This window comes from Panthera pardus, unplaced genomic scaffold (assembly GCF_024362965.1).
Source record: "Panthera pardus isolate Hobbes unplaced genomic scaffold, ASM2436296v1 HiC_scaffold_16, whole genome shotgun sequence".
Taxonomy (NCBI): Eukaryota; Metazoa; Chordata; class Mammalia; order Carnivora; family Felidae; genus Panthera; species Panthera pardus.
The window spans coordinates 52,054,563-52,342,920 of record NW_026526721.1 but is presented as its reverse complement, the minus strand read 5'-3'; the positions used below and the strand labels follow the sequence as shown (position 1 = coordinate 52,342,920).

The following is a 288,358-nucleotide window of genomic DNA, read 5'->3' as shown; positions in this document are numbered from 1 at the left end:
GAAAGAAATGAGACTTCTAAAGATGGAAACTATGTCTATAGTAAAAATTTCCCAAGACTGGCTTAACAGAAAATTAAACATACTAATTGGAGATAAAACAGCAACATATATATCCAAATGAAACACAGAGAGACTAAAAAAAAAAAAAAAAGAAGTTGACCTGTGATATAATTCCAAATGCTCCAACATATGTATATATAACTGGAGACTCTGGACAAGAGGAGGGAGGTTCATAGCAAAAATTATGTAGAGACATATTGTTTGAAAGATTTGAAATTTGGTGAAATCTGGAGACACTGATTCAACAGACTCAACAAATCCTAAGATAAACACTAGGAAAACCCTAGTGTTCACTTCCCTTTCCATCCAAAAAATATTGCAAAGAAATGATGTTTTAAAAGTGATAAACTCTCAATCTAGAATCTACCTACAAAAGAAAAAAAGAAAAGAAAAGAAAAGAAAAGGAAAGGAAAGAAAAAAGAAAAGAAAACGCAATTTTCTTTCAAACAAAAGCTGAGGTCATTCAATGTAATCCTAATGAGAATAAAAACTCATTTTAAATGTCATATATTTTATTTACACCACGTATATATATATTTTCTTTTTTCAATTTAAATTTTAATTAACATACAGTGCAACACTGGTTTCAGAAGTAGAATTCTGTGATTCACCACTTATATATAACACCCGGTGCTCATCCCAAGAGCCCTCCTTAGTACCTATCACTCATCTAGCCTATTTCTCTCTCACTTCCGTCTGTAAACCCAAAATTTCTTCTCTATCATTAAGAGTCTCTTATAGTTTGTTTCCTTCTCTTCTCTTTTCCAGCCCTTCCCATATGTTCATCTGTTTCTTAAATTCTACATGAGTGAAATCACATAGTATTTGCCTTTCTCTGATTGATTTATTTCATTTAGCACAATACATTCTAGCTCCATCCATGTCATTGCAAATGGCAAGATTTCATTCTTTTTGATGGCTCATATTCCATTGTATATATTTACCACATCTTCTTCATCCATTCATCAGTCAATGGACATTTGGGCTCTCTCTGTAGTTTGGCTATTGCTGATCATTCTGATAGTGCATGTACCCCTTAAAATCTGTATTTTTGTATCCTTTGGGTAAATACTTAATAGTGTAATTGCTGGATCATGGGTAGTTCTATTTTTTGTTTCTTGAAGAACCTCCATACTGTTTTCCAGAGTAGCTGTGCCAGTTTGCATTCCCACCAACAATGCAAATTTTTCCCCTTTCTCCTCATCCTTGCCAACATCTGTTGTTTCCTGAGTTGTTAATTTTAGCCATTCTGACAGGTGTGAGGTGGTATCTCATTGTGGTTTTGATTTGTATTTCCCTGATGATGAATAATGTTGAGCATCTTTTCATGTGTCTGTTAGCCATCTGAATGTCTTCTCTGGAAAAGTGTCTATTCATGTCTTCTGCCCATTTCTTCACTGGATTTTTGTGGGGTTTTTTTGGGTGCTGAGTTTGATAAGTTCTTTATAGATTTTCAAAACTAACGCTTTATTAGGTATTTCATTTGCAAATATCTTTCCCCCTTCTATAGGCTGTCTTTTAGTTCTGTTGATTGTTTCTTTCTCTATGCAGAAGATTTTTATCTTTATGAAGTCTCATTAGTTCATGTTTGCTTTTGTTTCACTTGCCTTCAGTGATGTGTCTCCTACAAAGTTGCTCAAGTCAAGGCCAAAGGGATTGCTGCCTATGTTCTCCTCTAGGGTTTTGATGGTTTCCTGTCTCACATTTAGGTCGGGTCTTTCACCCATTTTGAATTTATTTTTGTGTATGGTGTAAATGGTCTGGTTTCATTCTTCTGCATGGTGCCATCCAGTTCTCCCAACACCATTTGTTGAAGACACTGTCTTTTTTCCATTGGATATTCTTTCCTGCCTTATCAATAGAATATGGATATTCTATTTCATATAGTTGTGGGTCCATTTCTGGGTTTTCTATTCTGTTCATTGATCCATGTGTCTGCTTTTGTGTCAGTACCATACTGTCTTGATGACTACAGCTTTGTAATATAGCTTGAAATCTGTAATTGTGATGCCTCCAGTTTTTTTTTTTTTTTCTTTTTTAGGATTTCTTTGGCTAGTTGGGATTGTTTGTGGTTCCATAAAAATTTTAGGACTGTTTATTCTAGCTGTGCAAAAAAAGCTGATGGTATCTTAATAGGAATTGTGTTAAATGTGTAGATTGCTTTAGGTAGCATAGACATTTTAATAATGTTTGTTCTTCCAATCCATGAGCATGGAATGCTTTTCCATTTCTTTGTGTGCTCTTCAACTGAGTATAGATCTTTTAGCTGATTAGTTAGGTTTATTCCTAGGTATCTTATTGTTTTTGGTACAATTGCAAATGTGATTGATTCCGTGATTTCTTTTTCTGCTGCTTCATTACCGGTGTGTAGAAATCCAACAGATTTCTGCACATTGATTTCACATCCTGCAACTTTGCTGAATTCATGTATTATTTCTAGAAATTTTTCGGTGGAGTCTTTCATGTTTTCTACATAGAGTATCATGTCATCTGCAAGTAGTGAAAGTTTGACTTCTTCCTTGCTGATTTGGATGCCTTTTATTTCTTTTTGTTGTCTGATTGCTGAGGCTAATATTTTCTGTACTGTTAAATAGTATTGGTGAGAGCGAATATCTTTGTCTTGTTCCTGACTGTAGGGGAAAGGCTCTCAGTTTTTCCCCATTGAGGATATTAGCTGTAAGTCTTTCATATATGGCCTTAATGATTTTGAGTTATGTTCTGTCTATCCCTAATTTGTTGAGAATTTTTATCAGGAATGGATGCTGTATTTTTGTCAAATGCTTTTCTGCATCTATTGATAGGATCATATGGTTCTTATTCTTTCTTTTATTAACGTGGTATATCAAGTTGATTGATTTGCAAATATTGTCCCAGTCCTGCAGCCCAGGAATAAATCCCAGTTGATCATGTTGAATAATTTTTTTAATGTACTGTAGAATTCAATTTGCTAATATATTGTTGAAATTTTTTGCATCCAGTTTCATCAGGGATATTGGCTTGTAGTTCTCCTTTTTCGTTGGGTCTTTGTCTGGTTTTAAAATCAAGGAAATGCTATCTTTGTAGAATAAGTTTGGAAGTTTTCTATTTCTATTTTTTATTACAGTTTAAGAAGAATAGGCATTAACTCTTCTTTAAATGTCTGGTAGAATTTCTCCTGGGAAGCTGTCTGGCCCAGAATCCTTGTTTGTTGGGAGATTTTTTATTACTGATTCAATTTCTTTGCTGGCTATAAGTTTGTTCAAATTTTCTATTTTTTCCTGTTTCACTTTTGTTATATGTTTCTAGGAATTTGTCCATTTCTTCCAGATTCTCCAGTTTGTTGGCATATAATTTTTTATAGTATTGTCTTATAATTGTGTTTCTGTGGTGTTGGTTGTGATCTCCCCTCTTTCATTACTGATTTTATCTGTTTGAGTCCTTTCTATTTTCTTTTTGATAAGTCTGGTTAGGGATTTATTTATTCTTTCAAAGAACCAGCTCTTGGTTACACTGATCTCTTTTATTTTTCTTTCTTTCTATATCATTTATTTATGCTCTAATCTTTATTATTTCCCTTCTTCTGCTGGCTTTAGGCTTTATTTTCTGTGTCTTTTCTAGCTCCTTTAGGTGTAATGGTATAGAGTGTATTTGGGACATTTCTTGCTCTTGAAATAGGCTTGAATTGCAATATACTTTCCTCTCAGGACTCCTTGCTGTATCCCAAAGGTTTTAGACTGTCATGTTTTCATTTTCATTTGCTTTCATGTATTTTTTTAAATTTCTTCTTTAATTTCCAGGTTAACCCATTCGTTCTTTATTAGGATGGTCTTTAACCTCCATGTATTTGGGGAATTTCCAAATTTTACTTGTGATTGATTTCAGGGTTCATAGTGTCATGATCAGAAAATTTGCATAGTACGATCTTGATCTTTTTGTACTTGTTAAGGGCTGATTTGTGACCCAGTAAGTGATCAATTCTGGAGAATGATCCACGTGCATTTGAAAAAAAATGTGTACTCTGCTGCTTTAGTATGAAGTTTTCTGAATATATTTGTTCTGCATATATCAGTCCAGTGTGTCATTCAAAGCCATTGTCTCCTTGTTTATTTTCTGCTTAGGTGATTTGTCCATTGCTGAGAGTGGGATGTTAAAGACCCCTGCTATTATTTATTATTATCAGTGAGTTTCTTCATGTTTGTTAGTAATTGATTTATATATTTGGGTGTCTCCACGTTGGGGGCATTAAATATTTTCAATTGTTAGATCTTGTTGGTGAATAGACCCCCTAATTATGATACAATGCTCTTCTTCATCTCTTGTTTACATTTATGTTTAAACAGTCTTGTTTAAAATCTAGTTTGTCTGATAGGAGTATGGATACTCCAGCTTTATTTTGATGTCCATCAGCATGATAAATGGCTCTCCACCCCCTCACTTTTAATCAGAGGTGTCTCTAGGTCTAAAATGAGTCTCTTGTAGGCAGCATATAGATGGGTATTGTTTGGGTTTTTTTGTTTGTTTGTTTGGTTGGTTTTACCCATTCTGATACCCTATGTCTTTTGATGGTAGCATTTAATCCATTTACATTCATAGTGATTATTGGAAGACAGTAATTTAGTGTTATTATGTGATCTGTAGAGTTGGTTTACCTGATGACACTCTCTGATCCTTTCTAGTCTTTGTTGTTGTTGTTTTTTCTTCAAAGAGTCCCCCTTAAAATTTCTTGCAGGGCTGGCTTAGTGGACACAAACTCCTTAACTTTTTGTTTGTCTAGGAAACTCTTTATCATCTTATTTTGAATGACAGCTTGCTGGATAGGGTATTCTTGGCTGCATATTTTTTTCCATTCAGCACATTGAATATATCCTGCCACTTGCCAGAAAGGCCTGCCAAGTTTCTGTGGACAGTCCTGCTGTGAACCTGATCTGTCTTCCCTTGTAGGCTAAGGACTTTTTTGTTTTTGCCTTGCCACTCTCAAGATTCTTTCCTTGTCTGTGTACTTTGTGAATTTGACTATGATATGCTTTGGCAATGGCTAGCTTTTGTTGAATTTAATGGGATTTCTCTGGGCTTCTTAGATTTTGATGTGTGTGTCCTTCCCCAGATAGGGAGGTTTTCAGCTATAATTTGCTCATATAGAACTTTTGCCTCTTTTTCTCTCTCTTAATCTTCTGAGACTCCTATTATACAAATGTTATTACATTTTAAGAGAGCCTGGGTGGCTCAGTCAGTTGAGCGTCTGACTTCAGCTCAGGTCATGATCTTGCAGTTCACGAGTTCAAGCCCTGCATCGAGCTCTGTGCTGACAGCTCAGAGCCTGGACCCTGGTTCCGATGCTGTGTCTCCCTCCCTCTCTGCCCCTCCACTGCTCATGCTCTGTCCCTCTCTGTCTCTTAAAAAATAAAATAAAACGTTAAGAAAATTTACAAATGCTATTACATTTTAAAAAATTGCTGAGTTCCCAAAGTCTGCCTTTATGATCCCTGACCTTTGTTTCCCCTCTCCTTTACAGCTTATTTTCCTTAATCTTATCCTCTGTGTCACTAATTCATTCCTCTGCCTCATCCATGCTCATTTATATGGCCTCCATTTGGATTTGCATCTCAGTTATAGCATTTTTAATTTCATCCTGATTAGATTTTAGTTTTTTTTCTCTGCAGAAAGGTATTCTATCTGCTGTTTCCTGCACTTTTTTTCAAGTCCAGCTAGTATCCTTATAATAATTTTAAATTCTTGATTAGACATCTTACTTATATCTGCATTGACTAAATCCCTGGGCATCATTTCTTCCTTTGCTTTCTTTCGAGGTGAAATCCTCCATCTTGACATTTTTTGATGAAGAAAACCAATAACAACAATAGAATGAAATAAAAATTTTAAATTTTTGAAAAAGAATAAAGGAAGCTAGACCTTAGATATGTTTTAGTCTGTTTGTTAAGAGGAGCTTGATAAGGGGCATCTGGGTGGCTCAATTGTTTAAGCATCTGACTTCAGCTCAGGTCATGATCTCATGGTTCGTGTGTTCTAACGCCACATCAGGCTCTGAGCTGACAGTGCAGAGCCTACCTGGGATTCCCTCTCTCCCGCTCTGTCTCTCTCTCTCTTGCTCTCCCCCTCTCACATTCATGCTTTCTCTACTTTTTTTAAGAAAGAAGCTTGATAGAAAAAGAGAATGAAATAAAAATTTTTGCTCTTTCTGTGTCCAAGAAAAACAACAACAAAACCAGAAGTAGCAACAAAACTGAACAAATGAAAAACCCAAATGAAGCTAGATCCAGTTTCTTCTAGAGCTGAAACTTTGCAATAGTCTGTGGTCATTAGACTAAGGCTAGTGGAAGGGGTTTGTGCTGGTCTTCTGGGGGTAGGGCCTGCTGCTCTGATTCTCTGACTGACTTGCCCCAATGGGGATGTGCCTGGATGGTATGGGGGCAGGACTTGGTGTAACAGCTCTTGTTCTCCACTTGGAGGCACTGTGTATCTCACTGGAGTAGATCAGGGTTGGTGGGTTAAGGGTGAAAATGATTTCACCCCATTCTCTTGTCTCCAGGGTGGGAAATTTGTGTCCTCTCGGACATGTAATCAGTCACCCCCCCTACTCCCATGCCTCCCACTTCCATCAACTCCCTGCCTTCCCCCCCCCCCCCCCCCCCCCCCGTGTCCCAGCTACCAGGTGGTGCCTGTCTCCAGAGTTTTGTCTCAGGTGTGGCTGTTTCAAAACCCCACACTTCAGAGACCCCCACAGTTTGGATCTACAATAATCTTCTGGGGGAAGGTCTCACCATGCTATGGCCAGGGCCAGCTCATTCCAGGAAATGGTCATGTAACCACCCAGTGGCTGGGGCTCAGAGTTTATGGTAAATTGCAACACACAGCTGGTGCCAGGGTTTGATGACCTCAGCCTGCACATATATGGGTGAACATAGCAGCTTGATGGCACCCCCTGGGGTTTTGCCCATGGAGAAGCCATATCACCTCTACAAAATGCATCCAAGCAGGTTAACAGCTTCTCCCCAAGCGACCTAGGAGACCTCAGATTGCGAGTCCCACTCCCGGGACTCCACCCTGCTTCCTCTCTAGAGTACCATCAGGTGGTGACCTCTGAAACTTCAGGCTCTGTGCTCTGCTGTTTATAAAAAACTGGCAGTTTTGAAACCCTTTCCTTTTTTCCCTATCAGTGGGTTTGGGGGACAATTTTCTTGTGCAGTCCCCTGTGCATGTCTTCACTCTTTCTCTCTAGCTGCTTTCAGGAGGAGTGTTTTATTGTACAAACCCAACGCACTGTTCTCTCTCCCCCTGTCTCCTCTCCATGAAGATGGCTCCCTCCCCTCTGAAGCACCTTGGCTAGTCTCCTTCCCAATTCATCTCTCCCTACTATGTACTTGCCAGTGTTTTCCCCATCAAATTATGCAGATTGTTCTGTTAATCCTCAGATTGATTTCCTAGGTGTTCAAAATGGTTTGATGTTGATCCAGCTGTGTTCAAGGAATGAGACAATCCCAGGGGCCCCTTATTACTCTGCCATCTTAACTCCTTGAAGAATATAAGCTTCTGTAAGAGTATCCAAAGAATACAAGAATTTCTATGTTCCCAGTTCAAGACCATTTCATTTGATGTCCCAAATATAAGATGATATTTTCTGATAGATAGGCCATTAAATATTATAATTTCAAGTCAGTGGGGGAAAGCTAAACTATTCAGTAGGTGGCTTTGGGACAACTAACTTAGAATTTTTAAAATATAAATTGCTATTTCATGCAATAAATTTGAGTAATAGACTTAAATACTAAAGATGAAAACATAAGTATTCTAGAATACAATGTGGAAAATATATTATCTGTTTGGGGTAAGATTTTTTGAAATGAGACATTAAAACCAGAAAACATAAAACATGTGTATATGTAATGGATGGACAAATACATAACTCCCTAATTTTCTCTTTCCACTTTAAGAATTATTTGAGGAATAAAGCTCATGAGACGAAGATCAAAAGATCACTTTTTATTACTCTATAGTTGGCTAGGGAATATAACTCTATTCCTTAGCCAGTTTGCTCTCCATCATGTGAGATACTGGCTTGAATAGTCCCTGCCCCTTTGGAGGAAACTTGGAGCAAGGGAAATGAAAGTTCTTCCCAACAGAAATTTGTAAATCTGATTACAAAGAATAATATAAACAATAACAGACAGAAAAAGATATCTTCCATGTATATAACTGGGGACATTACTCCCAAATTCCTGCAATATATTTTCTCTACTTGGTTTCAGATTATAACTCTTATGCCTATGGCAAGAAAATAGCTAAACATTTCTGGAGGTCCCAATCTTGACTCCTTAAGTTAAGAGTAGCCTACATTTTTTCCCTCTGATTTCTTCAGTGACGTAAAGAGGACAGCAGACACACAGATCTTTTTTGTTGTTGTTACTGACTCTACCACTCTTTCCATCCAGTATAAGTATCTTTAAAAATCTGCAAAAACACATTCTAAAATACTATCAGCTCTGGATGGTAAGATAATCTTTTATTCTTAATTTTTTCCCCAGATCTCTTTATTTCTATCACCACAGACCAAGAAGGATCCTCAGTTCCTACCACTTATGGATCTCATAGGATTGTACTTAATCAATGACTTCTCTCTATTGTTGTGGTCTTTTACGTACACCTTGATCATTCCCCTTCACTTCTTAGTAAGTCTTAGATAATTCAAATTCTCTCTCACACTATTGCTGTTGTAAATCTTAGTGATTTTAATGTTTAAGTTGATGATCCTTCTAACTCAGTGACCCCCTACCACTCTGACCTTCTTTGTGTCAATTATCTTGTGTTCTATTCTACCTCAGCCACTCACTCCTAGGTCACCCCCTAAACTTTCTCATTTCCCACAACTGAAAACCTCCATAATCTCAATTTTATACAGCAAGTTCTCTGACCATCATCTCCCTCCTGTAACCTGACTCCTGATCCCTTAACCCTACTAGTACTTCTAATCTACTGATCCTTCCACCATCATGCTCCCTCATACCCTTGATGGCCTTTCTCCTATCACAGCTTAAATACTAGGCCAATCACTATAATACCTTCATTGCACTCATTGCCCATTCCCTTACCCTTCTCTTATTTTCTTGGCCATGCTAAACCCTGATTAAATTTAAACCTTGGATAAATCAAATTCTCTGTCTACTCCATGCTTACATCATGCAGCTAAACATACCAAGAGAAAAATACAAACATGCTGACTGGTCTCACTTTAAAATTATGACCACAAACCTCAAGAGGGTCCTTAACGCTAGCCAGAAATCCTGCCATATCTACCCTGGCCATTTATTCTCATCTTTGTTTAGATAATTACTTTACACACCTCTCTTTCTCCTCAAAGATGCAAAAACTCCTGCCTGACCTTTACTCTTAGTTGATAATTTTTCTTCCACTTCAGTGAAAAAATGAGAAACTTGAACCAATCATTAAAAACTCCCAAGACTCCCATTACCAGATCTATCCACCTATGAGCATTTGTACTTTTAGACTCTGCCTCCCCACCTGACAACATAAGAGAGCTTCTTTTTCTCCTATGGGAAGTCCATCCCTCTGGACAATGGTGAAGTGTGGGGCAGGAGTACAAATGAAAGCCCACCCTTTATATATATATATATATATACATATATATATATATATATATATATATATGTATATATATATATATATATCTCATTGTATATAATATATATAATACTATATTGATACACATACACACTATATAATGTATATGATATATGTGTACCTAAAATGGTGGTAAGGAAGAAGACAATATAAATAAAAAAGAAAATTTTTTATAAAAAGAAAAATACTTTTAGGAAGAAGGAGAAGTTAACAGACTTATTAAACATATGCTAAGTCCCAAGCACTGGGCTAAGGTCTTACATCATCTCATTTACTACAAAAAGTAATCCATCTAAAGAGACTGAGACTTCAAGCAGTTATATAACTTGCCCAAATCACACAGCTAGTTAAAATAGTCAAACTGGGTTTTGCTCTAACGATAGTCTGACTCCAAAGCCCATGCTCTAGTCACTGTGCTATAAGAGAAAAACACCACAATTTCCTGGGTGGCTGGTCCTAATGAATTTTCTAGACATTCTCATTTCAAGACTGTGCTTTGTAATACACAGCTCCATGACATTGAATCAGGAGCTGATGTATGGTTTCTTTATACAGAGGCCTCTTTGGGTCTGAGTGTGGCATGGCTGTCTTTTGCTAAAGCACTGCCAGGACCGGCCCCAGAGGCAGGAGCATTTCAATTTTAAGTGTGCTGATTCCTAGATGTGGGCTTTCTAATCAGGTTATAAAGTGCTCTCGGATTCCTCTGGATGAACTGTATCCTAGGTGTAATTTGCAGTTTCATTTGCCCTACAGTCAGGGAATTAGATCAAGCACCTTGACTCAAACACCACTGCCTAGACTTCTAACCCTCTCCTATAACTATACAGTAGTAATAAAAACTTCAACTATGGTGAGCAAGCAGGTATACTAACTTGCTTCAGCGTACCTCTAGAATGAGTCAAAGCTGTACCTGAGTGAAACTTCCTCTACTCTGCTAGAAAGCCAGAGGTTCAGTGAAGTACTGGAGCCCATCCTGAAGGTTCTCAAGAGCTGATTATATACATCTCTTCCTGTGTTCAATGGCATCAGGTTGGTAGCTTGACATTGGGCATTATGTCAGAAGAATTTATACCCCAAGAACAAACACTACAAGTCAGGGCTCCCCTTGCCTCCAGAGCTATTTTTACCACCCTACCACTGTAGAAAGTCCTCCCAAATTTGCAAATATCTTAGATTCTGCCAGAAGGAATGTCATATATGAGGTATAAAATGGTTGATGTACAAGGTCTATGGTCAATGTTCCTACTTATAAAATAGGGAACCCTGCCTAGGCTCATTATCCTTGATGATGTACCAATACAGGGTCCTGGGAATGAGCTCAATGCCCCTCAGAGCAGTCCTTTCTCCAGCCTACTGACCTTGTACTTCCTGGACACAAAGTTAGAATCACTGTCAGAATGAGGGTCAGACATCTTATAATGTGTAATAAAAATTTTAGGATTTTAACAAAGCCAGACTTCACATGTGACTCAAGGGTGCGGGACAGGTCCTTAGGAAAAATAACTTCACTGGGTGGTCTGTCTCCGCCCCACAAACTTTTTTATTTTTTATTTTTTTGTAATAGGAACATTTAATTTCTATTGTCTCTCAGCAAATTTCAATTATGCAATCCAATCCAATCAATCGCCATGTTACACCTTAGATTCTCAGGCTGAATTTATAACTGGAAATTTCACCTTTTACCAACATGTCCCTATTTCTCCCACCCAACCCCCACCCCCAGGCTCTGCAATCACCATTCTACTCTTAATTCCTATGAGTGTGATATTTTGCATTTTTTTGTTGTTGTTTTGTTTTGTTTTGTTTTTGTTTTTGCTTTTGTTTTTATTTGATTCTGTATATAAGTGACCTTGTTCAGTACTTGTATTTCTGTCTCTGGCTTGTTTCACTTAGCATCCATCATGCCAACCAGATCATCCCTATTATCACAAATACTATGATTTTCTTATATTTTTAAGACTGAATAATATTCCACTGTGCATATTTATATAGCATTTAATTACTGATCAACACTTTGTTTACATACCTTGGTTATTGTTGACAATGTTGCAATGAACATAGGAGTTCTTTGAGTAGTAATTTCATTTCCTTTGGATATATACCCAGAAGTATATACGGTGGTTCTACTTTTAATTATTTGAGAAACTTACATATTGTTTTTCAAATTGGCTGTACCATTTTACATTCCCACCACCAGGGCACAAGTGTTCCCTTTCGTCCACATCCTTATCAACATTTGTTATCTCTTATTTTTATAATAGCCATTCTAAAATATGTGAGGTAATATCTCATTGTGGTTTGACTTGCATTTCCCTAATGACTAGTGATGTTGAGCATCTTTTCACGTAATTGCTGGCCATTTGTATGTCTTCTTCAGAAAAATATCTATTCAGGTCCTTGGCCAATTTTTAAAATTGGGTTATTTGTGGGTTTTTTGCTATTAAATTGTAGGAGTTCCTTGTTTATTTTGGATATTCACCTCTTATCAGATCTGAGGTTTGCAAATATTTTTTTCCCATGTGGTAAGCTGCCTTTTCATTTTGTTGATAGTTTCCTTTACTGTGCAAAAACGTTTTAGGTTGATTTTTGTTTTACTTGCCTTTGCTTTTTGGTGTCAAATACAAAAAGTCATTGCCAAGACCGATGATAAGGATCCTACTCACCTATGTTTTCTTTCAGGAGTTTTTTAGTTTTAGGTCTTACATTCAATTATTTAATCCATTTTATTTGGATTCTCAGATCCAAATAAAATGGTTTGCCTCTGATAATCTCTGTTCTGTTACATGGAGTTTTTATGCCCATAATACTGCTTTATATTATAGTTTTATAATATAGTTTGAAATCAGGACATGTGATATCTACAGCTTTGTTCTATTTCAAGATAACTTTGGTTGAAGTCTTTTGTGATTCCATTAAAATTTTAGGATTTTTACTACTGTGAAAACGGTCATTGGAATTTTTATAGGATTACATTGAATCTGTAGATTACATGGAGAGTATGAACATTTAACCTATATTCTTTCGATTCATGAATACAGAATATCTTTCCATTTATTTGTGTTTTCATTTTATTTTCATCAATGTTTTGTTTGCTAGGTACAGATTTTTTATCTCCTTGCTTAAATTTGTTCTTATTCTTTTTGATGCTTACCATAAATGGGTTTTCTTAATTTCTCTTTCTGGTAGTTCTTTGTTGGTATATAGAAATAAGTGGGTTTTGTATATTGATTTTATATTCTGCAGATTTACTGAATTTATTAGTTCTTTTTTTGGTGGAGTCTTTAGAGCTTTTTATACTTATCATGTCATCTTCAAACAGAAAATTTTACTTCTCCCTTTCCAATTTGCATCCATTTTATTTCTTTTTCTTGTCTGAATACGGTGGCTAGGACTTCCAGCACTATGTTGAATAGAAGTGGTGAGAGTGGGAATCCTTGTCTTGTTCCTGATCTTAGAGGAAAAGCTTTCAGGATTTTACCTTTGAGTATGAAGTTAGTTGTGGGCTTGTCATATATGGCCTTTATTATATTGAAGTACTCTGTACCTAATTTGTTGAATTTTTATCATGGAAAGATGTTGAATTTTGCCAAATGCTTTTTCTGTATCTATTGAGATGGTCATATAATTTTTATACTTCATTTTGTTGATGTGGTGTATCAGATTTATTGATTAGCCTATGTTGAAACATCCTTGCATTCCAGGAATAAATCTCACTTGATCATGGCATATGATCCTTTTAATGTACTGCTGAATTTTGTTTGATAGTATTTTGTTGAAAAAATTTTCATCTATGTTCATCAGGGCTATTGGCCTACAATTTTCTTTTCCTATAGTGCCTTTGTCTGGCTTTGCTATTGCGGTAATGCTGGCCTCATAAAATGGGTTAGGAAGTGTTCTCTTTTGGGGGAGTATTTAAGAGGATGATATTAATTTTTCTTGAAACATGTGGTATAATCCATTAGTAAGCCATCTGGCCCTAGAACTGTTTGTTGAGAGGTTTCTGACTACTCATTCAATCTCCCTACTCTGTTCAGATTTTCTATTTCTTCTTTATTCAGACTTGGTAACTTGTATGTTTCTATGAATTTATCTCTTGCTTCTAGGTCATCTAATTTATTGGCATAAAATTATTCCTAATAGTTTATTATGATCCTTAGTATTTCTTGTTACCAGTTGTAACGTCTCCTCCTTTATTTCTGATTTTATTTTCTTTGTTCTGATTTTATTTTTTCCCCTTTGTTCATCTAGATAAACATTTGCAATTTGGTTTACCTTCTCGAAAAACAGCTTAGTTTAATTGATCTTTTCTATAATCTTCTAGTCTCTATTTCATTTATTTCCACTCTGATCTTTATTATTTTCCTCCCTTTACTAACTTTGGCCTTATCTTGTTCTTTTCTACTTCCTTGATGTTTAAAGTTAGGTTTTTTGAGGTCTTGCCTTTTTCTTAAGGCAAGCATTTATTACTCAACTTCCCTCTCTGAATTGCTTTTGCTGCATCCCTTATGTTTGGTATATTGTTATTCCCTTTTCATTTATGTCAAGGTATTTAATTTCTCTTTTGATTTCTTCTTTGACCAATTGGTGGCCCACGAGTATGTTGGTTAATCTCCATATATTTGTGAATTTTCCAGTTTTCTTCCTATAACTGATCTCTAGTTTCATACTATTGTTGTAGAGGGAGGTGCTTGATAGGATTTCAAGCTTCTTAAATTTGTTAAGACTTGTTTTGTGGTCTAACATATGATCCAAGTTCTCTGATCATTTATTTTGCTTGGTCTAGTCTGCTGCTGAGCCCTTCTGTTGAATTTTTCAGTTCAATTATTGTGTTCTTCAGTTCTAAAATGTGTTTGGTACTTTTAAATATTTTTCCGTATTGGAATTCTCACTTTGTTCATGCATTAGTCTCCTTACCTCAGTGATCATCTTCATGACCATTATTTTGGACTCTTTATTAATTCAATCATTTCTCTCTTTCATTAAGGTTGGTTTTTAGAGATTTATCTTGTTTGGAAATATTTTCATTTCTTAGTTTTTATTAGCACTATATGTAGGTTTCTGCACATTAGCTAAAACAGGCCTCTCTATCTCATCAGACTGGCTTCTTGTAGACAAGCCTCATCAATTAGCCCAGGATGAGGTTCTCAAACCTTTGAGATTGAAGCAGCTTAGGATGTTCCAAGACTTGTCAGTTTCCCAAAGGTGTGGGAAATGTCCACATACCTATTCAGGTACCAGGATGACTACTAATTAATTGTCTCTCCCTTCAGCTTTCTGAAGTAGGCTAACTAGAAGCTCAGCTGGGAAAGTCAGGGCATTAGATAGGTAGTCTAGCCTCCATCAGGGAGAAACTTGAGCTAGGTGATAGATTTTCCTATTCACTCCATGTTGAGCCAGAGGGAAGAATCTCTGGATTTGCTTATGTGCCCAAGTAGAACTGCTTCTTTGTTTTGTGTTATCCCTGGGGACTCACTAATGCCAAAACAGATCCTAGCACTGGGTGATTTTTGAGTAACAGTTGGGTGACAGCCATAAGACTTGGGGTAAAAGATATGTGGACAAGCTCCTTCTAGGGAGAAACTGGATACTTGACTTTTATTTTTAGAATAAGTTGGGGGAAAACAGCAAAGAATGTGTCCACCAGCTCTATCATGCTCCTGGGAGGATCCCAGTTATCATGTGTAGAGATGAAAAGCCAGAACTTCAGGCAGCACCTGGGAAAGCATACAGCCATATCCTGGTATGGGAGAAAATGGGAGATGGAAATTTTTGCCTGCTCCATCTGTGCTTGGTTCTGAATGATAGTTACATGAAGTGTTTTTGTCCATTTGAAAATTGCATTTTCTTTAGGGTTTGTGAAGGCCAACCCCTGTTGGGTATTAGAGCTAGGTGATTTGAAGATCTGTTCCTCAGGTGGTTGCCTCAAAAGCTGGAGCTCTAGATGTGTAGACAAGCTCTTTCCAGGGAGAAGGTAGAATCTTGGTTTATTGTTGGACCAAGCCAAAAGATAAAATCAGGGCAAATGCATACTGGCTTTTGGGCCCCTGGCAGGATCATGGTCAGCACCCACGTGTAGTTTGATTAGAAGTCAGACTTTCAGGTAGCAGCTTGTAAACTATGCAGTCAAATCTCCTCCAAAGTCTGGCAAATGGGTGTTTTTGCCTGCTCCCTCTACACTGAGTCCTGGAGGGAAGAGCCCCGGCCAGTGCTCATGTGCCCATTAACAATAGCTTCTTTGTTTGCTGTGGTCCTGTGGTGTTCATGAATGCAAGCTCCACTGGCTTTCAGAGCTAGGGTATCTGGGGGCCCATCTCTCAGGTGCTGGCCTCAAAAGTAGAAGCGCTATACTTAGTGTTGTGTAAAATTGTCAAATCACTATATTGTATACCTGAAATTAATACTGTAGGTTAGCTGTCTGTCAATAAAATAAATAGTTTTAAAAATTGGGAGCTCTGGATGTACAGTTCAAACCCTTTGGTCCTCAAGGAGAAACTGATAATTGAGGTTTCCCTCTCGATTTTATGGCACTGTGGCAGGGGTGGAGCTTTTGGTGAGAGAGTATCTTAGGCTTTTCTTCCTATTCTGATGTGAGTTGTTCTCAGTTGCTTGATGTGTAGAAGTCACTAATCTAGCTTTTGGATTTCTTGAAGAGGGAACTTCTGTGTGTAGCTTCATATTTGGTATGTCCGTGGAAGGAAGGAAATTCAGGCTCTTCCTATGTTGCCATATTTCTATTTTTGGTAAAAATGGAGTAAGGATCCCTCAACCTCCAGTCCATCATCCTATTAGTGAGATTGGAAAGGTGAAAACTGTATTTTCCAGAGTCCCTTGCAACTTAGATTCTTTACCTAAATTAAATTCTACTTGTTGATGGACTAGTTTAAGATTTAGGAGAGGCATTGTTAAGAAGCAATGTTTAAGTGTCTATTATCTTTCTTCTTCTGTGTTAAGAGACATTTTCCATGACAGCTTACTTCCAAAGCCTGAATTAGAGTTCCAGAGTATTCTTGTACTTATTGCACTACTATTGGCCTCCAGTGAAACAATGCTCTCGTGAATTAATCCTGTGTATATCTAGGAATGATTCCTATAGACCAACTCTAGGATAGTCTTCTTAAGCCCTTCAAATAATGCTCTGACCACCTAATTTTCTGAATTAAACTTTTTCTTCTGAATATAAGTAGTTTCTGTTTCCAACACTAATGCAATATTTGAAGCAGGAAGTTAACACTGAAGGATGACTTCTGCGATTATTTCACCTGGTTTGGATTAAAGGCAATAATGGTGTAATACCATTAGATAAAAACACACAAAATTGCGTGAAATGACAAAAAAAAAAAAAAAGTTTAAATTTGGAGTGCCTGAGTGGCTCAGTTGGTTAAGTGACTGATTTTGGCTCAGGTCATGATCTTGCGGTCTGTGGGTTCAAGCCCCGCATCAGGCTCTGTGCTGGCAGTTCAGAGCCTGGAGCCTGCTTTATATTCTGCCTCTCTCTCTCTCTCTCTCTCTCTGCCCCTCCCCCGCTCATGCTCTGTCTCTCTCAAGAATAAATAAACCTTAAAAATTTTTTTTAAAGATTAAATTATCATCCAATATCAACAGGAGTAAAGCTTAGGCTTTATTAGAACAATAGGTTTTTTTTTTTTAATTTTTTTTTCAACGTTTTTTATTTATTTTTGGGACAAAGAGAGACAGAGCATGAACGGGGGAGGGGCAGAGAGAGAGGGAGTCACAGAATCGGAAACAGGCTCCAGGCTCCGAGCCATCAGCCCAGAGCCTGACGCGGGGCTCGAACTCACGGACCGTGAGATCGTGACCTGGCTGAAGTCGGACGCTTAACCGACTGCACCACCCAGGCGCCCCGAACATAGGTTTCTAAAATGAGTCTTGATAAAATGAGTACTGTGACTGTAAATTGGACTGGTAGTTTATAATTAATACCAGATACAGATACCAGATGAAGAATGGGGAAAAGGAGGAGGAGAAAGAGGAAAATAGGAAGGAGGGGAAAAAAGAGAGGCATGGAAAGAGAGGAAGGAGAGACAGAACAAGGAATAGAGGAAAGGAGAGAGGGAGTGTCAAAGAAAATAAATCAAGGTATAAATTCTTAGTTTGAGGAATTATCAAGGATCAGGAGCCTACTCTAAAATGATCTCTTATCATGATGATATAGCTAAAAATCAAAGGTACAATCTGGTCACGTAGGCTGAATTAGAGTAGAGTGTCATGAAGATTCATATAATTTAGTGCAATTTTTCATATAAAAGTGGATTCTCACTAGTGGAATGAATATACTTAGGTGGATTCAAAGGAATCTGAGTTCTTAGGCCCTCCAAGCCTACTAGTCCTCCCATGTTGGCAGAAGCAGCTCCTCATTTCTGTCTTATAAGGCTGATTTTACTTTGTTTAGAGATCCTATGAGTCTTCGCATTAGGTAGTTACTTTGCAAGCAAAAACCAACTCTCCTCATGCTACTACCCCAAACTTATGTTTCTCAGAATAGAGTCAGATCCCACATGCCCAGGAGCCAAAAGCAAATTCCAACAAGGAATGGGGTAAAGTTACAGCAGAAATTTTCAAGATTTTCCTAATTTATTTTGCATCTAAAAAATATGTGTGAGAATGGATTTCTAAGGTCCTAAATGGGAAAGAAGGACATGTTTATATTAAGTTTTTTTATCAATATGTGTACATTGATCAGAAATTTTTAAGTCAACGTGCTAGCTTAAGTATCTGAAAGTGCTTCTGATCCAAGATTGGCTTATATGGAATGATTTGAGCATTCCAGAACATTCTGTGTGTATTTTAGAAAGAAGAATACAAAGACTTAGGAACACAGTAATGAAGGGGTAGATTTATTATGTGTAGTTTACTCATCCAAACTGTAATTACGTCTGTAGGAAGACTCAGACCCATACTGTTCATCAAAGCACTAAGAAATGCATGTTAGAAAAGCACCAGATTATTATAAAGTAGTATATAAATTATCCCTTGTGGGCTAACATTAAGGTGGGAAATGATGCTATTTTAAATGGCCCAACTTATTTTACTGATGGGTAAAATAATTGTGATAGTTAATTTTATGTGTGAGGTTTCCCAAATCAGACATAGAGACACATACAGATTGAAAGTGAAGGAATGGATACAGTTATACCATGCAAATAGAATAGGTGGAAAAATTGGGATAGCAATACTTAAATCAGACAAAATAAACTAGGACTTTGAAACAAAGACTGTAACAACAGATAGGGAAGGGCATTAACATAATGATAAAGTGGCCAATTCAACAAGAGGATGTCACAGTTTTAAATATCTTATGCACCCAACATTGGAGCACCTAAATATATAAAGCAAAGATAACAGAAATAAAGGAAAAATTGACAGTACTACAATAAGAGTAGAGGACTTTAACATCCCACTTACATCAATGGATAGATCATCCAGGCAGAATATCAATATGGAAACAGTGTCTTTGAATGACACATTAGACCAGTTGGACTTCACAGATATATATATATATATAGAGAGAGAGAGAGAGAGAGAGCGAGAGAGAGAGAGAGAAAGAGAGAGAACATGTTACCCCAAAATAGACAGAATATATATTCTTTTCAAGTTCACATGGAATAGTCTCCAGGATAGATCTCATGTTATAACATAAAACAAGTCTCAATAAATTTAATAAAATTGAAATAATATCATATATCTTTTCTGACCACTACAGTATGATGCTAGAAATTAATCACAAAATAAAAACTGGAAAAAAAATGCAAACATGTGGAGGCTAAACAATATGCTACTAAACAGCCAATGGATCAAGAAAAATCAAATAGGAAATAAAAAAAATACATGGAGGCAAATGAAGATGAAAACACAAGGGTCCAAAATTTTTGTAATGCAGCAAAAGTAGTTCTAAGAGGGGAAATTATAGCAATATAGACCTACCTCAAAAAAACAAGAGAAAGCTCAAATAAATAATCTAACCTTATACCTAATGTAGCTAGAAAAAGAAGAACAAGAAGAGCCCAAGGTTTGTAGAAAGAAGGGAACAATAACGACCAGAGGACAAATAAATGAAAGAGACTACATAATAGATAAAAAAGATCAATGAAAAAAACTTGCTATTTTGAAAAGATAAAATTGATAAACCTTTAACTATATTAATCAAGAAAGAAAAAGACAGAGGACATAAATAAAATGAGATATTAAAGAGAAGTAACAATAATACAAAGGATTATAAGAGAATACTACAAAAAATTACTGCCAACAATTTTGACAACCTAGAATAAATGGATAAAATCCTAAAACTATCTCCTGAAACTGATTCATAATAAACACAAAATCTGAACAGACCAATCACCAATAACAAAAGTGAATTGGTAACCAAAAAACTCCCAAACAAAAGTCCAGGAGCAGATGGCTTCAGAGGTGAATTCTGCCAATATTTAAAGAAGAGTTAATACCTACTCTCCTCAAACTATTCCAAAAAAAAAAAAAAAAATAGAAGACGAAGGCAAGCATCTAAATGCATTCTACATGGACAGCATTACTCTGATAGCAAAAACAGAAAAAAAAAAAACAAAAAAAAACCAGTAAAAACAAATAAAACACCTACAGGCCAATATCCTTGAGGAACAAAGATGCAAAAATCCTCAACAAATTATCAGCAAACAACATTCAACAATACATTAAAAAGATCACTTGCTACAATCAAGTGGGATTTATTCCTGGGATGCAAAAATGGTTCAATATTTGCAAATCAATCACGATACACCACATCAACAAAACATCTCAGTAGATGCAGAAAAAGCATTTGACAAAATTCAACATCTGCTCCTGATATAAACTCAACAAAATGGGTTTAGAGGGAATGTACCTAAATGTAATAAAAGTCATATATGACAAATCCATAGCTAGCAACATACTTAGTGGTGAAAAACTGAGAGCTCTTTCTCTAAGATCAATAACAAGACAAGAATGTCCACTCTCACCACTTTTATTCAACATAGTACTGGAAGTCCTGGTGACATCAATCACACAAGAAATAAAAGGAATCCAAATCAGCAAGGAAGAAGTAAAATTTTATTTGCAGATGACATACTATACATAGAAAATCCTGAAGATGCCACCAAAAAACCCCATTAAAACTAATAAATAAATTCAGTAAAGGTATAAGATACAAAACTGATACATAGAAATGTGTTATATTTCTGTACAGTAATAACAATGTAGCAGAAAGGGAAACTAAGGAGGTGCCTAGGTGGCTCAGTCGGTTAAGGGTCTGACTCCAGCTCCAGTTATGATCTCATGGTTTAGGAGTTTGAGCCCCACGTTGGGCTCTCTATCAGCACAGTGCTCTCTCTCTCTCTCTCTCTTAAAAGTAAATAAACATTAAAAAAAGAAAAAGAAATTAAGAAATCAATCCCATTTACAATTGCACCAAAAAGAAGAAAATACCCAGGGATAAACTTAACCAAGAAAGCGAAAGACCTGTACTGTGAAAAGTATAAAAAACTGATGAAAGAAAGTGAAGATGATACAAACAAATGGAAAGAGATTCCATGCCTATGGATTGGAAGAATATTGTTAAAATGTCCATACTACCCAAAGCAATCTACAAGATTAATGCAATCTCTATCAAGATACCAACAGCATTTTTCACAGAACTAAAACAAACAATCCTAAAATTTGTATGGAACCGCAAAGACCCTGAAAAGCCAAAGCAATCTGGAAAAAGAAGAACTAGAGGTATCACAATCCGAGATTTAAAGATATACTACAAAGCTGTAGTAACCAAAATGGAATGGCACTGGCACAAAAATAGACACACAGATCAGTGTAACAGAGAGCCCCGGAATAAACCCACATTTGTAAAGTCAAGTAATCAGTGACAAAGGAGGCAAGAACAATGGGGAGAAAGGAGTCTCTTCAAGAAGTGGTGGTGGAGAAATTGAACCACTTTCGTATACCACACAGAAATGAACTCGAGATGGATTGAAGAACTAAGTGTAAGACCTTAAACCATAAAACTCCTAGGAGAAAACGTGAGCAGTAATTTCCTTGACATCAGCCTTAGCAACATTTTTGTAGTTATTTTTCTCAAGCAAGGGAAGGAAGAGCAGAAATAAACTATTAAAATAAAAAGCTTTTCCACAGTGTAAAAAACCATCAATAATCAAAAAGGCAATCTACTGAATGAGAGAAGGTATTCATAAATGATATATCTGATAAGAGGTTAACACCCAAAATATATAAAGAATTTATACAACTCAACACCAGAGAAACTAATAATCTGATTAAAAAGTTGTCAGAGGACCTAAATAGACATTTTTCCAAAGAAGACATACAATGGCCAACAGACACATGAAAGATGGTCAACAACACTCATCACCAGGGAAATGCAAATCAAAACCACAATGAGATGTCACTTTATACCTGTCAGAATGGCTAGAATCAAAAAGACAAGAAATAACAAGTGGCGGCGAGGATGTGGAAAAAAAGAAACCTTCATGCGCTGTTGGTGGGACTATGAATTGGTGCAGCCACTGTGGAAAAAAGAATGGAGGTTCCTCAAATATTAAAAACAGAAATACCCTATGATCTGGTGATTGCATTATTGGGTATTTACTCAAAGAAAATCAAAACACTAATTCAAAAAGATAAATGCACCTTTATGTTTATTGCAGCGTTATTTACAATAGCCAAGATATGGAAGCAACCCAACTGTTTTTTTTTTTAATTTTTTAAATATTTATTTACATTTGAGAGAGAAAGAGAAAGAGAGCATGAGCGGGAGAGGGGAAGAGAGAGAGGGAGACACAGAATCTGAAGCAGGCTCCAGGCTCTAAGCTGTCAGCACAGAGCCCGATGCAGGGCTCAAACTCAGGAGCTGTGAGATCATGACCTGAGCTGAAGTCGGACGCTTAACTGACTGAGCCACTCAGGTGCCCCTAACCCAACTTTTTGTTAATAAAGAAATGAATAGGGGTACCTGGGTGGCTCAGTCTGTTAAGCATTTGATCTTGGCTCAGGTCATGATCTCATAGTTCGTGGGTTTGAGCCCCATGTCAGGCTCTGTGCTGACAGCTCAGAGACTAGAGCTTGCTTCAGATTCTGTGTCTCCCTCTCTCTCTGCCCCTCCCTGACTTGCACTCTGTATCTCTATCAAAAATAAATAAATATTAGGAAAAGTTAAAAAAAAAAAAAGAAATGGATAAAGCTATAGTATCCATCCATCCATCTATACAATAGAATATTGCTCAGCCATAAAAAGGATGAAATCTTTTCATATATAACAACATGGATTTATCTAGAGGGTATTATGCTAAGTGAAATAAGTGAGATACAGAAATATAAATATGGTATGATTTCACTTATATGTGGAATGTGAAAAAAAAAAACAAAAAGCAGAAACAGATCCCTAAATACCGAGAATAAACTGAAGGATGCCAGTGGGGATGAGGAAATGGAGATGGGCAAAATGGTGACGGGAAGGAGAGATACAGCCTTCTAGTTATGTGCTGAATAAGTCACAGGGATAAAAAGTACAGCATAGGAAATACAGTCAATGGTATTGTAATAGTACTGTATGGTGATAGATGGTAGCTACACACATGATGAGCACAGCATAATATATAGACTTGTTGAATCACTATGCCATACACCTGGAATTAATGTAACATTGTGTGTCAGCTACACTTCAATTAAAAAAAAAAGAGACCACTAAAATACTTAGGAATAAATTTAACCAAGGAGGTGAAAGAGCTCTATTCTGGAAACTATAAGGCACTGACTAAAGAAATTGAAGAAGACCCAAAAAAATGGAAACAAATTTGTGGATTGGAAGAATTAATATTGTTAAGATGTCACTACCACCAAAAGACATCTACAGATTCAGTGAAATCTATCAAGATTCCAGTGGCATACTTTTACAGAAGTAGAAAAAACACTTCTAAAGTTTACATGGAATGACAAAGGACTCCAAATAACCAAAGAAACCTTGAGAGAGAGGAACAAAGCAAGAGACATCACACTTCCTGATTTCAAGCTATATCATTAAGCTATAGTAATCAAAACAATATAGTATTGGCATAAAAACACAAATAGGCCAATGGAACAGAATGGGGATCACAGAAATAAACCCAAGCATATATGATCAACTAATACTCAATAAAGAAAAGATGACCTTTTCAACAAACAGTGCTGGAATAATTGGATATTCACATGTAAAAGAATGAAACTGGATCCCTATCTTACACTAGTCACAAAGTATTAACTTAAAATGGATTAAAAACTTGAATGTAATACCTAAAACCATGAACCTCCTAGAAGAAAACATAGAAACAAGGCTCCTTTACATGGGTATTGGTAATAATTTTTTAGATAGGATACCTAAAGCACAAGCAACAAAATAAAAAACAAGTGGGACTGCAAACTAAAAGGTTGCTGGACAGCAAAAGAAACCCTCACAAAGTGAAAAGACAGCCCACAGAATGAGGAAAAAATTGCAAACTGATGAGGGCTTAATATCCAAAATATATAAAGAACTCATACAACTAAACAGCAAAACAACAAAATAAACCAATTAAAAATGGGAAAAGGACCTGATTAAACATTTTTCCAAAAATTATATATGAAAGGCCAACAGACACATGGAGAGTTGTTCAACATCACTAGTCATTAGGGAAATGCAAATTAAAACCACAATGAGATATCACCTCATACCCCTTGAGAATGAACATCATCAGAAAGACAAGCAATGTTGGCATGGATGTGGAGAAAGGGGGCCCCTGTGCACTGTTGATGGGATGGTGCAGTCAATATGGAAAACAGAATGGTTTAAAATAGAGTTTAAAATAGTTTAAAAATAGTTTAAAAAAGAGTTACGATATGATCCAGCATTTCCATTATCTGGGAATATATGAAAAGGAAACAAAAACACTAAGTTGAAAAAATATTTGCACCCACACATTCATAGCAGCAACATTATTACGATAGCCAACAGTGGAAACAACCTATGTGTCCATCAATGGATGAATGGATATAGAAGTTGTGGTATATTGGGGTACCTGGGTGGCTCAGTCAGTTAAGTGTCCTACTTTGGCTCAGGTCATGATCTCACAGTTTGTGAGTTGAAGCCCCGCATTGGGCTCTGTGCTGACAGCTTGGAGCCTGGAGCCTGCTTCAGTTTCTGTGTCTCCCTCTCTCTCTGCCCCTCCCCTGCTCATGCTTTGCCTCTCTCTCTCAAAAGTAAATAAGCATTAACATTTTTTTAAGTTGTGGTATATATATAGGGAAGAATATTATTCAGCAAAAAAAAAAAAAGAGAGAAAATTCTACCACCTGTGGCAACATGGATGGACCTGAGGGCATTATGTTAGATGAAATAAGACAGAAAACCAAATACTATAAAATTTCACTTATAAGTGGAATCTAAACACACACACACACACACACACACACACACACACACACAACCAAACAAACAAAATACACCAATAAACAAACTCATAAAAAAGAATCAGATGTGTAGTTAGCAGAGGCAGAGAATGAGAATGGAGGAAGATAGGCAAAAGGTACAAACATCTAGCTGTAAGATAAGTACTTGGGATACAATGTACAACGTGATGACTATAGCTGACATAATAGTATGATATGTAGGTAACTTGTTAAGAGTTAACCTTAAGAGTTCTCACCATAAAATTTGTTTTCTTTTCTTTTTATTACATCTATGAGATGATGAATGCTAGCTGAATCAATTGTGGCAATCTTCTCAAAATATATGTAAATCAAACCATTATGTGTACACCTTATGCTTATACAGGGATGTATGTAAATTATTTCTCAATAAAACTGGGGGAAAAGGAGCAAAACTGAGGTGTCCCTAAGTTAGAAGAAATTCCACCTATGGACTACAGTTAGCTCCTGCTTAGAGTTTCCAGCCTGCTGGCCTGCCTTGGAGATTTCAGATTTTCCAGCCCCCATAATCAAGGAAGCCAATTTCTTGAAATCTCTCACTTTCTCTCCTACTGGTTCTAATAGAGACAAATGACAACACAGAAATCAAGAAGCATAAATGCTATAATAGCAATCAAGTCCATACTGTTAATGGACTTTAATAATCCTTTAATAATTGGGAATCATTGGCAGTGGCTTAAAATATTTGGGCAGAAGGCTGTTGTCATACAGATTTTGTATAAAGCAAAACAAACAAAAAAACAAAACTATCAAATGATAGATCTGGCCAGTGTACATATAACTTGAATTGCTATCACTATAATGAAGTGTCATTGCCTTTCACCCACTTCCCAGACTTGTTTTATTTAGAGATCTTTGAATCAAGAGATAACATGTTCTTCTGGCATTGTCACAAGTATATAATATGAAGTTTCTTTACAACCTCCCACCAAAAGATCCCTCCTCTCATTGCTAGAGTTATCACTAACTAGGAAAGAGCAATATTCAGGCACTAGTTCTGGGGGTCAGACCACCACAGTGAGAAAAGTCAGAGTGAGGGCTTAGGGCATGGGGTCAGGAGATAAATGGAATTTCAGCCTAAGTCTATATTGGGTAGGACTAGTGAGATTGCCAATACACTCTGAGGTTATGTTGTTTCTAAATGCATAATTTATATATATAAATATATATATTTATATATATATAAATTATATAATATAATTATTATATTATATTATATAATTTATATATATATATAAATAAATAAATTATAACTAGCAGAATCCCATATTGGCTCTCAGACCAAAGGAATGAAGGGTATTAAAAGAGAAAGACATATTTGAAGCCCCTGAGATAATCTTTTTACACAAAACACAATACTGAATCTTTGGGGAAACTTCAGAAATCCACATCAAAGTCTTGATAAGATATAGGGGTGATGTTGTGGGTTAAACCCCAAAAGATATATTGATGTCCTAACCTCCAGTCCCTTAGCATGTGAACTTATCTGGAAATAGGGTTGTTGCAGATGTAATTAGTGAAATTAAGAGGACATCCTACTAGTGTAGAGTGGGCCTTTAATCTAATATGACTGGTGTCCCTTTAAGTAAAGAGGTGAGGGACACAGGAAAGAGAAGGCCATGTTAAGATACAGACAGGGAGAGAATGCCATGTTACAATGTAGGCAGAGATTGAAGTGATGCATCTACAAGCTGAGGAATGTTAAGGATTGATGGCCACCACCAGAGTGTAGGAAGAAACAAAGATTTTCCTCTACAGATTTCAGACTAAGAATGACCCCATCAACCTTGATTTGGGACTCCTAGCCACCAAGACTGTGAGGCAATAAATTTCTGTTGTTTCTAGCCACCCAGTTTGTAACTTTGTTACAGCATCCCTAAGAAACTATTGTAGGTGGTTTTCCTTCCTCATCTTCATTTTACTTCCTTGTTTCATCACTGAAAATGTAGATGGGTCTTCAAGAATGACATTGGATTATCTTAACAGACCAAGGGGAAACTTCAGTTGGAGCTGACTTACCAGATAGGGGCATTTGACTGGAGCAAATCAACAAAGCCTCTAGTAACTGGTGTGAAGTTATTGAGAAGGCAAATGATTTTTAAATCATAAATCAATCCTGGGGCACCTGGGTGGCTCAGTAGGTTAAGTATCTGACTTTGACTCAGGTAATGATCTGATGGTTCAGTTCTGAGTTCAAGGCACGTGTCTGGATCTTTGCTGTCAGCACAGAGCCTGCTTTGGATTCTCTGCCCTCCCCCATACATGCTCTTTCTGTCAAAAATAAATAAAAAATAAGTATTTTTTTAAATCATAAACCAAGACTATCGGAATCAATTTTCTTTCATCTGGCAGAGCCAACAGTATTTTTTACAATCCTAATCCATCTGTTAATTTTCTAGTTCTCTATTATGAGTAAATCCACAGGGATTTTGATCACCTCACATTTCCACAGAACGTTACACCATCCACTGCAGTAAAGGCATCATGCATATTGGACCAGGTGAGCATAACACTCATATCTTCCCATATCTTGGGAAGAAAAATGCATACAAGATGCTGGGAGGTCAACCCCAAGAAAATTCAAGGACATGGCAGTTCAGTGAAATTTCTGGACGTCCACTTTTCAGGCATGCTATAGCCTTCAAAGGAATGACAATTGCTACACTTTATCCTACCAACCACAGAGAGAAAGTTAAACATTTAGGTGGGCCTCTGATTTTGGATACAACAGAAATGATATGTGGATCTGCTACTCTAACCATTTACCAAGTAACTTGTACAACTCTTGCTATGGCCTTGTGACAGCTCCCCAGCTGTCCCAGGTTGCATTACCAACACTTCATCACTTGAGCCTTAACACCCAGCTGACCTGATGGTGCTTAAATTTCCTGTGGGCTATTGGAATTCTAAATGGAGCCTACCACAAACCTCCATTTGAGTATTTCAGAGTTTTGAGCAATAAAACACTCTGTTCAGCAACTATGCTCCATTTGAGATACAGCTCTGGATTGTTGCTGGTCCTGGTAAAGAGTGAAGAAGTCAGTCTCCACAGGACAAATGACCAAGAACTTGAACTTGTTCTTGTTCTTGAACTTGTTCTTGTTCTCACATTGCTCTGTGAGAAAGTTCCCAGTGACAGGGTGACTGAAGAATAAAACTTGGCGGCCCACTTCACTGATGCCCTCTTAGAAGATTTGGAAGATTTGTCCTGTTATCGCTATTCCTCTTGGCAGAACTGTCCTAGGATTGTTTTTATTTTAAATCCAGCAGAATCACTAGTCAGAGCTCTAATGTGAGCCATAAAAATGCATGTGTAAACTAGCAATTAACTTCTGCTTTAAAGATAATATTTTGATTTTGTTTCTACAGCTAAAGCCTTGGTGCTTGACTTTGACAAATTCACAGACCACTCCTAATGCTTAAGGAGTTGGAGACATGTGGGAGAATACCAAGTTTGGAATAAAAGTATGAAATCAAAACTTGAAAGGAAAATAGTTGGTAGAAAATAAGAGGGATGCAGAAGTCAAGCCAAATGCCACAAGATATTCCAAGCACAAAAAGTCAGTGTGGCAGATCTGCATTTGTCTTGAGGGTCCAATAAGGGGAGCTGCATGAGGAAGTAGAGTTGATTGGGGGTAAAAGACAGTATGCAAAGAACTTACTAGGGCAATTTTTCAGAAGAGACCAGACAGGCAAGTATTTGAAATCTTTATTCGAATAAAGAGAATACACACAGAAGTATTCAAACCTTCCCAGAAAAACTGAACTTTCACACCTTTTCTTAAAAAACAAGATAAAATCCACTATGAATTCTTTCTGGGAGCCCAATATTTAAAATACATAAAAACAAAGACACTCTGATTGAATGGGAGAAATGTTAGAGGCTGAGAGCTCCTTTGTCTTGGCCTCCTCCCCACCCTTAAGCTGCCACTGTTGAAACTTGCCACAGGTTTTTATTGAGAGCAAGATCACAGCTGCATTTTTAAAAAATAATATTGACTTAAAATGGAAGACAACCTATTTTCCCCAAAAAATATATTTGAAAACTATAAAAATGGTAGTTATAAATTTGTCTCCTATAGCTTTGACAACTTTTGAGGTTATAAAACTGTCTCTTGACTCATTTTTTGCAGTCTCAAGAAAAGTCTTAGGGTGATTCTAGAAGCACAGAGTAATGTGAATGCTTGAAAAACAGGGATAAAATGTTTGTTTACCAATTATGTCTAGGGCCCATGAGGACTTCATGGTCTTATCCTATACCTACCTTGAAGCAGGAATCAACACTTCGGTAAAACCTGTAGCAGTTTCTAAGCATCTGTGAAATTAAATTTGCTTTGGGGGATTCGGTAAGGATTTTACAGGAAGGAGAAGGAGAGGGTTGCATTTACATGCCACACAAAAATACTTAATATAATTTCCTGTTAGACTCCTCAGTTCTACCTTCAGAGTTCCAATTCACCTGTAATCACATCATTTCCCTCCCACCCTTCCAGCACCCACCTTTTCTAGCTTCTTGGCTTCAGTTTCCCCCACCTGCCCCCACTTCTATGCTCAGGTCTTGCTAGAATTCAACCTTTTCTTTTTTCACTTGGTACAGAGCAATTTAACAGTCACTCCCAGCCTAACCATTTGCTCAGCAAAGAATACAACCTCCTTATACTCCATTCCTTTGAGAGTCAGTAAACAGCTCATTATTTTTCCAACATAATTTTTTCTATCATATTTTTAACTTACTTAGCTACGCAGCAAATGTCTACTGACAACAAGTTATATGTTTTTTCTGTCTCCATTATTTAACTTATAGCCCAAACTCTACCTATGGCCTTGCTGTGGCATACTATGACAAGCTTTCTGATATTGTATAGACTAGTCAGGAAAGGCTAGATTATGTTGCAGCAACAATGAAATCCAAAATCTCAGTGACAGAAAAAAGTCTAAATATATGTCTCGCTCATTCTACATAATCTAGTACAGATCAGCTGGGATTTTGTGCCTTTTTATCACACTCCAGAACTCAGTCTGATGAAGAAACCACCATTCAAACACTGGTGACCACACTGCAGAGGGAAAGGGAACTCTGGGGGGTCTGGCAGCAATAATTGAATGGTTAGGCTCAGAAGTGACATATGTCTTCTTCTTGGACCTCCTCACCTATCCATGAAGGGGTCAAAAAGCACGTGATTCTATGTGTCCAAAGGTGAGAAGGCAGAAAGACTTGTAAACATCACTAATGATTACTACATTGTGTTAGCAACTTCTTAACCCACCTTTCATTTATCTCCTCCCACAAAATACACTAGTGTAGGTCGAAGGTCTCAGCACTATTTGTCCCTTGTTTGCTTGTTTCTTGCAAGAATTTGTGGCAAAAACAGTTCTTTCTACTCTGCCATCCTTATTCCTTCCTTTTTCCTAATCTTCAGTTTCCTTTTTCTAAGTATTATCAACAAAATATTTTATTCATGCTATGGAGGAGCCTGAGGTTGAAACAGAGAATTTTGCCAAATGCACTCTAAAATGTGGTCTGAAAGCTTTCCTGCCTGTGAATTGTCAGAAAATAATCAGAAGATTCTCAGTTTCTTCTAGTCAACTATTCCAAGGAGTAAGGCCTAGTCAGATATAGATTTGTGGATAGAAACCAAAATTCACTTTTGTCACTTGGATCATTTAGTCTGTTTGTGAAGGGAACTGTAGTAATTCATGATGAGGTAATAGTTGAGTTTTCAAAAATTTCTCCTATTTAGAATACAGGTGATTGGGGGCTGGTATTATAATTTATCTTTTTACCTGAGCATCTAATACTGATTTGCACATAGTTGGTGGTTCTGTCATTTAAATTTTATGATGAAACCATTGATTGGTGGCTTCTTAGAAATGTTTAAATAGGCCAGAAGAAGCACCTTTTTTTTTTTTTTTTTGCAAAGACTCCTTACTTATAATTACTGTTAATACTCTATATAATACACTTTCATATAGAGCTTTACACAAAGTCACAACTTCCAAGTATGTAGTATTTTTCCAAATTTTAAAATGCAAAAGCAGATTCTTAGATTTAGTTACTTTCCCAGTTTTAAGTGACAACGGTTGTCTCAATATAAATCCAGTGGTTTTTTTTTTTGTTTTTTTTTTTTTTTTGCATTCATCTATTTGTTATGATTCTCGAAGCCAGGCATATTTGTTAGAATCAGGATCAGCTTCATATACCGGCAACAGCAGTAGCAGCCTCTGTCTGGAGGTGGGAAGCTGTGAGTGGTTATGGCGACTCTAGGGAATCATTACAGACCAAGATCCGATCTTTCTTTCCTCTCTATCCTAGCACATGGCCACAATCCATTCTCAGCATGGGTGTATGTTCCATGAGGATTGCTGGATTTCCAGGGTTTCCAACCATCATCACCTCACTGAAGGTTGCGTGGAGAATTACAGAATCCTGCTAAAAATGAGTGCTTCCCAACTCAGATCTCTTTAAGCAATATTCTTTGAAGTCTCCAACACTTTCACCCACGTTTCACTGATCAGAACTTAGCATGTGACCACATCTCACGAGAAGCACTGTTGGGAAATCTGGGGGATATAGCCTTTCACTCTGAGAGTCAACAAACTCATGGTAAAACTTAGGGATTTGTCACTGAGGAGGACAGAAGAATGGATAGTTCCTAGGACAATGACATCTCTGCTACAGTTGGATAGTGGATTTCAGCTGGAATTTTCTCACCATTTTCAACATCCAGTTAATAATAACTAAGAATTATGAAATCGGTAGTATAGAATTTTATCAATTCTGAGATGTACCCCTCCACATACCCTTTTCACAGGTGTCTTACTATCAATACAATCAAACTCATGAGAATTTGATTATCATTACTTTTCAACCATCATAACAGCCCCGATTCTGCTTGCCTTAGTGTGTTAGAGGTGTTCCATAGATGCTGTCCACACATAGGATTGCAAGAACCCCATTCCTGACTAAGTAAGGACACAGCTCCATGCCCTGCCATGCTTGAACACAACAACTTATTTTATTTGCTCAGTAATTCAAAAATATTTAAGTGCCTAAGGCCATCTACTGTACTGAACCCTGAGAATATACTAGACAACCATGCCCTTGCTTTCACGAATCTTGCATTTTTATGGGGACAATGGGACAGAAGAAATTATATAAAATACCAGAAGTGCTAATTGGGAAGGAAAAAAGAGAGCAGGGGATGGGATGCCAGATGTGTCTGTGGGAACTAGAGGACGTTTTAGATTCTAATATTAAAGTCTCTGGGATAGGGGATATTTGAGTGGCTACTTAGTTCTCATGTGCATACATGGAAGAAGGACATTCCAGGTAGCATGAGATTTAGGATTAGGGTATTCTCAGACCTAATATCTGATCTGGTGACCCAATGGCTGGACTTTTGTTAAGTAGGTTACCTTATCACCAACACAGTTCTATTTATCCATCTGTTCAATGTCTACAAGGTTCTCTGTGACCAGGCTTAGTCTACTTGCCAGGATACTACATTTGTCCTTGCTGGACTTTCTTGACATTTCAAAAGGTACCTTTTTAAAACACCGGTAGTCAGTTGCCACCTTTCACAACACTCTTGTGCTGCTCCCATGCTCTACCTGTCTTATGAGTCTCCCTCATCCTATGGCTGAATCTGCCTTCATAAATTTGTCCCTGCCCGAAATGTCTGTTAATTTTCTAATTATAAATCTCTCTACACTAATAAATTCCTGATATGTTTTGTTCTGAAGCTGGCTCGTGGACTATAACATAGTAGGCCTTTCAAGCTTTTTTGTGTCTGTACATTTAGATAGCTTGCACTTGCCTTGAACTGTTTATTTCCAGACAGAGATCTTTTAATACAAACAGCTATGTATATACAAAAATTGATCAGTATGATTATAGAAGTCCCACAGAAATTTTCTTATATAGTTCCATGTTTCTTCTTAAATAAAATGAAACTGATACTTATATAGTACATTGGTATTTGCAGATTTTTCTGTTTATGAATGATTTCAAACTCCATGAAGAAATGGATAAATGTTCTTTTCCAGACTCTTCTCTGCTACAATCTCTTTAGCATCATTATTTTTCTGATGATCATTCAAAGTGTTGATCCTTAGACTCTCTCATGCAGACTAAAGGCAACAGTTTTCTAAATAATGTTATTTGGGAGAACCTGGGTGGCTCAATCGGTTAAGCGTCCGACTCTTGATTTCAGCTCAGTTCACGATCTCACAGTTAGGGAGTTCAAGCTTCATGTGTCTGGCTCTGCACTGACAGTGCAAAGCCTGCTTGGGATTCTCTCTCTCTATATCCCACCCCTGTTTGTTCACACTCTCTCTCAAATAAATAAACTTCATGTCATTCTTTGTAGTCTCCAACTTCTTGTTTATCATCAAATAGATTAGTTCATATTTAGCATGGCATTGGTATGCTAGCTTTCACTAGATTACAGACAACCCCAAAACTTACTGATTTAAAATACAACCATTTATTTAGTTGAATGAGTCAGCCGAGTGGTTTCTCTGGTCTGATCTCTCATATGTTTGAGGTCAGATAACAAATAAGTTTGTGGCTGAATGGCTTAGGATGATGGCCTCACTGGCTGTCGGCTAGCACAACCAGGGACAAGTGATCTTCATGTATCATCTTATACATTTGCCCAGGCTTCCTCACATGGTTCTTGCAAGGTTCTAAGGTCAGCAAGAGACAAGCTGTGTTTGTCATGCCTCCTAATGGCCATAAGCCAAAACTAGTCAATGATCAAACCTGGCTTCAAGGGGTAGAGAAATATAGAGAAATAGACAATGTCTTGCTGGGAGGAGGTGCAAAGTCACACTAAAAAGGAATGTTCATGAATGTTTATAGCAGCTTTAGGATAATTATTTAAGAAATTGGAAGGAACCAAGGTGTCCTTTAATAGGTGGATACATGAACTGTGAAATACCCATATAGTGGAGGGTTCTTCAGTGTTTAAAAACAAATGAACTATCAAACCATGAAAATACATGGAGGAAATGTAAATGCATATTACTAAGTGGAAAATGGCAGTCTGAAAAGTCTATATACTGCATGATTTTAATATAGGATATTCTTGAAAAGGCAAATCTAGAGATAGTATAAAATCAATAAATACCAAAAGGTTGCAAGAAAAAGTAAAGAATAAGTGGAACACAAGGTATTTAGGGCAGTGAAACCATTCTGTAGTACACAAATAGTAGACACATGATATGCATTTATGAAAACCCATAGAATACACAATAGAGTGAACCCTAGTTTGAACTATGGATTTCAGGTAATGGTCCAATCATAACACATGTACCACACTAACGAAGATGTTAATAGGAGAAACCATAGTGTGTGAACAGAGGGAGTTGGACAAGGGGCGAAGGAGTGTATGGAAAAGCTCTTCCTTCTACACAATTTTTTTGTAAATCTAAATGCTTTTAAAAAGGTTTTTTTGTTTTTGTTTTTTTAGAAAACGGGGGTGTACAGAGGGGATGAGAATTTATGACTACTTTTACAATCTACCACAGTATCTAAGACCATTTTCAAAACGTCTGCCAGACGTTACTCTCCAGATTCATCTCAATTCATCTCCCCAGGCCACCTGGTCTAATGACCTAGAAATCCCCGACACTTGCCCCAAATACTACTGCGTTTCTACACCCAGGTGCATTTTCTGGCATTCTTCCCTTAGCTTGGAGACTCCAACCTCCGTTTTTCTGTGTAGTAAAGTTCTTTTCATTTAAAAAAAATTTTTATGTTTATTTTTTGAGAGCGAGAGAGTGCGAGCAGGGAGGGGCAGAAAGAGAGGGAGACACAGATCTGAAGCAGGTTCCAGGCTCTGAGGTGTCAGCACAGAGCCAGATGCAGGGCTCGAACTCACAAATGGTGAGATCATGACCCGAGCTGAAGTTGGACACTTAACCGACTGAGCCACCCAGGCGCCCCAGTTCTTTTCATTTGTTAACCAAACTTTCATTTTCTCCATGATTCTTGTTGGTACCCTTTAGTGAAAAAGAATCCCTTCTTCTGCATTCCAACAACACCCTGCAAGTGGATTATTGATCCTGGTTGGCCTTTTATCATGCTCAGTTTTCACATCTGTTTCTAAATGTGGGCTAGTCCTTTGTCTTAATTTCCTTTGATTCAACTATAATGCTAAGTACAGTGCAAAGCACATAATTGGAACCGAGTAAATGTCGATTGGAAATAGTAATTAAATACAGAAGAAATGTGATAATTTAGTCATGCAAGTTGTTGTCTTGCCTTTGTTTTCCCTAAGTAGTTTGGATTTCCCGGTCTTCTTTCACTGCCAAGAGCCATTCCACTTGTAAAATACAAAGAATAGTACAGGGAGAAAGTTATTAAATTATACAAATGATAATAGCAAATGGTTTCATGTAAAGCATGTGGTAGAAAGGGAGTCAGATCTATGGCATATGAAGAATAGCACATTTAACTTATGGACTGTGAAGTAAAATACATATAAATTAGCTATTAGAGTCAGGAAATTTATAATCGACAATGCTAATATTATAAACATCACATTAGATATAGTTTCATAAGAATTTGGTAGTATGTACCATGTGGAGGTACATGTTTTTCTCTGTTACTATGACAATTGAAAATAGTGAGGATTTGAGTTTCTAATTTTAATTGATAAGCAGATTGCTTTTGCCAAGTATTGAGCTCTAATGGCCTAAGGTCTGCTCACTTTTCAACATCATTTCTGTGCAATTGAAATAAAATGATCAATTAGTCTTTTAAGCACAGCATCTGTGTTTTGAGGGCAAGTCGAGAATGGAAGTAAAAATCGATTTTGTGGATGAGTCTCAGATGGGTACTGGCTCTTTCCCTTCTGGAAAGTTCCCATCTCTGAGCAGAAGGCAGCTGCTAGAATTAGGGCAGAAGTGAAAGATGAGTGCATGTTCAGTACATGACCTATGGTGAAGTTTTAAGCTGGTAACAATGGACATAACTGAATATGAATCTAATGCTATATTAGCTGAGAAAAACACAAGTGACCTCAAGAGTAATGCCTATTCAGCATTACACACATGGAAGGGAAAGAAAGCCAGGATACTGACTATAGGAGGGATCTAACACTGCTGCTATGAGGGGAGACCTAGATTGTGATAGAAACTGAGGAGGAAGCATCTCCTTTAATGACAATCTGTTCTCTTCAAAACTAGGTAACAGCTTCACATGATTCCCTGGGCTTTGTGATCTGTACTTTATCAATACAAATGCTTGTAGGAATGTGCTTAGGGAGTACTATTTAGAAAATGGCTCTCAGAAATACATGTATTTTAAAGTATATACACAGGACTAAGAACAAGAAATACTCTGTAGTATTAAAAATCTTAGGTTAATGCACGTATCTCAGGACATAGGGAAAAAAATGAGGAAGACCATGATAGCCACAGACTCAACTATCAACGTTTCATACAACACAAGACACTTCAAGTTGGAAAAGCTCCATAGATTCACTGACATCCTAAATTTTGGTTAAAAAAGATATTCTCCTGTTGTTTAGTTTTCAAGGATAGAGCCTAGAGCTTATCAGATCTATTCCATTGCTACTAACACCAGCCCAAGCAGTCATTTGTATCCCTCCTCCTTCCAACACACACACACACACACACACACACACACACACACACACACACTCCAGCCCCAAGGGGAGGAAAGACAAAATTCTTCATGTCTTGAATCATAAAAAAAGTCTTTACTTCACTTGTTGTTTTGACTATTAAATTAGCCCATCTTTGTAAAATGCCTAGCACATGGAAATCTCATAAAAATTGCTGCTATTACTACTGCTGCTGCTGCTATTGTCTGGCTCCAAGACAATATATAATCTGGGTATTAACGGTTATGCATAATGAGGCAGTTGTGGTCAAATGCAAATAGCCAATTTTGGAATCCTATCAGCCAGGGTTTGAAACCACTTACTGACAACCAAGAGTTTGGCTACCTTATTTCACCTTCCTGAATCTCCACTTCTTCTGTAAAATGGGGCAGTAACCTTTACCTCAGGATAGTTATAAGGAATTAATGTAAAGATAGTAGGAAGTAGGAGGGGTCTGATAAGTGTTAATGCCTTTTGCCATTTCCTCCCAAACCTTCCCCGTGGGAGACTCCACTCCAGACAAATGGATGCCACACTTGAATAGGTGGGTTGTAGCCCCAGACATTCCTTCCCACTCTGAGTGATTGATGAAAACCTGTTATCTCTTCCTGAGCAGCGGCCACTATTGACTGCCACACAAGTGTTCCCTGGATGTGCTGTTAGCAGATAGTGATGCTTGATTGCCCACGTCTGCTGACCATTCCTCTGAAGTAGAAACCCAAATAGATTGTGTGAGCCAGTGCTGGCAACCAATTCAGAATATGGTCCTGGATGGATACAAGAGTGAACACATCCTTAACTACCCTCTTTCCAGCAACTTTGCATACTTCCATAGTATGGGAAAGCCCATTCATTAGAATTGCAAACCTAAAATGCCCTGTTATTTTCTTTTCCTAAGTTTTTATTTAAGGTCCAGTTAGTGAACATACAAAAATGTCCCAGTTTTTATGTTTATCTCTAAAGCCAGTTATATTCTTAAATTTGTTTTGCAAGTTTGCTTCTAGGAAATTTCCAGCCACTCTCTACTTCTAAGCTATTGTATTGCTTGTAATCTTCCACAGTCCTCTCTCCCTCTATTTCCCGCCCAGATGTTGGCTGTGAGATGTGAAGTGAACACTAATGTGTGCCCTGCACTCTTCCTTCTCTGGAGGCAGAATGGTCTCAGAGGAAGGGCCTGAGTTCTGCATTATGATATAGTCCCTCCGGTCTTTCTGTATGGGACTGCATCAGTTAAGCCTAAATTCTGTGCAACAGCATTGAGACAATAAGCACCAACTCTTTACCAGCATGAAGTGAATGCATGAATGGAAAATGCCTAGCATGCAGCTCATGCTTAACTTTCTAATGCTCTTTCTTTATGCACAGATTTGCTCTATCCATCTTGACCCACCTTCGGTTAAAAACTCCTACTCTGAACCCAGCGCCCATTTCAACTAGCCCTGTCACAACTTCAGAACAGCGCTGAGCAAGTGGCTGCAGACATACATCCAAGCTGTCTGATTCCAGATCTTTAGTGCTTGGTGGTGGGGATGGGAAGAACGGAGCCTTCCTGGGAAGAAGTAGCACTCTGGTCCCACCTTCTGGGAGACCACAGGCGGGGGGCCTGACAGACAAGAACATTTTCTGGGCACCTACTGGGCTCAAAGCACCTGATTAGGCTCTGTGAGGGATGACAAAGGAAGAAGACAGACCTCCTGCCTGGCTGCCTTGTCTGCCAACTGCTTAGAAGTCTGAGAGAAGCAGGGGAGTCAAGGTTAGCTGGAAGGATGTCGCAGCACAATGTATTCTACCCAGGAGGAGCTAATTTTAGGCTGCAAGTATTCTGTTAGCCAAGAAAATATTCATTCCTGGAGTAAGGGAATTGGGAGTTAACCAGATCCAATGCACCCAGGGGGACTTGTAAATCACAGAGCTTCTGAACAACCTGAAAACCCCACTGAGAACCAGAAATCTATGTATTCCAGTCACAAAGGAGCACAGAAGCCTTTTTGTAAACCCAGCGAAGACAAATCTCACGTAGTTGCCTGACAGAGAGGACAGAATCTAGGACAGCCGTTACAGCACCAGCTAAGCCAAAGTTCTCCGGTTGTATTCACTGTGTTTTACACGTTCTCATGTGACATTTGCGGATACTGCCTGATCAAAAGGAAAATCTCTTATTTCACCAGTGAGGGGCTGGGGTTGGCAGGGAAGGTGAGCAGAGGTGGAACACAGGCTTGTTGATCTCCTCTGTGGATTCCCTCCTCTGCCTAGCTGAGCAACAATCTGAAGAACAGGTTGTCCCACTTGAGATAATGTGGAGCATGATTTCCCCTGCTGTCTCAATTATTTCTGAAATGCAAACTTGCAAGAGCTGATTCGTGTGCTTGTATTTAGGAAAGAAACGCAAGCCCTCCCACATAGCCATGCGCTTTGTTCTCATGGTCGTCTTCTGTGGATTTCGCTCTCCACTGGGATAAATAGATTCTCATAGAAACGAAATCAAAGTGGGAAGATGATGCTAGGTGAGTTACTTGTCAGTAATTTTATACAAACTTTTGAAGGTGGATGTGTTACAGACACTTCTAATTATTTAAAATGACACTATTATTACTACAGCTCTTTTCTTCTAAGGATTTTCTGAATTCAGTGCGCTTTAGCATGCTATCGCTAATCATCAGTTTATTTAAAACTGGGGTGAGGTGATATGCAAATAAGCAATCTAAAACTTTCTTTTACAAGTACATTTTATACATATTTCCATTATTACATTTTTAGATTGGCAACAGCAATTTCCTGTTTCAACTAAATTATATATTAAAAGGCAAATTTCAGAACTGTCACTTAAAATAATTATTAACAAGCAATAGTCAATACTGCTAAGAAGCAATGGGAGAAAGAACTCCAGATTTTAAACAAAAATACCAGGTTTAGTTTAGCTGTATCACTTTAGAAAATGTTACTTAACCTTTCTAGCTTCAGGGTCTTTAGATAGAAAATGAGGACGAGATGTCTATTTGCGTGAATTGTGGCAATAAGAGCTGAATGTGATCAAGTGCGTGAAAGCTACGAGGCAAAAGAGTTTGATAATTAGTGTTTTCCTGGGTAAATTGTATATAGAGACTAATGTTGGCAGAACTGAAGGGTAGCTTTGAGCAGAGATTCATATTTGAGGATAAGGTTGCAAAGATGGACTTCTTTAGGAAGCCCCTAAATCTCCTAAAACAATGTGCAAAACTTCTGAGCACCTATGTACATTAGGATTCTCTGGGTTGCACGTGACAGAAACCAAAGCCATACCAGCTTATCCAAAAGGCAGCTTAAATAAAGAACAGGTGGAATTTAGGTACCTTGGGAACAGGTGGGCTTGGAAGCTTAAGTGCTTGCTCCTTGTAGTGGGTCTGTTTCTTCCTTAGGTGGACATTATTTACTTTTACAGTTGATCAGCTCCTTCAAAACACATTAGAAGGCATAGATTCAGAAGATTACATTAGCCATACTAGAGAGAGACTGAAACTGGCTCTCTCTCTTCCCCAGGTAAGAAGTCCCAGGAAAGGACACAAATCATTCTATCTTGATCAGAACCAGTCACTGAAGCCAAGAGATGGGGTGTTTAAGATGCTGGTGGGGACTACTTGTATGACAGATTACAAAAAAAAAATTTTTTTCCAGCGAAAGAAAGGCCTTGGTGTCTTTCTGGGGAAATAAAAATTCACATACATGGAATATTTTGTGGGAATTCATCCTCGGATGTTCAAATGTTTTTCATTCCCCATAGAAGAACCACATATGTGTATATTTGAGAATTAAAAGGACATTTCCTCTTGTAGAAATATCCTATGACTTATTTCTTAAAGAAACCCAATGTTTCTGTGAGTATATAAAAAAGTTTTCACTTAACTTCAGCCTTATGAGTGAAAAATGAATGCAAAGTATTAGTAATCTTCACATAAATGACTAATATTCTAAATGAAGTGCAAAGACTTTAATACAATTTAATAATTCTCAGTGGGCAACTTACTCTAAAAATGGCTAATATCTGTAAATAGATGTCAACTTAATACAACAAATATTTGAATACTTATTATGTATCACATTTGAGCTAGACAATGCCAAAATAGAGTTGACAACTTGGGGAAAACATCTTTAGTATTTGTGATGGTCAGTTTTATGTGTCAATTTGGCTAGGTTATGGTGCCCAGTTGTTTGTCAAACACGCCTCTGGAGGTTGTTGTGAAGTTATTTAAAAAAAAAAAAATTTTTTAACGTTTATTTATTTTTGGGACAGAGAGAGACAGAGCATGAACAGGGGAGGGGCAGAGAGAGAGGGAGACACAGAATCTGAAACAGGCTCCAGGCTCTGAGCCATCAGCCCAGAGCCCGACGCAGGGCTCGAACTCACAGACTGCAAGATCGTGACCTGAGCTGAAGTTGGACGCTTAACCGACTGAGCCACCCAGGTGCCCCTGAAGTTATTTTTTAGATGTGATTAACATTTAAGGTAATTTTTTAAATTATGTTTGTTTATTTTGAGAGGGGGAGAGAGTGTGGGGGAGGGACAGAGAGAGAGGGAGACACAGAATCCGAAGCAGGCTCCAGGCTCTGAGCTGTCAGCATGGAGCCTGATGCGGGGCTGAACTCACCAACCATGAGATCATGACCTGAGCCAAAGTCAAACACTCAACCGACTGAGCCACCCAGGTGCCCCAGATGTAATTCACATTTAAGTCAGTAGACCGAATAAAGCAAATTAATCTCTAATGTGGGTGACCTCATATAATCAGCTGAAGACCTTAAGAACAAAGACAGTTTTCTTCAAGAAGTAATTCTGCCTCAAGACTGCAGCGTAGAACCTTGCCTATTTCCAGCCTACAAATTGTGACCTGAAGACTGAAACATCATCTCTTTCATGAATCTCCAGCCTGCTCTACAGATTTCACACTTGCAAACCCTTACAATCACATGAGCCAATTTCTTAAAATAAGCCTTTCTCTCTCTATATATATATATCTATGCCCAACTGGGTTTCTTTGGAGAATCCCTAAAATAAAACAATACCTAAAATTGAGAAGAAAAAGCCAACAACCCAAGAATAAAATGAGCCAAAGTACAGCAGAAGCAGACCATCCTCAAGTTCACCTACCTTGATATGGACCTTGATCAGTTGCTGGACGTGTCCTAGGAGCAGCTGAGAGAACTGTACAGGCCTGAGAGGGGCACAGGCTATGGCCGGGGCCTGCGGGTAACACATCCTGCTGCTGCGCCTGCTCGTGATTATATAGGAGGTGTGGCCCCTGGAGAAGCCCAAGGTAGTGAAGACGCACCTGTCTGTTATAATCATCCTGCTGCAATGGGTGAGCAAATAGTGGGCATCTACAAGAGCAAAAGCCCCAACCAGGTGAAAATTAGGTCTGAGATGATTGGCCACTACCTGGGCAAGTTCTCCGTCACCTACCAGCCCATGAGGCATGGTCTGCCTGCACTGGGGCCACGTGCTTCTCTTGCTTCTTCTCCCTCAGTCGCCTGCTGGGCCAATAAAAGTACAGGTTCCCTGTGCCCACCTGTCCATTCCCCCCCTCCACCCCCCCTTCCCGCCAAATAACAGTCCTGTACCTGTTCACAGAAAAAGAAGTTTGACAAGAGATATTTAATGTTTCTTGAAATAAGAGAATTCACATTAAAACTAAACTAAGATATATTTCTTACATATTGCACTCACTGGTTGTGAAATAACACAACTCATGCATTGCTGGGGTATATTATCCTACTCTATGGAGGTGTACCTTGACTCAGAATTTCCACTTCTAGGAATATATACTAAATAATATACTGGAAAAAATTATGAGGTTCAGTGTGCACAAGTCTATTCACTGAAGCTTTATAAGTAATATAAAAAAATGCAAACAACAGAAGCATTCACCAATAGGGGACTAATTGAGTCAGTCATGGTGCAATCACAGAATGGAATACAACGTAGCTATATAAATGGAGGGGCTGATCTCTATATACCCACATGCTGTGATCACCAGGGTGTATGATCTGGTGAAAAAAGGCAAGGAGCAGAATACTATTTATCATATGCTGTGTTTTGGGAAAAGTGCAGGAAATATGAAGATATGAACTTGTGTGTGTGTGTGTGTGTGTGTGTGTGTGTGTGTGTGTCTGTCTGTAACTATCTGGAATAGATATTAGATTATTTGCTTTTCAGAAGGAAACAAAAGAAACTTTAAAAATTCAATTAACAATGATTACCTTTCAGGAAGGAAGCATTATAGTAAAGAAGGAGATAGGTTAAGGTGTGAACTTGTATTATAATTTTGACATTAAAACATATAAAAACATATAAAAATGTTTTATACAGTTGAGAAAAAATGTATTAAATAGGAAGAAGAAATTTAAGTTAAAAACGAACTGAAACAAGTGATTTCAGCTGTTGATTATGTAACATCCCAGAAAGTTCCTTCAGGTTTAAAAAAAGCTTCAAGTGACTACTTTTAGTAGTAAATACGTTGTTGTTGTTGTTGTTGTTGTTGTTGTTGTTTTAAATTTTAATGTTTATTTTTGACAGAGAGAGAGAGAGACAGAGCATGAGCGGGGGAGGGGCAGAGAGAGAGGGAGACACAGAATCTGAAGCAGGCTCCAGGCTCCGAGCTGTCAGCACAGAGCCCGACGCAGGGCCCAAACCCACAGACTGCAAGATCATGACCCGAGCCCAAGTGGGAGGCTCAGCCGACTGAGCCACCCAGGTGCCCCAAGTAAACACATTGTTATGTTAAAAGTACAGTGGTTATTGGGGAGCCTGGGTGGCTTAATTGGTTAAGCAACTGACTTAGTTCTGGCTCAGGTCATGATCTCAGGATTTGTGAGTTCAAGCCCCCACTGGGTCTGTGCTAGCTGTGTGGAGCCTGCTTGGGATTCTCTCTCTCTCTCTCTCTCTCTCTCTCTCTCTCTCTCTCTTTCTTTGCCCTTCCCCTACTTGTGTGTGCGCTCTTTCTCTCTCTCTGAAAAGTAAATAAACTTAAAAATAAAATATGCAACAGTTTTTTTAAGGTAAAAATAGGTAATTATTAATGGAGTTAAAGAAGGAGGTTTTTCAGCCTGAGAAAACAGAGAAAAGTTTACCTGGCTGGCTCAGTCAGTAGAGCATGTGACTCTTGATCTTGCGGTCATGAGTTTGAGCCCCACCTTGGGGTAGAGTTTACTTTAAAAAAGAAAACAGAGAGTAGGAGGGGGGATGGGCTAAATGGGTAAGGGGCATTAAGGAATCTACTGAAATCATTGCTTCACTATATACTAACTAATTTGGATGTAAATTTTCAAAAATAAAAAATAAAGTTAAATCAAAAAGTAAACAAACAAACAAAAAGAAAGAAAACAGAGAAAGAAATACCTGTATAAAGTATAACAACAGAAAAAAAAAACCCTGTAATCTTAAATTTGATTTGGAAACTCATTTTTTTCTCTCTTAAAAAACTACATTTATTTCCTGACTGTTCACAGGAAAAGCCTAGTAGCAATGAGAACTCGTGTGGTTTGGAAACATGATTTTACACTGAAACATCCTAGGACTTTTGGTGAAATAGCTGACTTCAGCCAGACTTAGGGCAGAAATCGGGAAGATGAAATTGGGGCATCTTATTGTAACAGGAAATAAGGAATTTATCCAGACCAATGAGTTCATATCAGAAGAAAACAGAAACCAAAAGGAAAGGGTTCCCTCACCCTGGCCTAAAATAGAACAATATATCGAAAAAGAATAATGACCACATGAATTGGAACACACAACATATATAAAAATCTATTTGTTTATTAAAATTCTTAAGAATACTCCTTGGTCACCATTTGGAGTTCACTAGACCCAATTTCTCTAAAAAACTGATTGGGGTGCCTGGGTGGCTCGATTGGTTAAGCACCGACTTTGGTTTAGGTCATGATCTCGTGGTTCGTGAGTTCAAGCCCCACATTGGGCTCTGTGCTGACAGCTCATAGCTTGGGGCCTGCTTCAGATTCTGTGTCTTCCTCTCTCTCTGCTCCTTCCCCACTCGTGATCTGTCTCTCTCTGTCTCTCAAAAATAAATAAACATTAAAAAAATTAAAAACTGATCAAAGAAGAACTGGGCATCTGTTCTTCCTTTCCTGTATAAACCTATTTTAGGGTAACCAAGTAATGACTGTGTGAACGTTCTTTATAGAAGAATTTCCTCTAATAAATACAGACGAAATGATATAATTAGAAAGTTGTCATGTCATAAACCACTAAATTACCAACGGAACTGGGAAAAGGTCAGCAATGGATGTTCAACCACTTGTTAACTGTCAATAGGAAACATCATGATAAGCACCTTGAACCCCAAATCCAGTCATCACTAAAAGTAAGACTACCACTTCACAACTGTTGGTGAAGATGTAGAAAAAGTGCTACCTTTGTGCGCTGTTAGTGGGAATGTAAACTGGTACAGCCACTGGAAAACAGTAGGGTGGTTCCTCAAAAAGTTAAAAAGAGAAATGCTATATGATCCAGCAATTCCACTCTGGGGTATATACCTAAAAGAATGGAAATCAGGAACTTGAAGAGATATCTGTATACCCTTGTTTACAGCAGCATTATTCACAATAGCTAAAATACAGAAGCAATCCAGGGGATAATGAATGGATGAATAGATAAGTAAAATGTGGTGTTTACATACAGTGGAATATTATTCAGTCCTAAAGAAGGAAATTCTGACATATGCTACAGTATGGATGAAACTTGAGGACATGATGGTAAGTGAAATAGGCCAGTCACAAAAAGACAAATACTGTGTGATTCTTCTCATATGAGACACTTAGAATAGTCAAAATCATAAAGACAGAAAGAAATTATAATAGTGGTTGCCAGGGGTTGGGGTGAGGGCAGAATGGGGAGATGTTGTTCAATGGGTATGGGGTTTCAGTTTTATGAGATGGAAAGAGTTGTGGGAATGGATAATGATTTAATCTGACTGAACCGTGTACTTAAAAGTGATTACGATGGGGGCACCTAGGTGGCTCAGTCAGTTAATAGTCCAGTTCTTGATTTCAGCTCGGGTCATGATCTCACGGTTCACGAGTTCAAGCCCCATGTAGGGCTCTGCACTGGCTCTATGGAGACTTCTTGGGATTCTCTCTCCCTCTCTGTCCCTCCCCACTCACGGTGTCTCTCTCAAAATAAATATATAAGTAAAACTTAAAAAAAAAGATTAAGATGGTAAATTTTATGTCATATATACTTACTACCATTTTTTAAAAAGTGAGACCACCAGACACGTGCCCCCTGATGTGATACAAAAAGCCTATAGGAGATATTTGCCTAAATAATGGCACCTAAATCTACTCAAGTATCCAAATTTAACGACCAATTTACAGGGAGTACAGGGCAACGAATGAGTTGAATTTGGAATGGTAAGTAGGATTTTATAGTTTGACAGGAAATGGGAGCGATGGGAGGAAAGCATTAGATGCAGGCACTAAACCACAGGAGCAAAGGAGGAGCAAGTAGTTCCCTTGGGAAATAACAGGCATTGAGCCATATTCTGGAAGACCTTGAATGTCTGTCTGAGAGGTGTGTAGACACAAGCAAATAAAAATAATGGCAATTGCTTATAAATGCTTTCTAGGGACCAGGCACTGGGTTTCTTGTACTCATTTACTTCCCATAACAATCTTTTGTGGGAGGCATTATTTTTATTGTTTCACAGATGAAGAACCTGAGGCTTAAGAAAAGGTTAAATAACTTTCCCCAAGGACACTCAATGCTGACAAACAGGGAAGTTTCCAAAGGTTCAATGTCATTCCTTTCTTATCTGTAGAATAGCAAATTCATTAAAGAGTATTGCTTATGCCGTTCTAGCTAATGCAAATCACTCTTTGTGTTTTGTCCTTGGCTTATTTATCATAAACTATATTTCATTGATTCAAATATCATCAATTTTAAGTCTTACAATTATTTTATATAATAGGAAAGAAAAATGCCGTCAATTAAACTCTAGCACAATGTTTTATCATATCGAATTTTTATTTGCTACCTTCTGAAGGAATTCCTATAGTGTTATTTAGACATTTGTTTTGAAGCATATGTTAGTATACATAAAATCGATAATATTAGCAAACTATGTTGGCTAAGAATTCCTAAAATTTCTTACCAGAGTACGACTTTCCACATTGCTCTTCAATTCAGTAATCAAGGTCCATGTTTTTCCACATATTTTCCTTTGTGCCATCAAGAACCAAAACATAATTAAAGCCCACAGTGCTGGACTTTTAAGTCAGTTTTGCAATGATATAGACGTAGCCTGCCTTTGAATTCCATTTGGAACTTATTCAACCCATTTGGTCCATGCCTTTTCTATCTCCTTCTGTAATTATTTATATCCTACAGGTTAAAAGAATGCTTCTAATTTTCCTCCAATGTACTGAAATTTAATTTTGTAAGTTTCAATGCTGAAGCTTTTCATATTTTCTCTTAAAGTGACAACTGTCCTGATTGCTGCCAGGCAAAGTAAAGCATCATTGGGCATAACTTGTATCTTGATTACAGAGATGTTAAATGTGAGGAAGTAAAATACAGGCCCTAGGATTGCTGAGTAGTTAGAAAGAAAAAAAAAAAAAAGGTTCACTTAAACATCATGACATGTGGAGACAGAATCTAATCAAAGCAGCTAGTTGAGTGCCTGGGTTTAAATCCTCTCTTTAATTGCTGACTTGTGTCCAGTGGCCATCTATCTTCCTGTCTCCCTACTTTCTCACCACCTTCCCTTCCATATTTATTCCACATGTTTATTGACTGCCTATCATGAAGTAGACATTAGCATGGGTACTTGGAAGTCATTAGAAAATTAAATAAAGATCACAACTTTATGCAGTTGATTTCAGTCTTGAAGCATTTGATAATTAAAGGGGGGAAGACATTTTAGATGAATGCAATATCACAAGTCAACAATGTTGAAATAAGAAATGCATTTTTTCTCTGCTACCAATTTGGACTCTTTAGGAATTGCTTTCCTGACCTTCAAATTCTTTATATTTGCATATTACATAAATAAACGTATGTATGTGAGTGTTTCTATGGGTGTGACACTTTAAAATCACAATTACAGATGGAGCTATTTTCTACAGAATATCATGTATTCTTCAAGGTGAAGAAGAAAAACTTCTGCCTAAAATGATGATCAGTGAAATGCAAAAAGGGCAACAGCATGGAAAATGAAACATAAATGACGTTTATAAAATGATCTTGGTTATATTTCTCTAAGGTGTTGTTTGCAGCCCAGATGACCCTCTTATTTAGCACATGAGTTCTTGGTTAACTAAGTTGCCTTTGGGGTTCCTTTGCTGTCATTCATGTGTATTACAGATTTTATTTTTCCTCCCTTAAATCCACAGAGGATATATATCATTCCCAGATACACATAGTCATTTTTGATTTAAAATATTTCCCTGTATTCTTCATATAGGAACAAATCTATTATTTTATACAGGGAATATTTTTTTTCCTTTGCTTGATATCACAAGCCAAAGAGCATATCATTTTCAGCAATTTAAATTTTAATGAATCAATGTGCTACATTTGATTTGCGTCTGTTCCTTCACAGCCACATAACAGTAGTTTGCATTAATCAAATTAATAGTAAAGGGGTTAAAATTGCCAGCTTCTAAGGGAGGGACATGTCAGCGGTATTAAACGTTGAATTTGGAATGATCCTCCTTGCATGTTAATTATTAGCTGCCTGAGATGCAGAGGAAGCTCAAGGAAATGATACTCTAACCATGTGTTATTTTAATTCTGGAAAAGATCCTTTAAAGGATGAATTACATTGCAGTGTGCTTTCTAATCAGACCATGCATTAATTTAGATCAATGACCCCAAATCCTTTAAATCTACTATCACTGGCGGTAATTGCAAGGATTCTATAAGGCTGCTTAAAAAGTTTCCTATCAGGACAAACAGAAGATAGATTCATTTACAAAATCGAATTTGCAACTGTGCACAATAGAAAGCTCATCTCATTAGTTGTAATGGTGATCAGATAATTTGTGCCATCCTGTATTTGCTGGTGTGTGTAAGACTTGCAAAAGAGAGGAAAAGTGGAAGGAAACGTAAGAAAGAAATTACAACTGACATAGTTCTTGTCTACAAACACCTGATTGCTTTCAGCAGCCTTGGCAATGTCATTTAGGGACTCCACAGTGCAAACGATCATTTTTCCTTGTTAAGCCGAGGTATACAAGTAAGAAATGAGGCAAAATTAGCCACTGTCTTGGTTGCTGTATTGTCCACTCAATGACTTTCAGTCTCAAGAACCAGACACTCAAACAGAAAAGAGCTGTGTTTTTTCATTCCCTACCCCTGGATGGAAACTGAAACAAGATTCATGAATTTTTGTTTCCCTGAGAGATAACAGTCAGTTTTTTGTCACATAGTCTCAATTTAGTAGTGTCCAGTTTAAGATAGGAATTAACAATTTAATCTCCACTGTGACATAAAGCCTTTCTTTTTCTCGTTTTGCTCTAAGACTTGGGCACAGAATTGGGGTGTGCCTGCTTTTTTGTTCATCCCCATCCCATCCTGACTCTGTTTCTCAAGCTTCAACTCTCTGGACGTGGAGCATGAGGAAGGAGGAGGGAAAACGCTAGTGAGGTAGGAAGTTTCTTACCCGCTGATGGCTTCCAGACCTCTGGCCTTGGGGGATATTTAAAGCTGTTTATTTTAATTTTTTATTATTATTATTATTTTTCCCCCACCATAGCATACCAGGCCACAGAGCTCCTATAGACTGAGATACAAAGGAAGCAAGTAACTAAACGGATGGAATTGGAAGAGGTGATGTCACCCCAAACAGCATCCCATCGATCTTACCTGTACTGGGCCACGTAGGTCCACATGGCTGCTTAGTGCAGTAGAAAAGGACGCAGTAAGATGAACGTACATATGTGGAGTGCTTACTATACAGCAGGAACTGCCATCCTTTTGCCTTTATCAAACCTCGACATTGCCATCTACTCTGCTGAGAGGAACACAGACCTGACTTCAGCTAGAATGAAAACTCTTACGTATATGAGGAGACCATTTCCAGAAATACCCATGAAGAGCTAGGCCAGCATTTGCCCAAGGACTAATCTAATAGACTGATCTAAATAGACTAATCCACCATGAGCAAGTCTGGTGCTGTGACCTCAGTGGAGCTGAGACTCTGCTTCCCCAAAGTGAGAAAAGACACTTTTAGTTTGCATAGTTAAGTAACGCCCGTTTCTTTGCTTACTGTCTCAGTCTCTGTAACCTACATTCTGTTGAACTGGGTTTTCCCACCCTGTGGTGATCTCTAATTTGTACCTAACAGCTGGGCAAAGTGTCATTTTCTGCTTCACATGCACATTTTATTCTTTAAAGGGCAATAAGCTCTGAAGTAATTAGTGTTGCTGCCATTTTACAGATGAGGTAACTGAGGCTCAAAGTTTCTGGTGTTATATTCAAGGCCTCACTGCTAGTAAATTGTAGATCCCTGTTCATTTAGAAGTCCATTCAAAGTCTACTCCTTTCTAAAGACTACAATTTTTTCTTTAAACCAGTAAGTACACCAGTCTTTCAAAAATGTCCTGTGCTGTTTGGGGGACACAAAAAACAAAATACCCACCTCTGCCCTTACACCACTGCCACCATTACTTTATCCAGGATGTAGTGGGTAGTCAGAAGCCGCATGGCTTGCAGGAAAATTTGGCGAGGGCGTATGCGTAGGTATGTTTATTAACTCTTTCCGATTGTTTCGTATTTAAACAATCCCATTCATATCTCCTTCTCCTAACATTGAAACTTTCCGGGGAGCAACTTTATAGGTCTAAAGAATCTATGCCTAAAATGTGAAAACATAAGAAAAAGGTTAATGAAAGCAGTGAGGAAACTTCTGATCTCTTTTAGGATATTGCCTGTGATCTTTAAGATTCACTTTCCGATTTAGTGCCTCGGCACCTGAGAGCCTGCTGATTTGTATGATTGTCCTAATGACCAATGACATGAATTACTGAAAACCTAATTAGGGCTTTTGAGCAGAGAATATTTTTAAAGAGACTCTGACATTTGGTGAGGAATGTGGTGTCAGCGGAATATCTAGCCTGAATATAATTCCTAATTTGGGAAAAGGTATTGGCATGTAATTATGGGGGCATACAGAGAGAGCAATTATACGAACATGTCTTGAATGCTGAACTTCCAGAACAATGTAAAAGGACAAATGTGGACCACAGCCAGACAAGAACACATAATGTGCCCGGTCTGTCAAGAGAGTTGCATGTGATTTACACAGTTAAGAAAGATCTCTAAATAGCAACCTGGCATTACTGCAAATAATTCTTACATGTTGATGCCAACGTATATTTAATAGCATATACAGGCCTTGGGGGCCCTAGGTAGTGAATGCTGATCCTAGGAAGCTCAGGAAAGAAGGAAAACATTTCAAAAGCACAGAAGTCTAAAATTGTGGCTCTAATAAGATGTGTCTGTTCTTGATATTATCCTGACATAATCAACCAACCAGGAAAGTCAGTTGCTTCTGAAAAGGTGTACCAGTGACCTGTTGTTGCATAACAACAATATCAAAACTCAGTGGCGTAAAACAGTACTCATTTATTATTGTAGCCCACGTGTCCATGGATCATCGGATTGACAGGTAACGTAGATTGGGCTCAACTGATGCCCAACATATGTAGATTGATGTAGATTTGATCTTGGTTGGGTTTGCTCATGTGGCTATGGGCTGGCTAGGAGCCCTGCTCTAGACTGGGCTTGTCTGAGGCACCTTAACTGGTGCAGATCTGCTCCGTGTGTCCTCAACCTCCTCCTGGCATTAACGGGCTTGCCTTAGCTTGTCCTTTCTCACAGCGATGACAGTATAAGAGGCGAGAAGCAACATGGCAGGCCACTTGAGTCCCAGACTCAGAACTATGAAACTATCACTTCCATGTGATTTTAATGGCTAAACCAAATCACATGGCTGAAACTAATGTCAAGGGGTGAAAAAATATGGCCTGACATTTTGTGGGTAAAACTGCAAACATACATGCAAAGGGGATGGAGACAGGTAAGAGTGGAGAATTAGGGCATCTAAGGCAACAAACAGACCACACAAGATACAGGAACAGGGTGTTTTTTTTGCAAAAGCATTTAACTTTAGGAAGCATCTTCTGAAATACACAGAGTGGGATGGAAGGAAAGGACCCATACTTTGATATAGCTATAGTAGCTTCTTTTAAGAAGAAAATATGAGCCAAAGATAAAATCAAAGACTGTGTGAACTGTTACTGACGTGCTTCATCACACAAAGTCAACTGTTAGCAAAAGCTCAGCTAACTGTAATTATAGAGATATGTGCTTTAAATCTGGAAACTTGAGCTCATTTGGGGAACCAAATCATAAGTGAACAGCTCCCTGTGCTCATCCAACCTTCCAAACGTCTGCTGCTCCATTCTGGTCTTTCACTTCTAAATCGGAATGTCAACTATTCTGGTAAAGCCCATTTGACTTTGCTCCCAACCGCTGGGATCAAATGCTTGGAAAAATCATTTTAAAGGAGAAATTGAGAAGCAGATTTCCCAACCCCCAACCTATATACGCATACAAACCCTAACCCTCCAACACTAGGAGGGGGGGCTAATGAAGCCAAACCAACAAAAGCTGCCTCACGGCCAGTTTCTCTTCAGTGGAAACAGTCCCCAGGCAATGGTGGTGGGGGGATTTGTGTAAATTTCACTTGCTCTATTTTGCAGAAATCCCACAAAAAAACAGCAATGTTAATCCTCACAAATCTTCACAACCCTCTGAATTGAACACTGATTCCATACATTGCATTAGCTTCAGGACACCAAAAAATATAAGGAGTCCTGTGGTGATAACTGTGAAGTACATATCTGATATCTTAATAACTTTATTACATGTTATTGTGTTTGAGAAAAATTAAACTCCAAAGAATGAAAGAGTAACAAAAGTCACTACAGGCACTATTTAATTGTGTTTCTGTGAAAACAGATTATTAGTTAGGAACATGGGGGAGTTGGTGTTGCGTATGTGTTTTTTGTGGTGTTGCCTTTGTGACCAAAAACTCGTCCTCTTTTTAAACAGCTTATATGCAACGATTATATACGAAAAACAAAGCTCTCCAAATTAAGAAAAGTCACAGAAGGATTGCTCCTGTAAGAGAACCTGCAAACGTTTTTTAAAAATAATCATTCCTCTTGGAATCAGATTCAACAATAGGTAATGTCTGTCTCTCAATACAAAGACTATTTGAAAGCTTTCTAATCAGTCTGAGAAAAAGGAACATAGTTTACTTACTGCCAATAATGTAGAAGCCCAAATTTTCTGGGTGAATTGAGTTTTTGTAACAGTTTAGCATCCAAAGATTGACTGTTAGACATAAACCTTTTCTTTTTTTTTTTTAATATGAAATTTATTGTCAAATTGGTTTCCATACAACACCCAGTGCTCATCCCAAAAGGTGCCCTCCTCAATACCCATCACCCGCCCTCCCCTCCCTCCCACCCCCCATCAACCCTCAGTTTGTTCTCAGTTTTTAAGAATCTCTTATGCTTTGGCTCTCTCCCTCTCTAACCTCTTTTTATTTTCTTCCCCTCCCCCATAGACTTCTGTTAAGACATAAACCTTTTCTTAACAGAAATATTCCATTTCCTTAATGAGCCATTCCAGGGAGAGTGCTGTGAATCAGTTTCCAAGCAGTAACTACATAATATTTTACTAATAATGAGGTTTTCTTACTGATGAGAATTCAAAGAAATGTATAGGGCTCCCAAAATTTTAACAGTTATTTCTGTGGAAGTGAACATTTCAGAGGGTATATGAATCAAGCCATCAATTTAAACTGCTAATTGAAGCTTAATTTATCCTGACTTACCTGGGAAAATATAATCAGAAAAAATATTTATGGGAAAAGCTGAGGTTTCATTTTGATTATCTCATAAATAGTCTAAATTGAGTTGCTGTCAGCTTCCAATTTTAGCAAATGCTGTACCTTCTGGAGACCATAGCCTCTACTCTCTGATAATACAAGTTTTCTTAAAGAATATAATAATTTATTTTGAGCCTCTATGATGTTGAGAACCTTATTTATTTCTTTGAAGTATAGAGTTTATAAAATTAGGTTTGCTCATACAAATTTCACTGCAACTATTGAGTCTAGTATGTGCTATTGTACCTGTTTATTACACGTACGAATGGCTGTCATCAAATATCTTGAATATTTTAACTCCATAGCTGCGTTTTGCAGTCCTTCAAAACATTCCTTTTTTGATCAGAAAATTCTATGTCCTCCCTTCTAGGAAATGGGGTAAAATAGCCCACAGTGTGTGTGTGTGTGTGTGTGTGTGTGTGTGTGTGTGTGTGTAACTGAGTATCTTTCTCTCATTCAGCTGCTTGGCCATCACAAGGTAAAACCTTTTCCAGAGCTAGCTAATAAAAAGGGACAAGACAGATAACTTGAGAATGGAATCTCCTTTTGGAGTTCTATGCCTGTGTATTCATTCCCCAATGAATAGTTGTGCATTTGAGGAGCATTTATAAGGAAAAATGAGAGAAGAACAGATTTGGAGCAAAAATAAATTGGATTAGAATAAGGATGGTGAATAGGTGAAGACAGCATGCTGGGGGAAAGAAATGAGCTCACTTTTTGACTTCATATTTTCGAAAGTGTGGTTTTAAAGTTTAGAGGAGAAATAAGCAATCCATATTTAACTTGGGGATTTTTATTGTTAAAGTATTATAGCTATAAAGCCAAATCTAGACAATTGATTGTCTTAATAGAATTAGTTCCATTGGATTCTTTAGACATATAAATTAAAAACTAATATTTATATAGAATTTGTTTTTAAAGCAGTTTCCACGTATGTCTTATATTACTTTAAATATGAATGTCATTAGTTACTTAAGAGGATTGAGTAGGTTATTTACTACAAATCCATCTTTTTGGTATCCTCCCCACGCATAGATAGATGTTTATTCTTTTAACAGAGATAATAAGCAGTAGAGTGAATAGAACTTGGACTTAAGCATGGGTTCAATCACCTGGTTCAATCACCTCTGGTGTCTGTGATTGTAGAAAAAGTTATTTACATTGTCTTCATCTGTAAAGTGGAGACAGCACCTCCTGTAGCAGGATGTTGTGTGGATTAAGTGAAATGATATAAATAACACATCAATACAGTGCCTGTCTCATCACTGGTATTTAGTGTATGACAGGAATATGCATCTGCTTAAAAATGTAGCGTGACATATCTATATCACATGTTATGTGTGCAATGTATGTCATATCACTTTTAAATATATATGCTTTAAATATACACATATAATTATATATGTATAATAAAATATCTAATCATCTAAATACAGATATTTAAAAATTATGTAATATTGGCCTATTATAGGATTTGAACATCTTAGAATAATTATTTAATAATGGTGTAAGCCTTTCATGTGTCAATTAGTATTTCCCAACTTTACATATTATGAAAAGAAGGATTCCTTTATTAAGAAATAAAGGAATAACTTCTTTATTAAAGAAGTTTGGGGACTATAGTAGACTAGGGCAACATGACCTTGAGAATCAGGTCATGTCTGTCTCTTTCTTTCTTTCTTTTTTCTTTCTTTCTTTCTTTTTTCTTTCTTTCTTTCAGTTTATTTTGAGAGAGAGAGAGAGAGAGAGAGAGAACAAGTGGGGGAGGGGCAGAGAGAGGGGGAGGAGAGAGAATCCCAAGTAGGCTCTGTCCTGCTAGCATGGAACCTGATGTGGGGCTCGAACCCATGAACCGTGAGTGAGATCATGACCTGAACCGAAGTCGGACGCTCAGCTGACTGAGCCACCCAGGCGCCCCTCAGGTCAGGTTTAATACCCAACTTACCTACTTAAAAGCTAAATGTATTGGGGAGTTATAGAACCTGTCTAAACCTTAGTTTTTAGCTATTAAATGGGGACCATTTAATAATATTTACAACTACTAAGGATTAAATAAAATAATGTATGGATGACCCTAGCACATAGTATTGCTTCAATAAATAGTAATCTCTTTCTCTGATGTATACATAGCTGGCTTTATCTTACTTTGAAGGGAAAGAATTTCAGTGAAAGTTCATGCCTATGTAATTCCAAATGGTAGGCTGAATGGTGTGTTAATGGAGGGAGTGAAGAAATAGAAGAGTGTCCTCTTAATTAAGTTTCTAGGACAGCCACATGGGATACCCACAGTAAGTATAATCCTACCACTGAAGATGGAGACACATTCTAGAACAAGACACTGCTGCAATCTAGGAGTGGCTAAGGTGGCCCGCCTGACATAATGGGAAGGCATGGACAATTTTGTTTTGCCGCATTCCCTCTCCAGGCACAATGATTTCCCCCCTCTTTAATAAAGACGACTACTTTCTACACATGAACAGCCTAGTTCATGAAGACAAGAAGACAGCTGTGAGAGAGATGTGAAGACATATTTCATTTTTATTATCTTTTAGGCATAGACGGGTATGTTAATCCATTTCCACATACAATTCCTGTAATCACAGATAGGAAGTGAAACTTGAACTGGCAAAACCTGTCTCCTGTTTCCAAAGAGTGAAATTGGAGAGATGCAACCTCAGAAGTTGAGGATTGTGCATTATCTTCCTTCCCAGTCTTGCTGTGCAGATGGCTGCCGTTACACAAATACACTCCGCTTTTTATCCCGGCATCGATTCAATTGTAATAATGCTGTCCCCTTTCCCCTGGCAAACTTTCTGCTGTCCGTCCAGAACTCTGAGTTGCGAATGTTCTGCTCTCTAGGTTCTGACAGTTGTTTTTGCACTCAGTTTACTACAGCAAGTGGAAGCCAAGAAATAATTGTAGTATGACCCTCTCTATTGCAACATTGCTTCTTTCTGCAAATAGATCTTAGGAGTTAGACTTTGAATCTTTGATCTCCCACACCAAAAGAAAAAAAAAATTATATGGAAGTGATTTCATTTTAGTGTTCGTGGTTTATTGTGGAAAGCAGGTGTTTAAAAATTTTAGAATTTCTTTAACAAAATTCTAAAGAGAGAAGGAAAAAAAAAAGAAATCACAGTATTTACAGAGATAACAGAATGGCTTAGCCATGCAAAAAAAATAACTTTGGTTTTTCCCCTTTCACTTTGGTTTAAATATTGACCAAGATTCAATTTTTTTCCTGCCAAATAAAACTTCAATACATCAAAGTTTAGAGGCAAAATAACATATTTTCTTTTTCCCCGTAATATTTTATACAGCATTGAGTCTAATAGGATATTTTATGTATTTAATCCATACCAATGCACTACAGGAAGCTTTTATTAAACTGAGTCACTACTGCCCAGACAATAAACAGTTCATTAAATGTACAATAACATGTGTTTCTTAATGCAGAAGTGGTAAAATATTATTCCCAATCTTTTTCTGACTTTATCTTCTATTTGTTTTTCATTGCCATCATAATTTTTTATTCTGTCAGTCTAGGAAATAAACATCAGTTTTCCTTTTGCTCCTAAAGAATACAGTTTTTTACCTGGAAATCTGATGTTCACTTTTTTTTTTTCTGTAAAGTTACGTAAATCCTGGGACAAAAATGGCTGTGCAGTGTTCTCCCAGAAACCAAGCTTCTGCTTGAAAGAGCAAAGTTTAAAAGTCTAGTCACAAGTAGCTATTGGCCCTTATCCAGTCTACCTCAAAAAGTTTCCATTTATACTGCCACCCTAAAAAGTTCCTCAAGCATAAAACATGTTTATAAAGTTACAAATTTGAATGTAACTAAAGATACATAGACATTTTATTATTACACTCTCATGTACTGCTTGATAAATTATGTACCAGTTAAAAACACTAAATTATCTCAAGGTGCATTCAATATCTGTAGCGTAGTTAACAAAAACACACACGAAAAAAATATATATTCTATATTCTGTGGAAAATAACACAGCTTTGATAATGACCACTGTTAAAAATCTCCAATTCTGACTGATATCTTTTTTTAAAGGAAATAGATATAATTTTAAGGCAGTGGATAACCCAAAGGATTTAACACCAATTTTTAATTACAATGATTTACATCGTGATCTATGAAAATGGGAATGTTATCCATGATTTTTCCAAACTGTCTCTCATTTTTCTTTTGACAGAAAATAATATATTAGCAGTTGTCTCTGAAGGTAAGTGCTGCCCAAATTCTGTGTTATGTCCTGTTTCAAATAGGCGAAACTGTCAGTTTGGGAGTACCATTATTATGTATGTGCGTCCGTATGCATGTGTGATTTACTTCGGAAAGTCAGCTGGTGGTGCATGATCAGAATCAGCTCATCGGCTGCTCATCAGTCTGACTCTCTGCCTCCATCTCCCTTGTGATAGAAAAAAATCACAGTTTTTGAATAGAGCAATGTGTGTGTCCCCAGCCTTCACAAGCTGCCACCTTTGGGATTTCGGTGCTTGTGAGAAAATTTGGGGGCATTACTGATAGCAATCAGAATCAGAAGTGTGCCTGCTCCGATTATCCATATAAACAATTGAAATAAAAACATTACATTATACATCAGATTAACAGCAACTCCCAGAACAAAGCTTACAGTGTATAAAAATAGCTACGTAAAAAATTTACATAAAAGGCAAACCAAAAAGAAATCCTCAGTGCAGACATTTACAGAAAAAAAACAAAAAACAAAAAACCAAACACAACATATGACCTATTATCATGGCTGCCAAAACTTGTTTTTGTTTGTAATTTCACTTCATTGTTTTTACTTGAGATAATTCTCTAAAATCCTGTGACAGCTTGGTAGAATGAACTGCTTAATACTTGAACCATGAATTGCTGTCAATGTCTTTGTATATGTATTAAATACAATCCACGTTCATGCTTCAATTGGTCTATATAGTTTTTTTTTTCTCTGAAATGATGAAAAAAAACACAATTTAGTAAGTTACCATAGCAATCATTTTTCACCATCAACAGATGCTTTGTACTAAAAGTGATAGGAATTACTTTATAGGAGCCTTTCATAAAACTCCATTGTCCCTGAGCCCATCTGTGATCCCAGGCACTGTTGCAGCCCCTTCTACAAATACTTTTTTCGAATTGTTGAAGAGTACTTATTTTTATGAAAATTGCTTAATTCATATGACGATTAGAAGGTTTTTTTCAGGAAAATATTGCATTCTGCAGGTTTTGTCTTTAAGCTTAAGTTTTATTTGAGACTTTATCAAATTTTGAAGATAACCAGAATGTAAATTCTATGTTTACAAAGGATTGAGGAATGCACCTAGAGAAGCAGAAAAAAAGTCCGACGGGAATGCTCATACTTGGCCTCCAATGGACAGCAGGACCCAGCTCTTACTTCTTTCACATGAGCAGTTTGAGATCTGTTTTCAGATTCTAAAAATGTGTTATCCCAATTATTCGATCTTTCTTTCCTGTGTGTATCCTTCCAATTGTAATTATTTCCCATGCTTGCTACCTGGGGTGACCTACTCAGATTGTGACTTGTGCTTTATTTATAATGAACCAAAGCTTTACTGTGGTTGTTGGGGACTGTTACATCACATGAGTAAACTACAGCAACAGTTATTCTCAAGGACACACAAAATAATTTGTCCAAATGGCTTCTGTGTTTGGCTGGCTGAAGAGATCATAAATAAAAATGAAAAGCTCAAATTCCAAGTGGCAATACCATGGAAAAGACTTTTTTTGAGATTGTCTTAAAAAAATCATACTCATATAGCTATTATATATAAATATATGCAATATATGTAACACTGATATATACATTATACACACATACACATATATGTGCATATGTAGATACACATATACATATACACACACATATATATAATACACATACTATCTGCAAAAGTTTTGTGTGTCTACACAAATTTTTTCATTAAAATAGTTTGGGGAATGGCTGCATAAATACACGACACTTGTAAGTATATTAAATCCTTAGATTAAAATTTTTATATTTAAAAGTTCTTCTCATAATTGCTTTTTAAGATAAATTTGAAGTATTAGAACCAGCTCTCATCCAACCAAAGTATCAATTTAGAAAATTCAACTTCTTTGCACTCAGCAAAAATTCTGGCATTAGAAGACAAAATGCTAATTGAATGTTACAATCTCAACACTGATTTTAATTAGTCACAGAATAATGATTATTTTTTAGAAGATGGGTAGACTGTTGAGATTCCGTTCTTCTGAGAACACCTTTCTGAGTTACCAAAGTTTCCTTTGGCAAAAACTCTCTTCCTGTTTGGAAAGTTGCAATTACGAAGCATCTCAACGTCAAGGCTTACTTTCCCTTTCGTCTCCTAGGTGTTTTGTACTTTCATTGGGAATTATTTCTATAAACCTCAAACAGCCTACCCACCTGGACAACACTTTAGAACAGTTTCTCTCTTAGGCTTCTGTTTTGTGATTGTTTTCTTCTAACTTTTTGTTTTCCTCCAGATTACCAAGGTCCTTGTTTACATGTTTTGAGGCAGTCCTGTAAGAAAATTAAATAAATATCATCACATTGACACATGTGTATTTAACTTTTTAATTTTTTTTTAATTTTAGGGTTCACATGAATGTATCTTTGAAAAGCAAATGTTTTACATCTAATATAGACAAACTACTGGGGTGAACAAATCCACATCTGTGAACCTGGACTGGTAACAAAACACGTTCCAATGAGATTACCTTGGGTAATGGGGTTGCATTAAATATATGGTAGGAGAAAAACCAACTAATTATTGTGAACATAGACTATACATACTTAGTTGCATCATGTTTTGGGCTGTTTTTTTTTTCCTCTCCACTTTCTGGGAAGTAATTATTATCAACTGAATAATCAAAAATTTCCTTTTGGCAAATACTTTCTGCAAATTTTCTCTGAGGGTGTTTCATTAGTGCCTTTCTCTTTTGTCATTCCGTATTTTGCATCCAGATTGAACTAATGTCTTGTATCTTTGTTTATGAATTCTGTTTTATCAAATAAATCACAAGCAAGATTAGAAAGAGACCCAAGTTTATGACAGGAATCTGGCAGCAGAAGCCAAAGTAGCTTTAACATGGTGGTTCTCAAACTGTGGTCCTAGACCAGCAGTATCAGCACCCCCTGGGAACTTGACAGAAGCGCAAACAGAACAACAGAAACAGAAACTCTGGGGAGAGGACCAGCAATCCATGATAAACAAGGCTCCCTGGTGGCTCAGCTTCTGCCAAAGTTTGAGAGTTGCTGCCATGGTTACACATGACTGGGTTCTATCCTTTAAGAGCTGAAATCAGGTTTTCTTAAGCACACAGATAAATTCCTTGGTTTTAGGATGACCCAGGAGAAACCATAACTGTATTTCAAAAAGTATACCACTCCCTCCCTCCCTCTCTCCCTCCCTCCCTTCCTTCCTTCCTCCCTCCTTCCCCTCCCTCCCTCCTGTTTTCCTTCCCTCCCTCCCTCCCTCCTGTTTTCCTTCCTTCCCTCTGTCCCTCCCTCCTTCCCTCCCTCCCCCTTCCTTCCTTTCTCTCCTTCCTTAACTCTCTCCCTCCCTGTTATAAGCTCATCAGCAGAACCACAGTGATATGGTAGTTTAAATTATTATTGCCATATAATTCCTAATAATATTTCTATTTTTAAGAAAAAATATATATCCAGATGTGCCAAGGAAACTGGGGAGAAGACTCCATTTTTCCCTTAAAAGTATTTCCATTATTGAAATGGATTCATTTGCTAAGAATCACAACTTTACTAGAAAGAGGTATGTAATGGTATATGATATATGTCCAAGTGAGATAAAGACATATGGCTCATTTAAACTGGGGACACTCATTATATTTAGCATGAGTTTAATTTAATTTTTGACTTAAAAATTCTTAGTTTAGCTGAAACTACAGCCTTCTAAGTCCATTCATAAGGCAGGAGAGCAGGCTCAAACTCTGCCAACATGAGAAGTGCTAAAATATGTAATAGCATTTTACAACAGACATTTCAAATGTAAATAAGACATGCTGTCAGTTGGAGTCTATGTCTTGATCTATATCATATTATCACATAAATATTTCCTACCTTGCAGTAAAATGGTACATTATGGTGAATGACAACACCCTTATCCTATATATTTTCCAGGAAAATGGAAGAATGATGCAAATGGCCTTGCTCTTTTTCTCATATTTTTCTCATATAAAATATATAAACACAGTATATATTTTTATATAACATATAGACATATAGACATATGCTGTCTACATTATATCTATATATCTATATCTATATCTATATCTATATCTATATCTATATCTATATCTATATCTATCTAAAATCAAGTAGAAACTAAAGGAAATTTGACCCTTATACTGGATGAGCTCTATTTTTACATAACTTTTCCTCTGAGGTCACTTCCCAGCTGGAGAGGCATAAGCTAACTAAAACTCTGAAAGTAAAGGAGAAAAAAAATCTCAGAAAGAAGAGAGCCACAGAGTGGTGAGAACCCCAAATATTCGTGTAAATCACAATAAACCCTTTGGATGTTATTTCTTCCCTTGGAGGAGAGAAATTTCACTTAGCCAAGTAGAAAGCAACAACTGGAAAGCTTAAAAATGTGCTACAGGGGTGCCTGGGTGGCTCAGTGTGTTAAGCATCCAACTTCAGCTCAGGTCATGAGTTCAAGCTCACATCAGGTTCTGTGCTGACAGCTCAGAGCCTGGAGCCTGCTTCGGATTCTGTGTCTCCCTCTCTCTCTCTGTCCCTCCCCTGCCTATACTCTGTCTCTCTCTCTCTCTCTCTCTCTCTCTCTCTCTCAAAAATGAAAAAATATTTAAAAAAAAAAGTGACATAGATTTTAGCTACTACCCTACATGAGAAACATATGTTTGGAGTTGAATCTCACCAAGCCAAAAGTCCTTGGCAAACATATCAATCTTTCCACTGAAATCCCAGAAAAGCCAAGACTCTGTGATGAGTCTTGGTATTCAACCTAAGATATGTATGTCATATAAAATGTAAATGTAACTTTCACAAAATCAAGGAAATCAGCCAGAAGTTGAACTGCCTGCCAAGAAAAACAATCCATATCCTTTAGGAGAATATAATGGAACATGGAATCTCTATAACATATCACCCCCAAAAGACCAATATATAATAAAAAAAAGTTACCATACATATGAAGAATAGAAAAATGTTAACATAAAGTCCAGAGAGTATCCTTGGATGACACAGAATTTGGAAATACAAAGGAAGAACTTTAAATCAGTTACTATATTACATGTTAAATGACATAAAGAAAAAAGTGGTGACAATGAGCGAATAGGCAAATTTCAGTGCAAAAAAAAATGTAAACAAAAATGATTCCCACTGCAAATGAATAATTCACTAAATTATCATATCAACAGATTGGAGGTAGCAGAGGAAAGCCTCAGTGAACCCACAGGACAAAACAACATAAATTATAAATTTTTAAAAACAGAAAGATAATAGGAAATAAAAGATCCTCAGTGACTTGTGGGACAATATTGAGTAGTCTAACATATGTGTAATTGGAGTCCCAGTAGAAAAAGTAAAAGCAAAGGGGGTAGAAAATATATTTAAAGAAACAATGAAAAATACTCCCAGATTTGTTCATGTTCATTAACTTGGAGATCCAATGTGCTCAGCAATCCCCAAGCAGGAATTATACAAAGAAAAACACACCTATGTATGTCATAATCACACCAACCAAAAGCAAATATAAAGAGAACTTGAAAGTAGCCACAGAAAATTTGGGCAGAGGAGCAATGACATGAATAACTGCTAATGTCTCAGGAAAAAAATGCATATAGGAGATAACTAAACATCTTTAAAATGCTGAAAGAAAAATATCTCAACCCAGAATTTTATATCCAGTAAAAAGATTTTTTAAGCAAAGGTAATAAAGACATATAAAATTGGATGAAAGAAAACTGGAATAAATTATCGCTAGCAGACCTGTGCTGAGAAGTATCAAAGAAAGTTCTTTGGTTGAAGGGAAATGACACTACATGGAAACTAGATGGACAAGAAAGAATGAATTCAGATTATATGTGTGTGGTAAATATAAATACTATTCAAAACAATTTTTATAAAGACAATCATTTAATACGATACATACTGCATTATGTAAGACCCTTGAAACATAATTTTATTTAACTTCCTTCATCCTTTTTGCTATTGCTGTCATATTCATTACAACTCATTTATTATCAACCTCACACTATAATTACATGAAGGAGGTTATCTAAAATTATGTTTCAAGAGTTTTAGATTATTACATGAGTAGATGGTTACAATTAAGAGTTCTTATTGTAATCCCTACAACAACCACAATAAAAGAATAGAAAGAGGTATAGTTAAAAGGCCATTAGAGAAATTAAAATATAATACTAACACTTATCTGAGTAAGTCAAAAGAAGGCAGGAAAAGAAAAACAGAGTACAACTAGAAAACAAATAGTGAGATGGTGATCTTAAATGTAATTATATCAATACTTAAGTCAAGTGTAGCTTGGCTAAATCCTCCAATTAAAAGGGAGACTGTCACTCCCTCCCTCTGCCTCTCCCCCAACTCATGCTCTGTCTGTCTGTCTGTGTGTCTCTCTCTGCCAAAAATAAATAAACTTTAAAAAAAAATAAATAAAAGGGAGACTCTCAGACTGTCATAAGCAAGTAAGCAAATGCGATATTCCAGGCGTTAAAATTTTTTCTGGATGGTCCAGATTGTAACTATTTCAGGCTAGGAGGCCATAGGTTTTTGTTCCAACTCTTCCACACTGGCGTGATAGTGTGAAACAACACAAAGCACATGTGAAGAAATGGGCATGACTGTGCTACCAAAAACCTTTCTTTACAAAATCAGACAGCAGCCTGAGAGTCATAGTCTTAACACCTTTACCATACATGAGGTGCACTTTAACTATACAGAAATCGCAAACTGAAAATAAAAGGAGAGAAAAAGATATACCTGTGAACAGGAAGCGTATGAAAGCACTATAGCTGTATTCATATGGGGCAATGTAAAGTTCAACACGAGGAACATTACAGCACCAATGAGAGACATTTCATAGTTACAACAGTTTCAATACACAAGGAAGTCATGACAATTGTATGTGTATGTAATTAATGAAAACATAAAGCAAAACCTGACAGAATTAAAGGGAGAAATCAACAGACAAATACACAACCTTATTTAGAGAATCTAATACTCCTGTCTCAGTAGCTGGTAGGATTAATGGACCAAAATTCCGTATGCACAATCATGATGAAGTTACTAGCACTGAGCTAGCTCTAGTACTGGAAGTACTGGCTTGTAACCCTCTTACATGTGAAGTGATGTTATATAATTTGAAAAAAAAATCTGTAAGGATAAGAAGATTTAAACAAACTGTTATCTATCTTAATCTGACATACAGCTATAGAACACCGTACCCATCAACCACCAAAGTGTTTTCTTCAAATGCTCATCTAGCACTCTCCAGGTAATGCTGCATGGCTGCATGGAAGGCCGAAAGAATAACTTTCAATGCATTTCAAAAGATTAAAAGCTTACAGAGCAGGCTGTCTTAACAAAACAGAAGTCAAGGAGAAATGTGTGGAATTTAACACAGTTTGAGCTACCTGGCTCCAAAGAAGAAACCACAGAGAAAATTGAAACACATTTTTAACTGAATGAATATGAAAACAAAATATACTGAAATTTGTGGAATGCAGCTAACTCAGTGCTGTGAGTGAAATTCATAGTTTAAATGCTTGTGTTATGAAAGAAGAAAGGCTAACAGCAGTGATCTAAATTTTTAATTCATTTATGAAATTAAAAAAAGAAGAGAAAGTTGAATAACTTTCTAAATAAAGTAGAAGAAAAGAGAATAGTAATCCTAAGAGCAAAAAGAATTAAAATTGAAAATAAGCAATAGAAATAAAAATAAAACAAATAAGAAAGTTATTTGAAATTATTAGAAAATTGATTAATTCTCTAAAAATACTGAGCATGATAAAGGAATAAAATACAAATTAACAATATTAGAAAGTAAAGTGTTATCACTGCAGAATCAGAATTCTATGGGTAACTTTTTGCAAAAGTGTCAACAATGTAAATGAAATGGACATTTTTCTTGAAAAGCTTACCAATTATTCAAGAGGAAGCAACCTTATGTCTATTAAAGAAACTGAAATCATAATTTTTGTTTTAAAACAAATTCTCATAAAGAAAACTCCAGGCCCAGGTGGTTTTATCTCTGAACTATATCAAATATTTAAGGAAATAACAACATATTTCAGTAAGAGGATGGGACCCTTTCCAACTCATTCTAGTAAGCTCACATTACCCTTGTACAAAAATTTAGCAGAGACATTATAAGAAAAGAAAATCACAGATCACTATTCCTCATGAATGTAAACAAAACAATTCTTAATAAAATGTTGATAAACAGTATCCATCAATATATAAAAAAATATGATATAATACAGTAGGCTTTATTCCAGGAATGCAAGACTAGCTTAATATTCAATAATCAATCAATATAATTTACCATTTTATCAGAATAAAGAATATAGGAAAACAATATGATTTTTTATAGAAATAATATAAATGCAGATGTAATGTAATGTAGATGTCAAAAGAGCATTTGAGAAAATTCAATGATAATCTGTGATAGAAAATTATCACGAATATCACTCTCAGTAATCTAGGAATATTTAAAAGATTTCTTCAGCCTCTTAAAGGGCATTGTGTAGTAAGGAATTTGGCCTTGCCCAAAGAAAAGTCTGGGCTTTGTCGTTAGTTCTTGGGAGATAATCTCTAAATAGTTAGGATATCCTAAGTGCTAGGAGTGGCTTTCTTTTTCCTGGTGCATCTCCAATCGCATCGAATAGTTTATGCTGAGAGGTTGTCTCAGCATATGGCCATCAACATCCAATGGTCTTAGGGTGCGGGCTGGCCATCCTGTAAGAACAGCTATATGATTTAGGGCTTTCGGCTATGTGGTATCAGCCTGATTTCTGAGGAAGGGAGAGGCTGGAGATTGAGGTAAACCATATGGACACGTAGTCAATCAATAATGCCTGTGTAGCAAAGCCCTAATAAAAACTCTGGACAGTAAAGCTCAAGCGAGCTTCTCAGATTGACAATAGCCCATGCTTTTGCCACACATCAGTGGCAGTAGAGTAACATGTCTGAAGACAAAGGAAACTTCACATTTGGAACTCTCCCAGACTCTGCGCTATTTCTTTTCCTTGGCCAATTTCAACATATCTATTACTTGTAATGAACATAAACGAGAGTATATTAGGTTCCAGTAAAACTCTGTATTTCTAGCAATTGATCAAACCTGAGTGTGGTTTTGGGAAACCCTCAACTTGAACTAGTATCAGAAGCAAGGATGTTCTTATGTGGACTCTTCCTTCTAAACTCAGTATTTGCACACTAACTCCTTGCATTGGGGGTCAGAAGTCTGGGAAGATTTGGCAGTTGGGAGAATCGTACCTTAGCCCCACAGTCTGGCTAACTCTGGGTAGGCATATATGAAAAACAAAGAGCAAATATCATACATAATGGCAAATATTGAACAATTCCCTCCCTAAAATTGGGAACATGTAAAGATTTCAACCGTTCTATTCAACATTGTATTGGAGATCTCTATGAGTGCAACAGAGCAAGAAAAAGAAATAGAAAAAGCATACAGAGGGGAAGGGAGGAAGTAAAATTATCTCTATTTCCAGATGAAATGATTGTTTACATAGAAATCTTAAGGAATCCACAAGACAACGAATAGAATTAACAAGTGAATGTAGGAAGGTGGCTGTATACATTTCAACAACAACAAAATAATCATATTTTTATATAAAAATGGAAAATAAAATTGCAAAATAATTGCATTTATAATAGCTGCAAAAGACATAAAACATAAGAATAAATTTTATAAGACATGTCCATGTCTACATTAAAAGTTATGAAATATTGCTAAGCGGGGTGCTGGGGTGGCTCAGTCAGTTGAGCATCCGACTTTGGCCCCATCATGATCTCATAGTTCGTGGGTTCCAGTCCCACATTGGGCTTTGTGCAGACAGCTTGGAGCCTGCTTCAGATTTTCAGTCCCCCCCTCTCTCTGGCCCTCCCTGCTCACTATCACTCTCTCAAAAAATAACATTAAAATTTAAAAAAATATATTGCTAAGAAAAAATGGAAAGTAAATGGAGAGAAAAATGATATTCACATATTGGAAGGCTAAGAGATGTCAAATTTGAGATTCAAATCTACCCAAATTTATCTATAAATTCAAAGCAACCATAATCCCACAAAGCTCTTAAATTTTTTTGGTAGAAATTAACAAGTTGCTAAAATCTATATGAAAATGGAAAGAAATAAGATTGTTAACACAAGCAGAACATCAAAGTTGAAAGACTTACATTTTATTATCATTATTTTTATTACCACTATTACTACTACAAAAGTTCCAAGGCCAGAAGAAAATCTTTTTAACATATGATGCTGGAATGAGTTGACAAATATAACAAAAGCAAAACCAACCAAACAAATAAGCCAACTTTGTCTTGTATCACACACAAAATCTTAGATATATCATATTCTTAAATGTATAAAGTTTCTAGAAAAAGACATAGAAAAATATTTCTGCTATTTAGGGATAAGCAAACATTTTGTACCATGGGCACAGAAAGCAGTAAGCATAATAGGAAAAAAACTCATAAGTTGCTCTTCATTAAAATTAAAAACTTCCACTCATTAAAAGACAGCATGAAAAAAAGAAAAGCAGTCACAGACTAGAACAAAAGTCACAATATATCTATAACAAAGGACTTTTATACAGAACATGTAAAGAACTCTTACAGATCAATCACTCACACACACACACACACACACACACACCCAAATACCGGTAAAATCACAAGTAAAAGACCTGAATAGTAACTGTACAAAAGATAATGACCAATAAGTACACGGAGCTTAAAATCATTAGGTCTCAGGGAAATGCAAGTTAAAACTAAAATTAGATATAATTTCACACTTCCTGGAATGGCTAAAATTAAACAGAATGACAATACCAAAGTTAGGCAAGAATGTGGAAAAACCAAAATTCTCATACATAGCTGGTGGAAGCGGGAATTGGACAACTATTTTGGACAGCTGTTTGGCAATTTCTTATGAAAAATATCTACCCTATGACCTAGCGATTCCATTTCTAGGTATTAACCCAAGATGGTGAAAACAAATACTCACAAAAATGCTTATATAAGGATTTTTTTAGCCATATTATTCATAATAGCCTGAACTGGAAACTATTCAAATGTCCATAAACAAGAGAATGGATTAAAATAATGTGACATATTCTGACAATGGAACACTACTCAGTAATTTCAACAAATCATTAATATATGTATCTCAGGAACACTATGTTAAAAGAAAAAAGCGAGGCACAAAAGAGTACGTCTTGTATGAGGCTCCAGACTAGACAAACGTAATCTCTAGTGATAACAATCAGCACAGTGGTTGCCTAAGGGAACATGGATAGTGGGGCTGAACAGGAAGAGAGTCCAAGGGAATACTCTGGGGTGATGGGATGCTCCATTCTGTGACTGGAGTAATGGTCACAAGATGTATTACATTTATCAAAACATTTAATGGCACATTTATTGTAAGCAAATTTTACCTTAATATAAAAACATACAGAGCCACAAGCTAAAGCATATGCCTCTAGTCAGAGACCGAAAGAACCAGGGAATATGTGCAGTGAAAAACTGCATAACATTTTATTTCCCTTTCTATTTACTTTCTAGGTGGATATATTGGTCTAGGGATGATTTCATCAAGTTACATCAAATAGAAGAAAGAGGTATCAAGAAAAAGGGAGTGACTAGAATTTTCCCTAGGGAAGCTTTACTCAGGGCAAATCACAGTATTTTTCAGTGTATTTGTTCAGGTAAATCAGGCCAAAGATCACTGTTCACAGTTTGAAAAAAGGGTTGTTAAAGGCAACATGAAATATTTGTAGAAAATGTTTGTAGAGTTAGAGTTGAGTAACTTCAAATGAATTGCTTTTTGTTTATTTTTTTTTTAAGTTTACTTATTTTTGAGAGAGAGAGAAAGAGAGAGACCTCGAGTGGCAGAGGGGCAGAGAGAGAGGGAGGGAGAGACTCCCCAGCAGGCTCTACACTGTCAGCACACAGCCTGACTTGGGGTTCAATCCCACGAACTGTGAGATCATGACCTGGAGCTGAGATCAAGGGTCAGATGCTTAACCAACTGAGCCACCCAGGCACCCCATACAAATTGTTTTTCTTATTTTAAAGTTTACAAAGCAAATTGTTTTTCTTATTTTAAAGTGTACAAAGCAAAAAAAAAAAAAAAAATATATATATATATATATATATATATATATATATATATATATGAAAATGAAACTGTAAATGAAAAGCAAATATCTCCCTTCTTAAACTCACTCTCCAAAATTATAACTGCTAACACCCTTATAATGCCTTAATGTGCCAGGCACTGTTCTAAATGTGGTACAGATATTACAATGAGATTAATAAAATTGCTTGTGATCACACAGCTACTAAGTAGCAAAGCCAGGATTCAAACTCCAGGGGTCTTAGCATCCATGCACCATGTTACACAGTTATACAAATATGCTAAGTGTTAACCATCATGAAATGTGCTAAATAGAAATAACAATAGTGTGGTTGGTGGGGGAGGGGGTATATATTGTGTTTATGTACATGAGATTTACATAAATTTTATCACTGATCTTTCCATTTGTATTACTGAGACTCCACTCTACCTAGCAGGAAAAGCATTTAAAAATTATTCTGATTACTTTGGCTTGGTTTTTAAAATGATATAGTAAAAATAAATACAACTTTATGGATGTATCTTTTTTAATTTTGGAAAATAGCAGAGATTTGAAATAATTATAGAGGTTATAAATACCTCTACTACTGGAAGAGGAAAAATTAATTTTTTTTTAATGTTCATTTATTTTTGAGAGAGAGACCGAGTGTGAGCAGGGGAAGGGCAGAGAAAGAGGGACACACAGAATCTGAAGGAGGCTCCAGGCTCCAAGCTCCGAGCTGTTGTCACAGAGCCCGACGCAGGGCTCGAACTCACAACAGTGAGCCAAAGTCAGATGCTTAACCTGAGCCAAAGTTGGATGCTTAACCAACTGAGTCACCCAGACACCCTAGAAAAATTTATTTAAGTCATTCTCTTTAGCAAAATATTCTCTAGTCAATTGATTTGAAGGACAAGTTTAGGCATTTATGAAGAATGAGTGCTTGGGTCAAAATTATTATTGGTTGCCTTAAACTTTCTTCATTGTTCAGCTTTTATGTAACTTTAAGAGAACATTGAAATCATAGAATCGCAATAATCATGGAGGAAGCCCTCGAGGTGACCATCTAGACTAATCTGTGAGACTGAGTAAAGTCTTGGTCATAGGGTCAGAGGGCCTGGATTCTCATCCTCATGTGTCAAGTCTGAGTTGCAAGTGCTTGGACAAATACATCCTCTGAAGCATGCTTGCTCACCTATAAACAGGGAATAACAGGATCTGCTCGCAGGGCAGATATGAGGGTAAATGTGACAGTGGACAGCAAAGCCCTCAGCAGTGACAGAGGCTGACCAAACTGACGTGAGTCATGGAGCTGCTGCCCATGGCCATATAGCCGCTAAGTAGCAGAAGGGAGCTCAAACTTAAGTCTCAACTCTTCATTCTGTGTCATTTCCATAAATGCAGTGCCTATTAAGGGTTCAAACTGCTTTTAAATAACTTTTGAGAAGACTCTCCAACTTTTTTGGTGAGATTTCCCTCAGTATTATAGACTTGTTTTGAGATCTCCTTTGAAGGAGGTAGGGAACGTATAATGGTAGTATCAACTAAGTGTGCCTTCATTTTAACACTTCAGAGTTGCTAAGACATTAGACCCTAAATGTTCTCACCACAAAATGAGGTGATAATTATGTGACATGATGGAGGTGGTAGCTAATACTCTGGTGGTAACCTTATCACCATATATAAATGTATCGAATCAATATGTCGTCCACCTTATTAACCAATGTTGTATGTCAACTACGACCGCATTAAAAAAATAATTTAGTGGGGAATGAAGAAGTTTGGCAAAGTGAAGGAGGGTGAGAGTGGCAGTCCTAACCAATGCATCACAATCTTGCGAGGTGGTATTATGAAAAGATAAATAAAATGTTACACTAGAATTGCACATTTGGAAAACAAAAAAATACCCATTTAAAATAACTTGCACATGGAAGAGTTCATAAGATTTTAGGATTTTCAAAAGCAGACTTAGGTATAACAAATTTGAAAACTCTTTCAGAGGGAGCATGAGTAATCGTTAAAACTTCCTAGGTAGAGGGACGTTTTCTGCGATTTCTCATTTCTGGCATGCCTGGCAGACCCCACAGAATGGCACTAAGGCTACTGGCATTTAAGCCTGGGACCCTGAGAGTGTGGAATTGCCTCTTTCAGCAAACTGGCCATTGATACCTGTGCAGGCAATTAAGGTCATATCCAAGAGAATAGTTATTTTTCTTCCTTCCCTGGTCACAGCTCTCAGCAAAGTGAGTTTCCTCCTGGGCCAAGCTTAATAAAGAGTTAGAGGATAGGAGGGCTCTAGTCCCTGTGTCTCAGAAGAAGACTTGTCAGCATTTTCTGGGTTTGAAGAAGGAAAAGAAGAAAAATAAATAGTTCGTCTTATTATTGCTACTTCCAACTTCATATCCTTAGGAATTTCTAAGACTCACTAAAGAAACTCTCTGCTAAAATAGGAAATCCTTAAGTCTTCAGTAAAAATCTCAAAAAATGGCCTTTCGTTTAGGCCAATAGTGAATATGGGGACCATCTATTACATAAACAATTAGAGAATTAAAATAAATGTAACAATTCTGAATATGCAACAAAAACAGGATGCCACCTGCAGCCTTACTGTTCAAAATGTTTCCTTAAGGTGGGTAATGTTGGTATAGCACATAGCTTGGCTCAGGGAACAAGGCTTCCCTTCACTTTTGAAGAGAAAACATATTTGAAATTTTAAAAAAATGAAACGTGTATATACAGACAGCTAGAAAAGATTTTAAAAATTGAAAACATTATATTTCGATGCAAGCCCTTTCCTCTGGAAACATCTCAGGTAATATCTAGCAGGGTCACGGATGGATGGTTCTGCCCTTTGAATGGCCAATGACCTTGTGATTGATCGACTGGATGAAGACTCTAGCATTTCTACATTATCTTATTTTCCCTCTAGTCCACTGTTATTTATGGTTTGATAGACTAATGGGGCATTTTCTTTTCTCCCTTCTTCTGGCTGCCTGCTAGGTTATGGAAAGAAACCAATATTTGGATTAGCCCAATTTCTTTTTTTTTTCTTTTCTTGAGAGAGAGCAAAGAGGGGGAGGGGCAGAGGAAGAGAGAGAGAGAGAGAGAGAGAGAGAGAGAGAGAGAGAATCTGAAGCAGGCTCCACATACAGCCTGACACAGGGCTTCATCCCATCACCATGGGATCATGACCTGAGACGAAATCAAGAGTCGGGGGCTCTCAACCAACTGGCCCACCTAGGTGTCCAAGGATTAGCCCAATTTATAACACAAGGAGAGAGGCCATGTCAGGCCTGCATTTTAAAGCACACTTTCCCATCCCTCGCACTATATTAAATGCCAGCAACCAATCCAAGTCAGATAAATTTTAATTCCAAAGAAGTTTTGAAGCAGCAAAATATACTTGAAACTACATGGGGATATGGAATAATATACTGCACGCACTACCTTGAGCAGGTTAATTTCACAAGGACTTGGACACTGTGAAATAGGGTTACCTGCATTTAACTCATTAAATTGTTGAGAATTTCAGTTAAAAAAAATAAATAGAAAAAAGACTAGTAGGTGCTTATATAGCAATAAATGAGGAAAGTCATTAAAAATGTGCTATAAATGGTCCTCCAGCACTATCTTCTCAATTTATTCAGTAGGGGGTCAGTTTTCCCTCGTGGGAACATGCATTTGATTTTAGAGTATTGATTGGAAAGAGAATTCAGTTAAAATCAAGTTTCTTACAAGATCTTGTTCTACACATCAAGAGATACTAATGAGAAACATTTTAGAAAGGCTTAATAGCATGGTTAAGAAACAAATAATATTGTTTCTTAAAATTTCAGGGTTTTAGGCAAGTCTTCTTTAGTCTTTTTGCCAATTTAAGACTGTCTCTGTTTTTTTTTTTTTTTTTTCTGAGGCAGTAGTGGAATAATATAGCATTACACAAGGCAGAACTGACAAGATATTTGTGATTTTTAGACTTACAGCTTGTCTACATATTACAGAAAAACTTCATGAAAATAGTCATGAGTTCCACAGTTGCAAAAGATAAATCGCTTGTTAAGTTTCCAAGATTCACACAACGTGTATTTTGAGATTACAAATGTCTGGTTAATGCTTACTCGCAGTTTAGTGATAAGAAGTATGGTGGTCAGGGGTCTCTTAAATGCAACCAACCTGGAAATTATGGTTTTAATAAATGCCTGAATAAGTTAGTGGTTACATTATGCTGCCTTTCTATTTTTCCTTTATCTTTGGCTTTTAATTTTTCATTAGTTATTGTACTCCAAGATATGCAAGAGAGGATTTGGAACTCAAAGAGTAACATTTAACTTTGAGGAGCTAAAAACAATGTTCAGAGGACAGAATTAAGAGAAATGGAGAAAATAATAAAATATAATAATTTGTTAATGTTTATTTATTATTTTTGAGAGAATGCAAGTGGAGGAGAGGCAGTGAGAGAGGGGAAGAGAGGATCCAAAGTAGGCTCCATGCTGACAGCGGGCTTGAACTCATGAACTGTGAGATCATGACTGAGCTGAAATCATATGTTCAACCGAGCCACCCAGGCACCCCAATAAAAAATAATAATTGAATAGCCTCTATTTCTTTAATATTCTCCTATCTGTTAGACAGCTAGAAATGAAGTTAGTCAATTAATGCTTTTTGCGTAGTACTATGAATTAATTCTCTATATACATGGGAAATGACCAGTCATCCATTTTCATTATTAAAAAACATCCAACTTAAGGAAAATAACTTGTAATGAGAAATCATATGATTTAAATCAGCAGAGGAATCACCGTGAGTCCTTACTCTACAATGAATATACCAGATCACAATGTCAAGCATGACTGCTAAGCATTTCTTGTTGCAATTCTTCATATTTGAAATAGATACGAATATATGCAGCTCATACTAATGGAATGGGGAATGCATGTTAGCTAAGTGGCCACTAGGCATGTTAACAAATGTACTCTTAAGTTCTACTTGGGCATGAAAGATTGCTTCTCTCCTCTTTCTCCACTGACTTTTAAAATTGCCAATGCAAAGAACTTCTAAATGCCGCTTAAACCTTCCTGCTCTGGGAAATGTGTAACTGAGACTTTTAAATAAGATGTCTAACTTGTAATCTTTGTTCAAAGTGTTTGCCATAATGGTGACTTGCAACATTATTGATGGTATTATTTTTCAAAATGGTAAACATAGGGTTATATATCTGGGGAAAAGCTCTGGACTATATGTTTATTAAAAATCTCTCAGACCCATGTAAAATGGTGATGAATTAGCTGATGACAGCAATGAAACCCTTGTAGTGATTTGTAAAGTCGAAATTATTATATAGAAAAGAAGAAAGAAAGAGAGTATAGTACAGCCCAAAATGATGTAGCAATTCTTAACTTGAAAGCTCTTATTATGAATGTGCAATTTACTCTGGACACAAGGATTAACAATGACTCATGTTGCAAAAATGCTGGCTTATCTCAGAGGGCACTAGCAAGGAATAAGTAATCAGGAATGCAAAATACTTAGCAAATCTGAATAGTTCCACAATTCTTCATAAAAATGCTCTGATGCTTGGGATGAGAATTGCAATTTATTACTTTGATTACCAATAATAATAACTCTGGCAAAGTTGATGTACTTTTCAATTAAATAACAGTTATTTAGACAAATGTTCAAGTCAGATGGTAAAATCTGCTCTTAATTTAATGAGGCACTTTAAAGGAAATTCATGAAGTCTTAACCCTTAACCTAAAGACACTATGAGGCCAAGTGTCCAGAATTTATTTATCCATGATTTTAATTTTCGGTCACCATGATAATAGCCAATGAAGTAACAATAAAAAAAAATCCTACACACATAATTTTTTTATTCATGGAAAAATAAATGGGGTCTAATGAGATCCTGGCAATTAGAATAGGATGATTAAAAACATTGGGGGAGCTCCAAAAATTCAGCATTTATTTTGTCATAATGTAGAGAACTGCCGTTTATTTTTCAGCTCAGTTCCAGGATACAGAGAAATTTCATTTTTATTCTTTTAAGAAATAAAATTACATTGGAATGCATCAGAAATCTGAAGTAAATAAAAGGGAAATACTCCAGAGTCCAAGCTGTTAGGTTTGTGAATACTTTATAGTGAATTATAAAGGGAGAATAGGATTTTGACCATCAAGAAACCTCTACAGATAGAAGAATTTTTTATTAGATATTGTCTCTGAGCAACAGTTTGCGTTTCCTTTCATGCACAGGGAACAGGCCATCTTCTAAATTTTCCATAGAAACCACAGGCACAAACCCACATAAAGTGTTGGCAGGTAAAATGTACACTGACAAAAAGAATACATTTGTTACCAAGTGATAGTGGGACTGCTCAAGATTGAGGAGTGAGGTGCCAAGATCAAAAGGGACTGTGCCCCTACGTGAGAGTGAACGAGTACAACTATAACACATACCAGGAACATACATGATGAAAACAAACCAAAAAACCAAAACCAAACCAAACAAAAACAAAAACAAAAACAAATCCCAAACCATGGAAAAAGTAAGGCATGGTGATAGACAATAACACCTAGTAATTAAGCACAAAGATGCTAAAACAGCTCTGTCTTAAACCAAATACAATTCCAGCCCTTACAAACTGTAACCTTAAGCAAGTAATTTAAAACTATTCTCTGCCTTAATTCTTTCAAATGTGAAATACGAATAATAATAGTATTTGCTTCAGAGATGAGCTGCAGGATCAAAACAGAACTCAATACAGGCTTATATTATGTGACTTTAAAGATTTCTAAGCTATTGCCTCTCTTTGATGGCAGCTCCATTGGAATATTGCTTCACCGAAATTGCTTTCTTTACAAGGTAACATCATGGGTCTTAGTTAAGTCTGCTTTTTCTTTTCATTTTCTTTTAAGTTAACTTACCTGAGTTGTTGAAAGGGGTTATATCAGACATCAAGAAAATAGAAAACTAAGTCCGAAGCTGCCACTAGCTATACACACCCCCCTTGCAAAAATCAATTTCCTCATGTATGAAACCAACGGTATGCGACAGAATCACTAATGAAACTAAAAACGCAAAACTCTAGAACCCCATCTCTGCCCTTCCACATCTGAATCTGGGGCCAAGGCTGGGGTGATGAGGGGTATTAGGCGTGTGTGTATGTGAAGAATCTTCATTGGTTAATCGGATTTGCATTATAAACCACTATTAGATCATTTGTAAAGTTGGTTCTAACTGGATTATTTTATGAGTAATAATTTTTAACCTAAATAATTTTTTAAGTAGTCTTGGTACTTTAATTTTCTTTTTAAATTACAGACAAAAAAAAAAAATGATGATTTTTTTTTTTCCTGAGTTAGATCCTTTTATGGACCTAAGTGACTTAACTAGAATAGGGGAGAAGTGACAAGATAATACTATCTCACCAGCAGTTTCACTGCTGGCCAGAACTGTCACTGCAGACACCTGGCCATTCCCACAGGATGTACTAACCATTTTTTAAAATGTTCATTTATTTATTTTTGAGAGAGAGAAAGGGAGGGAGGGAGAACAAGCAGGAGATGGCCAGAGAGAGAGAGGGAGACACAGAATCTGAAGCAGGCTCCAGGCTCTGAGCTGTCAGTGCAGAGCCCAATGAGGGGCTTGAACCCATGAACCATGAGATCATGACCTGAGCCTAAGTTGGACGCTTAACCGACTAAGACACCCAGTACCCCTGTACTAACCATTTTTAATTCCTCTCTACCAACCTCAGCCAAATGGCTTAGAATGGCCGACTTTTTTAGCAGCATGTGCTTTTTAATACCCACCGCCCCTGCCCCCCACACACACCAGCACTGAATTTAGACGATTGACTGAGAAAAATAAGGGGACACCTGTGAAATCACACCCCAAGCGAATTCCCCGATGCTGACAAAGCAGTCACTGTGAGCTGAAAGCAAAACACCATCAGCCTGATTTGGGGTACATGCCTTTCCTGTTACAGAAATTGTACACCCAGCTGACGTTAGCATCATTGACACACTGCATTTTCTCCCCAGGGACGTTAGTTTTTCCATAACTTACTTTGATTTCTTCATATACAGCCAGTAGACAACGCCAGCAACCAGGGCAGCGAGGAGGAGACCAACTACGATTCCCACAATTAGTTTTGCCTGGTCATTCACCTTTTCTCTGTTTTCATCTACAACAGAGAAGAAAAGTCCATGCAATTACAGACACCGCCAAGGATTTCTGAAAAGAAGTCAATCTGGCTATTATTTCTTATTAAGAATAATTAAGGCTTACTACTACTATGAGTAACATGCAAACTTGTGCTTTTAAAAGATAAAAGTTTTAGCATTCTTGCTATCTGGTCTCATTTGCTATTTTAATTCAAGTCAAAATTGTGGCAGCTAAGAAATTACTTATACAATGACACTTCATAAATCTTGAGCTGATAGTCAAGGAAGAAGAGTCGGCAGCATAGTACCTACCACTTATCTCGTCTGCCTCATCGTGCTCTGGAATACTTACTGAAATGAAAAATGTTAATATGAAATTAAAAACAAAATTTGTTGATATATGAAAGTCACCTTTACCATTATAGTATGATGTAATAATACTCAAAGATAAAATATCTATTCTACAGCTAAGGGTAGAAAAAAATTTACATTTAATAGAGCGTGAACTTCCCTACAAAGAAATTAATCTTGTTTTAAGGAGAGTCGTTAAAACTGCGAAGGTATTAATCTACCATAGAAAATTTCACAACTGACAAGCTTTAGTGTTAATCTGAAATCCGTATTAATTTCTCCACTATTTACCACCTTTTAATAGGGCTTTTTTTTCCTTAAGAGAAACAAGTTGCCATATATCACAATGCAGTGTTTCTCAACTTTTCCTGCCTCGGTGGAGAATTCATTTTTATCCTCTAGTGTCAGGGACTTGTCATTAGCTATGTTCTCACAGTGGTGGGGGCAGAGGTTAAAACTAGGGATGTTTCAGAGACAAAGAGGTATCCCATGTGATGTTTGCAGAAGCCCTCCAAATGACTCTGATAGCACCATGCTCCTGGCCCATTTTAAGAATTGCTGATGTGCTGGATTATCATCTAATATTAAACTACTTAAATATTCTTCTATGTGCATGGGCCTGCATCAGAACCTCCAGTGACATTTGTTAAAATGCAGATTCCCAGACCGTCCTCATATATACTATATTGGAATTTTAGGAGGTGCTCAGTGAAATTGAAAACAACTGTATTAAATGTTCATCAAGCCACTGCAAGGTCTAGAAACTGCTATTCAATGGGTTGGAATAAAAGAGAAACTTGTGTTCAGGAAGAAAGGATAAGTTCTTTTTGTAGGTTGGACAAATCAATACTTGCTAAATTGAATTTTGAGAAGTCAATGCACCTATTTTAGAGTTAAATTTGTTTGGTTCTTTTGTCCTGTCAATCCATCAGGCTTTTTTATATTTCCGTCATATTCTGTTAAGGCCCATTATCTCTACACAATTATTTTTTCCTAGCTCCAGCTAATTCCTAGTCAGTATATCCCTATCCTGGCTCATGTCACATACAGGATTCCAACTGAGTGAAAAATAAAGGTCTGGAAGGTCAGTTAGCATCCTGTCCAGAACCAAGCCTCATTCCAGGCTGGTCCTGACTTAATGTTGACTGGTGATAGAAACAACGACAAAATTGAAGATGATAGATAATTTCAAATTAAGTGAAAATTGTTTTCAGAAGAAGTTGCTCAACATGTCAGATTTTTTCACTTTTCTAAGATAATTGCATTGATCTAATTTGTAGTCATGACTCAAATATCATCTTCAAAAGCATCAACTTTGGAAGCTGGATTTCATAAATTCAAGTATCGGTTTTCTATCAGTTTGCTAAATGACTAAGCATGTGGCATTCCTATTCAAAATAAAGGTGGGATAAATACCTCAAAGAATTGGAATGCAAAGTAATAGATTAAAGGGAATTAAAATTTTACCAAAATTAAAACTGTTAAAAGGTGTTTTCAGATAGTCTTTGAATTATCTCTATTCGGAACACAAAACACGGATTAAAAAAGAACAACTCAGTTCTTATCCTCTGTTGCTCTTGGGAAGTATACCTGGACAAGATAAGGTCTCTGGACTGATAAAACATGAAATGATTTAACTGTCAAGACAAGGATAGTACAAGGATGGACACCGGGAAAAGAAAAAAGAAAAGAGCCTATGATGATGACACCAAATGCAAAATAAATAAATAAAACTTACCATAATGCAGTACAGGAAGATGGAATTGAAGATTTTAAACTAATGAAGAATAACTTCAAATTTTCTTACTTTTTTAATGCCATAAATGAAATACTCACTAGCAGAGACATTCAAGGAGTTTACTGTTCTCTCCAGCTGGTTTTCTGCTGTGCAAGTTAATGTAACATTCTCTTCGGGGGAAATGATAATTTTACTATAATACCTGCCATTTATATAAGGAGATTCCTCTGTCTGGAAAAGAAGAAGGAAGATGAACTTAGAAGTATAAAGGGATTAAACACATGGAAAAGAGTAATACTGAGTGAACCAGGAGAGGTGCTTTGTAGTGCTATCTGGTGTTCAAGGATATGTATAAGGTCAACGATAAAAGGCCAATTCAGGTTTCTATCTACAGCAGGGAAGGAAAGATTAGTGGATCCAAAATCAAATTTCTGTTTATTCTTCTATTCTGTTTATTCTTTTATTGTAATTATTAAATTAATTAAACTCTTTCTGTTTTTTCGAGATTCTCAGGCTAGTTAGTACTTTGGCGTGATAGTACTTGTCTCAAAATGATTAATCAGCAATGATCTAATCACTGGTTTTCTCTTAATACATTTAAGAATTTAATTTTTATTTGTAAATTATGTCATTGTTTTTAACTTCAGGGGTTAATTCCTTTATCTTCAACATTATATCTAAGTACTTACATATGTATGATTTGCTCATGGGAAAATCAAACTATTTTTTCTTGTTTCCTGAGCTAAATACAGAATGGGTTCTTTTTCAGTGACTGGTAAGTTCATTTGTTTTTTGTGAGGCGTTAATGAGGACAAGCATTGCAATTCAATTCCTCCAAAAATAAGAGATAATTCACTTTATTTGTATTTTTTATTTTTTTAAGCAATCTCTACACCCAGCATGGGGCTTGAATTTACAAACCTGAGATCAAAAGTCGTGTGCACCACTGACTGAGCCACCCAGTTGCTCCGAGACAATTTACTTTAATCTCTTTCCCAGGACTTGGCTCCAAGGGCCAACTGGATTAAAGCAAATATGTACTTGGACTCTTTTCTGAGTTGTGTTATGCCACCATGTCCTACATTGTTCTTTGCTTCCTCCAACTATACTGTAAGAGCCTTGAGGTCATAGGATAGTCTCTTGCTTAGGGAGATTATCTAGTCCCTGGGACAGGAGTGGTTAGAGGCATCAGTAGTTATAAAATAATAGATTCACCACGTGACTGAGCAGGGAACAAATAAAAGATTATGGATGGATCAGCACAAATCCAGAACAAGAAAAATAACATATCACCTAGTGGGCCAGAATCAATCCTTCTCCTTGACAATGAAGAATGGCATTGTTATTTTTATCCTTATAGTAAGTTCACATGCTACTTTTCCACTTCCCACTAGTATTTCTCACATGACTTTCTCACTGAGTCTTTGCTTTTGTTTTATCTCTGTAAAATGTATTTATTCATTTCAAGGGTGGCCTTTTAAATCTTTCTATCTGTTCATCAAATATCTGTTGTGTGCTTATTTTTCTATTTTCCAGTATATAAAGGTGTTTTTTTTTTTTTTGCTATAATTATCACTGAATTGAACTAGAAACAAAAATAATAGAACAGAAAACAGTCATTTTTGATGCTAAAAAAAACATAGATCTGTACGCTGTCAGCAATTCTGGTGTTTCTTGTTTCTTTTTCTGAAATAAAAAAACTGAATTTCCTTAGAGTCAAAGTGTCTAGAGACATTTTGCCTTCCTCATGTATGCTGCCTTGTGTGTCCCCATCACACCCAATCAAATCAGGAGTCATTTGCTTCAAGTATGTCCACTCCTTTGGGGACCTTCCATACTTGGAGTTATGCAAATACATATGCATCACTCACAGGTAAAAGAGCCAAAATTCACCTTGCTCTGCAAAATTATGTTGTATAAGCTGGACCAGCAGCCCAACTTCCATGGCAGAGAAAGAGTGGAAATTTTAACTTAAAACTAAATGCAACTCTGCTTTATGAATGCCTTCTCGGATTTCAATTGTGTCCAAAGCTGGGAAGAAGGCAGCACAGAAGATTCAGATAATCAAATGGCACTGCTGGGTGTTCCTAAAGAGTCTTTAACTGACTCCACTAAGAACAGGGCCATGAAAACTACCGTAGAGAAAATGGAATGAACAAATATGTCAGTAACCCAAGCAGACTAGCAATTTAATGGGATGACAGTACTGAACCCCTAGTGACAGGTCAGATTCTATTATTATTATTATTTCTGTCAAACAGAAAATTATTGGTAGTGTCCATAAGTTATTAGCCCTTTGCTATTATTAAAATGTCCTGACAAAGGTACAAATATTAAAGTTTGCTTTATGTCTACTTTTGTTCAGAAGGAAACATCCTAGAGAGACACTATCTATTTAGCCAGCCTTATTCTGGCCCTAGCCTTGGCATACACAAATTAGACCATATGTTTACAAATGGTGACTGTGTTCTTCACCACCCCTCAGGGCCCAGTTTTAAGAAGAAATATCCCTTAACGTGCATAAGTAAGCAAAGTAATGGAGGCCACTTATACTCAGATGTGTAAGTTTATGATGCAGAAAAGTGTATACCTTAATGTTTTAATCACCCAAGTTTCAGAAATTAATGACCATGGAACAGCACTCAGTTTACATTCTTTTAAAAACAGATACTGACCACAACATAATGATTCTTCCCTTCTCCATGGCCCTGGGATTTAAAATTTCTCTTTGAGGCATGTTCTTTCCTTCGGAAAAATTAGGAAGTTAGCAAAAGCTTCCTCTGAGAATATACTGCAAATTTCATGTTGCTAACAAGCTAGCCTACAGTTTAGGTACTTCAGTAAAACCCCACATCATACCAAGTACAGCACATAACAAGAAGACAAATACTTGCTTGGTTTATGACGCTTCCACTGCCAGTAATTGTCCACTGTATAGCTGGCTTCGGAAAACCTTCCACATGGCAGATTATTGTTTTAGACAGTCCACTGGGATCAGTTTTCTTTGTCATTTTGATTTGAGGTTTTCCTGCAATATCATTACAATTAAAGTAAGATGTTGAACAGAGCTCTTAAGAGAAACTAGATACCAAATTCTCAAAGAAAATTTTGAATTGGTGTGCCAGTATTTATTACCTTCTACGATCAGTGTCAACGACTCTCTTTTCTTTAGGCCTTCCACCTCCTGCAGAGCAGTTTCACAGACATAGTTTCCAGCGTCCTGATAATGGAGACTAGAAAATGATGGGCTAGATCGAAGCCTGATGTTATCCTGATTAAATAAGAAGTTAATTACTTCATATGGTCCACATGTATTTATTAGATAATCATGGAGCCTAAAATTATTCTTCTGGGTCTAAAGAAAAGGCAAGTTCCTTTTTCTTAACTTCAGATGCTTTCAAAAATAGATTTCCCTTTTCCTTTGTAGTTTTACAGATTAAGTTTTATTTCACTGTCTTATTTACTGAATTTATAATTTGGAACAAATTCATACACTTCTAAGACTCAGTTTCCTTATTATTGAAGTAGGATAATAATCTTACCATACTGAATTGTGAGGACTTAATTATATAAGTAATAAGAACTTTCAGGAAAGTTCCCAATTAATAACAGCTACCCCTTGTAGTAAATGTAGATGAACTAGTATTGAAAGACCCTGGAGACCCACACTATGTTATCAATGATAGGCATAAATGCTAGAAATGTCATTTTCTCAAGACATGGGATGCATTGCAGTGCCATGACAATCATGACAAAATGCTTTTTAAAGAAACCATTAATAACAGCTTACTATCCTAATTTCTATGAACAAATGAAATAGCATTTAAAAAATCACTTGATATACAGAAAACAATTCTATTATTACCAGTAATAGAAATTCTCTTAAGCAGAAAACTAAACACAATCTTAAAATCATGTGGTCTTTCCCCACTGTGAATTTTTCTCCACTCCTCATCAACTAATCAATGGCCAGGTAATCTTGATCAGCCCTATTGACATTAGGCATTCAGTTAACAACAGTGACTGCATCTGCAGATGTAGAAACTGGTTTAGCCAAGTAAATTTAGTTTCTCTAGTCCTGTAGTAAAACAAACTATGAGTGCTCATATGATTGCTGAGTAGTCTAGTTGCCTAGAATTTGTCTAGTCCTTTGACCATCAACGACTACAAATACATCCTATTAAATATGCAGTCTACAGAGTGACATTTTAATTATCTGAATGAGCACAAGAAGAGTGAGGAGGCTAAAAGAAAATAAAATACAAAGGTGAGCTTTACAAGAAAAAAACAAGTCACAGGGGATCTAGTGTTAAAAGAGATCAAAAAGCAATACAAGGGGTGCCTGGGTGGCTCAGTTGGTTAAGCACCCGACTTTGGCTCAGGTCACAATCTCATGGTTTGTGGATTCGAGTCCCGTGTCAGGCTCTATGCTGACAGCTCAGAGCCTGGAGCCTGCTTCGGATACTGTGTGTCCCCCTCTCTCTGCCCCTCCCCTGTTCATTCTCTGTCTCTCTCTGTCTCTCAATAATAAATAAATGTTTAAAAAATTTAAAAAAATCGATACAAAATAATGTATATTTTCAGCAAGGAGAAATTCTAACAATATATTTTTTTATAAAGACAATTCTTGTCAACTCCTATGTGAAATGGTTTGTATGTGTTTGTCAACACATGCACTGGATGTTTAGATATACTAGCCAATGATTTCCTGGTGGGATTATAGTTACCATCTTTCCCTCTGGTGATAACCTTGTCTCAAGTTACCAATTACCAATCCTACTATGACACTCTAAAAAGAACAGTGATTAGGTTCCCAGTAATTGCTTACATTTCAGACAATTACAAGAATATAAGCACTCACTCAGGAAATACTGACCAAGTTCCACTGTGATCTACTATGGCCCAGGGATGAAAAGAGATCCCTACCTTCAAGGAGCTACTAATTCAATGAACTCACATTCAGACACTTAAGATCAGTTTCAGCAGAGAAGCTGAACATTGGGTGATCAGAAGCACAGCATTTACTGTACCCAGTGAGGCCTGAATTGGAATCTAACTCTGTCACTTGAGACCTTTCTGATTTCTCTCACACCAGCTTCTTTATGAATAACATGAGGATATAATAAATGTCTGCATATTTCATAGGGGTCTTGTGAGAATAATGTGGCTTAAAACACACTGAAAATTGTTAAGCTCTACAGCATGTAACTGCATACATGTGTGTGTCTGTGAGCATGTGTGTATGTGTAGAATTAGTAGATACACACAAATCAATGTCCCAAGGTAAAGTTCAGACAACCAATTATGGATGCCATAGTGTTGTTGAGTACCTCTAAAATTTGATTATGACATCATTATATTATTATAATGTAGAGAAAGAGCATGAGTGTGGGCGTATAAACATATTACCCATGGATATACATATTTAGATGTCATATAAAATGCAAAAGAAGCCAAAAAGGAGTCAGTCCAAACAGTGTAACAGTACCAAGGAATCATACTTACTTTCATCCATACCACAGTTGCATTCCTACTAGCAGATATCGTGCATGACACAGGCAAGGCATCACCAATCTGCTTGGTCACTTCCCCACTTGGGTTTAAGGACAAATCCAAATCTGTGAAGCAAAAAATCTGCTTGAAATGCAAACTCCAGGAAAGGAAGATATTCAAAATATTTTTGAGAAGAAAAGATGAAAGAAAAAAAGTCCTTCTAACTGTAGTCAAAATTCAGAACTGATTTATGTGACCAAAATAACTGAACTGTAGCATAATAAGTCCAGTATTTCAAGCCAGCTTTGAGACCAGTTTGGACATGTGAATGGTCAATCTACTTGATTATGCATTTATTTGGAGTTAACATGACTGATGTTTTGACTGCATATAAGTATTCCCCTGGGGTCTATTACCTTAAGAAAAATATTTCTTAAATCACTTCTGGAAGAAACGAAAGATGATGACTAGGTAAATATTATAAAAAGAGTTGATAAGCCATGCCAGGAGAAAATCAAGTATATTTAGACAGCAGGTGATAATGTGAAAAACCATGAGGTAGTCTGTTTCTTCAGAGGGAATTGACTATAGTAGATTTTTAAAAAACGCTATTCCATTTCTCAGGCAGTTGAAATTTTAAATAAGATCAGTTGTTAGGTACATTCTTGGCAGGTATCATTTTTAAAATACAGTATAAAAACATCTAAGTAGGCATAATCTTTCAGATGGAAAGTAATTTCTATAAAATCTTACTATCACAGTATGATCTGTATGAGGAAAATTTAATTCAATAGAACAAACATTTATTGTGCAGCTACTATGTTTCAAGCTCTGACAGGAGATACAGAAATGAATAGAAGCTTACAATTTACAATTTTTGAGGTAGAAGTAATACGCACTCAACTATGTGACTCTAATACAGCAGCAGCTCAATGAATATTTGTTGAAAAACTAAAGGAAGGGCTACAAATGGAGGTACAAGCAAAGACTTATAGGAGTGTAGAGAACAGAGCCAAACTGGGTTTCAAACCACTGATAAAGGCCTTGTATAGGAGGCAGTGTCTGCTTGTGGTCCCTGACTGTTGAGAAGGGCTTTGATAAATGGAGAAACAGGGAAACTCCTACCACATAAACAAAGGCAAAGAGCTGAGGGTGTATGGCAGCTTTAATAGTGGTGAGTAATCTACTATGAATGATTATAACACATGAAAGATAAACCTATATAATTAGTAGAAGCCAGACCCTAAAGGACTGTGCTTACCTTGCTAAGAGTTGAGACTTTATTCTATGGCAGTGGGGATTTCCTATTGCACCCTGTGCTTTTCCTTGGTTTTACACATGTTATAACTTAAGTTCATTGATTGTAACATCCTTTTTAATACTTGTTTTTCCTGTTAGGGTGTAAGAACTATTGGGGTGCCTCAGTGGGTTAAGTGTCCAACTCTGGATTTTGGCTCAGGTCGTGATCTGTGGTTCATAGGATCGAGCACTGTGTCAAGCTCCGCGCTGACAGCATGGAGCCTGCTTGGGATTCTCTCTCTTTCCCTCTCTCTCAAAATAAATAAACTTTAAAGAGATAAAAAATACATAAAGATTGTAAGAACTGTGAAGGTAGGAGCCATTCCTTGAGTTGTTACTGAGTATCCACAATGTCTGCTACATGGTAGGCTCTGAAACACAATTACTGAATGAAAGAAAGAAGCATGCTTTCGCCGTTTCTCATTAATATTAAAATATGCATTGTCACAGAGAAAAGTGGAGTTTCCTCAGAAAGTTTGAGTCAATTACACTTAGATGAACATCCTATTCAGGGAGAGTTAGAAGCTTTTACTGGTCGGACAGTTAACTTGCCGGTGAGGAGGTAAGAGAAGTGATTTTAAAGGATGATGATGGACTTTGGAAGTTCTGATGAGGACTATATCTGTGCATGAATCGGCAGAGGAATAGTAGATGTTTCATCAGCAACTATGGATCTGTGGGCGGGAAGCCCTGACGACCTTCTGCAAACATGTGCAAGCGTGGCTTGCTGCCTCTCTATCCATACTCCCTTTAGTCATCTATGCAAAGGAGACAAATCTTGTTTTCAGACAACAAACAACAATCAAGGATAAATGGACCAAAAAATAGGATTTTTATGTTTTCATTTCATGTAATTCAGAGTAAAATCTTGTTTTATTTGTAGTTAAAGAGAAATACAGTCCTTAAAGCCCAATGTGATAGTCGACCTTTCAAAACCGAAAATCATTTCAATCCAATTAAGTGCAGTGAAATCCAATTAAGTTGTTACATACTTTTGTTTATTTTATTTTTTTCTTTATCACAGTTGATCATTGAGCTACAATGTGGCTGCACCCAAGTCTCTTGCCTTATCACTCTGTTATCTATCCATCCCTGCTGATCTACAAGTAACACAAATAAGGGCTCTTTCCTTTTAGGGTCTCTTAAATTTAAGCTTACTGTACCATCTCCAAGCACTGGATTATTGGTATTGGCCCACAGATCTCATGGACAATGATATCAGGGAGTTATTTTATAGGCAGTTCTATCTGCTGGTTATGTTCTCTCACTTCATTTCTTTTGGGGGATGGGTAGTCATGGAACAGGCTGGATAAATGGTCCCAGGACTGACTGGTCCCCAGAGAAAAAGTAGCATTGTTGTTATCCTAAGGTCACTGCTTTCTTTCTAACCAGCTTCTGATGGCAAACACACTCAGATCTATACAACATGAACATGGAACAAACAGAGAAATGGCCTGGTGGTGAACATTTCTTAACAGTTTGCTGTTTTTCTAGGGTTCCCCAGGGTGTTCTCCCAACATCAGACACTCAAAGCAACCATCTGGTTACTCTCTTCCCCAGTGTATAGTTTTGTATCTCCCTCAAAGTCTTAGCTTCCATTCTATGTTTTCCAAGCATTATAGGCAGAAAGAAAGACTTACAATCATTACCTCAGAACAATTTCAAAAGTCTCTTTTGGTTTTGAAACAACAAAACCCCTCATACTCAATGGGATTATAGCAGATCATGTCTAGAGAAACTTTCTTGCAATGGATCATGTCTTGAGGTGCTACTGGGTACAAAGGACTTACTAGAAAAGTTTGGCCTATACCTCCAAGCAAGACTGACATTTGCCTAAAGCATTCTGTAAATTGTAGTGTCACTGGGGAACGGTTCAAATTAGTTCCCCAATTCCATAATGCGTCAGGTACATCAAGAATATAGACTGTCAGCAGTTTCAAAGTAAAGGACTTAAGGTGCTTTTTTGTGTGTATATTTTTTCCTATCACACTAGAGTAAATATAACTATTGGAGTATATGGAGATCAAAAGCAGGTTAACAGTTAATGAATAGGTATGTTTAGGGTGATTTTGAAGAGGTTCTATTTCCAGAAATTTTCTATCCTTCTATACACACAATAAATGGCTTTTAGTGGTCTCTACCTCTGCTGCTTCCAAAAGTTGAGTCTATAGTAACTTTATGTTGCTTGGGTTTGGGCACTAATGATATTCTGCAATAAAAAATTTAAAATATATTTAATCTATACTTTTTTTCTGGGCTAAGTGCAAACACTGTGAACTTTGAGAACATCTAAGTATTTTCTTAAAATATAAAACGGGTAATTTCTTTAAGATCCCCATGAATATTTTGTTAATAGCACAAATAGAAGAGATTTAGAAAGGAGATGGAAGTTTTCCACTGCCAAAAGTTGCACTTGTTAGATCCACTCCAGATTTCAATAATGCAGTGGAAATCTGGACCAAAGCTGAGTTTGCTTTGATGTACTTAATAAGCCTATTGAAAGCACACATCATTTGAGAAAAATATAGTTGCAATTTACTTGAAAAGATGGCTAGACTATTAGAGGCCTTTAAAGTGAAGTTGGTAATGAAGAATAAGGTGACTTACAGTGAACTGTGATGGCTGTTGAAGCAATCATGCTTCTTTTGTCTATCAGGGAGCATTTGTAGTCTCCTGTTGCATTGCGCCTCACATCTGTCAACGTGTAAGTATTTGAGCTTCTTATTCCTTCAGGCTGTCCCTTTTGATAGAGGTAAAATGTCAGATGATTACACTTGGTAGCTACAATGAGATGAGTTGTATTTCATGATGAAAATGGCATTTTCTTATGTAAGAAAAAAAGGAATGTGTTTCTATGATTGGACAAATGAGAGTAGAGTTTGTGTTATCTGATTTCTGGAAAAATAACTGAGATTTGGGTTCTAAGGAAATTGAGGAGCTCACATACATGGTATGGATGACATCTATTCCATTGATAGCATGGCTCGGATTTGAGGGTTAAGGCGTTTTTTTTTTTTTAATTCTAAAACTTCATTTTATATTTATGCCTTGACTAATTCAACAAAAATATTTGAGGCAGCTTAAAAGAAAACATACCACATATCCAAATAAAAAGGAGAGAAAAATAAGAAAGGAAGGAATAAAGGAAGGGAAGAAGAGGGGGGAGGGATGAAGGGAATGGGGAGAAAAAGAGAAAGATAGAGGAAAACAATTTTTTTAAAAAGTGAAGAAAAGAAAAGAATTAATAAACTAAGAATAGAAAGAATATAGATGAACTAAGAGCACATAGTAACAACAACAACAACAAAAAACCCATAATCATTAGATATTATTGCCAAAAACCAAGACACAAATTTGTCAAATCTGTCAAATTTGGCTATTAGGATAGCCAAAGTAGAAACATAATTAGTTTTAGAAGTCCATTTGCATATGAAACAAAAGCAATATGTCAATTTATTAGGAGAAACAAAGTTTTCTGCCAATATTTAAGTCTAAAAGAAATCAGTTATGTTAGTCTTCTGAGTAATGGAGTAGATGATATTCTTAAACATTACTGAGAAACGTAGTAGGTGACATTTGTAAACATATCCCTTCAATAAATGCAATATAAAGTTGTATATGGCTTCTCTCAGTGGAAGGTTATGTCATACCCAAACCTGGGAAGAGCTCTGGGAGAACTAACTAGTATCTCAGACAGCTCTCTCTATCTGGCTCCATACCACTAGATGTCTAGAATACATCCCAGAGGAATGCTCCAAATTATCCTCTGTCTGCATCATTCTTTTCAGCTATGATACTGATAAAAGCTGAGGGGCTGGCCCTTCAAGACCATATATGATGGCAAGATATAGCCCCTAGCTTTATTTTATCTAGCTAAATAGAACACACAACAGAATGGTCCTACTTTGGAGGTTCAGAGATGTGTTCATGAAGGCATTGTGGGTAGACCTAGAATCTACATCAAGCCATTTGCTGTCATCATTCTTCATTTTAGAGTTACCTGTTTTTGAAGAGATTTTTATAGCTTATCTGGATAATGAAAACTTGAGTGTTTGTAATTATGGTTTCCTATGAGCAGCTTTTTATCTCTTTTCCCCTGAAATCTCTTAACACTGAGGGAAAAGGCAGGATCACTGGCAGATGCCAAAAACAATCACAAAAAACCCCCCACAACTTTCAAAGGACATTCTACAGGTGTCCCTTTTCCCCAAGAACAACACCGTTCTCTCTCAAGCTGCCCAAGTACGTACAATTTTTAATGTCAGCCAGCTGCCACACAACAGGACAAAATGATAGTAGTTAAGCCCAAGTAATAATCCGTAAGCACTTACTGGTAAGTAAAACACAAATTCCTCAGGAGGAGGGTTACCATTTCCCAAGCACTTGAGAGTGATGTTATCCCCTTCTTTGATGGCATTTTTTGATGGCAGCACTTGTATTGTCACTTGTTCAGTAGGATCTACAAGAGTCACAGACACAAGTTAACCATTTTCATCAAGTACCAAATTACTCTGTACATACAATATAAATGACTAAATTATACACAATTTTCTCAAGAAGCTAGTAATGGTAATTACTTAAATGTATCTTTTTATAGAGGGATTGAAGTTAATAGCTACTTGCTAAAACAAGTACTAATCTTGGTTAGAGCAAACTACAAAGAGACCTTGTTACATAAAAACCAATTTCTTCTTAGCAAAATGTCTTTAACTGAGGTAGAAATGACCATAATTATTTTATGTGTAAAAGACCAGTAGGAACAATCTCACTGCATGATTTCATTATAAGGACATTTAACTCTATTATATGAACCTCACGGTTTGGAAAGACTGGATCAGCTAGCATAGTAGCTAAAACTGTTAGGTCACCCCTATGCTCATCTTATATAATAATACCTTATACTGAATAAAAAGAGACATGAGCTAAACAACCAGCAAGATTTTGGGCATGCAGGAGAGTAGATCAGTTTTCAAAAAGATGAATCCTGTGAACTGAAGGAGATCCTTAACCCAGTCAACAGGACTGTAAATGTATTGTAATTCTGTTCTGTTCATTGGGGCAAAGGTGCACTTTCCATTCCATTTTAGTCACTTTTTATGGAGAAAATAGGGCTAAAGGGTATTCTTTAGTAGAGGGTACTGCTAATAGTAGAACACTAAAAAAATTAAAGGCTTGGATACAAAGGACCATATGTAGCAAACAGGAAATAAGAGGAGGGGGTGTTGGCAGTTATAAATGACCCACGTTCTAATATACATACTTGTTATATAGCTGGATAATAAGAATAATAGAATAAGAGTAGGAGTAGAATAATAATCTATGAAGACTTACTGTTTTTATTAGCTAATAAAACAAATAAGTGATCGATTCAGAGGTGTTTTTTTTTCTATCTCTTGCTATCATTTCTTTCTCTTCCCAAAATCAAAATGCATACAAAACTTAAAAGGGTTGATATAGATTACTGTGTTGCCTTTTCTTCATGCATGGGGTCTCTCTGAATATTTGCCCAGGATGTTCTGAAGGTAAACAGTGATTGGTTTAATATACTTTTTGTTAGTTTTCCTGAATTTCCGTGAGGCAGTTCCTTGATCAGCAGTTCCCAGTAGAGTTGGAAAGTAAATAAAGTTTGTTTTTTGCCATCCCCCTCTCTGACCTTCCATTTCTAGGTCTTCTTCACTCTTTTATGTGGCCCTTCACTGACAGTTTTGTCCTGTTGCTTGTCACTGTGAGACTACTCAATCAAAACTGACATCAGAACAGATAGGGATCACAATCTATCTGACTTTCTGCTTTATTTCAAAACTTCCCTTCTCTGTGTCCTCTTTCAATAGGCTCTGCTCTGCATTAGAGAACTGAAGAACTACAATGAGATCAGAGAGATGTGAGTTTTAACAGTAACTTTCTAGATGTTCAATGAACATGCCTCAAACAAAATCAACCATCACTTGCTCTCCCGTTGTCCCTATTTTGTTCTGTCCATTAGTAAATCATTCTGCCAGGTATTCTGCCTTTCTCTTATCTACTCTGTCACCAAGTCTTAGTGATTAATACTATTTTTTGCATCTGATTCTCTCCTTTTATTCCTACTAACACTTCTATAATCCAAGTTCTCCCACAGGCTACCTGAAATACTACCCTCAAACTTTAGTCAGTCCCTCATTCTAATCCTTCACATACATATTTCCTTTAAATCAGTTTTGAAGTAGTGTTTTGAATATTACAATGATATGCAAGATCCTTCATGTGATACCAATATGTGAAGATTGAAATAAAAATTTCTTAACCTTGTACCCATAATTGCCTTCAACTAGTTCAAGTATATACCTATATATACCACTACATAATAAGCAAGAGTCTATTTTAAATTTTCCTTGTCCCATCTTTCCATTTATGCTCTGCCCAATCATGAATTCATTTGTTTAGCAAATATTTATTTTGTGCAGGCACTAAGTGCTAAAGTTATAAAGTTGAAAACAGCATGATTTTCAATCTATTTATAAGGTCTAACAACATAAAAATTGCATATAATGTGATCATTGGTAGCTTATAGATGCATAAGACTGGGAAGGATATTGTAGGAGTTGATGCTATAGCTGGGTTTTAAAGAATAAGTAGGTGTTTGCTAGAAAATAAAAGTAAGGTAGTGACAGCAAATGGATAGGCAAGTAAGCAGTATTCTATGGGAGGCATCTGGAAAACAGAACAAGATGGAAGAAGATACAGTGAAGTGGTAAAGATTGAGACCATGGCTGCAAGAGATTCGAGGCATATCAAAATTGGGAGTGTTAAGAGAAGAGGGAAAGAAAAAGCTTGGTTCACAAAAGCAGACTTAGGGAATCCCAAGACTCCATCAAACATGGTAACATTCAGATCACAGAGGTTCCAGAAGAAGAGAGAGAAATAGGGGCAGAAGTTTTATTTGAGGAAATTATAGGTGAAAACTTTCCTAATCTGGGGAAGGAAACCAACATCCAAAGCCAAGAGGCACAGAGAGCTCCCTCAAAATCAACAAAACCAGGTCAACACGAAGACATATTGTAGTTAAATTTACAAAATATAAAGATAAAAAAAATCCTAAAAACACCAAGACAAAAGAAGTCCATAATTTATAAGGGAAGACCAATAAGGTTAGTAGCAGATCTCTCCACAGAAACTTGGCAGGTCCTAAGGGAGTGGCATAATATATTCAACATGCTGAATGGGAAAAATCTGCAGGCAAGAATACTCTATCCAGCAAGGCTATCATTCAGAGTAGAAGGAGAGATAAAGAGTTTTCCAGACAAACAAAAATTAAAGGAGTTTGTGATCACTAAACCAGTCCTGTAAGAACTATTTAAGGGAACTCTTTGAATAGGAAAGAAAGAATGACAATGACAAAGACTAGAAAGGGACAGAGAAAATCTCCAGAACAATGACAAAACAAGTCATAAAATGGCACTTAATTCATATATATCAATAATTACTCTGAGTGTAAATGAACTAAAAGCTCTAATCAAAATACATAGGGTATCAGAATTGATTAAAAAATAAAAACAAGACCCATCTATATGCGGCCTACAAGAGACTCATTTTAGGCCTAAGGACCCCTGCAGATTGAAAGTGAGGGGATAGAAAAACATTCAGCGCACAAATCGATGCCAAAGGAAAGTTAGGGTAGCAATTCTTACATCAGAAAACTAGATTTTAAGCCAAGGACTATAACGAGGTAAATAGGGGCACTATATCATAATAAATGGGTCTATCCAACAAGAAGCCCTAAAAATTGTAAATATTTATTCCCCCAACTTGGAAGAACCCAAATATGTAAAACAATAACAAACACACAGGAATACATCAATAATAATACAATAATAGAAGAGGACTTTAACACTCCACTTATATCACTGGACAGATCATCAAAGCAAAAATCAACAAGGAAACAAGGGCTTTGAATGATACACTAGACCAGATGGACTAAACAGATATATCAAGAACATTTCATTCTAAAGTAGAAGAATACACATTCTTTTAAGTGCATATGGGACATTCTCCAGAATAGATCACGTAGTAGGTCATAAATCAGGCCTTGACAAGTAACAAACATTGAGATAATACCATGTATATTTTCTGACCACACTGCTATGAAACTTGAAGTCAACTATAAGAAAAAATTTGGAAAGACCACAAATACATGGAGGTTAAAGAACATCCTACTCAAGAATGAATAGGTCAAACAGGACATTAAAGAAAAAAACAAGGAAATACAGAGAAACAAATGAAAATGAAAACATGGAGGTCCAAAACCTTTGAGATGTAGCAAAAGCAGTCATAAAAGAGAAGTATATAGCAATACAGTCCTACCTCAAGAAGCAAGAAAAATCTCAAATACATAATTAAACCTTACACCAAAAGGAGCTAGAATAACAACAACAAATGAAGCCTAAAGCCAGTAGAAGGAGGGAAATAATAAAAATTAGAAGAGAAATAAAGGATACAGAAACAAACAAACAGCTAGAACAGATCAATGAAACCAGGAGCTGGTTCTTTGAAAAAATTAATAAAATTGATAAACCCCTAGCCAGACTTACCAAAAAGAAAAAAGAAAGGATCCAAATAAATAAAATCACAAATGAGACAGAAGAAATAACAAGAATACAAACACTTATAAGAGAATATTATGAAAAATTATATGGCGACAAATTGGACAATCTGGAAAAAATGGATAAACTCCTAGAAACATATAAACTACCAAAACTGAAATAGGAAGAAACAGAAAATGCGAACAGACCAAAAACCAGCAAAGAAATTGAATCAATAATCACAAATCTCCCAACAAACATAAGTCCAGGGCCAGAAGGCTTCACAGGGGAATTCTACCAAACATTTAGAGAAGAGATAATACCTATTTTTCTCAAACTACTCCAAAAACTAGAAAAGGAAGGAAAATGTCCAAACTCATTCTATGAGGTCAGCATTAACCTAATTCCAAAACCAAACAAAGACTCCACTAAAAAAGTGAATTATAGGCCAATATCCCTGATGAACATGGACACAAAAATTCTCAACAAAATACTAGCAAATTGAATCCAACAGTACATTAAAAGAATCACTCACCATGATCAAGTGGGATTTATTCCTTGGTTGCAAGGGTGGTTCAATATGTGCAAATCAATCAACGTTAATACACCAACATTAAGAAAAGAAAGGATAAGAACCATGATACTATCAATAGATGCAGAAAGGACATTTTACAAAGTACAACATCCATTCTTGATAAAAACCCTAAAGAAATTAGGGATAGAGGGAATATACCTCAACATAATAAAGGCCACATAAACAACAACAACAACAACAAAAACAGCTAATATCATCCTCAATGGGGAAAAACTAAGACCTTTTCTTCTACCATCAGGAACAAGATAAAGATGTTCACTCTCACCACTATTATTTAACATAGTACTGGGAGTTCCAGTCTCAGTAATCAAACAACAAAAAGAAATAAAATCCATCCAATCAGCCAGGAAGAAGTCAAACTTTCACTATTTGCAGATGACATGATACTCTGTGTAGAAACCTGAAAGACGCCACCAAAAATTGCTAGAACTCATACATGAATTCAGTAGAGTCACAGGACACAAAATCAATGTCCAGAAACCAATAATGAAGCAGCAGAACAAAAAAAATCAAGGAATCAATCCCATTTACAATTGCACCAAAAACCATAAAATACCTAGGAATAAATGTAACCAAAGAGGTAAGTTTTCAGAGTACAGATCTGAAAACTATGAAGCACTCATTAAAGAAATGGAAGATGACACAAAGAAATGCAAAAACTTTCTCTGCTCTTGGAATGGAAGAATAAAAACATTTTAACAAAAATGTTGATACTACCCAAAGCAATCTACACATTTGATGCAATCTCTACCCAAAATACCACCAGGATTTTTCACAGAGCTAGAACAAACAATCCTACAATTTGTATGGAACCACAAAAGACCCCAAATAGCCAAAGCAACCTTGGAAAAGCAAAGCAAAGCTGGAGGCATCACAATTTTGAACCTTAATCTATATTATAAAGCTATAGTCATCAAGACAGTATGGTACTGGAACAAAAACAGACACAGATCAATGGAACAGAATAGAAAACTCAGAAATGGACCCACAACTATATGATCAACTAAACTTTATCAAAGCAGGAAAGAATATCCAATGGAAAAAAGATAGCCTCTTTACAAATGGTGCTGAGAAAACTGGACAGGAACATGCAAAAGAATGAAACTAGATCACCTCCTTACACCATACACAAAAATAAATTCAAAATGGATGAATGACTTAACTGTGAGACTGCAAACCATCAAAATCTTAGAGGACAACAAGGGCAGTAACCTCTTTCACATCAGCCGTAGCAATTTCTTCATAGATATGTCTAGATATGTCTTCTGAGGCAAGAGAAACAAAAGAAACCTGAACTATAAAGGGACCTCACCAAGATAAAGAGCTTCTGCACAGTGAACAAAACAATCAATGAAACTAAAAGCCAATCTTCAGAATGGGAGAATGTATTTGCAAATGACATATCTGATAAGGGATTAGTATCCAAATATACAAAAATGTATAGAACTCAACATCCAAAAAATAAATAACCCAGTTAAAAAATGGGCAGAAGACATGAATGGACATTTTTCGAAAGAAGACATACAAATGGCTAACAGACATATGAAAAGATGCTCAGTATTACCCATCATCAGGGAAACTGAAATCGAAACTGCAGTGAGATATCACCTCAAACCTGTCAGAATGGCTAAAATTCACAATACAGGAAACAACAGGCATTGGCAAGGATGCAGAGAAAGGGGAACCCTCTTGCACCATTGGTGGGAATGCAAACTGGTACAGTCACTCTGGAAAACAGTATGGAGGTTCTTCAAAAAGTTAAAAATAGAACTACCCTATGACCCAGAAATTGCACTATCCTTTACCCAAAGGATACAAAAATACTAATTTGAAAGTTACTTGCACCCTGATGTTTATAGCAGGATTATCAATAGTCAAATTATGGAAAGAGCCAAAATGTCTATCAACTGATGAATGGATAAAGAAGAGTGGGATGTGTGTTTGTATGCACGTACACACACACACACACAATGGAATATACACACACATACACATACACACATAATGGAATATTACTCAGCCATAAAAAGAATGAAATCTTGCCATTTGCAATGGTGTGGATGGAGCTAGAGAGTATCTTGCTAAGCAACATAAATCAAAGACAATTTTATGAAAGAAACATATGATTTCACTCATATATAGAATTTAAGAAACATAACAGAAGAACATAGGGGAAAAGAAAGAGAGAGAGGCAAACCATAAAACAGACTCTTAACTATAGAGAACAAACTGAGGGCTGCTGGAGAGGAGATGTGCAGGAGTTGGGTTAAATGGGTGGTGGGGATTAACGAGGGCACTGCACTTGTGATGAGTACCTGGTGTCGTATGTAAGTGATGAATCACTAAATCCTACCCCTGAAACTAATATTACACTGTATGTTAACTAACTGGAATTTAAATTAAAACATGGAAGAAACAATATTTGGGGTGTGAAGGTTAATCTGAGAGATCTGAGGAGTCATTAAAAAACTGTCATCACACAGCACTAACATGGTCACATTTGTTTTTAGAAAGATATTTCTGGCAGCAGCTTGGAGGGCAGTTTGGAGTGAACAAAAGGAATATTATTTTGGAAATCACAGAAATACTGGCGATGACAAATGGTGGCATATTCTTAGGCAGCGTCAGAGGCAGAATCAGACAAACATAAAGATTAAAGAACTAGATTCTATAAAACTTTATTACTGACTGGACAGGGTAAGGGAGACAAGGGTAGGAGTAGACTAGTGCATCTTTCTCAAGATAAATTGATCAAATTTCTATATTATGAATGTATTCTTTGTCCTTTCTGTTTAGCTCCCTCCTTCTTCTCTCTGAAGTCACCTAGAGCAGTGGGTCTCCAAGTGTGGTCCTCTGATGAACAGCATGAGTATCACCAGGGAATTTGTTACACATGCAAAGTGCTGGACCCTTCCCCACAACTACTGGATGAGAAACTTCAGAGCAGGATCCAGTGATCTGTGTTCTAAGTCCTTCTGGTGATTCTGATGCACACAAAAGCCTGAGAATCACTGTCCTTGGGCATCTGAGCTTTGGGGGCTATTTTACTGAGTTCTGAGTGTCACTTCCCACTTGCAACCTTGCACTGACAATTTCCTCCTGATGTAGTTATCTTGTTTCTCTATTGGAGTAGTAAACTCCTTGAATGCCAGGACTATATCTTAAGCACTTTTATATCTTTACTGTGAAGCCCAGCACTGCATACATTTTGCCTTCTTAAAAGCTGTGCCAAATGCACCCCCTCCCCCCCACATCCAGCCACAATAAAATCATTTCCTTCTTATTCTTCCAAGGACTTTTCTGCCTACCCAACTCCTCATGACTGATACATACATTCCTGTTTTTTCTTAAGCCAATTTCCCCATCCTTATTACTCATCTTGATGCTCTTTCCTATCTTGTACTCTTGCACTTACACCAAGATAGTTTATTTCCAACTGGATATTTTTGAACAGACAGAATTCTGCCTTTACTTACAGAAATAATAGTTTGATGTTAGATAAGCTGTACATAGTGAAATCTTTTAAATCCTCGCTTTTAAGTCAAGTTGAAACTTACATACAACGTTTAAGGCAAAACAATCTCTTCTTGTTAGGGCGAGTGGAATTTTAGTTTTGTTTCTATATAATATTCTGCATTTTATGGAACCAAAATAGAAATGTAGATGAGACAAAACTCTCCAAAGGCTCAACTGGCATTTCTATTCTTTCTCCAGAGTAGATGCAGAAGTACTAGATTATTCTACCCATACGGTAGTATTATAAGAAGTTTTGATTCATTTTTTAAAAATAATGACATGCTTTCTTACATTTCTCCAAAAGTGATATCTCTAGTTCTATGCTTACATAGTAATAATGATCGTATAGTAATAATAACACTAACTTAATAACAAGAGTTTAATGAGTGATATAGGATGCTATTTTAGATCTGTGATTTCACTTAATCTCCATAACAACACTATGAGTTATTTTTTTTTCCAAACTGAGACCAAAAGCAGTTAAGCTCCTCTTCTAGAAACACACTGCACTGGGTCTGCATTATGAGTATGTTTGCTCTGAGTCTTGGCACCTGCCTTACAGTATAGAGAACAACATTGCAGAAAAGGATTCTAACCCAGTCTCCACGGCACTTTAGGTCAAGTCTCTGACCCTCACTTTACTGCTGAGTAAAATAATGTTGTTAGATCAGATGATCAAGAAGGTTCCTTTTTAGTATAATATTCTATGTTTCCAATCTATTAAATAAAGTTAACCAAATGTCTTGGAATACAACATCCTATTTAAACTTATGCAATTGATCTCATTATTAAAATACATTTTTTCATTAAAATGGAAATCCCATATCTAGAAGACCAATCAGTCATAAGCCTCTATTCATCTGTCATTCATTCAGAAAGTAATCAGATGGCATTTTGAACTCTTACAAAATTCATAGCCGTGTGCCAGGCTAAGGACTACCCAAAGGGGTCAGACTAAGTCAGAGATCGTGTCTTTAAGGAATTTAGCATCTAGCAGAATACAGAAGAGATGTTCAGAAATGACAAATGGAAAGTGAAAGGTTTCATAGGATAGTTAAGCATTCATTTTAAAAGGTCTTCCAAGGAGAAAGATATTATTTGAGTGAAGAACAGAAATGGGGGGTTGAAAGCAGAATTCAAAGAGCATGTGGATTGGGACTTAGAAGATTAATACCGTTTGAATACTCTCAGAAATTAAATTGCATAATTATATAGTTACTTACAATAAATATCAAAGATTGCTTGCTCAGAATGAACTGTTTTCTGGCCAGATGGTCCAAAATATGTCACAGAACAGGTGAATGGCATTTGTATGTCAGCCTTGGTTGCCTTGTATTCCAGGGATGAAGTCATGGTATAGAGCTGAGTTACCGGGTCCATTTGCTTTTTAAAAATTATGACCACCACTGAAGAAAATAAGAATACTAATGATAGCATCTTTCATTGGAAAATCACAACACTTAATAGAATGTCGCAAAATCTTTGAGAAGTGGTTTTGTCCTTCTTACTATATTTAACAGGAGGGAAAATTGACATGTACTGAGGTAGAATGTCTTTTCAGAACGATGAAATCAGAGAAATAGACAGAAATAGAATCCTGGAATCCTATCTCCCACTCACTTTAATTAATGTCTAGAACATGCCATATACAGAAATAATTTTTCTCTGCTCTTGATTCTTCCACACAAGGGCTAAAATGATGTTTTAAAGAATCACTTAATGACTTAATGGTTACTTAAAGTAACAAAGCATAGAGTCATAGATCAAAGAGGGCAATATGTTTAGATGCAGGACAGTCTAAGGAATGCCAAGAGAAGAGAAAGTCAAAATAGGTCATCTGAATTTATTGCCCACTGCATACCCACCTCCTTCAAGGGGTTGTAGCACTTTTCCATTCCTGTACCACGTGATGTTGCCATCTGGATAACTGTCTTTTGAAATGCAGTCTCCCAACTGCAAAAAGAAGAGGGAATGTTGCTACCTTGTTTCCATCAGTGGTTGTCAATTTGAAAGTTTTAGACTCCTCAGAGGATGCAGTTTTTCCAAAGGTTCCCTGACCCATTCATTATCTGAGCATGGACGAGGGACTGATTAAATGCTCTCTTGCATTAAAAACAAGGTCTCATACTTAAAATTATGGTCTTGCCCATTTAAAAATATGCAATAGATGCTGCCACTTTTAATAAAATCACATTCATTTAAAATCATTACCAAATTCATTTCGACATTATTCATTTTTAACATTAACTAAATAACATAACTACATTAACATTGGCTTTTCCCATGGTTCACAGATCTTAGTATGCAAGAGTCATTAAGTGGGGCTGCCTCTCCAGTCTTGTACTATATCAAGTTCAGATACATACACTTATATACTTACCAAATCTATAATTCCCACCACTTTTTTTCAAACGTGTTATAACTTTAATAGCTAGCATTGTTAAAAAATGTGATGCAGTAAAAATTTTTTAAAGATTAAAAAAAATTTTTTTTAAGTTTATTTATTAATTTTGAGAGACAGACAGAGAGATAGAGAGGGAAAGAGAGAATCCCAAGCAGGCTCCACACTGTCAGCACAGAGCCTGAGGCAGAGCTTGAATTCACAAGCCACCAGATCATGACCTGAACTGAATCCAAGAGTTGGAGGCTCTACCAACCTGAGCCACCCAGGCACCCCTGTTATGCAGAAAAATTTAATCTGATTCAAAGAACTGTTTGTTTTTTTTCTTCACAAAGGAAAATTTAGGTATTTCAGTTAGTGAAAATAATATCATTAGTCCATTAGCCCAAATATAAACTCCAGTTTGTCCCTTCTCAATACAGCCTCTCTTCACACTTCTGCTAATGTGATTGTTCAAATCTGATCTTACCACATCTTTACCTCAACTTTTCAACAGTTTGATCTGTCAATAGGATAAAGTCCAAACTCCCACCATTACATAAGGCTTGTCATAACCCAGCTTCTCTTTACTTCTCCAGATTTATCTTTTATTGTACTCTCTTGCCCACTGTTCTGCTACACAAAGTTCCAGCGAAGTGAATAACTTGATGCTTCCTAAAAATGCCATTCTCCTTCATGTCATAGTATATCATGTTGTTGGAAAGCCTTTCTACCCTTGGCTTGGAGAAAATCTACTCATCTTTCACGACTCCACTTAACATTCAGTTCATTCAAACAAGAAAGGCTGATGTCTGATTCTTCCCCACTCTTCTCCCTTCAGAAATGATTACATCACCCTCCGTGTTCCCACTCTAACTCGGGCAGACTTTCTGATTGGCACTGGCAACCTTGCCACCTCCATAAGAGCAAAGTCTATCCTTATTTGTCCTGGAATCTGAAGCCAGGAGAAGACATTTAACATTAAGCTAAGTGAAGGCAATTAATCCAAGTTCTTACCTGTTTTAGCTGCTCTGTTTCGAGAAAAGGTGCTTTGCTTACAATTTCAGGTTTAGATGGTTGCTCTAAAGTTAAGTAGAGAAAGGTATTAAGTACACACGAAGGAACAAAAAGACATTTATGATTTGGATTATAGAAAAAGAATTCACTTATTCAAAGAAAAACAAGCACAAGCAATAAAGACCACATCCCCATATAATCTGTAATTAAGGTATCTGGTTAGCCCACTACCTCCCAATATTTGCTTTATTATATTAAATACTATTTTAAATGCCTATTACACCTTTAAATAAAATACTGGTAATGTTTTCTGAATGCTTTATAAACAGTGAATATGGATTTGATAGTGAAACAGAGGTTAATATACTAATATGAATGTTGTTTCCAATTGATTATCATGTGTACTTTCTATTTACTAATAACTTCCAGCTACTTAGGTGAAGACCTGAATCCACAGTGGGTACTTGTTAAAAATGCAGAATCAGAGTATCTAGGGAAGTCCTATATAAATCTACTTTTTAAAACAAGTTTCCTATAAGATTCTCAGGCACACTGAGAATCATGGCTCTAAAATCATGGTAACTAAAAGGAGTTAAGGGATATAGAAGCTCAAGTTTTCTGTGTATCTCAAACCTCATCTTTAAAGTGAAGTCACATTACGAAACTTTAAATGTGGGGATATCCTTCAAATTTGGAACTGAGATAATGGACAGAGCATTTTAAATATAGGAAGTTCTCACGGTGCCTGGGTGGCTCGGTCGGTTGAGCATCCGACTTCGGCTCAGGTCATGATCTCACGGTCCGTGAGTTCGAGCCCCGCGTCAGGCTCTGTGCTGACAGCTCAGAGCCTGGAGCCTGTTTCAGATTCTGTGTCTCCCTCTCTCTCTGCCTCTCCCCTGTTCATGCTCTGTCTCTCTCTGTCTCAAAAATAAATAAACGTTAAAAAATTTTTTTTTTTTTTTTAAATATAGGAAGTTCTGTAAGCATCCATTCTAAGAGAGCCCTCAGAAAGAACTGATTAAAAATCTCAGCAGGGCACCTGGGTGGCTCAATTGGGTAAGTAGTTAAGCATCTGACTCTTGGTTTTGGCTCAGGTCAAGATCTCACTGTTCCTGGGTTCAAGCCTCATATCAGTTCTAGGCTCACAGCACGGAGCCTGCTTGGGATTCTCTCTGCCCCTCCCCTGCTTGCTCTCTCTCTCTCTCTCTCTCTCAAAATAAATAAATAAATGTTTAAAAATCTTAGCAATAAGGCATTATTCAAACTTTATTTATTCCTTGATGTTACATATCTATCACTGATGGACTTTTTAATTTGCTTTAACAATTAGTCTATATAAAATGGAATTTGCCTCTTTGTATTGATTTTTGTGAATCTCAAGGAGCAAAACTATTCTATTTTCATATAAACACACAAATAAAAACAACCAGTTATTCTTTTGTTCATGGTCTAATGGATTACTGTCTCTAGTACCTTTAATTTTTACTACCAAACTAGATTAAATTGGCTTTTATATAATTATTACTCAATTTGCAATTCAGTTATCAGATATGCTGCCAACCCAGACAATTACAGAAAATAAAGATGAAGACAAAAAGTCTTTGGAACGGCAAAATGGATATCACCAAGACTATGTAAAAAAAAAAAAAAAAAAAAGCAAACTTCTTCATGCTAATATTAAGAGTTAATTTTCCTTTTGCAAGTATTTTATATTATAAATTGGAACAATGAATAATAATAGTATATCTTCCTACGTGTTCAGCTTGTGCACTTTAATTATAGGAGCACCTACTTACTATTGAGTCTATTGACTCTAGAAATATAATTCTAATTCAATTTTCATAAGATGATTGTTTTCTAAATATACGGATTAGAAACAAAACATAAGAAAGAGAAAATAGACAAAATACAGAAGAATGGAAGGTATAACAGAGACAATTACATTAACACAAACAAGAAGTGAAACCTGATATTCTGGCTGTTAGAAATGTGACCAAAAAATTATTAAAAGTGGACCAAAAAAAAGTCAAAATAAACAGCAATTTCTGGGAAACACAGGGTAGGGGACTAAAGCCTTCCATATATCAGTTAAGCACTGGTGTTATCACTATTTTAATGTAAAGTCATTAATGTCCACAATTACAACCCTGAGTTACCGATAAAACATTACATTCCGTTCTGAATTTATGTTTTAAGCCAAAGTCTAAAACATTTGAGAGAAGGCTACATTCAAAATATTAAAACAAGATGAAAATTCTTGGTGCTTAAGTAAGTAAGCCAAAGTTCTCTGGGAACCAAAATCAATTATTTAGTGATACCTCTCTGAGAGCATAAGAGAGGTAAGATATTAAATTAATTTATGTAGTCAATCAAGAATCAAAATTAAGAAGAAAAAAAGAACAATTTTTTTGTTTGTTTCCCCTTCAGTAGTATCTATGCCTGGAATATATAAAGAGATATGAAAAATCAACTGAAAAAAAATCTGAGGTTCCTTTTTTTTTTTTAATTGAGGCTCTTAATACAAAATGTAGGTGGGTGGTGTTGCTAAGCTTCATTACTTTCTAAGTTTGCCAAAAAAAAAAAACTATATACCAAAACGGCTGGGCGCATATGTCCTCTTATGCAGAATATATATATATTCTTCTGTTTCGTAACCTTGTGATGTCCAGTGCACATAAGATCATAAATACTTGTTGTGTTACAAATGTTGGTCCTTTACACATGGCCATGTTTACGTTTCTTCCATAAACATTTTTTAAAATGTATAGTTTTTTCAATAAAATGAAACTGGAAAAAACAGGAAACCTGGTGAAGAGTGCTTAAAGTTTAGGCCACTCCACTTTGTAACTCATTTTTTTTTATTTGGAAGAGTCACAGTGGGTATTGTGGAATAATGGTAATAGCTACTGGAATTCTTTGAGTTCTTTTCTCCCAAACTTTGGTTGCAAACCCACTAGATATTTTATATGTAATTTTCTTACATTAGTTTGTAACAATCAATGGGTATTAGTTGGAGAGCCATAAAAGAGGACACGTACTATTTTAGCAAAATTGCATATTGATTCCGAAGTGTTTAAAAAAAAAAAAACTTTACATGAATTATGTCTTACTATAATTTAGGGATTCATAACTGAATGTAGAATTGAAAGGAAAAGTCATACAAGAAATTTATTTGCATTAGTAAAATAATTTTGCAAGAGCATCACAGCCAGCTGAGGATGAAGTGATGAAGACAAAACTTCCTATATCACCCACAATATACAGTGCTATTACCAAACACCACACATAGGACAGCTCAATTCGATATGGGAGGAAAGAAAGAAAAAAAAAGGTGCACTGGTTACATTGATTCACGAGAGCTTCTCAGTACTTTGTCATAAAGTACTTTGTCATAAAGTACTTTGTACTTTGTAAGAGTACTTTACCTCTTATAGCTTATTTTCCTCAAGAGATGGGGAAAGTACTTTTTATATTTAGAGAATCAAAATAAAATATACTGTGTAGGTCTCATTTGTTAAATAGGTCATTTTCTGCTTCCTTCAGTTAAAAAAAAAAAAAAAAAATTCCTTGCAGGTTGATTAACTTTTACAGGGCAGGGGGAGAGGAAGGATGCTCAGTTCTAATAAAACATGGAGAACAGTGTTCAAATGAAAGCTCTAAAGTAACTGTTTGAAGTCAACCAGCACTGCCCATCTCTAAGGGAAGAGCTGGTCCAAGTGTCCACCGACTCTGTCATGGAAACAGTCTTCCTTTTAACACCAGACAGTAGAGTACAGGAGGGCTTACCAATTAGCCTAGACTGTGGTTTTCAAATGCCCTTTTAGAGCTAGAGCCATTCTCCCTTTTATGTTGTTGTTCCTAAATGAATTATCACAAAAAAACTTTGAAATATCGAGTGGGTGGAAGGCTAACTAATCGAAGCAGTGCCTCACCTGACCTACCAGCCCTCTTCATTAGCTACTCAAGAAAATCCTAGGAACACAGTGGGAAAACCACCCACAAGTTCAAAGCAGTCATTTTACTGTTGATGAGAGAATCATAGTGCCAGACTAGTAAACCTCCCCAAAGTCAGAAATTAGCAGCAGACCTAACAAAGCCAGGTCTTCTGATAACCAGTCGGTGATGTTTCTGTTAAACTACTGACAGCCAGTTGGCAATCTGGGTACTCTTTTGAGCTCCAAGACTTTTGTACAATGACTGCAATGAATCTTTCAGACCTTTAAAGTCTCTACTGTTGTTTCTGAAATTTTTTTATGAACTTCAAATGTGCATTAAATGCAAACACAGTTTAATTCTGATGCCATCCAATTATTTTTTAAAAAGCTGTGCAAGAGGCACCTGGGTGGCTCAGTCGGTTAAGTGTTGTACTCCTGGTTTGGGATCAGGTCATGATCTCATGGTTTATGAGTTTGAGCCTTGCACTAGGCCTCTGTGCTAACAGCATAGAGCCTGCTTGGGATTCTCTCTCTCCTTCTCTCTGTATCTCCCCTGCTTGCTGTCTTTCTCTCAAAATAAATAAACTTTAAAAAAAGGAAAAAGAAAATAAAAAGCTGTACTAGTGGCAATAAAAAATGGGACTTATTTGAATCTGGCTTGCTTTATGGGCATGACTATTGTATCTGAGATACAGTTTAAAACTAAACAAACAAACCTACATCAGAGGTAACAGAGTCATCAGTCATGGCCTCACTTTGAATAAAACCAGTTTGAGTTTGCCCATGAGGATGGCACTCTGCAGCAAGCTGATCTGGGATTAGCTCACGTTAACCATACTTGATTCTATAGTACACAGTGCATGTTGCTAGGTGATTTGACAGAAGGAAACAGAGGACTGATTGATGAGTCTAGTAACTCTTAAGTGCCTGCAATATATACATGCACAGAATAAAAGCCTCCCTGTCACAGCTGTTGTTTGCTTCACAAAATGTGACCCAAAGTAAATTCATTATTTTTTTAAAAAAGCAAAGCCTCTATATGCTTTTGCAAACACTTTCCTTATCATGAGCTGCGCTGTTCATTTAATTGGACTTGGAGGTCCCACAGCTTCTAATATAAAATGCCATTTTCAAGAGTGTGTAACTTGTCTGTTTAAATTCTCCCTGGCCCAGAGCCTAGAATGCAAATTCTGTTTCTGAGAATCACTTTGTTTTCAACAACATTCAAAAGAGAGGGGGGGTAGGGAGGTGCTGACAGTATGTGGGGTGTGAGTTTGTTTTCACAATCATGGAAATCCTCTGTATTCCAAAATAGCATACAAATTTTATCAAAGTAGACCAACTGGATTTTTTTTTCAGATTGCTGTATGATATTTTTAAAGTGTATTCTGAAAATTGTCACAAATGATTCTTCTAAAGGAAACAACCTGGATTTTCTCAACTTTCCTGTAGACCATCTTGCTATTTGATAATTTTTAACACAGTGAAAAAGAAACCCGACAATGACAAATCAATACATGTAACCTTCAGGGAGCTGTGACTTAATCTCTACCTACTGTGCGACATTCTTGTTGTGTACTTATATTTATGACATCATGGCCTAATAAAAAAAAAATATTTTGGTTTATTCTCTTTACAAAAAGTGTCCCTAGAAGTTCACCATCCATCTTCCTAATAACATCAAAGTGAAGTGAAAGAAAGAAAGAAAGAAAGAAAGAAAGAAAGAAAGAAAGAAAGAAAGAAAAAGAAAAATACATGGAACACTGGTAAATAAAGGATGCATATTATTTGGGATATTTAATGGAAGGCATGACTGGCAAATACTTGGAATTTGGTTTGAGTCATAAAATGACTAAAAAGGGTGGATGTTTTCTGGAAAGTGCCTTCTAAGCTGAAAGGTAATCAATTGAAACATATAATTGCTTTTACAAGGTTCTGGAGAACAAAGGTTTCCTTTGATAGTACAAACATTGTTTGAATCCATGTCATGAGCCCATAGGAGCTTTGAAATCTATGTAAATACTTAGGGACAGTTCTCCTTAGTCGCATAGGCTGTTATGAGGCTAAGAAAAATGGGGAAAATCCATGATTGTTTTCTGTAGTAGCAAGCCCCTCTAGGTTTCTGTCTTCCCTATTTATTTTAATAATTTCTAGGTGCGGTCAAGTTATCAGAAAACGGGGAAAAAATTGAAAACTGAGACCTTCTACCCTAATTAAAAAAGACTGGCATCCTGAAACGTTTGTGACCTATTTTTCTCCCTGTAATTTCTAAAATATTATGATGTAATAGGAGGTGGGATTTTTATTTGAATATTAAAAGATAAAATGTTTTAATTAGAACTTCTCAAGTCACTCATTTACATAGCTATTTGCACAGTAACATTAACTATATATTATCATTAGGCAAAGTAACTTTGCCATAATGACTACAGTAATTACTCCAAGTTTCTTCTGCCGACTTCTTCCAACCCTACTCTACTTTTTCTCCTTGGTGTATTCCACATACACATTCAGGGTGTGGTGAGCTTTTTTTTTTTTTAATTTTGGAGCAATTTGCTAATACAACTGAACACTTTGAAGAAATATAGCAACGGCATTAAAGGCCAGGATATATATGTGTGTGTGTGCACATGTGTGCATATATAGTACTATACATATGTACACATGCAGAAAGCTTAGATTTCTCATTTATAACATGGCTTGGATTTGCCTGTATTTTGTTGTTTTTATATATCAAAATCTTAATTTTATATTATTCAGCCTAATACATATATATATGTATGTATATGTGTGTGTGTGTGTGTGTGTGTGTGTGTATGTGCCTGATATGCACGGATATGTGTATCATATAGCTATGTATATTTCACAGAACATTTATTTGTACGTGTCAGTGAAAGTTAAAGATCACATGCCAGTTTTCACTTGGTAGTACTTCATATCACAGGAAATTTTACCCAACAAAACAACAGAGAATATTCTTCTAGTTCCTCACTGCAAAACTCCTATTTGAAATTCAGGTTTTTGGTTTTCCTCACTGACAGCATGCATGAGCAGAATGAAGATCGTTAGAAGTCCTCTTTACAGATACCTGCTGTGGAGACACCACAGAGAGTTCACTCTTCTTTCTAAAGAACATTTTCTAGTACAAGTCATCAATCCCACTTAGCAGTTACACCCCAGACTACTTACTGAACACCTTGACTGTTGTAGGTGCCTCAAACACATTGTCCTCAGTTACTAGCATGCACACAAATCTCTTCTCATCACTGATCCTTGCGTTACTGATAGACAAAGTGTAGTTTTCTGAGAGGCTCAATCTGTCTTTGTATTCTGGCACATCATCGTATTGCACACTTTTCTTTGTAGAGGACCTGAAGGCAATAAATACTGGGGAGCCATCGGGCTTTTCCTAAAAATTAAAATAACACATTTTAAAAACAAGCATATTCAGATGTTTCAGGATTACATCCAAAGTAACACAATTTCCTTGGCCATATTCTTCTACCAATATTTATAGTTCTGTCTACGAAGAGTCATTGTGGATATGAGCTTCACATAAATTCTTTGGTTACAGAAAATTACTCTTCATAAGAGGAGAGGCTGTAAGTTCTTTTACAGGTTATCAGTTTAAATATGTGAAAATGGAAAGACAAAGCTATTGGAGTCTTAACTTTCCTTGCATCCAAACAACAGAATTAGTGACTGTTCTGAAACCAACAAGGGCTGGCATTAGGTCTAATATAAAAGAAAAAAATAGATGAAAACAAACATGCAAATGTACAAAATGATATTCAGCTAACCTTCCCAGCAAGCATACACATGGGCTGCAAACACTAATTTAGAAATCCTGGACGGTTATCTTTTGCATATTCATTACTTTAATCCACATACTTCAAATGTCCACACCTTTTAGTTTCAGCCAAAACTGACATAGCTGACCTTTACTCATAACATAATTTAATGAGTCTTCATGGAGGAACAGTATTTGCCCTTGTGAAACAATCATGTCCATTAAGCAACAGGATCAGATTAATCACTAAAATCCATAGTTTTGCTATCTGAGTCATAAAACTTAGCTCAAAGAGCTTTCGTGTAAAAACTTATTATCAAAATAAAATATAATCTGACATGAACAATTATGCCAAGAGCCCGAGACATATAATTCATCTCTTCCTTTGCTCCCACAAAAATCTTTTTACCAAATAAGCAATTTACTCTAAAATAGCAGCCAATCCCTTTAACTTACCTCACAAGGCCTTTGAGAAAATAAAATATGATAAAATATTTTAAAGTATGTGGCAAAGTTCAAGGTGCTGTGGGAAGTTACATTTTTAGAATTATTAATATTTATTACTGTTATGGACTAAATGTTTGTGTCACCACCAAATTCATATGCTGAAGCCCTAACCCCTCAGTGTGTTGATATTTGGAGGGGAAGCCTTTGAGAGGTAATTAGGTTTATATGAGGTCCTGGGATGGTGCCCTTATGATGGGATTAGTAGCCTCATAAGAAGAGGAAGAGAGGTCTCTCTCTCCATGAAAACACAGGTCATATGAGCACATAGCAAAATGGCAGCTGTCTGCAAATAAGAAGGACCTTCACAAAGAGCCAAACCTGCGAGCACCTTGAGCTTAGATTCCCAAGCCTCCAGAACTATGAGAAATAAATATATTTTGTGTAAGCTCCCTACTCTATGGTATTTTGTTATAGCGCCCCAAGCCAAGGTAATTACTAAGCTAATTTTAGAGTCCAAAAGTTTTATTTGGTTGAACATCTGAATACATCAATAATATTCTCCTTAAATTTTTTAATTTTCCCATGGTTTACAAAGCAAATCCTTGCTCTCAATCATTCCTTCACCGAGAGAAAGATGTTAAACCAGTCCCTTATATTTCTATATTCAAACATTTACATAATGAATAATAGTTATTAAATTTTGAGCATTTAGTTATATGCCAGGTATCTTCTTTGGGCTCTCCATGCATTAACTGATTTAATACTCATAACAACCCTGAAGGTTAGAATTGCAATATTAGATCCATTTACAGATTACACAGTACAGACAGAGGTTGCTTAAATAAATCATCCAGGAGCCCAGCTAGTGTGTCCCAGGAGAGCCAAGGTTGAAGTTCCACACCCTAGCTCCATCATGACTGCACCGTACTGCTCTTGATAGCTGTCAGATACCCCTTCTGTCCCAGGCACTGAGGCAGATGCTGGAGAAGAGGTGGGGGTGAGGTGTGGACTCAGGGAACTATGATCTCTATTCACAGGGGGATTACTGTGCAGGTGGGGAGAAGCTAATCCATCCTCCCCTGTTTGCTCCCTTTCACTCTTTCCAAACCTACCATTTATCTTTCATTAAATTAGAGCCTTTGTACTATGTCTACAAATCAACACTGTTTTTAGAGCACATGGTACTTCATACATATCTCATCAGTTTATTGCTGAAGCTTTTGGCTTAATTAACAATTTGAAAATTGTCATTATTGTTTGCACTACCACTGTACCAGTTCAGTTTAGGTGAAAATTATTCCCTGAATTATCATCAGGAATGTTTATGATTACAGTGTTTCACCATCTGCGTTCCATTCATTTTGGCAGGAAGTTTGGCGCAACAGGTCAAGTATGTGGTAGTCTCACTTGGAGTTTTAGGGGAGTGAATAGACTCATAGGCCATAGCTTCCTATTTCTAGTTTAATAAGAAACCAGAAATAGTTCAAAATTGCCCACTGTGATCTAGGTATCAGAAGGAGAGCACAGAGGAAGTCCCCTTCCTCTGCTTCCATATGACCCTCGTACAAGCACGTACGTTTAGAGATCCACAGCCCAACAGTCGTAACAGGTACCTTGTGCCAAGGGCTCAGTCAATATTCTGATAAGAATTACTTCATGGAACCCTCACAACACTGTAAGGAAGATTACTCTTATCACCTCATTTTATAGATGAGACAATGGAGGTTCATTCACGTGTCCAGAATCCCACAAGTATACAGCAGAATATGTCAGTCTGACTTAAGAACATACATTTTGAAAGACTGTGTTCTATCCTTCCTTGAGTGCAACCTTAAGTACATTTCCCAAAGTGTGTTCTGCAAAATGTTTGTTCTGGCAGATACTTGAAAGAAAAAGTTGGTGGTTAAAAAAATCTAAGAAATGAATCAATCTTAGACAATTCATAATGCATTTTAGTGTGTGAAAAGCTCTGAGAAGTATTGTGATAAAGTTTTCAAAAATTATTTGACCATAGGATTTTTTTTTTCCTATTTAAATACGTTTTAACATTTTGGGGAACTTGGGAAAAACTGCCTACTGTGTTCAAGGAAATATATGGCTACTTTAAGCTTGCAAACTACCATGAGTCTCATGTGATTCAGCCTTAGGAAATTGTGCCACACAGCTACCTTTTGTTGGTTTCGGTAATTAAGTTGAAACATTTTATCATTAGATGTTACCTAGCCACCCTATATCCATCTACCAGGATATCTACCCTCCATTTCCAGACCCATCTGTACCTTGACACCTGAGAAGATATGATGTGTTATCTGTAAGAAATGACTAAAGGAACAAATGTTAAATGTAAAAAGGACCTGCCACATCAATATGTTCCTAAGACAATACTAAAAACAAGCTTCTAACGCTGATGACTAATTCCCAATGAATATTTGGGTACTCTAGCAACTAGTGTATTTTGCCTTTGCAATAGCCACACCAAATAGAACATGAGTATACGGAGAAAGGCTGCCGTCTTTCACTGAGCTTTGTCCTATATTCCACTGATTTTACTCTGGAACTCTGCCTTTTCCTCTGCCTCTAACATTTAAGGTTAAATCTTTCAGACTAATATGATCTAAGAATTACGTGTTTATTGGCTTTATTTTAAAATAGCACTTCTTATGTAAGACTTAGGAATTACTCTTTTGAGATATTCAACACATTAATTCTACCTTCCTACACTTGTACTCACAGTTGAATATTGCCATTATGTTAATTTGAAATTCACATTTACTCACAGAAGGAATAGTATCTCAAAAACAAACAAACATAAACAAACAAACAAAAATCAAAAACTAGAAGCAGTTAACCAAGTCCAAGGTAGGTCACACTTACATATTTCCATTTTCCAAACATGAGATTGTGAGGTACATCAAGTCGGCAAGGCATAATAATGGTATCTCCATATGCTGAATTTACAGTATACCATCCAAGGCCTTTAGATGAAAGGAAGAAAAAAGAGAGATTTTAAATGTTTTCTTGAAGTAACCAAGCAAATAACTTTAGTTCAAGATATATGTCTTAATGAAGATTATCTATTATAATTTTATCTTATATGACTATAGAAAGTATGAAGCTAGAACATACTTCCTACTTAAATAGCAACAATTCTTCTTTAGCTACTAAGCTTTGGAATGTCACACATTCAAATTTATAGACCCCTCAATTTTACCAGGGAATAGATAAGGAACATAGTGGAATCTGAAAGGATATTCTCTTCTTAACTGGATGTCATAAGAAAAAAATTATACTCTATTTCACAGTCACATGGAACTACACAAAGATCATCATTTTTAAAATTCTCAAAATTAGCTTTATATATATTTGTGTTTTTCATTGAAAATACTGTCAAATTTAACCTCTGGAAAATTTTAAAAAACTATTAAAAACTGAGAACTAATACATATAAGACCACAACTAAATTTTAAAAGTAGAAAAATGAAACTGAAAATGGCTTATTTTATAGTAGCAATGGTTAATATACTGGTTTTAATTTTAATTACACATAAAATATTAACAAGACAGGAATCTGTAGCATAAAAATTCTTTGTAAAGTGTTTACCAAGTGGTTACTCTGAATTTTGTATAGACAATCTAACTCAAACCATAATCTGCTACTAAGGTACAGAAGACTTCCTGATCTTATTTAATTTTTTATCGAGGAAAAATTTAGATGATAAAAATTAAATTGTCAAAACCCCCACAACTTTAGCATATGTATGCAACATACTATACAAATCTGTATATATTCATGAAGTTTAAAAGCCTCAGGGATTTAACTTGGCAATAGTACTTAGGAAACATCTCAGATTTTTCATCTTAGTTTATTCACAACTGTTTTTAATAGTAAATATGTTTTCAATTAAATATCTATTAAGATGTGTCATAATTGGATATAGAGTATGAAGGGGCTATTTTAAACTGTAGAGGGGGAAAAAAGATATTTTGTCCACCAGGTGGTGCTGAAGCGCAAAGCTAAGGCAATTTGCAACACAAATAAATACCATTTTATGATTTACTGAGGAAACAAGACAGAATGAACACTATCTTTCACTGTTACCCATCCGTCACAATGTGTAGGAAAATTTCATATGGGGATAAAAATCATTAATCTTAGTAGAGAAAAAAAAAGGTAATAAAATTCCTATTTTAAAATTCTATCAACCAAGGAAGATACTTCCCTTTAAAGCAATTTTGCTCAGTGAACAAAATCATTATTACAAACACAAACTTCATGTAAACATGCCACAGAACAACTAGTTTCCAGAATTTTTAACATGATTAAAATAAAGAATACAAATTATAAGTCATAATAATGTGTTTTTCACTTGCTATTAAAGTAATTTACCAAAGCTGTTTATTGTATGTATGGTATTATAATAAAAAATTACCTCACTAATTTATAAGTTGTTTAGTGTTTCCCATACTGCAATGCTAATTCCTTTTAACTTAGAACCATCGCAGAGCATAAGACTGTAAATGAAGAAACGGTCTCTTCAGTTGTGAGGGTTTAGATATGTGGTTGCAGATATGCAAACTAATGAGAATTAAGAAATTACTTTATTTTTCAATATAGTGCTTGTTTTCTATACTACTTTGTATCCTAGATGTGGAACTTTTATTATGTATTTTAAAATCTGTTCATGTACTACACCGATGCAGGGATGTCAGCCCAAGAAAACTATTTTCTGATTTGACATTTTGTTTTTTCATCAGTATATAGCAAGTTGCTTAAATATGTAATGACTCTAAGATGATCTCCATCTGTACCTTAAATTATGACAGGATACACACCTCTATTTCCTATCATTATAAAAGCACACCTTTTTTTGACAACTGGTGGTACTCCCATGGTTGGTCAAGAAGTGAAAACAGTTTATAAAGCTTAGGTACCAAGGAGGTGACTCCTTTACCAGGTATACAGGGAAAATAAGAAAATTATTTTTGCAAAAAGTGTAATTCTTTCCTATTTCTTACAGACCACTTTTCTCATTCTTATAGAATGTTAATGTGCTATATAGATACCAAATTTTGCAATAGATTTTCTTTTCTTTTTTTTTTTAATTTTTTTTTTTAACGTTTATTTATTTTTGAGACAGAGAGAGACAGAGCATGAATGGGGGAGGGTCAGAGAGAGGGAGACACAGAATCTGAAACAGGCTCCAGGCTCTGAGCTGTCAGCACAAAGCCCGACGCGGGGCTCGAACTCTCAGACCGCGAGATCATGCATGACCTGAGCCGAAGTTGGCTGCTTAACCGACTGAGCCACCCAGGCGCCCCAGATTTTATTTTCTTTAAATTTACTTATTTTGAGAGACAGAGCGTGCACATGAGTGGGGGAGGGGCAGAAAGAGAGAGAGAGAGAAAGAATCCCAAGTAGGCTCTGTGCTGTCAGTGCAGAGTTCAAAACAGGGTTCAAGTCCACGACGCTGGGATCATGACCTGATGAGATCAAGAGTTGGACGGGCACTTAACCAACAGAACCACCCAGGTGCCCCCGTAATAAAATTTAAAGTTACATGAATTTCAAGTACATAGCGTTCTATTAGCATGATGGAAGTGCAACAATAAAGGAATGGGACAAAATATTCTTATCTTTGTATCCCCAAGAGCAATGCCTGGCATTGAACAGACATCGTATTAGATTTCTCACTTGAATATCTGAAGTCCTTTCCATTTTGGTTATTACATTAACATCTTTGAAAATCAGGGAGAAGTTGGCAACAGTGTAACTTTGGGGATTCTGAAGGCTGTCTTAGATTGTCTCTGATGTGCAGAGAACGTGGATTTGCTTGCATGGCACTCATTCTTGAAGAGAAACAAACACAAAGCAAACAATCTTATAATAATTCATGGATGACACTATAGAAGAGAATATTTCTCTCTATGGAACTTACTTATTAATTTGAAGAGAAAGTAAGGATTATTTGTGCTCTGTGTTTTGCAAACGATGATGTGAAATGTCTTTTTTCTTACTGTGATGACTACAAAGCAAAGGGTTGTTTTTGAAAGTATTTAAGAATTCATAAGTTGGGTCTTTTAATGACAGCTTGATATCCAAAATTAGCCAGGACGGAACTCTTAAGAGAATAATAAACCTAAGGGAAATAAGACATGTGACAAGAATGAGGGCAGTAGGTAAAAGGCCAATGGTTACAGACGGAAGCACTGGTCTACAGACCTAGGGCACAATGAATAATAATCAGTTGGATTGTATTAGGAATCACAGATGTGATGATTTCAGAAATCATTTTCAAGTTGGCTATAAACATCAACTTTCCTCTTTCCTAAGAGTATACCAACTCCCAGGTTCATCTGATGCAGAGACTAGGACTACTTGAATGTGCAGTAGAGCTAACATCCCTAACCCTGTAGAGATAGAGTGGCTACAAAACCACTGTGATTTGGTGATGAATTAGCATCCTGATTTCTACAGATGTCTCAGTCTTTGAGATGAAGTGTCAGTGACACACACACCCAAAGAACCTGTCAACATAAATGGTTCTGTTTGTACTTTTCATAGAAGCAAAAGATTTTATCTTTGATTTGCCAAGTCTGAATTGAATTTAGCTCACTAAAATTCCTCGGCAGTTTTCTCCCTGTAATATTAGTTGGTTAAATTATTCATGGTTTTATAACCTAGAGATTATTGGACTATTACAAATATAGAATGGCTATGATGTCATTCCTCAAAGAAGCTAAATAGAAAATATGGAAAGAATGTGTGTGCACACAAATGTGTGCATTTCTAGGTGGTACGCGTTATATCTATGTGTATATGTATATGCCATAAGATATTTTAAACTGGGTTAAAAACCTTCTGTAGTAAATATGTTTTATAAATATAAGGTATTGTTATGAATTATTAATATTACTATTGCTATCAAAATGTCTGACATAAAATAAAATGCAAAAACACGTTATACTTGAGAAGCGGTATGTAAATATTTAAGATTTTTTTTTTACAAAGACTTATTAACTAAAGATAAAGACCAAGAGAACTGGAAAGGTTATACAGGAGAATTCAATAAAAATACAATGGGAAATGCATAGCATAGGAAAAATCTGGTGGCCCAATAATTCCGACATATAAAATCTCAGACAAGTGATCATAAATACAACATAGGTATAGATTTTGTACAGCAAATAATTTAAGGAGGCACTGAAGCAGATTCTGGTGTAATTTTGAAATTAGGTGACCATAGTTTATTTCTAACTGCACTAATAAAAATATAATAATTTTGGCCATATTGGTGATATATGCTTTTTCCACATAAACTAATTTTTAAGTGGGCTGCATGCCTTGTGTGGAGCCCACACTGGACATGAACTCACAACCCTGAGATCGAGACCTGAGCTAACATCAAGAAACAGATGCTCAACCAACGGTGCCACCCAGGTGCCCTCTGTATAAATTAACTCTTAAAGACTATCAAGTTCAGAGTAATCATTCTCTTCACATTGATAAAATAGAGACATGTGAGTATCTTAAAAGTTATATTAAATTTCAGAATTTGCTACCATATTTGAAGCAGAACAGTAAATAATACAGAAACTAGGGTAAGAATTAAAGAGTCTATTTTTACATGCTGTAATTTGGTGTGGTTAATTATTTTTTATTGCACTGATACTTCAATAGCATCATCATTCTTAAAAGCGTTGTTTTGAAAAAAAAAAAAAAAAAAAAAGCGTTGTTTTGAGCTCTGTAGCTCTGTTAGGTGCCATAGAAGGTTACAACTGGCACAGGGCTTATGACATAAGAACTAAATCACAGTTCCACAGAAATTTTAGAGAAATTTATTTCTGCAGATGAACTGTTGGGGAGGAAGGTAAGTAGAAATGAGAAAAGTATCCTTAGAAATTACTTTCATATTTACTTGATTTTGACAGATAAACATGCTAATGTTCCCATGTGCTTTATTAATGAATTAAGATATGTACAATTCCAATTAAACATGTAAATATTTTGTCACATCAGTTTATAGCACTGTTTCTCAACCTCATCACTACCGACACTTTGGGCAGAATAAATCTTTGTTGTTGGGACTGCATCCTTGCCTCTGCCCACTGGGTGATACTAAATAGCACTCTCCCCCTCAGTTATGGCAACAAGAAATCTCTAGACAAGACACATATCCCCTGGAAGGCAAAACTGCCCACCAAACTCCCATCTAGTTGAAAACCACCAGTTTAGATCTTAAACTACTGGCCTTTTTTATTCAATAAAATTGCTTTCCATTAAAGAGATCATTGTTGTAAAACAGAATCTTAGTACAGGACTAATAATCACTGAATGCGAATAGAGGGATTGAGGCAGAAATGGCACATATTAACACTTAGCTATTATCAATTTTGTTTTCCTCATAGAGACATATTATATTAAACTATGACAGGGAGACTGATTTCCAGACTCTGGGGATTTGAGATCCAACTCTTCACAGAGATTACAAAATAATATTCATCTTTAATGTTTATTTTTATTTATTTTGAGAGAGAGGGTGTGGCTGAGGGACAGAGAGAGAGAGAGGGAATGCCAAGCAGGTCCTGCGATGCAGGTCTCAATCCCACGACCCCGAGATCATGACCTGAGCCAAAATCAAGAGTCTGAAGCTCAACCGACTGAGCCACCCTAGCACCCCACAGAATTATATTCTGTTTTAGCAAATCTACTTCATGTACTACAATCAAGCACAAATTATACACACCATATATGCTTTCTAAGCTATACATATCACATGTATTTTATTTAATATGATAAAATATCATACTCTATTGATAGACCATGAAGTAGATGCCTTTAAAGTATCTTCCATGGGACGCCTGGGTGGCTCAGTTGGTTGAGGGTCTGACTTCGGCTCAGGTCATGATCTCACAGGTTGTGAGTTCGAGCCCCACATCGGGCTCTGTGTTGACAGCTCGGAGCCTGGAGTCTGCTTTGGATTCTGCGTCTCCCTCTCTCTCTGCCCCTCCCCTACTTGCGCTCTGTCTGTCTCTCAAAAATAATTTAAAAAAATAAAGTTTTCCAAACTTGTGATTCTGTGACTCAATGACACAAAGTTACTTCATAATTCCTATTCTTTATTGCATTAAATATATTTATGATTTTTGTCAAGGTCAAGTGATATACAACAAGTAAGATATGAAAGAGAAGGAGGTTGAGAGAGAGAGAGAGAGAGAGAGAGAGAGAGAGAGAGAACTTGTAATCCCAAATAATTTAGAATGGATGGCAGACAGAAGATATCTGATCAAATATGTTATTTTGAAAAATACAGAAAAGTGTTTTCCTACTTTCTCAATTTCCCTTCAACAAACAGGTACTTGAACCGAACTGGGTTTTTGTTGAATCTGCAATAGGAAGATGTTTATTCAAAATTTGCTTTCTGCATGGTCTTTCCCCAGTGTCACATGTTCTGATATAGGTGTAACTATGTAACGCCTAGTTACAAATAAGAAAAATAGTGATTTTTTTTCTTTCTCTTTCTTCTAGAGGTTCCTGAAATTCTCTACATGGATTATATCTTTTAGAAAATGGTTAGACCACTGTGGAATAACATTCAGAGGGAGAAGGGCCATTTTACTAAATTATACAATATTGCTAGTACCCAGGAAAATGTTTTAATATATGGGCTCTTTACTTCCAAGTTTGGTATATCATAATGCTTGAAATATTCATCTCTTTAGTAAACTACAGGTTAATATAATAATAATCTATATTACATCATATAAAGGAGATCTACAGAAACACTAACATTTTTAAAATATATCAGTATTGGGGCGCCTGGGTGGCTCAGTCGGTTAAGCATCCGACTTCGGCTCAGGTCATGATCTCGCAGTTCGTGGGTTCATGCCCCGCATCGGGCTTTGTGCTGACAGCTTAGAGCCTGGAGCCTGCTTCAGATTCTGTGTCTCACTCTCTCTCTGCCCTTCCCCCACTCGTGCTCTGTCTCTCAAAAATAAAATGTAAAAAAAGAAAAACAATTTTAAATAAAAATATATCAGCATTTACATCACTATGCTGAAAACTATCTTCTCAATTTACCACTGCAAGATATTTCATCACACTATAAGCATGAAAGGATCTATGAGGCTAGGTAAGTCTCAGTTCTTCCCAAGTACTTCAGGCAAAGCCTAAAGCCCATCTCTGCCTCATTTTATCATTGTTCTTTGGGCCTTTGTTGAATCATCTATTTAAACATTTGATCATGCATCAAGTATTTATTGAATACCTACTAGAGGCAAAGAGCTCAATGTTCTTTGGAGGAGGGGAATGAATATATATATATATATACACACACACACACACACACACACACACACACACACACACACACATTATATACACACACATATATAAATACCAAAGCCTATTCCTCCAGGAACACGAGCTGCTGTAAACAAAGTGCTGTGGGAATGCAGAGGAAGAAATCCCTGCAATGAGCTTGAGGATACTGGTAAAGGCCTCTTGCTGGAAATTTCAATTGACCTAAACACTGAATAAAGGTTTCTATGAATAGGAAGGTAAGTATCACTTCACCCGTATGTCATAGCCAGGGACCATGTAGAGTCACTGAGTGGTCCTCGGTTTTCTCTCTTATGGCAAACTTCCTTCTTGATTACAGTAATTTCTACATAGTAGATCTTTGATCTTCATAAGGAATATGTCCTGACTGGCAGTTTTCTGAAATTCATAAATGAACAAAAAATGTCCCTAAATAAATGCAAGAAATGGTTAGATCTCTCTATTTCTCTTTACTTTCATTACCAACACTAGCGTTTGGATTTCTTTTAAGGCCACTTTTAAATCACAAGCAAAAAGTTTATTTAAAAATGATTTAACAGCAACAGAATTAAGTTGTGATTTTTTATTTTCTGAGGGATACTTCATGAATTTTAAATTGACAAATATAAAGATTCTACTGTGCTTCTTAGAATTTCTTAACTTGGGATCCATGAATGAACTTTAGGGCATGTATGACTCCTCTAAATGTACTTCAAAGATCCCCAAATTGTGGTATATTAAAACATTTAATTTTATAAAAAGAGATTTTAAGGCTCTCATCATATGGTCAAAGGTAACCTTGAATAAAAAATAAAATGTCTGAGGTTGGGGCGCCTAGGTGGCTCAGTCGGTTAAGCGTCTGACTTCAGCTCAGGTCATGATCTCACAGTTCGTGGGTTCAAGCCCCAAGTTGGGCTCTGTGCTGACTGTTTCAGATTCTGTGTCTCCCTCTCTCTCTGCCCCTCCCCTGCTTGCACTCTGTCTCTCTCTCTCTCTCTCAAAAATAAATAAACATTAAAAAAAATAAAAATAAAAAAAATAAAATGTCTGAGGTTCATTGTACTAAACTGAGTAGAACTTATGGAAGCACAATTTGATACTATCTGTCTAATTAAAATGTTAATGCCCTCTGATCCAGTGATCATACCACTGGGAATCTATACTATGAAAATTTTTGTACAAATACACAATTATATACAAAGATAATACAGCATTATTTTGAATGTTAAAAACTGGAGGGACTTAAATGTTTGTTAATACAGGCACAATAAAGTGCATATGCACACAATGCTCTACTTGACCCATTTCTATATATTTCAGTGGTTATAATTTTAATCATTTTTCCATTCATTGACTATTGAGTACCTTCTCCGTGCCACGCACTGTTCCAGGATGGGTGATTAGCAGTGTGCAAAAACAAAAACAAAACAAGAAACTGTTCTCATGGGTTTAAATTCTAAAACATATATACATATTCATGTATTTAAATGTTTAATTTCTTTTTGAAAAAAGGGGAAATAACCAGTTTAATTCTTCCACTATGCCTCAAGCTATTTGAAAGAAAGACCTACATTTTTTCTCATTTTGAAATCTGCTGCAGCATCATGAAGGTTGCAGGAGTTCAATAACAATGGGTAAAATAAAGCTCCACGGCACTACATCGAAAAGAACTCGGTAAGATCATATTCTTATAGCCCATATTCTTTTCTCTGCATTTAACAATCCAGAAAACCATATACTACCCTTTGAAATTCTAGGGAACCCAGAGAGGTGGGGATGAGGGGTGCTGTAGTGTTTAGAAATCAGTATCTTAAAATTGTCAACCCCAAAGTGCTATTATTTCTTCTTTAAAAACTTTTTAGTGGAATATAGCATACATGCAAACCAGTGCACAGATCTAGATTTACATTTGAAATGTCACTAAAAGTGCCAGGATTTAGGACTTGTTTGGCAACTCTTCTCATATTCTTTACTCTGAGGACGAGACTGGAATTTCCACACATCTGTGCCACAAAGGACCCTCTGTGTTTCCAAGCCATCATTCCCCAGTGATGAGTTTTTGATGAGCCTGTGGGGTCTATGCCAAAATGCCAAAACATTGGTCCCTTCGTGGGGACAGACTTAAATGAAAATACTTGAGAACACTTCATGCTCTGTATGTGTGGTGATGGGTGGGAGGAGATAGACTACATCAAACCTCAAATTTTTCATTTTATATATGGAAAGAATGAAATTCTATATTTTATTTTAGTATAGACATAGTGATAGATAGTAGACAGGAGAATGTTCAAACACATTTTTATACTATATAGCTTACTCATAAAAAATAAAAAGCATTTGTGTAATGAATAGTTTATGTTAGTTGAAGTTCACAAAGTTGACTATTCTCTACTATCATACTTCTCCTAATTATGTAGGACTTGAGGCTATGTCTTTAAGATGCTTATATATGGGGGAGGGGGGTCCTTGGGTGGCTCAGTCAGTTAAGCGTACAACTTTGGCCCGGGGCATGATCTCACAGTCCGTGGGTTCAAGCCCTGCATTGGGCTCTGTGCTGACAGCTCAGAGCCTGGAGCCTGCTTCAGATTATATATCTCCCTCTCTCTCTGTCCCTTCCTGCTCGTGTTCTCTCTCATTCTCTCCCTCTCTCTCTCAAAAATAAATAAATATTAAATAAATAAAAATAAATAAGAAAAGATATATATGGAGAATCCTCTACTCATACAATTGGTCAATACAATGAAAAAAATCGACAAAATATTATTTTCCTTCTGCTCCCACCCCCAATTCAATTACCCTCATTAGTTCTTGCATTGTCTGTGTCCAGAATCTGAGGACTTCATTTGGGAACTAGCTTAACTAAGCAGGTAGATAGAAGAAATCAATATCCTGCAGGTTAAAGTAATGCAAAGGAGAGACGGATACATGGATGCTCTATTACTCTGAACATTTTCTCTGCAGGAATGTCCAGATTTAACTAATTCAAACCATCAGTTCTATTTGAATGGTGAAAAGTTACATTTTCCTGTGCATCTTGCCATATAAGTTGCACTGAAATTGTGAATAGAATTATTTTAACAAGAACGATAACTTCACTGTATTCATGAGAACACTATCAACAGAAAAATACTATCAACAGGAAAACAGGCACAACACTTCACAAAAGGCCTTAATTGCATCATCTGAAGTAATGGAAACTTTCTTGGCATTTAGACTAGAGTCTGTCTTCAGAAAGGGTTCATAATTATTGTGACATATGAAATTTGTTTTCTGCAAATAATTTAATGCCATGACAACAAAAAGACTCTTGATTTGAGAAAATCAAAGCTGTCCTTGATAACACTTCCAAACCCCCAAATGACAAATTCCTAATAGCTTTAATATTCCTCAAATGCCTTAGAAAAAAATATATCAGAAAAGACTTTTAGTCAATAAGATCATCATTGTTTTCACAGAGAGCTTCTGTTAATAACAGCTGTGCTAATTGTATTTCTTTAGCATTTCAATTAATATTCACTAGCATTAGAGAATTTTGGTTTATAATTGAGGTAGTGAATTAACCAGGAAAACAAATAAATTATTAGGGCTACTGAAGGAGCAAAGTAGTAGGCTTTTTCTTCTTGATTGGTTGAGTGGTCTTGTCTAGTCTGCTTGCTACTGGTGTCTTCCACATTAAGTGTCTAACTGGGTACCAAAAAATGTTTCCACAGGTTGAAGTCAGTTTTTGCTCTTTTCTTCACACAAATCCCAATTAGCATTGCCTATGTCTCCTGAGGAAATAGATTTGTACAATCAAACATGGTAAGTAAGAAAGGTTAAAAAGCTACTTAATAGGTTTTCCTGCAGATTGCTGGCTGATTTCTGAGGTTTAGATTTATGTAAATTTCATGCTTTTAATTGACATCTCTCCAGAGGGGTTGTAATATAAGGTAAGGTCATAGAAAAAAAAAAAATGATTGCTTTTTATAATGTTTCCCTTTCTTTAAGAATTTAACTCAGTTTAGGGGCGCCTGGGTGGCTCAGTCGGTTAAGTATCCGACTTCAGCTCAGGTCACGATCTCGTGGTTCACGGGTTCGAGCCCTGTGTCAGGCTCTGTGCTGACAGCTCAGAGCCTGGAGCCTGCTTCAGATTCTGTGTTTCCCTGTCTCTCTGTCCCTCCCCTGCTCATGTTCTGTCTCTCTCTTTCTCTCTCAAAAATAAATAAACATTAAAACTAAAAAAAAAAAAAAAAAAAAAAAAGCTTTAAAAAAAAGAAACTCAGTGTACTGCAAGATCTAGTTTTCTGGTGTTGAGGGAGAAGGAAAAATAGAAACATTTGTCTACAGTGATTTTTTAAAGAGAATAAAGCCACAGGAAAGATACGATTTTAAAATAAAACAAATATTGCATATGCTTAGAAAATCAGCAGAATCTCTTATATGAAACAGAAATCATCTTCCAGCTTTGATAGATCTTATGTCACCTCATGGACCAAGTAAGCCTGCAAAACAATACCCATTATAGCTTGCCCACCGTGGAAGCTCAGTGGAATAACTCTGGAATGCATAAACTTAGAAAGACAATAGTGTCATCTATTAATATTAACAATAACTTTTCATATATTCCATTTTCCCTGACAGTCATTATTCTTAATTGATGAGTGGGAGGAAAAGTGGGAAAGAGAACAAGATAATTTAGGAAGGCAATGAGTAGAGATGAAAAATATAAGAAGCTGTATTGAAAGGTAGTTTTATCATTTCTAAGGGTGTCAGATGGAGGAATTGCTTTAAATATCTTGTAAAATCTGGACCTGAAATTGCCTCCAGCTTTGAAACTTTCCTTACTCCCAAAGATTTCAACTTCCTGAATGCTTCGCCTTAGAGCACCAGAGGCCAATTGTAACTTAAAAATGTGCCATACGTGGGTGCGGCACCTGGGTGGCTCAGTCGGTTAAGTGTACCACTCTTCATTTTGGGCTCAGGTCATGATTTCATGATTTGTGGTTCAAGCCCTGTGCTGGATTCTGTGCTGACATCATGGAACCTGCTTAGGATTCTCTCTCTCCTTCTTTCTCTCTGCTCCTCTCCCACTCCTGGGTGTGCATTAAAAAAATTTTTATTTACTTCATTTTTGGGAGAGAGAGGGAGCACACATGAGCAGGGGAGGGGCAGACAGAGAATCAGAACCAGGCTCCAGGCTCTGTGCTGTCATCACAGAGCCCCAAGCAGGGCTCGAACCCACTAACCGTGAGATCATGACCTGAGCCGAAGTCAGACACTTAACCACCTAAGCCACCCAGGCACCCCAATGAATAAACGTTTTTTTTTAAATGTGCCATACTTATGCTGAAATTTAGGAAACGGTTTAATGACTCCCCCCACCCCCAGAAGAATTTTGGAAAGACTAGCAATCATGGACAAAGTAATCCCTCAAAAACAAGACAAAACAAAACCCAGATCAGACAAACAAGTTCTTATAGCAGAAAAATGGCTCTTCTGTAGCCTGAGAAAGTACCCACATTCAGGTGGGTTTTCTGTGGTTGTTAAAGCTTGTGTCATATCTCCCCTGCTTCTGTTTCACAGCTTCACATTCTTATTTAAGCAGCAACTAAACAAATGCTTCCTCTTTATTATTCAAGGGAAAACTGTGAAGGATGATGAAACTGAAAGCACACCTCACAGACCCCCTCCAACCACAGGACCCTAACTGCTGCCTGCATTCATATCCATCACCAAGTTGTGCTGAGGCCACACTTTACCTCAGCTGTTGCCATGACCGAGCAGAGTAGGGCTGCGAAGGCACACAAGGTTCCTGGAGTCAAAGGACTCCTGTGAGGGCTGACCCTGTCTCAAGGGCTCCCTGATTCCCTGATGAAACCATCTTAGACTGCATAACAGTCTAGAACATGGCCACCCATCTTCCTTCTGTCTGTCTCTCTTCCCCCTGGGCTCAGATTCACATTGTACTCATAATTTTCCAAGCCCACCTCTCCTTCCTCATTTTTTTTTCCTCACCCAGGTATTTCCCCTAGTACAATCCTTACACGTTTAATCCATTTGACATCTGCTTCTCAAAAGATCCTGGCTAACACGTGGGAGGAATTAGGCAGAACATAACTATATTGATTGTCTGACATTAGTAGACTATTGGATTCTAGAAAATTGGGATTTCGATATGGACACAGTGAAAAAAAGTACACTTGATTTAGTAAGGGGTTAGCTAAATTAAAAATAAAGATACTTTAGAGCAATAATAGTAATATTAAGTGACATTTTAATAGTGCTTTGTATCTTGCAACATTCTTTTATACACATTGTGCATTTTTGCACTTGGCTCTCAAAAAGCTCTGTATGATGAACAAATAAACCTGTATCATGAATAAATTTATGATACCTCACTTTACTCAGATAAGGCACTGTTCACCCTGCAAAACCAAGAGACTAACTGAACATGATCAAGATAGTATGTAGCGCAGCCAGAGTTCAAAATTAATTCTCAACTCATGTTCAATTCTCATCGCTATTAGATACACAGAAAATGACCACATGTTTTTATGTTATTTTATACTGTGGCTAATTTGAGAATATTATTTGAAAAGAATTAAAATATTTTCCATATTGAGACTTAAATATTTAAAAATCTGTAGATTGGAGGGACCAGAAAAAATACAAATGAATATATTTGATCATCTCTCTCTCTCATTGTGATGTTATGTAGCAGTGGACCATTTGTTGCCAGGAATAAACTGAGTCCTGTCCATGATAGTTCACCTAATCCTCTAAGTAACATAGCAAACTGCAAATAACTAAAGTGGCAGGCATTCCAGATAAGGAACCAGAAGTATATTAAGGTTCTTTAATGTAAACAAGACACTTGGTTGACAGGCAGAGTAACATTTTATCTATGTACCTAACACAGTAGAGATAATAGACTGCCAAGAAAAAATTTCTTGGATAAACAACATGAAAAGACTGGGATTCAAATCAAGTCTTTTCTAACTTAAAAACGTGTCTTTCCATCAAAAAATCTTTCGTAATTACAACTTTTAAGTGAGTTGAAAATTTAAGTTCACACAAAAGCTGGCATATGAATGTTTATAGCAGCTTTATCATAATTTACCCAAGTTTGGACACAATCAAGATGTCCTTCTATAGGTGAATGGATAAAACAACTACGGTACAGCCATACAATGGAATATTATTCACTAATAAAAAGAAATGAAGAAATGAGATACCAAGCCAGGAAAAGACAATGGAGGAATCTTAAATGCATATTGCTAAGTGAAAGAAGCCAATCTAAAAAAGCTATATTGTGTATGATTCCAACTGTACGACATGACAGAAAAGACAAAACTATGAAGATAGTAAAAAGATCAGTGGTTGCCAGGGGTTTGAAGGAAGGGAGGGAGGCACAGGTAGGTGGGGCATAGAGAATTTTGGGGACAGTAAATTACTCTGATAATTTTGAATACATCTGTCAAAACCCATAAAATGTACAACATAAAAAAAGAAATCTAATGTAAACTATATACTGTAGTTAATAATAATAATGTATCAATATTGACTCATCATTTGTAAGGATATACCACACTGATGCAAGATGTTCATAATAGGGAAACTGGAGGGTGGAGACTGTTGAAGGAGTATGTGGGAACTCTACTTTCTGTTCTATAAACCTAAAACAGATAAAAAAGTACTCTATTTTAAAAAAATTGATGCATATAGTTTCTTCAGCCTATGGAATGCATTCTATATTTAGACAATCTTATCTAAATTCCCATGATTATGGTAGAAGGAAGGACATAAAAACCAAGGGCAAAGCTTTGCATCCACCAGCAAAGGTGATCTCAATCTAGGCAGCTGAATCCCCAGGCAGCTATCAGCAGGTGCTGACAACATCAGGACCTCTGCTGAACAGAGTGTCCTGGGTGGCCGTGCTATAGCCAGCAATTGCTATTTTATGATTATGTTTCCCACGTATTCCCAATCCCAGTGAGGTGCTAATACATTTGGTTCATCTTTCCATTTAAAAGAGACAGCGTCTTTGATCATTTGTTCGTGGTTACTGCTCAGGGAGATAATGACACTCAAAATTCTCCCAAACTGAATATTATACTACCTCGTTGGCTCTGCTATTTTTAACAGCTTTTAAAGACCATAATGTCATTAAGGTTAAAAAATGTTCATTATTCCTACACATTAGAAGATTGCTGGGTTACAGAGATGAGCTGTAAGAATCTCAGCAAAGCCTCAGATTGTATGTCTTTTGTTTATGAATCTCATTTGAATTCTATAACTGAAAGTACTCCTAAAGCGTCCCCTCCCCAGAAGTGATTAATTAGAAAACAAAAAAATCAACCAAATAAAAAAGACTGATATGTTTAGACTGTGTCACTGTTGGAAAATCCAATGTTAATTTTCAAGTTAGTTCCCTGTGAAGAGTCCTACAAAATCCTGCTACGTGCGTGTTCTTCAGCCACAATTCTGCCTCTCTGTGTATATAGAACAGGTGATAAAGAACATCTCTGAAATCAACTTTACATTTTTTTCTTTTTTATCATTTCTGAATTGCCAGCAGCCAGCCTCAACATACAAATAGGATTAATGGTACATGTTCAATCAGTAAGTATATAGTAAATACCTTCTAGGTAGAATCAGTATGGCTTTAGAGTTTGTTATTCAGAAATCCATTGATTCTCACTTCTAATTTTAAAAGCTGGAAGCTATTTTACAAAAGAAATTTCCAATGCGACATCTTACCTAACACTCACCCAAGGTAAACACACATGGCCAATGAAAACAACTGATACACACGGGCTTCAGAAAGGTATCCTTACGGAACTGTGCTATTCATTCTCCAAAATTTGTAGCTGTAAGACAATTTATGATGATGTGCATGGGAAAGCCAGTGTAATCTATTAACAATGGGAAATTCATGTGCCTGAAGGACAGAATATAGTAAGTATGGGTGAAACATATCATTGATATAATTGTTGATATAATTGAGAAACTATAAACATATAAGCTAAACATCAAGAGCCACAGGCTGCATCTCATCAGTATCGATAAGTTTTAATTACTGACTTTTGTAAAACACTCCTTAATTTTTTCTTTAGTTGTTCCTTACATAATTTCTTAATTGTTTCTATAAACTTCTGAAAATAGTATTTGTTTTAATCCAAAAGACTTCATTTCATATTAGTTCAAATACATTGGACATGAAGCTATTATTTAGCTTCAATATGTCAGATATTATATTCCTACTAGGCATATAAACATAAATAAGTTATCTATGCCAAAGAGATTAAAATCTAGAAGAAGAGGCAAATGAAATGCAATGGGTAGCACAACATAGCAGTGAAGGCATGGTTGGATTGAAGGCTCATGGTATAATTCAAGCCCTGTTACTAAGAGGATAGGTGACCTCCAGAGAGTTACTTAACCTATATGTGTTCATGTTTCCCAACTACTATATGGAAGACAATAATAATATCAAACTCATAGAGTTACTGTAAATACTAAATAATGTGTAATTGCTTAAGAGTATTTCTCATGCAATAAGTGTTCAATAAATATTAGCTATTATGAAAAGATGCCCAAATCACTAATTATTAGGGAAAATGAATCAAACTCATGAGATGTCACCTCATACTTATTAGGAAGGCTATTACTAAAAAGTCAAATATAAGTGTTGGTGAGGATGTAGACAAAATGGAATCTTTGTACACTGTTGGTGGGAATGTAATTTGGTACAGCCACCATAGAAAACAGTATAGAGGTCCTCAAAACATGAAAACTAGAACTATCATATGATCCAGAAATCCCACTTTGGGTATATATCCAAAGGAAATATGTTGAAGGGGTATTTGCTCTCTCATGAATATTCACAGTAGTCAAGATATGCAAACAATTGAAGTGTCCACCAATGAATGAATGGATAAAGAAAATGTGCCCCCCCCCACACACACACACAAAGTGTAACTCTGTGAGTTGACAGACGTGTTAATTAGCTTGAATGTGGTTATCATTTCACAATGTAGTGTACATCAAAACATCACATTGTACACTTAATATATATAAAATTTTTATGTCAATAATATTTCAATAAAGCTCAAAAATGCTAGCTATTATATCTGTCTGGCTTTTATTCAGTAGAATGAAAGAGATTATGTGTGAACGTAGAAGCAGAGGAGAGATTGCTGAGTAGACTGGAGATGGCTTTACTCAAAAAGGTCATTCATACTGATCTTTGCAGATGAGGATCAATTCAAGTGAAAAAGAGAATGAAGGAAACTCCATGCAGAAGAAAGATTGGGAGTGAAAGGCATGACCTCATTTGGCCAGTGTGGCATGATCTTGTCTGGCCAGTGTGGCCTATGAGAGACAATGGAAGGAAATCCAGCTGGGAAGGGAGCTGTGCACATGAGGCTTTTAAAGCCCTTAAATAGTAGCTTTGGACCGTATCCTGTAAGGAATAGGGAGGCAATAAATAGGTTGTTGGTTTTTGGTTTGATTTGAAGGATGGCAGCAAAATGGTCAGATTTCTTCTATTGGAAATTTTTTTAGCAGTAGTGTGAAGGATAATCAGCAGATGGAGGAACTGGAGAAAGGTAACCCTCTCAAGAAAGTTAAAATGTTGAGGCACATTGGTGGCTCAGTCCATTGGGTATCTGACTCTTGATTTCGACCTCAGATCATGATCTCGCTCACGGGATCAAGCTCCATGTCGGGGTCCATGCTGACAGTGCAGAGCCTGCTTGGGATCATCTCTTTCTCCTCTCTCTCTGCCCTTCCCCCTGTTAGCATGCTCGCTCTCTCTCTCGCTCTCTCTCTCTCAAATAAATAAATAAACCAAACATTTAAAAAAGAAAGTTAAAATGTTTAGGTCATGTACTCATACAAAACAGAGCAGGGGAATGAAGAAGAGGAAGCATGGTAAAGAGGAGACATTTCCAAGATGAAAAAACAACATGAGCTTCAGTAAGTTTGCTGCATTGTGCAACTACCAAGTTCACATTTCCCAGGGTGCCCGGGTGGCTCAGTTGGTAAAGCCTCCAACTTGGCTCAGGTCATGCATGATCTCACAGCTAGAGAGTTCGCGCCCGAGTGGAGCCCTGTGCTGACAGCTCAGAGCCTGGAACTGCCTCAGATTCTGTTTCTCCATCTCTCTTTGCCCCTCCCTGCTCACTCTGTCTTGCACTCTCTCTCTCAAAAATAAATAAGCATTAAAAAAAATATCCAAAGTTCGCATTTCCCAACAAAGCTAAGGACATTGCTCATGTGAAGAATAACTAATACTTAGTCTCTGCAGAAACATATCATACCCTATGTGAAAGCACACGTTCACTAGGCAAATAGGAAAGCTACCTCTTTTTGTGTTAGCTCTTTGGAAAAGCTTGACACTAAATAAGAAGAATAGTCCAAAGCAAATATTAACTGGTGGTGTGAGGTGCCTGGATTTCTAAACACAAATTGGTAACGTAACATGAATTTTGGGTTTAATGCAAGCAAGCCCTTCTTAGTAAACACTACAAACTACAAAAAGAGAAAAGCTGAAATCAAGAAGTTAAACAGTCCTTAAAAAATACTGTCTTTTTTCTTACTTTTTAGGCTTTGTACTTACCAATTAGAAAGAAAGCACAAGATGAAATGTAAAACAAAAAGACCTACAGTATCTTGCTTTTCAGTAACCAGTAATTTTTCTTTTTTAGAGCAGTTTCTAAATTTATTAGGGACTCCAGAAGTTTTTCTAAAAGCACTGATGAGTGGAACAAAGACTTCATGCAAAGCTCTGATAGAAAGTATAAAGCCATTGTGCTATTATCATTTAAACATTCCCTGGAGTGCCTGGATGGCTCAGTCGGTTAAGCATCTGACTCTTGTTGATTTTGGCCCAGGTCATGATCTCAGGGTTGTGAGATCGAGCCCTGCGTGGGGCTCTGTGCTAACAGCATGGAGTCTGCTTGGGATTCTCTCACTCTCTCTCTCTCTCTCTCAAAATAAACAGGCTTTTAAAAAATAAATAAATATTCCAGTTCAAGTGAAAGTGTGACTAAAGATAGTTGCCAGGAACTATTGCTGCTACCTTTGGTTATTAGGGAATTTCAGCTTTGACTTGATGCACAATGCCTGTCCTATACAGGGAGAGATTGGAAAATATTACTCATATATCTTTCACATATCTCTTTTGGAAGTTGCTGGTAGTCAGGAGTTAGCAGCCTTTGGTGTTCTTGTCTTTCTTTCCCTGCTGTACAAAGGGTAATTGAGCAATCTGTGCTCTGGACTTCCTGTTATTCAATCCATCCCACTAACCTGCATCTGCCTGGCTAAATGGCCTTTCTCCCATTCACCATTCAGTTGCTTTGGTGTGTTCTCCTTAAATGCCCCAACTCTGGGAAATGATTTCCAAAACTATGGCTTCAAGCCCTCAGCATCATGGGCTGTCCTGTCCACCATACTCTTTACTCTTAAAATGCCTGCCATTGATGTTACATAGCAAATGATAAGACATCTTTATTAAAATCTCAGTATCGAATATCAGTTCTCTAACTGAGAGTTAAAAGAATACCAGAATAAAGAGACCTGAGTTCTTGTCTCATCTTCATCTCTAAATCACTGTGACCTTGTTTTCCTGGGCCTCAGTTTATTCAGGTATAATATAATATAGAACAAGTCTTAAATATTCTAGGATTCACATTTTCCAAAATGAGAGATGCATAGTTAACTTTAGCTGGGATTTGAGACCATATTACCTTTGAGTCTGGACTGGCAAAACTTTAAAAGATATATCAGATTTCTTATTTTATCTTATAACTTTGCTGTTGGAGTTTCCAATGAACATTTTAGTAACATGACAATGAACAAACTTTGGTTTTGGTTTTTATCTCTGTATCCATTGATAAATGCTTTTAGATGTAATGCGAGCTTGCTTTAGGTTCGTTGCCACTATCATTTAAGAATTATTAAAAATTTTTATTACAATGCCTCAATATATGTTTTGGGTATTAGCATATACTATGTTTTATATCTCCAATAGTACCATCATAGTGAGCTCATGACTTTAAAAACATGTTGCATAAAATTCTGATCCAAGCATTAGAATCATTTTGTTTAAAATGTGGAACAAAATGAATTATTTTTATTTTACCTTAATTACTTCCATTGTGGATAATAAAAATTAACTGCATTTAAAAATTAGAGTAGTATTTCATGTATTCAAGATTATTTGGATATAATTTCCTATGTAATTGAAATCTAACCCCTTATGTACCATATGTATTTTTAATTTTTAATTCTTTCAATGGGAAATATTTGTACCACATTGTCTAGTCTCCTGACTTCAAATCAAATTATAACTAACATATATTTATACAGTGTTTAAACATGCACTTTCCAAGTATATCATACCTTAAACCAAATATTATTCAGAATGTGAATGAACTTTTCTGTGATAACTCAGTTATTTCTATAAGCATATTCTATGTTGTAACTCAGGGAGGATCTCAGGAACTATCGAAGTGACTAGACCAATTTGTCAGTACACTAAACAGCCCCACCCCAACAGGATTTTGCAACTGCTGTGTTTTGTTTGAAATGATTGATCTTTTCTCTCAGAGTTCCTGTCAGCTGTCACTCTTGTTAATGGGAACAGCTCACACGTGCACAGTACTTCAGAGCCTGCAAAGCACTTTCGCAGACGTTGTTCCATTTTGTGATTGCCTCGTAGTCCCTTTCCAATTTGCCACTAAAGTGCCAGGCCTTTGAAAACCAGATGATCAAACTTAAAAAGAGATTCTATTTAAAGAGTAAACAGTCTCTGAATGAAGGCCCCAAGGAGTTTCCTTAAGAAGAAGGTTTAGTTCATGGACATCAGCATTTATTTGGGCTGCCCAGAACCTCTGTGTTTCCCACGGGTTCTTGGCTGGGCTCTGAAAGGTTGAGGTTGGCAGATAAGAAGCCTCTGGCTCAATGAAATACATCTGTTATTATGCTTTTATAAGGAAATGTCTAGTGATTTAGAGACTTTGTACATTAGAATGCAAAATAACCTAAAAGATTATTTATTGCAGGTAACTCATCATATAACCAAGGAGGCTCTGGGCCAGATAATTTTTAGTGTAAAAGGCAGAACTGACTTAAGGAAACAACTCTTCTGACTCTCGATCCAACAGTCTCTTTATTAACAGTACACCATGCATTTGCCCTATATCACCTTGGTATTTTTAAGATACTGGGTTTTTAAAAGCTGGGCACAAATAATATGATGAAGGTAACACATTTTCAAAGTGTTTGGACTATATGACATGCAAAGAAATATAAAATAGAAGGACTGCTTTCCCACTATTAAACTGTAAATATTGTATCAGTATTTTCTCCATAGTTTCTAAAGTTGGAAACATTTTAAAAGAGATACTGATTGTTTTTAACATCATTTGGACTACCCACCACATACAAAACTTGTATCTTGCAAATACAGAATTCTAAAATAAAAAGAAAATAAAAAAAGAAAGGAGGGAGAAAAGGAAAAAGTGAGCACAAGGAAGGAAGGGAGGGAGGAAGGAAGGAAGTCAGGAGAACTTGGGAAGTCATTCTGTGCAATATTAATAGTAAGGAAACATGGCAACTTTTATATCTTAAGAGTTTTCTCCCATCCTAATATAAACTATAATTAGTTTGTGGTTAAGTCAACATAGATATTTCAATTCCAGCTTCCTGGCAGCAGGGCAAGGGTGGCTAAATCGGTCACTTCTAAGTGATGGTGTAATTGAAAAACTTATTATTATTCCCACTAAATATTTCACTGTCAACTAACCAACACAATGAATACCAAATATTTTGGTGTTCAAGTGAGTGAATGCTTTGACTTGACATTTAATTCTTCTTAGGGGTTGAGAACAGGAAAAAATGGGTGCCTATAAGTTCATTCTCTTGTTTGTTAAATGACCATGCTGGAATAGAAAGAGAATGAAGTGATGATCTTGAGATTAAAGTAATTCATTTGAATAACATAATGAAATAATATTTGTCTATCTCACTTTAGAAAAGTCAGTTTAGCTCTTTACTACCTACTCTGCAATATGTTTATACTGGACAACAACAAAAAAAGTCAAGTACACTTTTTCCCTTCGTTAGGAGAAGTTGACTTAAATATTTGCATATTTGTTCTCATGATATATTCATGATGATTCACATATTTAGCCTGGGGAGTGGAATTCTGGAGAATTTCCATTGCCCTGGTAAATAGAGTATAACATGTAAGAAATAAGTTTGTAGATTTTAATTGGTAGGAGTCCTAAATAAACCCTGTAATGAGGACCCTGAGTGGACTGTGAGAGAGAAGCTAATCAACAACACACTGACCTTTACAAACGGGTTCTGAAAACAAAGCGGTTTTCAGGTAAAGTAACTGGAAATAAGAAAAGACAGCAGATATTGTATCAACTTAAAGGACCAGTATTTATTAGACCAGCAGTTCTAAAAATCCATTTTAAAAAGCAGTTCTCCTTGGGGATTCCTAGAATTAAGTGGGGCTGGCGTGCGGGGGTAGCCATATTTGAACTTGGTGTTCTCTAGAAATCACACCAGCTTTCTGCCAGAGGATCATTAGGAAATGTGTTTGGTTCTGCTTGCCGTCCCTGCTAGTGTTTGCCCTACTTAATCAATAGCATTTACACTTGATAGGTCAATTACTACAACCACCTCTGCAATCCCAGAAGATTTTAATCAATGAACAGAAATTAATTGGTATGGAGAAGGATAGACATAAACAAATTCATAGAACACATTTTTAGGGCAAAAAATATTTCTTTCTTTAGCAAGATGGAATTCAAAGACTTTTCTCCGCATGATTGGAAATCAGACCTATGTGAGATTTTTGGCTGGGAATTTGGAGAAAATTAATAAAGCATACCTTATCACTGGGTCCATTTGCTAAATTTACAATATTATAGTATAAAGAAAAACCAGCATAATTTCTACATTCTTTTTTAGCTAACTGGTATTTCACTTATCAATCTTTAGTCTCCTCTCACCTAAAGTCACTTACTCTTAGACGGTATGAAAAATATGCACATTTTAAATTGTTTTCTAACTCCTTGATATTGAAGATATGGGATCTCCACTCTACACCACTTTGAAAAGTCTACTTTGCTTGGATTTACACAGTGACTTAAACATCATTTCTATTCAGCTGGTATCTTTTAACTACTTTTATGAACTCAGAAGTAATTTTGTGACATTATACTATTGTAGTTTATTGTCATTCATTTGCTTAGAGAAAGGTGAGATCAGTTGCATCTTACCTATTGCTGAACATATACATCATTTTGAAAAAAAAAATATATATATATATTTGTGTAACACTTACATATATTTATGTGACATATTGGAGAAACTGTTTCACTCTATTTTACAGCACTTTGTGGTAGAACTAAATCTATGGGGAAATACTAAAGGCATTGTACCATATCCCATATTGTATTCTTGTATACGAGAATAATGCAACAGGGATTTAGCAAGGGGTGATTTTAATTGGTAAACCAAAATGTTTCTATTTGAACTTTTGTTTTATTATTGGATCATTCTGTGCCTCTGAAGGTTTTAGGTTGAAGAGCTTTATTAGATTTCCTTCAAAGCCAAGTGCCCCCAGGTCCAGGCACAAAACTCCTTGAAACATAGAACATAGTTTCCCTAATGGAACATAGTTAATATCTTATCACACTAACCAGATGACAGCAAGACAAATAAACACATATTACACTAGTAAACAGATAATTAGAACACCACACACACACACACACACACACACACACACACACACAGCAGGCTGGATGCAAGGTTATCAGAATGAAGACAAATTGCATCATGATTCTTCTCTTTTAGTATTGAGAACCTAAGTTCTAAATTTCTTAGCACAGTACTCACACATTTAATTTTTGGAAATTAGAAAACTTCTAAGTTAACGTTGATATTTTACATTTTAGTTTGTCTGACCAGAAACTATTGAATAGTGAGGCAGAATAAAATGGAGACTGCGGGGGGGGGGGGGGGGGGGGGCGGTGCAAAACACAGAAGTTTGGTATTCAAATGTTATGGTTTGAACCCTAGCACTGAGTTCCTAGCTGTATAATCTTGAACATGCTTTTTAACCTGTGTGCCTCTCCACTTCACAATCTGTAAAATGGAAATAATTATACCTTTCAACATTAAGTAGATAATGAATGTAGGACATCGATCAATCTGCACATGGTATGTATTCTTAAAGGATACTTCAATTGTTCCTTTCAAACTGTAAGAACCAAGAAAATTGTTTGGCAACCTACAAGTTCAGTGATCATATCTTCCAAATGAAAAACTGGGACATAGTCTGTCGAGTAGGAATGCATTTATAGTGACAGCAGAACAGAATATTTGAAACTGGAAATGTAAAATGTTGATGGGTGTTTATCATGCTATGAGGAATGTAGACATCAGGAGAGTATCTGAGCACATTTATTTTTAAAGGAATTTTATTTAACACACTTTGGTGTCTTCATTTAAAAGGTATGTGGGAGGGGATAAGTAAAGCACAATACATTTCCAGACAGTAATTTTCTCTGAAAAAAACAAAAAAACAAAAAAACCCTGCATTCAACTTTTCATGTTAATGTAAAGTATAGTGACAACCAATTCTGATATGTTAGATTCAGATTCACATAGAAGGACAAAGAGAACTTAAAGGAAGTTAATCAATATCTGGACTGGCCAGGGGAATGTCTTTCCTCCTTCTTTACCCCTCTTCTATTTAGCGTCTAGAGAGAAATCATTTCTTATCTTGAAAATATCCTGTGGCCTTTTAAAAGTCCCCTTTTCTGAGTGAGAATGATTCATTGTTGTTTAAAGAAAATAAAAAAGAAAACATCTTCATGGTTCTCTGGGTTTATTTAGGTGGAAAGTACACTTCATTGTAATTCTTTCCTTTAAAAGATACTATAAAACATTTTTTTTTATTGATTCAATTAAAAAATAGGGTAGAAGACCTTTTCCTTTCACAACTAAGAATAGTTGGAAAGCAATAATAGAGGGTAAGGGAGATGGAGAAGACTCACTTCATTCATTCATGTTTGAGGGCTAATCTTTACTACATTTCTTCATTGCTCCTTCTGGTCTCTTTCTTACACTTCTGACACACACACACACACACACACACACACACACACACTCACTTACATGCACACAGCCATGCAGAGGTTTTCTTTTTAATTGGACAACTATCTAACCTCATTGATCAGGGTGAGAAGTAATCTCTTAAAAAGGAACCCTTTTATTAATAAATTACCTTACAACTTTACCTAAGGTAGCCTTATCTATCTCAGTGACTGCTCTGTTAATGTGGTTAAAAATGAAGAATGTCAAAACAATATAGAGAATGGTGAAAGAGAGGGGTCATGCAGAGTGATGTCTGTGGTAACTGGTATACCAAGTCCAATGAAACTGAAGAAAATGGAAGATATAAAATATATATTTCCTCTTTAGTGACTGCGGAGGACATAGAGCTTTTTTAAAAGCCTGTTTAGGTGACAGAGTTTAAAATATTAACTTTCCTTCTCCTTTCCCTCCATCCTTATCCCCTTTCTCCTTTTCTTTGTACAAATAAAAAGCATTGATGAAGAGGATGTAAAACTGTTCAAAGCTCCCAAGCCAAAAAAGAAGAAGGAGAAGGAGAAGGAGAAGGAGAAGGAGAAGGAGAAGGAGAAGGAGAGGGAGGGGGAGGGGGAGGGGGAGGGGGAGGGGGAGGGGGAGGGGGAGGGGGAGGGGGAGGGGGAGGGGGAGAAGGAGGAGAAGGAGGAGAAGGAGGAGAAGGAGGAGGAGGAGGAGGAGGAGGAGGAGGAGGAGGAGGAGGAGGAGGAGAAGGAGGAGAAGGAGGAGGAGGAGGAGGAGGAGGAGGAGGAGGAGGAGGAGGAGGAGGAGGAGAAGGAGGAGAAAAGAAAGAAAAGAAAAATCTCTCCTAACCTGAATGAGTTAGGAGAGAGGAAGGAAAGATTTTGAAATAAGCAGAAAAGTATTAAAGAACCAAAAAGAAGGGAGACATCTGGGAGTAGCAATAAGAATAAAAGAAGATAAATAAGAGGCATCAGAAGCATAAAAAGAAAGCATTGTGGCCTGGCAAACTGGCATTAAACATATCTTTTTAAAGAAGGATCAAATCCTTTTCTCTTCTTCTTAAGTAAATGAGTTGTTGTTTAGGCTTAAAAAAAAAAAGGAAGGAAGAAGAAATTTCATCATCAAAACAAAAAATTCTTGGCTACATTCTAGACTATGTCAGATTAGTGATGTCATGCTTTATTTATTCTTTCCACAAAATACTAGCAAATCATTCTGATTACAAGAAAAGTAGAAGTTGATGAATTTCGAAAAGGAAATAAAACTAATTTTACATAAAGTATGCAATATTTTTTTTTCTAAAGGACCCCAAATCCTCACAAAGATATCCTCATTGGCCCTTCTTTCCAGCAGGCAATTAGTTTAAAAAAAAAAAAAATGGTTTCATTCAACTAGTAGAGGAAATGAAACAGGAAACTCTTAAATGGTTTTGATATATAAGAGGATTTAAAACACATCATCTTTAGTCAGACAAAATAGTCCTGGGACCAAATGCTGGCTTCATCATTTATAAGCTGTGAGCTTGAGAAATTACTCAAACACCCTAAACTTCAATTTCCTCATGTGTAAACTGGGGATAATAATGGTCTTTATTTCTTGGGGTCGTTGTGAGGCCAAAATGAGTTCATTTAAATTACCATAGTGGAGAGCCTGATACATGAGAATTTTTATTGTTGCTGTAACAAATTACCACATAGTGGCTACAAAATAAGAATTTATTATCTCACAGTTCCTGGAGGTAAGACATCTGACATGGTTCTCATTGGACTAAAATCAAGATTTCATCAGGGTTATGTTCCTTTCAGAAGGCTCTGTGGGAGAATCTATTTCCTTGTTTTCAATGCCTTCCACAAGCTGTGTGCAGCACATTCCTTATCTTGTGCCCCCTTCCTCCATTTTCAAAGCCAACAACATTGCTTCTTTTTCTCATGGCAGCACAAAAGCTTTTGTTTTTAAGCGGTCATCTAATTAGGTTGGGCCTACCAGGAAATCTAGAATAATCTCCCCATCTCAATGTTCTTAACCTTAACCACATCTGCAAAGTCCCTTTTGCAACGCAAAGCAACATATTCTTGGGTTCTGGGGAATAGAATGTGGACATCTTTGAGTGAGGTCATGAATTATTCTGCTTTCCCCAGCCCGGTACCCCAGAATAATGCTCCATAAATGTTATTACTTTCATAGTAGTATCAGTATCATTACTGTTTTATTGACATTAGCATGGTCATACACTTATAGGCTATTAAACCCTAGGTATTACTTCATGACCCTGACCTTTAATATATATCCACACTGCTCATTTGTCAAATGAGGAATCAGACAACAAGAGATGGGAAATGACTGATTTGCAAAAGGCTATCCGAGTCAGTTGATGTTGATTTTCCACAATTCATAGTTCTCACTCAACACAGGGTTTTCCCTATATTACAGTGCTGAGAACAGTAATAGGAACTGTGCACCTAATATTTAAAGTTAATTTGAAATTTAGTTTGTATAGGACCTCAAATATCAAACTAATCACTTAATTTGGAAAACCAAGAACACTAGAAAAACAAAACAGTAATTTTTCTGCCTTACATAGCAATGTTCTTAAAATGTATTAGGAAGAATACTTATAATTGCTAAGCTTCACTGAATTCAGACTAAAATTTAGATTTGGAAAAAGTGAGTTTTTAGAGCACAGATATTGTATCTCTGTGCTTCTCTTTTTCCTTGCTTGCTAATTTTTATAAACTCGTCATTTTTTTAAGTTTATTTCCTTTGAGAGAGGCAGAGACAGTGAGAGGAGGGGAGGGGCAAAGAGAGGGAGAGAGAGAGAATCCCAAGCAGGCTCTGAGCTGTCAACGTAGAGCCCGACGTGGGGCTAGAACCCACAAACTGTGAGATTATGACCTGAGCTAAAATCAAAAGTCAGATGCTCAACTGACTGAGCCCTCAGGTGCCGCCCACCCCCTTGCTTGCTTTCTGTTGCATTTTTCTTTACTTTCCTTTTTTTCTTTTCTTTTCTTTTCTTTTTTTTGTTCCTGTAGTTCTGAGTGGATATGCTTGTAGGAAAAATTAACACCTCAAGAAGAAAACAATTTATTTCATTTCCAATTTATGATAGCATAATATCACTAACCTATTATTTCATTTTTCTTCTAAGAGCTTCCATATTGATTCAAATAGACGATCCATCAAAATTGTTTGAAATATTTTGGGATACAGTTTGAAAATACTTACACATATACCCTGCTAGAGGCAAATAAACACAGACCAAGGATATCTTACAAATCTAACATAAGTCCACAGTTCTGTTTTGGCTATATCAATACTTTACATAGACGAATCTAGGCAAAAACCATGTTTCTATTCTCTAACACAAACAAATCAAATTATGATAAGGCATTTGGTGGTTACTATCTCTTATTCCTCCAATAACCTTATAAATATCAGTTTTAGATGTTCCTCCTAGGCAAAATTTTTCAAATTTTTAGACATCTGATGCAAAGCTGTATTAAATTCACTTGAATAATGAGAAACATTGATAGAAAAGTTCTACCAATGTCTAAAGAAATCATTTGTAATCATTACTCCTTTTTGTAAATTCTGCACTTTTTTTTTCTTTAGGACTGCTTGGAAAGAAGTTACTTCATCACCAAAATAACTCATATTATCTGACCAAAAGCCTATTCAGCAATAAACTTAGCTATTTGAAATATGCACAGGTGATGAAATTTCTGGTTTACATGTAATTGACAATGGCAAAGTATATTTTCCCCACAATGTTCCAACCATGTTCAAAATATCTTCTCATGGCACTGTTATATCCCTTAATAGACTAGTGTCCTGAGAATAAATACAAACATACATGATGCTCAAAGTATGGGTTATTCTGTTCAAAATTATCTTTTCTTTGGAGAATTCCTCTCTGTTAATTTATATTCAAATTACAGATTAATATTAGGTAGAAACTGCAGATATTGGAAATTCATTTTTCATTTATGGGAGCTCATGCAGGGTCAAAGATAATGGTATCCAGAAAGGTCAGTGCCAACAACATCCAAGATTTACTGAGTTCGGCTCAGTAAATGATGAAGAAGGAAACAGTCCAATAGAAGTATATTTTTAATTTAATTGTACATGGAGAAGAATATTTAGAAACCAAAAATTTAAATCCCAATCTATATCTTGCTTTCTTTTCAACCATTCTTCTCAATGACACACACACATCCCCATTTACACGCACATAGAGTTACCTCTCAAATAACAGAAAATATGCAGGAAATAAAGAACCGTAGAACACAAGTGTATACCTAAGAAAGAACAGTACTTTTACTCCTGTTTTCAAAGGTACTACACGCTAAGAGGATTCAGTGTCAAAGTAAAGCTGAACAGATACCTGTTATTTCCCAGATTTCTTTCGTTAAGTGTTAAAGAACATCTATCCAGCATGGTCCTTGGCATCACTCTTCTAGTTTTAAAGCATCATCTGAATGTTTGTGAAAGGGTAGGGACAGAAGAGGCTCAAACAGTTGGTATTTAAGAAATGTGAGATAATAAAAACTTGACTACAATGCCTTCATAAGAAAGACGCTTGTGACCTAAAGACTCTCAATAAAGAAAACTTTTAGGAGAGAGGCCACTTGCAGCCTAAGATATATTTTTGAGCCTCACTTCTCCAAATTCCTTAGTTTGCTAGGGAAACAAAATATCTTAAAATGTACATTGTAATCAGATCCAAGTGGGAGAAACTGATAGGGGCTAAACTAACTCTACTTCTAAAGGGCCATTGGCACAACGACTGGAATGTGAAAAATAACACAGGTGAAAATCATTGAGTGGTGACCCAGCTGAGTGAGGTCAAATGATGTATGGGAAAAAAAATACCAAGATAAAACTTTCTTACAGTAATACGTCTACACTATGCCAACACAGTCTTCAGAGAACATAGTTTATATTCAGTCCAATCAAATAGATGGAATCATGCCTAAAGGCAGCATGTAAATGTATATACCTACACTGACACTTCTTTTAACGTGTTTCCCTGAGGAATGAAGTGTTCTGGATGAGAAAATTTTCAAGTTAACTAAAATATAGTCATTTAATTATAAAATTATATTAACAAAGCATGCTTTGACATTTTGGATGGCAATCTTTCCAAAATGCATTGAACACTCCACTGATTTACCTATCAAACTTGGTAATATGTTGCACATAATCTAGCCTATTTTTGATGATATGAGGGTCATAATTATTGTCCTTTATTTAAGAGAATGAATCCCCTGGGAGATACTATGTTGTTTGAATGTGTTGGAGCATCCACTAAGTGCCTTCTGGATTGCTGTGTTTTTGTAAATTCTGATTCTTTGATCTCCTTCATCGCTGTCAACCATCATTTCCTTAGTATGTCTGGTTTAATGATTTTTCCCTTCCTATCCTTACTACTTCTAACCTGTCTTCTACCAAAATGAACTAAATCATAAGAGGGAATCAGACAACTGAGATTTAAAACCCAGCAGTCTTAATTTTTCATATTAAAACCTAAATCAGTACACTCATTAAATTTTATTTTTCATTATCTAAGTCCCGGTAGCACTTTCTCCTATTTGCTTAAGGGATAAATACAGAGCTAGTTCTGGATGAGTATCACTGTAATTTGGCTTAATAAATATGGTATACTTGTATTTGTTTTTTTCACCTTAAACCATCAGAATACAATATGTACTGGGATATAAAAAAAAAAGTGGTACTTATTGACATTACCTGGGATCTGGTCGGAAATAAAAAGCTTAGCACTACCCTCATCCCTAAGACCTACTGAATCAGAATTTTGCCAATGGCCCCACGTGTTCTTTATGCACATGAAGTCTGAGAAGCACTGATTTCAAACATAATACTCTCCAATAAAAAGTTCTCCAATGATGACTTTCATTACTGAGAAATCAGGATTTTCTGTTCTTGAATCTCAATTTTTTCCTTTAATACTGTCCAGTTTACCTTTGTGGGATATCCTCATTATATGACATGCCCTTAGCAAAAATTTTGTTATCTTTGCGAAAAACTTTCCGAGTTCAAATAAATTTGTTGCAGATAACTAGATAATAAATAGATTCAACTCAATTTAGAACCATGAATCATGGGTTTTTTAAGTCCTTAAGGAAAAAGAATCAAATGAACTTCTATAAATGAAACATACATCTTAAAAAATATAAAATAAAAAAAAAATAAAAATAAAATAAAATAAAATAAAATAAATAAATCCTTAAGGAACGTTATAAATCATTAGGTTCAACCTGCTCTCACTTTGCAGAAGACAAAACTGAAGTTCAGAGAGGTGAAGTGACTTGGTTTACCATAATAATCAAGCATTAATATGATTTATTCTATTTTAATCACACATTCACATGTTTGTTGATGGTAATAATTCCTTTTTTCGTTTTCTTTTTTTCTGCTTTGCCTTCTGTTGAAATTCATGCGCTCACTCCCTTCCCTCACATCAATGTCAGAGCTATCTAATGGGTTTATTCTCCTTAGGTTTCTCTCTACTTATCTTTAACAAGACTTGGAGTGGGGTTCCCATTAATTTAAGTCTCCCACTTAGTTACATCTTTGCTGCTGGGCCTGTGTCTAAATTAAAACTTTATTCATTCTCCCCTGCAGCTCTGGTCTCCATTTCTGCCTGGATTGACCATCACATTCAGATTGGTGGCATTCATTCCAACTTCCTGAATCTTGCTGGCTCAGTCTAGGAACTCTTCTTCTTCGCATTTTTTTTTAAGTTTGTTTATTTTTGAAAGAGAGAGAGAGAGAGAGAGAGAGAGAGAGAGAGAGAGAGAGAGAGGGAGAGAGACAGCATGCATGCAGAGAGTGGCAGAAAGAAAGGGAGACAGAAAATTCAAAGCGGGCTCTGCGCTGACAGCAGAGAGCCCAAGATGGGGCTCGAACTCACAAACTCACAAACTCACAAACCCCGAGATCATAACTTGAGCCGATTCATGACTTGAGCTGAATCATGACCTGAGCTGACTCCGGACCTGAGCCGAAGTTAGAGGCTTAACCGCTTAACTGATTGAGCCACCCAGGTGCCCCCCTAGGGTCTCTTCTTAAACCAGCAATTTAACTTTTTCTTTGTTCCATTCCTAGCTCTCCTGAGCTGATCTTGTCTCTACTCTGTAAATCTTTAGTCTCCTCTCTGGGGCTAAGATAAAAACAAACAAACAAACAAACAAACAAACAAAAAACTCAGCTCCTCCTCCTCTGAACCCACACTTAACTTTTAAGAATAGTTACTAATGTTAGTACTCATGGCAAAGGCAAAATTGTGAGAGATCATGCTTTCTGGTGAAAGAAACAAACAAAAAAAAAAAATCAAGAGCTCTTCTCCTTCCAGTGTCCCTTTCTTGGAACCTGCTACAGCTCTTAGATTACGTGTCCTCTTTGCATTGTTTTTCTCCTATTCTTCCTGTGTAGATAATAGGGGAACATAAGCAGGAACACTTCATTTCCTTCTCATGTACCTATGACATAAACCAGGGAAAAGGGAGCAGGAGTTGACCCCACAAATTAGAGTTTAGTCTAGTCCTTATGTTAGATGTACACTCCATTAGGCGGAAGTTCAGCTTAGCTAGCCAAGAGCAGACATTACATAGGGATTTAAGTTTAAACCCTAATTAGTAATAAAAAGTATTAATTTATCTGGAGTCTCCCTTAGGCATACCTCTCTGTGAGGATCTGGGAGACGAATGTGACTGGAAGAATAAAATGGGAGGGGGCCCTCTTTCAATGGGCTCTCACAGTTTTGTATGGTTCGATTTTTTTGTGTACAGTTATTCCATCTCCAAAATGTATATATGACTCTTGAATCTTAGCTGGATTTGCCAAAGAAAGCTTTCCTATTCACAGGGCTTATAGATAAAACTTGCAAAACTAGGCAAAAATCTTCCTTCACTAGTAACCTATTTTGAATCTTAGCCTAGCATAGCAACTAAATAAATAAATATATCTTGTATTCTGCTCAGAGAGATAGCACAAGAATAATTCACTGTTAAAAATAACCTAATTTTTAATGCAAGTGTTTATTTTCAAAATATAATCCATCCATTTTAAAGTTAGGCCTTATGCTAACCAATTTGAAAATTAATGTTGAAAGATAAACGCAAGTTATTTCCTGAAGCAAGTTTTCCATTTGTATTTTTAGGAATGCCTTTGGATTGGTTAATTGTTAGCAGCTGACCTTCCAAAATGCTCCATATCTAGTGAATTAAATTAACCATATATGCATCCTGCCCAGTGGTAAATTATATAGTAAACAACCAGTGCAATTATAACAAATATGCATATTTTATAGGAGGCATAAAATGACAATTCAAAACAATGCAGAACACATTCTCCTTTATTAAAAACTAATTCTCCCTAATATGGTCGCTGTCACATGATTTGCTTTCTTTCTACTCTTCTCCCCCTTAAAGAATTACTGATTTATAGTTCAGTATAATATAAAGACACAACTGAAGTTTGTTGAATGCCCATCTGGAAGGTAGAAAATATAGCAGGGTTTAAAAGCTGGTGTAATATCTACTCAGAGAATAGCACTTTATGTGAAAATCCAGGAAGTGCCACAACATCGCGAATAGCTGAGTACAGTAAGCATCGACTAGGCATGAAAGCATTTTTTTAAAAGTCAAGCTGAGCTTTAGAAGTATTTATCACAATATTAAGCTCTTCGTTTTATAAACTGGATTGGTGTCTCTCCCAGTAGGACTATCATTGTAATGACACTGCCCAGCAGGATGCTGCTTTATGAAGCATGGGAGAATCAATGCTTTCATTTAAAAACATTAAATTTAGAAAGGTTCAAGGTTGCTACAAATAGATTAACACTTTTAATGTTTTCGTTAAAAGTTATTGAAACAACTGTTTAAAAAGTTCTATAGGCAATAACTTTCTAATAAGAAATCTGACTTGCTATTTTGGCAGCTGATAAACCATCAAGAGGAGCCAGCCCTTGCTTGGCTCAGATTTTTAAAAATAGTCTTTTTGGTAAGTTGATATAATTTGGGTGAATCTGTAGAGTCAAAGCTTAAATTCCCATTATTTTGATTCATATAAATTGTGCTTTACTTACAATTCCTTTACAAGCTGTCCATTAACATTTATCATGACTTAGTGATAAATGTTAAGTTCCAAAATATGAAATAGCCTTTTTTTTTGAGGTAAAATATGGGTACATAGTGGTAGTTTCATATTGTTCAACCAACGTTGATAGATATATAATTTCATTAAAACCATGATTATCATTCAATAACCCAGACAGTTGGTCTGCATTATATATTTACCAAATAAATGAGTTGACATAACTCATCTCTCAGTCTTCTTATATAGCTAATCCTCAATCCACCTTTCTGAGTTAAACTGTATTGATTTACTGTGTCTTCTGCATTCTAAGAAGCATAGAAGCAGATGGATTTCTTCTGTATTTTTTTGGTTATATGCAGTAGTCTTACCATCCACCTCTCCTTTTCCTTTTCTTTTTCTTCTTTCTCTCTCGTTCTCTCTCTCATTCTCTCTCTCTCTCTCTCTCTCTCTCTCTCTCTCTCTCTCTCTCTCTCTCACACACACACACACACACACACACACACACACACACACAAAATGTAGTCCTGTCTGGAGTCTCAAAAATAAACTAGATTGTTGGGGCGCCTGGGTGGCTCAGTCAGTTAAGCGTCGGACTTAGGCTCAGGTCATGATCTCGTGGTTCATGAGTTAGGGCCCCACATCGGGCTCTGCTGACAGCTTGGAGCCTGCTTCATATTCTGTCTCCCTCTCTCTCTGCCCCTCCCCTACTCATGCTCTGTCTCTGTCTCTCAAAAATGAATAAACGTTAAAAAAAAATTAAACTAGATTGTCTACCAGGGTTTCAGGATTGTAATCACAAAGTTTCTTTCAAACTTATCTCAATAGAATACTCAAGGCAAAACATAAGGACACTTTTTGACCAGGAGCAGTATGTGTATGAGCATTGATACCAGCAATTTGGACACATCATCCACAGGTTTCTTTTTATGCCACGTTAAAGATGGAAGATTGAGTTTTGCCGGAATATCTACTTTTATTTTTATCTCCATATGTAAACTAAGTTTATTTTCATAACTCAAGATTTAACTGTTAAAAATTGGACAGTGAATAAAAAGTTATATTTTAAAATATGAGCCAGTATTTATGAAACACTCAGTAATACTGAGTATGTTTTCAAGATTTCTACCATTTTCCAAAGAAATCTTGCAAGGTTTTAATTTTGCTTATGGTCCCAGTGAAAAGTATTTGTTTTCCTAAGGTATAAGCACGTACTGGTTCACTAGCCTGCCAATTGTTCCTCTGGCTGAGCAAAGCTTTCATTTTGGTGGCACATATCCACAACAGCTGTTTATTCCACATGTTTCCATTGAAAGCATATTAACCTGAGCACCTGGAGACAATTATGATCATGTATAAAATGCCTTTGGATGTTAATGATTCATCTTCTTCCCTCTCCCTTGATTGACGTGACCTTGGTATTACTATGTACTAAACTCTTTGGGTCATCATGATCCTGATAATACAAAGTCATCCACATTGACTTTGGGTAAAAAAGCTTGAGTTTAAGTCAATAGTTTTCAGTTAACTGTGTAAATTCAATATATAGACCTTTTAAAAAATTTCCCATGAAGGTATGTATTAATATTGACTAGTAATAATAATGTGGTTCATTGACCTTCGTTCATCTAGAATCATTCATATTTAACATTTTTTCTTTGGGATATGATGTGGCAATCATATAAGATGCATTTGGTTTAAGTCTGTGAAGGAAAACATCACTAAAACCCTAATTATAGATATACTTGATTTGGTTTCCCAGTTTGTTGCATAATGAAAATAACTCACCCAGTAGAGGAAAAAATTCAATAACTGCTCTATAACTTTTCTATTTCAGTGATTTCAAATTTTTCTTGTATGGTTGATTTTTCTGATATATAGTATGAATTTGACATATGATGGCTCTATTCATTTACTTTTATTTTCTCAGAAATTGCTTTCTACTAAGAGTATTTTGCTGCTTATTTCCAATGTTGTATGTTTAAAATATTAGAACTGAGAGAGAGCTTTCACATCATTTTATTGAATTTCTAAATTTTACAAATAAAAAAAAGATAAAGAGACTTGTTTAAGAACATACGGCTTGTTAAAAAGTTACTTATAACTTAATTGGGTTTTGTAAAACCTCAGACAGCCTAAGTTCTGGCATTCAGTATATACCAAACTATAACTCTAATAAAAATTTCTCATTCTTGTATGTAGTTCATTTCACCTCTTTCAGCACAATGTAACTTATGGTCACATGTGTTCTATAATACACATTCCTTGTTTGACCTCCATGGTATCTTGCTCTCCTGGCACTCTCTATCCTCTCAGTAACCCTTCTCTATCGCTCTCTGCCTGGCTGTTTAGATTATATGAACTGCATCCAGTTGTGGGGATCTCTCCATCTTTATATCCACCCCTGACCATGCTCCTGTGATTCAGATCCATATTTGTAATTGCTCACAGGTCCTCTTTATCTGAATGTTTCACAGATACCTCAAACTTAATATGGCCCAACCTGAACTAATGATTTTCTTATTTTCCTTACTCTATTATCCATAGGCTTCTCCTCTTCTATTTTCTACTTGATTACTAATTCAACAATCTGTACAGGCAATCAAATTGGGCACTTGACTGACATTCTAGATTTCTCTACCACCCTGAGTTCTCCATATCTAACCAATAACAAAGTCATCCTAACATCTTACGTGAATATCTGTCATCTGTCCCCTCCTCACCTTCCCCATCCTACCATGGCCCATTGTAATGGCTAACACATAGTAAGTACTCCACAGATATTTATTGATGAATGAATAGAACAAGAATGAACAAATGAATGATAACCAAGACATAGTTTCTACCCTCATTTAGGTCATCGTCTGACAAACAGAGAGAGATAAAGAGCTATATGATGCATGCTATGTTCCAGGAAAGTTCGTACAGGAGAGGAACTTTACCTAAGCTGGGTTCAAAAAAGTCTACCTAAAGTATGAAAACCTAGGTAATGAATAAATTTATTTATTCATTTACATTCTATCAGTTTTCTGTTAATATCTTTAGATTGAGTAACAGGAGAAAACTGGAGTGTGACAAAGGGAAATTCAGTGGTTTCCACATAGACCAGTTTAGTTTTTCTACTCCCCAAGTAGCTTTGACTGCTTCGATGCACTTGGGTACAATTTTTCCTTAAGGACCTCAGATCTCTGTCTTACAAAATTAAAGACTCAGAGAGAAAGACTTGACCCCAAATTTTAGTCACAAATCATGAAACATGAGGCTTCAAACAAACAGATTGCATTATTCTATAAACTTCTTTTGAATTCAAATGAATCTTATGTTTTAATATAAAGTATAGGCTGCACAAACATACTGATAACTATAGTAGGATCACATTCAGTCTCGGTCTCCTGTGAACTATGCTCTAATTCTACATGGGTCTCAGCTATGTGGTGACCTTCAAAATGAATGGGGTTTTCCAGGGGTCTTTTTATATTTATTTGTTCTGGTAGGGACAAACTCTGCAGTAATATGAATAGTAATAATAATAATTCAACTTTTCTTAATACCTTCTCTGTAAAATAAATTCCTCTTGAAAATTTAAAAACTTTCTTTCTTTATAATATGAATTAACATTAGTAAAAAATGATTAAGTTTCAGGCAGTATTTCTTGGCTCTTGCTTAAAATTTGTTTTCCATTAAACTTTCTCTTCAGGGTTAATTAGTCTACAGTTTTGAAACCTATAAAATAATAACATTGTATATCCTTAATTAGTAAAAATGATTGAGTAAATACTGAAGAGCCAATAGATTTAACTCTCATTTTGAATTTAAACACGCAAACTTCCTTTAATGAATTAGTCAAACAATTCAAATTACACCTTTATAAGTTTATAAAGACTAAGAAATATCTAAACAATAGACAAAGGTTTTGCTTTATTTTTTGCCCATCAAGAAAATCTCTCATCCCTAAATTTGTGCCACTCTATGTCTGTATTTATTTGTTTGTTTATTTAAATTCTAGTTAGTTAACATACAGTGTAGTACTGGTTTCAGATGTAGAATTTATTGATTCAGCACTTTATATAACACCCAGTGCTCACCAGACAAGTGCCCTCCTTAATACCCATTGGTCATTTAGCCCATCCTCTCACCCACCTCCCTTTCAGCAACCCTCAGTTTGTTCTCTGTACTTAAGAGTCTCTTATGGTTTCTCTTGTGCCACTCTATATCTTAATTCACTTTATGAAATACATGGGGAAGTTCAATAAACACAAATTCTCCCCTATTGGTTCCCTTTGATAAAAGCATCATTTAAAGTCTGTATTTAGTCTAGACTGCTTGCAGAATTAGTCTTTCTGAAAAAGATAAGAAAAACCTACTAATTCAGAATTACACGCCATTTTTTATCATCATTTCACTTAATTTTAAGTTCTCTTAATGCCTAACATTACATTTTTCACTTGGTGACCTATAACTTTGTGGTATGAATGCTCTGTCCTTCAGAAAGGAAGGGAAAGCCATCACTTCCATCAGTGAAAAATACTTCCAGTTCTTTCCTAGTATGGGAACTTGAATAGCATTAAGCTACACATAATCTAAGTCTGCCCTGGTTCCCATTGCAATCTGTGAGTAACGTTGAAAACATGATTATGGGCTATAGTTATGGGCTCAGTTTTTGGTTTGGGAAAACAGAATATTTTTATATGTCTTATATAACTGCCAAGTCTAATGGCATTTGCTTTATTAGCCCCATTAAGCAACCTGAACTCATCAATTTTCTCTTCACTTTCTGGCTTAAAAATACACTTCACGTTCCGCTATCATGGCCGCTGATGGTTCCTATTGTTGTAAACAGTGTTGGAAAAAAAATTCAAAACTTTTTATGTCCCAAGGTTGTGCTATTCTCAGCCTCTCTGGGGGTCAACAGATAGGTCAATGAGAGGAGTTATGCACTGTCACAGCCTGAACAAAATCTCATCAATCAGACAACAGGATTTCACTCTCTGGTGCCTTCCTCCACCCGAGTGGAAACAAAGGAAAGAATCCCCATACAAGCAATTCTGTTGGATTACTGTGTAAGACCAGGGAACAAATGACAGCATTTATATCTCTAGCAAGTATTTTCCAACATATAATGAATTGTTTCAGAAAGTGCATTTAATGTGAAATTGTATTTCATAAATACAAGAGGTTCAAAATAATACCACACAAAGTTTAAAAAATCTGAAGTCTGAAGCTTTATTCTATGTATGCAGAAAAGTCCTAACCCTGACAAGCTCTCTTTTGCTGCATGTTAGCTGAGTATGCCCCTTCAACAATCCCAGATGACTACCATGTTGAATCCATGCTTTGGAGGAATTTGGATCTGAGCTCTGTGATTTTCTGTTAAGCCAATGGCTCAGAGTTCTGCTCCCTTCTCAAACCACTTCTTAGGAACTATTTCAAATATTTCACAGTACACACACACACACACACACACACACACACCCTGTCTCTCTCAATCTCTCTCTCCAGTAACAAGAACTTCAAAAAATACTTCATCCATTCATCAGTTGATGGACATTTAAGCTTTTTCCATAATTTGGCTATTGTTGAAAGCACTGCTATAAACATTGGAGTACATGTGCCCCTATGAATCAGCACTCCTGTATTCCTTGGATAAATTCCTAGTAGTTTATATATACAATGGAATATTACTTAGCAATAGAGAAAGAATGAAATCATGCCATTTGCAGCAACATAGATAGAACTGGAAGGTATTATGCTGAGTGAAATAAGTCAGTCAGAGAAGGACAGATATCATATGTTTTCACTCATATGTGGATCTCGAGAAACTTAACTAACAGCAGACCATGGGGGAAGAGAAGGGGAAAAAATAGTTACAAAGACAGAGGGAGGGAGGCAAACCATAAGAGACTCTTAAATACAGAGAACAAACTGAGGGTGGATGGTGGGGGGAGGGGAAAATGAGTGATGGGCATTGAGGAGGGCACTTGTTGGGATGAGCACTGGGTATTGTATGTAAGCGATGAATCATGGGAATTTACCCCAAAAACCAAGAGCACACTTTACACACTGTATGTTAGCCAATTTGACAATAAATTATATAAAGAACTTTGAAAAATACTAACTAGACCAGAAATTTGAGGCCAAACTTTAAAAATACTCTTATTGCTACTGTGTTTTGTTCTAGATATCTTTATGTGTTAATAGATTATGCCAAAATGTGGATATTCATATTATTAGGATGAGTAATAGGGATATAAAGATACTATGAATAAAGGCTGACTTTCTATTTCAGATTGTGCCTGGTATGGAGTAGGAATAGATTAGCCACAATTGAGTAGAGTCCTCATACTATACAATCTGGTTCAAAGCTTTGAGATACAGACCTCAGATGTGATTGGATTTTAGGAAATCAATAACATCATCTAATCTCATAAAGAATGGCTATTTAACCCACATATAAAGAAACAGTTTCAAAATGGGTACATGAAAAAATACTCACATGTTAATACTAAACATAAGAAACTACACAGTGGCTATTTTACTATCAGATAAAACTGACCCAAACAAAGAGTATTACTAAATATAAAAGAACCATTTCAAAATGATACGAGATTTAATATGAAGGCACAGAAATCATAAATGTATATGCTCCTAATAGCAGACCTTCAAGGTATATGAAACAAAAATGGGTATAATTAAAGGACAAAATAAACAATTCTATAATCATAGTTGGAGAGTTTTAATATCCTCCAAAACTGATGGAATAACTAGACTTAAAAAAAAAAGATGTAGATAATCTAAACAGTACTATCAAATATCTTGACCTAATTGATATTTATATAATACTATACCCAGCAAATGCAAAATGCCCAATCTTCAAGTACACATAATACTAACAGCAAGACAGACATATGTTGCCCCATAAAACAAGTCTCAAATGTAAAAGAATTAAAATTAAAAAAAAAAAAAGTGCTCTCTGACTGCTATGGAATTAAATTAAAATCAATAAATAATAAAATATCTTAAAAAAATACTTGTTACTTAAAATGCTAAGTTTTAGTTGTTTTTGAAACAGATTTATGAAAAAAATAACTTTCCCAAACAATACATACAATGTATCACTCTAGTATACTCAAGTTTTCATAGTACTTAAGAGCTTTAAAGAGCTAGATGTAAACAAAATGTTGGAGTCTCCTAAGTATCTTTAAGATATTTAGATATGTGGAGTCAATGAATTAGTAAATTTTCTTTCAGAATTTGTATTTCTAAGACCTTAACAGAAAGGGATATATCGGGGCGCCTGGGTGGCGCAGTCGGTTAAGCGTCCGACTTCAGCCAGGTCACGATCTCGCGGTCCGTGAGTTCGAGCCCCGCGTCAGGCTCTAGGCTGATGGCTCGGAGCCTGGAGCCTGTTTCCCATTCTGTGTCTCCCTCTCTCTCTGCCCCTCCCCCGTTCATGCTCTGTCTCTCTCTGTCCCAAAAATAAAATAAAATAAAAAAAAAAAAAAAAAAGAAAGGGATATAAATGCAAAAGATATGAAATCAGCTGTCTATTTTTGCTATACTTTCAAAAAGATTTTAATTTTGAAAAATTCATTAGTCTTTAGTATTGAGTATTTTTCATTGATTGTAAATCATTGATAAGTAAATCTATTTGTTAATATCCAATCAATCTTAAATAGAAATCGCTGTTGGGGTGCTTGGGTGGCTCAGTCAGTTAAGTGTCCAACTCTTGATTTCGGCTAATGATCTCACAGTTGTGAGATCAAGCCCCATGTTGTACAACAAAAGAAGAAAATTTTTATAAATTATTAACTTCATGATTTAAAATTTAGTAAATGAGCAACTGCAACCTCATCAACAAAAAAATTTTAATTCAATTCTCTAAGTGCAAGTAGCAGAAAGCTTTAAAAATTTTTGATAAAGCTCTAAACATTTATTTTTATAGGCATATAATCAAACATTATATTTGTATTGTTTTCATTTTTGAAACATTTATCTTTTAAAATCTAAACAGAGAAGAATAATTTCATTTATTATGTATTTATTAATTTGATAGTTATTTTTTAAAATTACCTCTATGTACATATGAGGCATTATGTTATGAGTTAGGGATATAATCAATATTCTCTGGTCTAATAAAGTTTATATTCTAATGTGGAAGTAAGACAGTAAATACAATAGTAAAAATAGCTAACTATGTAATTACAACAGTGCAATGAAAGTACAGTAAATGGTGATATCAAAACATGGAGCAGATATCCTCCAGTGACAGAAAATGGAACTGAGCTTTGAAGAATGAATAAAAATTAACTAATCAACGAACAGAGTTTTGAGTAGAGAAAGGAATGTGTGAGGCTGTGAATCAAAAGGGGAAAATGTGTTTGAAAGATCTAAGAAAAAGCCTATCAGTGGAGCACAGACAGAAAGGGAATATGGTCTCCAGGTACAGCAGGCCAAATCAGCTGAGCCTGGTAGACCAAATAAAGGTGGGTTTTTTTTGTTTGTTTGTTTGTTTGTTTGTTTCCCTAAGTAGATTGGATAACCATTTGAGACATTTTAGACAAAGGATTTACAACTGAAAGGAATAGCAGATATTCTGGATTTGGAGAATGAAAAAGAGGACAAAATCAACAATGGCTCCCAGGTTTTTAGCTTAAGCAACTGAATGGATGGTGATGCCATTTGCTGAAGAAAAAAATGTAAAAGGTAGAAATCTTATCGGGACAAACCAAATTTTAGTGGAGTGCTACGAGATATTCAGAGGAAGATTTTTAGGTATACAGCTCAATACAAAGGTGGATGTCAGAGAGATGTTTTGGTTTAGAGGTATAAATTTGTTAGCACAGAGAGGACAATGGGAGCTATGGTTGCAAATGAGAACATGAAAGAAAGAAAAAAACTGGTATAAATTATGCCACTTGAGCCTCAAGGATCTCCAGCATTTGAAGGTTAGGTGGATGAGAGTGAGCCAGGGATAGGAAAGAAACAAGTGTTGTGCAGTGTGATGGAGGGCAATGAAACAACATCTGGAGCAAGGAACTGTCTATAGTTCGTGATGCACCAGAGAAGTCATATAAAATAAAAATTAGTAATTTTTATTTCTCACAACTGTGAGATCAAGACCTGAGCCTGCATTAGTAATACAGGGCTCTGTTGATCTTTGGAGAAATCTTTGTGTGTGTGTGTGTGTGTGTGTGTGTGTGTGTGTGTGTGTGTTGGGGGGAGTTGGGGGGAAAGGGGCGAGGGCTGAAGGAGGGCTGAAGCTTGAAGAAAAACTAGACCCTGAAGAGAAAGGCATGTGTAGAAAAAGAAGAAATGGAAACTTATTACAAATAACTATTTACAAGATGTTTGGCTGTTAAAAAAAAAGAAAAAAGGAAGAGGAAAAAGAAAGTGGCAGTTAAAATAATGGAGGAAAGTAGGGTTATGAAAATATGTTTTTTAAGATGGAGAATTCTGAGCATGGTGATGATAGCAAAGATCCAGTTCAGGGGAAGAGAGTATAGACACAAGAGAGGGTAAATTGGGAGAAGAAATTGTAAGAAGCTATAACATATAGGATTTATTTAAGTTTTTAGAGTTAGTCCAATAATCAGAGACAGCATTTTGGAAGAGTTTTCTCTTAGATTTACTCAAATAATCTGATATTTCGCTGAGCATGAGATCTATAAAGTAGTTATATCTGATGCTGAAAAATTTTACTAGCAAATTTTGTGTGCATGTGTCTATGTGGTTAAGTCTTCTGTATTTAAAATTTATGCCCCAATTAATCAAAAGTTATGGATATGTTTTATCTACTCAGATAAGAGAGCATTGTAAAGGGAAATGATAACTTAACCAGCAAATTAGTTTCAAGCAAGTACACAACTGAAACAGATGAACAGAACACATATTGCAATTTAGTGTCACATTTCTGCAGATTTACCTGAGTGATTTCTCCTCAGAGCAACCAGAGTGATTTTCTTAAATTTCATTTAAAATTTTGCTGGCATACAAGCTAACCTCACATGAAGGATATTATATAGGGTTATCTGTACCATTTTTAAATGTATTCATTGAGGAAACTATAAATTTTAAAAATTCTGCATTAATGGACTTTGCTTGGTGATTTAAATTCAAAATCCAGCCTTTGAAATATACCCCCCCCCCTTTTCCTACTGACAATGTAATCAGACACTCTCAAGGACAAAGTAGGTTAGAAAATGCCTTGCCAGGTTTTTAGCCACAGTAGGGGGCCAGGTAGGTGACTCTGGCTATATCTACAAGAATTTGGCAGAACTATTCCAAAGTGTATGATTAGATGACTCCACCAGCTATAATTCAACACAGTTGCCAGATAATCAGACATTATTTACTCTAATTGAGCCACTATGGGGATGGTCTTCAACTGGCCAGTTAAGTCAATGGACTGTCTGGAAACTGTAAAACATTTTACATATGACACAAATAAAAAGAAGTGGGTAGCCAAAGGAGACTTAAAAACAGCAATTCTTATAAATGCATTATAATAAGTGAAATATAAAAATTTAGAATTATAGCTTGCCTACTGTCAAATGTTCTTCATTATTTCAAATTTTCTTCATTATCAAGGTAGCAGATAGACTATCACTTACTCCCAAATATGGAAAGAGAAAATAACTTTTAATGTAAAATGATGATAAAACTTTCCTTCTTCCTTTTTTTTAAATAAGGAAAGTCTTAAGTCTAAATATTTTCATTGAAAGTAGAGGTACCTAGCAAATGAGACCAATTACGATTAAAGTCACAGATGGGCGCTATAGGTCTCTTACGTATTAACCTCAAGTTCTGGAAAAATTTTAACAGACTCACCACACTCTCACAGAACAAGAGAAAATACATTTTTATAAAATTTTCCATATAATACCTCAATCTAGTCTAAGAATTGCAGCATGGAACAAGCTGGAGCATATACATAAACACGCAGAGCTGCAGCATGAACACCACAGAAAAGAGTTGACATGCATAGTACATACTAACAGTTTAGTGTCTAATTACATCTTTAATTCAAAATTATGAGAGGGCAAGTAACAGAACAGCATCAAAATTCTTTTAACAAAGTCTACATAATCTAATTGATGTTGTTGGAAAAACAGCATATGTTTTGGGTAATTGCTAAAACCTCAAAGGATACTTTCCCAATTACTGAGAGTGATACCAAATGCTACAAAGCCTAACCACTACCTGTGGTACTGATAGAACAGGAACATATACACGGTGATGGAGTTGGTAATGAAGTAGTCAATGACACTTAAAAACCATGGCTTCAACCTTGAGTGCAACCTTTTAAATAATTGGGTATGACAGACATTTGAAGACAGCCACCTTGACTTTTAAAGAAAAACTATGCTGGTTCCCATTATCGGCAGCCCACCTGGCCTAGTGGCTTCATTGATCTAAGTACCATCCCAGGACTTCAGCAGGAAAGGATGGCACAGGAGATGGAATGTGCCATGAAACTCTGTGGATGGGAGTCTTATACACAAGTTCCTTTGTCATAATGTGCTGTAGTGACATGTGAGAAAAGGACTTTCTAGGGCTATATTGTAAGATTCCTGAGTAGTGGTGCATGTTCACCTGAGATTCATAGTCATGCACTTCATATGACACTAATAATAATAGTAATTTTTCTCCAGCTATGCTCAGTTTGTACAAAAAAGTTCAGAGTAGGTAGATAGCTGAATTTATAGAAACTTGGGGTTTGTACAGTAAGAAAAGTGAAAGATGGAAGGGACAAGTAAGTTATAGTTTGTAAGGATCTAATTACAATGAAAAACCATAGGATCTAGGCTGGGAAAGTAGGGAGTAAGAACAAGATAGGAGAAGGCTGATAGATCTTGAAAATAAAGTATTATCTTGTCATATCAAATCTGTTTGTCTAAGATAGAGAAATTCAAATAGAAGGATGTGTCACTGGAGCAACTAGGTGGCTCAGTTGGTTAAGTCTCATACTCTTGATTTCTGCCCAGGTCATGATCTCACAGTTAGTGAGTTTGAGCCCCACCTCAGGCTCTGCAGTGACAGTAAAGAGCCTGCTTCAGATTATCTCTCTCCCTCTCTCTCTCGCTCTCCATCCCTCCCCTGAACTCACTCACTGTCTCTCTCTCTCTCTCTCAAAAATAAATAAACTTAAAAAAAGAAAAAGAAGGATATGTCACTGTGATTAGAAAATGGGATTTTTGAACCCAAGATTTGGAATGTGCAGCAATTGATAGAGACAGTACAAAGGTCTACCTATGTACAAGGATCTGTGTTGATTGGCAGAGACACAAGGATAAACAAGACAAATGTGCTACCTGCCCACATGAATTTTACATTCTTTGCTTAGTCTACATGAGCCTCAGTTTCAGACATATGTAAGTTACAATGAAACAATAAATTGTTTATTTTTAAAATGTAGATGGGTATTAATATTTAGATTTTCAAAAAACCCAGTTTTAAGCATAAAACTGCCAAGATAAAATTCTACAAAAAGTAAGGATGCGCCATTTTTGTTTCATTGCTTAGAGAAGAAAACAGGCAAGTAATCTATCAGTCTGATGGTATTTTGCAGTTGTTCCTAACATTCCTAAATATTAATCAAAAATATTATTACAAAAACTTCATTATGAATTTTATAGCAAACTGAAAAATCTTTTAACACACAGGCCATAAATCCAGGAATTTCAGAGAATATCAATGAGGAAAAATGCCAAAAAGTCTAAACTTAGATATATCATATTCAAACTTCAGAAAGTCAATTTTTAAAAAATATTGAAAGAAGCCAGAAGGGAAGAACACTTTATCTACACAGGAGCAAAGATATTTGGCTTCAAAGAAATTTTATTGTTATTATTATTATTATTATTTTCATTATTATTACTATTATTATTATTGAAGTATGGTACTTAAAATTTCAGCTGACCAATTACAGTACCAATTTTGTAAGTTTTTTTTTTTTTATCCTAACAGCCTTCTCCCCAGAAGATAATTAGTCTAACATTAAGTAGCATTCATATAGAAGTTTACCACACCACCAAATCTGTCCTGCTAAAGTTGTCTCCTTTTACTTATACCCATTTTCCATTTGCTGATCTTCTTATATGATAATAATCAGGTTTTTTACAGCCAAGATGTTCTTAGAAAATGACATTGTTCCTTCCCATAAATTTCTTTTTCAGATGGTTTCTTTTCTTTTCTAAATAGTTTGGCCAGATAAGATTTAAATTATGGCTTCCAAAAGAGAATTATTTAATTTTTAACAATAAAGACGCTTATTCCCCATTCTATCAGATTTGATCTGCTCTATGCTAATAAAGTTTCCAAAGAGTATTCAAATTAAACAAGATAAACCAATAAACTGACCTACATGTATAAGAATAAATGGCTCCTATGTTCTTTCTTCTCCTTTCCCTAGCCCCATTCCTTTGGGAGAACAGCAAATTAGCATAAAAGTAAATATAATAAGCATTGGTGAAGGAAGATGGCAGAGGAAGAGGATCCTGAGCTCATCTAGTTCCATGGATATACCATGTATGGCAATTAACTCCAAAAACAATCTGAAGACTTACAAAACAGATCCTCCAGAGCTAGTTGTAGGGAGAAGGCCACATCACAAAGGGTAGGAGGGGTGAAGACACAGACCTCCAGTAGAACTAACCACAAATGGGAGACAATCACAAGCACAGAGAAGTGAGGGGATTAGACTCCATACTAGCACACCCGGCCCTGAGGAACCACAGTGGGAAGATAGTCCCTTGACATCTGGCTTTGAAAACCCGGTGGGGGCAGATTTTTAACTCCAGGAGCTTTAAAAACCAGTGGGGCTTAATACCAGGAACTTTAAAAAACAGCAGGGATTAACTCCAGGAGAGCTGGAGGGCAACAGGAAAGCAAGGCTGCACCCTTAAAGAACCAGCACACCCTATAACTCAGCCCAAGACACAGCAGAGAAGCAAGTCTGAAAAGCACCTAGCTTATATATGAAGGAGATTTATTGACTAATTTTAGGATGTGTGTCAGGGAGACAACTCCAGAAGCTTTCTCAGGGAGCAAAGGAATTGGTAAGGACCATTTTTCTTGCCCTTCCCTAGTCTCGATAGCCTGACACTTGTGGGAACCAGTGTTAATACTCTCCATCTACCTTGCTAGCATCTGATGCCCTGCCCTAGAATTTCAAAAGTGGCTCCCACCTCACCACACCCAAAGGCAGCTTTGGCTGAAACCAAAGCCCCTTGAAACTGACTCCTGCCCTAGGGAACCGGGAAGCTAACCCTATAAACCAGTGTACCCACAGCTTCCACAGCTGAGCCTTTCAGCTGCACAGGGATCAAACCCTGCCCATCTGTGCAGTACAGCTGTCCCAGAAGCTAAGTACACATAGACAGGCTAAGTGCCAGGCCCGCCAACCAGCAAGCCCATGTCCATTATAGCCTAGCTTCTCAGTTGGCCACGTAGGGAACAAGGCCCGCACACCAGTGAGCCATAGCAAGCAAAGCAGGTCTTTGCAGTCAGCTGAGATGAGGGTCAGCCCTGCCCATCAGAGCACCCACAGCAATCTTAACTCAGCCACAACAGGAGAGTGTATGTAGTACACACAGGGGACACTGCTGGAGCACTTGGTTCTGGTGATAAGGGGGGACTACTCTACAGGGGATCACAGGACCCCTTCTACACAGACTGCTATTTTCAAGACCAAGAGGTGTAGCTGACCTACCTAATACATAGAAATATACAGAGAGTTACACAAAATGAGGAGATGGGGGTATATATTCCAAATGAAAAATCAGACAAAACCACAGAAAAGGAGCTAAATGAAACAGAGATAAGCGATATGTCAGATAAAGAGTTTGCAGCAATAGTCATAAAGATACTCACAAGACTTGAGAAGAGTGGATGAACCTCAACAAAGAGATACAAAATATAAAAAGAACCAGTCAGAGCTGAAGAATATGATAAATGAATGAAAAAGACATTTGAGGGAATCAATAGCAGATTAGAGGATGCAGAAGAATAGATTGGTGCTCTGGAAGACAGGGTAATAGAAAGAAACAAAGGTTTCGAAGGAACATCTGAAATATCATCAAGCATAATAACATTTACATTATAAGGGTTCCAGAAGAAGAGAGAGACAAGTGGGCAGAAAACCTAATTGAAAACTTCCCTAATCTGAGGAAGAAATAAACATGCCTGTTCAGGAATCAAAGAGAGCCCCAAACAACATGAATCCAAGGAGGTCCACACTAAGACACATAATAATTATAGTGGTAAAGATTAAAGATAAAGAGAGAATCTTAAAAACAGCAACAGAAAAACAAACAGCTACATGCAAGGGAAATACCATAAGGCTATCAGTTTATTTTTTCAGCAGAAATTTTGCAGGAGAGAAGACAGTGGCAAAGTGCCAAAAGAATAAGCCTATAACCAAGAACATTTCACCTGGCTACACTATCATTCAGAATTGAAGCAGAGATAAAGAGTTTTTCAGACAAATAAAAGTTAAAAGAGTTCATCACCACTAAATCAGCCTTACAAGAAATGTGAAAAGGACTTCTTTAAGTAAAAAGAAAAGGGCACAACCAGAAGAAAATCATGAAAGGAAATAATTTCATTGATTAAAAGCAAACAAATAGTAAAGGCATAGATTAATCACTTATAAAGTCAGTAAAAGGTTAAAAGATAGTAAAATCAATTTTATCTAAAAGAAATTAGTCAAGGGTTACAGAAATTTAAAAAATGTAAAATATGACATCATATACATAAAATCTGGAGTACATAAAAATTTAGTACTTTTATAATGTGTTAAAACTTAAGTGACCACCACTTTAATGTAGACTGCCATGCACATTGGATGTTGTATTAGAACCCCGTGGTAACTACAAACCAAAACTCTATAATAGATAAACAAAAATGAAGAGAAAGGAATCCAAACATAACCCTAAAGAAAGCCATTAAACCACAACAGAAAAGGACAGAGAAGAACTATAAAAACAACCAGAAAACAACTAACTGGCAAGAAGTACATATCTATCAATAATTCCTTTAAATGTAAACAGACCAAATGCTCCGATCAAAAGACACTGAGTGACTAAATGGATAAAAAAAAAAAAAAAAAGAGCCATCTGTATGGTGTCTACAAGAGACTCACTACAGACCTAAAGACACGTACAGACTAAAAGTGAATGAATGGAAAAACTACTTCATGCAAATAGAAGTGAAAAAAAAAAAAAAAAAGCTGGGGGAGCAATACTCATCAGACAAGATAGACTTTAAAACAAAGACTATAACAAGAGACAAAAAAGCTCATTACAATTATGGAAAGCAATCAATCCAACAAAAGGCTATAACATCTGTAAGTATTTAGCACCCATTTAGGATCACCTAACTGTATAAAGCAAAGATTAACAGACATGAAGAGAGAAATTGACAGCAATACAGTAACAGTAGGAGATTTTAACACCCCACTAACATCAATAGATAGATCACGGAGACAGAAAATCAATAAGAAAACAGTGGCTTTGAATGACACATTAGACAGATGGACTACACAGATATATACAGAACATTCCACCCCAAAACAACAGAATACACATTATTTTCAAGTGCACATGATACATACTCCAGGACAGATCACATTTTAGACCACAGAACAAGTCTCAATAGATTTAAGAAGATTTAAATCATGTAAAGCATGTTTTCTGACAAAGGGAGGAAACTAGAAATCAATTACAAGGAAAAAAAACCTGGAAGAAACACAAACACAGGGAGGCTAAGTAACATGTTACTAAACAACCAACGAATCCTTGAAGAAAGCAAAGAGAAAATCAAGAAATACCTGGAGACAAATTAAAATGAAAACACAACAGTCTAAAATCTTTTGGATGCAGTAAAAGCAGTTCTAGGGGAGAAGTTTATAGCGATATAGATCTACATCAAGAAGCAAGAAAAATCCCTAATAAACAGTCTATACTTACAACTAAAAGAAAAAGAAAAAGAAGAACAAAGCCCAGTGTTAACAGAAGTAAAGAAATAATGAAAATCAGAGCAGAAATAAATGAAATAGAAATGAAAAAATAGAAAAGATCAATCAATGAAACCAAGAACTGGTTCTTTGAGAAGATAAACAAAATTGATAAACCTTTAGCCAGACTAATCAAGAAAAAAAGAATGTGCTGAAATAAGTAAAATCAGAAATGAAAGAGTGACTCCACAGAAATACAGAGGACTGTAAAAGATTGGTATAAAAAATTATATGTCAATAAGCTGGACAACCTAGAAGAAATGAATAAATTCTTAGAAACATTACTCTTCTGAGACCAAATCAGGAAGAAATAGGAAATTGGAACAAGTCGATTACTAGTAACAAAATTACACCAGTAATCAAAGACCTCACAACAAACAAAAGTCCAGGACCAGATGGCTTCAGAGGTGAATTCCACCAAAGATTTAAAAAAGAGTTAATACCTATCATTCTCAAACTATTCCATATTCAAACTATAAAAAAATAAAGGAAGAAGGAAAGCTTGCAGATATGTTCTACGACACCAGCACTCCCCTAATGCCAAAACCAGACAAAGAAACCACAAAAAAAGAGAATTACTGTACAGTATTCCTGCTGAACATATGCAAAAAATTCTCAACAAAAATATTAGCAAACTGCATACAACAATTTATTAAAAATATCACTCATCACAATCGAGTGGGATTTAATCCAAGGATGCAAGGATGGATCAATATTCACAAATCAATCAACATCATATACCACATCAACAAAACAAAGGATGAAAATCATATGATCACATCAATAGATGTAGAAAATGCATTTAACAAAATTCAACATCCATTTATGATAAAAACTCTCAACAAAGTGGGGTTTGAGGGACAATACCCCAACATAATAAAGGTCATATATGAAAAACCGATAGCTAACATCATACTTAATAGTGGAAAACCGAGACTTCTCCCTCTAAGGTCAGGAACAAGATAAGAATGTCCGCTCTTACCACTTTTATTCAACATAGTACTGTAAGCCCTCACCACAGCAATCAGACAAGAAAAAGAAATAAGAGGCATCCATATCAGTAAAGAAGAAGTTAAACTGCCACTATTTGCAGATGACATGATACTATACATAGAAAACTCTAAAAAATTCCACCAAAAAACTATTAGAAGTAATAAACAAATTCAATATAGTAGAAGTATACAAAATGAATACCCAGAAATAGGTAGCACTTTGATATACTAATAACAAAGTAGAAGAAAGAAAAATATCTTTTATACATGAATAGTACAATACTCAAAAAAAGAGAGGTTCTAATAAACTTAAAGTAAACGCAGGAAGAAAACATTTTTAAAATTTCAATCCTTCTTTTAAATCTTTTTAAAATGATTGAATCCTTCCTTGGCTTACTAAGTGTAATCTATGGAGGAGAATGTACATATTTGATAGGTTACATCATGTGACTCAGAATTATCATTATGAATAACAATTCTCATTGTATATGTCTGGGATGGTACAGGACTTTGAACTGATTATATATAATCTTTAAGAAATGCCATACAAGATTCTCTTCTGAATAAATCCTATTTATAACTTGCTTTTTTTCCCCTTACTTTTTTCTTTCCTTCAAATCTGAGTGTTACAAAATCGTGATAAACTAGAGTTAACCTTTTTATAATAAATTATGATAATTTTACATACACAATTTTTGATTGGTAAAATATGAATTATTTTCATCATATTTAAACCCTAAACACTTGTTTCGTAACTTCTAATAACATGGTTGCTTATCCTATTAATGAACTCATTTCTTGACACAAATACAGACATACCTCAGAGATACTGCACGTTTGATTCCAGACCAGTGCAATAAAGTGAATGGCAATAAAGTGAATATTTTTTTCATTTCCCAGTGCATATAAGAGTTGTTTACATAATAATGTAGTCTACTAAATATGTTTAGACACTATGTCTAAAAATGTGCCTGACAATTTAAAATACTCTTGCTAAAAAATGTTAACCATATCTGAGTTTTCAGTGAGTTCGAATTATTTTGCTGGTTGAGGATCTTGCTTCAATGTTTATTGCTGCTGACTGATCATGGTGGTGGTTTCTAAAGGCTGGGGTGTCTGTGGCAAGTTCTTAAAATAAGATAACAATAAAGTTTGCTGCATTGATTGACTCTTCCTTACATGAATGATATCTCTGTAGAATGCAATGATATTTGATAGCATTTTACCCATGGTAGAATTCTTTCCAAATTGGAGTCAATCCTGTCAAACCTTACTGCTGCTTTATCAACAAAGTTTATGTAATATTTGTTGTCATTTCAACAATCTGCACAGCACCTTTACCAGCAGTAGATTCCATCTCAAAAAAACACTTTCTTTGCATATCCATAAGAAGCAACTCCTCACCTATTCAGGTTTTATCATGAGCTTGAAGCAATTCAATCACATCTTCAGGCTTCACTTCTTATTCTGGTTCTCTTTCTATTTTCACCCAATCTGCAGTTAATTCCTCCACTAAAGTCTTGAACCCCTCAAAGTCATCCATGAGGGCTGGAATCAACTTCTTCCAAACTCTTGTTCATGTTGATATTTTGACCTCTTCCCATAGATCACAATTGTTCTCAAGAGCATCTAGAATGGTGAATCCTTTCCAGAAGATTTTGAATTGATTTTGTTCACATTCATCAGAGGGGTCACTATCTATGGCAGCTATGGCCTTATAAAACATCTCTCTTATATAATAAGACCTGAAAGTCAAAATCATCTCTTGATCTATAGACTGCAGAATGGATGTTGTGTTAGCAGGCATGAAAACAATTAATTGCATTGTACATCGCCATCAGGGCTCTTGGGTGACCAGATGCATTGTCAATAGGCAGTCGATTTTGAAAGGGATCTTTATTTTATTTTATTTTTTAATTATTTTTATTTTTTTATTTATTTTTTCTGAGAAGGAGGTCTCAAAAGTAGGATGAACATATTCAGTAAACCATTTTATAAACAGTTGTGCTGTCATTCAGGTTTTGTTGTTCCATTTTTTCTACTGTACAGGCAAAGTAGATTTGGCATAATTCTTAAAGGCCCTAGGATTTTCAGAATGGGCACTGGCTTCAACTTCAAATTAGTCCCTACGAGCCAGGCACTGATTTCTCCTCTATGAAAGTCCTAGATGGCATCTTCTTCTGATAGAAGGTTATTCTGTTCTACATTGAAAATCTATTGTTTAGCGTAGCTGCCTTCATTAATGATTGCAACTAGACCTGGATAACTTGCTGTTGCTTCTCTATCAGCATTTGCTGCTTCACCCTGCACTTTTCTGTTAGGGAATCAGCTTCTTTCCTAAAGTCTCATGAACTACCTCTGCCAGCTTCCAATTTTTCTTCTGCAGCTCCTTTATCTCTCTCAGCCTTCACAGAATTGAAGAGAGTTAGGGCCTTTCTCTAGATTAGGCTTTGGTTTAGGGGAATATTGTGGCTGGTCTGATCTTCTCTCAAGACCACTTCAACTTTCTCCTCATGAGCAATTTGGCTGTTTTACTTTCTTATCATTCATGTGTTGAATGGAGTGACACTTTTCATTTCCTTCAAGAACTTTTCCTTTGAATTCACAATTCTGCTGTTTGGAGCAAGAGGCCTAGCTTTTGGCCTCTCTCAGCTTTCACCGAGCCTCCTTTCACTAAACTTAATCATTTTCAGCTTTTGATTTAAAGTGAGAGATGTGCAACTCTTCCTTCTCACTGGAACATATAAAGGCCATTATAGGGTTATTAACTGGCCTTATTTTAATATTTTTGTGTCTTAGTAAATAGGGAGGCCTCAGAAGAGGGAGAGATGGGGGACCAGCCAGTTACCGGAGCAGCCAGAATACATACAATATTTATTGACTTAGTTTGCTGCCTCAGATGGGTGTGGTTCAGTGTGACCCAAAACAATTACAACAGTAAAACAATTACAACAGTAACATCAAAGATCATTGATCACCATGATGAATATAAAGAAAAGGCTTGAAATACTGAGAAAATTACCAAAATGTGACGCAAACACACAAAGTGAACAATGCTATTGGAAAAATGATGCCAATAGATTTGCTTGAGGTAGGGTTGCCAAAGCCTCAATTTGGGGGATAAAATAGTATCTGTGAGGCACAATAAAGCAAAGCACAATAAGACAAAATATGCCAGTACATTTGCTATTTATGGCATGGAAGAACCTGGAATAAGGGTTATTTTGAGTTATAAATTAATTAAGTTCTTTCTCATCCTGGTGAAAATAGGAAGAGCTTTTAGAATGAAACAGGTTACATATCTTCTTAATATGGAGTGTACAGAAGATGGAATGTTTATGCAAAGGAGAGGACAGGAAAGTACATAGTAATCTAGGTTTTTCTTAGAATGATTTTTTTTATTAATATTATAAACCTACCATGTACAAAGCACTGTTGAACTTTGGTACATGGTTTCTGCTTTCTAACTTATGAGAGCAATTTAAAAAATGCATGACTTAGGGGAGTCTGGGTGGCTCAGGCGGTTAAGTGTCTGACTTCGGCTCAGGTCATATCTCATGGCTTGTGGGTTTGAGCCCTGCATTGGGCTCTGTGCTGACAGCTCAGAGCCTGGAGCCTGCTTCAGATTTTGTGTCTCCCTTTCTCTCTGTTACTCTCCTGCTCACGCTCTGTCTCTCTCTCCTTCAAAAATAAATAAACATTAAAAAAATTTTTTTAAGTAAAGTAAAATAAAATGCATGATTTAGATAAAGATTGTAAGCAAAAATTAAACTTCATTTTTTGAATATTTACCAATTATCAACCATTTTAAAACACTATATATAATTATACACACACCATACACACACACCTACACACAAAAACACACACATGCACATATATGGCACTAATATTCATAGTGTTTATAGGGAAAATAATTATTTCTGTATTTACAGATATGAAAACTGAGATTCAGTGAGATTCAATAAGCCAGGGAGTTTATATTTAGTCCCAATATGAGATGGAGATTACATTGTTAGCCAGTATAGTAAGAAAGTAATAATTCCTAGAGGACTAGAATTGGGTCCTAAAAGGTTGATAAAGTGGAAGAATATGAAATAAATTTGACAGATATTACAAGGTGGCATTCTAGAAGATATGAGTTTAAAACCTGGACTCGAGTTCTAATTCTAGAGTTCCAAACAGACCAACTTTCCTGCATGTAAAAATTATAATCTATAAACTGTGGAATAAAAATACATATAGTATATATTTTGTACATACACATTGTTTATTCATTTGCCCCTCACATCAGGGAACCTGTAAAACCAGGAAACTTGCCTGAATTCACCCAATGCCATTCTCTATTTCTTAGTTCAACTGTCAACTCCTCTCTGCTTTCTGCTTGCATTTCATCTCTCTCCAGTGCCTTCAAGTTATAAAAATAACAATAAGACCCAATTTCTCACTTGAGTTTGGAGATACAATAGCATCTGGAGACTGAGGGGGAAAGTCTTGGAAAAGAAATAGCCAGAAGGAGGGAGACAAATAGTATATATAAACTCTGCCTAATCACTAGCAGAATCCTGACCTATATGCTTAAGCTTTGGAGACTCTAAAAAGCCCAACTGACATCTAAATATCTAAAACAACTCAACAGAAACTTCAGCTACTCCCCACATCAATGCATATAAAGTTTGGAATTTAACTGCCTCATAAAACAAACATACAAACAAATCACTCTTTGGGAGAATATAACAGGATCCAGAGTCTCTACAATGTATTACTCACATGTCCCATATACAATCTAGAATTACTACATATATAAAGAAACAGGATAATGTGACTCACACATAATGAAAAGACAATCAAAATAAACCAGCCCTTGTGAGACTCAGACTCTACAATTGGCAAGCAAGGATTTTAAAGCAGCTATTATAACTATCCTCAAAGACATAAACATTTATGCTACAAACCAATAAACAAGTAGGAAGTGACCTCAAGAAATAAGAGGGAACCAAATAAAATTCTGGTATTGAAAAATATAATACCTAAAATAAGAGGCTGGTGTGGGCATATAGCATTTGCTCACATAAACATCACTGTTTTCAGACATGCCAGATTCACATTTCAAGTAAAAACAAAGTACAAAATTGAACTAAATATTTTTTTATGTGCTCTTGGTCATTGTTTATGGTCTTATTCAGATGTTAGTGAGGAATTATTTTTCAGAAAGGGATAGAGATGGTAAAGTAAATTATGTCACAATTTTTCATATGTACGAACCTTCGTAGGTATGGAACCACAGACTTCTGTCAATGGTCATGCCTCTTTGTGGGTTGACTTTCCAGCAATGCTGACAGGATGAAAAAATCATCCAGATTTTCTATTCCTTTATGAAAAATTAATATAAAGGAATAGATTCTGGTCACACTGATAGATACCCTCTGACCATTAAAAAGAGTTCACGATATGATATTACTTGAGAAGGGTATGGAGTAGTCAGAGCTATGCTATTAGATCTCTCAGCATTACTATCCAACCAACCCCAGCTGGTCAACCAGACTTCTTAATAACTTGCTTTATTAGTTGGCAATTAAACTGGTTTTATTACATATTTTATAGGTATCCTGGTCTTTAGCAACGGTACAGAAGAAGAGTAGTAAAGCTAAGAGTTTGGTAAAATGTGTCTCATTATTTCTTGGCTAAACTTCAGGTACATGTTCAGTATGAATCAGACACTCTCCCTCTCCTAAGCCTGCAATTTGTTCTCCCATCACACCAGGTACATTGCTCAGTGATGAAATTAGCACATTCTATTGTAATTGTTACTTTACTGCCTGCATCCCATACCATACTCAAACTTCTTGAGAGCAGGTATGAATACTACTACTTTTGGGGAATAGGCCACCACGTGGAAAGAATTCCCAAGTTGATTCTTACTTCAAGACCTCAACAAAGCTGAAAGGTTGAGAGTGAAGAAAAGACCAGGTGGCTCAGTCAGTTAAGCATCTGACTCTTGATTTGGGCTCAGGTCATGATCTCATGACCATGAGATCGAGCCCTGTGTCCAGCTCAGCTCCATGCTGGGCATGGAGCCTGCTTAAGATCCTCTCTCTTCCTCTGCCCCTCCTCCATGTGTGAATACACACAGTCTCTCAAAAAGATTGTGAGGGATGAGAAACTAAAAAATGAGGAAAGAAGTTTTACAAGATGTCCGAGGCAGTGGTAGTCATGAATACGATTTTAAGAGCCACAGTATTGTTTTGAAAAATGAGATCCCGCATTTGGATTGTCCATAACCAAAATTTTTACTGGAGATTGGAGGCACCTAGTAAGTGTTCTCATTTCAGAATGAGGGCTTGAAAATCATCTGAAATTGAAGTTAATAAGAACCAATATGAATTTGTAGAAACCACACCTTAATCACTTTTGATAAATTTAAGGTAAATCTAAGCTTCTGGGAAGATGGCAGCCTAGGAGGATGCTGAGCTCACCGCGTCCTGCGGATCAGTTAGATTCCACCCACACCTGCCTAAATAACCCAGAAAATCACCAGAAGACTAGCAGAACGGATTGTCCAGAGCCAAGCGTAGAGGAGAGGCCCACGGAAGAGGTTAGGAAGGGCGGAGAGGAGAGAGGCTGTGCGCGCTACACGGACTGGCGGGAGGGAGCAGGGGCGGAGGGGCGGCCCGCTGGCAAAGCAGAGCCCCTGAGTCTGGCTGGCAAAAGCGGAGGGGACGGACGGAGTGTGTTCTGACAGCAAGCGGGACTCAACATCTGGAAGGTTATAAGTTAACAGCTCTGCTCGGAGAACAGGAGGGCTGGAGGACAACGGGAGGGAGAGTTGTTGAGTCCCAGACGACAGAGCACAGCTTGGCGGGGAACAAAGGCGCTTGCCAGCGCCATCTCCCTCGCCCATCCCCCAGTCAAAATCCCAAAGGGAACCAGTTCCTGTCAGGGAACTTGCTTGCACCGTGCAAACACCCAAGGCTGTGCTTCTGTGGATCCATCCCTCCGGCGGGTCTGACTCCCTCCAGGTGCCGCAGGATCCCTCCCGAAGTGGATCTCTGAAGGAAAAGCCAGATGAGCCTGCCCCTCCTGGCCCTGTGCACCTTGCTGATCCACCCCAGCTAATACGCCAGATCCCCAGCACCCAAAGCCTGGCAGTGTGCAAGTAGCCCAGACGGGCCATGCCACTGCACAGTGAATCCCACCCCTAGGAGAGGGGATGAGAAGGCACACACCAGTCTGACTGTGGCCCCAGCAGTGGGCTGGGGGCAGACATCAGGTCTGACTGCGGCCCCGCCCACTAACGCAAGTTATTCAAGACAGCACAGGGGAAGTGCCCCATAGTCCCACACCACTCCAGGGACTATCCAAAATGATGAAACGGAAGAATTCCCCTCAAAAAAACGTACCGGAAATAACGACAGCTAATGAACTGATCAAAAACGATTTAAACAATATAACAAAGTGAATTTAGAATAATAGTCATAAAATTAATCGCTGGGCTTGAAAACAGTATAAAGGACAGCAGATAATCTATTGCTACAGAGATCAAGGGACTAAGGAACAGCCAGGAGGAACTAAAAAATGCTATTAATGATCTGAAAAATAAAATGAAAACAACCACGGCTCGTATTGAAGAGGCAGAGGAGAGAACAGGCAAACTAGAAGATAAAATTATGGAAAAAGAAGAAGCTGAGAAAAAGAGATAAAAAATCCAGGAGTAGGAGGGGAAAATTAGAGAACTAAGTGGTGCACTAAAGAGAAATAATCTACACATAATTGGTATTCCAGAGGAGGAAGAGAGAGGGAAAGGTGCTGAAGGTATACTTGAAGAAATAATAGCTGAGAACTTCCCTGATCTGGGGAAGGAAAAAGGCATTGAAATCCAAGAGGCACAGAGAACTCCCTTCAGACATAACTTGAATCGATCTTCTGCATGACATGTCATAGTGAAACTGGCAAAATACAAGGATAAAGAGAAAATTCTGAAAGCAGCTAGAGATAAACATGCTCTAACATATAAAGGGAGACTTATAAGACTTGTGACCGATCTCTCTACTGAAACTTGGCAGGCCAGAAAGGAATGGCAGATCTTCAATGTGATGAACAGGAAAAATATGCAGCCGAGAATCCTTTATCCAGCAGGTCTGTCATTTAGAATAGAAGGAGAGATAAAGGTCTTCCCAAACAAACAAAAACTGAAGGAATTTGTCACCACTAAACCAGCCCTACAAGAGATCCTAAGGGGGATCCTGTGAGAAAAAGTACCAGAGACATCGCTACAAGCATGAAACCTACGGACATCACGACTCTAAACCCATATCTTTCTATAATAACACTGAATGTAAATGGACTAAATGCGCCAACCAAAAGATATAGGGTGTCAGAATGGATAAAAAAACAAGACCCATCTATTTGCTGTCTACAAGAGACTCATTTTAGACCTGAGGACACCTTCAGATTGAGAGTGAGGGGATGGAGAACTATTTATCATGCCACTGGAAGCCAAAAGAAAGCTGGAGTAGCCATACTTATATCAGACAAACTAGACTTTAAATTAAAGGCTGTAACAAGAGATGAAGAAGGACATTATATAATAATCACAGGGTCTATCCATCAGGAAGAGCTAATAATTATAAATGTCTATGCGCCGAATACCGGAGCCCCCAGATATATAAAACAATTACTGACAAACATAAGCAACCTTATTGATAAGAATGTGGTAATTGCAGGGGACTCTAACACCCCACTTACAGAAATGGATAGATCATCTAGACACACGGTCAATAAAGAAACAAGGGCCCTGAATGATACATTGGATCAGATGGACTTGACAGATCTATTTAGAACTCTGCATCCCAAAGCAACAGAATATACTTTCTTCTAAAGTGCACAAGGAACATTCTCCAAGATAGATCACATACTGGGTCACAAAACAGCCCTTCATAAGTATACAAGAATTGAAATCATACCATGCATACTTTCAGACCACAATGCTATGAAGCTTGAAATCAACCACAGGAAAAAGTCTGGAAAACCTCCAAAAGCATGGAGGTTAAAGAACACCCTACTAAAGAATGAGTGGGTCAACCAGGCTATTAGAGAAGAAATTAAAAAAATATATGGAAACAAATGGAAATAAAAATACAACAATCCAAACACTTTGGGATGCAGAAAAGGCAGTCCTGAGAGGAAAATACATTGCAATCCAGGCCTATCTCAAGAAACAAGAAAAATCCCAAATACAAAATCTAACAGCACACCTAAAGGAAATGGAAGCAGAACAGCAAAGGCAGCCTAAACCCAGCAGAATAAGAGAAATAATAAAGATCGGAGCAGAAATAAACAATATAGAATCTAAAAAAATTGTAGAGCAGATCAATGAAACCAAGAGTTGCTTTTTTGAAAAAATAAACAAAATTGACAAACCTCTAGCCAGGCTTCTCAAAAAGAAAAGGGAGACGACCCAAACAGATAAAATCATGAATGAAAATGGAATTGTTATGACCGATCCCTCAAAGATACAAGCAATTATCAGGGAATACTATGGAAAATTATATGCCAACAAACCAGACAACCTGGAAGAAATGGACAAATTCCTAAACACCTACACGCTTCCAAAACCCAATCAGGAGGAAATAGAAGCTTGAACAGACACATAACCAGCAAAGAAATTGAATCAGTCATCAAAAATCTCCCAACCAATAAGAGTCCAGGACCAGATGGCTTCCCAGGGGAGTTCTACCAGACATTTAAAGCAGAGATAACACCTATCCTTCTCAAGCTATTCCAAAAAATAGAAAGGGAAGGAAAACTTCCAGACTCATTCTATGAAGCCAGTATTACTTTGATTCCTAAACCAGACAGAGACCCAGTAAAAAAAGAGAACTTCAGGCCAAAATCCCAGATGAATATGGATGTAAAAATTCTCAATAAGATACTAGCAAATCGAATTCAACAGCATATAAAAAGAATTATTCACCATGATCAAGTGGGATTCATTCCTGGGGTGCAGGGCTGGTTCAACATTCGCAAATCAATCAACGTGATACATCACATTAAAAAAAGAAAAGATAAGAACCATAAGATCCTGTCAATCGATGCAGAAAAGGCGTTTGACAAAATTCAGCAACGTTTCTTAATAAAAACCCTCGAGAAAGTCGGGATAGAAGGAACATACTTAAAGATCATAAAAGCCATTTATGAAAAGCCCACAGCTAACATCATCCTCAATGGGGAAAAACTGAGAGCTTTTTCCCTGAGATCAGGAACACGACAGGGATGTCCACTCTCACTGCTGTTGTTTAGCATAGTGTTGGAAGTTGTAGCATCAGCAATCAGACAACAAAAGGAAATCAAAGGCATCAAAATTGGCAAAGATGAAGTCAAGCTTTCGCTTTTTGCAGATGACATGATATTATACATGGAAAATCCGATAGACTCCACCAAAAGTCTGCTAGAACTGATACATGAATTCAGCAAAGTTGCAGGATACAAAATCAATGTACAGAAATCAGTTGCATTCTTATACACTAATAATGAAGCAACAGAAAGTCAAATAAAGAAACTGATCCCATTCACAATTGCACCAAGAAACATAAAATACCTAGGGATAAATCTAACCAAAGATGTAAAAGATCTGTATGCTGAAAACTATAGAAAGCTTATGAAGGAAATTGAAGAAGATATAAAGAAATGGAAAAACATTCCGTGCTCATGGATTGGAAGAATAAATATTGTCAAAATGTCAATACTACCCAAAGCTATCTACACATTCAATGCAATCCCAATCAAAATTGCACCAGCATTCTTCTCAAAACTCGAACAAGCAATCCTAAAATTCATATGGAACCACAAAAGGCCCCGAATAGCCAAAGTAATTTTGAAGAAGAAGACCAAAATAGGAGGCATCACAATCCCAGACTTTAGTCTCTACTACAAAGCTGTAATCATCAAGACAGCATGGTATTGGCACAAAGACAGACACATAGACCAATGGAATAGAATAGAAACCCCAGAACTAGACCCACAAATGTATGGCCAACTAATCTTTGATAAAGCAGGAAAGAACATCCAATGGAAAAAAAGACAGTCTCTTTAACAAATGGTGCTGGGAGAACTGGACAGCAACATGCAAAAGATTGAAACTAGACCACTTTCTCACACCATTCACCAAAATAAACTCAAAATGGATAAAGGACCTGAATGTGAGACAGGAAACCATCAAAACCTTAGAGGAGAAAGCAGGAAAAGAGCTCTCTGACCTCAGCCGTAGCAATTTCTTACTTGACACATCCCCAAAGGCAAGGGAGTTAAAAGCAAAAATGAACTACTGGGACCTTATGAAGGTAAAAAGCTTCTGTACAGAAAAGGAAACAACCAACAAAACTAAAAGGCAACCAACGGAATGGGAAAAGATATTTGCAAATGACATATCAGACAAAGGGCTAGTATCCAAAATCTATAAAGAGCTCACCAAACTCCACACCCGAAAAACAAATAACCCAGTGAAGAAATGGGCAAAAAACATGAATAGACACTTCTCTAAAGAAGACATCCGATGGCCAACAGGCACATGAAAAGATGCTCAATGTCGCTCCTCATCAGGGAAATACAAATCAAAACCACACTCAGATATCACCTCACGCCAGTCAGAGTGGCCAAAATGAAGAAATCAGGAGACTATAGATGCCGGAGAGGATGTGGAGAAACAGGAACCCTCTTGCACTGTTGGTGGGAATGCAAACTGGTACACTCACTCTGGAAAACAGTGTGGAGGTTCCTCAAAAAATTAAAAATAGACCTACCCTATGATCCAGCAATAGCACTGCTAGGAATTTACCCAAGGGATACAGGAGTGCTGATGCATAGGGGCACTTGTACCCCAATGTTTATAGCAGCACTCTCAACAATAGCCAAATTGTGGAAAGAGCCTAAATGTCCATCAACTGATGAATGGATAAAGAAATTGTGGTTTATATACACAATGGAGTACTACGTGGCAATGAGAAAGAATGAAACATGGCCCTTTGTAGCAACGTGGATGGAACTGGAGTGTTATGCTAAGGGAAATAAGCCATACAGAGAAAGACAGATACCATATGTTTTCACTCTTATGTGGATCCTGAGAAACTTAACAGAAACCCATGGGGGAGGGGAAGGAAAAAAAAAAAGAGGTTAGAGTGGGAGAGAGCCAAAGCATAAGAGACTCTTAAAAACTGAGAACAAACTGAGGGTTGAAGGGGGGTGGGAGGGATAGGAGGGTGAGTGATGGGTATTGAGGAGGGCACCTTTTGGATGAGCACTGGGTGTTGTATGGAAACCAATTTGACAATAAATTTCATATATTGAAAAAAAATAAAAATAAAATAAATAAAAATAAAATAAACATTAGCGACATTAAATAAATAAATAAATAAATAAATAAATAAATAAATAAATAAATTTAAGGTAAAATAAACCTCATTGAACATCCTAAAATGTATTCCTAATCAAAAATGTGTCACAAAATATTAGGAGCCCCATTAGCTAAGAATGTCATCTTCTAGGAAAGATTATGAGAATCATGCATTAATAAGGAAAATTGAAAAAAGTGAGCTATATAGTATAACGTTTCTTGTGTGTGTGTATCACAATCCGCACAGATGAGACTTTTTAAGATTAATGTCTAACATTAATTGTCTGTCCTGAAATATTCCTAGATTGTAGAAGACCAATTCATTAAGCTACTCCTAGAAGAAAGTTATTCACCATTTGTATCATTCTATGTCCATGAAATAATTATTTAATTTGTAGACTGACTTTCCGAAGGAATCTACACATAAGTGCAAACTTTTCTTAGATAAACATTTCTGTTCTCAATAGGAATGAATTAAAAGAAGCCAGTATTTACTTGGCATGTAATATATTCCAGGGAGGATCCTATGCACTTTTCGTATATGGCCTATGTAATTCTCAGTAGAGTCCTGAATAAGTATTACATTCATTTTACAAATAGGAAAATTAAATTCAGAGAGATTAAATTATATCTCCAAAGTTACACAGATGTCAAATGGTGAGGCTGAAAATTAAACCTCATTCTATGTGATTCCGAAGTCCATGCTCTTTCTATTCCACTGCAAATTGATAAAATGCCATTTTGCTCTATAAATCAGTTTCTGATGAGCTTGCTTAGTGTAAATCACTTCTGCAGAGCCTACTCTACTCATTTACCCTCTGAGGGACTGATAAAATCAAAAGTCTAACTCATTCAAGCTGTTGATACTAGGCCTTGGATCTACTGCTGGAAATATCCAACAGCCAGGCTTCTAGCATCTAAGGCTAGAAGTCAAATATCTGCTTGCTCACTTGACCTAAATCCAGACAGAATCAATTCAGGTTATTTGTCACTAATTAATATGTGCTGAAACAATGTTCTAAACATTCAGGGTTTATAACCTTTCATTCTGCATGTCTCAGGGATAGCAGAGTACAGTCACCTCTTGATTAAGCTGGATAGACAAGTTAACCTTTGAGCTGCATCCTGGCACATGAAAAAGAATGGTTTTGATAACTAATGGAGCTGGGAGGAGACAGAATTTTTTTAATATAAAAAGAACAAATGGGTATAAGAAAAGCACTTAAATACTTCTACATAAGGAACAGAATATTTGGAACATATGCAACCTTAATAAGCGAGTAACCTTAAATAAAAATGTGAAGATGGCACAATCGTAAAGAATGCTTTTGCCTGATCTCTGGCCCCTCATTCGTGAAATGGCTGTTATTTGCTCTCACCCTGGTCTTTTTATCCATGCTTTTTGGAGAACACTCAAGATGACCAGAAAGACACTTTTTAGGTAGAGAAAGCACTGAAAATTAGGTAAATCTGGGTCAACAAGGGCAGAAACTCTCCGAAAATTTTGAAGAGTTAAGAAAGCATGACCATAGAGCAGGTTAACCAGGCAGTTATCATCACATTCTTTGACTTGGAAATTAAGGACCAAGAAAAATATGGTGGAAGAACATTTTTTAAATTAGACATTAGACGCTGTGCATAAGGACTGCTTTCAATAAAACATGAATGCAAAATTAATGTCTATAGAATAGAAGGCAATTTAGAAACTGGCATCACTTTGATTGTTAGTGAAACCATTGTAGAGCTGGGGTTTGAAGGCCAACTGCCTCCTTCTTCCTGTATTTTTCCTGGTGTTTAAAGTCAGAATCTATTTACCTCTTTGGTAATATACAGTGGTCTAGATCTCTGGTCAGGTTTAATCTCGGATCCAGGTATTTTTTATGAAGGATTAAAAAACTACAAAAATATCCTGTTTTTGGAAGGACTTCGTTAACTAATTCATTTTTATGCATCTCTACAATAACAGTAGGAGTTGAAACCAAATAAAAAATTTCCTAAAGTTGCTGAAGGTTTATCAACCATGTCATGTTCAAATAAACACATTGCCTCTTTAAAACTGGAATAAGAAATTAGGCATGAACTGTCAGTAGCTACTTTCAGACATCACGCTAAAAGTGGTCACAAGGGCTCACCACAAATAACCAGTGGGTGTAAATGTATTACTCATAGTAACTGTCTAGTAACAGCCATTCCTTTGATGCTTACCAACTATGCTCTAATTATCATTACATTTTTGATTATCTGTTGAACCCATCTTGCCCATAAACAACCCTGGCTAACTCATGTCATCCAATACCCTGGAACCTGCTCCTTAGCAGCTTGGAATATGCTGGAAAAAGTAATGTAACAGTGTTGACTGATACCACTGTAAATTTAGATTTACATATTTTCTTGATATCTCCAGCTCAAAAAAGGTATGTTTCTACTCTTCGAAAATCACATCTTATGCCCTTTGTTAAATTTTCTAGGTCTTTCTCTACACAGATTCTTTTCTCTGAGCCCATGAACAATATAAACAAGTCTCTTCCATCTTGACAAAATTTTCCTTGCCTCTTCTAATGATGAGGTGTTAGTATTTTTTTTCTCGGGTTTTTTCACTATCAAAATGTCTAAGTATATATATTATTTCATGTATATGAAACTCAAGAATAGACAGAACTAATCTGTGATGAAAGATATTGTAACACTGTCTCTGGGCAGGGGGTAGGAGAGATTGACAGGAAAGGGACATGAGGGAATTGGCTGGGGTGATGGAGATGTTCTATATATTTATTAGGTTGCTGGTTCCACTGCTGAATGCTTCATCAAAACTCATCGAACTGTATAATTAAGATCTAAATGCAAATTATGTCTCAAAAAATATTCAGAAAGTGTAGCATGTATTTTCTGGTATTTCTTCCACCAAACTATCCTCTTATACTTTCATTTTAATTAACTATTTCCACCAAATATTATTTTGTAGGTACTTTTCCAAAGACAACCAGACAACCTCGTATTAAAACCCCATTAATCAGCAAATGTAGTCACCTCTACTGGGAAGGATTACTCCTGGATAAGACTTTTTTTTTTTTTTTTTTTGATGATAAAATAATTTCCTATAAAGTAGAAAATATACTGCATTACTCCAAGGGCATCAAAAGCAATAAAATTTATTATTTGTCCTCGTGTGCTTAGAGTAGGAAAATATAAACAAAAACTGGGCCCCTCACTCAAAGATAGTTGTAACCTCTTTGTGGACTGAAATTTGGTTGCTGTAGATAACCAAAGTCCCCCATACATATTAGCTAAAAAGAAAAAAAGGTTCCCTTCTAAAATGCTTGCTATTTTTTTTTTTTTTTTTTTTTTTTTACTAACTAAAAGACCTATACACAGAAATTTTATGTTTGGGAATCAAGATTATGCACAATATAAACAATTACCAAATTACTAAATGTTTTCAATTATTGCCCCATTATACTGGATTTCATAAAATCTAATATCCCTCTAAGTATAAGCTTTCAGTGAAAATTTTGGTTATAAAAATCTGATTTACCAAAACTTTATAATATACTTAGACAGACAAATATGTATTTAACTATTTAAGACATGACTATCTCTGTTTCGTGTACTCCCTTATGCTGATTATGGAGGTTAACAGATTAACTCTTTTGAGAGAAGTAGACATTCTATAGGCATTAAATATGATAAAACAAGCATCACATGTTAGCTTATTCTAATCGTGATTGCAGTGAAAAAAAATATCTGTGCATTATAAAAACCCTTCCTTAGGAAGGATGTGAATTTTATAAATTGCCAACCATCCAGATAAAGTAATTTGCAGTCCCTGGGAAATTGCTATTCCTTCTATTGACTAAGTGACTTCAGGGAAATACTTCAGTAACAAACAAAATCTCCCAAATTTCTAAATAGCTTTTTGCATGTTTGAATCCATGGCCTTAACATTCCACAGTTACATGTTATAATACATTCACCATAAAAAAATATAGTAGACATCTGCATTATCGCTAAAAGTCAACAAAGGATTTTTTTAGAGTAATTGCCAATTTTAAACTTTTCAAAAGAATTAGTCTAGCCTTGTGATGCAGGTGGTATCCATTGAATAATTCTTTTTCTCAAAACCCTCCAAACTCCCAATTCTTGGAAACTGCAAATGAAAAACCTTAACAAGAAAGTTTCATTTTTTATCAAAAGTGCCTAAAGAAAGTATATCAAGTTGTTCACTGTAGGAAAATTCTGCTTTTAAGGTTAAGTAACTTAAAGATTGCTGCACCTTTACCTTCTTAGCATATAGACTTACTGGACACAGAAATAGACAAATGAGAAAACATATTTGTGAAGATAAAAATTCCATCAGAGCAAGAAGTAAAATGTATGCAAGAGAGCCAGCATTAGAGAAACAACCACACTAATGGCTGCTGCCCGAGATAATGTTGTGCTGACACAGCAGACTTTGGACTGAGCGAGGTGAAATATTGCTGAAATTCAAATACTGGGATGTTCCTTTAGGGTACATAGTTTTTAATCAAAATTATTAAGTCATATTGATTTGTATCCCTTTTCATGATTGAAAGGGTTTTGTGAAAGATATTCAACAAAATAAGGTTCAATTGCATTATATTTGTTCATAGTATATCAGCTATAAAGGAGTAGCTTTTAAAAATAATACCCAAAATACAGATTTAAGATGGCCTTGCTGACACTTTTTCTTGAACATATGGATCTGATCTCTCTCAATTTTCAAGTTAAACTTATAGAGTGCACAGCTAATATTGTGTGTGTCTTGGAAAAGTGCCTGGATAAGAAGACTATGTGAAACAGATAGAAAGGTTAGGGCAGCAGTATAACATTTTTGAACTGAATGTCACTATGCAACACAAGCTTTGTAAGTACATATTTTATATTAAACCACCTAGACTTTAATGCTTTTGGAATGGCTTTCAAATGTTTGATCTTGTTTTAAGAGTGATACTGAGTCTGAAACGTCAGCATAGTCTTTTGTTAGCTTTATGTTCTACAATCTACTTTGCTAGGGACAATGAACACTTGAATAAATTTTTCTCCCAGTACTTACTCATATTCATTGATTAACAATGTGCTTATTTTTTAAATAGATTACATTTTACACTGTTAAATATGGGTCCTTTGATACATAATATACTTCAACTATAAAACAGATTATCATATTTTTTCTCCAAATTATTTAAATTCTAGTTATTTTACATACAGTGCAATATTAGTTTCAGGTGTAGAATTTAGTGATTCATCACTTACATATTTTAGAAAGTATAAAGGCATTTGCTGAAGCTAGAAAGCTAAGTAATTTTTATAGTTATACATGCATAGTATTTTTTCATAAGATGAAATGCTACATATCATTAAAGATCTTTTGGGGACATACTTTTTGGTATTAACCTATCCAACACAGTTGTTCTTTCTCTCTTTTTTTATTCTCTTTACCTATTTCTCTGCATATGCCACCTTCTCAAAGTACGTGAGAAGCAAGAAAGCAAAATATAAAAACATTTTTATACTGATCTGAATATTTGTCCTAATGCTAAGTGGTCATTTGATGGCTGTTGAATGGGGTGTATTCATTAACTGGACAAACTGTTATTTTGGTTGACTACCCACTTCTAATTTCTTATAAATTGTCGATGAACATGAGATTGTCTTATACTCAATCAATTGCTTCTAGAAATATTTGAAATGAGTATTTGACACTTACTATAGAATCTCATACGCAAAATTTATTTTTTGATTATACTTTTCCAGGATTATGGAAATTCTCGATTCCATTTCCTTCTAGAATAATTAAAATGTATCTAGTATGACTACTGATGTGATCAATTTGTAATAAAGTTGGACTTCATCTGTGTCCACGTGCATGGGAGAGTATGTAAATAGCATTAACACCCACTGTCATCTGGAGCCTAGAGTAGTGCTTGGCATTCAGTAAATATTTACTTAATTTATACTATCTCTATTTTATCCTAGATCAAGATAAGGACTTGAGTTAGAAAAAAATAGTTCTCATTGACCCACAAACGTATGGCCAACCAATCTTTGACAGAGCAGGAAAGAATAGCCAATGGAATAAAGACAGTCTCTTCAGCAAGTGGTGCTGGGAAAACTGGACAGCGACATACAGAAGAATGAACATGGATCACTTTCTTACACCATACACAAAAATAAACTCAAAATGGATGAAAGAGCTAAATGTAAAACACAAAGCCATCAAAATCCTTGAGGAGAAAGCAGGCAAAACCTCTTTGATCTTGGCCACAGCAGTTTCTTACTCAACATGTCTCCGGAGGCAAGGGAAATGAAAGCAAAAATGAACTACTGGGACCTCATCAAAATAAAAACCTTCTTCACAGAGAAGGAAACAATCAGCAAAACTAAAAGGCAACCGACGTAATGGGAGAAGTTATTTGCAAATAACATATCAGATAAAGGGTTAGTATCCAAAATCTACAAAGAACTTACCAACTCAACACTCAAAAAACAAATAATCCAGTGAAGAAATGGGCAAAAGACATGAATAGACACTTCTCCAAGGAAGACATCCAGATGGCCAACCAACCCATGAAAAAATGCTCAACATCACTCATCATCAGGGAAATACAAATCAAAACCACAGTAAGATACCACCTTACACCTATCAGAATGGCTAACATTAACAACTCAGGCAACAACAGATGTTGGCGAGGATGCGGAGAAAGAGGATCTCTTTTGCATTGTTGGTGGCAATGCAAGCTGGTACAGCACTCTGGAAGACAGTATGGAGGTTCCTCAAAAAACTAAAAATAGAACTACCTACAACCCAGCAATTGCACTACTAGGCATTTATCCAAGGGATACAGGTGTGCTGTTTCGAAGGGAGTCATGCACCCCCATGTTTATAGCAGCACTATCACCAATAGCCAAAGTATGGAAAGAGCCCAAATGTCCATCGATGGATGAATGGATAAAGAAAATGTGGCATATATATACAATGGAGTATTACTTGGCAATCAAAAAGAATGAAATCTTGCCATTTGCAACTACGTGGATGGAACTGGAGGGTATTGTGCTAAGTGAAATTAGTCAGAGAAAGACAAAAATCATATGATTTCACTCATATGAGGCTTTAAGAGACAAAACAGATGAACATAAGGGAAGGGAAACAAAAATAATATAAAAACAGGGAGGGGGACAAAACAGAAGAGACTCATAAATATGGAGAACAAACTGAGGGTTACTGGAGGGGTTGTGGGAGGGGGGATGGGCTAAATGGGTAAGGGGCATTAAGGAATCTACTCCTGAAATCATTGTTGCACTATATGCTAACTCATTTGGATGTAAATTTTAAAAAAGAAAAAAGAAAATTAAAAAAAAAAGAAAAATGGTTTAGTCCTTTCTTTGTTCTTATTTAGTATAATCCATTCACTGTCCCCAAATTACCATCTCTTGGCTCCTTGCTTCAGATGCTTTCTCCCTTGCTTATTGCCACTGATAGCCATCCACTCTTCAAGATTCAGATGACATCCCACTTCTTCACATAATTCTGTTTAACCTCAGCCAACACTGATCTCTCCCCTTCTACATTTACAAATTTGTCAACAAACACCTTATTCTATTTAATTTAAAATCTCATTATTTAATGGGATATACTACTCTTGAATTGATTAACCTGAAGTTTCTATTCCCCAATAAATAAAAGTGCAATCCAGAGGTCTCAAACTTACAGCTAAATTTGTCTCCTGTACGTGTTTTATTTGACTATCACAAAATGTCAATATTTGGCTAGTTGCAGATATTCATGTAAGATTGTATGACCAGAAAGTAGTCATACTTTTGGGAGAAAAATAAGATCTGGTTACACAAGGCCTGTATTCTTGTTTGGCAGTGATCAACCAGAGATGAATAGCTACTGTCTCTTTAGTCCAGGCACACATTTCTGTCAATCTCCACCTAGCTTGCTTTACTTATGTTCTCTTCCCAGAATCTATGGGTTAGGTGAGATTTTAACTCCTGCATGATAGTCCATGCTAATATACCCATCCCAACACACACACACACACACACACACACACACACACATACACACACTCCTAACTTACTTGAAGTCTTTAAATAAAAACCTGAGTTCTCTATCTATAGCTATATCCATATATATCTCTCAGGCATTTCATATTCAAGATGTTTAAAGTTTTAAAAATTGTCTAAATTGTCAAATCGTCTTGTTTTCTCTATATGTATAAAGTGGGATTCAATGAAATCTGATGTTAAACCTACTCCTTCTTTAATTTTATCTTCACTAATGGCATGTTGGGCATTTAAAAACTTTTCACTTCTTCTACACTTCTATATGCATTGGTTTCCCAGGTTCTGTCAAATCTATTGGCAGAGAGAACTGTTAGATGGTGGAGGGAGATTAATTTTCTTCTCTCCATTTCTATTGCCTCTGCCCTCAGAGTCTGCATTTGGTGAGATGGTGCCCCTCTCTGTATGAGGGTACCTGTCCTTGAAATTAACAGAGCCCTACTAGAAGACTCCACTTAGCTTTGACTTTAGGTTCTAGAAACCAGAGTCAATTTATAGTCAACAGTAAAAGACTTGTTTTAGAGCCCAGATTCACTTTCATGGAGCTTGCAAAATGGTACTTGGAAACATTTACAATGATCTAAGACACAATCGGTGAAATGTTTTGGCACCAGCAGGTCTGGCATGCAGCCCTCAAGACAAGTAGCATTTCAACTTCTTTCCTACTTGACTTTCTCTATTAGAAGCACTGTATATGAGAGAAACAGGAAATCTGCACAGCACTTTTAAAGCAAATGTGGTGAATTATAAATTAATGAGGGTTTAGTATGGGAAGAGAGTAACATCTACAGAAGAGCGGATTTCATAAAGACAAAAGGGAAAAAGGTTTCCCTTAATAAAACATAACCTTTCTGCATGCACAATCAATTCTCAATTAGTCATACCAGAGAGAGTATCCACCACAGACTGTCAAAACTGCCTCACTTTCACTGCTTCCTTCCCCTCCCCCTAACACATTTCTCTGTTTCTGTCTCCTCTCACCCAAGATGCTCCTTGAATTAATATTTCCAACAATTTTCTGCAGTCTCTTTCTGCCATTAAAAAATCCAACTGACTTTTTATTTCTGTGGGGCCTCTATTACATATTACGCATTTTCCTCCCACAGTTTTGTGCCCCTTCTCTTCTCAATCCTAAAGCTTAGTCAATCAGAGTGGGCGAGAAGCCAGAGGAGAACAGGAAGAGGAGAAATGATTTCCCTAGGAAGTTCTGCAATTCTTTCTTTATACCTCTTTAATGAGCATACAGCAATGAAGTCATCATGTTGGAAGTTCAAACAGACTACAGGGAAATTTACTGGAGTGATTTTAAAATTCAATTCAACAGTTATAGACTAAGTGCTTACTATGTGCAAAGTCTTTTACTAGGTACCACAGGAGAGAGAACTCCCTGCCTTACAGGAGCTTACTATCTAATTGAAAGGGAAAGAAGACAATTTTACAAGTAACCATGACATACAATGGGGTTTGGATCACAAAAGCACCATCAATTTATTGCCCGTGTAAAGCAGCAGGTGGCCATTCTGCAACTTCTTCAGAAGACATTAACTGGGCATTCACTACTTGTAAGATACTGTGTAAATTCCTGGGGATAGTGAGATGAAAAGATAATACCCCTGGCCTTCCCAGTCTGTTAGGAAAGTAATGCAAGAAAACAGTTACAATTATGATTAAAATGAACATTTAAGTATAGAAAGCACGGTTATATGGGCATCAAAGAAAAAGTTTCTATCTCTGCCCAGATACGGTGGCAGTGCAAGAAAGTTCTTACAAAGAAGGAGATACATTTTGAAAGACAAAGAAAGAAGGGCATTTCATACCAAAGTACCATGACATGCAGAGGCCTGTAAGTATGAAAGTACATTCTGCTTTCAAGAAGAATTTGTAGCTCTGAATGATGAGTTTACTCCCAGGATCTGACTAGGGAGATGCTAGAAGATGAACCAGGAAAGAAATATGATCCTGGAAAGCTTTTGCATACGCTAAGTACCCACACAGTGCCTGGTACATAATAGGTGTTAAATTTTTCTGTGAATCAATGAGTGATTAAGGAGTTTGACTTTTACCCTAAGGGTGAGATATATATATATACGTATATATATATATGTATATATATATATACGTATATATATATACACACATATATATGTATACACGTATATACATATATATGTGTGTATATATATATACGTATATATATATATGGAAAGGATTTGCACTTGGGAAAAGTCTCCAAGAAGTGAGTGTAATGGTAGGATTGGAGGGGTTGAGATTAGAGAGACCAGACCAGAAGTCCCTGCAGTAGTCCACATTTGGACAATTGAGGAGCTGATGGTGCCCTCATCTAGATAAGAAATCCAGGAGGAAAAGCAGGTTTGATATCCACCACATGTTTAGCAGAAAGTTCTCAGGTACCTATCTGGGGTACACCTTATTTTATTTAGATAACTTAAAAATCAGCATAAATCTCTGGTTTACCGATCCACTTTAAACTAGAAACTGGAAGTGTTTGGTAGGTAGGGAGGTAGGTGTTCACAGAACAGTAAAAAGTGACAGCCAATAGCTTAATCAAAGAAAGAGACAAAAACAAAATTAAAAATTAACAAAAACAACTAGGACACTATTTCTAGCATGCTTAATGATATTTAACATTTCTCTACATGTTGGAATAGAATCCTGGGTTGGCCCACATAGGTGTGGCTTTCTTGCAAAAGTCAATGGTACACTCAGTTTCACTAACGGGTAAAGCATATGGCTCCTCACTGAAAGCTACAGAGCACTACTGCACTCAAGGAAATCTCCAGAGAAGATAACCTTGAACTCATTACTGCTTAACATATATCAACTATTTGGTTGAAATAAGTTCTTAAGATTGTATGACTTGCAATCAAACCATTCCTCTGAAATTTACCTCTGAGTCAAGTGAATCAATTTGACTATAAAAAAAGTTTGACTATAAAAAAAAGTTTTGTTTTTTGGTTTTTGGGGGGTTTTATTCTGAACGGCATGTACAGTCAGCGAGGCTATATAAGAAACAGCTCTAAGAAAACAGTGTTTTATCTTTATAATGAGTATGTCATTTAGAAGGTTTTTTTTTTTTTAAGCACAATACCAGTATCCTTTCATTCATTCAAGATATATTTATTGATTTATAATTTTCCAGACACTGTCCTAGGTTTTGGAGATTAAACGATGAATAATAATACATAGGCACTGCCATTCTGGAGCTTTTGAAATGATGGCAAAGAAAGATGATTAAACAAATAATTATAATACAATATTGTATGCACAATGACAGCAATATGTCTCAAATGATAGCGTTACAGAGGAGAGGCACCTAACAATGCCATTCCAGGAATGGATGAGGAATTTGTGAAGTGTTTCAAGTTAGCCAAGAGAAGAGTGGCAGGACATTCCAGGTAGAATTAGAGAACATTTAATAAGAAGACATGGAAATTTAAAAGTTTTTCTCAGTACCTGATTCTGATTCTTCCGTACATTCTTCTGTACATCTGATTCTTCTGTACAACCTAGAAACTCAGAGCACATATAACATCCTGTTTTCGTGGGCTGCTAGTCACTTGTGCCTTCCTCTGGCAAGTTGACAGTACCTCATAATACACACTGTACTAATATTGTCTCCAGCCTCGTCTCATCTCATTGGTTTTAGTTAATTCATCTGTGTTCTGATTTCCTCACTTTCTTAACATTAATTTTTAAAGTCTTTTAAAATATATTGTATAAAGAGCAGTAAGTCCTTTGGCATAGACAGGACATGTATATGCATATGTATATGTATATGTGTATGTGTGTACATATATGTAAATATACACATATGTATAAATATACATAAATGTGTATAAGTGTATATATACACACACATTTACATTTATATATACTTAAGGGGGGGGGGGGGTCATGGTAGTAGTGACATTAGTGACATTTAGAACAAAGGCAAATAATCCCAAATTGGACTCAACTGCATTCACAGTAAGAAGAAACACATCACATCACCTTTCAATACTTGAATGATATTGAGTTGACTGTATATCCACACATAAAACATAAACAGGAGTCCAGGGAACCCCCACGTAGTTGTTGGACAAGTCTTATTCAAGCTTGAATAAACAATTACTAAAAAAACTATGAATATGCTTTTACTTAAAATGCATAGAAAAAACAACAAGAAGGGATTCTTAATTTCCAATATAACACTGAAATCATTTTTAAGGGGATAAATTAGTGAATAACTGACCAGTATCTATTTGCATTTTGTCATTGGCGATTTGTAACTTTTCAAGGCATTCAATATACGCTTTGATGTTTGTTATTCATGTGTACCATTTCTATCTACACTGCCTCTTCTATATTTTGAACTTAATGACTCTAACAACTTTTCTTTATAAATATCCGACTTTGGATAAAATATTACCTTGCATATAACCAAGCTTATGGATAACATTTTAGTTTCGATAACTTAAAACACAGGGGTTTGCCTCAATCTCTTTCAGTAATTGAACAAGGGTTTGTTATTACATAATGTCATTCATTCGATAAATTTTAATTATCATCTACTATGTGTCAATACTATTTTGGCTGCTATTTAGCAGTAAATAATGAGGAAGAGCTTACTCAGAACTTCTCTAATGGGATATCACTGGGTTACCAGTTGATAAATGAAGGAGCCAGGACTAGAACACAAGCTGAGTGACTTGAGGTCCACTTTCTAAACTTTGGTATACTTAGCTTTCTTAAAAATGAAGTTACTATGAAGGAGAGCATACTGACAGATAGGGGGAGGTGATATCCTGATGACGCATTTCAGTACCTACATCCAAGCATGCCTAGGACTGTACCCTGGTATCTCCTAGTACTCCACACCACTAATTTTCTTTTTTGCTTAAAATAGTTTGTTTACTATTAGTTTCCACTAAATTAGATTTATATAAAAGGTAATATTTTGGATAATTTTGCGCAGTTAGTCTCTATGGGTATGAATAAATTAAGGAGAAGATTATTTGTCAATAGTATTAGATGATGATGAAAGCAAAGCACTTGTCATAAACCTGCTAGAATTTTCAGAATTACATTTTTTTAATTATACATTTAATGTTATCTCCCTTTTAATAGGGTGGTGCATGCTCTTCAGCAAGTTATTTAATCTCCCAGTGTCTCAGTTTTCTCATGTGTACAATGAGTAAAATAATAGCAATAGGGATAATTTCAGATAGTGTTAAATAAAATAATGCATATTTTATATAAAAATTAAAATGTACTTGGTAAATTAAAAGAGCTCAAGCGTATACAAATATTATGATTATCACTATTATTTCTCTCAAAGGGGCTTATGGTACCCACATAAAGATAAAGATTGCCCTATGCTTTCAGGAGTATTTTATTTTAGAAGTTATGTGGGATAACAAATGATTGACTCAGAGTATTTTAATTCCTTGTTGGAAAGCTAGGTGGGTCTGCGTGAGGTAGTGTTGGGACATGAAATTTGGGCCTAGGACACTGGGAAGACAAAGAAGACGGTATGAGGTCTGCATCCTAATTTGGTGCAACTTCTACCAAAATGCTTCTGCTTCTGTAGAGCAAAAGGGAGTGACATGGAGGGACAATGTGGAGGCTCAGTCAGTATCCAGAGAAGAGAAAGGAAATAGAAGGGAGATTCCAAGTGTGGGGAGCAGATGAGAGAAACAGCCATGAACCTGCAATTTAAAGGTGGGTTATCTCAATAATTATTTGGTAATGGGTACTCTATGTTGTGAACAGAGTACCTTCAAACTGATTATTATCTGATAAATATTCATAGAACTATTACTGGGATGATTATTGATAGCATTTGGGAAGCAATAAATAGTGCCCAGAAGGCAATAAACATCTAGAACACTAATTTGGGTTCAATTAGCACTATTTTTAAAATCCACCATTTGGAAACAGACAAGCAAATAATCCATTTGATGAAAGTAGAATACTGCCGTTGAGACACACAAACAATGCCACCATTCTCTTGGTGATTTTCCTCCTCTATTTCTCATTAGTTTCAATGCATGAAAATGTTTTGACAAATGTGAATCCTATAAGGCTGATTGGTTTGACTAACCTAATAAAGAAAAAAAAGTCAGCCACTTATCAACCTTCACCTGACACTGACATAAAGTCTTTATGTGGCACAGTTCCTGGGTCTTGTCATTTGAAATGGGGCGAGGAATTGCTAGTAGAATGAATAGGGCTGCAGTGCAACAGATTAATTAAGCAGCTCTCAGGAATGATATTGAAAGGTAACTGATTAATTGAACATTGAAGCCATCTAATCAAATAGAAGACACAATAAATATGTTTCTTCAGAGATAAATTATGCCCTGATTAGCATATTCATTTGTACAGTTGAGTTAACTCTTTATGTGTTTTTTAAGCTTTGCATAGCTAGAAATAGCCACTTGCTATAGATTCCATTTAGTGTCATTCTAAAAATGCCTGGTGAACATGCCTGTACTCTTTCAAGACTTGAGCAGTTCATTCATTAAATGTGTAAGTTTCTTTTCACAAAAAAATGAAAATCCACTGAATATTATTATTCCACACAACCTGCAGTCAGGCAAACCAGGCAATAGTATTGAAGATGAATCAACAAGAATTTATTTCATGTTGAACCCATGGCTTAATAAGAAATAAGTTGTAAAAAATATTAATGCCAAAGATCCACCAACCTGTTTATATATGAAAATGCCTTTTTAGGTGTGAAAACATGATGGTAGTGGTTTTTGTCTTTTTTTTTTTTTCCATGAGCCCATGGAAAAAGATGGTCTACTCTGACATTTCAGTAAAATAAAGGGTGGATCTTAAATCAGGGCAACTGGAGGACAATAAATTCAGAGAGCCAAAAGTAGTTCATTTGTACTTAAATGGTTTTCTCTCTTTGCTTAAACTGAAGCCCTGCCCCCAATTTTTGACACCCAGGCAGGATCCAGTTGCCACAGCTGTGCAGCTCGATGAATAGCAGGAGTCTGCTCCCTGTGACTGTGGATGCTCATCATCAAAGGGGGTCTGTCACCCTCTAGCCCACAGGCAAGCTCTCTGCCAGCCTGGAGGAACAGAGCATCGTGGGGGAGGGGCAGGAAATCTCAGAGATAAGAAACATGGCCTTGTCAGCATCTGAACCCAGGAAGCTTCTAGTCCTAAAGCAGAATCTGACTGATTCCGGTGTCAATGACTTTCTTACAGAAATTCAAACTCCACCTAAGGGGGATTCTCCAGGAGAGGTTCCGTGAATGCCGATGCTGCCACAGATGTCAGGGGGAAAATTGGATGGAGCCATGGTTACTCAGCTCTCCAAGTTGGAATTAGTTAAAAAGGCAGCATCACGTGTCAAGGCAAGATGTTACAGAGCTGTTGGCTGAAAAGGGATTCAGAAGATTACTGGAATTGTTTCTTTAACAGAGACTAAACAATTGCATGTGACATTTTTCTTTTATCTTAAAGGAATTTAATCAGAGCAGTCACAAACTTACCAATAATCATATACTACATAAGATTTTTACATATTATTTATTTCTGCTTATAAAACTTCAACTTTATGACTTTATAATGTCTGAAATGTAAACATATATATTTAACACCTAGATTTCTATGTACTTATAAATTTATTTATCAGAATATATGTTAAACAAATATGTATGTGTGTATGGAAAATGTTTCAAAATGATCACAAGAAGCAGGTCTCTGAATTAGAACCAAATTATTTCCGGAATCTATTGAAATACGAACAGTCCAGCTTCAGATGATCTTTAAATAGCTAACCTCTCCTCCAAAAAAAAAAAAAAAAAAATGAAAGCACCTTCCATACTATCAGAACTTCACAATCCCAATTGCTTTTTGTGGGTAGTTGTAATGACTATATATCAGAGGTTGATGTTAAACACATCCAATTGCAGAAATCTAGAAATCTATATGACAAAAATACAATCAGAATTATCGAAACAACTTCCTGCTCATATTCTCAACCTACTCCTATAACATGATAAAGAAAAAGTGAAATACACCTTTTTATTCTATTCATGTATATACTGGTAACAATGATATGAAAGAAAATTGAATCCCATTCCACCGGCAAATGCCAGCATACTTTGATGACAAAAGCAAAACACCTTGACAAAAACATGCTAGAATTTTCAGAACTATATATTTTTTAAATTATAAACAAAGATTTTTCTCCCTTTTAATTGACAGGTCATAATTTACCTTTAAAAATGTTTAAAATTCTGAAATCTACTCTGCTGAAATTAAAACCCTTTTTAATTTAAAAATTAAATTAAAAATTTAATTTAAAAATTAAAACATTTTTCCCTCTTAGCTAATCCTTCCAAATTTTCAAGATAAAAATTACCTGTTCATGTATTACTTAGCCAGCATTTAATGTATTTGAATACATAGAAATTGTGTGATAGAATGACTTTATTTATTTTATAACTTCAATGTTAGTATCTCCATTTTTAATGTTGTTGTTCTTTGAGCTCATTAGAAATACTATTATTGTCTTTTAGGCTAAGATAAACTAAAGTCACTTAAGTAATTTGTTTGATATATCATACATCAAAGAAACTATTCGTTGTCTCCTGGATGTACTTGGAATATATGAGCCATTTAAAAATATATACATATATATATAATTTCTTTCCAGGAATGCTTTAAATATTCTCAAAGAAAAGGTCATTGTTCATATGTACTAAGATAAAACAGACTGGTGTCATAATTTATTGTAAAACCGCATCAGTGATTGCTTACCTGTTTATCTTCAAAAAAAAAAAAAGAAAAAGAAAATGAGGAAGATAAAAGAACAGGGAGATAAAGGGCATGAATACTTTTTGAAGGTATATATAAACTAAAGTAGCATTACTAAGCATTTTGGTTCTAATTGTGAAGATAAACACCTTGTACAATGGCAGCTTCTGATTTAGATAGTTATGACATTTTATTTATTTATTTATTTATTTATTTATTTATTTATTTATTTATTTATTGAGACAGAGACAGCACAAATTGGGGAGGGGCAGAGACAGAGGGAGAGAGACAGAATACCAAGCAGGCTCAACAATGCCAGCACAAAACCCAATGTGGGGCTCAAATCCACGAAGCCGTGAGATCATGACCTGAGCCAAAACTAAGAGTCAAATGGTTAACCAACTGAGCTACCCAGGTGCCCCAAAAGTTACAACATTTTTAATTATTTTTTATCTTCAGAACAAATTTTAAAAAGTATTTTGGGGCTTTTTAAATTGATTTTACATTGTGTTTTTACATTGTCAGTATTTTTTTTTACTTATATAGAAAATAAATCACAATATCATCTAAAAATAAACATAACCACCTCCATTTTGAATGCACTATAAAAAATGGCATATTTTGCTCTATGATCAAATCATGTTCTTGCAGTCAATTTTTGTAAAGACCTTTAAGAAACTAGTGGTAGCTCAGTTTTATTTGAAAAGTATGAAATGGGTTCAGCAATCAGACTATGGTATACAATTACCCCAGATTCTCTTTATCATATCAGGAATGTTACTAAATATTCAGTACATGTTTTTGACATTGTTGACAGCAGTCCTTCAAATTGGGTGTGGACTGAATGAAACTAAAAACTTTTAGTTTTTTTCTGTAATACTGTGAAAGTAACAGAATTTTGAATTTAGTCCAAAGAATGAAAGCTATAACTGGCCTCATTTAGAATTCTGCATATCAGCAAGTTTATATGCAGAATCATTTGAAACCTGTCTATACCTATTTTAAATAAGCATAGGCATTTCATTCTACTTTTGCCCAGTGTTTAAGATCCAACCAACATATATATGTTTTATTACAATTTCAAGAGAAATCGTTTTAAATTAGATTTTCAATATATATTTCCTAGTTATAAAAGTCAATAATCTTTTAGGGGAAAACCCCAGCTACAGTGTTAATTAATGAATATTAAATTCTATTGTATACCTCTTACTATTTTCAATGTATTTTAGATTGGTATGGTTTAATTCATTGGTTCTCAATATTTCCTCAGTGTTAGAAAGCTTATTTGCAGAACATAATCCACTCAGAAACACTGCATGTGCACTGTATGATTTTCCACACAGGAGAAGTGAAGGGAACAGGAGGAGGCATATCAGATCTGGAGGAGGCTGGGAAGGTAGGAAAGCATTTTGAAAAAAATCTCTCTAAGCCTCATAATTTACCCCCTTCCAGGAATATATGCTTGTCCTCATATAAAAATCAATGATTAAATGGATAAGGTTTCAATTCTGTTTTCCAAATAACGCATATAACATTTTAATAGTATACTTGAGAGCTTAAAGTACACTCAAAATAGAATTGAGAAAAAAAATCTTTCGTTGAAAGAATTATTTTTATTAATGTAATTTCTACCTCTTTTAACAGTAAGTTTCAATACATTAAATGCCTCTTCCAACCTTAAAACTTAAAGTTTACTTATTTTACAGTTAACTCTCTTTAAAAAAAAATCTTTTATCCTTAAATATTAAATATTTTTCTCCCTTATTCCAAGGAACAAAGTGGAAAGGTATCTCATTATTCCCTTATAGTGAAAGAAGTAAGTTTTACAAGTTACTTAGCCAACATCCTGCAATGTTTTAATATACTTTGAAAATAATAAAGTTCATTCTACTTAAGCCCATGATGTTTCTAAGAGTTAGGATGACCCTAAATGTGCCCTGATACCCCACACCCAAGAGACAAAAAAGGAGTATAAAGGACCAAGATAAGTTAGTTCTAGGCATATTTTAATCCAAATTAATAATATAAAATCTCATCCAGTCTCATATCCAGCATCAACCCATCTCCAATCTTTTACCCTTCCCAACACCCTCACAAATACATACAGAGAAAAAGAAATATACTGGTGGATGTTCAATACCGTTGTTTATTTTTTAAAAGCTGATGAAGAGAAAGCTTCACTTGAGTAAATAATGAAAATTAGGGCTTAACTGTAAAGTATTGAAACTTGCAAGTAGATTCTAAATGCCATTCCAAAGGAACACCAATAACCTACATGCAATGGCAAAACCCTTGAAATAAATATGCTGCCACTCATAGTGACTCCTTAGACGGATGCAGCATTTATTTAGATATTTAAAGAGAGTTGGACTTCTTAAAATATCAATCTGTTAACTCATTATTTTAGTCATAACTTAATATTGAGGAGAAATGCTAAACCCTTCTTTTATGAAACTTGTAATATAAAAAGGATTGGTTCCTGTTACAGAGTGGGGGGGGGGGGGGGGAAGTTTTACGGAAGCTTAGATGATCTGTGGGGAAACAGACATTTGAAGGTGAGTTGTGAAGGGGCTGAAATACTATTTCATTTATTGATCACAGGATTTACAAGAGGCAACTTGGGAAGGATGCATGGTCAAGGTCAGCTGCACCTTTAAATTAAGTTCACACATTACTGATGAGTTACAGCTCCATATGTTTCCTACTGAAAATCTGTGAAGCCTTTTTCCTTCAAATGTTTAAAAGCAAAGAAAAGTTGACAAGGGAACTAATGAGCTATACATAATGAAAAAGGTGGCAGTGTTCTCTTCAGTCAATCTTCCTTTTTATAAAAAAAAAAAGGAGGGGGGGGTAGAAACCTTATTCATTACATTACCACAGACACTGGCCCATGAACTCTGGCTATTGTAGAGTCTGGGTCAAGGGTGGGCCACCCCAATATGGGCCACTTTGGCATGTAGATTATGCCAGGCTGAAAACAATCAAGGCCCAAAAGACTCAGGAAGAAACTCAAACCCCACCCCTCCCAACCCCCACAGTTGCTTAAAAGAATTTAGATGGAGGAGCTACTCTAGGAAAAGAGCCATCATCACAGATAACTACAGTTGCATATGATATAGCTGTGGTAGATAGGAAGCAACTTAGCAAAGCCCCTTTGACCAAAGTCCTCTCTATGTCCCATCATTTCTGAATGGCTCAGCAAACATTTGTTTGCCAAACATTTACTTATTTTTATCTTCCTGTGAATTGATTCCTTCCATTTAATGTCCCAGACATTATCCCTTTCTCTTTAGTCCAGAATGACATATACACATCATTTTGCCAGTCTTTGGAATCTCATATTTATGTGTATTCCCTGTATGTATGAAATTAAATTTGATTTTCTCCTGTTAATCTGTCTCATGTCAATTTAATCCTTAGTCCAGCTAGAAGAACCTGAAAATAAGGTAAATTTTTTTTTTCTCTACAACCGTACCATTGAGACCACTTAGTTACCATAGTTAAATAATATGAGTAAATTTGAAAAACAGAACCAATGCTAGTCCTGGACTAAAAAATTGTAAGACCACAAGAAAAGTCAGATATTTAGAACTTATATATTACCTTTTACTCTTGTTTGGTCACAAAGTGTCATGGCCCTTTGGCAAATGTTCAAATGATATGTAGGATTCTGTTTATTATCCAGTGATTATGATTGATGTACAAAACAAAGTCATAAATTCGGGTCTTATTATTTTACATTAGTTCTGGAGTCAGCAACTTACAACAAATGTTCTTGAAAGGATTTTCTAACTTAAACATAAACCCTAAATGAAAATAAAACAAAGTTTCTTCTCAGTGTTTTCTCTGTTTTGCCTTTACTTTTCTCTTGTGTTTCCATGCCCTCACTCTATTCCCCAAGCCAATACACCAAGATCCCAATGGCCAGGACTCCCAAAGAAACTCACACCTCTCCTCTACTGCTTGAAAAAAATATCCTGGGACAGGAGATCTGAGATAGCATAAAAAGAAAAGCAATTTGTTTGGTTTTCCGATAGAGGTAATTTATGTAGAAGTGTGAATGGACTTAAATTTCCAGTCTGACTTGCTTTAAAAAAAAAAAGGGGGGGGGGGATTATTAACATAAATGGATCCTGATTAGTGACAGGAGGTGGTAGGCCTAGTGCTCTTTGTTAACTTCTTCCCTAGGGCATGTTGTAGATAAGAGATCAGTAACTTGGCAACCCTTTAAAGACTGTGCCTTTTTTTTTTTTTAATTGGCTGTTGCTCATTTCCTAGACCTAAGCTTTGAACTGAAAATGGGGACATAAAGGGGACACTCTCCAGCCCCTGAAGTTGAGAAGTTAAAACATAAGGATGTTTTCTCCCAACCCATACCCCTGCTCCCAACACAACTACAAAAAATTAAGCAAAATAAAACAAAGTAGAGCAGATCTGAAAACACCCTGTGCTACCCTAGAATGAGCAGTAATCAACAAATATTTTGCTTTTTAGCTTTAGAATTGTTCAGCAAATGGTTTATTTATTTTTCCTATTACAAGTGCTGCCTCCTAGAAGGTGCTTTCCTTTCCTGTTTTCTGTTCTCTTGATTTTCCTGCCCTAAGATTGACTTAGGAGTTGACTTGGGTGCTATTCCTTATAAATCCACAGCTGAACAACTCCTAGGTGTGTTCTCTCCTTATCTCCTTATCTGTCTCACACTGATCACTTAAATCTTCAATGATTGGTAGAGCTCCTTGCAAATACTAAGTGGCCTTTACATACTGTTAAATGAATGATATATAGATGATATTTTCCCCACAGGAATACAATAATATTGTATATCCAAATAATCTTTAGAAAGAACAAGTTTACCCAATGTATGGCCATAACATATTCTTTTGAATGCAAGATAAGTCAAATGCTGCAGTCTAACAGAAAAAAAAAGTCTTAATTTTTATTAAAATGAAAATAAGGAGAAAAGAATTTAATACAATCAATAGCTAAAGATTACTCAAGTTTTACTGAAACTTCAACTCAGTTGATGAAAATTGGTTCTGAGGTATTAACATTTGATATTTTTCATCTTTACAAAGGCACCAGTCAAAAAGTACTTCTTCTAAATTTTGTCATTCTTATCTGTTTTTTTTTAAAAAAAGATTTACAAATGAGGCTAAAGACGAAAGGATAGCACTCTCAATCAGCCACAACAGTGTTTTCTGACAGAATTCATTTAAGAATCTCTCCTATTAAAACAAAATATTGTTAAAATAATTTGTAAAAATTATTTACAGGGCTAATGATCAATTTTTAAGAAATTATTTCTAAATATTTTATTTTTTATAATCATAAACTAAGAGGAAAGACCATGATAGTTTGTTTCACTTGGTATTTTGAACTTCTAAAGCTAAATGGGAAGTAACTATCATCCTAAAGATGATCCGTGCTTAGGTTGAGGGTTTTTAATTCAACATATTGATTTATGCCTTGAAGTAAATAAGTAATGAAGTGAGAGGACAGAAATAGCATGCAAATTCAGAAATTACTAAATATAAGGTTTTGAAAACAAAACTGCAAAGATGATGAAATAAAATGATTTTCTTTTTCAGAATAGTGTCATATGAAAACTTAGTTTTAGAAATTTTGAAAAAATTCTTGAATGTTAATTTAAAAACTTTGTATAGTAAAAAGTAAAATGTATTTACTCTTATTAATTTCTTTCCATCTTTGTTTTTTTTTTAATTTTATTTTTTTGTAAATTTTTTTTAAGGTTTATTCATTTTTCAGAGACAGAGACGGAGTGTGAGTGGGGAGGGGCAGAGAGACAGGGAGACACAGAATCCAAAGTAGGCTCCAGGCTCTGAGCTGTCAGCACAGAACCCATTGCAGGGCTCAAACTCACGGACCATAAGATTATGACCTGAGCTGAAAAATCAGACTCTTAACTGACAGAGCCACCCAGGCACCCCATCCATTTTTGTTTTAAAAAAAAGAATTAGAAGAAATGATGTTATTGATGTAACTTAATCTAGTTTTCATTTTATTTGCATTACTTTCATCAGCATCTAATCATGGAAACCTTAACTTACATTTCCTATTTTAGCTTTTATGCAGTAGTTATTTATATGCATTTTCTTCTTATGATGATGTAACAGAGTAAAGTGTAAAGAAGAAGAATAGCAAAAAGAGACTAGACAACGTTCTACAAATTCTTCTAGGAACTTTCACATAACTAACTTTATTTAAAGACAAACTCAAAACCAAGAGGAAGAATTACTGTTATACACAAAAAGAGTTCATATGATTTAAGACAAAATAAGTTGTAATATTAGAAAAACATTTTATTAATACTTATTAACTTTTTAAATTATATTTACAGACTGGAACTGTAAAAACATTCCTAATGTCACCCTTTTCCTTCTTTGTCATAGCCAAATATTAGCAATAAGAACAACAACAAAAACAGCAAGTTCTGTGGCCACAGGGACTCTATTCTTTATGAAGCAACTGTACTTTTTGCCCTGACCATCAGCTTAGAAGACTCCTTCAGGAAATACAAAATAGATCACAGAAGTTATTCACTCTGCCTTGGGATTGGATTCACTCTATGCCCTGAATACTTGTTTCCCGATTGTAGTGCACCTGGCCTTTCCAATTCTAGATCAACACTTGCTGCAACTTTTCATTTTAGAATACAAAAGGCTCAAAATTCCACACTGAGCCCAAATTCTTCACATCCTCAATTCCCATTCATTTGTATTACTTGTATTATGACTTCTCAACAGAATCATAAATTCATTTTAGAAAGAGACCATTTCTTTATCCAGATCATAGTAAATATAATTCATTGAGTGCTTACCATGTAGAAGGTGAATTCCATGATTTTTTAAGATATAACAAAAACACCCAAGCAAATAAAATGTTTTTGTTTTGTTTTTCCATTTTTATTGATAATGAAACTGAGGCATGTAACAATTGCACAAGCCACTCGAATGATCTATGTGGTCCAGAATTATATATGTTTGTAATAACTAATAAGTAATTTAAAACCTCAGAGACCTATTTACTTTAAGGATTCTAAAATTCTTTTGTTCCTGACTACTGAGAAGTACAAATCCTCTGTCATTTATCCTAATTTCCTCATTCATTACCCAGGTACTAATAAGCACAGAGCCAAAGTCTCCCCTTTCAACATTTGGCTGTTCACTGTCTAAGACTCTGCAACCATCTCATCCGATCATGAAGAACGAACACTTTCACCTATTTTGCAACTGCTATATAACATCCCAATTCCACATACCTTGGTTGGTAATTGACATATTTCAATATGTTTTTAATATAATATCTTTAGTACATGAACAGTTCATCATAGGGATAGGAGTTTGACTTTTTTTTTCCATTAATCTACACTTGCCAGATAGTTAAGGATTGATGTAATGTTCAAGTACTAAGAATTTTAAGAAAATAATAAAGCCTATTATATTTAGTAAAATGTATGATATAGTGTAGGTTTAAAAATTCTATTATTAAGTTGTTAGAGGTTTGTAACTAGTATAGACAACAATCGTTAGGAGAATAAAACAAAATCCTTAGCATTCGTCCACAAAATTATAATATGTAGAGGTGAGAAATCTAGTCTTGAATTAAATTTGAATCCAAATAGCTCCCATATCATGAAATATATTATTCTAATTATTATAGACCAATGTTGGTATCTCCCCAAAATTCAGATGTTTGGGTTCTAACCCCCAATATGATGGTATTAGGAGGTGGGGCCTTCAGGAAGTGATTAGGTCATGAGAGTAGAGTTCTTACGTATGAAATTAGTGTGCTTATAGATGGACTATAGAGCAAAACAGATCAGAGTGCTCCCTCATCCCTTCTGCCCTGTGAGAACACAAGATGTCCATCTCTGAACCAGAAAATAAGACTCACCAGACACCAAATCCACTGATGCCTTGATCTTGGACTTCTGGAGTATGAGTAATAAATTTCTGTTGCTTATAAGCCACCCTGTCTATAGCATTCTGTTATAGCAGCCTGAAAGGACCAAGACACCAGTATTTCACTGGAGGTCAACATACAACACTATCTCTCCCACCAGAATAAACAATACCAGACAAGGATTTTTGTATGTTTTGATCACTTCTGTGTTCTCAGTGTATAGGACACATAGTAACACTCAAAATATAGTCGTTGAAAGAATGGTGCTTTCCTTTTTGACTTCCCCTTTTCATACTCTTTGACTCTTTATTGAAATGGGTATCTATTACTTGAGCCAGCCCAGCAGTCATTCACTCTCCTGGGAACAATACCTTGACTGTCACTACATCATCACTCCTTCCCAGGTCTCAAGCCTATGTAATTCAAGCAAGTTGACACTGTTCCCACCCCTAACCTTCACAGGCTCCAGAGACAAGTACACACATAATCTGGCCAATAGGAAGAGTCCTCTGTTGAGCCATATGAATGGTTCAGATGGCATGTGATCTACACTAGGCCAAGGAGACTCAGCAGAAGATATCTAATTGAAACTATTAAGAAAGAGCTTTTTACACTGAGGTTGCTGAGTGGATGGACTTCCATTCTGGCTATCTTAACATACCATGGCAAGAAGTTGTCCAAATGAAGTAAAAATAAAAAACATCAAGCCAAAGAATAGCAAAATGTATAGTTTAGCATCATCTAAGTTCTGCACTTCCAGAACTGAAGCCAGTTCTAACCTATTATTTTGAACTTATATGATCCATAAATATCATTTTTATAAATCTCGTTTGAGATGTATTCCTATTATTTGCAGCTGGAAGAATCATAACAAATATATCCTCCAATACCCATGCATTAATTACTTAACTACTTATTCTCCCTATACACAGAAGAAATTAATAGTACCATGCTGATGTTAAGTCACCTAACTATGGAAGGAAAACAGTGATAGTCATAGCAATACTCTTAGAAATATCCAGCAGTACAAAATCAGCATACAGAAATCTGTTGCATATCTATATAACAATGATGAAGGAACAGAAAGAGAAATCAAGGAATCAATCCCATTTACAATTGCATCAAAAACCATAAAACACCCAGGAATAAATGTAACCAAAGAGGTAGAAGATCTGTATTCTGAAAATTATAAAACACTTATGAAAGAAATTGAAGATGATACAAAAAAAATGGAAAAACAATTCCAGGATCACGGATTAGAAAAACAAATATTGTTAAAATGTCTATACTACCCAAAGCAATCTACACACTTAATGCCATCCCTACCAGAATACCACCAGCATTTTTCATAGAGCTAGAACAATCCTAAAATTTGTATGGAACCACAAAAGACCCCGAATAGCCAAAGCAATCTTGAAAAAGGAAAGCAAAACTGGAGGCATCACAATTCCAGACTTCAAACTATTATTACAATGCTGTATGCATCAAGACAGTATAGTACTAGCATAATATTAGAAACGTAGATCAATGGAACAGAAGAGAAAACTCAGAAATGGACCCACAAGTATGTGGTCAACTAATCTTTATCAAAGCAGGAAAGAATATCCAATGGACAAAAGACAGTCTCTTCAACAAATGGTGCTGGAAAAACTGGACAACATGCAAAAGAATGAAAGTGGACCACTTTCTTACACCACACACAGAAATAAATTCAAAATGGATGAAAGATCTAAATGTAACCTCTTTGACATTGTAGCAACTTCTTACTAGATAGGTCTCTGGAGGTAAGGGAGACAAAAGTAAAAATGAACTATGGGGACCTCACCAAGATAAAAAGCTTCTACACAAGGAAGGAAACAATCAACAAAACTAAAAGGCAACCAACAGAACGGGAGAAGATATTTGCAAATGACATATTGGATAAAGGATTAGTATCCAAAATCTATAAACAATTTATCAAAATCAACACCTGAAAAACAAATCCAGTTAAGAAATGGGCTGAAGACATGAATAGATATTTTTCCAAAGAAGACATCCAGATGGCTAAAAGACACATGAAAAGATGCTCATCACCACTCATCATCAGGAAAATGTAAATCTACAATGAGATATCACCTCACACCTGTCAGAATGGCTAAAAATAACTACACAGGAAATATTGGTGAGGATACAGAGAAAGGGGGACCCTCTTACACTGTTGGTGGGAGTGCAAACTGGTGGAGTCACTCTAGAAAACAGTCTGGAGTTTCCTCAACAAGTTAAAAATAGAAGCACTCTACAACCCAGCAATTGCACTACTAGATATTTACTCAAAGGATACAAAAATACTGACTTGAAGGGGCACATGCACCCTGATGTTTATAGCAGTAATATGAACAACAGCCAAATTATGGAAAGGGCCCATTCATCGACTAATGAGTGAGTAAAGAAGATGTTGTATTTATATACAATGGAATATTCTCAGCTATAAAAAAGAACGACATCTTGCCATTTGCAGTCATGTGGATGGAGCTAGAGTGTATTATGCTAGGTGAAATAAGTCAGTCGGAGAAAGCAAATACCATATGCTTTCTTTCATATGTGTAAGCAAAATAGATGAACATAGGTGAAAGGAAAATAAAAAGAAAGAGACAGAGGCAAACCATAAAACAGACTCAACTGCAGAGAACAAACTGAAGGATGCTGGAGGGGTGGTGGGTGGGAATATAGGCTAAATAGGTGATGGGTATTAGGGACAGTACTTGTTGTGATGAGCAATGGGTGTTATATGTTAAGTGATGAATCACTAAATTCTACTCCTGAAACTAATATTACACTATATATTAACTAACTAGAATTTAAATTAAAACTTGGGGGAAAATGCCCAGCAATGTTTGTGTCCTTTAATTTACTCGGATAAAATTTCATAAGGAGAAAAAATTGCATTATTTTTTTGTCAACAGCTCTAGATAGTATATTTTTCCTTGTGTGACCTGCCACTGATTTCAGCACTGCTGACTACAGAACTGAAGTAAGTTTTATAATTAATCATTACTTCTTTTTTTGTCAATAGCAAACAACTGGTGGCATGATTTAAAAACAGAGAAAGAATACTTCATGTTTTAGAAAGAGTTACAATTTATTGTATCATATAGAAGCCTAAAATGGCTTCAGGAATAATCAACCTATATATACTTTCATTTTACTGTTGAAATAAATTAAGGGACGTTTCTAACGTCTCATCACTGACTAGTAGCAGAGGCAAGAACTATAATGTAGCAAACCATACTATGATTTTACTTATTTTTATGCTGTAGTTTATTTCCAGAAACTTGCCTTTAAATCACATACATAAGAGTTCAAAATATTTATTGAAGCTTAGAATTCTATTTACATAGAGAAAACTGGTTCACAATTTCTGCATACCTGTATTATCACTTGGATGAATGACAAAGATTTTCATAGTGTGTTCTAAGAGCTCATTAAACAATGATTTCGTTAATACCTTCAAAATTCCAAAATAAACTTATATAAGAGTTAAGAAATAAACTGATCCTTTTCTAGAGAATTGGCTATCTTTTAGGTCAATGGAACTTAATTTGTCTAATACTACTTAAGTGTCCTAACAAATTTAATCTATTCCTACTTACCAGGAAGAATAGTCTATGAATTACTTTAGTAATTGCCCAAGAGGATAAAAAGGCCAATGTAGAATACATTTACATATATTAAGATATGAAATTTTTAGTGAAGGAAACTCAAAATCTGAGACAAAATATTCTCTGTATTATATTTTTTGAAATAAGGACAAACCATTTTAAATTAAAATCTAATTTAAAAGAAATAGATCTTAGCAAAGCTAACTTTTAAGTGGAAGCATATTTCAGTCTACCATGCACTACAGAAAACTAATACAGTTCATTAAAATGAGATCTTATGTATTTGAAAACTTTCAAAAATTATACTTGGTTTTTCTCACTGTTCTCTCACTTCCATATCAATCATAAAAGCTATTTATAGTCACAGGAAATAACCATAGTATGGGACAAATAAAAGTGCTTTGAAGTTCCTGGATGAAAAGCTCTGTGTTAATGCAACACATTACTAATTCCATAAATACCAAAGAATTTTAAAAGGGAGAGTCATTTCATAGGGGAGAATAGATTATAAATTTGATATAAATCATAAGGAATTCTTAATATCAATGGCACTTTAGTCACATTTTAAGACCACTCCATCTGATAACTGAGACCCTTGCATATATCCCCATTGGCAGGGCAATGAAGTAACTGATGTTGAGGGAGAGAAATCAGTAAAAATTGTTCTTGATTAATCATTCAGTCTTCTTTCTGGGAACAAATCCAGAGCACTTTTCACAGTGGGATAAGGACTAACTGGCGAATTTGTTCATCACATGCCCATCACAAAATTTAAATACACTGTCTTTAGTCCAGTTTTCAATGTGTCTGCTTGTCTGGGAGTGTGCAGGTATTTCTTACCATGATGGAAGTAATGTAAAGTTCTATTGGAGACCTCTACCTTCTACTCAGCACTATCTAACAGGTAAAGGAGGAATGTGGTGGCTTAGACATAACTCTTGTTTACAGATTCTATACAATATGATATTGAGACTCTTCTAGTGAAACACCCTGGCTGGAATACCAGAATATTTCATTGAACCAAGAGGTGAAGCTCATATCAAAAACTGCACATTGTGAACATGCATTTATCAACTGGACCTGTTTGTCCTTTATTGACTTTGGCGCTGAGGACCTGGCATTATCTAGGATACCTGGTGACAAACATATGGCCATAACAAAAGAATCAAACTAAGAACGGTTTTTAGAAATGTATCTCACAGTATAGCCTGATATTATAGCCATAAGCAAGAGTTTTCATCATCTCTGGAAAGAGGAAAAAGTGATACTTAAACTGAAGTTGAATATTTGGAATCCTGTTTTCTTCCCTATGTAGATATTTCTCAAAGCTCAGAGTGTTCTAAACAAAGTTCACCAGCTTAACTTGTGTGTGTATGTGTATACACACATATATGTGAAAACCTTTTTCACGTAGAGTGGTTATCAAACCAATGTTAACAAACGCTCCTGTTACATTTCAGAGAATAGGAATAGAACAAGAGTATATATAAATCCTTGCAATAACATAACTTGTTTGTGCTAGTCATTTGTTTTGCTCAGACTCTGAAGATGATTTCTTTTCAAGTATATATTTTCCCTTGCCTACATTTGCCTACAAAGTGATAGTATATGGTAGATAATCTAAAAGTTGAGGACAGGGGCGCCTGGGTGACTCAGTCGGTTGAGCGACCAACTTCAGCTCGGGTCATGATCTCACAGTTTATGGGTTCGAGCCCCGCGTCGGACTCTGTGCTGATGGCTCGGAGCCTGGAGCCTGGAGCCTGTTTCTTATTCTGCGTCTCCCTCTCTCTCTGCTCCTTCCCTGCTCATGCTCGGTCTCTCTCTGTCTCAGAAATAAATAAACATTAAAACATTTTTTTTTAAGTGAGGACAGCATCCCAGCATATGATGATAAACTTTTTTTTTAGTTTATTTATTTTGAGAGAGAGCACACACACGTATGCACGCACACGTGCATAAGCAGAGGGACAGAGAGAGAAAGAGAGAGAGAATCTCAAGCAGGCTCCATGCAGGGCTCAATCTTACAACCATGAGGTAATGACCTGAGCTGAAATCCACAGTTAGATGCTTAACAGACTGAGGCACCCAGGTGCCCTGACAAAAACTTTTTTAAAGGTAGCTAGTGGGACATTAAACATTAAGTAAATGTAAAAGTGTTATCTTGGAAGTCAGTGATATCAAAATATTAGTAAGGGGTTTGTTATGTGTGAGGCACTGTGCTAAATTTGACATTTTATTTATCAGTAAATTTTCATTAAAAATCACATGGGATAGATATTACACTTCCTTTTTACAGATATGGAAACTAAGGCTTACAGAGGTTAAAAACCCTGCTAAACCAAAAGACAGATCAGGATTTCAACTCAGATCTCCCTGGATCTGAAACTCTTTTGTCTTTTTTTTTCTTTTGCTCTACAAAGTGTTGCCTCAAACATAAGCAGCTTTCTAAGGGAAGTGTAATAGAAACTGCTGCTTTCAGGAGTGTATTTAGCACAGAAGATGTAAACAAAGAAGTTTATGTTTAATTACAGCTCATACATTATTTTCAAATGTTTTGAGAAAAAAAGATTTCAGTTTTTCTACAGACAAAATTAGGATTTGATATGCATGAATTCTTAAAGGCTTATTTTATTTTAAACAAACACTAAAACAACAAATTTGCAAGTTGTATGTTTTGCAATTGTCAATAACTATTTGAAAGAGCATTTCCATGGAGTCCTCTTTATAAGGAAGAGTTTATCCTTTCCTAAATACTAAGAACAGACTATTCATATGTCTAATTCTGGCATAAATGTATATGGAAGAGATTTATCAGCTTAGCTAATTCTTTCATTTTATAGACCTGTTCATTATTATATTTCAAGTTTTGCTGCATGAAGTTCTCATTCATATTGAAAATACATCCCATTAAAAAGCATTTGTTCAATAAGATTTCATTATAATCTGAGCTGTGCGTGGAATTGAAAAGTAAATTACCATCTTATACTTTTAAATGATTTGGTCCTCAGTTTGGAAAGAACAGCTTTTGAAACATGACAGTTAATGATAATGCTACACTTCTACTTACTGTCATAATTCATAACAAAAACAGAGTGGAAACTGATTTCAAAAACAATAAACACACGCCCAAGAGAGCTTAGATGTTTTCCCTTGCATAGTTATGCACGGCAGATTGATTGCTTTAATGGCCCTATTCTTTATCCTTCCTTTATACACATTTACTATGTGCCTTTGTAGTTCTTTATACTAAAGAGGCACAATCTCTTTCCCCACTTCTTGAATCCGGGCACACCTGGTGCCTTGCTTTAGCCACTGGAATGACAGTAAACAAGATGCAGAGAATTGAGAAAAGGACTTACACGTTTCTGCTCTCTGACCCTTATCCATCGCCACAAGAACATGCTCAGCCATTCTCCTTCATGAGAGGCAAAAGTGGACCAGGGTGGAGTTGCCCTGTTCTGTCTCATGAGGCGTAACCAGTGCCAGGTGATCCCCCCAACCACTCTCCCACTCCTCCCACACCTGCCACATAAACATATGCATGAACCCGGGCAAAATCGGCCAAACTCAGCACAGATCAACTGAATCCCACAGACTCATGAGCTAAACAAATGTTTATTGTTGTTTGCTGAGAAGTTTTGATGGTGATTTATAACGTGCCATTACATGGTAATATCTAAGTTATATGTCTCCTTTCATTTTCTTCTTCTTTCCAGGGCATAAGTGGAGCTCTGTAATTAAGGATTAAGTCCATCTCAATAAAGTACATCTTCTATTTCTTAATTAGGAAATAGCCCTCAAGCATATTTCTAAATATTTGTTTATTTTGGGGGAGAGCACAAGCAGGGGAGGGACAGAGAGAGGAGGACAGAAGATCTGAAGCAGGCTCTGCACTGACAGGCTGACATCACTGATCCGGATGTGAGGTTGGAACTCATGAACCGCGAGATCATGACCTGAGCCAAAATCGGTTGCTCAACCAACTGAACCACCCAGGTGCCCCGAGCACATTTCTGTATTTAGGTTCACATTAAGTTAGCACTTACTGAGCATTTACTATGTTTTTGGCACTGCACTAGAAACTTCCAAATATAATAAACAGTTCAAAAGATAATGTCTGAAACTGAGCAACTGAAGTAGTAATGAACTATAATCCAAACCATAAAATAAATATACATAAGTAAATAAATAATAGATAAATCTCCCACGCAGAATAATTCCAAATGATTCAGGTAAATATCCTACCCTAAAGGAAGTGGAGCATAAGTACCCACTTCTAAGTGTGAGCTGCACATACTGCCTTCCTTCGAAAGAGCACACAGCAGAAAAAGTGGAAAAGATAATGGAGAAGTCTGACAAACCCACAACTCAACCAGGTGATCAAGATGAACCTCAGCAGTAACAAATCACGTTGATAGTATTTATCTTTGATGTGATAAGAACTGCATTTTGCCTGTGTGGTTTTCCTCCCCAAAACCTTTAATTCCGATCGCAATACTATCATAAGAAAAACATCAGACAAATCTCAACAAAGGAATATTCTGCTAAATACTTGACCAGTACTCCTCAGAACTGTCAAGACCATTAAAAAAAAAAAAAAAGAGGAGGAGTCTGGACAACTGTCATAGCCAAGAGCTTAGAGAGACATAATGACTGAATGTAATGTGGAATTCTAATGTTCCAGAAAAAATGGATAAAAATTCACAAAGCTTGAATAGGAACCCCTGGATGGCTCAGTCAGCTAAGTGTCTGACTTCGGCTCAGGTCATGATCTCGTGGTCCGTGAGTTCAAGCCCCATGTCAGGCTCTGTGCTGAAGCTCTGGAACCTGCTTCAAATTCTATGTCTCCCTCTCTCTCTGCCCCTCCCCTTCTCTCTCTCTCTCTCTCTCTCTCTCTCTCTCTCTCTCTCAAATAAATAAACATTAAAAGAAGTTAAAAAAAAGAAAGTTTGAATAAAGTATGAACTTCAGTTAATAATTATGTAATTATTATCAGCTCATTAATTGTGGTACATGTATCATACTAATATGTTAACAACAGAGGACACAGTATGGAGTATATAGGAACTCTCCCATTTTCACAACTTTTCTATAAATCCAAAGATGGTCTAAAATTAAACTTTCATTTAAAAATATAGTGCCCATTAAAATACATGTCAATAAAGTATGCATTTTTTGTAAATTATCATTCACCGCTATACTGCACAGAGTGAAGATTTTGGTTGGTTTTACACATCTTTTTTGTTTATATATTGTTGATTTGCTTTTTTTTTAAATGTTTGTTTATTTTGAGAAAGAGTGCACGCATGAGTGGGAGGGGCAGAGAGAGAGAGAGAGAAAGAGAGAGAGAATGCCAAGCAGGCTACTCACTATCAATACAGGGCCCTACATGGGGCTTGAACCCATGAAGCGTGAAATCATGACAAAATCAAGATTCTGAGGCTTACCTGACTGTGCCACCCAGATGCCCAGATTTGCTTGTTTTACCTTTCATTATCTAGTTAGGTTCTATCAGACTTTCAGGCACTTTTTTTTCCAAACCTGAAAAACTGTAATTTTACAAACAGTATTATAGACAAATTAATTTTAACTGATTGCTACTTTAATTTAGATCATTAATAAACATACAGTATCTCACTCTGAAAGTTAAAATAAATATATAGGCTAAAATAGTTAATATTAATTCTAAAATGAATTTAAATGAGTAGATTGCATACTATTTTAATATAATTTTGAAAATAAAATGAAAATTGCAAAATCGGTTTTCACTATCATTTTCTAAAACTATTGTCAAATATCATTCTTGTCACACTCATTCTGGAAAAGATTAATGGTAGGATCACACAGATACCAGCTGTTTAAATACTCTTTATTTACAGTGCTAGTTTAATAAATAACAAATCTACTTAGCAACTATAACCTTTTTCAGCTAAAAAGCTTTCATGGGGCTCCCCTACATACAGAACTTTATTATTTTTTAATACTCGGCCATTATCCTTAAATTTAATATTACAAGACAAGTGTTTAGAGCAGTGACAAAAATAGCCATTAACTCATATGCCTTGTGGCTTTCAAAAAAAAATTACGAATATCCAGTGGGCTTTGGTAAACAGGTCTAAAAGATGAAGGAAGCAGGTGTAGAAGACATCTCATAAAACACGCCTCTCATTTTTATCCCTTCTCTGTTTGGTTTCTTGGGAATCTCTGTTTGGCAATGAACTGCAGTGTATTTGCATCAAGCAGATGCTTTTAGTCTCCTTGTCTACTGATGTGGCAATCAAACGAAGGGTGCTACAAAGCGTGGTTGAAACCTAATATTAGGTCTTAAAAAGCAAAAGAGATTTTCTGTAGGTAGAAGTAGAGAGTTGAGCAATTTAAAAATGTTGCTTTAAGGTTTATTGTCCGAAGTTGGGCATGACACAGAAGCAAAAATTACAGCTTTCAGTGGTAGGTTATCATGGAATCATATTACGTTTGATTTTTGTTCTGTAAATGAAAATATCAACATAAATTCATCAAGAGTGTTTCTTTTTATGTCCAGTGTGAAGGTTATATTGAGGATAAATAGAGAAATGTTAAGTGAGTTACCAAGTCATAAAGATTAAAGATTCATTTCTTCATTTCTTCAGGGTCTGTTTATGCCAATTCCTGTCTGGAGACCATCTTCAGTGCATTGTAACACTGCTTTTTCTTGCATGCCCTCACAACCACATATTCCAGTTTTAATAAAATGTTTTGGTTAACTATTTCAGATGCTAGTGGTATTAATCTACCTTTGTGTTGCATAATGGTCTACAGACCAACTGCCATGTCTACACAGGAAAGATAAATAATGGAATTATTAAGAGCTATATAAATGCAGTGTTTCATAAATTAACTTTTAAAATACTTTTTGAAAATGTTTATTAGAAGTCAGCACTATAGGGGTGCCTGGGTGGGTCAGTCGGTTAAACGTCCGACTTTGGCTCAGGTCATGATCTCACAGTTTGTGAGTTCAAGCCCCACATCGGGTTCTGTGCTGACAGCTCAGAGCCTGGAGCCTGTTTCAGATTCTGTGTCTCCCTCTCTCTCTGCCCCTCCCCCGCTCACAGTCTCTTTCTCTCAAAAATAAACATAAAAAAATTTTTCAAAAAAAGTCAGCACTATAATGTCTAGTCCCTGCACTTTGCTCAGTATCTAATTCCCTCATTAACAAGATTAGCAGAAAATTAAATAGTGGTGTTTGTATATGTATTCCTAGTGTTCACCTATAAAACATGCATTATATGAGGTATGCTAAAAATACATAAAGAGTACTTACCTAATCTCTTCCTGTGTCAGAAAACATGAGTATTAAAATATCTTGGAAGTAGGAACTTTTGGGAAAATCGTTTCTTTGCAGATAAGAAAAGGAAGGGGCTCAAGGATATAAGGGTGAGAATTTAAGAGAGAGAAAATTCTTGATGTGCATAGTTTTTTTGTTTTGTTTTGTTTTTTAGACTTTATTGTGTCCAGTTTCATTAAAACTTAAGAGGAACTTTCTGTCAAAAGGGCCTGAAAAGTCTTTGGGTCAAAAACGTAAGCTTCTAATTCTAAGTTTGTCTGATAATATTTACTCAATCACGAGGAATTTACAAAGGATATGAGAAGTGTGATCCCAAAAGCACATAGCAACTCCAGGTCTTTCTAGGCATTCGAATATTTAGTTCAGATGCTTCAAGATTACAAATGAAGGATTTTAAAATGCCTTTCTTTTCCTTTTTAAAATTCTCATGTGGGGGGGGGTGGGGGAGGGAGGATGAAATATATATTTTCTCAACCCAGCATTTGGTTTCCCTACTATTTTATTTTAAATGAATATTATAGGTTGTATCTAATCTTGAAGTGCTTTGTCTGGAAACTGGTATATCACTTATAGGCATTTTTCAATGGAAACAGTTCAGTGCACATGGGGGTTGGGTTTTCAGGAGAACCCACAGAAGCAACGCAAGGGTTGAGAAAGAGTTGGTAAGAAGAAGCCAAGGAAGAGTTAACTATCACTGGTGGGTTAGGTTATGCTGAGACAAAATGAAGTCCAGAATGCATTTAGGAATCTGATAAACTCTACAGATCCCTCCCCTTCCAAACCCTCAGAGACACTCCAAACTTTGCCTACATTTCTATGGAGTAAAGAATACTGTGAAGCACAGTTAAGGATGAGGAAGCTGAGGGGTTAAGACCCTTGTCCCAGGTAAGGCATCAGACAAGGCAGAAGAAATAGATGAAGAATGGTGGATACTGAAGGAGACTAGAGTTTTCAGGGTCCTAGGTTCCTGTTTCTTTTCCTCACCACTCAAAGGCAGTCTTTGGCCTAAGGTGTTAAAGCAGCGGCAACAAAGGGCAAGAAGTGGCAGCAATGTAAGTTTTAATGTGATCTAAATTAGAGTTTGCCTTTCTTCCCTCACCCTGTTTTTTTTTTCTCTGCTTCCAGCTCTTCCTCCTTCCTTCTCCTCTACCTCTTGATTACAGAAGAAAGTAAGTTACAATAAGGGCAAGGGCAGCTGAAGCTTGTTCAGTAAAAAGAGGAGAAATAGCCAATGGGAGTGTTTGGTAAAAGAGTGATAAAGATTACCTTTGCTAGCCATTCTGCTCTCCTAGTTACCCTGACTTCTGACTCTCCACATATTCTATCCCTCCTTTTTTTTTTTTTAATTTTTTTTTTTTAACGTTTATTTATTTTTGAGACAGAGAGAGACAAAGCATGAACGGGGGAGGGGCAGAGAGAGAGGGAGACACAGAATCCGAAGCAGGCTCCAGGCTCTGAGCCATCAGCCCAGAGCCCGACGCGGGGCTCGAACTCACGGACCGCGAGATCGTGACCTGAGCCGAAGTTGGACGCTCAACCGACTGAGCCACCCAGGCGCCCCTCTCCTTTTTTTTTTTTAATGTTTATTTCTTCACAGAGAGAGAGAGGGAGAGAGAGAGAATGCATATGCGCACATGAGTACACACACACACACACACACACACACACACACACACACACACACCAGTGGGGGAGGGGCAGAGAGAGACGAAAAGAAAGAATCTCAAGCAGGCTCTGAGCTGTCAGCGTAGAGCCCAAAGGGCTCCATCTTACAACCATGAAATCATGACCTGAACAGAAATCAAGAGTCAGACACTTAACTCACTGAGCCACCCAGTCACCTCCATATCCTATCCCTCTTGTGTTTTCTTTCCTTCCACTTCCCCAATGTGCAAGGAATTACTAAGAACTAACGAAGGTCCTTTGGAAAATACAGGGAGTGGTGACAAATAAAATAATTTGCCTTCTTCCGCTTTTCTTCTCCACTCCTTAAGGATCTCTTCCAGCACAGGACAATCCCATCTGACACTGAGCAGAATGTCCATATCTCTCCAGAAGGAATGACTGGCCAAATGTAAGAGAAATATCCCAGTCATTGCATATAAAGTACAAAACTGCCTATATTCTGTTAAATTGTGCTTTTATTTAATCAATAGAAACATTAAAAATAAGTTCAAAGAAGTCTTTCTAATGATACTTTTTTGTTGTTAATCCTGGCCATATTTATAATGCCCAGGGGAAAAAAATACATTTATATGCTAATTTGCATTTTGTATTTGAAGTGAGTAGTGAGTCTACATTGGCCAGACTTTCCTTACCATATCCAAAATCAGTTATGACCTGAGGAAAGTCCTTTTCTTTTTTTTTTTTTTAATTTTTTTTTTTTAACGTTTATTTATCTTTGAGACAGAGAAAGACAGAGCATGAACAGGGGACGGGCAGAGAGAGAGGGAAACACAGAATCTGAAACAGGCTCCAGGCTCTGAGCTGTCAGCACAGAGCCCGACGCGGGCTTGAACTCACGGACTGTGAGATCATGACCTGAGCCAAAGTCGGACGCTTAACCGACCAAGCCACCCAGGTGCCCCAGGAAAGTCCTTTTCAAAAACATAAAATGACGTACACTCTTGAACCTTGTTTGTCAGATGTTATAGTCTTTCCTCCATTTTCTGTTAATCCTGAAAGTAACCAAAAAGATGTAAATAATCGTCATTGTCCCAGTACATATGTCTAGGGATTGTATCTAAATCCTATTGAATTCTGGGCATGTTTATAAATTTTATGTGATTTTTCCCAATGAGATCCCAAGTGTAATTGAGAAGAATCTTAGCTGCTTAAGCAGGTAACATCCAATCTGCATAACTGGAAAGCAATTGGATGTTTATCTTCATGTCAAAATATTGAGGCATTTCTTTTTTAAAAACATTTCTAAATATTTTTGATTTCTAAGATAATATTGAAAGAACTTAGGTGCCAAAAAATCTTCAAAAATAGAATGACTGTAGAAATATGATTTCCTTTGGTTTCATACTAACTATAAAGATCATTTAATCTAACTTCCTAATTTACTAATTAGAAAACTAAAGCCCAGAGAGTTTAAATGCCTTGCTCAAGGTCACCCAGCAACTTAAAAGTCACTAAATATACAGTGAAAAAAATACTCTGACTCTCATTCAAATTGAGTTTCCGGTGTATAACCCTAAAATGAGGAACATAGACACGACAGCTCCTACAAAGTAGCAAAATAGAGCTTAGTTTTGCTATGATCCTAAGGCTAGTGTTCCCTTCAGCCAGAGGAGATCTCCTATGCAGAGAAAGAAGCCCTCCAAGGATCTCATTTTTGAAAAACAGACTCCTCATTTTCTAAGAGATGACCAATCACCAATCACAAAGCAACTAGGTAAGACTATTGCCTTGAAAGAATTGTTCTGAAAGAATATCTTGCCATTCCAGTTATCGTGTGATGGAAACTCCAACTCCACGGAATTTACCTTCATTTATAGTAAAAAGTATCAAAACTGTGACAGCAAAAATGCCTTGTAGCTGTAGAATTAATCTTTTCACCACATACATATTAGTGGCTATTTAATTTATGCATACTTATTATAAGGTACTGCATGGTACATTTAAAACATAAGCTTACAGCTAATCAGAAGCTAATTAAAAACTTTACACTATAATTTTCTGTGCTTGCTTTCATCTGTAGTGTTACAGGAGTAATTATATGATTTTTACAGTGTAATCTATTTAATTTTTATGATAAATTATTCTTTAAATTATTGCTGGGGAAAAAATCAATTCTCTAGACTCGAAAGTGTTCAGCAGAAGCACTAAAAGTGCAAGATTCGTCTAATAGAAGCTTGTCCTCTGACAGATTGAAGAGGGCCCACTCTGGAAGAGGAGATGATACTGGCTTCCCTATCCCACTCAAGCCTAGCTAGATACTACACACACAAAAAGAGAGAGAGAGAGAGAGAGAGAGAGAAAGAAACGGTCAATGTGTCACCACATATGAGCATGTAGAACAACCTGAACTCAAGAACTTAATTTTTTCTGAGAGATTATCACTTATGCTAAAAGAACTATGGACAATTTTAACAATCATGAAACATGGAAGATGAATGGAAAGGTTCTGAATTTTAGCATTCATTCTTTTATTTTATTATTAAGATAACTTGAGGCATCTTTGAGCCTCATTTTCCCTCTCTAGAAGGAGACTCAAAATAGCTGAACCTGCTGCCACCCACAGGTTGGAGGCAGTACAGTGAAACTGAGAGTAGAGACTATGTAAGACATCCCAGAGTTGAAGTTCCACTTCTACTACTCACTCCATTGTGCTTAACACAATGGCAGACACATAGCAGGTGGTCAGTTTTGATTTGTTCATCCTGATTGAATGAAGCCAGTCTCCAGGGTTAGAAAGGATATTGCTCTTTCCTCTTCTTCACCTATCATAGCCAGTCTATCAACAAAGCATTTGTTTCTTTGAAATGTCTGTGGCATCTTGAACATGGGTTCATTGTCTGATGACATTTTAGTCTGGCCACCACTTCACATCAAGATTCCTGTAAAGTCATCCCCACTTCTGTTGCTAACCTTGTCTTTTTCAAAAAAAAAAAAAAAAAAAAAAAAGCCTTTTTCTGTCACTTTTAGACATATCTAAATGTTATCAATGCCTCCAAATACCAACCTTAACAAATCCCAAATTATAATGCCTTTTAACATGTTCTATAAACTGGTCTTACATCTATTCAGTATTATTTACCCCCTAACCTAAAATCAAGCAGTTAATCCTTCTGTATAGTACCACAAAAATTCTTAGTCCTATATCAACATGTTTTTGCTCTGAAATGCCTCCTCATCATCAGTGTAATAAGAAGAACATGATTTTTAGATTCTAGAAATTCTAAATGTTAATCTGAATTCAACACTTAACTAGATGTGTAATTTAGGATAGCTTGGCTCCTTGTAAAATGGGAAAAACTACCCAAAAAGCTTTTTGTGAGGATTAAATGACATAATAGGTAATAACATATACATATAATTTAGTGATAGCATACTGTGGCTCAGGCCCCATTCTATACATTTGATACAAGAACCTTATGAAGTGTACAAGATACTATCTCTCATGCATGAGGGAATTGTGGCATGGAAAGTTAAAGCAATTTCCCAGTAAACAGAATGTAGCTTCTGAAGCTGGCACTCTTAACTACTAAAAAAATTATGTATCTAGAATAGTGTACCTGGTAACCAAAAATGTTAGTAAATGAATGCGTAATATGAAGTTTTAATACAAATGCATTTCTTTAAAAAAATATTAGGTGCACTTTCCCCAAACTATGCAAATAAGGGTAGCTTATTTGACTCAATTTAAAATAGTCACCATGAATCGGTTACTGACTATATAATTAGGCCCTTACAGGCTCTATTTTCCCTTTGTAAAAAGTGCATGAACTCTTAACTATGGGCTCAAGATTTACTAAAGTGGTGATTGCTTTGGACTTCAACTAGTAAGGATTTTTTTTTTCCTTTATGTTATAGAATTAGAACAGCATCAATTTATAGAATAAAATGACATGTTTATACACAATTTTCTACTTAAATGTGTGACAATAGTGTGTTACCAACTAAAGTAATCTGATTAATACTGAACTAATACAAATCCTAGTCATTAGAGAAATAAAAATAGTCCTGGCAGAGAATTAGAAGCACAATGTACAGAATTTAAGAATACCTAATTATATGTTGTTGTTTTCCAAAAGAACAGATGTAAAAAAAAAAAAAATGCCCAACAAAATGTGATTAAATATTTCCTGCAGTTAAAAAAAACTATCCTGAGGGGCGCCTGGGTGGCTCAGTCAGTTAGGCGGCCGACTTCGGCTCAGGTCACGATCTCGCGGTCCGTGAGTTCAAGCCCCGCGTCAGGCTCTGTGCTGACAACTCAGAGCCTGGAGCCTGTTTCAGATTCTGTGTCTCCCTCTCTCTGACCCTTCCCCGTTCATGTTCTGTCTCTCTCTGTCTCAAAAATAAATAAACGTTAAAAAAAAAAATTTAAAAAAAAACTATCCTGAAATCCCAGGGTAACTGATTCAGTCTAATGTCTTTATTAAATCTTTGCCCCTGTTTGTACTCCACTGGAGGCATTTATACACAAATGAGGCTCCACAGACAATGTTAACAGTCACATGTCACAATATTTAATTTTTTCATAGGCCCTGAAATAAATGCATCACATACTTTCACTGAATATTGGGTGTTTGTGTATGGGAGTGGGATTTAGCAAAGAACCAAGCATATTATAGTAAAGAACTAAGGGTAGTATAATATAATGTTTGTCATAAATTACTGTGATAAAGTCATTGTGCAAAAGACTTTTGATTCTCCATCTATAATATAGAAATAAAGATCTTGTACAAAATTTCTATTTCCTCTACCTTTTTCAAAAATGCACTGGTCGCCAGTTGTTGCTTTCATTACTAACAGTAGAAACTTACATTAGAAAATTATAGTAAAACTCTATGACCTACCTATATACTATGTGGTTAAATGGGATGGCTACTATATTTTCAAACAGAACTAGTACAACTGTTAGTTATGAGTCTAATAATTCCAGGAAAATGTGTTCAATTGTTCAACTATACATTCCCTAGAGTAATAACTACACTTGCTCTCTCTGTCCATTAGTGCTTTCCCCAACTAGAACATTTTGTATCCCACTGACTCTTTAGGAAGTGACTAGAGAAAACACAAGATCGTCTGGCATAATTTCAGAATTATCAGTGACTAGAACACCAGTTGTTTGAAAAGCTGTTCTATCTTATTATTGTTCAATATTCTGCTCCATAATATGGCAAAGAAATCCAATACTTTACCATAATGATAACATCTAGTATTTTGCACACATTAAATGATTGCTACAGCCCCCATCAAGAGAAGAAAGGCACTGTTTTTTCCACTTATCATTTGTGGTTTGTAAGAGTGCATATTTTGCCCAAGGCTATAAAATATCTCAAAGGCAAAGCAAAAATTGAGAAGCACTGATTCATTAATCAGTCTCCATAAAATGCATTGATTCAAGTAAAAAGAAAGTCAACACCATTCTCTCTCAACTGCAAGACCAATACCACTAAAAATAATGTTGAAATTACTAGTTGTTTCAAGTATTGTTTCCCTGGAGGGGCCAAAACTGCTCAAAACAGGTCCTAGAAGTGGAGTAAAATATTTTTAACCTCATCAAACGTTTGACTCAAAAACAGAAATCTCCCAGGAATTTTTTTTCAACTAGAGCACTTCTTTGGAGCTCCTCTTTGAATGCTATGGACTGTGCAAGATTGGGAAACCCAGGATTTCTAAGGGTGAACAAGTCTTAATCCACTTTTCAGAGAGGTACTTTTCTCTCAGACACCATGCCCTTTTTGATCCTTCATTAGGACACGGGAGGCTAAGAAAAAGAATAGACACTATTAAAAAGTGATCTATTTGCGTTTCTATTTTAAAAATAGTGAGAAAAGTAATTCTTCAAGTTACCAATTTTATTGGCATTTCATGACAGAAGTTTATTATAAATAGATTATGTCATCAAGATCTGGCATTTTCAATGTTGTGTTCAACACAAAGACTAAATTTAGTTTTTATGGGTCTCAAAAGAAGCTTAACACAGATACTATTTTTTCTATCAATTCCATAATTTGTCTCTTCGTTTTTGTAGGTTTCTCTTATATTTAATTCAATCAGCTAGGATGTTGATGGTGATTATTAACTGTGTAACCAGAACCATTTTGCTTATTCTTTCCAAAGCTATTTCTCTCTCTCTAAAGTTAACCTCAGAGGGTTATTGCTATTATTAAGGCAGATAACATAAGTAAAACACCTAACATCTAAAAGTGTGTTTAAGTAGAGTCTGAGGAATATAAACAAATGTTTACTAAATCATTTGCTCACCAGTTGCCAATCCTGAAAAAACTGCTCCAGATTAAAGTTACTACGAATCCATCACTGATTTCCTAGCTTAAAATACAGCCAAATTGTGTCTAAAACCCTGAATCCTTTACTCCGTACTCCCACAGGGATGATAAATCTCCCTCCTCTTACCTTCCTCTCTCCAGCACAGACACCTTCCACACCTCCACTAAAATATATTGCTCCCTCATCTATGTTCCCATAGCAATATCTCCATTATAACCCTCATTCCCAATGCATTACAGTTAGTAGTGAATATGTGTGTCATTTCAGCTGCACTGTAAGTGCATCCAGGAAAAAACCTTGTACCTGCCGAAACATGCTAGGTTCTCTCTAAATGACTGCCAAACTCAAAGCCCCAGGAGTGGCATTAAGACATAGGTGCTCTGGGTGCTAAGAAAGATCGTTACAACAAAAATTACTATTTGACGAGACATAATTTCCAAACTTCAAGTATATAATTCCAAATATTCCCATCCAGCAAATCAAACCACTCAGTTCCCTGCCACTTCAGTTTGTAGTTAGTTCATTTTGACTGATGTTTAGACACAATATTTCTTTAAGGCAATCATTTCTTACAGCCAAATTTGGGTCCTTTTATGGTGGATATCAGCACATAGAATTTGTCCTTGAATTTCTCTATGTTAAAATAGTCTTGTCAATATTGTGCAATTCTAACTCTGAGAATATATGGGGTGCCTGGATGGCTCAGTCAGTTAAGTGTCTGACTTCAGCTCAGGTCATGATCTCAGGTCATGAGTTTGAGCCCCGCATGGGGCTCTGTGCTGACAGTTCAGAGCCCGGAGCCTGCTTCACGTTCTGTGTCTCCCTCTCTCTCCACCCCTCCCCCCACTCATGCTCTGTCTCTTTGTCTCTCTCTTTCTCTCAAAAATAAATAAACATTAAAAAAAAAAAGAACTCTGAGAATATAATAAATGACATTACATACCTAAGGAACTGAACACTTTTGGAGCACTTTTTCTTTTGTTTTTAAGAACAGCGTAAGTGTTGTCTAAGGTGCTGCAAGTGGTCTATACATGGCAAGGTGGAAAAGAGAAAGCTGCCCCTTCTGGAGTGAAAAGAAAAGGGAGACCTCTCATTGTCTGCATTTGCATCCTGAGTATCTGAACGCCTTGTAACTACTTTCTAGGTTGTACACTCTTTGGGGAATAAAGGAACCTCAGGGAGTCTTAGTGAGCACAATCCTGAATCAGCTCTTATCCAGTCCTTCCCAAAGTACAATTTGTATGTCTGGTATTTGAGAGAAGAGGCCACAGAGATGTAGGAACTGTCCCTTCCTCTTGGCACTTGAAGCTCAGTCTCTGTATTATATTGGTTTCATCCTTTCAGAGGTAAAGACCTCTTTGAGAAACTAAGAAAAGCAATAAAAATTCCCCTCAGAAAAATGCAAGTGATAAGATACCACAAATTTTTCAAAGAATTAACACACGCTGCAGCCTATGTATGGAATCAATATTGAGAACCCCTGTACATATACTACATTGGAGAACCAAAACCATGTATGCATCACATCAGGTTAGGTGTCCATAAGCAAGAGTTAAATTGAGTTACATGTAAACGAACTATCCTAAGCTTTTGAGAACCAATATAAAAAAAATGTTCATTTGAAAAATATATGTATTATATACATGCACTTAACATGTATATATTATACACATGTATAGTATATATGTATTTATATACATGTATATATTTAACTGTGGCTAAACTCATGCATTCATTATATTCCTCAAAATCTTTTAAATAAAAATAGGAAGTAGTTTTTACTTTTTCCTTAAAATTGGAACTAAACATGCTTTCCTTACATGAATCTTTTTACCGTTTATTTTAAAAAATGGAATATACATAATTATTTTCTTTCCCTCTTTCCGCTAGATTCAAGAAATTAGAAGTGAAAGTAGTGTGAAGTTCACGGATGCCTTCTGCATGTAGGGCACTGCATAAGATGCAGCACACACTAATTGTATTTGATTACTACCATAACACACACAAAAAAGTAGATTTTGTCCACCCCACTTTTGCAATGAAAAAACTGAGATGCAGGGAAGTGATGCAGTTCGTCCAAAGTTACTTATTTGTCATATATGGCTGAGCATTTCAGCATTCTGTGACCCTAAATGAAGGCTCTTTCAACCACAGCATGTTGTCTAATGCCACACTTAGTGAACAAAGACAGTTACTACCTGCTGTGTATCCCTGGGGCTATGGGCTGAATTCTGTCCCCCTGAATCCATATGTTGATGCCCTAACTCCTGGTGGGACTGTATTTGGAGGTAATTCAGGTTAAATGAATTCATAAGATTGAGGCCTGATCCCACAGAATTAGCGTTCTTATAAGCAGGGGTATCGGGACGACTGGGTGGCTCAGTCGGTTAAGCATCTGACTTCGACTCAGGTCATGATCTTACCGCCAGTGGATTAGAACCCTGCGTCGGGCTCTGTGCTGACAGCTCAGAGCCTGGAGCCTGCTTGGGATTCTGTGTCTCCCTCTCTCTTTGCCCCTCCCCTGCTTGCTCTCTCTCTTTCTCTCTCAAAAATAAATAAACATTAAAAAAAAAGGAAAAAAATAAGTGATATCATAACCATAGAGTTATCACTCTCTGCCTCTTCCTTTCTGTGTCCCTGAATTAGAGGACACCACAAGAAAACAGCTACCTATAAGCCAGGAAGAGACTCTTACCAGGAACCACATTGTCTGACACCTTTATCATGAACTTCCTAGCCTCCAGAACTGTAATAAAATAAGTTTCTATTGCTTATGCCATCAGTCTATGAGATTTTGTAATGGCAGACCAAACACACATACACCTGGTATAAGAATATCTACTTTTCTTTCAAATCATTTCTGATATATTACCTTATAGTTAAAATGTATGTGTTAATGTATATGTATATAAGCAACTTAAATTCATCTTCATAAGAGATGAAAAAATAATTAGAAGAAATGGAAGAAATGATGGTAAGAAAGAAGAGAAAAGAGAAGAAAACAAGGAAGAGAGGAAGGAGAACACCCAACAGTGGCACTTTCCAAGACATTAGATAAGTCAAGCATCTATGATAACATTGAAGCACCTACTTTTTACAGAATTGTAAAAAAGTATTTAATATTTGCTAATATTTCTGACTTTAAAATATGAAGTTGGGGCGCCTGGGTGGCTCAGTCAGTTAAGCGTCCTACTTCGGCTCAGGTCACGATTTCACGGTTCATGAGTTCGAGACCCACGTCAGGCTCTGTGCTGACAGCTCAGAGCCTGGAGCCTGCTTCGGATTCTGTGTCTCCTCCATCTCTCTCTGGCTCACTCACTCTCTGTCTCTTTCTCAAAAATAAACATTAAAAAAAATTCTATGAAGTAATATTGTGATTCTTTAAAACTTCCAAAAAAGCTTTCGTATTGTGCTTATGCATCTGAAAAGGTTTTATGTCTTTCTCTGCCCCACCTATCTTCCATATACATATCCAGATGGTTAGAACAGTGCCAATAGCTGTGGCAGGCACACAGTAGGCACTCAACAAACATTCATTTGGGGGGATGAAATTAAATTTATCTCACTATGTGACCTTCTTCACAATGTGAACCATGTGATACTATACTTATTTCCATGTCATTATTATTTACTCATTTCTCTAGGGAAATTTAATTTTTCATAAACACCTGTTTATTTTTACCACACTTCAAAGCTTCAGATTTGTAGCAACTACTTCAACTGGGAAAATAAGACTCTTTGGAGACCACTTATAATTTCTAGTATGCTACATTAAAAAAAAAAATTCATTATAGAACATTTTATTACCATCAACTTTAAGATCTAACAAAATTCAGTATTTTATATTCATTTTCCTTCTTTACTTCTGGACTCTCCCTGTCAAAATGATCCTGGAAACATCACAGACTTACTGTGCTCCTTGTAATGTAATTTCGGCCGTCACTTTTATCAGTTCTCAAGGCAAATGTAATACAGTTCTTTTGACATATTACCTCATTTTCCCATTAGTGCTCTAGAAACCTTAGTGTTTCCCTGACCCCTGTTTTGTTGTTTTCATTTTCATTAGTTATACCTTATATAGCCCAAACTTAACTACCTGTCACAATTTTCTCAAACTAAGGATTGAAAAGAAGTGGCCCCAATCTGAATGTGACTCAGAAATCAAGTTGTCTATTGAGCTTAAACACTTTCCAGAATTATTCCCTAAATTCCCTTTTTTTTTTTTTTTTGGCCTCATGTTAACCTTTAAAAAAGTAAGTAACAATTCAAATGATAACACTGCATTTTATTTTATATTTTTGAGAGAAATTAGGAGAAATTTATTATTTTGTATATACAGGTATTATATGTTAATTTTTAATCTTATAGAACCTTCTTTTAGAGGATTATAAAAATCAGAGATCCTGTAGAGGCACTGGAATTTGGAGAAAAAGAGAAATGATCTCAAAAGAAAGCAGAATGTATCAACTGTTCAAAGAAACACAGAAGTAGAAATTGATAAGAAAAGGTTTATTTGTAAGAAAACAAGAAAATGGTAGAAATGAAAGAGCAGGTGGTTGATAACATATAAGAAATGTAAGGAAATATTTTAGGGTTTGGTATAAAAAAAATAGAACTTGGGAAAAATTCCATTTCTGGAAACTCAAGAAACGAAAGCTACAATTGAATTACATAAAATATCAAACAGTAACTTTTGTCCTAAATATGTTTTTTATACCACTGCACCCCTCATTTGTATTTTGGTCATAGCTTTCTCATGCTAAAACCCTCCAAATTCTGAGGCAGATGAGCCTTATTACATCAATTTAACTTAGTAGCAAAACCAAGCCAAACCAGCTAAATGAACAAAAAAGTAATGCATCAGAAGAAAAAAAAAAAATCCAATTCCTCAACCATCACAACCCATGGTTTTAAAAAAGTATGCTCTATGTGGCAATGAGAAAGAATGAAATATGGCCTTTTGTAGCAACGTGGATGGAACTGGAGAGTGTGATGCTAAGTGAAATAAGCCATACAGAGAAAGACAGATACCATATGGTTTCACTCTTATGTGGATCCTGAGAAACTTAACAGAAACCCATGGGGGAGGGGAAGGAAAAAAAAAAAAAAAAAGAGGTTAGAGTGGGATAGAGCCAAAGCATAAGAGACTGTTAAAAACTGAGAACAAACTGAGGGTTGATGGGGGGTGGGAGGGAAGGGAGGGTGGGTGATGGGTATTGAGGAGGGCACCTTTTGGGATGAGCACTGGGAGTTGTATGGAAACCAATTTGACAATAAATTTCATATATTAAAAAATAAATAAATAAATAAATAAAATAAAAAAGTATGCTCTATGGGAGCACCTCGGTGGCTCTGGCACCTGGGTGGCTCAGTTGGCTGAGTGTCCGACTTTTGATTTCAGCTCAGGTCATGATCCCAGGGTCTTGGTATCGAGCCCCATGTCAGGCTCTGCCCTGAGCATGAAGCCTACTTAAGATTCTCATTCTCTCTCTCTCTCTCTCTCTCTCCCTCTGCTCTTCCCCTGCTCTCGCGCATTCTCTCTAAAAAAATTTCTTTAATAAAATAAATCAAAAAGTTTCCTCAATGAAATTAATTTGAACTGTCATTAATTTTTTTGTTGTTGTTGTTAATCTCATGGTAGCACAGACTGACTGAAAGAAACACATCTGCTTGACTGCAGATTCAAGGAGAAATGGTGTCATACTCAACCTCTCATCTGTTTCTTAGTGGAGAATTAACTTCAAAGCTCTTTGAGCATTTAATTCTCACTCTAAATCTAGCCAATGTACACAGTACCCCAATGAAAGAAACAGGAATCTAATTTTTAAATGGACAGCTGGTGAAGATTGTATCTTAATATTCTTAAAACCAAAAGAGTAACCTCTTCAACCCCTCTGTTCTGTTTACCTTTAAAAACATCAAGTAAGGCATATTTTCAAAACACATCTGATTTGCATTACAGGTTATACTCCATGAATGTAAAGATTTCCATAAGAAAGGGCAAGCAGAGCCATACATCATAGGAGGAAATGAAAATGGAACACATGTCTTCACTCGGAGTGAGTCAGCACCCAAACACCATACGATCAGACATCTCCAATTAATCAGCAAAAGAACAATTGGTTTCTGTTACTTGTAGCCCCTAGAGCACCCCTTCTCCTCAAGTTATAGCAAAGGAAGTAATACTCATTCCTGTAAAATAAAAGGTGGGGTAATAATTCCTCCATTCCTAGAGACAGTAAAAGGGCTCATCATCAATCATTCCAACAATACTGACCAAAAAAGGGAGCAAAGCGTGTTCTGTACGTCCTAGGAGAGTATACGAAACAGGAAAAGAAGAAGTAGCATTTATAGAAAAGACACTATGTTAAATGCTTTGCATATGTTACCTTATTTAACTTTCATAACCATCATGAAGAGAGTATAATTATCTCCCAATTTCCTGATTTTGAAAAAAAAAGAAAAAAAAACCCAAGAAACAAATAACCTGAGACTAAACAATTTGTTCAAGGTACAGAGTCACCAAGTCATCATGCTCAGATTCAGGCTCAGGTCCGAATGGTTAACATAAGTCTATTACCTTCTCACTACAGGTCATTAATTTCATCCAGTGTTTACTTACTAAATACCTATTACTTATTTGTGCTACACATTTGGGTAAAAGTGGTGGAAAAAAACAGAATTGTCACTGTCCTCAAGGAACTTAAGAATCAGTTGGAGAACACTAGACCCAGAATAAGTAAATAAAACCCAATAACGGTAGCATAAAAATTCTAGAGTTAATAATAGGTCAGTAAGGGGCGCCTGGGTGGCTCAGTCGGTTGAGTGTCCGACTTCAGCCCAGGTCATGATCTCATGGTTCGTGGATTCGAGCCCTATGTTGGGCTCTGTGCTGAAAGCTCAGAGCCTAGAGCCTGCTTTGGATTCTGTGTCTCCCTCTCTTTTCTCTCTCTCTCTCTCTCTCTCTCTCTCTCTCTCTCTCTCTCTCTCAAAAATAAACATTGAAAATAATTTAAAAATAATTAAAAATAATAGGTCAGTAGGGGGTAGAGTGGAGAAGGAGAAAGGTATCAGGAAATCTGGGAAAAGTTAGTAGAGCCGAAGGGTAAAAGTTAGCCAGGTGAAACAGGATCTCTGGAGGCAGAGGAACTAGTGTGTGTCAAGGCCTTGGGTGGAAGAGGGGTACAAAGACTTTTGGGGAACTAAAGCAAGTTCAGCAAACCTGAAGCTTGGGTACAGAGAAGATGAATGGCACTTGGGAATTAGGCAAAGAACACAGGGTGCTGGGATTTTCTTATCACTCCTATCAAAGATATTTGATATTCTATAAGAGGTCATGAGATGTTATTGAAATATTTTAAGCAAAGTTAATATGATCAGATTTGAACTTTCTAAAGATCTATCCAGCTATAATATGATAATAAATTGTAGGTCTACAAGAGAAATGTAGGAAATGAGTTAGGAATTTATTGTGGTAGCTCAAGGAAGAAATGGTGATGGCTTCAAGTAAGAGTATGAGTATGTATAGAAATGGAGAAAATGTGTTGCGATGCAACAGGTATCTGAGATGTAGAATCACAGAATTTGTTGTCTGATTGTAGGATATGACAGATAAAGATGTGTCAAGGATAATTTGGGATACTGGTCTAAAAATTGGTTGGATACAGTGCCACTTATCAAGATTGGGAACACAGAAGGAGAAGCATATGGGGCAATTTTAGAATAATAGCATTGTTACTATTAATAATAATGATGATGATGATAGCCAATTGTTGAACTCTGTGGCAGAGACTGTGCTAAGTGCTTTATATGTATTACTTACAACACCCCCTCTGAAGTAGTTATTACCTCAATTTTACAAGTGGAAAAATTAAGAACTGAAAAGTTTAGTAACTTGCACAGCTGGTATGTACCAATGCCAACTGGATAGGATGTAAAAGAAGAAGTATTAAAGGGAGATTAAATGCTATATTTGGAAAAAGATAGTTCAAGCATTGCCAAAGTCTCCCGTCACTGGTCTCAGGTCCTATGGGGACATCCTAATGAATTTATTCTCCAACAGAAATTACTGGTAAGGAGAGTCCACACTACACCCTTGAAAGAGAGAGAGCTGAGAGACAGAGAGAGCTGAGAGAGAGTGAGAGAGAAAGCAAGGTCAAGTTGGGAATGACAGATGGAGCAAAGAATCAGGAGCCAGTTTGAAGATAATGGAAATGGGCCGAATTTGGAAACAAGAAGGAGAGTTGGCAGACTACCCCGGAGAGCATTACCAAGCACATCTGCCTTGTCTGTTGGCAGGTAGACAGGGCACTGAGAGTGCATGGTTGTCTTATAGAGATGCAATAAAGATCAATAAGAAAATAAAAATAAAATAAAATAAAACATAGATTGACTTTAGGCCCCCAAATATCTCATTATTCTGACTATATTTTAAGCATACAACCTACAGAATAAGAGTAAAACCTATAGAATGAATGTTCTCTGTAAAGTCTGCTTGGTGTTCAATTATGGTTGCATCAAAGAAAAAAAAACTATTGATAAAAGTATAATGAAGATATATCTTTGGACATAAATTTGTAGACATAATTTAAAAAGAAAGAGGGGAGCCTGGGTGACTCAGTTGGTTAAGCGTCCGACTTCGGCTCAGGTCATGATCTCGCGGTCCGTGAGTTCGAGCCCCGCGTCAGGCTCTGTGCTGACGGCTCAGAGCCTGGAGCCTGTTTCAGATTCTGTGTCTCCTTCTCTCTGACCCTCCCCTGTTCATGCTCTGTCTCTCCCTGTCTCAAAAATAAATAAATGTTAAAAAAGAAAAGAAAAGAAAAAGAAAAAGAAAGAGGGGGGCTAAGACAAATATCATGGTAGAAAAAGACAACATATAATCCTATCAGTAATAACTAAAAGAATATACATTCAAATAAAACTACAAGGCCACTTTGATTCAATATATTCATATGGTTTCCAGAAGAGAACCAATAAATGTTTCCATTGCTGGCATTAATGTGGCTCTAAGGTTAATCAGGAGGTTGTTTTCTTAAAGGTATATCTTCAAACTGTTGTCAGTGGACATAAATTTTCATTTCCTATGTAAAAGCTGGTCCTGGGGGGCTTATTATTTGGTGATCTCTGCTTATCTTTCACTTGACACAATCTCTGCCTTTTCACAATTTACTTCCAAAGCACAGATCTAGAGACATCTGTAAGATTTATTTGTTTCAGGACAACCATATGTTCTGTAGCTCTTCTTTCCAAAGAACTTTATCTCAACTAATTAATCCTTAAAACCTCTCTGAGACCAAAGTGATGAAGGCAAGTAATTCACGTTTACTGACAAAGAGCAAACTTAGGCACCCCGCCTGCAGTCTCTCAGTAAATGAGCATGGAAAAATGGACATCCATCAACTATTCCAAGGTGCTTCCTAAGAGAACTTTACAACATTTCCAGGGTACTAGCTTGACAGGTTCATGCAAAATAGTACTTTACAGAGAAGCCAAAACTATCAGAGCTGACACGGATCTTGTTGGTGCCCTACTATATCTCATCAGCTCTACTCACACTCTTCTGGATCAGATCGAGTTTACCTCTTGCTCTTACCTTCACCACAGCTTCCTGAATGTTCTCTCTCCTTCCACTCTCTCTGAAAATGTATCTTAAATACAAGCATCAGCCTTGCTTTTCTCAAATATAAATTGGCACTTTTCATTCCCCTAGCCGAAAAAGCCTTTGATGTGTTCACAAAATAAGCTCCACAGCACTAAGCCTAGATTTCAAATCCTTCTTCAGTGTAACTGCAACTTAAGTTTTGAACTTTATCTCTCACTACATTGACTTAACCCATTGCTTACATGCACGCGCGCGGGCACACACACACACACACACACCCTTTATTCCATTTCCATAAACATACTCTTTGAGTTCTCTCAAATTTGAGTCTTTGTTCAAGTTGTTTCCTAGAGTGCCCTTAAACTTCCTAGCAGCCTTCCCATCCTTCACAGGCTAACTACATAAGGAGGCTACCCAGTTCATTCCAGTTAGAACAAATCTGTATTTCTCCTCCAAATCCATAGCACTTTGAATGTGCATCTCCCCAAACACTTTCATAACTTACATTACTTAAGTTACTACTCATGTTACTATGTTTTTGTCCATCACTGGATTTGAAGTCACAAAACAGCAGAACTGTATCTAATTTACATTTATCCCCCTCATCAACACTGGCCATGATGTTTTGCATACAGTAGGCATTACAATTGCTAAATTAAACTGAAAAATGTTTAATAAATAACCACATGTACATTTTAGGACTACATAAATGTAATTGTGTACTATACCATTTTCCTCTGTTTCGTGAGTACAAAATTTCAGCCAAATACATTACACATTCAATTTTTTAATTATCTTTCTTTTGTGTTTCCTCACTAAAAGAGACTGTAATTAAAAGGAAGCCTACAAGGATCAAGCACATGTAGCAATAAGGAAGAGCTCAAGACACATATCTATTTAGTATTAAGCCTGCTCTATGTCAACAATAGAGATACTTGACATTGTTACATCTATAATTTCAAACAATTTATTAGTTAAATATCAATTCTTTCATTTTACAGATGAAAACTAAAGCTCAGAGATGGGATAGTGCCACAGCAGGAACTAGAAGTCAGGTATATTTAATTATAGAGTCTAGGCATGTTTTAGACTGTCGTACAAATCTGTTTATATAGTACAAATCCTATTCTGCAAGATAGAAATGATCTGAGAATGTGCAAAGAGATGGAGAAACTATTCTGTAGCCTGATTTATACAGCAAATTTGCACATAAAATTAGCACTAGAATTACTATACAAATACACTATTTCTATAACTGTTCAACCTATAATACTTAATCTAAAATATTTGGTATTGTTATCAGATGTATTTAAGATTATATAAGTATAAAATATAATCTTCAGTGACATATTAGACATCACTGTGCCAAGCATTTAATTCACTAATTGATTTAATCCTCGCAAGAATACTTAGGTAAATGGTATCATTATACACATTTTAAAGATGAAATAAGGGAAACTCAGAGACATTATTAAAGCTATCCAAGGTCATAATGCTAGCTAGTGATAGAACACTGATTTAGAAGCAGGCTTGCTGGAATGGCAAGATATATTTCCTAACTATATGCACGAATTGATAGAATCCAGGCAAATCATAAGCATCTGAAAACGTTACACTTAGATAAACCTTTTATTATTGTTTTTCACATAATGAGAAGTATATATGCATGAGATTTATTATCATTTACTTTAAAATGTTTCTTTGCAGAAATTCTAATTAATATACTCATTGACACACCCATCAGCTCATATTGAGTATGTGATATAAAATTTTAAACATACAGGATGAACGTTAATATGTATTTCATATTTTTATTCACATTTTTCTCCCAGTATTTTCCAAACTTAGGGAGCTGGGGAAATTTTTCTTAAACTAAACAAAATCATCATTTGTTTTCTGCTCATGTTGACTTTTGGTACTATACCTAAGTCATTTTTCTTTGGAATAACATAGCACTTAAGATTGTAAATCATCTCATGTGTAAAGGAAACAACATGGCGCTTTAAAAAAATATAATTTTGAATTACAGTTTAGTATTTCCCATACATAATAGTACCAGATTAATAACTTGCATGAAAACAGGCACTTATGGATCGCTAATTTTACTGGTTTTCAGTACAAAATCACTCTACTGTATTTCACCTCTAACAGTGTTACTGTGAAGAAGATGTATTTGTTTAAACCTTGAGGACTATATTTCAAATTAATTTTAATTATATAATTCAAACATTATCTCCCATGAGTCAACAATGAGAAAAGAGCACATTTATTTTTAATCCTTTATGACCTTCATATTTTTATTTATTTGTTTGTTTATTTATTTATTTGCCACAGTCTTCAAGGTTGTTAAGGTAGAATGCTGAAAGAAACTGAAGTTCTAATTATTTGGACACAGGCTTCTCTTTCTCCCATTATGAGTACTGTTCTGAGATATTAAAAATGTACAAATTACTTTATAAAATCATAGGTCTGAAAGAACTCTAGAGGTTCATCTTTTCTTTCTCCAGGTTTTACTCAGATGCTATCCTGATGCCATCAGTCCTGACACTGAATGTCTCCCAGGGAAAAGATTCCATTTCCTCTTTCAGCAAGCTCTATCAGTTCATGAAATGCCCTTACCACTGTGAACTTTTTTCCTTTGTTTTCTTGTTTATAAGTTTTTTGGTTTTTTTTTTTTTTTTTTTTTTAACGTTTATTTTTGAGATAGAGAGACAGAGCATGAACGGGGGAGGGTCACAGAGAGAGGGAGACACAGAATCTGAAACAGGCTCCAGGCTCTGAGCTGTCAGCACAGAGCCCGACGCGGGGCTCGAACCCATGGACCGTGAGATCATGACCTGAGCCGAGGTCGGACATTTAACCGACCGAGCCACCCAGGCGCCCCTGTTTATAAGTTTTTAAATGTGATTAAGTCATTTTCTATACTTTTCATCTTCAGGATAAATATGTTTTACATCTACATTAGACCCCAAACACAGAGGACTGAAGAACTTTCTAGAATGTTCTGCTCTTTAGCATCAGAAGCTGTCTATGCCACATACTCAAAGAGTCACCTGAGGACTTCTGCTGCCTTAAAGGCAGCATTGCTAAGAAGTCCCCGTTCAGCTCTCTTCAGATGACCAACCAGCATCTCTAAACTTTCAAAGCTGCATACCAATTTGCCCTTTGGCCCTTTGCTGGGGTTGATGAATAATGTTCTTGTAGACAATATCCCATAAAATGGAAACAGCCCATTTTAGAAGGACTATGGTGAGAATTAACTGAGTTAGAACATGTACAGAGCTTAGAATAGTGCCTGGCATGTAGTGTCAATAAACGCTAGCTTTTTCTCCTGGTGCCACTGATAGCATTCTTACTACTCCTAGAACTGTTGCTGCTACTGCTGCTGTTATTACTACTCCTCGTTTACTCTTACTCTTACATCTTTGATACCTCTCCTACTGTTATTATACCGTGATAGATGAATTTTCTTCTACCAAGTGGGGAATTCAGAGTGAACTTGGGATGTCTTGGAGGGGTGGGGATCACTTGTTCCCAATTCCCGGCTCCTCTTGATTGCACAGGTGGAAGGGGTTCTCCCTGACCACATGACCTCTAACACAATTATTAGCCACAGTTGACAAAGACAGTGCAGCAAATTTATACAAATGAGGGCCTCTAGGTTTTCTGGCCCTTCATCCTTCCTGAGAACTTTCTGACAGTCTGTCATTTTGTAAGAGCTGCATTAATGTTCTTCCATTAACATGAATAATTGAAAGTCAGCCTAATAGAAATATCCTTCAATATTATATGATGTTTACCCACTCCATTAATGGGTTGGGAGAAGTATTGTACCCAAGTATGTACAAAATTATAAAGAGAAACCAAATATTAAATTTCTCTAAAAGGCTTATAATGGGAAACATTAAACTTTTTCTTGATGTCAAAGAAAATTTTAAAAATAATTTACTTTTCATAACACTTTGTATTTTCAAAGTGCCCCACAATCATTATTAATATTTATTCCTCAAACAAATCCCTGCGGAAGAATATGGCATCATCATACATTTTTTCACAGATGAAAAGTCTAACGTGTGGATATGAAGTAATTTAAGGATGGGTCAAAATGTGATTAGATTTCACAGTCTCTGAGTCGCTCGCATGCTGTTAAGTGAATTGAAGCCTGCCTGCCTCAGGAAGGAAAACAGAATAAATGAGTTAGCATTTAGATTTACAAATAAACCAACAGTAGATGATAAACCAAGTTAGCAAAGCCTATCTCCATGGAGGTTCAAACAATATTGGGGTACACACACACACACACCCCCAAACACCATACAAACATACACATACACAAAGGAGAAATGGACGTTAACTCTTCTGCCCTGATTGACTGTGAATGGAATTTCTGATGGATTTTATGGTGTTCATCACAACAGACACTATCTCCTTTCCTCCAGCATAAGACAACTTGCCTTTGTAATTTCTAACGCAGCCTGTTCCATCTGCCTCTTCCATTGTACTAATTCTGGGTGACCCAGATTGGCAACGTTGGAGACTGAAATTGCAAATGGTACCCCTGTTCAGATGGCCCTGTTACAACATCAAAGGTGACTGGGAGGATCAAATAAAGCCAATAGTTTAAAGTTACAAGTCCCAAATTCAAATTCATGTAGGTACTATCATCTTAAATACATAGATCAGTCTGACCTCAATTCATTGTAATTATATAGCTCCTGTTGGCCAGGCATGGTGCAGTAATCCACCTTGTATAGATAGGAAATTCCTAACAACATGACAAAATGTCTAGAATTGACACATTTCTTGACAGAAATTTCCACTGGGTATAAATGAAATCACTAGTATCTAAGAACAAGTTGTTTTACTTGCTTTCTGTATAAACCATATACTTGAAACACATGCGAAGGAAGTTTGGCAAAGTTCTAGAAGTATTATTTTTATCATTCTCTTTGGTTGGTGTTTGTCAGGACTCACTATCCCAGAATTCTATAGCTGTTGTTCTTCTCTCTCAAGAAGTGATTCTCAATCATGGCTACACATTAGAATCAACTCCAAACTTTTTTTTAAAATACTAATGCCCGGGATGCCTGGGTGGCTCAGTCAGTTAAACACCTGACTCTTGGTTTCAGCTCCAGTTATGATCTCATGGTTCGTGAGTTCAAGCCCCTCATCAGGCTCTGAATTGACAGCATAGAGCCTGTTTGGGATTCTCTTTCTCCCTTTCTGCCCCTCTCTGGTGCGCTCTCTCTCTCTCTCTCTCTCTCAAAATAAATAAATAAATAAATAAACTTATATAGATATACACACACACACACACACACACATATATATATGAATACTGGGGCACCTGGGTGGCTCAGTCGATTAAGCATCTGACTTCAGCTCAGGTCATAATCTTGTGATTCATGAGTTCGAGCCCCATGTTAGGCTCTGTGCTGACAGCTCAGAGCCTGGAGCCTGCTTTGGACTCTGTCTCTCTCTGTCTCTGCCCTTACCCCACTCATGTTCTGTCTCTCTCTGTCTCTCAAAAATAAATAAACATTGAAAAAAAAAATTTTTAAATACTGATGCTTGGACCCCAGGCCCCAGGATTTTTATTCAATTGCTTGTGATAAGACTCAGGTATTGGTATTTAAACCTCTCCAAGTGCAGGGTTGAAAACCACTGATCTAGAGGCATTTACTTTGTTTCAGAGCATCTAAAACACCTGGTCATGTCTAATAATGAGAAAGGCAGGGGTCATTAAAAGAGTTATAGGAAGGGAGTGATAACTTTACATAATTTCTTCTACCTGATATGACAGATACCCTCTGAAAGACTTGGAACGGTTTTTAAAAAAAAAAAAATTTTGGACACGCTGTAAGCTTGATGAAAGCAGGGACTATAAGTGTCTTGGTTATTACTATATTTCCATGTGTAGCTCCTTCTTAATAACAAAATAAACACTTGATAAAAATTTACTGAACAAACGAATGAACAACCATATTGAGAGCAACCATGAATGTTTTGAGAAGCAAAACATATTTCTTATGACAAAGGTTATTTGCATATTATCTTCTCCCAAAAATTCTGTCCCATGTCTCTGCTCTGTTGCTCCTGGTCATCCCTGAAGAAGTTTCTCAGGTGGCTGTGTTGGAAGTCAGCAAGGTTCATAAGTCTCAGTGATGCTCCATCATATATAAGATACAAATTCCAGAGAGATAACGCATATCTCAATTTGTTATTTAGTGTGTCATTGCAGTCTTCTCTATTCAACATGAAAGGAAATCACCACTGATCAGGATGCAGGTCTTCCTTGTGAAGTCACTAGTCCATTTCTAAGAAAATACCAATGCTTGTAGCAATTCCTTATTATGCTCTGATTAAGGTTCAACTTCCATGGGAAACATCTTACATGTGCTGTACGATTCTGACAGTTCAAAGATTGTTGCTTTCTCCTTAATAGTAGCTTATTCTCTTTTCTTTAATAATAAGACTTTTTAATAATAGCACTCATTAATGAGTGCCTAACGCATGTGTAAAACACTTTAATATGCATTTAAAAAATTTAATGGTGCCAATAACATCATAAAAAAGGTATTAACTTCCTCATTTTAGAGATGGGAATAAAAGGATCAAAACGTTGAAGTAACTTTCTCAAAAGCACATGGCTAGCTGATGACTGAGCAGGAATCTAATCCCTGGGCTGTCTGACCCCAATGTCTGAGCCACAGCTTCTGACTTCTCCTTTCTCACCCAGCAAATCCCGCCACCACCTCCGCTACCTACCACTATCTTGTCTTCAGGAGAACTTTCACCTGAATATTTCTTCCATTCTGTCTGGGAAGAGTTCTTTCTCTATATCAAACTTCTGAAGCTGTGGCTGAAAAGTGTTAAACATGCTTATCATCATTGTATTACTTTTCTGAATCTAATCAAATTACAGAAGAGCATTAACAAAACCATTACAGAAATGCAAGGGATACAGTATGCTTGGTGCAGCCACTATGAAAAATGTTATGGAGATTCCTCAAAAAATTAAAAATAGAACTACCATAGGATCCAGCAATCTCACTTCTGGGTATATATCCAAGAAAATGAAAACTGTATTTCAAAAAGATATTGGCACTCCTCTATTTCTTATAGCATTATTCATAATAGCCAAGATATGGAAAGTAAGTAAAACAACTTACTCTTAGATAATCTAGTGAAGTGGTTTATACTCACTGGAAATTTCTGTCAAAAAATGCACCAATTCTTGGGGCGCCTGGGTGGCTCCATCAGTTAAGCATCCAACTTCGGCTCAGGTCATGATCTCACGGCTTGTCAGTTTGAGCCCCGCGTTGGGCTCTGTGCTGACAGCTCAGAGTCTGGAGCCTCTTCAGATTCTGTCTCTCTCTCTCTCTCTCTCTCTCTCTCTCTCTCTCTGCCCCTCCCCCGCTCATACTCTGTCTCTCTGTCTCCCAAAAATAAATAAACATTAAAAAAATTTTTTTTAATGTGCCAATTCTTGATGGACATTTTGTCATATAAGGGTCCATCAATGGATGAATAGATAAAGAAAATGCGATATATGTATTATTAGACCATGAGAAAGAAGGAAATCCTATCATCTGTAACAACATGGATGGGCCTAGAGGGTGTCACATATGTCAAACAAGTTAGACTGAGAAAGACATATACTGTGTAGTATCACTTATTTGTGGAATCTAAAAAAGACAAACTCAGAGAAACAGGGAGTAAAGTAGTGGTTACCAAAAGTTGGGGGTAGAGGAAAAGGAGAGATGTTGCTCAAAGGGTACAAACTTCCAGTTAGAAAATTAACATGTTGGGGTGTCTAATGTACAGCATGTTATCATAGCTAATAATACTATACTATATAGTTGAATATTGCCGAGAGTAGATTTCAAATATCCTCACCATAAAAAAGAAACGGTAACTATGTGACAGGATAGAGGTGGTAGCCAATGCTATGGTGGTAATCATTTTGTAATTTATAAGGTTACGTGTCAATTATGTCTCAAACAAGCTAAGGAAAAAAAAGGGATACATTATGCTTGATCAGTTTATTACTCAAATGTTCTCCTTCAACACTATTGAATGACATTACAGTTTTTTATTTTAAATTAAAAAAATTGTAGTGCATGTAAAAAAGATGATGTTTTATTTTTGTTTGTCATTTACAAATAAATGACATTTAGAGCAGATGTCAAAAAACAGTTTTCAAAACCTAATAATAAAATAACTGTTCGGGGGATGCATGGGTGGCTCAGTTGGTTGCACATCTGATTTGATCTCAGCTCAGGTCATGATGTTGAAGTCTGTGAGATCAAGCCCTGTGTCAGGCTCTGTGCTGCCAGCACTCTCCCTCTGTCTCTACCTCTCTCCTGCTCATGTTCTCTCTCTTTGTTTCTCTCTCAAAATAAATAAATAAGCTATTAAAAAATCTTTAAAACAATTATCTGTTTACCAATGGCAAATTAAAGCTTTCAGGTGTCTAAAATATTCTATAAGAAAAATATTTCATCTTCTTATTGATTATCAAGAAGAGAGATATTTACTTTTTATTCTTCCTTTATACTTTAAATGTACCTAAATTAACTTTATCAGCCTTTATAAGACAATGCAGTTACTCCTTACGGTTATTATGTTTTTAAATTCAATTATTTGAAAATAGGAGTGATGACAACATATCAAATTTGTTTATAAGAATAAAGATATTGGCAAGTAAGTAACACAAAGTAGATGATGGTAGTAGGAATAGGGTAAAGGGATTTAGGACAATTTTTGCGACTTTTAGAAAACAAGGTTTATGTATAAAGGGATACAGCCTATCCACTAACCAAGTTAATTTTAGCTACTAAGGATACTCTGTATTCTTAGGCCAATAGCAACCCAGCTGAAAGAAAGCCAACATTTTCCAAACAGAGTGACCCTTGTTGTCTTTGTGTGAACTGACCGGCTCTTTCACATTTTCCAAGGAAAGCAAATTTTCATGGTTTGGGTGGTCAGAAAAGTCTAACCTGCAAGATTGGACCAAAAGCACAAAATTATCACAATATAGAGAGAGTTACAAGATAGAGAAATTAATATCAATGACAACAACCAGGTATAGTCGTTTGCTTATTTCATTCACTGTTTTTCTTTATACTGAAATCTGATAAGGACAGTTAAAGAGTTGCGGACAATAAATCTACTTAGGTCTAATATGTATATATACACATAATAATATATACTTATTTAACTAAATTTTCTTGTTAGCTACTCTAAATTGTTTTACCTAGTTATTTGACATACAGATAATAACTAAATTAATATTTAGACAGAGTGTCATATTCTTATTTATCTTTTTAGATTTATAATTTAAAAGGAAAGATGCATATTGTAAATATAGCAACAGTGAATACCCTAAGGCTCAGAATAATAACATACATGCAATTTCCTTTGAAGCTAAAATGTATAGAACAAAACTAGATCAGCAAATACTTACTGAAATGTATTAGGTACTATGACAGATACAGGCAACCAGGGTCCAAACTTTATCTGAATAGTTTCTGTTGAATCTAAGATGCATTTACTTTTGCAATGGGAAAGACTATCAAACTCAACTAGCATTTTTTTGTAAAAATAAAAGTCTACTGCTATCTGTGTTTTAAGGGAATTTCAATATGCCTTGTAAGAAATACACATTGGGGGCTGTGTTTCTATGTACTTTGGGTGAACTGCCCAAAGCCACTTAAAATTCACAAGGGAAAGGGTTGAGAATCAGAACAAAATAAAGGGAGCGTAAAGGTAGTAAAAAAAAAAGGGGGGGGGTGAGGGGACTTATGAGGGCTTAGAAGGGCTTTCTGCTCCTCTTGGCAGAAGAAACAAAGTTAAAGGCAGTCGCCAGTGTAAAGAGAAATGCAGACATGAATTAATAGTGATTAAAACCTGGTAAATATTACCAGCATCTTTATAAATATCTCTCTTAAACATGCTATGTTTAACGGTTTAGGGTACAAACGATATGACCAAATAAAGAGCCATAAAAGAGGCTTTCATACTAGGAAAATAATTTATACAACAAACACAAGTGTAGTCATTCCAGCTGGCATGCTGCTATCCATCTTAATTATTGCAATAAATGAACCACTGGCCATCACTTTTAAAAGACTACGGAAAACTGGAGGGTTACCAAAAGATCAGAAAGAAAAGCTTTATGTTAAAATAAAGTGATGATTAAATTGGAAATCAGGCCATAATGCTGATTATACATTTTTATACATTGGGATAAACAAGGTAGCTTTGTCTTTGAAAATTATGTCTCTCTGACCTTGTAAATTTCTTGATAATTTGATAAGCAACTCCACAATCTGTGCACTATCCACACACCAAATTGCATTTATAGAAAACATTTTTACTATGGGAAATAAGTACAAAGGGGATCCTGCAGTGGGCGTGGGTCAGCAGGGCACACATAGGCTGGTGGATAGACAGCATTGCCTTCCTCTGGCACAGCTGTTCTCAAAGTGTGGTCACAGGACCAGCAGCATCAGAAACATATGGGAAACTTGTGAGAAATGCAAATTCTGGAGCCCACATCAAAAGTATTGATTTGGAAACTCTAAGGGCTGGGCCCAATAATCTATGTTTTAGCTAACTCTCCAGGTGACTCTGATGTGTGTCCAAGTTTGAGAACCACTGTTCCACTGAAATGAAAGTTTCATGAGACCATATTGTGTTCACTGCTGTATCCCCAGCACCCAGCCTAGTACAACAGGCAACCCCAAATAATAAACATTTGTTGAATGAATTAATTAAAAAAAAACTTTTTCTTAAAAAATCATTTTAGGTATTTTTAGTGCTGGCAAATAATTTCATTTATGGAACAGATGTTAAACTTTAAAAGGCTTCACTAAAATGGGTGAATTCTTATTCAAATTTAGAGTCGGTTGAATTTGAAAAACAAAATATTCTTTAAAAAGATATTGTGAAAGTCATTACATATATAGTTTTAAATCCGTGTATGGGCAAATTCATATGTACATGTGTACAACCTGCAAAACATAGGCTTTATTTTTTCAAAATCATTGTCTATAGAAAATGCACAAAAACGAAAACAAAAAAATGATAGGATTGGTGTCTGTAAACTGTAAATTTATATTGCCAGTTAAATAAGGGAACAAATGCCAAGAGGAAAATTCATGAACCTGAAGGGGAGAGTAATGGCCATCATCATTCCTCAATGTACAATTTTCAGAGACACACTTATTATATTTGTTGTTTGAATTATAAAAGTTTGTAGAATATAACAAATGGGGCAAAGTAATACATTTGAAATCTAACATACCATTTGACATAGCCTTACCAAAAAATATTACTTTAAAAAATTAATTCAGTTCACCTGCAACAGGAAACCTGTCACCATGAGCTGAAAATTATCTGAAGGCCAACAAGCAGTAAGTTAGCAAACACTTTAATGACACCTAATCATACACATATCCTTTTTATAAATATTATTATTTCACATGCTAACATATAACAAAAGAACTGCTAAGAAGTGAATCCAGAAGCCATGATCTTTGGAAAGAAATGATAACCCTTAGGGAGACAATCTACTTTCCTGAATGCCATCTGTGGGGTTAACCATGCCAACAACTGCTGACACCATGAGCATCACGGACAGGGGGAAAGAATCAAAGAAATAGAGGACCAGGCAATGGGGAAGAAATGGTTCCACATTTTAACTCCTAAGTAGTAGATATTGCTGACGAATGTCCCAAACTTTATTAAGTCCACTACAACCCTATTTAACAACTCAACTGTTACTAATGCCTTTATCCATCATTTGGTTTCATCTTTGAGGAAGAAACCAAACAAATTCCTAAGCCCTCTTCTTCCATTTCTTGTCTCCTCCTCTTCTTCCAATTCTAACACTCTGCTCAATCAATCCTCATTTGCTTCTAAGTTTAGTCCGGCTCCTTTGGCTTGCTCCTTTTTTCTTTTGGGCCCCACATATACTTAGACCTCTTCTATCCCAAAAACTCTCCAGAGGAGCAAACCTTTCATCTCTTAACCTCCTATTTCTCTCCCTATGATCAGCACCAAACCCCATTCTCTGTCTGTACCATACCCCAATGATCCGTGCAGCAGCTGTATTCCCTTACATTTTCTGAATACAGATACTGTATCTTATTCATCTTTATTCAACACAATAGCTATATGCAATGGCTTGCTTATAGTGGATGTGTAAGAAATACTAAGTTAATTAAGTTAAATTACAAAGTTCTATAGAAAGCAAGTATTATCTTGCCTGCCTAGTCCTTTCTGTTACCACAGTTATGGTTTTCCTGAAACTTCTCAGAAATCTGCCAACGTCCCCTCCCACAATTATAATTGATTGGCCTTAAGTCAGTACTTAACCTAAACTGAGCCAATCAGAATTTTTTCTGTGCAAATTTGGAATCAAAATGAGGCAAACCATGATGGTTAGTTTATTAATGGAAGAAAACTAAATCCAGGAGCTATAGACTGTCATATAGCATTGTAATCAAAATTTGATAGTCTATAGAGTGAGAGAAGAAGGCACATAAAAGAAAGAACTGAGAAACAAAGACAGAGAGAACTGGCAGCATTTATACCCTTGATTCTAATTAGTTCCCGAGTTGTAAGTTCTAGCTATATCATCTCCCAAGGTTACAGAGATTTATATTATATTATATTATATTATATTATATTATATTATATTATATCATTATAGAAAACAAATTAGTATATAAAATATATTATTATACATTCCCCATTTTTTTGCTTAGGCTAGATCCTGTAGGTCATTGCCATAAAATACCCTAAATAACACAGGTGCCAGAATCATGAGTCACATCTAGTTACTTGCTTTTAACTTAATAAGAGAAAAGCATATTTCCAGAGAAAATAATCTAACTAGAAAGCTAATGTGGAAAAGCCACTTGAAATCATACAGAAAAAAAATGTATCACATCAGTATAAACAGAGACAAATTTAGTGACAAAGAATATCTGCATGTGCAAAGTGGGGCCTAATTGTTGCTCTAGATTTCTAAATTTCTGTATATTCTCCACGGACAAAAGTTTCTAGATATTTATTTTACTATATAGGATTGGGATGACAATGTATGGAACATCATCCTAAAAAAGTTCTGTTGAATATTACTTAACCTAAAATGTAAAATCATACTTCTTTGTGACCACTAACTATATTTTTTGTTTATTTATTTATTTTGTGAGAGAGAGATAGAGAGCACATTCACAAGTGGGGGAAGGGCAGAGAGAGAGAAAGAGAGAGAGAGAGACAGAGAGAATCCCAAGCAGGCTCTCCACTGTTAGTGTGGAGCCTGACATGAGGCTTGAACTCGTGAACCATAAGATCGTGACCTGAGCCCAAATCAAGTCAGGATCTTAACCGACTGAGCCACCCAGACACCCCACTAACCATATTTTTTAATGCAAAGGTGCAAAGAGGCCAAAGTAAACATGAAAAAATTTTAATAGCACAAATCCTTTGTCAATAAATTGGCAGGAGGGTCATTTGATAAAGGTATAAGCTTTGGGTATAATATTTGTGGCATGGGACACATGCTTTATTTACTATGCTTCCAATTATAATATTATGAACAACTCTATGTAAACCGTGGTCATTATTACTTACTCTGCATTCTTTTCACCAATTATAAAACTACTTCTACATTCCACATTAATGGAAAGGACAACAACACAGAACAAAACCGCATCAGTCCACTATGATGAACTCAGAAAAGGCAAAGGCAATTTCTGTAAGCTAATGAATTATTAAATTATTTTCCAAAATATAATCATTGGCTTGCCACACTTTCTGTATGGGTGCAGTTAATCTTAAATGGAAAAAAAAAGGGGCGCCTGGGTGGCTCAGTTGGTTAAGCGGCCAACTTCGGCTCAGGTCACGATCTCGTGGTCCGTGAGTTCGAGCCCCGCGTCGGGCTCTGTGCTGACAGCTCAGAGCCTGGAGCCTGTTTCAGATGCTGTTTCTCCCTCTCTCTCTGCCCCTCCCCTGTTCATGCTCTGTCTCTCTCTGTCTCAAAAATAAACGTTAAAAAAAAAAAAAAATTTAAATGGAAAAAAAAAATCACTTCCCAAACTAAATAAATGTTCACGACAATGAATGCATGAGTTCTAGGAGGGCATAGAGCTGCATAGTTTTAAATATACTCAATGTAACTCTGAAATAAGGAAAATACCTTTCAGGAGTAATTTGTGGAATATGTTTCATGTCTTGCATTTTTAATAACTGCTTTTTAAGTTTTTATTAAAATTCCAGTTAGTTAACATACAGTATAATATCAATTTCAGGTGTACAATAGTGACTCAAGACTTCCATACAACATCCGGTGCTCATCACAACAAATGCACTCCTTAATCCCCAATACCTATTTAACCCATCCCCCCACCTACCTCCCTTCTGGTAACTATCCATTCGTTCTCTATAGGGAAAAGCAAAGGAGAAAAAAAAGTGATAACTAAAAAAAAAATTATTTTTAAACATTTATTTATTTTTGAGAGACAGGGAGAAAAAAATGCGAGCAGAGGAGGGCAGAGAGAGAAGGAGGCACAGAATCTGAAGCAGGCTCCAGGCTCTGAGTTGTCAGCACACAGCACGATGCAGGGCTGGAACCCACAAACCCTGAGCCAAAGTCAGACGCTTAACTGACTGAGCTACCCAAGTGCCCCAAAGTGATAATTTTTTAAAAAATCCTCTGGCACAAAGGTCAGCTTTTACAAAGTCTGCCTAGGTTGAAGGAGTCGAAGAAAATCTCTGAGGTCTTATTAGTAAATGTTAGTAGCAGCAAAGAAGCAGAAAATGTTCTATGGGCTTCCTGAAGATGAAATCAGGCATTTAGAAAAGCCTAGGCATCTGTGAGTGAGAGCAGTGGCTTCCTGACCATGACTGTGTGTGTCAGCAACAAGAAAGTAGGACTGTTTCAAGATGTCTATGCTTCCCCTTCTTCACACATCCAGTTTAGGTACTGACATCTCAGACACAGACACAGATAGGTAGTGAGTCCTGTATTATGGGCACACATGGTGAGGTAGAAGGAGAATGCACGATCAACCTCTGCACCAAACTATTCTGTACTTTCTTAGTGAGTTCAATTATCTAAGGATTACTTTTAATTCTTCCAGTTTTAGGTGTTTTGCAGGCTGTTACCACACTTAGTGAAAGTGCCATCGTACCCGGGCTATTGATGTGGCATTCTTGGGGAAATGGGCTTAGAACTATACTGTGAAAACACACAAAGCCTTTTTGTTTGCTCCTATAGCTGCTGGACTACTACTGCAATTTGAGGGGATTCATAGTGCCCTTCATAAACTATTCATCCCAGCTCATAAATTTAAAGCACTTTTACTTAAATAGGTTGGACAGTGAGGTCAGTTTAAATACTCTGGAATTGTTGATTACTTACAGGCAGGTGTTCACTATATTTTTAAATTTAAAACAAACAAACAGCAACAGTAAAAACTTTCTCTTCCTGTCTTAATTATACTATCTTATTCTTTCAGTTGTTTCTTTTAAAACATGTTTACATATATTTTAAAGTCTAATCTCTTTCAAATTAGCTCTCAACTAGCTATAAACTAAATCTCAGATACAAAGGAGGACAAAGATATCAGAACAGTTTGGATTTGTAAATGCCAGAATACAATCTAAAAGTAAGATACCATTACTCAGACTGCCAGAACCTATTTATATTTTTAAGTTTATTCATTTATTTTGAGAGAGAGAGAGAGAGAGAGAGAGAGGGAGAGAGCATGACGGGTTGGGGGGGGGCAGTTAGAAAAAGAGGGAGAGAGAGAATCCCAAGAAGGCTCTGCACTGTCAGCTGATGTGGGGCTTAAACCCATGAACCTTGAGATCATGACCTGAGCAGAAACGAAGAGTCAGATGCTTGACCGACTAAAGTGACCCAGGTGCCCCTGGACTGCCAGAATATAAAAGAATCATTGTATGCGTGATCTTTCTGAAAAATGCCAGAGTTAATAGCTATAGGGAGATGGTGGCCAATTGGTGTGTTTTTAAATCAGGTGAGTTATAAACATATTTTTTATGAATCTGCCTCAAAAAGAATCAACCTCAATGTTGCAAAGATTTCTAGGAGGGTTAAGTCTGTCTCGCAGAATTTAACTCTGTTAAATTCCTCCCGTGAACTTCTAATGGAGAGATAAGATCTAATATTGTTCCACTTCTCCAGGCAGTTCTTTAATTAGAATAACAAAAATGTTTTACTTATAGATATCTATGTTTTGAAATGTTTTCTGACTGAGAAAAATAGTTTGGCAACACAATAGAAAGCCACAAAATTTTTCTATATTCTGTGTAGTAACGTTATATCCTTGAGAATCTCTGAGGCCTCCAGCATCCATTAATGAAGTATTAAGCATTCAATACATCAGGCAAAAAATAATAATACAATTATTATTGGCTACTTCCTCAAATTCAAAATTGCCCATATTTGGGTAAGCTTAAAATTTAAATTTGGATGATATAAATTCCAAATCATGCAAAAATCTTACATGCAGACTCATAGAAATGAACAGGTTTCTTTTGTTCTATTGTATTTTTACTTATAATGCAGAAATATAGTTCTAGGAGATGCCAGAAATTAAATAATCCTAAATCTGGATAATATGTTTCATTTGTGTAATATTTCTATATGATATATTTTATTTGTAGATATAACTATAGTAATATTTCCTACGCAGTGGTTCTCCAAGTATCTCCAATTAGACATCAGATTAAGCAGTGTTAAACAAATTTCTTTACATCAGGAATTAGCAAAGCTTATTTGTACTGTGAATTCCAAGAGTAAGTATAAATATACACCATTCCACAAATGAAGTTGAGCATGTCCTCATTATTGGGATCACATGAATTTTGGAAACATTTCTCTGGGACTACTATGCCACCAGCTGCTAAAATAATCCATTCCATTAAACAAGGTTCAACAACCTTTGGTGTTAAGAAAATTATTACCAATACAAAATATGAATTCCTCTCATTGTATGTCTTCTCATACTCACTAGCTTGTTATCACAGGTGTATATCTGCTAACTATATGTTTGGGCAATCTTTCACAAGTCACCAAACAGGCTTACAATTTTACATTTGCAAATCACTTCAAAACACCAATCAGCAAGCAAACTCTGCAATCTCATCTTAAATGCGGTTTAAATTTAAATATGGACTGATGTTTCTTTAAATGCTAATAAACATGACGGATCATTTTAATTCCAGTATGTTTGTAGGCATACTATAATAAATCAGAAAACTTTCATGTGCCGAAGGAAAGAAAAGCATGAAATATATAAAAATGAGTAAAATTGGTACTCTAAAATTTCATAATCATGGATAGCACTATGTACAATTAAATATCCTAATTTCTTCATTCAAAATAAGTAAATTACTACTTGGGAAGCATGTCTCTTCTACAGTTTTGGTAGTAGCATCATTGTTACCATTATCTTCACCCTGGTAGTTTATTTAAAAATAATACACACATTATAAATAGTCACATCACGAAAAGAGTGATCTAGTTAAAAAAGAGTATGTAGTTTTGGAGGCACCTGGGTGGCTCAGTAGGTTAAGCATCTGACTTTGGCTCAGGTCATGATCTCATGGTTTGTGAGCTTAAGCCCCACGTCAGGCTCTGTGCTGGTGGTACATAGCCTGATTGGGATTCTCTCTCTTTCTCTCTCTCTGCCCCTTCCCCACTTGCTCTCTCTCTCTCTCTCTCTCTCTCTCTCTCAAAATAAATAAATAAACTTAATAAAAAATGGCATGAAGTTTTAAATAGGGCTTCCTTCCTATCTCCTATCCCCAGTTCTTCCTTTCACAGATAGCCATATTAAAGGTTCTTGTATATTCTTCAAGAGAAAATATCAACGTATACCCAGGCATGTTTAATGATTATGTCTATTTAAATACATTTTCATGCAAATGAGCACACGATACACATTGTTCTTTTACTCCTTACTATTCAACCTTGTATTTTTAATAAATAAGAATAGAGAAAACTGTAGTGGGATAATTTTCCACTTTACATGGAAATATTTTCATCTTTTCTATTACATTTGAAGTGTGTCATATTTGAACTTTCTGTTGGAAGGTACAATATATTAAAATGTTCAGTTTAAGATGCTGACAATATTGGCAATATTAATAATAATAGTTAACATTTCCAAAGCCTGTTACTTCCCATTCATTTTGCTAATCACTTTACAAAGATTATCTTAGTTCTTTCAACAAACCTCTGATATAATTACCATTATTCCTTTCATTTTACAGATAAGGAAACTGACATAGATATATTATATAACTTGTGCACTTAAATAACTTATTTCAGTTAATCAATCTTCCTCTATTCTTTCACAAAATCTTTATAGCCACTCAGTTCATAGTCTCTAAATACTGACTATAAATTCTCAGGGCTTTGAGGCCTCAAGGGCAAAAAATCCTCAGGGTGTGGTTAGAACCATTTGGAATCCAGTTACTAAGTTCAAAATATGCCCATTTTATATTTTAAAAGAAGAATAAAGAAAAGATTGATTTCTTAAACTAAAACAGGTATCCTAGAAGAATATTTCTATAATAAAATATTAAGCTAAGGTTTAGATCCAACATCCCAACACTCAAAGGATCATAGAACACTTGAGCCAAGTAAGTTATAATTTCTTCCTATCACTTTATAGATAAGAAAAATGAAGCACTTCTCAACACATTTATTATCCTTTTGTACTCATCTCTAAATTGAAAGAGACATCAGAAAATCTCTGACTGGAGTATGGAATACATATAAAATACCCCAGACCAACAAGTGGCTGTAACATTTTATGACACTATCAGAGATAGCAGTTTCTGAGTCTTGTCCAAAAGTAGCAAATTCAAAGTCAAGGATTTTTCTTCAGCAGTTGAGTCCTATTTTGTCATTATTGTTATGAAACAGCTGTCTATGGAGACAGGGACTCAAGGATCAATGTTCTCATCACAGCTATTAATTCACTTCTCCCCTTCCTTCTTGACCTTAACCCTTCCTCACAGCACCTGTTTTATTGTTTTTCTCTTAAACCAAATCCAACTTCTCTTTGTTTAAAATAGGGAGACTGAAATGGAATATAATACTGTACTCTCATGAAGTTTGTTCAGTGTTGAGTAAAGTAGAAGTTGTATCCCTCTTTGTCTGTCATAATTTTACACTCTGTTAACACTTGCCTACATTGCATTTATTTCTATGGCTCAATTATTTCATTAATGGACCACTATGACTAGGAATCTCAATCTGGGAAATGTTACATGGCTAGCTCTTAACTGAGCATACTGAAGAGAACAAAAGAAGTATACATCATACAAAAAGACACAATGCAAAGATCATTTTTATTTGGCAGTGGAATAAAATCACACAATGCTCATAATCACATGGAAGGACGCCCACTCAGTTCTAGCCTAAGATCGTCATTGAATAAGCAAAGAAACAGAAAACAGAAATAAGAAGTAACTAACCAAAACCTCAGGGCTGCTGACAAAGGCAGAACTGAAACCTGGGGCTGATACTCCCTCTCCAGTCATCCACCTCCTCAGTGACCACTGGCATTCAGGCCACTGGGAAGGCAAGTTCCTGGTCCTGGTTACTGCTATTGATTCATTAATAATATACCAACACTCACTATTAAATGTTTCCTAGTTTAAGCCACAAAATAATAAAGTTAGTGGAGTATATGGACTATTTGAATGGGGCCTGTTTTCTTAACTTCTTTTTCATTTTACTTCGTTATTTGTGAAGCAACTATATTCAACAATGTAGTTATGTGGTTAAAAATTCCTCACTGCTTATGTCGTGAGAATCAATGTTTATTTTTTAAAAGTTATTAGTACATTTTGTACCCAGCAACATCTAAACAGAAAAAGCTAATAGATTATGCAATATTTCCAGAAGGCAAAGTAAATAACCAGCAAAAAAGTAAAGTAAAAGATGATCTTATGCTTGAAGTGTTTCTGGGTTTTGTTTGATGGTTTCTTGGTTTGTTTGTTTTATTTTTTTTTTCTTTTTGTGGGTGGAGAGGACTATTTTATTTTTATTTCCGCCTGCCATTCCTATAGCAAACTCATTTGGAAGCTCAGCCTGTTTGACTACTAAATACTGCTGTTGAAATGTAATTACTCCTCTGTTACTCTATTTCTCTTATGGAAAAATCCTTAAATTTCTATTTAAAAAATGACCTGGTGTAAAAAGAGGAGTCAGTTTGAAATATCATTAACACTTAATATGGTATTAACCAGAGTGAGATTTGAGATCAAAACTATTGTGAAAGTCATTTTTACTGGGTGACTTGCTCATAGTACCTTTGATGTTTGTTTTCACATTAAAGGATTAAGTTCAGAAGAATAGCATTCTAAACATTGGAGACTGCTTGAAGAAGGAATAAAATAATAGTAATTATTTAGTAGTTCCTGAGTTAGAGCTTTGTGTCCAAGCAGACATGCTTCTTATATATGTGCCTAACTCAATAGGAAACAATATAACATCCCTTTCCACATGAATTTAATTTTTTAAAGAAAAAAATCCACAACTCACTAAGAAAGCAATTAAATATAAATATAAACTGTATATATTGACTTCAATATGATAAGCAGGTCAAGTCTAAGCTGTCAGGAAATAGTCAATATCTAGGGGTAGGGAATATGGGGAAAGGGGTAAGAAGGTAGGGTGTGAGGGAATGTCTTCCAAAATCGAAGCATGGGGAGTAATGTTCATAGCCAATGAAAATGGATTTCATTGGGCTCTATTTGTGAATAAGCCAATGGAAAAAAACCTGAAACTATAACCAAATCTCCAGTTTATTCTGGCCTCGAATAGTTCTATTCAGTTGTCCATGCATGAAGCATTGTGCAGTTGATTCCACACAGATATACAGGCATTTGTTCTAACCAGACATCTCACTGGCTCATTTTTGTCTTCCTAATTCTGCTTTTCTAACATCCTTTTCTTGTTCCTTCAAATTTGTTCACTCATCAGACTTCCCTTTCTAGAATTTGAGTAATCACCACTTACCTCTCTCTTAAACTCATTTCTCTAATTTTAACTTCCTCTACAAACTTGAGAAGTAATGTCTGTATTCTAGCCCTAACCCTACTCTTTGGGTAAAGGGAAGGAGAAGCTCAATGCTCAAGTTTACCTCAGGCACACTGGGTTTAGAGTAGATCACTCAGTAGTATATTAATAATATATGCTCCATCCATCTGTGGGGGAGGAGTTTCAAAAACAGTCTTACTACATTCTCATTGGCTCAGGCATGAACCTGTATAGACAAGCCTCTAGTTTTCCCCACAGATCTGAGTATATGCCAGATATATGCTCAGTTGGAAACTAATAGGTACATTGTATATTTACCTAATTGTATTATTAAATGATATTCCCTAGCATTACTTAACTTTAGTTTACCTCTAGAATTTTAGCAAACTAATGCCATTCAGATACCTAAATTTTGATAAAGAACCATAATTCACATTGTCAAATTTGAAAAGCATTGCTAAATTTGGTCAATAACTCTCAGGACTTCAAGAGAGCTTTACATCAGAATTTATCTGTAAGAAGTTTCTGGACAGCCCTTGTTCTTCACAATTCAAGAAAAGAAATTAAATGATTGTTACTAACAGGAGAGATTCAAATTTAGAATTACTAGAATGTATTATCAACTAGGCGTCTCAACAAAGCAAAAAAATGATTTTATAGTATAATGCTACCGGTCCACATATATAATGTGGAAGTATCTTTTTTTTTTTTTTATAGCAATTTCCTTTTCATGCTTGTTTCCAGGTCTTATCTTTCTCTTCTCTCTGTAGAGAGGTCCTCTCATTCCCTCCTCTACCTCCCTCAGCAGGACAAGCTGTCCTCTTAAATATCTCTTGTGCTCTGCAGTTACAGAATACTCACTTTTCCTGTGATCACATCCTTTATCATAAAACTGTCCAGGTTTTATGATAGCTGTCCAGCTTCCCAGCACCATTTGTTGAAAAGACTACCTTTTTACCATTGTATATTCTTGCCTCCTTTGTTGTAGATTAACTGACAGATAGATAGATAGATAGATAGATAGATAGATAGACAGACAGACTGATTTCTGGGCTCTGTATTCTGTTCTGTTGATCTATATTTTTGTGCTAATACCAGAATGCTTTGATTACTATAGCTCATAGTATATCTTGAAATCTGGGGTTGTGATACCTCAAGTTTTATTCTTCTTTCTCGAGTGCTTTGGCGTTTCAGGATCTTTTGTGGTTCCACACAAATTTTAGTATTATTTGTTCTAGTTCTGTAATGTTGTTGGTATTTTGATAGAGATTGCATTATATCTGTAGATTGCTTTGGGTGGTATGGACATTTTAACAATATTGGTTCATCCAATACATGAACATGGAATATCTTCAGATGGATACTAACTCAATTCCATTTCTATTTATACTTCATTTGTACAGCTTGGGTAGAATATGGCAAATACCGTTTTTGTGGGTTTGTTTTTTAAGAACTCAGGAGACTTACTCGCTAATTAAATTTATGAAAACGACTAAAAATTTATCTCAATATAAATATTTCCTATTCATATGTGAATATATTTACCAATTATAAATCGGCTTCATTAATAGTCAAGTTTTCTAATTTTTATTAATCCATTTATTCAATCATCATATATGTGCTGGAGATATGTTATATATCAATAGACAAGGAGTTGAAAAAATACTAAGAAGACATAGACCCTGCCTGCAGGATCTCAAAACCTCTAAGGGAAGAATGACAAGAATAAATAGGCAATAAATGAAATGAGCTTTAAAACTACACAGCACTTTAGAGAGACCGGGGAAGAATTTTTAGAGGAGATGGCATCTAAACTGTGTTCTGAAAGATGGGGATACTAGTTATTCAGGCAAAGAAAGGGTGATGGGAGAGGGCATAACAGTAGCGTTCTTGGATTTAAAAAGGGACAGGGAACAAGAAGGCAATGATACATTTAGAAGTATGGTGGGAGCATGGAATCCCAAGAAAGACTTGTGTTACAAAACATAAAAGAACCCTAAATGCTATGCTAAGGAGTTTATATTTTATCCTTACTCTAATGGGGAGCCACTGAATTATTTTAAGCAGAGCAGTTACAGGATTCTATTCATCTTATATCATTTTGGAGGCAGAGGAGAGAAGAGATTGAAGAGTTTATTATTTGACAATCACAGTGATGAATGAGCTTATCCCTACTGCGCTGGTTAGAACAGGAAAAGGGTTAAGCCATTCAATGTCACCTGGCTCTTTGGTGGAGAGTAGAGATATGAGTTTCAAAACCACACAATTTGGCTCCAGAAGTCACATTCTCAAACTCTAATCTATAATGGCAAGTAAGCACAATAAAACAATTACTTACTTTAAAGAATGCTTAAAATTATGAGTAAGCTACAGGCCTCAATCCCCAGGCTACCCTCTTAACAGTGCGTCTTATTTCAATATGAAATGTTTAAAAGTTGTCTCTGTGTTGGCTAGTCTTAAATACACCAGAGAACTGGGCCATTTCTTTAACTGACAGCATTTTAGTAATAAATTAAGAGATCTAATGTGTGGAATTATGCAATTTTCTGCAAAACTCAAAAAAATAATTCCCATTTTGAATAAAAAATCAACAAGGATCATCATTTCAAATATTTTTTTCTTAATTGGAGTTCCAATAAAAGTTACTGCTTACCATCATTTCAAACATATTTCTCTAAATCACATATAATTTTGAATCCTAGAATTTTTAGGCTGTAAAGATCTTAGAAATCATATGGTACAATACTTCCATGACAAAGGTGAATGTCATAAAAGGTAAATAAATTGTCAGGGTCACACACAGGTAATGGATCAACTTAGATTGAAAATATAGTTGGAGTTCTTTAAATCAAGAGGACATTTGGGAAAATTAAAAAGAGAGAAAGATGTGAGTGCAGAATAGTTCCATGTAGAAATCTATAATCATCTGGATAAAAATCTAGGCAGAGTCATTGAGAAAAATACCAGCTATTTTTCGTTTCCTATTCAAATACATAGCTATTTTCATTTAATAGATACCATAAAAGTGGTGTCAAAAAATTTAGCATTTTATCATTGGAAATAAACTTTGTTCTCCTTTGATGCCTTCTATATTAGAATGAAGTATGCTTTTCAGGGGTATAACTACTTTGATTTCTTCTAGTGATTTATTATCCAACGGATACAGAGAATTAAAAGCTAGGATTTTAGAGTATATATTATTTGTAGAAGCATTTTTGAATCTCATTAGTAAGAGGATATTACTCAATTTCTAAAATATTGTTAACATTAAAATTATAAATTCTTAATAATTTCATTATTAAATTAAACATCACCAGAAAATCATAATAAATAGAAGCACCCTACAGTGCTCATAAAAGGAAAGTAGTGGAGCTCCCTCTATTGAATTACAGTTGAGAAAATGTGCCTTGTATTTAAAATCATAATTTTATCATCAAAATGATTCCATTATAATAATAGTAAATTTTTTCTCTTTCTAAGGTCTAATATCTTTCAAATTATAGAAACCATATGCAATATAAATTTCTAAGGATAATATTGTAAATTACAAAGTCCTTATAATTTTAGAACATGTATTTTTTTTTTAACAGCTTTTGCTTGCAGCAAATCACATTTAAGATTGTAATTTTCAGTCACGTGTTTTTCTTTTGTTTTCCTTTAGTTGCTAAAACTGAAATTGCTTGACAGATAGTGGGACGATGAAACATTCTAATAAGAATATGAAGTCCAACTTTGTTATGGAAACCCCCCAAAATGTCCTTAGATGGAACTGAAATTGATCTTCCAATCAGTAAAATGAGGTATTTTCTGATATGAATAAACTGATCAGCTGATGCTGATACAGTTAAATGACTACTAAAAAATGTGATTCATAACAATTATAATTTGTTGAGAGTCCACTATATGTCAGGCACTGAGAAATGCTATACACTCATTACCTTATTGGAACATCCATATCAAATGAACTTGGAAATACTGTTATCCTCATATTACAAATCAGAAAACAGAGACAAGAGCTAGAATATTAAACTAATGTTCTGATCCATCACCCACGCCCTTGAACTCGGATGCAATTCTAGGTTACGTATTGACAGTCTGTGAAATCTGTAAGCATTGACAGTCCACAAAAATTAAGAACATAATTACTTTTTTAAAATATCATAGAGGTATAACCATACTATCTACAATAAAATCACTATTCAGGCTGTTCACATCCTTTCTAACTAAACATTGTAGATCAATTCTAAAAAATGATAACCTCTAAACCATACCCTGAAACTCTACTCTTTTTTTTTTTAACTGTGTTATCATTTATTTTAGAAAGGAGACATATTTCTTATCAGCATAGAAAAACAGCTAAGCAGATGCAGGTTTTGTTTTAATAAACAGATACTTATTTGTCATTCTACTATGATAAGAAAAGCAATTTTATTTCATACTAAAACAGTCATTTCCTAAAGAAAATTTCTATTTGAGAACTAGATTACCATCCACTGGGGTTGGGTAAAGGATTAATCCAACAGGGTAAATCCAAATACATATTACGTTTTACTCTTAGATCTGATAGCAAAAGCATTATTCATATTTAGAGTCATGCCGATCTCTGCAAAAATATAAAACCTATGCTTATAACTGACATAAGCATTTTTCTTAGAAAGTGTCATACCTATCACCAGGTAGAGAAAATGCTTGCAGAATGAAGTACAAATGCCACAAGCTGAAACATATAAAACTAAATACTAGGCAGAAACTGATTTATGAAATTATAGTTTGTGCATATTAATATTAACTCCACTATGAATATTTGTTGCCTTGTTTAAAAAATATATCTTCATTACATACTTATTGAAAACTCTTCACAAACATATTGTTATAGTTTTTCTATACAGAAGTTGCAATAAAAATATGTTTTACTCCCTTCCATAAGAGATCTAAAAATTACAGGGTAAAATATATTTAATGGCACTGATGTTTTTTATAAATTTACAGAAGATGATACGTTTTATCCACTAGTAAACAATTTTGATGAGACTGTTAAAACAAACTTGTTGGAATAATTGTTCAAAATATGACTTACTTAAAAATAAGTGAAATCTGTTTAGTAAAACCTATTATACAGGGCTTACAAAACGGCATTAGTCCACCTACACAATGTATATTGTACCTACAATGAACTAACACAAATATTTGGAAACCATCTGTGTAACATAAAATAATATCAACTATTCTTTTTTTAATTAAGTTTTATTTATTTTTTTTTTAATTTTTCGAGAGAGAGCATGTGCAAGCGGAGGAGGGGCAGAGAGAGCAGAGGATCCAAAGTGGGCCCTGCGTTGACAGGCTGACAACAGTGAGCCTGAGGCAGGGCTCAAACTCATGAACCTTGAGATCATGACTGGAGCTGAAGTCAAAAACTCAACCGACTGAGCCACCCAGGTGCCCCAATATCAACTATCCTTAAGGTTTACATGTTGTTGTCTCTTAATCCACTGTTTTAGTTAATCTGACCCTATAGACTATGAATCTTCCAAAATGAAAGAAAATATGACTTACATAGTTTATGTTCTCAAAGTTAGCCATCTTTATGGAAAGCCATGTGGAAAGAGCAATGGTAGTAATTCAAATAAATGCACTTCTTTCACCCAAGGTTGGTCCCAACACGTGCGTCATAAAGCTAAGCACCGATCAATCTATAGTTTTACCTTACACGTGAGCATGTGTGTGCCTATTACTCCTATAATTCTCACTTTTCCCATAGTTTTAAATAAATAAGAATCAACCTATTATCCTGTTTTCTTTTAAATTATACTTTCCCCATAACTCTGTACTATTAATATGAGGAAGGGGCATCCTCATACACTCTTGTTGAGATTTTAAAGATACACACTCTTTTTTAATTGAGAAATAATTGACATATAACATTGTATTATTTTGGTATATAACATAGTGATATAATATATGTATATATTGCAAAATGATTATCACAAGTTTACTTACTATCCCATCACCACACAGTTAACACTTTTTTTTCATGATGAGAATTTTTAAGATCTTCTCTCTTAGCAGCTTCCAAATATATACAATACAGTATATACTTCTGAACTGTAATTTTAGAATTTCTTTCCAAGTGAAAAATGCACATATTCTTTGACTCAGCAATTTCACATCCAGGACATTTCCTACCAACGTAACAGTGCATATGAATAAGACATGTATTAGGATGTTCACTACAGTCATGTTTATAACAAAAAACACTGGAAACCGTCTACATTTTCAAGAACTAGGGAAATGCTTAAATTAATTATGGTGTGTACAATAAAACCCAATACATCTTTAAAAATCAGGTAGAGCTATATGTGCTGATATGGGATAATCTCTTAATCTCCAAAATGTGCTATTAAGCAAAAAAAGGAAAGGCACAAAATGGTATGTATAGTATGTTCCCACTTGATTTTTTTAAAGGGAAAAAGTATATATGCAAGTATTTACTGTATGTGAGTATTTGAATAAGATCAAATAGATCCTCTTTAAACCCCACAACTGGTGAGTAAATTAGGGAAATTACAGGAATGAATTCCTGGTGACCTCCAGGAATTAGAAGTCATGTTCCTTCCATGTTGGCATCTTTTTTTTTTTTTAATTTTTTTTAAACGTTTATTTATTTTTGAGACAGAGAGAGACAGAGCATGAACGGGGGAGGGTCAGAGAGAGGGAGACACAGAATCTGAAACAGGCTCCAGGGTCTGAGCTGTCAGCACAGAGCTTGACGTGGGGCTTGAACTCACTGACCGCGAGATCATGACCTGAGCCGAAGTCGGCTGCCTAACCGACTGAGCCACCCAGGCGCCCCCCATGTTGGCATCTTAACTCATGCCATTCTCCCAGCCCATATCTTCTGCTTGATTATTCCTCAGCATATACCTCAGATATCACTTCCTGAAAGAACCTTTCTAATATTTTCCTACAGCCCGGGTCACATCTGGCACTCTGATGTAAAATGCTATTTATTTGTCCTTGTAGTACTTAGCAAAACTTCTAGCAAATTATATAATTCATTGATTGATATCTATTTTCCAGAGAGAAGATAATTTCTTGTAATGATAAGACCTTGACTGTCTAGTAACTAGTTTGTTGCAATATCCCCAGCACCAAGCAGAATATTTTGCACATTTGAGCACTCAATAAATATCTATTGAATGCTGTTTATAAATGCTGAATAGTTCATTTCCATGAGTTTTTTTTTTAATTTTTATTTTAATTACAGTTAGTTAACATACAGTGTTATATTAGTTTCACGTTAAGTTATATGAGTTTTTATCTTGGATTGGCCAACACTGTGACACTTAGACAAGTACCTAAATAATTTTATGGTCCTGTATAGCTCCAAGCCTTGAATCTATGAGTTTAGGGGTAAATGAAACTAAGGACGTTGTTATCTCAAAAAACTGGCTAATTTGCTATTGAATTTTAGGTAATCTTTTCACCTGTGGCTTCATCTATCTCAGCTGTTGAATAAGAAACTAAACAGGGGTACTTGGGTGGCTCAGTCAGGTAAGCACCCAATTCTTGGTTTCAGCTTAAGTCAGGATCTCAAGGTAGTGAAATAGAGCCCAGAGTCTGGCATTGGGTTCCATGATACATGGAGCCTGTTTAAGATTCTCTCTCCCTTTGCCCTTCCCTCTCCTGCACACAGGCACATGCACTCCCTCCCTCCCTCCCTCCCTCTGTCTCTCTCTCAAAAACAAAACAAAACAAAACAAAACAAAAACTGAACAAGATGAATATCTAAGGTAATTTCCCATTTTTTCCAACAATCCCTCTTCTATCACATTTTACTTCAGACCATGATTTACATGCCTTTAACCCTTCAAAATTGTGTGTGCTCTCTCCCTCTTCCTCTCTCCCTTTCTCTTTCCTCTCTCGTGTCTCTCTCTCTCTCTCTCTCTCTCTCTCTCTCTCTCACTCACTCACACACACACACACACACACACACTTAACTTTCCATAATTTTATTCCAAGGGAAGATAAGGGTTTAGCCACAGGAAATAGTGTTTTTATTGACACTACTTGAGCCTCTATAATCTGTTATATTTCTTGCCAAAGGATCTAGAAGAGGAAGGTGTAAACTATGTATGAATATGGGGCTAAGTAAGGATACTAGCTGCTGTCACATCCCCCACTGGTTGACTGATGGCAAAAATGGTCCTAATCCTCTCCCCTGATCTTTATGCATACTGTTTGCCAAGTGTTTCTAGCTCCTTCCATTCAATAGATGATTTTCCCACCCTTGAATTTGAGCTGGGCTTGGGACTTGTCTTCACCAACTGAATGTGGAAGAAGTGATGGTTTGCCAGAGGAGCCTTGCAGATTTCTGCTTCCTCTCAGAACCCTGCTTCCACCAAGAGAACAAATCTAGGGAAGCCTGTTAGAGAACCAAAGACCATGGAGAAGAGTCAATTTTCCCTGAATGACAACCAGCCAACTCCCAGAAGCAAAGCTACCTCAGCTGACCCACAGCAGATTACAGTAAAATGAAGATATCTAACTAAAATCAGAAAAACACCCAACTGTCCAATCTAAATTGCCAGCCTGCAAAATAATGAACTGCATAAAATGGTTGCTGTTTAAACCACTATGTTTTGGAGTGTTCTATTTTACAGCACAATTAATTGATATACTATGGTTCAAAAATGTAATAAGAGTAGCTACATGGGTTTTTATGTTTTCTTGATTTGGAACTAGGTAAATTCCACACTGATAAACTCCCCAACTAATTAGGGAAAATACTTGGGGATGTGCTGACAAGAGTTTTAGCCACAATGACCAACGCCGTCTCCCTTCATTCTGCTGTATTATCAAGAGCAAAATTATGGCATCCTTTGTGTGCTTAGATAATAATGTCTCACCTTTCCTACCTCCATTCCCTTTTGGGGTTTTCTGAGTACTTGAGACACTTAGATATAGATGAACCAAAGAACACATGGGCACCTAATTAGGAAGTCAGTGTTGGCACCAAATGTCCTAGCCATATTGTTGGCTGCCCCAAGTCAAGTCACCTTACATGTACAAAAAGACTTAAGAGCTTCCTTCAATTGTATAGACATCCCTGACAATTATTTTTATATCCAAATTGATAGTGGATCTACTGAGAAACCTCATAGAAGAACAGAATGGGAATTGTGCAAATGGCGGAGAAAGGGTTTCAGAATCAGACTGAAATAGGCTTTCATAGATACAAAGTATATCTCCCAGGTGAATTCCAAACACTACTATTCTCTTGGTATCTCAGGTCAATTTGGTTTCCATTCCAAACCATGGGATCCTTAATGTTTTATACCCGCTACAATATTCTGAGGTTCTAGGCTCTTACTTTACATCTCTCCTATACTTGACACTATAGGGAGGACATGTGGCCTCTTATTGATATTTCCCTGTAGCTTATAAATAAAAAAGGTTAGAAATATGCACTTTGTCAGCATGAGAGTACTTACAGTTAAGTAGTCTAAGACATATTAACAGGCAAGTCATTAATACTCATAGTGACCATATAATTTGTCATCCAAACTGCACTTCTGAAGGTGAAGTAAGGTCCCATTAATAACTGAATCAGGACATCAGGATAAACCAGGACTGTTGTGGATATACCGGGATGTATTGCTCAGAGTAATAGAGGAGAGAGTTTTAGGGGGAAAAGGGGGGGGAGGACAGGGGGGCTAACAAGCCAGAGAAGCTGGACAGCAGTCTGATTTCTGATTAATCTATTCTCCCAGTTTAGTTTCATTATGTCGCAATGCTATGAATTCTTAGAAGATCAGACACAGGCATGTTCATTGAAATACGTCAATTCAAAGTCGAATTAAGTAATCCTTTGATTACAAACTGTTTTGGATTGGACTGATTTCCCCTTGAATGGAATGGATAATTGAGAACTGACTGGATAAATAAGAGAGTAAGCACTAAAAGCTAATTTCATTCTTGGAAAATACACTACAGTAATGGACTATGATAATAGGTTACCATAAAACAATTACTGAATACCACAGCATATTTGGAACTAGTCCTAGTTGAAATATATATGATATTACATCTAGTAATAAGGTGAGAGGAAGCATATAAATCCTGTTAATTAAACAGAGAAATTAGCTGAATGGTAATATAAGTAACTCCAAATATATAATACTTTGTACACTGTAAGGATACTTGTAATAACTGTAGGATTTAACCTTATCAAATAGCATATAATATCCTCTTCTTAAATATAAAACATATATTTTAGTCTTGACTTTATTCTCCATAGGGGAAATTCTGCCCTAATTTTAAAAAAAAAAAGTAATGAGAAATTCAAGTGAACATTTTTCCAGTCTTTTTTCATTTCTTATTGAACATAAGAAGGGGCTCTTATATCCAAGAGTAAATACATAGATGAATGTTACATCATACCCACCACTCTTTTTTTTTTTTTTTTTCAACGTTTTTTTTTATTTATTTTTGGGACAGAGAGAGACATAGCATGAACGGGGGAGGGGCAGAGAGAGAGGGAGACACAGAATCGGAAACAGGCTCCAGGCTCCGAGCCATCAGCCCAGAGCCTGACGCGGGGCTCGAACTCACGGACCGCGAGATCGTGACCTGGCTGAAGTCGGACGCTTAACCGACTGCGCCACCCAGGCGCCCCTTATACCCACCACTCTTAAGGAAACTTTCTTTAATATTCCAGTGAGTTAGCTCATTTCTTAATATGCCACATACATTCATGTGTAAAAAATGAAATGGGCCTTTGTTAAAACCTAACAATGAAGAATAAAGTTGACACTCTGAGAAGTTAAATTCAAGTTTCTATGTATACACACTATTTTATCATAGTTGCACCTATGTTGCTCTCTTGCATAATTGGTAATATACATGTCTGTGACTGCTTGAGTTAACAGCTTCAGAGAGTGAGAACACTTTGGTGATATTTTATGCTAAATAAATGACTAGAACAGAAAGAAGTGTGTTTAAGAATATAAAACAAGATGATTATAAAGTATCTAAGATACTGTATGACAAAATACTAGCTTCTTACACCAAGTAATGTTAACAACTTAGTGATCAATTTTACAAAGGCCTATGTTTGGTGATCTGAAAACTTGAGAAAAAGAAAAAGGAGAAAAAAGAAACAAAAAGAGACATTTTTGCCTGATTTTTAAAAAATGGTATGTGGGTCGCCTGGGCAGCTCAGTTGGTTAAGTGCCCCACTCTTGATTTCTGCTCAGGTCATGATCTCACAATGGTGAGACAGAGCCCCGCACGGGGCTCTGCCATCAGCACAGTCTGCTTAAGATTCTCTCCCTCTGTCCCTCTCTCTGTCCCTCCCCCTCCCCTAAGATAAAAAATAAAAACTAAGTTTTAAAATGGTCAAAGTGATAATTAAATGTAATAAATTAAAGAGTGTTTTTCTATTAATAATATAATGTCATATAGCACGTTAATATAACATGCTTTAGTTGAAAAATTCAAATGCTGAGCAAGGGAATTACTAATCTCACCAAAATCAGAACCATGCATTACAAAGACAGAAAAACTTACAGATGGGAAATAAGAAGGAGGAGGAAAATAGCTTTCCCAAAGTCAGAACATTCCTATATGACATAACTGAAACTGAACATGTGAGTGCTGACTCCAATAAAAAAATAATTTCTGGTAACACTTAAGACTATTAAAGTAGACTTTTATTGATTTTCTCCTCTTTAATAAGTTAACAGCAAACAAGCATTCTCTTCCAAAATTCTATTTAAAAAGATAAGCTAAATTGAATTTTCTAAAAAGTCAAAGTTTGAAATTGTGTCATGAAAAAATTTTGGATTTCTATAGATTTTAAAACCACAGGAAAGCATTATTATTTTCTACTTCCTTCCATAGCGCACTTAAAACCACCTTGCAAATCAATTATTTTAGGGGCATCTTAAGGATGTACATATAAGGCTTTGTCACATGAACATATTAGCATCAACGATCACTTAACATTTCATTCTAGGAACCACATATGCAGTTTAAATAGAGGCAGTCTTCCAGGACATATGGGTTATACTAATGGCGTTTTCTGAGACCTAAAAATCTCTCTTTTCCCGGGATAGTAGGAGACTAAATCCTCTCTATCACACTTCTTTTTTTTTTTTTTTTTTTTTAATAGCCCTCTTCAGGCCTGGAGGAATAAGCACAAGGTATTATAATGGGTTTAAACAAGTAGGAAAAGAGATGGAAATTTTGCAATTGGGTACCACTGACATTTTCTAGCAACACAATTTATATGAACTGTATCCCTTCAGTCTGTCTGAAAGCATTAGAAAAATACAAGTGGATAATGACTCTGCCTTGACCAAATCAGCATTTTACCTTAGGTCATTAGAAACAGGGTTTTTTTTTAATTTTTAATTTTTTTAAATTTACATCCAAATTAGTTAGCATATAGTGAATCCATGATTTCAGGAGTAGATTCCTTAATGCCCCTGACCCATTTAGCTCATCCCCCCTCCCACAACCCCTCCAGTAACCCTCAGTTTGTTTTCCATGTTTATGAGTCTCTTCTGTTTTGTCCCCCTCCCTGTTTTTATATTATTTTTGTTTACCTTCCCTTATGTTCATCTGTTTTGTGGATAATGACTCTGCCTTGATCAAATCAGCATTTTACCTTAGGTCACTAGAAACAGTTTTGAGCTAAAGAGATCCCAGAGAGTAGATCCTTAGTCCACCGTTTTACTTACATATGAGAGAGTTGAAGTCCAAATATGTGAAATAACTTGCTCAAGTGCCCAAAGGTGAATGATGCTGAGCCAAGCCTAGGAAAGCAGCTTACTGAAAATAGTATCCCATTAAGTTGTAAATGACTATTGGATTATATAAATCATCAAGGAAAAAGCAATATTTACTGGCTACTAAGCAGTTTGCCATTTTTAAATTAATAAATTTTAATAGTCCCACATCAGGCAGTCTGCAAAGACATTATTTGAGTTGATGCTTTCCCCAAGGCCTACTGAGATAAACAATGCCTTGAGAACATAATACCCCACTCTGGGGGAAAAACTTAAGTGTGTTTATGTCTTAGAATTAACCTTGTATCAGTAAGAAATTAAGAAAAATTCCTGAGAAGGGTGCACACCAAAGATCCAAGAGAAGAAACAGTTAACTGCACCTCCTTGTTGTAAGTAATCAAGGAAAGCATTTTTTTAAAAAAGCAATACAAAATGTCACCACAGGCTGACGCTCTTTCTACAAGGATAATGAGATTCTTGCTTCCTCGGATGCTCAGCACTTACTTCATTGCCTTCATCTCTGAATTCAGTTTCTGTGGTTCATACATACTGTCCCCCTCCCTTCAAAACAGGTGACAGGCCATGCCCGAACGTATCAATGACTATGTAGCGACTACAGCCCAAAAGACCTGCAGAAGCAGTTCCACAGGCGCGAATTTTTGTTCTCTAGGTCTCAACACACACTACTAAAAGTGCTCCTTAAATGAAGGGTTGCAGGCGGGTAAGTCAGTTGGTCTCTTGGATTAAGCCAGCCTGGCCATTGGCACGTATCCCCAGCGGGCGCAGCTATGCAGAGGGCTCCGAAGGAGGCGCACTTGCCTTCCAGGACTTGCGTCCCGAGTCTGGACGAGGCGCTGTTAGTGCCACAAACCTTTCTTTTAAACACACTGACACCGAGAATTCTGTACATATGCCAACCCAATAAATCCAAGCAAACCACTGATCTAAGGGTCTGAGGTTTCTGACCCTCAGATCAGCCGAGGTTGGCGGCGCAGCTAGAATGCATCCAGCTCACCGAAAGCGCGCCGCTGGGAACCGGCTGCAAACGCGAGCTTGCGGCTCCAAAAGAATCTCAGAGAAGGAAGTCTGAAAGCGGAACCGCTCCCTTTTTAGCAGCTAAATATGAGGGAAAACCTGTCCTCGGAGGTGGCCCGACTGAAAACTGACTCCAGAGCGACCGCACGGAAAAGGAAACCGGGCGTGTGCGTGTTCTCCCGGGGAATTGGTGTGGTGAGACTGCAACTCTCCAACTGGGCAGAGGGTTAAACTGAAAACCAACCGTGGGGAGGGTGGGTCTTTGCATTTTACTAACTTACCTCACCCTCGTCCACCCTCCTCGCCCCTCGGCCCCAGAGTGAGTGCCCTTCCTTCCTACATCGGACAATGGGATCAGGAAAAAGTGAAATCCACAATGTGCCAAAGTCAGGTGGCTCTCCCCTGGCCACGTCCCGGGTGTGCTTACCCCAACCCACCTGCTTCAAATCCGGTTCAACTCGCGCTTCACACGCCCCGCCCTGGAGCTAGAGATGCGTCGCAGATGATTCTCGCTAGCCTCAGAACTGCAGGTGAGCTCAGGACCTCACCCAGAAATGTAACTTTATAATAGAGATCGGGCGAGGGCACCCACCCCCCTCCTCCGCACCACCACCAGGAAGCCGGCACAGCAGCAGCAGTTCACAAACACTTGTGATCTTCTGGCTCCAGCCCCAGCCTCACTTTCCCTGTTTTCCTGGGAGAGCCACGGAGGCTTCCAAACATCTTTTTTTTTTTTTTTTTTTTCCAGCCTCAGCTTGGTAACTGAAGGGATGTTGAGAAATTAAAGACGCGGAAAGGAAGTGAGTCTTTCTTTGCTAAAAACTAAAGAAAAGGATAAAAGAACAAACAGAAGCCGGAAAAAAAAAAAAAGGAAGTAGGAGTTTTTACTTGCAAATGTCTATGAAGGGCTGGAGATAAAACTTCAAAAGGAGAAAACAATTCCAAAAATTACTCGAGTCTAGCGAGCAAATGAACCTGCTGCTCTATCAAGTGACGGCGAACATACAGAATGCCCTGTTAGGGACCAACTCGCAACGGCCGACCGGTGGGTCTCAGGATGACAGCCACAGGGGCCGTCCCCAGGGTAGGAAAGGGATTCCCGGCTAGATATTTTAGTTATTGGGGATTTTGAGTTTCTTGCTTCTGAGCCTCAGTACATTACTGAAAACTGAGGTTGAATCACAGGTCCTGTAAAATCCACAAGCCACTCACTAAGGTCTCACAACCCTGGCTGCCAAGTCCAGTTCAGGCTGCGTCCTTTGCCTGCCACCACCCCTGCACTCATTACCCACCCAGACCATGGGGGAGGGGGCTTCAAACCACGGTTTGAGCTGCGGGAGGTTTTTCTAAAAAGGAGTGATTAAAGTCCTCCCTTTCTCTTCTACCCTTCCTACCCCTTCTTCACCTCTTACCGAGGGGAAGTTACCAGGGGATTTATCCCCCCAAAAGTGCAGACAGTTATTTCTCGGAAAGCTAAGCGAAAGGAAAACTGCCCGGAGCGCAGTGACGTGGACTTTGATATCCAAAGACTGGAGGAATTGTCAGAGGGCAAGGGCTCGCCGCCTAGGCGGGAGCTGCAAGGGCGGGGGGTGGGGGGGGGGGGGGGGGGACGGGGAGAGAACCAGACGAATACTGCCCGTGGGCCCCTGGAGCCCGAACCCCGGCAGCACCCAAAGTTCCTGGAGATTTACCCAAGGCCCCCAGTCCCTGCCCAAACTTGAGCCAGCCGGCCGAGCCCAAACGTGAGGCACAGGTGACTGAACCCAGGGCCAGATGTGTGCCCGCACCGCCCCCACTCGCCCCGGCTCACAGCCCCGGAGGTGCGAGGCCTGCGCCGCAGACTCAGGAAATTGCCCCCGTTCCACGTTGGCCTGGGCTGCTCCCAGGCCCCTGCTCACCTGGCCGGAGGACAGCGGCGGAGATCAAGAGGCAGAAGACTAGACGGCAGGAGGGGCCCGCCTTCGATGCCATATTCCTCCTCCTCGTCCTCTTTGGGGGCCACCGACAGCGTCCGCGCCGCAGGAGGGGGCGTCGTCCCGGCCCCGCGCTGCCCGCGAGCTCGCAGGTCCCAACGCAGGGGGCAGCGGCTTCTCCCAGGCACACCGCCCCCCCTGGGCTGTGGCGCTGGACCTTCGGCTCTCCGCCGCAAGCAACTTTCCACCACGCAGTGCCCCAACTCTTCCTTCCTCCCCTTCAACACCTGCCCTTGGCCCCAGTGGCTCCTTCTCCCGGGACCGACGACCCTCTCTTCCCAGGAGACACTTGACTATTTCAGAAAGGTGTACGTGGTTCTTTCAGGCTGGTCTGTTGTTCTCCCTCTCTTGGAATAATAATAATAATGGTAGTGGCAGTGTGCATAAAAAGCCCGGTGCTAGGCAGGAATCACCGGGGGTGGCCACAGGGGCGGCGAGTCCAGGCGGTCTCCTCAGGTGGCAGAGCCGTAGCAGCGAAAGCAGCGGCGACGGCAGCGGTCTCAGGGCTGCTCTGAGTGGAGGGACTGGAAGGCGTGTGTAAGCTTCCTCTCTCCTCCTCCTCCTCCCCCCACCGCCGCCCCCCCCTCCCTCCTCTCTCTTCCCCGCTTCCCAGGACGCAGCGCCGAGCAGGTGGTTGGAGCACCGACCTGCAGCCTAGAGGCGCTGCAGGACCGAGTCGCAGACGGAGCCCAGCTCTGGAACTCCGCGGGTGAGCAGCTCGCGGGATCCAGGGGCCCCCGAGTGGGAGGTGCTTCCCGCGGCTCCGCCCCCGGAACCACGCTAGCCAATACGGAGCAGACACAGGCGCCGCGAGCGCGCGGAGAGGGGAGCCCTCGGGGCTGCCTCTAGCCGGCGGCTTTACGATCGCCCTCTCGGTCCGGCCTCCCATTTCTTGGTCACCACGCAGCCTTGCCAGGGTTCAAAAAGCGCTTGTCCCCAGACGCTGAATCCAGTGGCTCGCTCCGCAGGGATTTTTCGGCGGTGATGTTGCAGCCTCCATCTTCAATGAAGAGAGTAGCGGGGCAGGACGCTGGGGGGGTGGAGAATTCCGGATTGGTGGGGCGGGGCGCGCCTTGGGTCCTAGGGCGGGAGCGGAGGAGGAAGAAGGGTCTGGAGGGGGTGGCAACGGTGGAAACTCTCCTCCTGAGAGTTAACTGGAGCAGCTTCTGGTTGGCCGGGAGCAATCCAAATCCTGGGCTAATTCCTCCCCGTTTTGCTCCCACTAACCCACCTCTCGAACGCACCTTCTTTTGAAGGCAGATCACTCGAGTCGACTGCCCCAGTACCAAAGAGAAAATATTTACTCTTTCCCGGGGGAAATTAAATGAGGAATTTTTCGATCATACTTCGTCACACGGATTTTCCCAGTGTCTACCTGCCACAGCATGTGTCTTTTTTGTTTTGAATTAAGCGGCGGTTTTTAGTTACAAACAAAATCCTCAAGTTACTCCGATTAAAAGTCTAACTCCTTCTCGTCCGTTCCAGAAAGCCAGGCATCCCAGCAGATGGACAGGCTTCTCTGGCAATTTCTAAAGACTGAACCATCTCCCAGGCGGAACATCGGGAAGCTGTGCCTTTTTCAGATCAGGCAGAGACCATGCAGGAATATTTTCCTCTTGAACTCCGGGGTGGAGCTGTTGGAGCCCTGAGTGGCTCTAAATCAGGGATGCTGGATCACCACTCTGATCCCGGAAGCATAATAAAATCTTGGTCCCTCAACCACTTCGCCAGGGCATTAAATAGCCTTTCCTGCATCACAGGGCCACCCCTGTGTGAGGCTAGTCTCCTGCAGAGAATGCCAACTAGTAGTCCTCACATACTGAGCTTTCATCTGAAGGCTTCGAGTCACCAGCTAGATGGGGGTGAAGAGTTGGGCGGCAGGGGAAGCTTATTAAGACAAGTAGACACATGCCGGCACACACACACACACTCAGAATGATCTCTGAATTCTTTTATCTTTTTTTATGCTGGAAACTATCAAGCTCTGTCTTCAGCTGTGATTTTTGTCAAAAGCCTGCCTGTCTAGTCCTCCTGGTTTTCTTTATATCAACAGTATCCTAGAGTAGAGCTCTTATATATTTTTCCTCTTAAAATAAGTAGTTTTTTTTTTTTTTTTTCCTGCTTGGATTTAACATTAACATTTCATTTGCGTCTTATGAACCAACTGGAAGGCTAACGCTAGGAGACAAATGCCTTTTAGTTCAGTGTTTCATAAGCTAAGTTTGACTGAATTGCTAGCATTCCGAAGGGATCTCATAGAATTCCTTTAGGAAATTGTTTTTCTTTTAACAGCAGCTTTAAGTAGCTCCTACTAGAACAAATCATCCTAACTATATATTCAGCCTAGATCCTCCGCTCTGTCTACCTGACTCCCTTTTGTTTTGGGGTTGGAGTTAATACAGCATAATTGTTAAAAAGTAGATCTGCAAAAGGCACACTGTCTGACTTGGGCTCTGACATTTACTAGCTGCATGATCTTGGTCAATTCACTTAACCTCTCAAAGTCTTAGTGTCTTTATTTGTAAAAAGTGGTAACAATAGTACCACTCTCTTGAGACTGGTGAGGATTAAGTGAGATCACACAAAAGAACTGCTTAGGGGGAGTAGAAGGAGCTCTGGCTTTGGGGAATAGTCAGAGTCTGGTTAAAATCTTTCTTCTGCACTTACTCAGCAACTGACCTTGAACAAAAGTCAGCCTCTCATAATTAAAGTATGATGACCTAGTAGAGTGCCACCTTCAAAAGGGTGCAGCTAGATTGGATCAAAATATATTCCATAACTTAAGGATATTATGCACACACATGCACATGTGTGGAATTCTGAAAGCAATATACATATTTATCTGTAAAGTCACTTGCTTCTAGAGTTCCTTTTACAGAGGAATATGTCCTAGTTCAGGAAAATGCCTTGATAAGCCACTTGGAGCAGTAACACCAAAAGAAGGCTACTAGTTATATATAGCTAAGACCACGAAAGTGAGGGTCATCTGACAATTTATTAAATAACATCATAAAAACTTAAATAAGAATTACGAAATGATAAAAATAAACATAGGAGTTTAACAGGGGAGGGAAGAAGATGATGCTGAGAGAAAGGAAGGGACAAAGACCAAGCCATATTGTTATGAGTTTGGAAATGGTTGAAGGCCTTCAAATATACTTTAATTAATTAAATAGTAACAGTTATTGATCACATGCTGTATGTTAGGTTATTCTAAGCAACTTATATGAACTGAAATAATTACCTCTTCGAAAAAATCTTAGGAGATAGGTGCCTTTGGTGTCTTCATTTCACTCATGAAGAAACTGAAACCCAGAGACAGGAAGGTCACTTCATGATTCATAGCAATGGTAAAGCCTTTTTTCTAGCCCACACACTTTGATTCTAGATGATTCCAATGATATTTTCCTGTCAATTTAGTCATGCATAGAATGGCTACTTCTTACTACAAGAGGTCAGATGAATAGTGTTCAACCAGAGGAAAACATATTTCATTCTGGAGCTTCATCCCTATCAACTTGGCTCATTATCCACTTTGCTTATCAGAGATGTCTAACAATAAATTTATGACTTATTTTGTTTGTTTGGGGGACTTGATTTAGATAGAAATCTCTTTACCTTCTGAAACTTTAATAAAGTCTCCTACCCTCAAACATATTTTCCTTGGGGAAATTAATCAGGCAATGCATCCTATCTGTATGAGCCAGGTACAGTGCGTACGAGATGTCAAGGGCATTTCTAGACTGAAATAATTTACCATAAGCAAAACTCAGAGTTAAGAAACTTGAGAATATAAGCCCCACAATGTAGTAAAGAGAGTATTTGTCCTTCAGAATCTAGAGAATGGGGGATTGGATCCACCTTACCTTGTTCTTAAGAGGAAGAGCTTTTCCAACTGCATCTGGATTACAATTGCTTTTGTTACAACTGAGAATATATAGTATTCCAATGATATTTACCAGACGATTTAGTCACACATCAGTACTTCTTACTACAAGAGTTAAAAGGAATAATGGTCAGCCAGAGAAAAACATTTCATGTTACCAAGAACATGAAAAGAGTTTTGCATCTTCAATATAAAAGAATTCATCATCAATCAGGACAGTATGTTCTAGGCAGTGACACAGCACACCAAGCAACTCTCCTACTTAGAATCCATTGAGATCAGAACTCAGGACCCCTAAGGCTCAGACCAGGAACCTTTGCCCTGCACTAAAACATTAACCAACAGTATGTGACAAACATAGTCAGGTCAGGCATGTGAACATTTGAAAAGCTGAGATGATTTTGTTCTTGTTCTAATGTAAACAGTTTCCTACCAGAAATGAAATTTCACTAAAGATGGTATTGGAGGCTGGTGACATTTATTCCTACCACCTTATATCATCATGCTCTGTGTAAGGTTCTAGTTTTTGAACAAAACAGGTAATGCAGTTCACGGGCATGCAATAAATCTAATTCACTTTCTTCCCCTCCACCTCCCCACTGATGATTAGACATTTCTAGCCAATACTTTGCAAATACACTGAGCACTCTATAAATAATCACATTTGAATGGTGAGTGAACTTTTTCACAGAATATAAACCTCGAAACAAACTTACAAGGGAGAGTGATATAAGGAGATGAAAGGTGTTTCAAGTGGGTCTTTAATGATTGAACTAGTATGATTCCGTTAAATCAGTTCCAATGTGTGGTTTTCTCCCCCACACCACCGATCAATTGTTGGACACTAGCTGGATGTTCTAGAATTCAACTCCATTCTGACAGTATCTACCTGGAGACAGCATCAGCCAGTTGGAAGAGATACATATGGCAAGATGTGTGGGAAGGAGAGCAAAGCTTTCATGCTCTCTGAGGATACAACTCTCCCCAAATCTCCATGTGTTCACCAACCTCGAAGCTCTCTGAATCCTGTCCTTTGACATTTGGAGAAGGCTCCATTACATAGGTATGACTGATTAAAATCATTGGCCCCTGGTGATTTTAACTCAATATCTGAGTCCCTCTCCCCACCCAGGAGGGGTGGGACTAAAAATTCCAACCCTCTAATCACCTGATTGGGCCTCCTAGCAACCAACATTCATTCTTAGATTATCCAAAGGCTTTTCCAAAGTAACTCATTAACATAACAAAAGACACCGTCATCACAGTTATCACTTAAAAAATTCCAAGGGTTTTAGGAGCTCTTGTCTGGAATGGATCCAAGACCAAATACATATTTCTTATTATAAATCACAATGTCACAACTTAGCTGACTAAAGTTTAGGAAAGGCAAAGAGAATGAGTCACGTTTTAGTCACCAGTGAAAACTCTGAAATATAAAGTGAAGAAGTTAATCTACAAGAGAAAGAGCATGATAAAAACTATTTGCCCCTAATGAGAATAAAACAAAAAGGGCCATCCCTCTTTGTCTAAAACAAAAAAGGGTAGGCAGCATGCTGGGAATAGAATCCTGACTAGTAAAGTTTCTAAGTGACCAGGCAGGAGATGGGCAAGCACCTGGGTTAATACACTGATGACAAAGATTGAAACAGAGGGCTAAATTGGTTTATATTAAGTCTATGAAGACACGACTCTTTTAAAGAGTCATAGAGATTATGTAGGTAAAACAAAACTCTGTTTTATTTCTGGACCCCAAGGTTTTTTGGGTCAGTAATTCCTAAAATCACTCTAGATAGGGATTGGAGAACAGATGGGTAGCCATCCTGCTAAGAAATATTTCCTTGAACTTTATTGTTGAGAGAGTTTCTCTTCAGAGGTTTCTGTATATTTTCATCTTTCAACAGAAATAAGCAGCTTTTCGGTTTTGAATGAGTAATAGGTGACTCAGAGTGAGGTTATTCAGATGTTTGATATCTTAAAGGAAATTTTAACTTGATTAATTCTTATGAAGTTTTCCAAGTTATCTCTTGCTTTCTCATGTACCTCCTAGCCATTGCAATCTATGAAATTTTTATTCAGGAATTTGAGGTACATACATGACTGTAGAAATATGAAAACAATGTATATTTGATTCTTTTAAGCAAATCACCATGGATTTAATGGACTTCTGGAAAGCAAAGTAATTAAGTACAAATTTCAGTTCATCCATACTATTTTCCCTCAAAATAAGTAAGATGACTGACTTTACAGGATAGTATTAAGAAGACATTCTTAGATAAACAGATAATCCCTAAGGAGTGATAATACTTAGACAAAAAAAAAAAAAAAAAAAAAAAAAAAAGCTTAATAACACTGAATAAAGGCTCATTGATTATGCAATATCAGAAAGAGCCTTAAAATTTTTATGATTTTCAGAGCCTTACAAGTAATTTAGATAAATTGTTTTCAATCTTTTTAAAATTTTTAAAAAATGTTTATTCATTTTTGAGAGAGAAAGAGACAGAGACAGAGTGCAAGTGGGAGAGGGGCAGAGATAAAGACACACACAGAATCCGAAGCAGGCCCCAGGCTCTGAGCTGGCAGCACAGAGCTCCACACGTGGTGGCTCAAACTCACCCACTGTGAGATCATGACCTGAGCCAAGTTAGACACTTAACCAACTGAACCACCCAGGCACCCCATTTTTCACTCTTTTTTTAAAATACAAAGCTGTTTCTTCTAATATAGGCTTATTCTGAAGTCCAATTCCTATCTCTCCCTTGTTCAATCCATTCAGACCATATTGGTCTCCTCACTGTTCCTAAATACACCTGCCCTATTCCCATATAAGAGACTTTGTACTTGCTGTTTCTAATCCTTGGAACTTCCCCCCCCCCCCCCCCACAATCATTATTGTAGCTTATTCACCTCTTTCAAGGTATTTCCCCAATGTTACCTTTTTTATTGACCTGTTCCATGAACAACTATTTAAAATCTCAACACCCCCCCAGCCCCAATACTCTTATCTCCCTTTTCTGCTTCTTTTTTTTCTCCATAGACTCTACCACCATATAACAAATAACCTTATATATCTTCAATACTGAATATTGAATATCTGCCTCCCTTTACTGGACTGAAACGTTAACAAGAACAGAGATTTATGTCTGTTTTATTCCCTGCTATATACATAGAATAGGCAAACACATAGTAGGCACACAATACTATTTGATTAATGATTTAATCCGTTTATTAATACATGGATGACTAATAAATTATTGTATGAAGTAATTAATCTGATATAGGTGGAGCTGCTTTGGCTGAAGTTTGAAAAGCAGCCTGAAGTTTTACTGTCTCCTTTAGACTTTAAAGGAATAATCAGAAAACCCAAATAAAAAAGCACCCTGTTGAATGGGAGAATATATTTACAAATGATATATCCGATAAGAGGTTAATATACAAAACATATAAAGAACTTATGCAACTCAACACCAGAAATCATTAAAAAGTGAGCAGAAGACCCAAATAGAAATTTTCCAAATGTCTTTTTAGATGGCCAACAGACACATGTGAAGATGCTCAACATCACTCATCATCAGGGAAATGCAAATCGACACCACAATGAAATATCAGCTAAAACCTGTCAGAATGGCTAGAATCAAAAAGGCAAGAAATAATAAGTGTTGGCAAGGATGTGGAGAAAAAGGAATTCTTGGGCACTGTTGGTGAGAAGGTAAATTGATACAGCCAGTGTAAAAATGGTAAGGAGGTTTCTCAAAAAATTAAAAATATAAATACCTTATGATCCAGTAATTTCACTTCTAGATATTTACCCGAAGGAAACAAAAACATTAGTTTGAAAAGATATGTGCACCCCTATTTTATTACAGCATTATTTATAATAACTAAAATAAGAAGCAACCCAAGTGTTCATCCATAGATGGATGTATAAAAAAGACATGGTATATGCACACGATGGGATATTAGTCATAAAAAAGAGTGAAATATTTCCATTTGTAACAACATAGATGGACCTACAGGGTGTCATGCTTAGTGAAATATGTCAGACAGAAAAAGAAAAATAATACCATATGATTTCACTTATATGTGGAATCTAAAAAATAAAACAAATGAACAAACAAGCAAACAAACAAACAGAAACAGACTTATAAATTCAGAGAATAAGCTGGTGGTTGCCAGAGGGGAGAGGGATGGAAGGATGAACAAAATACGTGAAGGAGATTGAGAGGTACAAACTTCCAGTTATAAAATAAATAAGTGGTGGAGATTAAAGGACAACATAGGAATGTGGTCACTAACATTGTAAAACATTATATGATGACAGATGGTGACTACACTGGTGGTGAACATTGATTAATATACAGATTTGTCAAATCACTATATTGTACACCTTAAGCCAATATAACATTGTATGTCAACTATATTTCAATAATAAATATGTTTTAAAAAGAAAGGATAGAAAACCATGGGCCAGTCTAACTACATCATATGGTAGATGAGGTAACAGAGGTCCCAGAAGCCCAAAAGACATAACCAAAATTAAACACAGCTTTGGGTCCCACTTTTGGTTTTTTTCCTCAAATGCAAATGGGTCACTTTCAGTTACAGTAAATATACAAGATACCCTGTAACTTTTAAGACAAATTCTCAAGATAATAAAACATTTGGATGCATATCAGACAGCATTAATCAATTTCAAATACAATACATTTATCCAAACTCCAGAACAAACATTCTAAATAATGTTCTATATAACATTCCACTAAGGCATGATTATGGATGCTGTATCAATATTGCAAAGTCTACAGAGGCGGTTCAGTATTCAAGATTTTAAGCCTCCATGTTCTTTATACTTTGTTCTTTAGAGAGTGGATTTGCTAAAATTATTGTATTCAACAAACACAGATTCATAGCCTATTAAATTAGCAGTGATACAGGACAAATATTTAATGTCCAACATTTTAACTTTGCATGGAGGTGTTTAATGTGTTTACTTTCCTTTGTAAGGGCTAGAAATTCACTTAATAATTGTACCTCAAGATGAAAAGCTTGTGAGAAAATGCAGTACATATTAAAACAGCTATATAAGCCAGCCCATGAAAAGATTCATAAACATGCACATGCTTTCATTGAAATCACCAGAATCTGTTATGTATTCTAGCTGGTAGATGAAATGATTTTTGGCTATAGCTTCCAGTTTTGAAATTCTGTTAAAACTGGCTAATTGATACATACATCTCTTAAGGAAAACTATTTGCCTTTTTATGAATACGAACATCCAAGTTATAGAGTGAAATACTTTTTCCAGATGTGGTTAACGTATCAAATTAATAGAGAAGTCCCAAAGAGTGTAACTCTCAATTTTTTTCCCCCTTAGGCTAAGGACATTTCAAAAGAGTACAAGCTCCAAGTTATTCCTTAGATTTTTAATTTTTTTCAGGATTTAGACAAAGCTTGACTTCACGACTAAATAAGCACTAAATTCAAACTTTAAAGGCAGAGACACATCAAAGGGCAGTTTGAGATGCCTATGTAGAGGGGGAATTATACTCACTGGGCCTGAGAGGGTAGGCCTTAGTTACTTAGGTGTTTCCCTCAGACCAGTAACTGAATCATCTTCTATTCCCACTTTGTCCCTCCTACAGTCTTCAACTTCTGGGATCTTCTCAGAAAAACTAAGAAAAATCCCAAACTAGTCTATCTTGAGGTGATTCTTCACCATCTGCTCAAATATCTGCCATGAAATTTAAAAAGGAAAGAACTGGAGCTGATTTGTCCTTCCAATTCTAAAGTGATTAGCACATCTTCCTCCTTTCTTTTCCTCCCAACTTCATACCTTGTCTTTTGCCTGTTCTGTGAGGGCTCTGCATTTTGAGGTAAATAATAAAGCCATGATAATTTATGAATAAAGAAGTGACTCTATTGTGGTCTGTGTGCCAGTGAAAGAAGGAGATGTCCAAAGAGTGATGAGTCACAGATGAGAGAAACAAAATAAAATAAATTAGCATATCTTAGAATACAGGCCAAGAAAGAAATTTAGTTCTTGGTATTTCCCATCCTCCCTCCTCTGATTTTATTTTTTTTTTCTTTTTAGGGTTTGTTTGGTTTTTTTGTTTTGTTTTGTTTTTTTGTTTTTTTTAGTTTATTTACTTTGACAGAGAGAAGAGAAAGGGAAAGTGTGCTTGATGGTAGGAGAGGGGCAGAGAAAGAGAGGGAGAGAGAGAATGTCAAGCAGGCCATGCACTGTATGTGCAGAGCCTGATGTAGGACTGAATCTCACAAATCGTGAGATGATGACTTAACTGACTGAGCCACCCAGGTGCCCCTGCCTTTTTGTTCAATTTAGGATGATGTTATTTTCACAATCTCAGTCAGCCAGCAGGAGTTTGTCGTCAGGTTGGGGAATTTTTACTAAGGTTTTTGTAATGGTCATGTTACTTTCAACTGAAAGTGACAAAAACTCCAGTTCCAGTCCAAGGAGTCTAAAAAACAAAACAAACAAACAAAAAACAACCAGGGGGATGACTTACTGATTTAAATGACTGGGAATTCCAAAAGCATATATACATATATATATTTAGGCATAGCTGGTTTAAGGCATTTGAGCAAAGTTATCAAGGCTCTTTGTCCTTTTTTCCATCTCTTACCTTGACATGCTTTTGCTTGTCTTTGACTATTTTCTCAATTTCCTCTGATGCAGCCCACAAACTAAAAAGATGATTATCTTCAGACCTAAGCTTATATCCACAGAGACTGAAATACTAAAGGAAGAGAAACCGTCTTATTCATGGAAAAAAGTGTGATTGCTTTCCCTCATCTTTTGAGTCATTTGCTGTGAATTGGAAGATCCAGGACCATGAATGACCAGGTCTGAGTCTAGTGGACACCCCTGTAGTCCAGGCACTGGGCATCACGCTTGACAGTACTTTAGAATCGCAGGAATGGGGGGCATTCTCCAAAGAGCAGACAAAAACAGGAGACTTCCACTTAATTTCCTTTGTATTATTTTTTATTGGTTCTTAGGATCAGTATGTTTTCTGTTGAGATTGTGTACAACAATAGCTTTTGATTATCAAGGGACGGGGGAGAGAATAGAAATATTCTGCATCATGAGAAAACTAATTTTATTTTCATCCTTTCTCCTTTTAAAGGGCTAGATTATTGCCACAGAGGGAAAACAGGCATTATTTGCAAGTCCTTGGTAATGTTTTTTCTCCTTACTATCCTATGTGCTTTCTGATTATGTGGGAATAGGGGGAGCATTAGTGTTGCTTTACGCTCAAAAAAAGATATGAATCAAAGTGACAAGATAAATATTCTGAAGTATTTGCAAATATATTGATTTCCCCCAGATGTAAGGTCACTGTAAGCTACATTCAGGCAAGTCTCACGGAACAAGAGGGTATTTCCTCAGGATCTCTTTTGAAGGGAAGCACTGAGTAACTGTTTTCAATTTTACTGTCCATATATTCGCTCAAACTCATTTTCTATCAATTTATCGCCTTCATCAGGCTGCTGTTGTCCTTGCCATAAAGAAAGAGAAAGTAGATAACTAGCCAGAAATCCATACTGGCCAATCTTTTTGATTCACCTAGCCCTGATTTCAGTCTTTTAAGCATGTTTTTGGTCATGTCAGTCATTTAGACGAGGGCCTGTGGAAAGTTTCAGATAAGTCCATTTTTAGATCTCGTTTTTCAAGCAAATTTCCACCCCTCAAGAATAGCAAAAGTTTAAGCAAATAACTGCCCCGCTTTCTACTTGACCTAACCACAATTAGCTCAATCTATCTACTTTCTTTGAATATAACTAATCTAATCCTCATTCCAGCCTTCACCAGCCTTTCTTTCTCTAAGAATTACCCCAAATCTCTTCCACTACTCTTCTAACACACTGCCCAAGCATCTCCTTCTCCGCGGTACAGCTGGATGCTTGAGGCTCTCCCAAACCACTTGTGCACATCCCTCCCCAGTGCTGACTTCAGTGATGTCACACGGGCAGTTTGAAATACACTGTTGTGGATCATTTACACCCTCTGGAAACTGGAAGTTGGCAACACCACAAATCAGAGCTGTTTTTGTTTTTGTGCTTGAGAGCTGGTTGTTAAACATTTACTAGCGTACTACTGTCCATGGGACCAACTTCAGTCTTCACTAACCCATCTAATTGTGCTGAAGAGCTGAGTTTGCTGTGCCAGATAAACTAGAGCTTGATTTCTGTCTCGTCCATTTAGCATTATGTGACGCTGAGCAAGTTATTTCACCTAAGTCAGTGCTCTTTGATAAAATAACACATATCAAGCCCCTGGCACAGAAAAGTACTAACTAGCATCAGCTATTTCTCCAATAGCCCTTGGTCCTTCATTCCTGTACCACTGATTAGCTAGGTTTCTGGTTGCATGTTGATGTCACTTGTATTTGCTCTTTCTTTCACCAAAAAAGCCAGTCTTATAAAGGATCATCATAGTGTCTTGCTTAGCGTATGTGATAGTGAACCCACAATAAATGCTACTCTAGGGCACATTTGTAGCATTTGTAGCATAGGCATTCAGATATCAGGAATGTGTGCCCAGTGATGCCTAAGCTGCATATCGCAGATGATAAAGGCTGCAATAACTAGAGAAGAGGGCACTAGCTTAGGAGTAAGGATGTCTATATTTCAATCTCTGCACATAACACATGAAAACTGCATGAACTCTGGGATCAGATAACTATAATTTTGAATCCCAGTTCTGTCTCTAATTATCTGTGCAGCCTTCACCAAATTACTGACCTCAGCTTCTTCCCCTGTTAAATGGACTTAAGAGTAGCTTTGTACTCACTTTCAAAAGTTAGGAGGGTCAAATGTTTTAAAGGATGCTAAGTGTGTGGACAGTCGTCTCTAAATAAAAGGTGGCAATGATCATTCCAGGTGATTGTGTGGTTTAATCTTCCTAAGCTTCACAGACTTTAACTATACCTATAAAAATAGAAGAGCTGGTTTAGTGCTCTCTTAAGAGGCCTTTTTATTTTGAACAGAATTCTTTGTGCTTGAAGTCCTTTGTTCTAGAATCAAGTAGAACACGTAATGCTAATATTCTTTGGTGAACAAAATCCCTCCTTTCCAGTCTCACACCTCCTAGTTCAGGCCCCCATCATCTGTATAGCAAGTTTCCAGCCAGGATCTCTGCCATCTGCCTCTACTCTCCTTTCTCCCAGACTTTTCCTGGTCATCTTAAGACAGACAAAGACACCAATGTGATTATGTCATGCCCTTTCTTGAAAATCTCTGTTGGAGTCATTTTATCTACAAAACAAAAGCTAAACTTCCCAGCAAAATCTCTAGTCCTTGACATTTTTGCCTCTAGTTTCCTATTCGACAATGTTAGTTTCACATCACAACAGTCTCACAAAGCCTATGTTGTAATCAGATTGCACTGTTTCCTAAACATACCATGGCAGCCTTTCTCAACTTGAGGCTTGGCATATAGATTCCTCGGCCTGAAATGCACCCACCACCCCCATCCCTTTGTTTTCCTGGGATACTCCTGCTTCAATCAAGACCCACCTCACAAGTCAAATTGGCTTTTAAGCCTTTCCTGATCCCCCCTAGGCAGTGTTAGTCATGCTGCTCCTCTATTTCTACAATGCTAGCACTTACCTCTTTGAATTCTATTTATCTGTTTACAAGTCTGGCTCCTCCACTGAAACAGTGACTCCTTAGAAGTGATATACCACAAGTCTGGAGTCAGACTGTCTGCTTTAGAAACCCCCGGCACCAGCACACACTATATATATGAGCTTGAGGAAGCCACTCAACTTCTTTAATCTCAAGTTTTCTCACCTATAAAATGGAACGCTCCATTATAAAAGTCCTCATAATAATTAAAAGAGAAAATGCACGTAAAGCTGCTGCCTCTATGGCATACATTAAGGACTCAATCAATATTATAAGAGATGATGCCGATGATAATGACAGAGGAGGTAGGAGAGCAGGAGGAGGAGAGAGAGTGATGAAAAAAGAAACACACTTAACTTTTCAGTCCCTGGATCACTTCCCAGTGTCTGGCACCTAGGAAGTGCTCAATGCATGTTTCTAGATTGAATGTTGTGCTACTTTACAGCACAGCTAAAGTGATAGTTACCAGCTCTTTTCTCTTATGTGATTCCATGATTTTGAATGAACTTTCGAGATGCTGGAAACTGAGGATAGAGAAAGGGCATAGAGGAGGAAAATGAGAAAGGACAGAGAGAAGTATTGTATTGGGAGTGCAGAGTACAAGTCAAATTACCCTACTTCACAGCTTTGTCTAAGTATTTTGATTGTTTTTATTATCAGGAACTGAAACAGGCTTCAGGGGAAAAAAAAAAAGAATGAAGAGGTGTGGATTCCCAGTCTAGAGAGCAACCCCACCACTAAGCACCACCTGGGTCTAAGGACAGTCAAAGCAAACTTCTTTGATGTGCTTGGAGAGCCTCAGGGCAAAACAGCAAGCAACCCAGCAAGGGCTTGGAATGCAAGGGGCTTGGAATGAAAATGTGTGTTCCTGCAGGGAAGGAGGGGGTGGAGGGAGGGACTGAGCTCACTTAATAATGAAATCCTTGGACTAGAAAGGACTGGAACATTGAGAGTGGAAGTCCAAATTAGTGGAATAGCTTACTCTGAAGGCATTTAAGCAGATAAAAACCTGATAAACAGGACCTAAAAACTGAGACAAATTCTTTCAATTAGTCCAAAAGACCAGCGGGGAATAGAGTAGGGGTGCGGTGAGGGTCTTATAGGAGAAAATAAATTGGGGAAGAAGAACGACGAGGTAGAGAGAGAAACAGTGCTGCTGAATTTATTTCAAAGAAGAAAACCGCTCTCCTGTTTTCATTCAATAATGGGTTCTCCCCAGACCAAGAATCGCGGCTGATTGCCTTTTCCACTTGGTAACGGAAAAAAAAAACAAACAAAAAATAAAAATAAAAACTGGGGCGGGGGCGGGAGGAGTTAGTAAAAAGACGAAAAAAAAAACAAACCCCAAAATAGAGGGATGCTTTTGTCTTCTCTTCCTCCTCCCTCCTTGCAACCGAAGCTTTTCTTAAGGTTTTTCTCTCCTTTGCTGTCCAAGGCTTGCGTCTTTCCGGGCCCCCAGCAGCTTGACCCTGTATCCCTTCTGCAGACCAGAGTTGGGTTTGGTCCCGAGACCCTAACAGGCCAGGAGGCTAACCTAGTTCTCTCTCCGTCTCGGTTTCTGTCCTTCCCTTCCAGTCCCTTCCCTCCGCTTCCCGGGAGTCCCTCATATCCTCTGCCTAGCTGTCACCTGCTCCCTACCGCGTCCCGGGCCCAGCGCCCGGAAGGAGGGCATATCGAAACTACTGGAGAGTTGGCGGGGTACTCCCAGTCCTTGGCTGCAGGCTCGGGACCGCTGGGGCGGGGGAGAGCCCGGCTGCCTGCGTCCTAGCGGTGCACGCTCTGGCTCGCCGCCTGGGGCACCTTCCGCCCCCAGGATCCCGTGGCTCCTGCCTGTCGCAAGAGAGGCCGTGCTCAAAGTGACCAGAGATCCTATTCCTGTAGTGAAGAGCCACGCCTGCTTTCTTGGTCTGAAGTCATTGATTCATCATTTCCCGGAAGTGGATGCACTGGCCTTCAGAGAGGGATGTCACAAAATGTCTTAAACAGAATAAACAAGTACTGTGTGTGTGTCTTGTCATTATCACTGGCAAGAAGTACAGGTTTTCCCAAATCTTTGCCTGGGGGCGCTCCTAGTAGTCCCACTCACCCATAAACTTTTTTTTTTTCCTTAATGTTTATTTATTTTTGAGAAAGAGAGAGTGTGTGCGCGAGCATGAGTGGGGGAGGGGCAGAGAGAGAGAGAGAGAGAGAGAGAGAGAGAGAGAATCCAAAGCAGGTTCCAGGTTCTGAGCTGTCCGCACAGAGCCCGATGGGGGCTGAAACCCACAAAACCTTGAGATCATGACCTGAGCCACCTAGGTGCCCCACCTCATAAACTTTTATTGCAGATGTCTCTATATTCCAAATAATGTTGCCTAGAATGACAATCGCACTTAAATCAATACCTGCACCTACCAAGGATAAATACAGCTACTTTTATTGGAACCAATTCCACCTATTGGGAACCAAAAAGGTGTAACTTCTGGAAGGCTGCTACCTGAGCTCCTCTGGAAACCGGAGACAGGATTGTGAAATACCTGACAATATAGCTGAGTTGGTTGCACGAAATGAAAGGCCTGGTCAGGTCTGAGTGGTTCTAGGAGATTGTTGTATGTTTACAGTGAGAATACTGATCGTGGCATAATTGATACATAGAAAGTTATTGAATTGATGTGGGAAATAAAATCATAAGAAATCCTTGGACAATATCTGAAAGGGAGTATTTAATTCTGTGCCACTCAAGAAAAAGGAACAGTTGAGCTTTCACAATGTATCTACATTATACAGTCAGCCAATAAAACCTAATCCCCACCCAAGCAATTAGAGGAGAGCACAAGGTTGCAGTTGCAGCTGGGATTTTTAGCTTGGTTAAAGCAAATAAAATACTGTAGAAGAAATGAAATCAAACTTGTTGAAACTTGGATTTGCAGAAATATAAGGTAACTTGGAGAAGATGAATTCAGGTGGAAAATGACCTTTTTATTATGTTCAGGAAGGCATTAGAATGTCAGGAGAAATGCTGGAAAGGAGATTTATTACCATAAACACAGTTGACAAGTTCCATTTTGTTGAGTATCTTGGATGGAGGAAGGAAACCAGCATTTCAGGAGGTGATTTAAAAAACTGCAAAGTGTTCAGAAGACCTGAGTGGGGAAGGAATGTGTTGCTCTTGGTCTGCTGAGAGGCTCCTGGAAGCCTTGAAGAACCCTATTCCACCACAGATTTGCCTATTCCTTGCCAGAATATTTGTACTAGGTGGGTTATGTAAGATATGAGATGGGATGGATGCAATGTATTGTGTGCATGTGTGTATGTGTGTGTGAGTATATATACATCTACATATTCAGAGATTCAGAGTATATACATGTATATATAGTTGAATGTGTGTGTGTGTGTGTGTGTGATTTAGAGATTCAGAGGGAATTTTCAAAAACACAAATTATTTTTTTGTAATAAAGTGAAGTAACATGTATACATTGTTTTACATTTTGAAGGCCAAGTCCATCTGAGACATGTACACATCTGTGTTGCCTAGAGGGCGAATGTTAGCATTCACATTTTAAAGATGAGGAAATGAGGATACAATAAGGGAAGTGATTTTCCCATTGTCCTTTTCACTTTGCCACAAAACCTTTCACGGTATTTGTGATTCATAAGCATGAACTTTGAAACCACACGGGACTCCAACATATCCCTTTTCTAAACTATTTTCCCTCTCTTCTTTTTAGTTTGAATATTCACCTGAAATTCTGTCAAAATTTTCGACAATTCTCCATACACCCTCACTTCCTGTTTTTTTCCTTGTTTTCTTTTTCTCCTTAGCAATTTTATTTAACACACTTTACATTTTACATATTCAACCTTGTTTTTTGCATGTACTTTTCTGCTGTAAAGAATACACTCTCTGAAGAAAAGAAATTATTTTGCAGGGTGCAAGTGGGGACTACTTTTTCTCTGCTGTATCCCAAGTGCTAAGAAAAGTACCTAGAAAATAGTAGGCACTCAATAAAGTTTTGCTAACTGAATGCATGTGTGCATGAGTGACTTAATGCTTGAAAATGGTCCATTTGTCCATTTGGATCTAATTAGCATATTTCTGTCACTGCTTTTTGTAATTAAGGGGTTCTAATTACTTACTTAGAAGAAAAATAACAAAAATAAGTTCACTGAAGGTCCCTGGACACTTGATATGGAGGTGATATTCCTTCCTTCCTCATTAGTTCTTTCAGAGTATCAACAAAAGGAGGTGTTTGGAACCTAACTTCAAATCTCCAAATAATGTCTCTGCTATGAGCATGGAGTATTTTCGGATGTCTCATGTCTTTGCTGCCTCCTACACCCCCTTCACTTTGCTCTCATATGTGGACAACACTCAGGAAATACCCCCTGCCTACACCCAGCCAGGAATGTATTTTTCCTGGACCAGTGCCTTCTACTTAGGATCTTTCCAGACGTTTTCCTCCCTCATTAAATTTTACCTATCCCTTTTTCCATTCTCTCTGGTGTCTGCTTTCCATACTGTTTTATGTCTCCTAGGTAATATATTTTTATTTTATCAGAATGAAGTAGTCTCAGAATTGGCAGACCACATATTATAGCTTCTTTCCTAGTGCAGCAAATCTTTCTACAACATTGGCAAGTGAAAAGCAGTGTGGGTAAGAATTCAGTCTCTGGACATAAGACAGATGTGCTTTCTGCCTTTTACAAATAATGTGACTTTGGGCGAATTACTTAACCTCTCTAAGCTTCAGGCTCTTCATTTAAAAATGATGTCAAAATAGATCTTATCTCTTAGGGCCACTGTGAATTTTAAATAGGAAAATTCAGGGAGAGTGCATGGAATAATTTCCTGCCAGTAGCAACCACTAATAAATATTATCTATGACTAATAACATCTTTGATAAATGGTCTTTCAGTCTCAATTTCAATGCCATCAATGTTGGGGCAGGAGATCACCGCTTTTTTAAGTTAATCAGTTCTATTTGAAGACACATTGTCTACCTGCTACAAAGACCATAATTAGCCTAAACCTGCTTCCTTATATCCTCCATCCATTGGAGGCTCCAAGTGTTAACTTGGAGGAACATAGTATACATACGTACTGATATGGATTGAACATTTGTATGCCCCCAAATTCATATATTGAAGCCCTAACCCTCAATGTGATTGTATTTAGAGATGGGGTTTGGACAGGTCATTAAATTTGATGATGTCATGAGAGTGGTGCTCTCATGAAGGGATTAGTGTCCTA

The 288,358-nt window shown here is 36.5% G+C and overlaps 1 protein-coding gene and 1 long non-coding RNA gene across 3 annotated transcripts; one reads left to right on the top strand and one right to left on the bottom strand.

Moving 5' to 3' along the window:
- Positions 1-56,269: 56,269 nt before the first annotated feature.
- Positions 56,270-270,138, bottom strand: ALCAM (activated leukocyte cell adhesion molecule). Of its 2 annotated transcripts, XM_053903311.1 has the most exons (16): positions 269,520-270,138; positions 114,310-114,410; positions 110,388-110,607; positions 103,264-103,328; positions 101,732-101,819; positions 101,090-101,272; positions 91,529-91,656; positions 89,805-89,937; positions 85,911-86,023; positions 83,541-83,676; positions 83,296-83,433; positions 80,504-80,632; positions 78,629-78,667; positions 78,219-78,336; positions 60,193-60,309; positions 56,270-58,716 (listed from the first exon to the last, which is right to left on the bottom strand). In XM_053903311.1, exons 1-15 carry the CDS (start codon positions 269,590-269,592, stop codon positions 60,222-60,224), a joined length of 1,752 nt encoding a protein of 583 aa, XP_053759286.1. In that variant the 5' UTR covers positions 269,593-270,138; the 3' UTR covers positions 56,270-58,716; positions 60,193-60,221. The 2 variants fall into 2 exon arrangements, with proteins under 2 accessions (XP_053759286.1, XP_053759287.1); XM_053903312.1 differs by lacking the exon at positions 78,629-78,667.
- Positions 270,139-274,374: 4,236 nt separating this feature from the next.
- Positions 274,375-277,255, top strand: LOC128777408 (uncharacterized). The gene is made up of 2 exons (XR_008422673.1): positions 274,375-274,543; positions 277,006-277,255. It is a non-coding gene; the product is annotated as an uncharacterized LOC128777408 (long non-coding RNA).
- The last annotated feature ends 11,103 nt before the right edge of the window (positions 277,256-288,358 follow it).

Excerpts from the sequence above, each read along its gene's own strand:
- ALCAM (XM_053903311.1), bottom strand. The coding sequence starts at position 269,592 with ATGGCATCGAAGGCGGGCCCCTCCTGCCGTCTAGTCTTCTGCCTCTTG. Across the intron at positions 114,411-269,519 it reads CGCCGCTGTCCTCCGGCCAG|GCCTTGGATGGTATACTGTA; the intron begins GTGAGCAGGGGC and ends TTTCATCTAAAG. Across the intron at positions 78,337-78,628 it reads TGAGGCAGACGAGATAAGTG|ATGAAAACAGAGAAAAGGTG; the intron begins GTAGGTACTATG and ends TCTCTGTTGTAG.